The sequence below is a fragment of the Syngnathoides biaculeatus genome, chromosome 10, assembly GCF_019802595.1.
Source record: "Syngnathoides biaculeatus isolate LvHL_M chromosome 10, ASM1980259v1, whole genome shotgun sequence".
NCBI classification, from domain to species: Eukaryota; Metazoa; Chordata; class Actinopteri; order Syngnathiformes; family Syngnathidae; genus Syngnathoides; species Syngnathoides biaculeatus.
In genome coordinates this window covers 25,173,164-25,461,521 of record NC_084649.1, presented here as the reverse complement: position 1 = coordinate 25,461,521, position 288,358 = coordinate 25,173,164, and the positions used below count along the sequence as shown (strand labels likewise).

Genomic DNA, 288,358 nt, shown 5'->3' with positions numbered 1-288,358 from the left:
TGTTTTTTTTTTTTTTAAAAATCGCCCCACGGGTTTGAGTTTGCAAAGTGCAACAACAACTTTTTGAACAAAATGGTTAAAACGTGGCCATTCCCTATGATGCACTTGCAGATGCCGCCAATATGTAGAAGACGACGACGACTTTCAGTGTGTGTAGAAGAAGCTTCTACCCCAATTGTGCTTAGAAGAAGAAAATGATTTAGTCTCCATCTTGAATGGCTTTTAGGTTTGAATTGTTCTTGTTGTACTTGTGCAAAAGAGAAACATGTTCAAAAAAAAAAACATCAAGAGGACGAGTACCTAGATCCAGGTAGCTGACATCAAAGCATTGCTCAGACGACAGGTCGTGGAGCAGCGAGCAGAAATTGGAGTCCGCGGGCATGCCCAGCGGGTGACTGCGCAGCTGCAGGATCTTCTCGCCGGCGGAGTTCCTCAGCGCGTCCCACGTGCAGCTGTTGCCTTTGGTCTTGGACGACTCTGCCCTGCCCCCCGTTTGCTGTGCGGCGGCAAAGATGATAACAGGAGTCAAGCGCAGTGTACTGGCATCAATTGGTGTGAGAGAAGGAAAATTAACTGGAATGTCTTTAAAAATAGTGTCCGTTGAGTGGGAGGGGCGAGCCCAGCCACAAATTAAGTTTGTTTGCTAACACATTATGTTGATAGTTAAAAAATGTAAATATTACAAACTATGATTGCAAAACACTTGACGATCATGTCAAACTCAAACTCTTACATTACCCCCAAAAGATACCGTAATTTCCGGCCTATAAGACGTGACTTTTTTTCCCCACGCTTTCAACCCTGCGACTTATGCGGCTAATTTATGCATTTTTTTTCTTAACAGCCGCAAGAGGGCACTCGAGCATAAAAGGTAAGAGTGAGACCCCAGGAATATATGTGCCGAGGAAGTGGCTTTTACCAGTATGTTTCTTTTTAACCGGCCCTGTTAGCACTGTGATAGCATGTTGTTGTTGTGTTACTGCCGTGTCTCAGTGATTTTTACCGGTATGTTTTTTTTGTTTTTTTTTTAAACCAGCCCTATTTGTGCTACCATGTTGTTGCCATGTTAAGCTAAGGTATTAAAAGTTTGAAAACTGTGTATCGTCTTTCTTTGTAAATATGTTGTGTTTAAATGTGGGCACTTGCGGCTTATGTATGTACCAAATGGTATTTCCTTTACAAATGTACTGGGTGAGTCTTATAAGCAGGTGCGCTCTGGAGGCTGGAAATATTGATATTGACAACACGGAACAAAAATGAGAAAAAAAACATATGTTGGTAACTCAGCATGATGACAGTACTGGTTCATGTTGCTCTTTGTGTGTAGGTAATGTCCACGTTTTCTTTTTGAGTGCGCGCTGCAGGAGCTGGCTCACCACGTTGAACGTGTCGTCTTCGGGGTCGGCGTCGGTGTTGGTCCTCAGGTCCACCGGTACATCGTGTATCCGCGCTAGCATTTTGGCGGCCGCGTTTCTCTTGGCCAGCTTCTTGGACGTACCACTTCCTGATGTGGAAAAAGCCGGCTTTTATTAACTTGAAATGTACATTCGCTGGCACAAGATTCAATTCAAGAGCTGTGTTAATAGCTTAATGGAGTGTCGCATTTGCTTTTTGTACCAATTTCCATAAATCTCTCCACTCTGCAGGTCATGGTGAATTCCTTGCGATGCGCCGGACCAGACTCCTGCGTCACTGTGTACTCTGGCAGACGCCACCCCTTCTGCACCACCAGCTCCTGGCAGGCAAACCGAACACAATTCCGCAAGTGTGAAAACACGGTGAGCTTATTTAATATGAAATAAATCTAGAAAGGGAACAAACTTGCAGAGCTCCAACGGGATTACACTCTGACTGCTGTGAAGTGCCCAAAGTCTTCATCTCACACGGAGAGCTGCACAGAAGATCACAAGATCAGAACCAGACATTTTATTCTAAAGTAAGACACGTTGTGTCCGATATCCATTCATCCATTTTTTAAAGTAACAAATATTGTGTCTGATCGCCATTGATCCATTTGCTAAAACAATTTGGTAGCTATTTGAAGCAACTTTTGTCAACACTATGGGGACTATTTAAAAAAAAAACAAGGAAACTATTTTCACATCGTTTTGCTTGTAATAAGAAAGAAGGCCGCTGGAAGTCAATCATGGAATCAATCAAGTTTGACATTGCCCATTTATACGCTGGGAAACATTTGACTCAATTTATGAGCTTCCAAGCCGAGGTCACCTTGTCACAACTGAACACGTACAAGAGTAAAGGAGAGGGGGGGGAGATCTTGAAGGGGTTGCGTTGTAAACTCTTCGATCCAAGCGGCTCATTTTATGAAGCTAAATTGCTGAACATTTAAATGATCAATTTATTTAGGATCGTATTCACGTACATTTGACATGATATTACAGTCACTGTGATTTGACGGGCGCTCACGCTCGCAAATCTGCACAGCTGAGCACGAAAAATCACACGCGTAAAATTTGTTACGAGTAGAAATACATAGATATTGAGGCGTGGCTTATTTTGTGTAGTCTTGACCAATGTTCCCTCTCAGTGAACCACAACCTGATTATTTTTTTTTAAAAAACACGGAAGCACACGGTCTTTAACAACAGTTGCTGCTCAGCTTACTTCTACTTCCTAGTTTACTTAACACCGCCTCCCTCTGTTCTTAAAGGGGTACACTCATAATTACAAACAGAACACACACCCGCAACTTTATATCCGCGGGCATGGCTGGTGGACACCACATTTTTTAAATGTGAGTGACTATTTCTCTAGAAGTTGGTTTATTTTCTTTACATAAAATGGGAGGGAGGGAGGGGGGGGGGAATGATTGAAAACGAATTTTATATTAAGGGTATATTATCCAGCCTTAATTTTTATGTCATATTGACAACAACAAGAAAAAAAAATGGTTTGGACTTGAAAACATTGTAACTGACCTGTCTCCATCCGCAGGCACATCGACCCCGATAAACAAGTCCCCTTCAACGCTGAAACCCAAGGGACCCGCCAGGCCCCCCTTGAGCATCTTCAGCGCCGCCTCGGCCGCTTTGTGCTTGGCCGCCTTCTTGCTGGGGCCCTGCCCCGTGCAGCTGATCTCTCCCACGGAGACGCGGAACGTGAAGTTGGGCTGGTGGGCCTGTCCCTCGGCCTTGAGCAGGTCATACACCGGGGTCTTCCCTATCCGCGTTCCATACTCTTGTAGCAGACTAATTGGCGTCTTTCCGGGGTTCAGAGCCAGCATTTGCTCAATACTGATCGGAAACAAAAAGATAATCAAGTCACACAAGGTGTCCCACAAATAGCTTTGCCCTTTTTAAAATATCCTGACAGGTTTCCTAAATAATTTGCATCCGGAACAAAGAAAACAGATTCTAGATTATCAGGTCGAAGCAAAGGATGGAAGTAAAGATGCAAAAATGAAAGCAACTAAGGGAAGAAAGGAAGAACACAAATGCCAGGAAATTATAGTCTATATACATAAAGGCGATGCCAGTTGTTTACGGAAGTGACGTCACGAATCATGTGATTTTTCTCACCGGTAGGCAAAAAGCAACAATGGCGAGTAACAACAAAGCAAATTACTGTAGCGTGAAATCCCAACAATACTCCGATTATGTACGAAAGCTACCGTTTGAAGTCCGGTATCTGAAGGCGGTACTTTGAGAAGCTGGGATATCGTGACGGTACACGTATCTTGCCGGATTCTTACAATTTGAAGAATGGATGGGTCGACGATCCGACTTTGTGGCCGGACGTTACTTTCGCCGATTATATATTTTTACCTCGTCGATACGCCCGGACAGTTCACTCACGATAGACTGAAGGCATACAAGTCCCTCAAAGCTTATGAATATGTAGAAAGTGGACACGTGCATCCCGTGTTTTATTACAACGTAGAGCAGTCGTCGTATTTTTTTTTTTTTTTTTTTTTTTTGAAGACAAAGGTCATCCCTTCACAGCGACTTCGGGACAAACCTCATCAACCATGGACGTGCTGAAGCAAATCTGAGGGGACACTGTATACAGGTATGGCAGGGAAAGGTGATTTGTTTAAATTTATTTTTGACTGTGTAAATATTTATTAGACAAAAAAATCCAAAATATGTTAAAAATGTGGATTGATTATGTTGTTATGTCAGGATACCATCTGCAATACCCCTCATCTGACAGGGACACACAAATTTTATGACGTGTGAAAAATTATTTAGTTCAAATATTGGATTCATACCTAATTGTATCTTTGACAAGGTCTTTTATTTTTAGTTTTCTTAATTAATTTTTATTATTTTTTTTTTTACAAGAATCAATTTGAATATCCCTTTTTTTCCTCTGTGTGACTTAACACCGTTGACTTTTTCATTTTATCATTCCAGTCTAGGTGAGGCATGCAGGCATTTTGCAGACCTCCTGTTCAAGGTTGATGCAGCTGTCCGTGCTGGACTAACATCAACAGCATGCACAAGTGCGGCTTGCAAGTGGAATGCATCATACAGAAAAGAGGTATCAATTTCCAACTTAATGTATTTCAGTATAACAGTAAATATTTCTAAATGAAACCCTGAAAAGGTTTTGTTGATCAGTAAACTATGCAAAATAGAAAAAGCTCTCACAGTGATGCATTGTAATTTTACCCCAATGCCATGTCGAGCAATAAACACATTACGTTACCATTATGATACCATCTGAAAGTTCACCTAGCAACAACGTTGATGCTTCAAATGTCAACAAGGTTCCAGTTCCACGCCGCATGCTAAAACTAGCCTAATCCCGAGCAAGGCACTTTTCACCTGGAGCACCCGGAGTTTGTCTTCCAGCTGTCCGAAGCTGTCTCGTCGTTCATTCCCTATTTCAGACGGACAGCCGGTAGGATTCGGATGGCAAACCCCCCCACCAAAACAAACGCTTCCTTTCATTAGACGGGTTTTCCCACAAAACATGTAAAGAAAGTCGCCTTCCTTCTTTGCGACAGTGACGTATGTGCGGCAGCACAAATATGACGTACGACGAGCGCCCGTTCCAGAGTTCTGATTGGTCAGAGGGTATATTGTTTGTTTTGATCACCGAGAGGCACCGATTCAATGTGGACCCGCCGAGTTTGTTTGGGTTTTTTTTTTTTGTAAAGAAAACGCAACATTGTATGATTAACGTCTTGAAAGTCCAGACGTATTCCAAAGATGGCTGCTTGGACTGTACTACGGTAAGTAGTTTTAGAAATAATGGTTAAAAGTAGCAGATTAATCAGCCATGAAAGGCATTCGAAGATTTACATTGGAAATGCAATTCAGTTAGCTTGTAAGCTAACTTTATTCGTCGTGGTACATGCAAGCGACGAATGTAAAGATTAATAATAATAATGCAATCATTATTGTTCAGTAAGTTCAACAAAATGAATGGGATGTAAAGGCGTGGGTTCCATTGATCCAGAAGAGGGCGACGTTAGGCACGTTATCCGAAGCAGACAACGTGGATGGTTGCTGAGTGCTTGTGAAGTACCGTTCATGCTGTTTTTGAGTAATGGAATTCGAACCTCGGCTCCAGCCACTCCGTGGAGCGTTTTGTCAGCGTACTCTGGCTTCTTCCCATCTTCCAAAAACATCTATGTTTAATTCATAGAAAATGAGTGGCTCGCAAACATTTTCCACTTCCAAAAATTATATAAAAAAATGGATTCTCCAGGTGACGCTGTAATGACCAGCATTAAAAGAGTAGTGTCGTATGGCCACTGTAACATTATGCACTGGACTTGCAGATTGTACTGTGCAAATGGAAAGTAAATGTAAAAGGAAGTAAATGTTGGCCATCAAGAAAAAAAAGGTATTTGCGTCAAGCTGTTGCTTGAAAGTGGTGCATCTTCACCCAGCCTAGCTGCTAAGTCATTGGCAGGGAAACTCAATGTGGGGGAAATATTAGGGAAATGAAAATCCATACATTGTGACTCAGACGGACATTCAAAAGAAGTTTTTGTGTTTTTCTTTTGCGATAGATATATATAAATCTTTTCCCCACAGGTGGTTTCTTCTGAGTATTAACTTTCCTTTAGTAAAACCTGGGTGTGGTCCTGAATAAATTAACATTTTAAATATTCAACAAATTAATCGACCTGTAAACCTTTTGTTGAATTGTAACATCGTGTGCCTTTAATGCTGTCATGGTATTTTCTTTTTCCACCAGACGTCTTCTTTCACCAGACAGGAAACACTTTAAATAAGCGTAGGATAATGTTGTCTCTATCTTAGCTCAGTTGCTAGTTTTATTTTTTCAAGTAGTCGCTAGAAAGGTTGAAAAGTTAGTTAACGTATTGCAACCAAATCGCTAAATTGCTAACACTGACTATGCCTGTTTGCAGCTATGTTATTAGTGTAAGCAGTGCATGTCAGGGCGGATGCTCTTTGGACTACAGAAGTCACAAAAAATGTGATTTTTTTTAATAATTGTCCTGACAAATGAGATTACAATACTCAAATGCTTTCCACAGTTTTGCTTCCCTTCCACTGTCACAGGTTCAACATCGCATTGCTTTTGGCACCTTTTCCACTGGATTATGCTGGGCTTTTTTGAGGATGGAGTTGATGTTCGTCTCCCACCTCAGGTCCTTTGAGACTGTAATTCCCAAGAACTTGAAGGCCTCGACAGTTGCCACGAGACAGTTGGACAGCGTGGTGAAGGCTGCCTCCTGAAGTCCACAATCATCTCTACAGTCTTTAGAGGGTTCAACGGCAGGTTGTGTTGACCACACCAAAGCTCCAGTCTCGCCACTTCCTGTCGATATGCAGACTCGTCGCTGTCATTGATGAGGCCGATGACCGTGGTGCCATCTGCGAATTTCAAGAGTTTGACAGTCGGATGCCACGAGGTGCAGTCGTTAGTGTAGAGCGAGAAGAGTCGAGGTGAGAGGACGCAACCTTGGGGTGCTCCGGTGCTGATGGTGCGTGTGGATGAGGCGGTGTCCCCCAGCCTCACCTGTTGTGTCCTCCCCGTTGGGAAGTTCTCGATCCACCGGGAAAGGGCAGGCGAGGCGCCGAGCTGGAGAGGTTCGGAGGACAGGCGTTCAGGGATGACGGTGTTGAAGGCAGAGCTGAAGTCCACAAACAGGATCCTCGCATCGGTACCCTTGTTGCCGAGATGTTCAAGGGTGAAGTGCAGACTCATCCGCAGACCTGTTAGCTCCATAGGCAAACTGCAGTGGGTCCAATTTGGGACCTGTGACGCTCTTGAGGTGGTCCAGCACAAGGCGTTCATGACCACAGATGTCGTACCAGGGCGGCACCGACTGCTGGAGAGAAATTCCTCGTGTGTTTTTACACACTTGGCCATTAAATCTGATTCTGATTCTGATATGGGCCGAACTAGACAATCTTCTCTCGGCCAGTCGGCGGACAGATCAATCATCTCTTTCCTTGTGTCAGCGGGAATAGCGAGTACACTAAATTGTTGGATTCAAAGCCATTTGTGTTTCTTGTTAAAAATCTCGTGTCTTGTAATTTGAGCACGCAGGATCTGATTTATTGATTATATACACAAATCTTCAAGCGCTGTATTATTTTCCCCTTTTAATTTCGGTACTTTGGATGCGTTCGTCAGTGCCGAGGTCCCCCCACAAAAATTCCCACAAGTTCTCCGGCCCCGGCCCAACTGTTGTAGGAGCATTTCCATGAAATATCTCTGCTGAAATTTTTCCGTTTTTCCGTCCTTGCGCCTGCGGTTCGGGGAAATTAATCCCGCGACACCGTCGAAACGGCGCTGGTCTTTCTGACGGCTTTATCCGTCGGCGTCGGCGCGCCACACGCGCTCTGCCAAGCGCAACACCGAAAGCGAACCAGCCGTGAAAACCGGCGGCCCTTACGGGAGTCGAACCGCTCGTTATTTATCCTTTTTGCTAATCGTTTGCCTTGTCCGCTCATGTTTCACTGATGCTTAATTTGCTGGGCCTGCTCGTGTTTTTATTGAGTCGGCGGTGAGCTCATCGAGCGAATGAGATCAGGAATAAATGCTCGTCTCGCTGTTATGTTATGCCTCATCCAGAATGCACGCGCGTGTCCACAAACACACTTTTCTTCCAACTCGCCTCGGGTTGCTGCACTAGTACGTCTGCTTCCTTTTGTTGCCAAAATCATCAGCAGATATACACCACCACCAACCCCCCCCCCTCTTCCTCCCCCCACACAACCCCCTTCCTCAATATGATGTGTTTCCTTTTTTGTGTGTGTTTTGATCCCTCTCTTGTGGCCCGGCTGCGCTTGTGGCGAGGCTTGGGGTTCGAGTGGCGCTCCCGTATTATTCTTGGCAGCAGCGGTGGTTGGTGGCTGTTTGAGGGGCGAGGAGAGACAGGAGGTGGGAGGTGTGCGGTGGGCAGGGGGGGAGCACGAACCCCCAAAAACCAAGGCTGTTTAAGGGATTTGCGTCTGAAAGAATTGCTTTGTTAATGATCACGATCGCACCGGGGATGTGCGCACACACGTACGCCAGCGCCGTGCCTGTACGTGCACATTTTCTTTTTGCGAATTCACCAGTTGGCAGATGCGTTGGGGATCCCATCCTTCGTTATTTGCGAACAAAAACTTTGAAAACTATTTGTTCAAGCAAAAACCGTGTTGCCATCTTGAGGTGGTTCCAAGGCTTGTTTTTTAAGATGGCTAGTTTAGCTTAGTTTTGTGCATTGTGCACCGTGGGGTGAGGGTGCAGGACAGCACAAGGACCAAGTTGTCACGAACCAACGGTGGAACGGGCGGACCCAAATGCAGGACTCCAAGACGAGGATATGATGTTCAGTGGGTTTTATTATAAAGTTGTGCACAACACAGTCCAAGAAGGCAGGATCCAAAACACAAGAAACAATGTCCGATAACTATGAGTCAACTGTACTGGGCTATAATGGCACAGTGGCGGAGTAACCCTTGATGCAGGCAAAAACCAGTGACAAAACTCCAACTTAAAAACACTGTCTAATCACAGTGACACAGATGTGACCGGCGACAGGTGTCAGAGATGAAACCGCTCGGAACGGTGGCCAGGCCGTGCCCCTCTTGGCCGTGGTCCAGCCTTGCTCATGACACAAGTGTGGTATTTGGCCTCGGTTCAGAAGAAACTGAACAAGAGTCGCCTGGTGTGGACATAAAATAGGCTGCAGCTCGGCAATATGTGTAGTTTACAATACAGAGGACCAGGAGGTGGATGAGAAAAGCAGCAACTAAAAGAAGGGTAGAGTTTCATCAGATTTTACTGGCACAGCAGGATCTGGGGGGGATATAGACTCAATTGTGAGCTCCAGTTCTACGAAAACCGCTTTGAGGTGTACGTCAGACTTAGCAGGAAGCAGTTTCGTTTTCACCACGTCACAGTGCGGTCTCGCGTCCCAGGCCGGGTTACTCTGCCGAAAATCTCTTGCTGTTTTCCCTCCGAAGTTACTCCGTCCCCGTTGCTCCCATCAAATGGTCCGAGATGTCATCACAGTGCGGTGTGCCGGAATTTTTCACTTCGCAGCACCGCCAAGCTCGACAGCAGGCCGTTGTGCCCTTTGTGCCGCCGCGGCACAAAGGGCACAATGAATGGCTTAGTTGACGGCATGCTGTGCTGTGCTGAGTGCAGTGTGAAAGGGTCCGCCGTATGCCACGGACGGGCAATCGCAAAACCTTTGAGGAGGTGTGGGGGCGTCGATGACTCACAGATTTTTACTATTGGCGGCGGCGGTCAGTTCCGGTTCACTGTACCATTGAAGGCGGATTATTTGGTGTAAAACTGGGTCTTGATTCCACATCTGAGTCGTGATTCCGTGTCTGGATCCTTTGTACAGAACAGCTACGTGGAAAAAAACAAAACGGAAAAACGTCGGTTTCAGCAGGTTGCGTGCCAGGGAATATATTGTCGAACGAGACGCAGTGCCTGCTGAGGCAACACGCAGTGTCAGACATGTCACTCCTCCCTCCCTCCCTCCCCCGTTTGAAAATGATTTTCTCAAATTCTGTTCTTGGCCGCGGATCAGGAGAACGTTATTACCCAACGTTATTTATTTTTATATTGCCGCGCGGCAATGTGCGCGAGCGTTTGTGTCTTTTCGTGCCGCTGAGTGGCAGGTAATCGTGTGTGAGTGTGCGCGCGTAAGCCACAAAATGTATTTCAATTTCTCGTGAATATTAAATAAACATCGCGAAGCGCACGGGCCGCCAGTGGCTTGAGGGGTTGGAGGGGCCGGTGGCAGCGCTCGGCGGTGGAAAGGGGGACGGTGGGGGGGGTGGGGTTGCGGCCGAGGCTCAGGGGGGTTGAGGCTGCTCATGGTCCGGGCCCCCGCCGGACACACTGGCGCCTCCTCGCGCTGGAGGACTTCAGAACCACCACACTCCTCTCCACCAAAGCCCTGCCAAGCCCCGGCTCCCCCGCTTCCAACCGCGCTGCTCCCGTTCCAGATTTGGACTTTTTTTTTTTTTTCCCTCTTTTCTTCTAATTGCTCCAAACCGCCATTCTGTTGTCTTTAAGTTAGTTTATTTGTGGATTTTTTTTCATCGATAATGTGTAGAAAAACAATAAACCCGAGGGGAGAGATGCGGTAGAGGCGGTGCGTGCAGTTCCTGTGGCCATTAGCAAAGAAAATGGGAAAAAGGAGTAAAAAAAAAAAAAGTTAGATTGAAAAATATGATGCACGTATAGTGATATAATAAGTGGACGCACCCGTTTAAAATCAAGAATTTGTGATGTGACCAAGTTTGAACATTTAAAAATTTTTACCTGCTATTATTGTCACCTATAACCTCATACAACTCAATATTTGTCAGCTAGTGACAGACAATGTTTTTGCACAAGTGTGCACACCCTCTTGTAACCGGGATGTGCGGATATTCAGAATGAACCAGTCACACTCGAACTATTAAACGGTGGTGAAGACGCACTTGCTGCAGTTTGAAGTGCCTCTGATTATCCTCAAATACAGTTCAGATGTTCTACTTGACTTTTCCTGGCACTGTTTTTTTTTTTTTTTTTTTGCTCTTCAGCTGAAATCTGAAGGTTTCGTGCTCACGTCGACTGCTATTTGGAACTGTTCATAATTCCCTCTTCCTTGACCAAGGCTTTTTTTTCCCCCCTCCAATTGTCTTGTACAGGTAATTAGTTTTTAAGTGGTTTAACTTGGTCTCATTTTTTTGTACATCACAAAATCCTGGCATTTGAGCAGAATTTTTAAATCCACACACGATGCAATTCTCTACTTTTTTGGGGGGGTTTGTATTTCTTCATACATCAGCCCTCCTCCTCTTAAAAATGCTCTCTTGAAATGTTCCACGGAAGTATTTTGCGGCTTGAGCGTAAGAAAGAAAACAAGAGCCCGTTTCGGGCCGCACGTCACTCAGAAATCCAGTCAAGATAGTACAAGTTTTTTTTTTTTTTTTTTTTTTTTGTGAGGGAAAGAACATTTTATGGCCGTGCCGTAAGGATATGAAGTCAGAACTGGCCAGAATTCTTCCAAAGTGTTTTTCCAACCATGAGGGTTCCTTAAACTGAGTGAAGAGAAGAGAGGGGAGTTTCTAAAATGAATACAGTATACGTTATGAATGGAGATAAATAAAGAAATGATGAACTAATGCAAGACGTTTGGGGAAATGTACTGCGGTTATCGTTACACAATGCGATATTGTAACTTCTCATAGAGCGACGCCTCCATACTAGCGACGTCCAGATCCAACTTTTTCCACTTCCGATCCAATACCGATACGGCAGCCCCAAGTTTTGACCGACACCGATATTGATCTGATTTCAATAATATTCATGCATACTTTTGTCATATGAAATGTTAGAAAAGGCTTGATTAAGTGATATTACTTAAACAGAGCAATAATCAGCAAGATTAGGTATATACCTAGTCTACCTAGGTAAATACCTACTCTATACCTAGTACACCTTGGTATTTACCTAGTCTTGCTGATTATATGAGATAATTTTTTATTTTTTATGAACAAATGAGTTACATAAAGTATCTGCTGTGCGCGTCTTGATTTCTGAGCGGCAGTGTAGTACACTCAATCAGACACGCACGCAATAACAAGGTAGAAAAAGTAAGTTTGGAAAAATGGCTTTTGTTAAAGTTGTCTCTTTGTAAGTGTTTATACTACATTTTTGTATAAATAGTCATTTTTTTGCCAGATAGAATTACCGCCCGTTCGACGCTCGCCTTTGTTAGCTCGTCAATGGTGTTTTTCCTTTCATTTTGTTAGCTTTGAGCTAGCAATTTTCTGCAAACAAAAACAAAGAAAGCAACTAAGTCTCTAACGTATTTGAACATTTAATCGGTATAACGTTGTTTTTTTTTCATGTGTCCAGTTGTACAGTGAACTTTGACCGGATTGTCATTAAACGACCTCAAAAAACGTTTATATAAAGCAATAGCAAAAAATCAATTTAACACTTTGTATTGATCAATGTGACTTACAGCATGAAAATAGGATAGACTACTTCTTCTTCTTCTTCTTTATTCTACATACCCAGGATATACTTCATCCATCCATTATCTGAGCCGCTTATCCTCATATTCTATTATTGCAAACATTTTTTGACATTTATGGTATCTAAAGTACTGCAATAATACAACATCTGTAACATCTGCATATCAAACTATGTATCACAATCTTAAATAAACATATAAATGTAAAGATAAATGCACATGTACGATAAAAAAAATTACACCATCCTTTTTTTTCTCAAATAAAGAACTTAAAACAGCATTCAAACGAATATATGGCGTCATATTTGTTTTAGCAGATGTTTTGGAAATACAGATGGATAATATGCTTCTGTCAGCGTTAATCAAATTATGGATGTTCAACATGGATATATGTCTCCTGTCGTGTCACACGTGGCTACTTCCTCCACTTCATTTTTACTCCCTGGAAGTAATTTGTCATCCGGAGGCCATTAAATGGGGAGCGCATTATCTTTTAAAGGGTCGCAACGTCACCCGCAAGCCTCCCACAGGCTCTTATAAACAAAAATGGCCTCGTTTGGTGTCGCGTTTGGTGCGCTGGCCAGCGAGGGAGTCTTTCCCTTTTAAACTTGAAAGGCGGCTCGAGTGAGAGAAAAAAGAAAAAAAAAAAAGCGGTTACATGTGTATGATTAGTGTCGAAAATATGAGCAGCACTTTAATGATTGATGCCGCACGCCCACATTAAGCTTTATATGTATAATAATTTGTATGTAGGTATAAAAAGAGGACTGTTTTTTTGTTAGTGTTTTCTGACGTTTTTTTTTTTTCTCTTTTTTGGGAGTAAGCATGGGAATCGTACTTACTCACAATCAGCGATTATTTTCCAGCTGCCCCAACTGCTCACCATATGACAGTGTTGCATTTTTTTCATTTTCATTTTAACTTTTTTTCTTTTGCGAGGCGGCATGGTAGATAAGGTGGTAAAGCGTTGGCCTTACAGTTCTGAGGTCCCGGGTTCAATCCCGAGCCCGCCTGTGTGGAGTTTGCATGTTCTCCCCGTGCCTGCGTGGCTTTTCTCCGGGTGGGCGCTCCGTTTTCCTCCCACATCCCCAAAACATGCAACATTAATTGGACACTCTAAATTGCCCCTTGGTTTGATTGTGGGTGCGGCTGTTTGTCTTGTTGTGCCCTACGATTGGCTGGCAACCAGTTCAGGGTGTAGCCCGCCTCCTGCCCGTTGACAGCTAGGATAGGCTCCAGCAGTCTCCGCGATCCTCATGAGGATAAGCGGCAAAGAAAAATGATGTATATATTTTTTGCAGACTCCATTACAATACGTGAACGTCCACTAATTGTCGTATGGGAAGAAACTCATACATATCAAAATAATTCCTGAAAAAAAATTCTTGAATAAGAAAATTGTGTGTTTGTTTAAAACATAACACAATGACATAAAAAAAAAAACAAACACTATCATAGCCAATCCAATTTTTCTTCATGTTTGAGAGATTGCAGGGTGAAAGCTGCAGCTGGCTACTACTAGTGCGGAGTGAATTGTTGCTGCTTTTTGCGGAGTTTAATTTAGTTGGATTCATTGCCCCCACCCAAAAAAAGAAATCAGTAGAATTGTGGCTCAACTCGAACAACCTGTACACTAGGTTACTTGTATTAAAGACACTACTGTACAAGTAAAAAGGCAAAAACTGAAGACGTTTATCGTTGGTTTCCTCTCTTGCCGGCTCCTATGATGTCTGCGCTTGATAAGCCACTGACAAACAAAGGATCCTCTTCCACTTGACTTGACCTTTGTAAGTCTCTCATCGCTTTAGTTTTCCTCTTAGAGCTCTGTCGCATTTCGGGCTGGGGGAGGGGGGGAGGGGGGGGGTCACGTCACCTTTCCACTTTACCGACCATCCTTATCTCGCTCTGACTTACGGCCTCACTGTCGAGCCTCGGGGCGTGCCGGCATTCCAGTTACGCTCACACCTGAAGACACCTGCGCTTTTGTCCCACGACTGACTCCCCCCACCCCGCCCTCGCATCACCGGCGGGGAGCGGCGTGCACCCGTGCCTGTGGCGACGGGAGGACAGGCGCCATTGTGCGAGTCTGCCGTTCAGCTAAGACCGCGTAACGAGGCAGAAAGGAGCTTGCAGTTTGTAAGGGGGCATATTTAAACTTTAAATTCTTGAAGTAAGCAAAATAAATGATCAATTACTTGATTAATAAGGTGAAAAATAGCAGGGTTGGGAGATATGTTTTGAACATGTGTTTTCAAGCCGGCCAACTCGTTGAGAGTGACTCAACGGCGCCTCTGCTGTCCGTATCTGAGTATTAGGGGGCTCTAGCCAATTGCTATTAGTAAATGTATCACCCTGTTGTTATTACGATTTTGTAGGTATTTATAATCAGATGTATACATACATACGCATGAATATGTCACTGTTTACAACTAAGTCAAATAACTCGAAGAGTGAAGTACATTAATTTTAATTATCGGGCATTACGCGCTTCAATTTATTTAATGTGACATCTCCCGCCATTCACAGCGTAATTCCATTTAGTAGTTTGGCGTTCAGTCTTTAAGTGTCAAGGCTAAACCAATCACTGGCGGGATGGGTGCTTTTCAAATAAATTAAACGCAAATTCGTTTAGCAGGTGCTGCTGGGATCTAATGACATAATGTGTTGTGTTGTGTTTTTTTTTTTTTCTCTTCTCTTGACAAGTCCGGTTTTTATTTTATTGAAATGAAACGGAGCGGAAGTGCACTTGCGGCTCGCGCGTATGGAAAGAGTGTCCACCTCGTGGTTTTGCCTTTGTGTGTCCCGACGTGATTATTTTCCTCCTTATGGTTTACACTTAATGTTTCCTGGCCGTTTTAAATAAAACGAGTAAAAATAAAACTCGGGCCGCCACCGTCGGGGGCGGGGGGTGAGCGTGTGTTTTTAAAAATGTCAGAAAATACCCGCGGTGGTGACCACCTTGTCAAAACCCCCACTCTCATTGGCCTGACACACCCAAGCCCCAGCCATCCTCAATCCCCCCCCCCCCCCCCCCCGCTCGGCTTTTATTCCGCGGACTCGACCGTGCACCCACTTCAGACCACCATAAACACGGCGCTCCCTGATGACAGAGTCGGCCCCGGGACGTTTTATATAAATTGACCTCAACTACAGCTCATTAGAAGCCCCAAATTGGAACCATGCAGTCTGCTAAGTGTAAATGTTACAACAGGCGGGTCGGTGGCTTCTTGGGGGTTCGCTCCAGGAGGGAAAATTTGAATGTTTTCCTTTTTCCGACTGAATAAAAAAAATGCATCAGTACAACCGATTTGATCCCTTTCGAATCTTACCTGTTAATTCCACAGTTTATAAAGGTTTGCAGTTACAGAGTTCAAATGACAGTTCTGATTTATTTTTTTTTTTAAATTTGGAAATGTTTTATGGGGAAGGGTGACTGTTGGCGTACTGATACACTCGCCAGATTGCGTGGCTTCACTTCCCACTGTGTGACGCTGCGACTGATGGCGACCGGTTCACGGCGTAGTCCGCCTTTCGCGGAAAGTCAGCTGGGACAGGCTCCAGCGCTCCCGCGACCCTCGTGAGGATAAACGAACGCCAATGTGATCATCAAAATATGCCGGTCGGTGACTTTTCATCTTCCAAATTCCAGTTTCGCGGACACGGAGAGCACTCGAGGCAGAAATTGAGAACCGCACGAAGGTTTTAAAACTGGGCCCTGGCCTTGTATGACCATCTTCGGTTTAGGACCGTGAGGAAGATCCTGACGTGCGACGTTAACTAGTTTGCTCGGTGACATCAGACGAAGTCACGCTCAGTTACCCCCACGTTTACTGATTTTCATTTGTCTCAGATTTTTGGCCCGGTAGAAGATGTTTTTTTGAATACAAATATTTGCTGTAATTATGACTTTTCTATTGCATCAGCGCAGGTCAGTGATCGTCTACAACACGGTTAGATTTACGTACAAATTGGGGTCACATGGTCGTCATAGGAATGGAACTCCGTCATAAACTAAGAACCCACCCTTGCAGTTTTAATATCATATGTCTCGCCAGCACCATATGATGGATTGATTTATAGAAGTCCAAAAAGATCCCGCTGCATTATGCTAAGGCAAGGCCTCTGGGAAACGGAAGAGGGAAAGAAGAAGGAAGAAAATACAGCAAGGACCACAGAACATTAAATATTGTAAGACACAGGACACTTGTATGAGAAATGAAAAATTAACTGACATAACCGATAGAACAACGGTTCAAAAATTTCCCTGAATTGCGCTTTAGGGTCGTGGGTGAGCTGGATCCCATCCCGATCCCATCTAAGTTCTGGCAAGTGAAGCGAGGTCCACCCTGGAATGGTCACCAACCGGTCGCAGAACATGCAGACAAGCAACAATTCATAATCATATTCATCTTCAATGAACATAGCATGTTTATGGAATGTGAGAGAATGCAGGAGTAGTCAAGAGAAAACTGAATCAAGCACAGGGAGGACATGCCGACTTGACACAGGAGAACTTGAGCGGAGATTCGAACTCTGAACCTCCTACACGCGACCACCGCATCGCTGCGCCGCCTGAAGAAAACTGAAGCGCCCGTAAACTCAAATTGGAACTTGAACCCGACGTATAAACTTTAAATAGGGTACAGTCGACGCGCAGATGCCATTAAAAAGGTTTGCTTCTGCATTTGAGTCCCAGGCCAACTCAACCATATGAAATGTAATGTAATATTTCTTTCTTACAGCTCATGATCATATAAACTCGTTGCTATCAAATTGTTATATGCACTAAATTAGGCACCGAGGCCAACTGTTCGAATCCCGAGTTGTACGCTATTTTGGAGCTCTTGTAACGCAACGATGCCGACGGCCTTTTAAGACGGACGCGGCAGCTACGGTGGCTCCGCGGGGTCAAATTGCAGCTGCGTTTCGACGGCCTCCTATCTCCACATCACGTCTGTCATCCCGTATCCTGCTCTAATTGCGCCTTTTGTTTGAGCGGCGAAACAATGCGACCACTCGCTTGCCCTTTATACTCGCCGCTAATTACGCCTTTGGAGCTTAAGAGCGGTGCAATTGTGTTTAAGCGGCGTGGGGGGAGCTCAGCTGAGTGCTTTTGTTTGGACTACAAGTGACAATGAAAACAGGTGAGCTGGAAACACGAGAGGAAGTCAAATCGGAGGCAGTCGGCAAAGAAAAATGCTTCCAAATATCTTTACTTTTTTTTTTTTTTTTTTCCAAGCACCATAATTGTCACACACCAGGATTTCATACACGTACACCATACATGGCCTTTATTATGTACAATATTTTCTCATTTCACATCCCGAAAAAAGGCAAACACTGAAATTACCGACAGCGCCGACTCCGTATTTTCTTTCGACTGACGCTCGAGGCTTCCCATTAGGGAGGTTACAGTTTCAATGAAAAACAAAATGAAAAATATCATAAACACAACTGAAAACATCTATATATCGTTGTAAATATATAGCATGTAGCCCTTAATTCATCATTTGTGCGGAAGACGTCACAATACATAGAATACATACACAGAAATAGTCGATGTCAAGATCTTTAAATAAATCTTCAACTTCCTTGTTATAGCTAATAAATAGTCTTAAATTAAGGCATTTTATTTTAGATTTGGCCGGCTGGGTTTCATCTCGCAATCCCCGCCGACGCAACATTCCGAGACAACCGGCAATGTTTATAATTTAAGACATAAATTAGATTATTTATGTAAATAAGAACTTAAATTACACCAAGATGGGAAGCGCCACAAAAGCCTTTTGACGCGACGACGATCTTTGGTGACGGCGAGAGTCGATCGTTTCAAGGCGAACGACGGCCGACGTATCAAAAGCGCAGCAGCTGCGAATCGGATCTGCGCGGAAGGTTCTGTCGAAAAAACCCGCCGTCCTAACCAAAACATATCGCTCCGAAATGACTCTGGCTCTTGTGGCTTGGGAGCTGCTTTTCCCTCGGCCTGCGCAGATTCAATTTCCCCAGTGGTTGCGCTCATTTGAAAGGCAAAAAAAAAAAAAATGAATGCATGCGCCGCTGGCTTCACAAACGCGGACGTACGTGCGCGCGTTCACTCTTCTTCTTCTTCTTCTTCTTCTTCTTTTGTCATTGTCTTCGTCTAATCGTTCGCTTGTATTTACATGATTCTTGTTTACGCTCCAGGCAAGAGGAAATAAAATTGTTCCATGGGTGAGCGGTTAAGGCCGGAACGCTATCAGAAGCGCTGACCTACATATACAACCGAAATGTTCTTGATACGTGAAATTATATTCATTTATCCCCCGCGATCAATTATTTTCTGCTGCACTGCTTTGTGAATGTTAGATTTTATAAATATAGACATCTGTCCAATCTGAGTTCAGCCTCGATGTGTTCCAGGGCGTACAGGATCAGTAGTGCAACTGAGTCTGTTTCTTGACCAATCGAATTTCAGTTTTCTCCTCGCGGTTCCCTATTGTCAGCATTTTACCGTTCCCTGATTGGCTGATCAGAGGAAACGATGTCACGGCCAACTTTGGCGAACCGCATGCCTTAATATATTGAATAATCAGCATCGCTGGTGATTGTGGTGTGTTTCATTAAATTGTGTTTTTTTTTTTTTTTTTGGGGGGGGTCATATTATAAGGTAAATATTCTTATGATTTGCTCCAGATGGTGCAGTTTTAGCTATTTTATTGCATTTTTCTCTACTATTGATGGGTTCTGTAATTGCAATATGATAGCATTAAGAGGCAGATTACCTCACGTAAGTCTCCGAATACCAAATGCACGGCCCGCGACTGCACAGTCATTTATTGCGTTGATGTCTAAAAAGAAAGAAAGAACTAAAAACGATTCAGATCTCCAGCAGTCCACTGCTGTTCTCCACTCCGGCGGGCACCCCGGTCTTCTCGTCTCCATTGGCGACGGGCTCGCCGTTGCCGGCGTTGATCTCCGCGGTCTCGTCGCCTCGGTGGTCCACGTCCCCCTCGGCGGCCATGGTTTTCCCCTGCAGCGCCGACTCGGCGTGGGTCTTCTGGTGCTTGGAGAGGTGGTCGCTGCGCGTGAAGCGCTTGTTGCACAGCAGGCACGTGAACTTCTTCTCCCGCGTGTGGGTGCGCACGTGGCGCTCCAGTTCGTCCGAGCGGGTGAAGCGCTTGCCGCAGAACAGCCAGTTGCACACGAAGGGCCTCTCGCCGGTGTGCCAGCGCAGGTGGGCCTTGAGGTGCGACGCCTTGCCGTACACTTTCCCGCATCCCGGGATGTGGCAGCTGTGCACCGGCTTTTTCCTGAGGGAGGCGGCCGAGGCCCCCAGTCGCTCCAGCTCCTGGCAGTTGGGGCAGTCGCACGAGGACCTCGTGGGGGCGGAACCTGTCCCGTAGCCTCCTGATCCCCTCACCGGCTTCAGGGCCATTGGACTCTCCATCAGCCCCGCGCTTTGCACAGGCTTGGGCTTGTACATGTCCTGGGGCAGCATGTGCTGGGATGGCTGGAGGAGGTGTGAGGACGAGCTGAGTCCCACCGAAGGGTAGGGCGCCGGGTTCAAGGTGGTGAAATCGGTGCTGTAACTAGGCAATTGGGGGCTAAGGGAAGCCTGCGGTGCCACAGGCTGGAGAGAGGCCTGGAGACCTCCGTCTGACTGAGGTTGGCTCGCCGACAGCCAGTTGGAGTTGGGGTGCACGTCCCACCAGGAGGACGTGGCGTTAGCCGGGGCAGCCGTAATGCCGGGATGGATACCGGCTTTGTACCAAGAGCCGTAAGGGTGTGTCATGTCCAACGAGGTGTAGACGCTGGTGAGGCAGTCTGCCGTTGCGTGGGTTTTGGACACTAAGAGGGATGGGTCCTGCGAGACGGACGTTTGGAACGAGTGGGAGAAAGGGTTGTACTCTGTCGCGTAGCCTCCGGTCGTAGCCGGGGGGCTTCCGGTCGGGGTGAGCAGTCCGCCGCCGCCGCCGCCGCCGGCTGTGGTGAACGAGCCGCTGTAGGAGTCGGCCAGGCCGCTGCCGTCGGCCGTGCGGGCGTTCTTGGCCGTCTGAAGATCGGAGGTCATGTTGTAGGGCTTCTTGAGTGGAGCGGCGCCGCCGTTCTTACCGGGTGTCGCGGAGTCCCTCACCGGGCTGGTGCTGCCGAACTTGTTACAGGTAGCGGTTAACATAGCCAGAGGACTGGAGCCATAGCGCGCTTCTTCCTGGGGAGGAGGAACGACATGAGACCGTTTGCCCGGATCGCGCCGCTTCCGTCAGCGTCGAGGCTAATCCGAAACTCGCGTTCCGACGCCACCGCTGGCTCTTCACGTGGATGCGAAGTGCTCGAGGCTACGGCGGGCAGTACGTGTTTTTGGTTGTGCACGTCACGCACTCCGTCTTTAGTTTATCTCTTGTGCTGTTTTGAAAATACGTATAAATATGTGTAGGTTTGCATGGATGACACTAGCATATTTGAGCTAATCATTGAAATATTTTAAGTGATGAGGTCAATCCTGCTATATGCAACGCTGCTGACTTGTGTTAGTGCTTTTGTGATTCATTTTTTTATACTGTATATTGTGTGACTTTGCTCGTGTTAATTTCATTCATAACTTCTTATAGACTACTTATTGATCTATTTTATTGCTATTTACTATTCTGCTGACTATTCTTGCTTTGGTTCACATTCACGTCTGACTATATACAATTATTCACATGCAGATTCACATCAGTGTATACTGTATTTATTTACTGTGATGCTTATTATTCATGCACAGCCCCCACATATAATAATCCTTATTCGGACAAATATCGTTGCCTCATGTTGTAAATATGTAAATATATGTTTTCCCCTTCAGAATAAAAACAGATAGTTTTGTTTACTGCAGTTGCTCCACTTTGCAACAAATTATATTCTACTGTAGCTGAGAGTAGCAAAAGGAACATGCACGCTCTAACTTGGCTTTTTGTAAGATATTAACAAAAAAAAAAACAAAAAAAAAAAGCGCTCCATACTTACAATGAGATTCCCTACCTCCAGAATAGATGCGGCCATCCCTGAGAAACAAAATCCTGAGGAAGCTCAAGGGCCAGCGGCAGAGGCGCAGCTCGGAGTCCCGGGACAGTTTGGAAGAAGTTAGACGGCGATGCGTGGAAGTGTTTTGAGTGTCTCGGAGCCCGGCCCCCCTAATTACAGGCTCGGGGCTCTCCTGGAAGAGGCAGCGCTCGGGGTGGGAGGGGACAGCGGACGCGGATTGGCGGACGCCGGAGCGCGATCCCGCCTCCCCCAAACGCAGACACATGAATGGGTCGCTCGTCAATCACCGTGTCGGACATCCATTTCGGTAGATACTCGGAGGGAAGAGGCCCTCGGCCACTATTATCACTTTTCCCATTAAGACCGACGACTCGCTCTCATTTCACAGCACGGGAGCGGAAAATAAGTCACGTGTGGAAAAATCACAAAAGTTCACCGTGGCTCATATGCCATATATATTATACGTGTTTAAAAAAGAAAAAGAAAAAAAAAAAACTTAAAATACGCAGGCTGAGCTTGTGGTTTCGAGCGGAGATTTTATGATTCTGCTTTCGAGCCTTTCCAAAGCACTTGAAGGTCAGATTGCGACGACCCGTGTCGAGTGAGCGGGACAGACTGAGGGAAAAACAGGATCAAGTCGTTAAAATAAGATCGTCGCAGCACCTAAAAAAATGGTTTACAAGGGACGGGTGGGGGTGAAAAAAGGGAACAAATGACGAATGAAAAGTTGCAAAGCTGCATCTGCAACTCATGGAAACGTCTCTTTGGCGTTGTTGCCCGTAAAGACGTTTGCTCATGTCCTCAGTTAGTCTGTGTGCAGCTCAAAAGGCTGTCGTCGCGTCAACAAATCCAACAGTTATGAAATACAGTTGTGAATATCAATCAAAGCTCCAAGCAGAGTTAAATCGGCCCTCGTACCACCGTTTCTCACGGTGAATCATGAAAAAGGAACAAACTTTGCGGTCACATCTTGCTTACCTGCTTCCAAGTGGGATTCGTTTTCTGGCATTTCTCTGGCGATATGAGGCCAGAAATTGAGCCAAATCATTTGCTTCAAAAAAAAAAAACAACATCACATTTCCTGTTCAATTTTGGGGAAATGTTTTGTGCAATAGGCAGAAAGATGTTCAGGCCCCCCCCAAAAGATTACGGGACCTCTCACCCCTCTTTTTTCCACAGGAAATGCTTACAATGATAAATAGCTTCAAACAGATGCGATGGCGTTAATAATGCTCGCTAATTTAGTGTTGCCCACCTGTCTTGTATACCCGCTTCTAATTGGTGCTCATTTAGGCCAATCCTTTGGTTGGAAGTCTACAAAGTTCAAGGCACGGGATTTGCCCCAAACGTCCGCTTTTAACCAAATTGGACAATTTCCTGTTCAATTTCAAGCGTGGCTCCTTGAGACGCATTCGCTCCATTTTGTGTCACGCGTTGTGGTGATGTCAGGGGCTAAGTTACTTGTGAATTATAACTTTCCCGGGGGTGCTATTGAGTCAGTTGTGCGCAGTCGTGTTTGGGACCCCGAAAATAAACAGAATCTACCCAGGGTACATGCAGCGGGCCCCCGTAGCTCAGTGGTTGGAGCTTTTCTCACTGGGGCCTTCACTCCCTAAGAGGGGTTGTGTCAGGAAGGGCATCCGGCGTAAAAACTGTGCCAAACGAATCGAGCGTTCATCTGAGATGACACTCTGTGGCAACCCCTGACGGGACAAGCCGAAAGAAAGTTTAGTTTGCCCAGGGTACGTGCGCGAACAATCTTTGGTGAGTTTCCACGTGGGTTGAGTTCAAAAAGGCAATTCATTTGTTATAAGATAATAACACGGTTATAAAGGCCAATGTCAAATTTGGGCTTTGTATACACTTTGGGTCATTTTCCATGCATCTGCTAGCTAAACCATATCATGTTGGAACAATGCGGAGCAATAATAACACAAAATCACAATCAAATAACATAGATGAGCACATACATCTATTAGGTAGTAGTAATAGTAATAGCAATAGTAGTTCTGATCAATATGAGATTTCAAAGTCACCACATCGTATTTTATGGTTTCCCTGAAATACAATCACACCATCATCTTATAATTTAGCTTATGAATATTGTTCTTGTGATTGTGTGTCTGTGAGTGTTATGTGTGTATAATTAATATATATTAATATATATAAAAGGTATGTATCTATCTATCTATCTATGTATCTATAGAGTGAGTGAGATTGAGGATTTACAAAAACGGGCATGATATTCATTCATTTTCTTCGCTGCTTATCCTCACGAGGGTCGCGGGGAGTGCTGGAATCCTATCCCAGCTGGGTTCACCCTGAACTGGTTGCCAGCCAATCGCAGGGCCCATGGAGACAAACTGCCGCACTCACAATCAGACCTTGGTGCAATTTAGAGTGTCCAATTAAGGTTGCATGTTTTGGGGATGTGGGAGGAAAGCGGAGTGCCTGGAGGAAACCCACGCAGGCACGGCGAGAACATGCAAACTCCACACAGGCGGGTCCGGGATTGAACCTGGGACCTCAGAACTTTCCAGCTGAGCCCACCGTGCTGCCGTGTGTGTGTGTCTGTGTGTGTGTGTGTGTATATATATATATATATATATATATTTTTTTTTTTTTTGCAATCAGAAACCAGAGGGGATGGAGAGACTGTAGTGACAACCAAATATTTACATTTACAGCTATTGTTCACTTTATCTTGGGAAGGGATTTAGTGGAGAGAAAAAAAATGTGTGTAATTTATGTATACTGTATAGAAATTGGCCTTTTGGGTCCAAATGAAAAGAACAAATCCATTTTGCAAGAAACATGAAGCAGACAGGTGTTGTCCTCCGTCGTGCTCGTTTCTATTTTTCATTAAAGCTTGTTGTTCGTTTAATGTGTTTGCAATAAGGACTTGTACGCACGCGTATTGTTATTTTCCCATCCGAGGAGCTATGTTTGTTTTTTTTTTTCGTATTTCATTTTTTGGTTAAAAAAGAAAAGGAAAAAAAAGTTCACGTTGAGTCAGAAAGACAGATTCTCATCGCCTTCTTGTGGGCGTCTCATTTTTTCGTGAAGGCGAGCACAGAAGATTAAAATTGTTGTCAAAAATAAACATATAATTTCTGTCCTTATTTTCTCCTCAATTACAGGGCACGGTCGGAGCTGGGCTTGTCGTTGGGGAGAGTCTGGCCCTCACAAGAACACAGCGGCTATATTTGGGAGTCTGCTCTCCGGCTAACCTCCGTCGCTTTTATTTTCCCATTCCAAGAAGGACTGCGAGCGCAAGAACAAAAGCAAGTGCTGTCTGTCCGTCCGTCCGTCCGTCCGTCCGCACCGGGGATGTCCAAACTTTTTTTTTTTTTCAAATCCAGAAAATTGGAAGGAAGCGGAGGCCACTTCACCTTGGGTTTGTGACCCAAGATGAAACCAATTCAGCATGTTGCAGGTTAATATATCATAAACTGTTAAAATGAATTAAAAAGGGGGGAAAATTGTTTCGAGCTTGTGAAATCAAGGATGAAGCAAAAAATGATGCAGCTTATGAGATTTAGTTGATTTTTTTTTTTTTTTGCTTTGACTAGTGGGCTCAAATTTGAGATGTGACTGAGCGCCGAACGGTGGCGCTTCCTTCGCAATAAGCAGCTTACACGTTAGAAAATTAAAAAAAAAAAGTGATGTAATGGCTATTTTAACACAAACAGTGGAGACACACATTTAGATGGAGGCATATATCCATCCATTATCTACCGCTTTTCCGGGTCGGGTCGCGGGGGAAGTCGCTCCAGCAGGGATACCCAGACTTCCCTTTTCCCAGCCATTTTTTCCAGCTCTTCCGGAGGGATCCCGAGGCGTTCCCAAGCTAGCCGAGAGACACGGTCTCTCCAGTTTGTCCTGGGTCATCCTCGGGGTCTCTTTGAGGTGGGACGTGCCCTCAACACCTCACCAGGGAGGCGTCCGGGAGGCATCCGGATCAGATGCCCCAGCCACCTCACCTGGCTCCTCTCAATGCGGAGGAGCAGCGGCTCGACACTGAGCCCCTCCCGGATGACCGAGCTTCTCTAAGGGAGAGCCCGGACACCCTGCGGAGGAAACTCTTTTCGGACGCTTGTATCCGGGATCTTGTTTTTTCGATCACGACCCGCAGCTCACTCCCATAGGTGAGGGTAGGAACGGAGATCGACAGGTAAATTGAGAGCTTCGGCTTTCGACTTAGCTCCGTCTTTGCCACGATGGACCGATACAAAGTCCGCATCGCTGCAGACGCTGCACCAATCGATCTCCCGCCCCATTCTTCCCTCAATCGTGAACAAGACCCCAAGATACTCGAACTCCTCCACTTGGGGAAGGATCTCCTCCCCGACCCGGAGAGGGCACGCCACCCTTTTCCAACCGAGGACCACGGTCCCGGATTTGGAGGTGCTGATTCTCATCTCAGCCGCTGCAAAGTGCTCCAGTGAGAGCTGGAGATCGCGGCTGGATGAGGCCAACAGAACCACATCATCTGCAAAGAGCAGAGAAGCGATTCTGAGGCCGCCAAACTGGACACCCTCTGCGCCTCGGCTACGCCTAGAAATTCTGTCTATGAAAAATATGAACAAAATCGGTGACAAAGGGCACTGGAGGCATATATTTATTTATTATTTTGAAAAATTGTGTGCAATAAATATATTAAATTAAACTTTAAAATTAATTTAGAATTTATTCAAAATTAAATAGAATTAAACATAAATTTTAAAATTACAACAGGTGGTAAGTTAAAAAAAATACATATATTTGTGGAGCAGTTGTTCTACCCTATCTGGTGTGTTGTAAAAACCCGTCTCATTTGCATAAAGTCCGCTACAGGTTGCAGCCATTCCATCCCGAAAGCCCCGTTAATGTTTTATCTTTTAGATAAAAGTAAAAATGAGAGGTCAGGTGAGGCTAAAACAACAAAAAATAGCCGCCTGTCCCTGGCTTTACAAGAGTCGCCGTTTTTTCTCGAGTCTCTGGCGTGTTCCCCATTTTTGGCTGCCATCAAAAACGAGGGCAAGCGAGAGGTGTAATTAGAGAAATGCCGAAAGCTCTTGACGGGCCTTTCAGAAGGCTTTCCCCGACTCCACTTCCAACTTACAGCTCGGTTTTGGTGACTTGAGAAAAAAAAAAAAAAAAAAAAAAGAATGAAAATCCTCACAAGATCAGATCGCTTAGTTCCATGTTGGAACCCCACCCCATAAAATAACAACATATCACTATAGTCGTCAAGAAAAATGCCTTGCTCATCATATTTCATAGCTCCTTCTCTCCTTTCCTTTTCAAATATCATCCATGTTTATGTTAAATAATGATTTCCGAACAATGACGCCCCTCCCCAATGTCGTGAAGTCAAACTATTTCACGTAACGTTTTTTTTTTTTTTTAGGGGCGTGTGTGCATTTGTTACACTTTAAAGAATGGAGTCACCCAATTTTTTTTTTTTGTGCAGCATATTAAAGTTTATTTTATTTCTGTAAACAGCACAGAATGCACGTTTAGCTCCCGGCACATAAATAGCATCCGCGAACGGTTCTCACACGCGATACGTTTCACTGTTCTGCAGCTTCTTCTACAAATCCGCCGGGCAGCGTCAGCTGCAACACAGCGCCCCCCGCTGGCGAATTTCTGTTACGATAAGAACGAAGACTTAAATGAAGGGATTATTATGCATATCCAGTCACACAAGAGTTGAATTTGAGGGGTAAAGTATTTTTAAAAATGTTGTGTGTGTGTTGTGTATTGGGTGGGCCAAAAATAATAATGTTTATAACTGTACATGTTATGAACGTCTCAGCCATTCCACAACGTGCCACACATTGCTGCACTCTCCCAAATGCAGCCCTATGCACCCACGCACATATTTCATATAGAAACTCGCCTCTTGCATAGTTTTAGACACGCGTCCCTCCCATTTTCACCAGCTGTTGCCCTCATCAGGGTGGCGGACGAGCCGGAGCCGATCTGAGCCGATCCCTGAAATGTTAGGAGTCGACCTCGGACACGCTAACGCTCGCGTTTGCATTTTGGGTCGAGCGATATTGAGTCGCTTCTGCTTGCTACAAACTCAAATTGCACAACAAACTGCTCGATTCGCTAGTGGTGATCACGTCTGCTTCGCAGTACTGAGGTTCAGCGTTAGAATCTCACCTCAGACCCCTCTGGATGGAGCTAGCGTGTTCTCCCGGTGCTGGTTTGGGTTTTCTCCAGGTTCTCCAACTGCCAAGAAACAAACACCCAAGTATGAAATCGGATTTTTCACTGGCGTTTGAATCTCCAGATGTTGCTTACGGCCACGCTACCCTGAGAACGCCCGATCTCGTCACATCTCGGAAGCTAAGCGGGTTTGGCCCTGATTAGTACTTGGATGGGAGACCACCAGGGAATACCGGGAAGCTGTAAGCTTCTCTCCCCGGCTAAAATGCAGAGCGGGGTTGCGTCAGGAAGGGCATCCGGCGTCAAACTGTGCCAAACAAACATGCGGTCATCTGAGATGACACGCTGTGGCGACCCCTAACGGGACAAGCCGAAAGGAAAAGAAGAAGAAGAAGTTTGAATCTACTGATGTTCGTTTTGACGACGGCCAACCTTTTGTGTTAATTTCTCCGCTTTACAAGGATTTTTCTCTAACTTGAGAGGACATTCCAGGGACTGCTCGCCAGCCCTGCCGGCATCTCGACTTCCTCTGCAAGGTCATCCAGCAGCCTTCTCCTCCGAAATAGTCGCAAAGAGGTTTGGCACGTCGGTTTACATCGCACGCGTGTTTTTAACGGGCTTCTCGCGAGAGGTTCTCCGGCCTTCCGCGCGTCGTCGCGCCACCAAAGGCCTCGGCGACCGGAATATCGGAATATCGCACCGTGAATCCAATCCCCCCCCCTTGTCAGGCCTCCCAAAATTAACAATCTTCGCAATAGAGCGACTGGGGGGGGGGGGAGTCAAAGTGATTAGACGTGTTTGACTTTGCTGCTTGATGGAAATGTGGTGAAAGGGAATCAGGGTCAGGGATAGACTTGCCTTGCAGCATGACTCGGTGCAATTTTTCCAGGCCGTGTGGTCAAAGATTGAGAGCGCTTGTCAACGGAAAATGAGAGCGAGCGAGAGAAATGTGTGTGCGTGTTGTGGTGTTGGGGGGGGGGGGTGTACAGACGGACAGACTGAAGGGGGGGGGCGGCGAGTGAGGGGGGGTGAGACAGAGCGGTGGGTTCCATTTGTCGATGCATCCACGCTGTCGACTGCGGCTTCAGATCTGAGTCACGTTGGCCAAATTGTTGGAGAGTCAGACATGAGAGGTGACCACGTGATTTTTGATGAAAGAATATTTAAAAAAAAAAAAAAACACCTTGCCTGGCTGAGTGCTGCCTGCCTTTCTGCGCTGCGGGGCAAAGATGGCGGTTTCGAGTAACGCGACCGCCGATAGATTGCAGCGCAACCGGCGGACGTGTTCAGTCAGCAGACACGGCGGCGAGCGCGTAACGCAGATTTTTCCGACTGGCACGGCGACATCCGTTAAGAAGTAGACTGAAATCCGCTTTGTGCGTTTCCAACGGTATCGAGTCTCACTTCTGCAGAGCGACGACAGGGATTGGACCGAGGCCACGTCCGCGCCGACGGGGGCATTTTCTTCACGTTTTGGCTTTTTCTTGGGTTTTGCCATTGAACCAGGCGGAAAAAAAACATTTCATAACTTTATTCGTGTGCGACCTACAACTATTTGTCGTTTTGATAAAGTCTGTCAAAAGGACAGAGCGATTGTCAGCTGGGACGGTTATCGGCGGCGTTATTGCATATTTTAATCAATGCAGTGTCGGCGTCGGACTTTTTAAAAACTCCACCAGCCGATAAGGGATCAATTTAAACTCGTTAAAGCTCAGGGATGTATTTATTGAAAGTTAAAATAATAAAAGATGCTGCTGACCTTGGGAACTCATTCCAGTTTTTGTAGTTGTTTACACTTAAAATAAAAAGAAGTGAAAGATTCATAAATTTTGAAAAACTATTTCTTATAGAGCATTTTTGGGAGTTATTTATTTGTTTAAGTTTTCATTTTTGGTCAGAATTTTAAAACAAAGCTGTCAACTGTTCAAGATTAACATTCATAACATTTAACATGCTGCAAATATGAAAAGCTGTTTCGTGAACAAATGAGCAAAGGCACAATGCTCGACTAAGGCTAAAATGGTTATTACGAATCAGTCCATGAATGAGTTCATTTCAAAAATATTTTTTTACATGAATTTTAGATGGCTGTGAGGATAAATGAATGGATGGATATCTTCATCCATGCATCCATTTTCTGTGCTGCTTATCCTCGCAAGGGTCGCAGGGAGCACTGGAGCCTATCCCAGCTGTCAACAAGCAGGAGGCGGGGTTACACCCTGAACCGGTCGCCAGCCAATCGCAGGGCACATGGAGACAATCCCACCTCGGGGCAATTTAGGGCGTCCAATTCATGTTGCCTGTTTTTGGGATGTAGGAGGAAACCGGAGTGCCCACCCGGAGGAAAGCCACGCAGGCACTGGGAGAACATGCAAACTCACAAGCGGGGCCAGGATTGAACCCGGGACCTTAGAACTGTGAGGCCAACGCTTTACCAGGTGATCCACCGTTTTTGCGGTATTTACAGATTATATACTGCTTTTAATCTTGGGATGGCAGAATAGCAATTCAATGGACATTTGAGTAGTAAATTGTATGAAAAGTGAAGTATTTGTTTTGTTTTGTTTTGTTTTTTTTTGTTTTTCAACACCAAAGTGCGTAAAAGCTTTACATGTTGCTACATTGGACATTGATGCCATCCTTGGCTTTTATTTGTTACCAGGGCACAGCGCCAGATATTAAATGTTTCATTGCCAAAACAATCCTGATCACATTCACATTCGATTGATTGTGCAGCCCAAATTGTGACGCAATCGAATGCATTTGAACCCCGCGATTGATTGGGAAGCAATACAGAGTGTGTTCTTCTTCCAATCTGGTTTTTGCAGTGCCCGTTACTTCCTTGGACATTGAAAAAAAAAAAAAAGTGTTCTACTGTCATTTTTGTGTACATACAGTACTTTCCAATATTCTCAAGTGAAGGCCCGTCCACGTGCTCCCAAACGAGCGGCGGTCCGCCGCCTTCTCGCTGTACGCAAGTCGCCGCCGTGGCCTATAATCTGGCCGTCTATCACGGAGACGTGCGGGCACCGAAATGACCCCCGGCGGGCGTCGTGTGTGCGATTGCTCAAGGGTGGCGCAATGACAGTCGCCTTTGCCATCTCTTTATTTGGGCTGCGCCCGTGGGAGGTTTTGGACTGGAATTCTGGGTACTTTTTCAACATGAATGAATGAGTGACTTATGTTCTGTGCCATGCGCTCGGCTTTAGGAAAACATCTCCTCGTGTAATATTTTTGCACGGGAGAAATATTACGCCGCGGCGCATGTCTGAACAATCGAACTGTGACGGTCTTGTTTAAGTCAAAGAAAAAAAAACCCTAAAATGGAAAGCCCGAACCTTGCAGCAGCAGCAGCAGCAGCTCACTGCCGTACGTCTTCCCGATGAACATACGTGCCAACTATGACACAATAAAGTGAGTTTTCTTGAGAAATATGAGCGTGTCGATTTATCAAAGCGGCTTAAACTTACTGCAGACATGTCGAGGCGCTACCATGGCCGGCCTGTGGAATCTTACGTCATTTGCGTTATCCATCCATCCATTTTTTTTGCCGCTTATCCTCACGAGGGTCACGGGGAGTACTGGAGCCTATCCCAGCTGTCAACGGGCAGGAGGCGCGGTCCACCCTGAACTGGTCGCCAGCCAATCGCAGGGCACATCGAGACAATCACACCTCGGGGCAATTTAGAGTGTCCAATTAATGTTGCGTGTTTTTGGGATGTGGGAAGAAACCGGGGTGCCCACCCGGAGAAAAGGCACACGGGCACGGGGAGGACATGCAAACTCCACACAGGCGGGGCCGGGATCGAACCCGGGTCCTCAGAATTGTGAGGCCAACGCTTTACCAGCTGATCCACCGTGCGGCACATTTACATTATAGGTGAGGTAAAAAAAAAAAAAAAAAAAAGTTTAAACCCTTTAAAAAAATGGGCTGTATGTAAGGGTTAGGAATATCGCAAAAATGGGAACAAAATGTTAATAATTGGCTATATTAATATTACAAACCCCAAACTATGATCCCCCAAAATACTTATTTTATTGCTCATCTTACAATATTACACTTAAAGCAAATGGCTTACAGATTATTTTCATCCATCCATTTTTTGTGTCGCTTATCCTCACAAGGGTCGCAACCTTGGCAGTGTTAGAAGTGTGCGTTGGCATCTTAGCATGTATCAAAAATGGACGAAAATAACGCAGATAAACATAAATGGGGGAGTTTTTCACAGAATAGTTCACCAGAAAAACAGACAATTATATGATTTTGCACATCATCAAGCACAAATAGGTAACTGTAAAATATGAGATATGGTAATAACCTGATCCACTGCAAAATCTGGTTCCGTTTCAAGTCAGTAGAAGAGAAAATAAGACATAACTGCATATCTTGATTTTTATAACAGATTTCAAACAACAGCAAGCACAGGTTAAATCTTCATATTTCTTCTGTTGCATTCACATACATCTTTCATTTTCCATCGTCTATAACCATAACGTTTATTTTCCCCTCTTCTTTCCAGTGTCTTACGGTCCCACAGGCCCGACTTTGTCCTCCACAAAGGTAACGACACTCGCGCGCACCCACACACTTTTTAAAAGTTGTGCGTCGGGGGGCGTGAAACCCACAAAAATCAAATTGGCAACGATGGTTCCTTTCGAGCGTAAAGTTCCGCACGCCGGGCCCCGAGTGCGGTGGGGGTCCTGCGGGCGACGATAACTCAAATGTGAGTTGGGAGCGAGAAACACATGTACGTTTCCTTGTCTTGGTGCGTGTCACGTTAGAAGTGCACTTCATCATACGGCGAGGCGTTTTCGTTCGCTCGAATGCGATAAAACCGAATGAGCTTCTGCCGTATTGAAAAATGGGCAATTGCCGGTTTTACCGTGTTGCTTCGCAATATTGAAGTTCGTCATTCGCTGACTCAATAAATCGCGGCATACTTTTACGGAACTTTTTACAGTCTGTCACGTGACTCCGCATTAAACGGCGCTTCACAATCCAGCAGCAAAATTGGCAATAGCAGCATGCACCAATAACGACACAACGTTCCAAAATTATGTTTTTTTTCACCATCGGTCAATCAATCAAATGATTCTTTTTTCCCCACAATTGTGTCTGAGTAGCCGAGTAGTTGTAAGATTAAGAACTTTTGTACCTTTCAACCTCTTTCCTTGACAGGACGGCACCGTCTCGTGCAAAAGAGCCACTGCTCACCACGCCCTTCTCTTACCGCATGGCCATCGACAAGTCTGACTTTTGCTACCACGCAGACATATATATATATATATATATATATAAAACATATTTTGAATTACTGAGGCTGCGGTTTAACCCCAAATCTGCCAGATTGGATTCGGGTGCGTTTTTGCAAATGCAAATACTGTCACTCCATAGCAACACTGCAGCTCTGCTTACCTTCGGTCTTACTGAACCCATTCAAGTATCGTGTTAATTCGAGGACTTTTGGATTTGGGTGACTGTGGCACAATTGGTGTTTAACTCGAGGCCCGGGGGCCAGATCTGGCCCGTCCCATGATTTTATGTGGCCCACAAAGGCATGTCATGTATATCAACTTCTGTGATTTTTGTAAAAATCAACCAAAATTTAAAATAGCAGACATCATCGATTGTTGAAAAACGCGTTAGCCTTGATTTCTGATTCCCGAACTAGTTCATAAATTTCACGTGTAAATATGATGAGGCCAAACATTTTCATGATTTCACAGTCATGACGGCCGTCAGAGGGAATCTGTAACTAGAACGTGGCCCGCGAGAAAAATGAGTTTGACGCCATGGTGTCGCGGGTCCTTTCGCGACTGAAGAGTCAGTGATTCGTATCCGCTGTTGAAGTGTCCTCGGGCAAGACACTGAAGTTCGATTTGCTCCCACTGTATAAACTTGGGGCGGGACGGTGGATAAGCTGTTAAAGCGTTGGCATCACAGTTCCGATGTCCCGGGTTGAATCCCGGCCCCGCCTGTGCGGAGTTTGCATGTTCTCCCTGTGACTGCGTGGACTTTCTCCGGGTGGGCACTCCGGTTTCAACATGAATTGGACACTCTAAATTGCCCCAAGGTGTGATTGTGAGTGCGGCTGTTTGTCTCGACGTGCCTTGCGATTGGCTGGCAACCGGTTCACGGTGTACCCCACCCGCCTCCTGCCCGTTGACAGCCGGGATAGGCTGCAGCACTCCCGCGGCTCTTGTGAGCATTAGCAGCGAAGAAAATGTATGTATGTATGAACGTGTGTGTGAATGGTGTCAGTTGAAGTGCTTCAGACGCAAGTCCTCTCCATTTCGTCTCACATCCGAAGAGAACTTGTAAGATTTCCTTGATTGTTGATGGGCAAGCCGACACCCGAGAGACCCAAGCGATTGCATACAAGGGATTAAAATTAATATCCGGTATTTGAACGTCACGCCCCGATCCCAGGGTCACGGGACACGCTTCTTCCTCTAAAGGTGGAAAATTGCCCGGTCGACCGCGTTCCCCCGTCGTTTCGTGTCAGCGCAATGTATATGCGACGGGAATAAAGGCGTAAAAATGGCATCTTTTAAAAGCGGGGGGGGGGGGGGGCACCTTCCTCTCTCGTTTAACTGCCTCTTATATATTTAGTCAGTGCCCCCAGACCCTGACAGCAGCTGTTGAGGTTTGGGCGGGAGCTCATTACTCGGCGGTGGAGCCCAGCCAAAAAGTCGGGGAGGCTTTCTTTTTTTGGGCTGCTTTATTTCATACGGGCAAATCTTCACGCCATACGCGCCGTGATGGCTTCCATGTGTGGAGCGTGCGCCACCAGCAGTCATCTTTCGTCTCCTCGCCGCCCCGACTTCAATGGAATGACTTCCGTTTTTTTTTTGTTTGTTTTTAAATCCTGGATGCACCCGAATAACCCAACTGGTCAAAAGGCCTCACTTTTCTTTCTTTAAAAAAAAAAAAAAACACGTTTATTCAAACAACTGACTTTCGTAGACGACGTGCTCCTGTTGTTAGGTTAATTCAAGACTTGAAATCGTTTGTAAGTGCGAGTGCGAGTGTGAATCCTTGTCACTCAATATGTCGCCTTGCGACGGGCCGCCGATCTGTCCAAGTTGTACGAACCGCTTTCTCTCGCCAAAAGTTAAAAGGGATAAGATGATTGGTGGTGGGCGGACAGGGTTAGGGTTAGATTAGCCAATGGCGGCTCTGCTCGGGCGCCGTTCATTTGCGACCAGTCACAGTCATCGGGCATAAAAATGTGACGATTGCTAAATTTGTTGCTCGTCACTTAAAGATCAAGTGTCAGGCCTATAAACATTCTAAAATCGATATTGTAATGAGAAATACATATAACATTATTCACTCCGATGTCCGTACGAAAAAATAAATATGAGCAGAGAGCGCGTCATCCATGCGCAGAGTTGCGGAAGTCTCATTCGACATCCGACTGGTCGCCATGTTGCCTGCAACGTCTGTTCATGACGTCACACCGCGTCATTCGCCACTGAAAACAGGCTGTGCCACCTACTATGGGACACGGAAGCTCTTTTTGAAAAAAGAGATCATCTCACAATCGAGTGAAGTGACCGGGGGCAATATTACCCTAGCGTTTCGAGACATATTTAGATGATAAGCGGATCACTTCTGACTAACAACAGACTCCCAGACAGTATGTATGAGCCAGCATGGCCGAAGCCGTGGCTCGTCCGTGGCTCGTCCGCGGGTACATCGACACATTTAGCACACCTGACGTACGTGCGCGGATATTTTGCTACATTCTGAGAGGATTACTTCCCCCCCACCCCCCAAAAAAAACTATTATTTTTTGTATCCACACCTACCTGTCATTTGGAACCCACGAAACTCTCGTCCTTTGCACCCGTGCAATCCATTTTACACGACGAACCGGGTCTTTTTGAAAAGTATGAAGAGCGAATCGACCCTCCCGAGTGTTCCAACAATATCCAGCAATGTAACGAGCCGGCATTTTGGCTAACACGAAGGAACAAAAAGCTACGTTCCAGCAAGTAAAACTAGTAGAAACATACGAGACCGCCTGAGTGGGCGTCTGCTACTGACGTCACTTCCTGCTTCTTCTCGAAAAGAAATCCCTCGAGAGGATTTTCATGGCGGGAGTGACAAAAATCCATATATGTCGAAATCATGTGTGAAAAAACGGATGGGTCCATTCCGGCTGCCTTTTTTTCATTAATATCATACTAAAAAAAAAATCATTTCGTGACAGTGGAGCTTTAAACAATAAAACTCAGTTCAAGATTGTGAAACGTCACTACATTGCCACGATTGAGTCACCTTTGACCCCCTTACCGGGTTGTCATGGTAATCAAAGTTATACTTTGCATGAGGAGAAAACCGTTTAATTTCACCCAAACTAATTTTAACCCATTCATGGGCAGGGTGGCGGCAATTTTTTGCCTTATTGAGATAAAAAGTCTCCTAACAGGCCACAATTAAGCAAATAACACTTTTTTTTTTTTTGCTTTATGGTTAAGTTATATGATAACTTTACTAAATTATAATCTTGTCCCAAAAATGGGACGCTGCCCGCGAGAGGGTACTTGGGTTTTCTTAGTGGATCGTCCCAAAAACCAGAATCAGAATCAGAATAAAACGCTGAAATATTTTGATAAACTGGAGGATATAATGCGTGAAAATCATGATGTCCCAAAAATGGGACGCTGCCCATTTAAGTGTACTGCAATTATTATTATGTTTTTCAGTCAATATTACCATGATGTGTATCAGGATGAAGTGTCCTTTGTTATTCAATTTAAAATACATTGTGGATATGGTAAATTAAAATTGTATCCAAATAAATGTTTGTAAAGAGTAAATGCAAATGTACTGTACTGGAATAAAAAATGAATACAATTGAACTGTATTCGAAAATGTAATCCCTAGATTAAAAATCATAAAAAAACCAGGCCGTACGCGTAGCTACAAGCTTTTATTCTTTTAATTCTTGAATGTTTATTTGGGATTTAATACAGCGATTCTTTCGCGGACCACAAGCGGAACTCGTGGCGTACTTTGGGAGTTAAACGATATTCAGTCAGTTTGCTCAGTGACTTTTTGAAGATCCATCATGTGGTTATTAAACGATAACGACAGCCAAAAATGGGGACCCTGTCATTGTCCGCCCTGTCAGTAAGCTATTGGCATGTCTGCGTTCAGTTAACTTATTTAAAATACATGTGAGCAATATGAATTTCTAACATTACATCCACTTTGTACAATGAAATTCAAAGAAACTTTTCGGGAGTGAAACGGGGACATCTCAAATGTACTTTATGGTGATATTGACTCTTATTATTTGTATCTTTTCGATGGAAGAATGTCAGAGATCTTTTATTAAGGCACCTGGAAATTGGTTTGAAATTGTGGGGGGGGGCAAAAAATGCCATAAAATGTCTCCTTTAACTCGTCCGGGCCGCGCCGCGTAGATTTCGACCCTCTTCGGCTCTGCGGTCGGCGGCTCTCAAGACAAGAAAAACCTCGGCTTCTCGTGGCCGTTTTCTGTTAATGGAGGATCTTTCAGAGCTTCGCACTCGATCCCTTCTTGCGCCCGCAACCGTGTGGTTTGCGGGGGGGGGGGGGGGGTGATCTTCGGGGAGCTGTCGTTTATTTATCAGAGACATATTGAGTTGGCGGCGCGAGGGGATCTTCAAGCGCGTCAAGTCTCCTCGTCCGCAGGAGTCGGGTGACCGAGGGTATTGGATGTCCTCCACCCCCACCCCCGTCTTTTTATTGAGTGATTGGGTGCAACCCAAGTGAAGTGTGCTTGATTTGGATTTCCTTTTGAGGAGAGGGGACGACTGATGTGCGGGCACTTCCTGGTCAAGATGAGAAAAGGGGATCAAGATGAACAGAAATTGGGGAGGCTGTCAAGTTCAAGAAGCTCAGATTGGTTGGGGCGGGGTGGGGGGGGGGAGAAATTAAAAAAAAAAAAAAAAACGAGGCAGGCGGGGTAGGCACACAGTCGTGAAATAGAAATGGTCGTATAAGCGAGGTCAAATAAGCGTATAGCTCAAGGGGGACTTTTGTTACTTAGAAGGCGAAAGCCGAAAAATCAAAACAAAGCGAAAAAAGGCCAAGTTGCGCCATCTGCGTGTGCCAGAGGAAGGCCGACTTCTTCTCGGCGGACCACCCAGCGCTCCTGCCCACACGCCGGTTCCTCGACATGCCGCGTTTCGCGAGATCCCTAAAGGAATCCGGAGGCGTCCGTAGTCCTGTTCTTTCTCACTGACACGTTCAAACAACTTACTCGCTATTTCATGACAGGAGCACGTAGCAGTGCTAGATGTGGTATTCGTACCGCATACTGATAAGCTTACGGATACTCTTTAGGAATCAATCCGCGTGCTTCAAATTGCAAAACCTGAATGGATTTTCATGACCTTTTAAGTGTTTTTGTAATTCCCCCATTGTATCATCCATCAATCCTTCCATCTTCTTTTCCACTTATCCTCACAAGGGTCGCGGGGAGTGCTGGAGCCGGGCAGGATGCATTCAGCCCACACTAGTAGCCGGCTGCAGCTTTCACCCAACAATCTCTCAAACATGAAGAAAAATTGGATTGACTACAATAGCATTTTTTTTAAAAAATGTCATCGTGTTATGTTTTAAACAAACGCACCCAATTTTCTAATTCTAGAATTTTTTTTCATTAATAATTTTAATATTGTTATGTATGAGTTTCTTCCCGTGCGACAATTAGTGGACGTTCCCGTATTGTGATAGAGTCCGCAAAAAAAATATCCATTCGTCCTTTTTCTTTGCTGCTTATCCTCACGAGGGTCGCGGGGACTGCTGGAGCCTATCCCAGCTATCAACGTTTGCCAGTCGCCAGCCAATCGCAGGGCACATTGAGACAAACAGATGAACTCACAATCACACCTAGGGGCAATTTAGAGAATCTGATCAATGTTGCATGTTTTTGGAATGTTGCCCGTTAAAAAAAGTCGTTTAAAAGTTTGACTAACGCTAACTTAATCGGATGTCAGAGTCTTGTGAATACGTTCCGTTCAAATTTAGTTTAAATGATATCATAAAGGCAGGATGGTGTTCAGTGGTTAGCGTGGTTAGAAGTGATCAAGTATGGGTAGAAAATGTAGTTGTATTAAACAATTAATCATAAAGTGGGCGGGACGGTGCCTCAGCTGGAAAAGCATTGGCCTCACGGTTCTGAGGTTCCGGGTTCAATCCCGGACCCGCCTGTGCGGAGTTTGCATGTTTTCCCCGTGCCTGTGTGGGGTTTTCTCCGGGTGGGCACTCCGGTTTCTCCCACATCCCAAAAACAGGCAACATTGATTAGACACTCTAAATTGCCCCTAGGTGTGATCGTGAGTGCGGCTGTTTTTCTCAACGTGCCCTGCGATTGGCTGGCGACCACTTCAGGGTGTGCTCCGCCTCCTGCCCGTTGACAGCTGGGATAGCTTCCGTGACCCTCGTGAGGATAAGCGGCTAAGAAAATGGGTGGATAGGTGGCTATTTTCAGATATTTTCTGCTCTTTCAGCCAGAGAAAATGGCGCCGCTTCGACCGGAACGGTTGTCGCCGACGTGCGCGTTGATGTCTGCGCTCACTGCAGTCTGTTTTTGCAGAAAAATAATCATAATAATGTGCCGTTTTGGATACAACTGTACAATATAAACTTTACATTCAGTGGGCGTTAATTGATGTGATTTTACTGTATAGTTGAAACGCACATGAATTTTTCTTTTCAACGGTAAAAACGGTCGCGAGTAAGGACGCGAACACTTTGTCCTCGCCGGCTGAGTCAAGCGAAGTGCAAATGTCGAAATCCTCCCCAAAGCTCTTCGATGCTTTGAGTGAAAATAAAGCAAGGAAGAAAGCGTCCTTCCCCCCGCTAGCCCGAAGCCACAGCATGCGGTCTCCTCTGCTGCCGGGCTAAAAATGGCAGTCGGGCGGCCTCGGGTGAAGCCCAGAACAGCTTCCACCGTAATGGCCCCGCGTGGGTGTGGCCCCCGCTAGATGGCTTTTGAGGGGGCCCCTCCCGGACGCCCGCGCCCCTTGCCAGCGCCCAAGGGCTCCAGGCTGCCTGACCAGAGACACCGCGATGCGGCCCACGCTGAATCCGGGCCGAGCCGGGCCGGGGTGGGTTGGGCTTGGGTCAGCGCCGCTGTCGACGGGACTTTCGGGCCGGTCCCCGCGCTCCTGCCCTCTGCTGGGGTCACGGGGCAGAATGAACCGTAAACTCGGGCGTGCACGTATAAATATTCTGCTACCAAAATGTACTTTTAATCCAATAAGATCACTCCTCGATGTGATATTTCAATTTCAAAACTTCATAACTGCACATTGCCACATTGTTTCACGAGTTGACGGAATTTGTATTGGAATTTTACACATCATTTTTTTTTTTTTTTTTTTTTTGCCTTTGGGAGTGCTACGGAATTGTTTGAAAGTGTTCCATCTTAATACAGAATACCATAATCAAAAAAGTTGACGTGACAGCTCAGTGTCAATCAAAATTGGACATTATTTATAAAGAATACCCTGGCAATCTATATTGGTCGTATTTTTAATGGTTAAATTCACAATATGCACCCAAATACAGAGTTACTGTGATTACTGTATTTATCAATATACATTATATCATAACTCCATCATAGTAATTGAAATATTAACCCTCTCTAGACCAAATAAAATTTTGCCGAGAGAAAAATCTGATACTTTCAGAAAATGATACTGGGGACTTAAAATTTTCAATTATATTAAACCTGATGCAAATTTGCAACCCCTGCCCGGAAAGGGTTAAGTTCATTTATTCATTCATGAATGATAATGAAGACAAAAGTCAAATTGAGTAAAAAAAAAAAAAATGTTTAGTCTTTCGAATAATATAATATAATATAATATAATATAATATAATATAATAATATTACCTTTTTTAAAAAAAGAAACCACACACACACACACACAACTACTTGAGTTTTTATTTCATCCTACTTCTTTTTAAATGTTTCAAATTGATTTTTTATTTGAATTTTGTTTGTTTGGTATGTTTTGATTTGACTGTTTGCATGTTCAAAATAAAGAGTTCAATCTATCAATCACATGAAATCATAAATGATAAATTGATGATATAAAAATCAAATACATTGATGAAATTAAATACATTAAACTAAAATTAAATTGTTACATAATTGCTGTAAATGAATGCATTCAAAATGACAGAGAATGGAAATACATTAAAAATAAAATAAATACTAATAACACTAAAAAAATCATATAAAGTAGAAATGAATAATCCAAATCCATTGAAATGAACAAGGGCACAACATTTGATATTTCATTTATTACTCTGCATGTCAAAAAATAAATGTAAAAGAAAAATTAGGCACCCCCCCCCCCCCCCCCCGCCAAACGGTCCATTGGCTACCGTTATATTGCTTGAGTTTCCATATTTAAAAGCAGTTCTATCGTGAATGTTGACGCTTTGAAAGCCGTTTGGAGTGATTTCCAGAGGTCAAGTCGAATCTGGTCTGTTTTCAGTCAGTGACGCAGTTCAGCGGGAGTTGAACGGCGGTCACGTCAGATTCCCCTCTTGAGTTAAGCACCGACTCTTCTTCGACTTCGTCGACTTTTGCCCCGACCCCCCCGCTTCGACCGAGTGGGTTAACTTCAACGTGCAGATAACGAGAGCGCCCGATAGTAAACGACGGGCCTGAAAAGGCGGCCCGGTCACCTTCTGGTTCAAATCAGCGGGGGGGGGGGGGGGGTGGGGGGGGAGTATTTGGGGGAGCTCGCCGAGGGGGTTTTGCTTTTGGAAAAGTTGCCTTCCTTTTATTGCTTCGGGCCTGTTTGTGGAAGTGTGGCTGGCGGTCGGCCCCTCAGCTGGCAGCGCGGCGGCGTTTAATTGCTCTTTGTTGTGGCCGACCGGCGGGGGCGAAGGAGAAGCGGGAGGCCCTGCATGTGGTCTTGCCTGCACAATGGCGCTTGGGCCTGCCAACTCTCACGCACGCACGTGCACTGCCTATGCACCTACATAATCCCCTCGGAATCCATCTCCATTTATCAGATGTGTCAAAATGGAAGAGCTCCCGTCGTCTGAAAGCCGGGACAAAATTGTTGGTGTACTTTTTCTTTCCAGAAAGAAAAAAAAAAAAAACCCACAATGGTCATTGACGAACTTGAAACTGACAAAGGTGATAATATCAAAATTAAGTCTGGGGCCTCGAAGCCCCTCCGCTCAAATGATCATCCCACTTCGTATCCGATCTCGGATATCTGCTTCCGATTGGGAAGGTAAGCTGATTCGTTAGCCAGAAGAATACTGTTAGACGGAAATGTCCATCCAACCAGCCATTTTCTTAGCCACTTATCCTCACAAGGGTCACGGGGAGTCCTGCAGCCTATCCCAGCTGTCAACGAGAAGGTGGCAGAGTACACCCTGAATTGGTCACCAGCCAATCCCAGGGCTCATCGGGACAAACACCCGCACTCACAATCACACCTAGGGGCAATTTAGAGTGTCTAATTAATGTTGCATGTTTTCTGGAATGTGGGAGGAAACCGGAGTGCCCCTAGAAAACCCACGCAGGCAGGGGGAGAACATGCAAACTCCACACAGGCGGGGCCGGGATTGAACCCGGGTCCTCAGAACTGTGAGACCAACGCTCTACAACTGCGCTTATCCCAGCTATCAACGGGCAGGAGGCGGGGTACACCCTGAACTGGTTGCCAGCCAATCGCAGGGCACATCGAGACAATCATACCTAGGGGCAATTTAGAGTGTCCAATTAATGTTGCATGTTTTTGGGATGTGGGAAGAAATCAGAGTGCCCACCCAGAGAAAACCCACACAGGCACGGGGAGAGCATGCAAACTCCACACAGGCGTGGCCGGGATTGAACCCGGGACCTCAGAATTGTGAGGCTAACGCTTCCCAACTGCTCCACCGTGCCGCCCGTTATATTTTAAGTAAAAAAAAAAAATGCATTACAAATGCAACAGTTGTAACGATACAAGGAAAATAGACGCAGTTTCTTTTTTAAAATTCTCTATACAGTAAGTTTTGAGTCATTTAATTAATCAATTTGTCATGATAAAAGAGGGAAAAAAATATTTAAAGAGAGAAACCCTATTTTTTACAAAAAATGTTTTTTAAAAGTCATTAAAAACATATATTTTAAGATAATATTTTGAAGACAAAAGTTCCCAATTTCAAACAGAAGTCATTTTCGTCACAAAAAAAGGTGCGTTTGTATAAAGTATAACATAGAAAATGCATTTAAAGAAGGAAACATTTATTACAATTTCTTTAGAGAACAAAAGATATTTTTCCTCTCAATTTTTATCTTCCATCTTTACAGTAATAAAATATTTTAGTTACTTCCCCCATGATGTTCGCTTGAATTCATTCTAAAAAAAAAAAAAAACCCACCCCCCTCCCTTGTTTTGGTACTAAACTGAATTTCATTTTGTATATAATTAAATACGTTTTTAAATTATATTCCTTGTCAACTAATTCTCAAACAATCCTCGTCGCTGTTCGCAAATCCTCGTAAAAGAGGAATTATGTAAGGATTATTGTCAGGATTGAGTTGCGCACGCGCACAAACACTGGGAGGGGGGGGGGGGCCTAATCACCCCCCCCCAACACAGACGCGAGCCATTATTCAGCGACTGTTCCTCACAAATGCGATAATGATAGGCTTCCGCCCTTGACAAAACAGCACCGACACACAAAGCGTGTAGCTTCTGTTTACTCTCATCCCTTGCCTTATTATTATGTATAGATTATAATTATATGTATATTTATCATTTCCCCCAACACTCTGCTGTCTGCCAAGATCATTGCGTTCTTTCTTGTACACGCGACTGCGTCCCAAGCGTGATCTTTTCTTTCTTTACTCCGCCGTTTCGCTCTGTCTGTAGCGTCATTGCTTGGATTTTTTTCAGGCACAATTATTGAATATTGCTATGGGACAGTTGGGAGTGTGCATATGTCATTTATGGGACCACGATGGTAAGCACCACACTAAGTAGCGCAATCTTGTTCGGGTTTAAAAAAAATTTGATCGGGAATAGAAAAACATTCATTTGGATGTTAAAACCAACTCATCGCATTAAAAAAAAAAAAAAAAAAAAAGAGATTATTTCTCGTTTTTGGGCTGCTGGATTCCGGGGCTGCTTTGCAACATCCGGCATTGCGCGTCTCGCATCTGGTAAAGGTGCGGTGAAATCTCGAGACTGTCAAGACATTTTGGCTAGCTAGTGGAACCGGAACAGTTCATTTGTGAGCGATTCAATGCCTGGAGATATTACATTGGAGACATTTCTGAGACATACCCCGCCTGTGTGGAGTTTACATGTTCTCCCGGTCACGACCCATCGGAACGGAGGTAGGACCCAAATGCAGGAGTCAGAAGGCGCAGGTGTAATTCGGGAAAAACGTTTATTATTCCGAGGTCGGGTAACGGGCAGGCAGTCAGGTGCAGCAGCGGTAGTCGGGACGTCGGGCGTAGAGAGCGGGTCAGCGGGCAGGCAGGAGTCGGTACACGGCAGAACGATCAAAGCGGGCAGGAGTATCAAGGGAGTCAGGCTTACGGGGTCGGTCGGAGAACGGGCGGTGGTCGGTACACAGAGATACGGGAGTGCAGGACCGGGGCATGAGTTGCGACGATCTGGCACCGGACCAATCGTCCCCATGGTCTTATATACACCGTGGCCAATCAGCCAGCATGAGGCGCAGGTGTGCAACCCGCGCAGCCAGGGCTGGACCGGCAGGACCATGACACTCCCCGTGCCTGCATGGGTTTTCTCCGGGTGGGCATTCCGGTTTCCTCCCACATCCCAAAAACAGGCAGCATTAATCGGACACTCTCAATCGCCCGTAGGTGCGATTGTGAGTGCGACTGTTGTCTGTCTCCAATCGCCCTACGATTGGCTGGCAACCAGTTTAGGGTGTACCCTGCTTCCTCCCCGATGACTCGCGTGACCCTTGTGTGGATAAGCGGCGAAGAAAATGCCTGGATGGATGGATTGTACTGTATGATATTGTTATTCCGCGAGGGTGTTTTCCCCGAGTCGCGTGTCTTTTGACCACTTTTCGTCATCACGTCCACCAGCCCCTTCCAAGTCGTCCAAACCCGACCGTTTCCCCGCATCGTGGGCTTTTCCCGCATCCCCTGCACGCACGTGTGTTTACGCGGCGCCTCCCTCGCCCCCCACCCCGATTCTTTCTCCCGCTCCTCCATCACGGTGGCTTTTTGTGCTCACTTTGCGGTGACTTTTGTGTATTCCTCGCGTGATTTGACCCCGCAACTGTCGAAATACGGTGATCTTCCTTTTTCTTTTCCACTGATGCACTTACTGTAAAAGTGTCCACCCCCCCAACCCCCCCCCCCCTCCCCGTGCCCGCAACGGCTGATGAATCAGTGAACGCACACGTAAACAGAACAAAGCGCAAACAGTCTGAGAATATGTTTACACAGGCAGCATGGCGGGCGTGCATGTGTTCGTGTGTCTGCTCCTGATATCTGTCCTCCCCCCGAGTGCGCGTCCGCATGTGCGCAGAAAAGAAACCCAACGCTGGGCCGCTGCGAGTCTCTGGAAATGAAAATGGAAACTGGCACCAATTAGGGAAACCAATAAAGTAACCTCAGTTCTATACGTTTGCCAAGCGGTGAAGGGGATTTGGGCTGGAAACGACTTGAGTTACATTCAGGCTCGAGTCAACGTACAGATAACATCAGACATTTAAAAAAGTTTTCTTTTTTTTTTTTTCTTCAAATGTGTACTATTGTCCTCTTTGACCCGACACAAGCTGGATGCGGTGTCGCGATCGTTTAAGAGCATGTCCTGATTCAGCTTGACGCTTAATAACCGTGATCCCTGCCTGGATAATACCACTAAGTGGTACCACATTCATCTGCGAAACCGTCCTTCGGTGGACATTTGATTCGATGCCGAGACCTGCTTCAAGTACTTCTCTTTGTATGATGAGTTGTACACGATGCTACAAGCAAAACGATAAATATATTTGGAAAGGAAACAGATGCGTGACTCAGCTGGTAAAGCATTGGCCTCACAGTTCTGAGGACCCGGGTTCGATCCCGGCCCCACCTGTGTGGAGTTTGCATATTCTCCCCGTGCCTGCGTTGGTTTTCTCTGGTTTCCTCCCACATCCCAAAAACATGCAACATTAATTGGACACTCTAAATTGCCCCAAGGTGTGATTGTGAGTGCGACTGTTTGTCTCGATTTGGTCGGCGACCAGTTCAGGGTGTGCCCCGAATCCTGCCTGATGAGAGCTGGGATTGGCTCCAGCACTCCCGTGACCTTTGTGAGGATAAGAAAAGCAAAGAAAATTGGTGGATGGATTAAAACAGTTACCAGGTGTGTGCTTATTTTTATTTTGTCGATATATTCCAAGGATGAAAAATTATGGCGCTTTTTGTTGTTGCATAACTGTAGTCAGTTTTCATCTTTTCACGCAAATGAGATCCTGCTCACCTCCCTCTCCCAATACTGCAGGGCCAAGTATGAGAATGGCCGCTGTTACCATGACGATGATGAAAGTGTTGCTTCACAATTCTAAAAAAAATGAACATTTTTATAGTTTTACCCCAAAATGCTTTATTTCCGAGTGTTTTCGCAACACAAAATGCCACTTTTCCCTCTAAAATAATACATCTTTCTTCAAAAACTTTCCTTTAAAAAGATCTGAACTGTATTTTATGCAAAAAAAAAAAATCACTAAATAACATCTGCGCTCTTAAATTTTAGTCATTGTTTTCAGTGTTGCATTAATGCTCAAAAGTGTGCACCTATGTGGAAGAATAGCGCATCAGTTGCTAGCACCGTTAGCTGATGCTGTTCCGTGCTAACACTGCAGCTCTGCTTACACGTTTCCGTGTAATCCAACCACCGCTTTCCCTGACATATATCGCCAAGTCGTGGGTGGAGAAACTCGACGTCACTGGCGCTATTATAAAAATGAACTATTGTTCCGCAAAATATTCATTCTGTTTGATTGCACTTTTAGCTCGGTACTGAGCAGGCAGTCCGTAAACGCAACTATTTGTATACAAATACACCCAAAAAGTCAATTTGTCCATTTTCTACAACGTTTATCTTTAGTAGGTTGGTGGGTGAGCCGTAGCCTATCCCAGCTCAGGTCCATCCCGAACTGGTTGCCAATCGTACGCCACGTTTAGGCCTGAGAATGTGAACCTAACACGCAAACTATTCACAAGAAGGCCGCAGCAGCGATTGAAGCCAGCGCTGCAGTCCACCGTCCGCTAACCACTCCTCCACTGTGCCGCTGCGGAACAGTTTCAAACATTGCACTTCGCAAGCGGGCTAACCCGGAGAGCAGGAATTCGCTTCCAGTCCGCAGCTATGCAAATATGTGCACAGTCACAGCATTCTTGTGTGTTGCGGCCCCCCCCCCCCCCCAACCCCCCCTTCTTTTATCAACCCCACTCTCGCAATGACTCACGCGTCCGCTGAAATAATTTTGGATTACGAAAACAATTCCTCACTCCAGACGGGAGTTAGTTTTTTCACTTATATATATATATATATCCACCCATTCTCTTAGCCACTTATCCCCACAAGGGTCACGGGTGCGCTGGCGCCTATCCCAGCTGTCAATGGGCAGGAGGCGGGGCACACCCTGAACTGGTCACAAGCCAATTGCAGGGCACATAAGAGACAAACAGCCGCACTCACAATCACACCTACGGGAAATTTAGAGTGGCCAATTCATGTTGCATGTTTTTGGGATGTGGGAGGAAACCGGAGTGCACACCTGGAGAAAACCCACGCAGGCACGGGGAGAACATGAAGTTTGAATGTTCTCCACAGGTTTCATCGGACACTTTAATTTGCTCCGAGGTGTGATTGTGAGTGCGGCTGTTTGTCTCTACGTGCCCTGCGATTGGCTGGCGACCACTTCAGGGTGCCCGATGATACCTCCAGCACCTTCGTGAGGATAAGTGGCTCAGAAAATGGATGGATGTACTGTATATATTCCGTTTCCTTCCCCTTACGGCTCTTTTCTTTCCGCTGGGCCGTTTTAAAGCTTTCCTGTCATCTAGAGCCCCCCCCCCCACCTCACCTCTTCCCCCCCTCCCCCGTCTCCCTTCCCCAGTCTCTGCGACATCTCAGCGGGATTCATGTGGGACTGATTGAGGCTGGAGGATGCAGGCCTCATCAAAGCGTCAGTGTGGTCGAGCACGAGCGAGCGACGGAGGCTCCAATCTCGCGCTGGTTAATGAGCCCCCCGTCCCGTCCTTCTCCTCCTTTTCCTCCTTCCTCCCCCCCTCCCTCCCTCCCTCCCTCCCTCCCTCCAGCCGTGCCATCCCTCCAGCATCCGTGCAACACATCAGTTTAATCTTTCCTTCTCTTGTTGCGCCCCCTGACTTCCTTCCTCCCCCTCCCCATCCTTTTTGACACCCCTGTATTCAAATATTCACCCCCCCCCCCCGCCCTCCCCCACTCCCTCCATTTGATCCTGTTTAATGCACACACGCATGTCAGGGTGTAGATGTTTTGAATGTAAAATTCATGAATGATGTATGAACGCCGTTTTGGGTTTTACTGCCGACGAGGATGAAAAATACCACAACATGAATACAGCAAGCAAAGACACTGAAAAATGTATATTCCAAAGCCACATGGCAGCTATTCAAATTCTCCTAACGTTTCCAAAACATTGTACAGTAAACCATTATCTGTATTCAAATACAGTTTTAAAATAAAGTAAAAATCAAACCACATGTGCGATAAATCGGTATACAGCCGTTATGACAGCGGTGCCTTGAGGTACAAGTGACCCCAGTTGAAAAGAAATTCACAAAATTGGGTTTCGGATGTCAGGATTTAGTCCAAAAAAAGATGAATTTCAAAAAGCCAAATGCTTGATGAAGAAAGTCCGCCCACAAAAATGAAACATACTGTAACGTGACGAGATTAACGTGGCTAACAACATGGCAGGATCCAGCTGATTTAATTGATGCAACGAGTAACCAAAAATATTTCATGAACTAATCGGAATAAACGAAACTCATATCTTAAGATACTACTGTACTTACATCTGAATACTCTTTGATGATGTGTACCGACTCCTGATATTTGAAAACGCCATTACTTCAAAAGTTTCACATAAGTGTAACATTTATTAAAGTAACAATTTGTCATGAGTGAGGTTTTTATATCGCACTGTTATGTGTTCAGTCTTGGCAAACATCACATTTAAATGTAGCTTAGCACTTACACTATGTGGTGTCACAGACTGAAAACTAGGGGGCACGCTTTAAAAGGAGCAAATATAATACAGGAAGAGGCAAAGAAGAACGATGTGTAGTAAGTACAAACCACTGATCTAAAAAAAAAAAAAAAAAAAAAGACTGGCCACCAAAACTGAAGTCGCCGTCCACCATCCTCCTGTCCGTTAATCGCCAGTTTCATGGCTGTGAGAAAACATTCCACAGGTAAGTTACAAAGATTGATTTTGAGACTGTTAAAGTTTTTTGTAAAGTTTTTTTTTTTTATTTTCTGATGAGCTTAATTCACTTGAACAAAGTTTTGTTTCCGGTTGTTGTTTACATTCTGCTTCACCTTCATAGGCCGACGTTTTTTTTGCAAAAAAGTGATGTCAATGTTTTTCCAAAGTTCATCAGTGGATAAGCAAGAAATCACATTTTCTATGATATTCTTGATGAATTTCACAAGATAGAACTCTGCAAATTGAATTTGATTTTCAAATGCGAGGAAACAAGTTTCAATTTTGAAATGAACAATGCGTTTAGCATGTATTTGCCCATTGCAAGGCCTTATTTCCAAAAATACATCTAACTGATTGACTTAAAATTTCATGTTTTTATGACAAAAAAAAAATTGCTTAGTTTTTTGCTTTGTTATGATGCTAGTGCTTCACAGCGTATTTAGGGAAAAGTTAACATGTCACGGAAATCAGCCCGAGGTAGTATGCAAGGTTTCTTAGTAGTCACGGTGTTCTATGTCTTTCCTTTACACTTCGCCTTTTTTGTCTTACCAAGTCGAATTAAAAATACTTCATGTTGCTAAAACCGAAAAAATGTCGCGCTCACACGACCAGTTTTAATTCTACATGCCAAACTGTGAGAAAAACGCCGCCATAATCCAACCCGTGTCCTCCACACGTTTTGGGAGTACCAAGATGGCAGCCAACTGGCTTCAACCAATCGACATACCTTGAGATATGTATGCGCTATCCAATCTTTTATTTTATTTATTATTTTTTTTTTTTTTAAGATCTGTGGTACAAACACCGATACCATGTTGCCTCTCCGGGGACAACAAAATAAAGTCAGTATAATGAAATACCAAACTGCTTTTTGAAAATACCACAAGTTACAAATGAGCTTTTGGCATTAGGTATTATGCTAACTTAATGCCGAATGCTTGGGCTTTTGGAAAAATATGTAATTTTTGTTTTAAGTTTACAATGTTTAATTCTCTTTGTTCTGTTTTAGTTTTCTAGTACATACTGTAAACTCAACTGGGAGTGACAATAGTTTGAAAGTTCTTCACCATTTGCTGCTTGTTGTGAAGTTTGCGGCCACCATCAAGCGCTCGTAACTCGGGTCGCCGGTGTGCCGAGGTACCGCTCTACTCGTGTTCTTGAGCAGTAAAAATAAACCCGAGCGGTTGAATGTTATGTTTGTATTTTTTTGGGCAAAAAAAAAAGGTGAATTCCGTATGACGGGCCATTTGGTTTTTGCCCCGCGGAACCTCACATTCTACATCCCGGCCGTAGCGACACGCTTCGAAGCTAAGCTAAACATTTGTCGGTGCATTCTTTTAATAAAGAGAGGAAACCAAAGCCCTCGGAGGGGACATCACTAATACAGTTTCAGCAGTAAATTTGCCGTGTCCTCGCTCCCCTTCGGCCGACTTTCTTTATTTTGTCTGGCGGCCTGCGGGAGTGTGTGATATTCTGCGTATGGTGTCGCCGGGCGTTGAGAGGAAGACAGCTTTAGGAAGTGTTTCTGCGCAGGAGGAAAATAAACCCGGGACGAATTTGTTCATGGATGGAGATAAAGAAACAAACGGAACATCTTTACTAAGCGATGCCACACACGTTGTCACGCCCGTCGACGACATCGGGGAGGTAAGGGGCGTCCGGTCGGGCTGTGAGTGTCTGACTGTAGCAACTGTGACTAAGTAATTAGAGGTGGTCTCCGGTAGGTCACAGTTTAGTCTATGGTGGCCTTAACAGAGACAGAGTGGGAGTAGAGACTCTGGAGATATGTAGAGGGGGGAAAACATGTACGGTTAAGCCACATTTCCACCTCAACGCTTATTTCAGGTCCATTTGGGTTCAGTTTCTGATCAATGAACCCTGAACTGATTAGCACTGACCTGGAATCTAAATCCCAGAAAATAGTGTGCTGAAAATATATTGAATGCCCACATTATCGCAGTTCAGAATTTGCATATTCACCAATTTGCTCATTACTGGTGAAAAACTTGCCTAACATGCTGTTTTTGTGCTCTGGCCATAGCCACGTCTACAGTCCAGTATAAAATATTGCTTTGGCTCCACTCGGTGGCATTTTAGTGCCAAGCAGCTGTGGTGAACTGAAGAGAGGAACGTCGTAGGCCATAGTCTTGTCTAATATAAAAAGGGTACTTTTCTGCCATCTTGTGGCATTTAGAGTCAGTTACAAAACCTTTTGGGTGAGTGTCAGTGACTCGGAATTCGGGGGCAGGGTTTCACTTTTGTATGAATTTTTTGGGGTAATAAATTTCACTGGGCGGCACGATGCCTCAGCTGGTAAAGCGTTGGCCTCACAGTTTTGAGGTCCCGGGTTCAATCCCAGACCCGCCTGTGTGGACTTTGCATGTTCTCCCCGTGCCAGCGTTGGTTTTCTCCGTGCACTCCGGTTTCCTCCCACATCCCAAAAACATGCAACATTAATCGGACACTCTAAATTGCCCCTTGGTGTGATTTTGGGTGCGGCTGTTTGTCTCTATGTGCCCTGCGATTGGCTGGCAACCAGTTCAGGTTGTCCTGCCCGTTGACAGCTGGGGTAGGCACCGGCACTCCTGGGATCCTTGTGAGGATAGGCGGCTAAGAAAATGGATGGATGGATATATTTCACCCTGGACCAAACAGTACTGTTTGGTAAAAATGTGATTTTTCAACTCGTTACGTCTCCGGCACACCAAATCTTTCAGAACTACTCACTCATAGACACATTTTCAGAACGGTTTCTTAGTTTAACCCGCCACAAAACAATTTGGGGAGTGTCTGCCCAACACCACTATTTGGATACGATTGAAAAAATTATTTAATATTCCCCTTTCAAAGAAACACGTTAGAAAGAACAAGGACAGGAGAAGATATTACGAAATACGCAAACACCTGGCGCAGCGAAGTGCCGAGAGACGCGCAAAAGACAATCACGGATTAAAACTGCGCTAATATTCAGCGTGACTATGACCGTGAACAAAATGGGCCATTTGGTCTTTCCACCCTGCAATTCTTCTGTACGGTTTTGGTCGGCAAACACCGCCCTCAATAAACTATTTCCAGCAGCAGCAGTTAGCAGCTTTTAAAAGTTATATTTTCAACTACGGTACCTGCGCACTCCGTGGTGAGAGGTTTGTCGCGGAGTCACACAAGTACAGTAGCAAGTGAAATAAAACGCCGATGTCATTTAAAACATGAAATATCTTCTGATTATCAGATGTTGTTTTTTTTTTTTTAAGATTATCCTGTGGTGTGAGGCATTTTCCTCCCCAATCTTACAGGAGTTATTAAACTTCTTCGTTTACTGTCTGTCTGCTTGACCAATATGCGCACACCAAATCAATTAATCATGTTGCACAAACCATTTCATTCTTTACATTGTGTTCAACATAGTCCTATATCAAAGAGTGCAATTTTCTATATTTAAAATAAGATTTTTTGGGGGGTGGGATGTAACGGATTAATGGCATTCCCATTCATATCACTTGGGAGTGAGGGTTTCTGATACAAGCATCGTCACAGAACAAATTTTACGCATGTCTCAAGCCGCCACTGTATTTTAATAGATACCAGGTACAGTCACTCACTTTTGAAAAATGTATGGGTGCGGTCAGCCATGCCCGCAGATATAAAGTTACAGGTGTGGTCCACCAGTCATGCCCGCAGATAAAAAGTTGCGGGTGTCTGTTCTGTTTGTATGTATGAGTGTACCGCTTTAAGAGCGGAGGGGGGCGGTGTCAGGTAAACTAGGAAGTAGAAGTAGGCTGAGCAGCAGCTCGTTGTTCGAGACTGTGTGCTTCCATATTTAAAAAAAAAAAAAAAAAAAGATGTCAGTTTGTAGTTCACTGCGCTGGATCGGTTTTCGTGTGCGCTGAGAGTGCGACAATTGCGCAGCTTAAAGGAAACATTGGTCAAGACTACACAAAATAAGCGACGCCTTTCAATATCTATGCATTTCTACTCGTTACTCTCGACTTTTTGATTTTTCGTGCTCAACTGTGCAGATTTGCGAGTGCGATGGCGCCCGTCAAATCACAGTGACTGCGGATATACCATTTTTTTTTTTTTTTTTAAATGGCTGTCTAGATTCCCCGCGGCAACGTGCTGCCTCTCACACTTCAGTCTTGCCCGTAAGAGCAGTAAGAAGACATCACGTTTGAAGTGTTAAAAATGTACGGGACAGAAGGCAATGACTGCGGGAAAGGTGAAACTGGAACTTGTGTGTCCGCGCAAGTTTGTCGACCCTCCGCAAGTGCCACCCCCCCCCCCTCGTGCTGAAGTCTGCATATTCGTCAAACCTGAGAACACCCTAATGACTTCCTCTCTCTCTCTCCGATGAGTGAAGTCATCCACTTTTCCATGTCGCTTCAAGTTTGAAGGGCTCACAGGAAGAGAGAGCGCGTCAGGAACTCGGGAAAGTAACGGAAAGGGAACGAGACAAAGCGGCTAATGAGGTATTCTCGGGTGGTGTACGAACTCTTTAGAGGACGCATGTAGCGTGCCCTCATTACGCCGCACAAATATGCTACAGATGTGAAAAGATGTAATGGAAAAGATCTGTTTCTGTCATGATTCCCCACTGTTGAAACATGTGAAAATTGGGACAATTTGGAGTTTGGGCTGGAAAGGTTTTTCAGTGAAAAGACAAATATCCAACGTACGGCCTGCTCCGTTCTTTTATCTGGCCCACCGTGCATTTATTTTACACAAAACATTTGCTCTCAGAGAGGAAAGAGAGAGAGAGCAGACTGAGATGGTTTGGACATGTCCGGAGGCGAGAGAGTCTGAGGATGGAGCTGCCAGGCAAAAGAGCGAGAGAGAGGAAGACCAGAGAGAACGTAGATGGAAGGGAAGAGATGAGGGCAGTTGGGGTTAGAGAGGAGGATGCACAAGATAGGCTTAGATGGAAAAAGATGACACGCTGTGGTGACCCCTAACAGGACAAGCCGAAAGGAAAAGAAGAAGAAAATGTAAAAGTCTCGAGATATTACACGGTTGTCACTTGTTTACATTCAGGGACACCCACCTCGCACCAACTCTTGTTGTCATGGTTACAAAATCTACTTGCCATCAGCTTCCTCGTTTGTATGATGGGATCAGGGTTGGCTCCCTTGCGTAAGACACTTCTGCCTTCTCCGTCTGATGAGGTGACTTCAACTGGACAATAAATAGTGTGCATAGAGTATCCTGTAATTCTTGGGATATTTTGTTCAAAGTTTTGCAATGACATGTTAAGGCAACTGGGGAAAATGCATCACGTCTCTTCATAAAGAATCATTGACTGCCCCATTTTTTTAGTTATGGTATGTCATTTGTGTGTGTGTGTGTGTTTGATGTGCATTTATGAACGTGCTGAACCAAGGGCAAATTAGTTATTGGCTATCATGAAAACGTATTGTACTACTTTTAGACTGCGCAACTTTGGGCTTCGAATAGATTGTTTAAATTCAAAGTGTTTGCTGCCCTCTTATGGCAAGCATACGAACACACAATTCAGTTGCAATGAAGGGCTGCCATTTGAGGATCGATTATCATTCATGTAAATCCAACTACTGTATCAGTTTTTCTCTAGTGCTTGTCCGTAAACTAGAGAAACGTGTTTTTGGGGCGTGCAGTAAAAGAAAGAAAATAAAAAAGAAAACGAGCAGAGATTCAAATTCGGGGACCTCAGGAATTTGTAGATTTAAAAAGAAATTCATTCTGGGAAGCAAACGGTGGAACAGAAATACGTACTAGTGGAGATTTTCTAAAGAGTCCCTTATTATACGTCCTCCTTCGCGTCATTGACTATTTATTTATTTTTATTAATTTATTTGTAGATAATTATTACCATTTCAAACAAAGGAAAAACAAACAAATGTTGTGTGGTATCGAATCTTCCGTTATTAAAAATAGAAAGATGGTTAGTAATAAATAACTTGAAACAAAATAAACACAAATCGAAAGTGAGCCGGAAAATGAACAGCGGATATGGGAGTAAATCCTTTTCCGGTGAAGCCGTATAAGTATGATTTTCTCCGGAGGGCGCCCCCTGCAGTTGTGGATGCTCGTTCCTCCGGCCAATGGTGCCGGTCGAGCTCTTCGGGTTTTTGGTCGGGCTCCTCCCTCCAGTCAGCCCAACTATGACGACTCGGATGCGTCCCACTTTGAGACCAAACCGCGCTCATACTGTATTAGTTCACGTTTAGATCCGGACCGTTTTTTTTTTTCCATTCACGACGACTTGTTTATTAGGCCGCGCCGTGGCGCGTATCAGGTGATGAGTTCGGTTTCAAACGCAAACATGGCGGGACGAACCCGAATGCGCTGATGCGTTCCTGTCATTCATTGGGGTGTTCTTCGCTCAACAGGCGCCTTCGGGACCTTCGAGGCGGGATGAGCGGCCACCGGCCACGGCCGGACGAACACCCGACGCCGGAGTAATCCGTCGAGGAAGACCCGAGAGCGTCATGGCTGGGATAAAGAGCACCTTATTCGTCTGTCTGCACTATGGTGAGCAACGCACGCATCGTCAAGTGTGCGTGCAGGTTTTGCGCATTTTGCGTGGCGCAATATCGGTGCACTTGTCGTATGATGCAGCCATTTTACAAGATGCCGCTTTTCCAAGCAGCTGTGTGGATTATGCATCAATTATGGGACCGAATTTGCTGATGGCTCACAACATGCTCAGTTACAATTGAACACACATAGTACACAATTGTTTATTTTTTGTACAGGGATTTCTCCCCCCCCCCCCCAAAAGAAAAACCGCTTCTCATTCTTTGAATTTTACAATGTAATGAGGGTCATTTTTATGAGGTCCTTTCAAATGCTTAAAATGGACATTTTGAGAATAATTTTAGATTTTATTTTGAATAGACATCTGGAATATTATGGAAATAAAGTCACTTTGGGGGTCAGAAACAAAGGGAAAAACAAACATGTTGAGGATTGATTATCATTCACGTAAATGCATACATGAAGTCAGAATTCTAAAGGAATACAATAATTTTGTCAAGGTAAATTCAGAAAATGTTCATATTAATTTCATATTCAGTGGAAAAACTTTTACAAAGTAAATTGACAAAAAAATGTCATATTGGAAAAAAATATGTATATACAATACAATGTACATATGTAAATATATATATATATATATATATATATATATATATATAATTTTTTTTTTTAAGGTAAAAAAAAAAATCTGTAATAAGAGAATGAAGTTTTCTGAGATGAAATGTTGCAATATTTAAAAAAAAAATTGTGACCGAAAGGGCGTAAGGTTACAAGAATAAAGTTGTCCTTCCGTCTATTTCCTGAGCCGCTTATGCTCACAAGGATCCCAGCTATCTTCAGGCAGGAGGGAGAGTACACCATGAGCTAACACAAAACAAATAGCCACTCGCACTTACAATTACACCGAAGGGGAATTTTAGGAATTTGGGGAATTATTTCTACAATGAATGCATACTTTTGGGATGAAGGCACGGGGAGAACGTGCAAACATGGCCCCAGGATTTGAACCGGTCCTCAAAACTTGAGGCAGATGTGTTAACCAGGACAATACACAACAAAAGATACTTAAATTTGGTCTCTGGAAAAAGTTCGTCTTTCGAGCCCAGCAAAATGTGTCAATAAGAGCAAAGTCAATGTTGCGTTTGTGGTATTCGCCGTACGTTTTTTTTTTTTTTTTTTTTTTTGCGACGACTCCGCCGGCCACCATCTTGTCCCGCCTAATCCAGACAGCGTTGAGTATTGTCCCACACAAAGTGCGGCATCCCTATCAGTCCCAGCTCGCGAGTCCTACGTTAATTAGGTCTCGATCCGCTTAAGTCCCTCCCGCTCGGCGCCCGTGTCATTATCCACGGGTGTGTCACGGTGACGCAGCGACTCGCCCGACGGCGTAAGCCCACACGCACACGTCCTGTCTTTCTGGTTTGTTCAGGTAATAATCCATTTTAGGTGGGGTTGAAGGGAGCGCAAAAAAAAATGCATTTGGCGTCGAGTGACGGTGAATTTATTCCTCCGCTTTTGCCGCTGCTGGCAGATTAAGATTAAAATCCCCTCCAGGGCCGGGAGCCAGTGTTCAAAACGTGCGTGCCTCTAAACGTAATAATAATTGTCGCGGCAAAAAATAAAATATTGGAATCTGAAAGAGACCCGTGACGAAATGGTATGAAAAATGTATTATCATGGCCAAAAGAAATGTATCAAGGATACTTTAGTGCGAGTAGAGTTGGTGAAAGTATTAGATACATATGCACTCACTATGACGAGAGCAAAAGTGATTCAAAAATATATATATTTACAAATACACATACTGTATGAGACAAAAACACATTAAAAAATACAAATCTTTGAGACAGATTTTATCAAAACATTTTAAAACTGTCATAAAAAAATGAAAGCGTCACCTGCTTGTAGCACTCTTTCAACTTTTTTGACACCTTTCTCTTCTTTATCAGTCTTTCACGGTTTGTGTCAACTTTTGTTTGATCGCACGCAAGATAGGAGACGACAACTCCTGTTATAAAAATGTGAATACAGAATCAATAGTACCATGTTTTGCCAAACCCGATTATAGTACTGTTGGGCTCTGGTGCCTCAGTAAATACTGGATAGAGCTCGTGCACCTACGTCACCGAAGTCACGTGACTTTTGTGTACGTCACCATATTGCAGGTCAAACAAAGCATTGTTCAATGCTAAGTCCATTGAAACAAAACGAAAACATGTCTTGCTGCACGACGCCCAGAGTTTTGTCCGATACCGTTAAACATTTAGAAGGTAATAATAAACGAAGTTACGTGGAAAAATGAGAGACACTTTACATAGAGGACCGATATTTAATGCTGAAGTCGATGTTTTCGATGAGAAGAATTTGGACTGTTAATTCGTGTCCGCTTGTCTTGGACAACTGGATCTAAACGTGTATCTAGTGAGTAAGTCGTCGAGATTTACACGGAAGCGTTTGAAAGCGTAGAAAAGTCTGGACACGTACAAAAACTTCGTTGCTGGATCTGTTTTCAATCAAAAATAAATTCCACATAGTGATGGAGGCACTCAGATTTTTCGATACAAATACCAATATTTCAATAAATGACCGCTGGTTTTACACAAACTCGTATTCATTAACTATGATTGGGAAAAAAACGACAGCGAGTCAGCTCTTCCATACATGGAAGCGTGTTGCAGCCACACGTTAAACTTCGGTAAACATGTCCGTGACAGATGTTTTTTTTTCAAATATGCATTATTCTCGAATCAGTCCAATACGTATTTAAAAATAGAAAATAAACCACTGGGATTGGCTTCAGCCTCCGTACACGGAAGCATGTTGCGGCCACACGTTAACCTACGTAAACCTCTGTGTGACCGACAGTTTATTTTCTTTTCATTAAATACGCACTGGAATCATTTGAGAATAATGCATATGAAAAAAAAAAAAAAAAGTTTGTCGGGGAGAAGTTTACCGAAGTTCAACGTGTGTCCACAACACGTTTCCGTGTACATTAGAGGCGACTGCCTGTCGTTTTTTTTTTTTTTTTTTTTAAAACGCAGTTTTCTTTAATGAGCCAACATGGCATTATAAATACTTCTTTGTAATTTGATATTGAAAAGAATAATTCCTACCTGAAATGAAGCGATCGCTACACAGTCATGTGTGTATTTTGGTTGGGCACCATCCGTCACGTTTAATTGCCGAAATCCTTCGATCTTTTTTCCCCGTCAACATCAACATCACGCTTATCTCCCCCCCCCCACTGCCCCCCCCTCCCCCTTCTATGTGTCACATTCACAGTGCTCCTCTACACGGCGTCCCGCGAGGTGACCGTCCCCGAGGGACCCCTGTACCGCGTGGCCGGCTTCTCCCTCTCCCTCCCCTGCGCCGTCTCGGGCTACGAAGGCCCCCGCACGCAGGACTTCGAGTGGTTCCTGTACAGGGACGACTCCGGCGGCAGGCAGATGGGGGTGGTGTCCACCAAAGACAAGAGCTTCCCCTACGCCCCCTACCAGGCCCGGGTGAGGAACGGCGAGGTGAGGGTGGACCGTGACTCCGGCGACCACGTGCGGCTGGTGGTGCAGAGGCTGCGCACCGACGACCAGGGCAAATACGAGTGCTACACGCCCAGCACGGACAGCGTGTACCAGGGGTCCTACAGCGGCGCTGTGGTCGTCAAAGGTAAAAGGTCGACGCGCGCCGTCTGGCCGTGATCTGTGTTGTCATTTTATTAGGTACAACCACAAAATGTTGAGCCTCACGCTAAGAGATCATAAAGAAAATTCCCATTTCATTGAAAAAAATCCATCCATTTTCATTGCCGCTTATCCTCACAAGGGTCGCGGGGAGCGCTGGAGTCTATCCCAGCTGGTAACGGGCTGGAGGCGGGGTACACCCTGAACTGGTCGCCGGCCAATCGCAGGGCAACACGAGACAGACAACAGTCGGACTCACAATCACACCTAGGGGCAATTTGGAGTGTACAATTAATGTTGCGTGTTTTTGGGATGTGCGAGGAAACCGGAGTGCCCACCCGGAGAAAACCCACGCAGGCCCGGGGAGAACCTCCAAACTCCACGCAGGCGGGTCCGGGATTGAACCCGAGACCTCAGAACTGTGAGGCCAACGCTTAACCAGCTGCTCCACCGTGCCGCCTTATTGAAAAAATATTCAACAATATTACACAAATATTGCACACAGAGTGTTGAATGAAATAAATTATTTTATTCATAAATGTAAGGGGGAAATCACAAAATATTGGACAAAAAAAATCCAAGAAAATAGTATTGAAAATGCATAAAAATAATGGGTGAAAAATACACAAAAAGGAGCGGAAAAACAAAATGTGAGGGAAAAATTATAACCAAGGGGACTAATATACAGAAATCGAGGGAAAATGCACAAATATTTGACGGAAAATGCTAAATATTGCTCCAGCAGAGACCATTAGTTTTGATTGACACTCTGAAAGAGGTATTGATTTAACACATTTATTGTGGCTATAAAGTCCATTTGTTCGCCTTCTTGGTTCCTCCAAAACGACAATCTGTGACGCTTCTGTTGCATTGCGACCGAGATGTAATCACTAACCATGCAGAACAGCAGTCAAACGGGTTCTGCTTGGTCATTCGGAATGTTCCGTTCCACCTCAGAATCAAAATGGCACCCGTAACATTGCTATACTCTAATAATAATAATAATACGGAGCACAATGTACTGTACTGTATACCGAATAATATTATGACATATGTTGGAGGTACATTAAAAACAGAACTCTGTTAAAATTGAAACTCTACAAACCAGGAAGTCGAGTCATTAGTATATCAAGGCACTACTGTATTAATATTTTTCTTGTGGTGGGTTTAATGCAATATTTTTTTTTTTTTTTTCGGTCCACTTGCAGTGATTTCTGACACGCTCCAGATCAGCTTCACCCGCTCCCTGACGGGGCAGCCCCTCCCGGAAGGCGCCGAATTAACTCTAACGTGCTCGGCGAGCATCCGCTCGGAGCAGCTCACCCACCTGTCGGTCACCTTCGGGAAGCGAGGGGCCCGAGCGGGCTCGGGCGGCGCCGCCGCCGCCGCCGGCGGGCCGGAGCTCAGCACCGTTCGCGAGATCATCTCCATCGACAAGCTGCTGGGCGTGGTGCCGGGACGCGCCTACAAGAAGCGCTATGACGACGGCGACGTGACGCTGGAGAAACGGAACGGCGAGGGTGGCCAGGACGTCTACGTGATGAAGATGAGGGGGCTGCAACCCGACGACACGGGAGCGTATTTCTGCGAGGCCGCACAGTGGATTCGCGACCCGGACCGGTCGTGGCAGAAGATTGCGCACAGGACCCTGGACATCGGCAACCTGACTGTTAAGCAACTCTGTGAGTACAATCTACCTCTAAAGTCCATCCATTTTCTTAGCCGCTTATCCTCACGGGAGTGGGCGGGAGCCAGGGTACACCCTGAACTGGTTGCCAGCCGATCGCAGACAACAGTCGCACTCACAATCACACCTAGGGACAATTTAGAGTGTCCGATTAATGCTGCACGTTTTTGGGATGTCGGAGGAAACCGGAGTGCAAACGCCACACAAGATCGAACCTGGGTCCTCAGAACTGTGAGGCCAATACTTTACCCGCTTACCGACCGTGCCGCCCCCTCTAAAGACCTACATGGGGATAAGCTGTCTTTTGACAGGAGGCGGGGTACACCCTGAACTGGCTGCCAGCCAATCACAGGGCACATAGAAACAAACAACCATTCGCACTCACAATCACAAATAATTTTGATTCTCCAATGAATGCATTTTTGGGGAGGAAACCGGAGTGGCCAAAGAAAACCCACACAACGGGTGGGGTCGGGGTTTGAACCCCGGTCCTCAGAACTGTGAGCCAAACACTCTCACCCAGGGATGCCCGGAATTTTTTACCCCAAGATCTACTTTGCTCTCGACGCATTGTGCACCCCTGCTGTAACCTGTCAAAACGGTGCAGGCGGGGTCACATGCTGAGTTACAAGCCAAAGAATAGAAATTAGTTTTAAGTTGTTTTGGGTTTTTTTTTTTTTTGTTTGTTTTTTTTTTCCAAAAGAATTGGACCCACAACAGAAAAATCTCCTCTGAATCTGTACCTTAGTCCTTGGTATCTCCAGGAGCGTCCGGTCATCTGACCCGACGCACCTAGCACGAGATTACGGGTGCATCAAGTAGGGTGAAACTTGCAATTTTTCAACAGACTAGAAAAGAATGTTAAGATGGCCTCTAAATTTTCAATTTCAGTCACCACAAAAGGCTCCACAAGGAAATATGAATCTGGACTTGTTTTCCTTTTGTTTCTTTTTTAAAACAATGCACTGGTTAAGTGACTTTTAAGTGGTTAATGAGTGTTGTCGCCACGCTGGGTGGTCGGAGTATGCGCAAGTTGACTGTAAATGCTTTCAATAAAACGCTGCAGCGGTTTTTGAGCTGATAGAAAGGGAAAGCATCTTTCAAGCCACAAATGAGCATCGAAAGACCTCGCCAAGGGCCTCTCGTGGCAGCTGAGTGCAGGAAATCCAGCCTGCGGTTCACACGGCCTGCCTTGGAAAAACGTTTCCTGGTGTCTCATCTCGATTTCTACTGAGGTTGTTCGGGTCAGAATTTGGAATGAACGCAGAAGCATGGATGCGACTTTTATCCAGTCTCATTTTGGGTGTTTTGTCAGTAAAGTTCAGGTCCCTTGATAGTAACTGCATATTTTGGGGGCACCCGTGGTGGTACCTGATGTGTATCACATCACATATTTATCGACATCTAACTTCCAGCAACACTGTCAGGATCAAATACTATTGATGAATGCTGATTTGACAAAAATGGCGCCATCTGACGAAACAAAAGGTGTACTTCAGTCACTGTGATTTTGACGGGCGTGAATACGAAAAATCATGTGCGTAAAATTTGTTATGAGTAGAAATGCATAGATATAGATAGGGGTCGCTTATTTTGTGTAGTCTTGACCTTTTTTTTTTTTTTTGTTTTTTTAAACACGGAAGCACACAATCTCTAACAATGAGCTGCTGCTCAGCCTCCTTCTACTTCCTAGTTTACCTGACACCGCCCCCCCCTCAGCTCTTAAAGGGGAACTCTCATAATTACAAACGGAACACAAACACACCCGCAACTTTATCTTTATCTGCGGGCATGACTGGTGGACCACACTCGTAACTTTATATCTGCGGGCATAACTGACCACACCTGTACATTTTTCAAATGTGGGTGACTGTATCTGGTATCTATTAATATACAGTGGCGCTTTGAGATAGGCGTATAATTTGTTCTGTGATAATGCTCGGATCAGAAATCACCACTCCCAACTGATATAAATGGGAATGCCATTAATCCGTTCCATCCTACCCCTACGCCTCCCCCCAAAAAAATTTGTTTTAAATATAGAAAATTGCACTCTATGATATAGGACTACGTTGAACAGAATGTGAAGAATGAAACAGTTTGTGCAACTTTATTAATCGGTTCCGGCTCCGTTTGGTGTGCATGATTTGGTCAAGCAGACAGACAGGAAATTAAGAAGAGTTTAATAACTCCTGTAAGATTGGGGGGTAAGAATTACTCTTAACATACCCCACACCACAGGATAATCTTTAAAAAGGAAAAAAAAAAGCATCTGATAATCAGAAGAGAATCAGTTCTATTTTATGTTTCACCCGCAACCGTATATCTGCGGGCATGACCGACCACAGCCGTACATTTTTCAAATGTGAGCGACTGGTGTACTTTATCGAAGGTATGCGTTTTACAAACATGTTGCGATCCGTATCTGGCGTGAGTCATCCTGGCCCAGTCGCGCTTTTGGCCTCTTTCCAGATTTCTGAGGCAAGAATGTTTTTCTGTTACATTTTTGCCTGCTGCTTGTTTGGCAGGCAGCTGCAAAACAGTTGACAGTTCAATGGCTTCCTGCGTGTTCCTTCAGCTCTTTTGCCTCCCCGGCCAGTTTGGGGGGGGGCTCGTGAAATGCCGGCGTGAATCCCCCCAACGCGCTCCTCACTCGGCTCTTTCTCTCTCGCTGACGATGATCCAGCTGAATTTGGCTGGGTCGATACCGGCCGGACGCCAGCCCGTGTCCCTCGCAGCCCGGCTCACTTTTTTTTTTTTTTTTTTTTACGCCTGAAAGCTTTCACGGGGATCTGGAGGATTAAATGTCCTTTTCATCCGCCGTGCGCTTATCGACACTTGGGATTTGTACTTTCCTTTAAGTTTTGCGGCCAAACTCCTCAAAAGTTCAAATGCAACAAAGCAAAGTTGCGTTCTGGGAACTCGTCGGCCCGTTGATGGATGGAGGTCACCGACTCGATGGTAGCGGCACTAATAAAATGTACTCAATGTGAATCGAATCGGGGACAATGCCTGCATTGTCTTGTGTGCGCCTGATTAGCACCTTCCTCTTTTGTTTGTCAAGACAGTGCGTCTATTGTTAATCGTGGTTGTTAAATAAGGACTGAATACATGTTTATGAGAATGTATTTTCGCAACACACTAAAGATAAATGTGCACACTTGCACAAACAAATAGCATCCTGATTAACCTGGCAGCCCGGAGAACAACGTGGACCTTGAAATATGAACGTGTACGCCTTTGACCTTGTATTATAGCAGTGGTTGTACTTTGACACAGGCACGGCGCACTTCATCACGAGCCACCAAATTGACAAGTGGTGGAGTGAATCCCGCGTATGTGGCAGCCGACACAAATTTCTTCGGCTGACTGGGAAAACTAAACCCTTCCACACATCCATTTTCGTCACTGCGTATCCTCACAAGGGTCAGGAGGAGTGCTGGAGCCTATCCCAGCTGTCAAGGGAGGAGGCGGGGTACACCCTGAACTGGTTGTCAGCCAATCGCAGAGCACACGGAGACAAAAAGTCGCACACACAATCACATCTAGGGGCAATTTAGAGTGTCCAATTAATGTTGCATGTTTTTGGGATGTGGGAGGAAACTGGCGTGCCCACCCGGAGAAAACCCACGCAGGCACGGGGAGAACATGCAAACTCCACACAGGTGGGGTGCCGGGATCGCACCCGGGTCCTCAGAACTGTGAGGCCAACACTTTTCTAGCTGATCCACCACACCGCAATCTATTTTTGTTTTGTTTTGTTTGTTTTTTGGGGGATTGAGAGGGGGTTAACTGTTGCCCACCATTAATTTAAAAAAAAATAAATAAATAATAATATGGGACTATGGCCTACATATGTGACAAACGTAGACTCCTTGCTATGGAAGTAAATAAGTGCTAACAGGATTTGAATTTGAAATGTTAAGCGATCATATTTTCAATAGTTGTAATTCAGTGTAACTTTTCAATGTTAACAATTCGCTGTCTGAAATTCACCGTCTAAATTCAGTGTTAAGAAGGTAGGCTTACTTCAGGGCAGGAGCGAACAGCCAGCCAATCGCAGTTACGCTTTCTTGGTCACGTGACTTCACATACGAAGAAAGCCAAAGTGCGATTGGCTGGCTGTTCGCTTCTGACCTGAAGTAACCCTGCCTGGTGGCACAGACAGTGAATTTTAGACAGCGAATTGTAGCCGGTTGAGTTGTTCACATTGAAAAGTTACACTGAAATACAACCATTGAAAATGTGATCATTTACATTTCAAATTCAAATCCTGGTGGCACATATTTACTTCCATACTTGCTCGCTTGGGTAAGCTCACACGATCCACATATGGGAAAAGGTGGGACGTTTTGCGCTCCCGTCCCAACGCCAGTGACGCGCCGAGCCGATAAACGCCGCCCGGTCTGAAGCCGTCCCCTCTCTCGCCCGACAGCCGAGTCTCTGAGCGTGACGTCTTCGCCCCGAGGAGAGGTGACCCTGCAGGTGGGTTCGCCTCTCCTCCTGACCTGCGAGGTCAACGGGCTGCCCGCCGACGTCAACTCGGGCCTGCAGGTCCAGTGGATGAAGAGGGGCGAACTTGTCGGGTCTGGAGGGGTTGAGGTAAGACTCTTATCTTGTACTGGTTGAATGAGGGGAAGTTATATACAAAAATGGGTCATAACTGCAATGTCGTTATCGTTTACAAAAGAGCGGATTACTTCTTCTTCTTTGCTAAACCAACAAAAGTGTACGGAATGAAATGTTGATCGTGATTGTAGCTGCACTCCGTTAAAATAGTTGTTCATTTGTCAGTCTTGATCCAGATTGTTACTAAAATTCAAATTCAACCATCTTTGAAGCGGCCAACCCCCGGAATCTCAAGACAGCCTCCCAAGTTTTATGTTGCTGAATAAAAATGTATTTGTGCTGTCTGGTTTTGTGGCACAGGTGTCAAATCCATGGCCTGGGGGCCAGATGCGGCCCGCCATATGATTTTGTGAGTCCCGCGGAGGCAAATCATCCGTGCCAACTTCCATGATTGCCGTGAAAATCTGGACAAAAATTTCAAATTAAATGATTTATTACCACTTTTTTGTATTGAGTTCCCAAACTAGTTACGGCGATTAAAAAATTTTTGTGGTTTCACACTCATAACGGTTCTCTGAGGGGGAAAAAAAAAAAAAACCCTGACCCCCCCCCCCCCCCGGTTTTACGGCATTGATTTTTTTTTTTTTTTTTTTTTTTTTTTTAAAACATGTTGTTGCTGTTGTTGGTCCAATCAGGTGGAGGTGGCCAGGATGACCCCGGACGGGGTCGTGAGCTGGGGCGACGACGTCAGCCGAGCCAGCGGCGGCTCCATGGAGAAAGTGGCGGAGGCCCGGTACTCCCTGAAGCTGTTCTCGGCCCGCCCCGCCGACTCGGGCGTCTACCGCTGCGTGGTGAGCGTGTACGCCGGGCGCAGGTTCCCCGCTCCCTCCGCTCCGGCGACGCTCACGCAGAGGTCGGAGGGCGTCACGGTCAATCTCAAGACCAAAGGTGAGCGTGTTTAAATACTATAACACAATGTATTTGTTTAGAAATCGGGGTGGGTATTTCTATCTCGATGTGTATCAATTTGTCATCGCCGTCTCGAGCACACCATTTTTTTTCGCAGATGTGGTGGTTTCCGCGGAGGCTCAGCTGGCCCCAGGGCCGCTGCTGAAGCGGGGCAGCACCGTCACCCTCCTCTGCACCGCCGCCATCACGACCACCGGCCCCGCCCGGGCTCAGGTGCAGTGGCTGCGGTGGCCCATCCCCGAGCGGCAGGTCCGGACGCCCGAAAGCCCCGCGCCGGGGCCGTCCGTCGAGGCCGAGCCCACGCCGGTCGCCGCGCTCACGTATGACGGCGTCGTGGAGATCTACGGCAACGGCAGCGAGGTCAGCGTGGACCGCGTGTCCGCCGTCAGCTACCGGCTCAGGATCCACGCGGCCACCGTCGAGGATCAGGGCACGTACGCGTGCCGCGCTGAGGCCTGGGGGCAAGATCCGCACGGAGGCTGGTACAACTCCGGGGCCAAGGCCGAGTCCAACGCGGTGACTGTGTACTTGTACGCCCGAGGTAAGATGCTCTCATACTGCGTGTCCTCGTTGCATTTTAATTAGTTGTCAGCGCTCTGAGCAGGATCATTCCGAAACTAAACTGAACTCAATTAAAATGATATTTCTCATGCAAAAACATAAACTGATAGAATTTGTTTCTCGCTGAAAGTACAGTGATGGCTCGGTTCTCGACAACAATCCGTTCCAGAAAACAGTTTGAGAAGTCATTTGTTTGAAAACCGAATTGATACGATGAATGGAAAAAGAAATGATGTGCTCCAAGCCTAAAAAAATGAGGCTTTTTAAAGCATTTTTTTAGCTTTTGAACGTTTTGAGAAGTGATTTGTTTGAAAACCGAATCGATGTTTCCCATTACAATGAATGGGAAAAAGAAATAATGTGTTGCAAGCCCAAAAAATTTGGCTTTTTAAAGCATTTTTTTTTTTAGCTTTTCCTGATAATAAACTGCATAGTAAAACTACATCTATAGTTAAAATACTTTATATAATAAAATAATGTTCTTAAAATGTATGCTTTAGTAGCAGAGTACGCGAGGCTGGGAGCGCATTGCCGTATCTGTAGCGACTCGGCCCCCGGCCTTGTAAACATTTTTTTTTTTTATGAACAAAAGTGCAGAATAACTTTAAACAAGCAACTTGCCTTTTTTGGAGCCGTGATTGGGGGTTAATACGGTCGTCCTCCGTAAGAAGAAAAACAACAGTCACGACCGGGACACGTCTGTGTACAGAGGCCGCGTCATACAGGATGAGAAAAGTGCGCTGGTTGCGCCGCGTGTGTTATGTCAATTTCTGGGGTTTTTTTTTTGGGGGGGGGGGGGGGGCGTTCAAATGGACAATGACAAAATGTGTCCTGGGTGGGTCAGCTGCTTGTGCCGTGCGCATTATGTTATTTCTGTAATTTTTTTGGGGGGGTGGGAATTCACAACAAAGCACGTCGTGGGTCAGCTGGTCTGGCCGCGCGCAATATGTTATTTCCGGGTTTTGTCTGGGGCGTTGGAGTACCGATTTTCGTTCGAAAACAGGAGCAAAAAAATCTGGAAATTTTTGTTTGAAGACGGGGACGTTTGAGAACCCAAGCTTTACTGTACCACCTTGAAAGCTCTTCGAATGATAGCATTTATCACAAGAAATCCATATGAGAATATCAAAGTCAACCACTGTAATGGAAGCAAAATAAAGTGAAGATGCTCAAGTATAAAGATAAGCTCTTGGAAATGAAAACCAAAATGAAAGCTCGTTTATAGTATGACACCAGAACAAGTTCACTAATATACTCAAACTGTAATGAAGCAAGAACGACCCCTCCCTACTTCTCATGTTGGCACCGTTCAGCTTGTATCACACTGGAGTGTAAATCTACTAAAGCCGTTAATATTGAAACCGCCGGCAACAAAAGTCAGCACACCCCCAAGAGAAATTGTCCACACGAGGCCCCGTCAGTAGTACTGCATAACACGCAACGTTAACGGCGCTCAGTGGGAAAATGAAACTCGTCCTCGGTTGGCCTCTCCGTAGTCGCCGACCTCCTCCTCATCCCGCTGGTGGTGGGCGTGTCGTCCGCCCTGCTGGTGGGCGTGGTCATCGTCGCCGCCGTGACCTGCTGCTTCATGAAGCGTCTGGCCAAACAGCGAGCTCGGAGGTAGCCGCCGCAGCCGCCCGCCATTTTGAGGTTCTGCTGGCCCAGTTGGATGCCAAACCTTTTTATTTTTATAAGCTTGTTACGAGACCACCGCTGTCAAAAGGCGCTTTCTCTCTCTCTCTCTCTCTCTCTCTCTCTCTCTCTCTCTCTCTCTCTCTCTCTCGCTCTGTTCTTTGCTCGTCCTCGTTCTCCACGAGTTTTTGTTTGTGCTCCGCTGACGAGTCGTGGAATTATTTCTCCCCCCTCCATGAACTGAAATAGTTGCTGTTCATCCAAATGTTTTTTTTGCCACGTGAGGAGTCGCTGACTTGACGGGTACTGAAAACGAAAACACGTGTTACTTACTTGGTACCGCGAGTTACTGTCGGCAAACGGACGCGTGCATCTGAAATGCACCGAGCAGAAGTTTGTACTGTAAATATGTTTTTTTTTCATCTTGTTTGCGAAGAAGCTACTTCTGCAAATTCCTTCGCAAGGACAAAAAGAAATGGGGCCAAAAAACCACTTAGCGCGTTTGCTCAATAGCGGCTGTTTATTTTACACGTCTGCAGATGTTTGCTCGATAGGAGTTCGGACAAATGGGGCCGGTCGTTTTTTCCACCTCACAGCAAGCGAGTGTTCTTCATCTATTTTAGATTTGTACTAGTTTAGTTTCTTTTTGAAGAGCAATCTTTTCTCCATCCATTTTCCAAGACTCATATCCTCACAGGGGTCGCGGCAGCGCCGGAGCCTAACCCGGCTAACTGGGGCCTAAAGGCGGACTACTCGCTAATCAGTCGCATGGAAATCGACGAGCGGGCGTCGATCCCACGTTGCCCTAAAGTGTGTACCACTACACTATCAGTGACTATTAATGTTCGGACTATAATACGATACGATAATCTGACTTTTTTTTTTTTTTTTTTTTAACCTGAAATGCAAAATTATGACTGAAAGCATACTACTCGAGTCTCATATTAGGCCCCCATTCTCTCCTCAATAATTATTTTCATATCTTTTTCCCCTCCCACAAGGGACTTTTTTCTCAAAGTTTTAAGAATACAACTATTAATCGATTCATCGACAACTAATCTATTAATTGACAGCTACAGTATATTTAAAATAGGTTCATTGTTAAGCGACATTATATTTCAAATTGTCTTCAGCCTGTCGGCGTCTTAGCATCGATATTTGAATTTGATTCAAATTAAACCTTTCCAGCAGGACGGTGGAGCAGTTGTAGAGCATCTGCCTCACAGTTCTGAGGACCGGGGTTCAAATTCCAGCCCCGCCTGTGTGGAGTTAGCATGTTCTCCCCGTGCCTGCGTGGCTTTTCTCCGGGTGGGCACTCCGGTTTCCCCCCACATCCCAAAAAACATGCAACATTAACTGGACACTCTAAATTGCCCCTAGGTGTGATTGTGAGTGCGACTGTTTCTCCATGTGCCCTGTGATCGACTGGCGACCAGTCAAGGGTGTACCCCGCCTCCTGTCCGACGACAGCTGGGATAGGCTCCAGCACTCCTGCAACCCTTGTGAGGATAAGCGGCTTAGAAAATGGATGGATCAAAACCTTTGCAAACATCTGCTTTTTCTTTGGAACACACTGATCGAGTTTTTCCCCATTTTTGTGATGTGGCGCAAACCAGTAACAATAACGTTCGGTTTTTGAACAATGGGATTTTTTTTTTTTTTTTTTTTTAAATCTGATATATCAACAGATTGATTATTCAAATAATTATTCATTTCCTGCACAAAAGAAATTGTCTATTTTCTGTAAAAGAAATTCAATTTGAATCCCCGCCTTTGTCTTGAAGACATATGAATTTATTCTCAATATTAACACATCTTTAAACAAATCATACAGTATTACATTATATTACATATTGACTATTATGCACCCCTTTTTTTTTTTTTTTTAACTTGCAGACAAGATGTGTATAGGACGTGTGTATACAAGGCCACTATTTGAGGAAGTACATTTGTTAGTGTATATTTGTGTGATATAATTTTTTTTTTCTTATACATTTGCGGGTGAATTTGCTTTACTTTGCCGAAGTGACAGAGGCGGGCGAACGGTGCTGCGAGGGGCAGTGGGCAATTCCCGCGCGCTTGCTTGCTTGCTTGCAGAAGCAACAGAGAAGCTGTTGTGTTGTCTTGCACTGAACTTTTTTTTTTTCTCTGTCACACTTGAAAACACAAAGCGTGAAAAGGAAAGCCAGCCTCCATTGGGGGTTGGGGGAGGGGGGGGGGTCCTCTCTGCTTGTGTTGTGTATTTTTGGTGTCCTCTCCTAAAGCCTGATTATAAATGTGGCCCACGAACATTGGAGGGGGGCGGGGAGGAATCACAGAATTCTGAGCCACTTTGCTCCAGATCAACCACTTAAAGCTGATTTTTCCCAGCCCGCTGGAACAGAACCCCCCCTCCCCCCCCCAACCACCCCTACATTGGCGCAGTCGCTCCAGCACGCACAGGACGACGGCCATGAGCCCATTTTAAGAAGAACGCGCCTTTAACGCGTTTGTGTATTTTCCCGCCGTCCCTGAACGCCTCTCCCGTGATGCTTTTGATTAATAATAAATCGTTGTGCCGTTAGTCACTTTTTGCTCTCACGTCTCATTGGCGTCCGATGCTGAGCCGGCGCTCCAAAATTTTCCAGAAATTCTCGTGTCTCGCGCGTCCTCAGGCTTTTATGATCTCTCATTGAACTTTGATCTTAAAATGTTAAGAATTGTCTCAAAATTTTGATGGGTTTTCCAAAAAAAAAAAAAAAAAAAATCTAATTTCGCAAAATACAGACTTTCTAAAACTGCAAAACTACTCTTCTACTAAGATTGCAAATTATTTAAAAAATTGACTTCAATGAACATTTTAAACAATTCCAAAAAATATACAATGAATGAATAAATTTTCTCTCAAGAAAAAATATGACGTATTTATTTTTCCCCGTTCAAAAATACAATTGATTTAGATTTTTGCGTGATGAAATACAACCTCTCATAAATCATAACTTTGCTCCTCTCCAAAAATTCCACTTTATTCTTGAAAAATACTGATACTTTGTTTAAAAATAATAATAATTTTGTGAAGTCAATTTTTCTTCTAGAAAAAAAACACAAACTGCAGTTTTTTTTCCTCCACAAATTGTGATATTAATATTTTGGTACACCTTTCCTTTATCTAGAAAAACATTGATTAATCATATAAAACTGGTCTTTTTTTCTTTTAAAAAAATGCAATCAAAATCTCATGTAAAATTAACATTTTTGTCTCCTAATAAATTAATCTTGAAATTATTATTTTTGTTTTAATTTATCCTCCAAAAATTACAGCTCAGACCTTTTTCTTTGATAATTAATTAATTCATTTTTAATCTGTATAAATATAAATAAAAAAATCAAAGTAATACTACAAAATGTTGACTTTCGACACTCGTCTCCCAAAATTGCACCTTTAATCGTTTAAAATTGAATATTCTTTCTTCAAAAATAGATGTTAACTTCCTTTTTTTTTGAGCAAACGTTTTGCGGTAATCTACTTTCTTGTCACTTGTAAATTTCCCATCTTTTTTCTTTATTCATGTAAGATTCTGCCTTATTTTCTCCTCCTCCTCCAAATGTAAATCGTGTGTACATCGCTTCCTTCCCCATTGGTGGTGTTTTAGTCCCGCCCCTGAATGTATTTTTAAACGTCTCATGGTGCTTTGACAATACAGTAAAATAAAATAAAGCGGTGTGAATTTGTCACGCGCCGTGCCGTCTCCTTTGTGTGGGTTTGTCGTCGTCGTTGTTGTGGCCCGGACAACACGTGACGTCCTTGTGCGGCTTTCTTGTCCTCCCTGAAGCATTTTTGTGGTTTCAAAGCAGCCTGGCGGCAGACGCGTTGCGTTTCTGCCAGAGCGCTGTGGGATGATGCTGCGTGGAAAACATTGGATTGGATGGGGGGGGGGGGCACAGACATCTTCCAAAGCTCAACCCAAATCAAAGCTTAATCGTTTTGATACCGAGCAGGATTCAGCGTGTGGGCTCAACGGCCGAACTGTGAACTCGGAAGCAGCTTGCGGAGGCGTCGCTTTTTTTTTTTTTTTGCTTTGTACGGCAACAAACGATCAATGAATCCTCGTCGAAATGGTCTCGTTCTTTGCGCTCCTCGCATTCGGAAGCTTGATTTGAATCACGAGTTATGAGGAAGACGAACCACTTCAATAACATCCTCAATGTTGCTTTTGCCTTGGGGAGAAAAAAAAAAAAATCCACTCTTACCGGAATCCAGTGAAGCACAATTGTTAGATAATTCCCAAGAATGTCATTACTAGGAACCGCTTTAAAAAAAAAATGTATTTGAGATTACGGAGTGCCATTGACTTTTTTTGTTTCCTACCTCGTTAGTTATTAAAAGAATAAAAATAAGCATGCTTGATCCACTTTTCCCAATATGTTTTCTAAAAAAAAAAAAAAAAGGAAAAAATACTCCTGAGCTGTAACAACTTGAGTCAAATAGAAACTTGAAGTGAAAGGTTTTTTTTCTTTGAATTTTCATTCCTTTTTTTCATGATTCAGTATGAAGAATTTCCCTTGAATTTGATACTTGTAATATTCTCTTTCTTTAACAGCTTCTTGGCATTCACAATTTAATTGTAAATTTGAAATTTTCTCTTGGGAAAAAAAAAATACAAATATTTTCCTGTATTAGTCCTTTTTTCATTGTATTTAAAAAAAATCTAATATACCTTTTACATCTTTCATCTCATAAGACAAAAAAAAAAGATTTTGTCTGTAAAATTACAACTTTTTTTTCCCCAAAAAAGGTGTAATCCTGTCATGTGACTTCTCCTTCCTAAGATCTACTTTTTCAAACTATTGAGATTTTGTTCTTGAATTTTTTTTTTTTTTTTTTTTTTTTAAAATAGAACTGTTCATTTTCCAAGTCACTAATCCTCAAGTGTCACGCTCACATTGGGTGGGACGCAGACTACACCCTGAACTGGTCACCAGTCAGTCGCAGGGCAGATATCGGCACCATCACTGAGCGGGAATCGATCCCACGCTGCCCGTACCAAAGTCAGGTGTGTGTGTACCACTACACCATCAGTGACAATACGTTACTGGTCTGGCATTAATCATCCCTTGTACATAGTGGCAATTTATGGCTAATATCGTCCAGTGTGGTTGAAAATTGTGGAACGCAGTGAAAGAGGCTGTTTTACAGGGCACGTGGAATTAAGAGTGTATATCGGTGTACGCGGCATTACATCACTAATGCAAACAGCGCAGCTATGCTAATCCGCCACTTCCTGGATAATCAACACTTTGGGACGGACGGTAAAAAGGTCGATTCCACCTTTTTCGACCTCAAGCAGTGCCGGAATCAACACACACAAACACTGTGGCTGTATGAAATTAATCAATCTAAATGTAGTAAAGAAAAAAAAAAACAACAACCCGACAGTCATGTTTTATTCTCACGACATGCTTTGCGGTACTTTTCTGTGTACTTTTCCTGCCCGTGAGTAGTTATGTGTGGGGTCAGCGTTGACATTTGGCCTTGGTAAACATGACACACAAGGAAACACGCGTCGTTTTCAATGCTGCAACACGTACAATGTGGATTGCTCAAGGGTGGGCCAGTCTAATGTTTAACCCAATATCATAAACATTTGTTCCATTTTCTTTATTCTTTTGTTTCCCCTAAATGTGGCCCTTGGAGGATTCGGGTAGATGCAGGACAGTTGTGAATTTTGAAATTACTTGTGAAAATGCGATTTCCCCCACCACCCTCAAATTTTGAATTTCACCTGGTGATTACCAGAATTGCTATAGAACTGTTCTATTGAATATTTTTATCTGGCCAAAGTGTGATTACTTTTCTTTCAAAATGACAATTTTAATCTTTAGAAATTATGATTAATATTAGGTAACACTCCATTTAATTTTTTTAAAATGACAAAGCTTGTAAAATTAAGGGGGGGAAAAGAAATGTTAAATTACAACTTTAATCGTGTAATACAACTTCCTCAACATTTTTTGTGTTTTTGTTTCCAATAAAATGTTACTTATAAGGTTTGGACTTTGGTTAAAAAACAAAACAAAACAAAAAAAAAAAAAACATAAAACCTCTGAAGATGATGCCTGACATCTTGTAAAATTGCTTCACCACATTAAAGCAAATAATAAAAATAAAAATCTACTCAAAACTTGAGCTAATGACTTACTTTCTCTAAAATCCGATTATGAGCTTGTAAGAAGATGAAAATACGTTTTGAGAGTTTGAAAAAAAAAAACCTAATTTTGTAAAATCACATCTTTTTGTCAAGATTGGAACTTTGTGAAATGTACTCCAATCTTTACGCCAACTTCTGTCTTGCACGATTGTAATTTATTTTCTGTAGAAAAACAAATTTTGTAACATCTCAGGTTCTGATCAATATTGAAACTTTAATTTCAAAATTGGAACTTTTTTCTTGCAAAATACAACATAGATTTCATAAAACTGTCTTTTCATAAAATAGCAACATCAGTGTCGCATAATTAATTAATTTTTATGATTTTTTTTTTTCCACAAAAACTATAATGCCTTATTTTCTCTTAGTAAAATAGAACTTTAAAAAAAACACGGAAAGTGTTGTCTCTCTCTTTTCTCTTATCAATTTTTGGATCCAATTTTTTTTTTTTTTTTTTTACAAAAGGGCCCACCCGCCGCATTGGAGCCATTTTTCACAGTCGCGTTGACCTCCTTGACGTTTGACTCCTCCTTGACCTTTCTTGACCCTCGTGACTTTCCGTCCTCCCGCCGGTCATTGTCGGTGGCTGCACGACCACGATCGAGGCGTCACCAGCTCCCAAAAACTATTCTGTACAAGGGAGGGGAGAGAAAAGGCTCTTTCGAGGAACTTCGTACGTACGCACATAACCCAGATTTTGTTTTTGTTATTAGCACGTTCCGTTCTAATCCGAAGGGACGCCCCGGCGAGGGGCCGCCCTACAATCGGTCGCAGAGGACTTTAAGTACGCCATCTGTCGAGTAAATCCTCCACTTCATCAAACGCGTCATTGTCATGTCTCCAAAGATTCATCTGACCATAGAAGCTCCCATTCTAGCGCAGTATCGATTGTAACGATGCTCGATAATCGTCCACAAACGGGGAGGAGTCAACACGTCCGAGTCACTTATCCCTACAAGGGTAGCAGTAGTGCTGGGGCCTATCCCAGCTGCCATCGGGCTGGAGGTGGGGAACATCCTCAATCTGTGCTCACCTTTAGGAAACTGGAGTGCCCACCCAGAAACAACCCACGCAGGCACAGGGACAACATGCAAAGTCCACACAGTCGGGGTCGGGGATTGAACCCCTGTCCTCAGAATTGTGAGGCCAACGCTCTGAACAGTTGCCACACCGTACCCATATACATATATGTATATATAACCCTAACCCTTTTTTTTTTTTTTTTTTAAATCAAACTGATTCCGAGTGGGGGCAGCACGGTCGGTCATAGGTCTGAGGACCCGGGTTCAATCCCAGCCCTCCCTGCGTGGAGTTTGCGTGTTCTCCGGGCACATCCGGTTTCCTCCCGCATCCCAAAAACAGGCAACATTAATCGGACACTCTAAATTGCCCCGTTGGTGTGATTGTGAGTGGGGTTGCTTGTCTCCATGTGCCCTGCGATTGGCTGGCGACCATTTCAGGGTGTGCCCCGCCTGTACTCCTGCCCGTTGACAGCTGCGATAGGCTCCAGCACTCCCCGCGACCCTCGTGAGGATAAGCGGCAAAGATAGGAGAAGGAATTCTGAGTGATATGCCGTAAGTGTGCAAGTTGCAGACTTCACCGTTGCGCCACCCGCAGGATGTCGTGTGTAGTGCAGGGTGTGTGTTGGATTACCCCGGTGCGAGGACATCGTATTTGCGCGTACCACTCCTGGCAGTAGAGGCACACCTGCACGCCCTGACCCAGGAAGAGACACGCCCACATGATGATGTTGAAGACGGGACTCTGACGTTTGTCGTTCAGGGTGAAGTTAAAGACAACTGAAAGGAGAAAAAAATGATTCACACACTTAACAGTATGTCAGTAGATGTACTTGATAGATATTTCAATGTCATGTAGTTTAAAAAAAAAAAATTATATATATATATATATGTTGTATATGCGCAATTCTTGGTCACCTCCGAAGATGGAAAAGAGGAAAAACATGACAGGGTAGAAGAATCCCAAGCCCATGGCCAAAGCGTACTCGTGCACCACGGCCGACACGATGAAGACCGACAACATGGCGCCGGTGCGGAATTTCCTTTTGGACAGCTGCGGGGATCAAACGCAAGAAATAACAAATACTGAGAAAAATTATATCATGTATATAATATTCTGTATGGATTTGGTTATTATTTCTAGAAGCAAAATGGAGTATTTTCAGTGATCAGTGGTTTAACTCATTTTTATACTTATAGACAGTGTTCATCTATCGCTTGATGTAATTATTTTCATCTGCTAAGATCACACCATTTTCTCTCATATATAATTTTAAAACTCGTACTAAAATCTCGTTTTTTTTCCTCAAAACACAAATTTAATTTCATGAAAGTGCAATTTTTACAGAAGAAAAAAAAATATTAATTTCATATGCTTTAAAATCTTCAACTGTAAATTAGTTTACATTTTCAATCTTTAATCTTGGAATATATGTTTTTTTTCTCTCAAAAAACCCAATTATCAAGATTCATATTCTTTCTCCCCAAAATACTTTTACCCCCCAAAACACAACTTTAATTTAATAAAATTAAATTTTTAATCTGAAAAAAACACGACATTTTGCATAAAAAAACACAATTTAAGGTTCAGTAATGGAATTTTAACTTGGAAAATTTGCTATTTTTATCTAGAAAAAAAATTACAGCTTTAATTTTGCAAGTATGTTTTGCTAAAAATAAATAAATAAATAAAACCTAAAAACTCCTAACTGCTAAACATTTTTTCTCTCAAAAGATAGGCTGTACATTTCACAAAATCTACATTTTTCCCTCCGCCATTCCCCCAAAAACATACATGTATTTTGTAAAATGAGATTTTTGCCTGTGCACCCCCCCCCCCTCACACACACAAAAAAAATGCTGTCCAGTATTTGGCCTTACCCAGAGGAAGTCCCTGTAGCCGTAGTAATAGAGCCAGTCGTGGACCACCACGTTCCACGTGCGGTAGTAGTTGGCAAAAGAGGTCGAGTTCCACCAGTCCTGCCACCCCCCAAAAAAAACGGGCAAAACATGATAATAATAATTTGGGCTCTCACACTTGACAAACGCCAACATGGCCGCTACACAACCCGAGTGGACAAACTCACTCGACCTTGACATCATCATTCAAACTCGATGCCAATTTTGACACGCAGAAGCGGGCAAAATCAATACCATTTTCGACGACACAAAGCAAAGTAAACAATTGGCAAGTGACGTGCGTTTATTTTCGCCTCGGCTGTCTTCCCGATCGTAATCGATACGCTTCCAGTTTTCACACAAACGTGGCGTGGCGCAAACGCATCAACTATTGGATGGCAAACGTCATTTTGTCACCTCACATGACTCATCCTTGAGAAATTAAAACCAATATTGTTACGTAATAATAATATGTTATTTTGTCTCACACGTAACCACATCAAGGGTTACAAAACCGACAATATTCTCGAGAATGTTAACAAGACTTATCAAAGATTGTGAATAAAATGACTTGTGTTCTTGCTTTCACACGCAACCGTGCGTTCCAAAAGCGTCCAAATCAAAGGCGCTCTTAAGAACCGAAACAAAACATTCAACGCTAAGAAAGCAATTATGATCAATAGAATTCTCGCTCTCATACCAATCACAATTCAAAATCGAGTGGATCTAAAAATAGAAAAACACGCAAGGTTTTTGGAACGTAGCCAAAGGACGCATTGATCTCTCGAGCTCGTGCACGTGACGGCGCCATATTGCCGGTCGAAAAGAGCTGCTCGACAGTGTGCGGAACAGAATGTACACAATACCGAGACGTTTTGTGGTGTTGACTGTTACAACAGATGAGACAGATAGTCAAAGAGGTCATTCTATGGAATAGCAGCTGAAAAGATCGATGGATTTCGGCAATTAAACATGATGGACGGTGCCCGACCAAAATACACACACGCCTGTGTAGCGATCGCTTCGTTTCAGGGAGAAATTATTCGTCTCAATCTCAAATTCCCAACAAGTATTTATAATGCCAAGTTGGCTCATTTGAGAACAATGGTGAGAACAAAAACAAACAAAAAAAAATGACAAGGGGTCGTCTCCAACGTACACGGAAGCGTGTTGCGGCCACATGTTAAACTTCAGTAAACCTCTTCATGACAGACATTTTTTGAAAAAAAAATATGCATTGTTCTCAAATGAGTCCAATGCGCAATTACAAAATGAAGATAAACAGTCTGTCGCAGAGAGGTTTACGTAGGTTAACGTGTGGCCGCAACACGCTTCCGTGCACGAGGGGTGAAGCCTTTCCCAGCGGTTAATTTTCTTTTTTTTAATACGCATTGGACTCATTTGAGAACAATGCGTATTTAGAAACAAAAAAAGTCTGTCACGGAGGGGTTTACCGAAGTTTAATGTGTGGCTGCAACACGCTTCAGCGTTCACAAGCCGTCAACCCGTCGTCTTTTTTTTTTCCAATCATAGCTTAATGAATGCGAGTTTGTGTAAAACCAAGTGTCATTTATTTAACAATTGGTATTTGTATTGAAAAAATCTGAGTGGCTCCATCACTATTTTGTCTTTATTCTTGATTGAGAACAGATCCAGTAACGAATTATTTGTACGCGTCCAGACTTTTCTACGCTTTCAAACTTTTCCATGTAAATCTCGACGACTTCCTCACCAGATCCACGTGTCGATCCAGTTGTCCAAGACAAGCGGAAGCAGGTGAACAGTCCGATTTCTTCTCGGCAAAAACATCGACTTCGGCATTAAATGCGGGCCCTCTATGCCGAATTTATCTCATTTTTTCCACGTACCTTCGTTTATTATCACCTTCTAAATGTTTAACAGCATCGGACAAGACTCTGGGCGTCGTGCTAAAATCATATAAAAATAATATTTTCGTGCCGCTAGATCGTCAATATGGACAGTCACGTGATTTTATGACGTCGGTGTTCGAGCGCTATACAAGGTCATTGGACGCACTGCTTACTTTTATCAGATCTTTTTTTTTTTTTTTTGTCTGTGCTCTGCGAGGACGTCGCTCACCTTGTAGAACATTCTGTCGGCAAAGCGGAGCAGCTCCCCGAAGAGGTTGAGCCAGCAGTGCAGGAAGGCGAAGAAGCACAACAGCAGCAGCATGATACCTGAAAAGACGTTTCGCAGCACCGTCACGCAAAAAAACAGGAAGTCGGTGAAGCTTTTTGCCTCTTGAGCCCACCTCCCACCCGAGGGCGCAAAATAATAGACTAAAGCGACGTACGCACGCGGGCCAGACTTTTCCAACATGCTCAAAAACAGGATGACAAAAATACACTCATTAAAAAATGTTGTTAATCTCCTCCAAAACATCCACTTTCCCCCCCCTCAAAAAAATTGTTTTAAAGGCAAAAAAAAAGCTAGATATGTTGTCTTGTCCGCCAATAAGCCAATAAACATAACGTTGCACTTGTGGAAAATGAACTAATAACAAATTCCTCAATTAAACAACAACTTAAAAATATTACTTTGATCTTGGAAAAGTGAGCCTCAACATTTTTTAAAATTTCCGTCCGGTAAAATTCTTTTCTGTGTTTTGTGTTTTTATCCAAAAATCCTGTCATACTTAAACCAACCATTCACGCTGATGGACAATTTTGAGTCTTCGTCAAACCGAACACATATTTTAGTACACGTACACGTGTATTTTTGTAATGTGAAAGGAACTTGGAGTAAAAAAAAAAAAAAAAAAAAACTACGCAAACATGAGGAGACCATACAAACGTCATAAGGAGATTCAAACCCAGAACTTCTGGACTGTGAGACAGAAGTGTTAACCACCAGTTAGTTCCCCGTGATGCCCCCCGACTGAGTCTGTCCTAATGTTCGCGTATGATGAGGTATTTTGAACTACCGTAATTTCCGGCCTACAAGCCGCGACTTTTTTCCGCACGCTTTCAACCCTGCGGTTCATGCGGCGATGCGGCTAATTTGTGCCTTTTTTCTAACGACCGCAAGGGGGCGCTCGAGCGGAAAAGGTAAGAGTGAGACCGGTGGAATATATGTGCCGCGGAAGTGACTTTTAGTTAGTTAGTTACTCAAAGTTACTTTTAGTTACCCTGTTAGCGCCGTGCCAGCGTGTTGCTGCTGTGTTACTGGCGTGTCTCAGTGATATTTTCCTGTAAGTTTTATTTTAACCGGCTCTGTTAGCGTTAGCGCTAGCTTTAGTGCGGTGCTAGCGTTAGCGCAGCGCTAGCATTAGCATTCAACTTTTTCTGTGTACCGTCTTTCTTTGTAAATATCTCGTGTTTCAATGTGGGCACTTGCGGCTTTTACACAGCTGCGGGGTACGTGTGTACCAAATGGTATTTCCTTTACAAATGTACTCGGTGAGGCTTGTAACCGGGCCGGGACTTACGGTAACGAAAACGTAAAAGACGTAATCAGCCTTTCGGTGTCTTGCTGACCTGTTGACGTTCTTGCACAAGAGCGCAGTTAAACATTGACTGACTCACTTTGATAAGAGATAATCGGGGTGTTGTGACTGCTTCGCTCTTGGAGCCGTGTGGAAGTTTTTTGTGCGTTTAGAGTACTGATAAGAAGAATGAAGTACCCGGTAGTATGGAGTGGAAGACAGCGAGGACCATGGCTCGTTTGCTGAACGGCTGCTCGCTCGCCGCCGTGAAAACGGGCACGCAGAGGCGCACCAGGACGAAGTAGCCATAAAACAGGCAGCCCAAGATCTGCAAATGAAGTACGGCGCCAATTAGGACTTCAAGCCCAGAAGGGGGGGGGGGGGGGGGCACGCCGGGTAATGAGCGCAGCTCACCATGGTTACGGTGACGCCGACGTACTTCCATCTTACGTGCGTGTTCCTGGAACAAAATGGACTAATTATTTTATAGCTCGTCATCAACCGCATCCCAAACACTTTGACATCCACTTTAGGATTTCAGTCCAGTTTTAGTCTTTAGTCTCAAAAGGTAATGGGCCTTGGGGGGGGGGGGGGCAAGCCCAATTACCAACGGGCAATAACGAAAATCGCCGGATGCGCTGGACCTCTGTTTCTTCCTCCCAAAAATGTTTTTTTTCCTGCAACTTCTGACTTGAGATTTGTAAATATCGGGTACGTGTGAGAGCAGACGGCGGCCATCTTACCTGGGGTACGACTCCCTGTAGATGAGCGTAGGACAGAAAAGGAAGTAGAGGTAACTGGAACATGTCGGGAAGCGGACCTTCTCCCCTGAAAAGGAGCGGATCCAATCATCGACGGCCAAAACATCTTCCAGGCAATGGTGAATACTTAAGATTGAGGGTACCACAATGGGGATGTTTTTTGTTGTTTTTATCACCAAATTACCACTTATTCAAATTAGCCAGCCGGCACGGTGGATCAGCTGGTAAAGCGTTGGCCTCACAGTTCTAAGGTCCCGGGTTCAATCCCAGCCCCGCCTGTGTGGACTTTGCATGTTCCCCCTGTGCCTGCGTAGGTTTTCTCCGGGTCGGCACTCCGGTTTCCTCCCACATCCCAAAAATATGCAACATTAATTGGACACTAAATTGCCCCAAGGTGTGATTGTGAGTGCGGCTGTTTGTCTCGGTGTGCCCTGCGATTGGCTGGCGACCAGTCCAGGGTGTACCTTACCTCCTGCCCGCTAAAAGCTGGGTTAGGCCCCAGCACTCCCTGCGACCCTCGTGAGGATAAGCGGCTAACAAAATGGGTGGATGGAAGAAATTAATATCTTTTGTGAAACAATTTGCTGCTGCTGCGGTTTCTGGATATGTTAAAAGACATACAATGGCTTTTTAAAAAAAAATTGAAATTAACTTCATATAGTAATATTGATTATAGCTGTTACGTATAAACCTACATGTATGATGTTTTTATGGTGTCTTTGAATATTTTCTCCCATAGGAAATCGTGTCATGTGCATTCATTGGAATGGTCGAAATCATAACACATTTATGAACTGCACAAGTATTTTTGTCAACCAATGTAATAATAAATAATATGAACAACAATATTGATAATTAATTTATATATATTTATATATTTCATTTTAATAACAATAAAGCTAAAATAAAGTAAAAGTACTCACTATTTTAAGACACAAACATCATGGGAAGGGAATTTTGAGAGCAATACTGTCCCCTGGTGGCCTTTTTCTAATATTACAGAAATTAAGCGTTTAAGAAATGTAAATTTGTTAGTCTTGGTAAAATGATTTAACGCATCGATCCCGTTGTTCAGAAATTTCTATATCCTGTTGTAAAGTTAGCATTAAACATGACGGATAAAAAAAAAAAAATAAGCAAAACAGGACGACGGTTTGAACTCCGGGTTACATTAAGGATTTGAAGCGTACGTAGCACTATCGGCGTGTTTGCGATTTTGAGCCTTCCACGGGATTATTAACTACAGCGCGGTTATTTGGATTTGCACGATCGTTTCAGTCAGTACCTTGTTTTGGTGCATTCTTCATAATCACTGGGGCAGATTCCCGCATGAACGAGTAGCTCTTCATCAGAAATCGAATCTGGACGGGGGAAAGAAAAAAGGATCCGGTGGGAGCAATGATGATTTGATCCTCTGCTAAATGTGTGTATTTTCTCACATACAAACATCTTCTGTTCTTAATCAGGACAATGGACATATCATATCAGTCAAAGTGCACCTAAAGCATCCAAGGAAAAAAAGTTGTAAATGACATAAGATAAGTGGCTGGTGGCCACGTGGCTCACATCTGTGTGCAATACGTGTACAGTACAGCGATTGCAAAGAATGGCAAAGTCGTTTGGGAATCAAGTTCTTAGTTTCCAATCTCAGAGAGCTCGTGCACCTACGTCACCGAAGTCACACGATTGGCCATATTGACGGTCTAGCAAAGCATTCTTCAATGCTGAGTGTCGGTTGGAGACGGCACGAAAATACGTCTCATAGCACGACGAGTCAGATACCGTTAAACATTTAGGAGGTGATAATAAACGAAGGTACATGGAAAAATGAGAGACCCAAATTTAATGCCGAAGTCGATGTTTTTGCCGATAAGAAAGTGGACTGTTGACCTGCTTCCGCTTGTCTTGGACAACTGGATCGACACAAGTACCTGGTGAGGAATTCGTCGAGATTTACACGGAAGAGCGTAGAAAAATCTGGACGCATACAAATACTTCGTTGCTGGATCTGTTCTCAATCCAGATTAAATCCCACATAGTGATGGAGCCATTCAGATTTTTTCAGTACAAATACCAATATTTCAATAAATGACCCCTGGTTTTACACAAACTTGCATTCATTAACTACGATTGGGGAAGGGGGAGACATTAAGTCGGCTCCTCGTACACAGAAGCGTGTTGCGGCCACACGTTAACCTACGTAAACCTCTGTGTGACCGACGGAAAATTTTCTATTTTAAAATACGCATTGGACTCATATGAGAACAATGCATATTTAAAAAAAAAAAAAAAAAAAGTCTGTCAAGGAGAGGTTTACCAAAGTTTAACGTGTGGCCACAACACGCTTATGTGTGCGTTGGAGACTACTCCCTGTTGATTTTTAGGCGTGAACGCATTGTTCTCAAATGAGCCAACTCGGCATTATAAATACTTCTTGGGAATCTTTTCAGCTGGTGTTCTACAGAATGACCTCTTTGAATATCTGTCTCGCCTGTTGTAATAACCAACAGCACAACAAGTCTCGGGGTATTGTGAATATTCTGCTCCGCTTCAATGTCCCCCACACCGTCCAGCAGCTCTTTTTGACCGGCAATATGGCGCCGTGAAAATGGTGACGTCACGTGAGCGAGCTCTATACAACTGTGGGCGAGACTAAAATATCAGGATCAAGATTGTAGACCTGGACTAGGCCGTAATGTCTTATAAAACCATCGGGCCTCTTAATGATCTGAAGGCAATTGCAGCAAGTGGCGTAAAAACATAAATGAGTTGATAGGATACATTGGCAACATTATCTGACCATTTTGAATGCGCTCTAATGTCAGGCTGACTTGCCAACAATGCAGTTTGCTCATAAACAGCGTCATAAAATGCCCGACAACACTTATCTCTTAATCACGCTTGGCAAGCCAATACATGCGAACTGACCTGCTCTAGTATGACGATGAATCGGGACGCCGGGGGCAGCTGGTGCCGCACCACCGCGTAGATGGGCAACAGTCCCAGAACGGAGGTCTGGAGGGTGGCCAGGACCAGAGCCGTGGCCAGAGACAGCCCCAGCTTGGAGCTGTAGCGGTGATACAAAGAGCCCCAAAAGAGCAGCGCGTAGTAGGGAACGAGCAGGGCGTAGGCGAACATCAGCGCCCACACCCAGGCGACCGTTCCCGGCTTACCGAAGGCGTAGAAGAGCAGATCGAAGTCCAGGACCAACCTGCCATTTGTAAACCAAAAACAACAACAACAAAAAAGCAATCCGGTGACACGAAGTAAGACACAAAAAGATGACAAACTGAATCAAACTAAGATAAGATAGACCGGAAGATTCGAGACTCCATAAAACAACCTTAGGCAAACTTAAGAATGAGAGAGTGAGAGAGAGAAAGAGAGAGAGAGAAAAGGATAAACTCACCAGAAGCTAAATACCTACATTGCTTGCTAGCTAGCTAGCTACAATCTACACAGATAAGCAAGATAAGCCGAACTAAACCAAAACATGACAAAATAATAGAAAAGAAGAAGCCAAGTTAAATAAAGACGAGCTAAATCTTAAACTAGATCGCTAGTTAGCTAGCACCGGAATGAAAAGGCAAGACTAGCTGAGCTCATCCAAAATTCAACTAAGCTAAGATAAACCAAAACTAAGCAAGACACAAAAAGATGACAAACTGAATCAAACTAAGATAAGATAGACCGAAATATTCTAGACTCCATAAAACAACCTTAGGCAAACTTAAGAATGAGAGAGAGAGAGAGAAAAGGATAAACTCACCAGAAGCTAAATACCTACATTGCTTGCTAGCTAGCTAGCTAGCTACAATCTACACAGGTAAGCAAGACAAGACGAACTCAACCAAAATATGACAAAATAATGGAAAATAAGAACCAAGTTAAATAAAGACAAACTAAATCTTAAACTAGATCGCTAGTTAGCTAGCACTGGAATGAATAGGTAAGAGAAATTGAGCTAATCCAAAATTAAACTAAGCTAAACTAAACCAAAACAAACTAAGGTAAACTTGTTTAACTTAACTTAATGAGACTAAATAGCAGAAACCAGACTAAAAGCTAATATAAGATAGATCAGCAAAACTAAATAGAATTTAGAAATGTGAATTAATTCAAACTGAAAGAAAACTAAATTGAACTCATATGACGTGTCTGGCTATGCTAAAACGAGCTAAAATAAGACACTGGACACTTTGCGCACAAGCACAGCTAAAGTACATTTTTGTTCTATGTAATTTTTTTTTCAATTTTCTCCATAACTTACTTGTATACAAAAAGAGCTTCAACATATCGACTCGTGGCAGCAGGCCAGAGGTTGTGTTTGTCATCCATTGAGCTCACCTCCCATCTTTTCTTTCGCAGCAATTTTCCCCCATCACAATCAATAATATCGGGGTGAGTATATAGAACAAGCCGGCGGGCGAGCGGACCTTCGCGGCGCCAACAGAATCCTAATGGCAGACAGTTCTCCGATGAATTGCTAAACACTTTGGCCGTGTTTTGGCTTGTCGCATACCTGCCCTGGTCGATGTAGTCCACAGCCAGCGTGCTGACGCAGAAGATGAGCAGCACGGCGACAAACATGTGGTAGATGGTCCTGATGTGGCTGATCTCAAATAGCTCGCTAGCGAGGGGGGGCACAGCAGGAAAAAATTTCAATTAAAGAAAAAGTTTATTTCATTTAGCCAATTCTGCACCTGCTATTAACGAATACTAAACGTTTTTTTTTAAACATAGTATTTAATTAAAGTATTTTTCTAATGCTAAGTTGTTTGAAAACAGTGGTCCGTCGATTTATGAGTTTAGTTCATACAGTAGCTCAATTTACTTGGAAAAAAAAAAAAAGGGTTTTACGACGTTTAATAAATATGTATTTTTGTATTTATGTGTGGGATGTGCACCTTTAAGGGGCGTGGCCAAGTGAGTGCCATCGGGAGCTGGAAGCGAATTGGCCGGTAAGTCTGCGTGAGAGCGTCGGGGCGTGAGCTGTGGGTGACAGCAGCTTCTTGTAAGCGTATTCATTTTGAATTTTTATGTTCGGCTATTTTTCATGTTCAATAAACCGTGGCGACCGCAGCTCTCCTATCCCACATACCGTAAGTCAGTTTTACAATAACTTAATTACTCAATTTTTTTGTTCATTTCACTCCGGTGGAGTCAAATTTTGACTTGCAAAAACATGACAAAGCAACAACTTGTGAAAATTCAAAACTTGGGGTACTTATAAGTCAAGGCACCACTTTATTAATAAAAGCTGAATTAATATTAGACGAACAGCTCAATAATTGGGCTTTGATGTCTGAAGTTCACCTCGACGTTAAAATTAACAACGTAAAAATAAATGGGCAAAATCATGCTTACTCCAGCAGCGATACTCGATCCATAAACACTTTGCCGTCGTCCATCCTGTGAAAATCAAAATTCCAAACATGTATGCTTTCATCCTGGATCAGTCATTGCATCTTAAAACAACAGCATTTCTTTTTTAACTTTCTCCATTAATATCGAAAGTCAACATGAGCAGCGTGTCTCGCTCGTCTTTGCTCTACGTAGCCCAGACTGCGTCGCTAACTAAAGCAGCGGTGGCGGACGCTGTCGTTATAAAACACATTGATGGGCTCCGTAAATACTGTAACATTTGTAATTATGAGTGTACGTCTTTAAGAGCGGGGGGGTTAAGGTAAACTAGGAAAAAGAGAATGTGGCGGAGCAGCGGTCACGAGAGAAAGTTCCGTGTGCTGCCTAAAAGAAACCAGCGGCTTCTTCTTCTCCCTCGCTCATTGAATCACATTGCAAAATACCACAAACTGAATAGCTATGTTATATTTTCAATTTTTTTTTTTGTGCGCAATGCAGAATATCTGCAAAGAGTGCATCAGCGGCGCACAATTCCGAATGCACGCACTTCAGAGGGAACATTGGCTGACGACTTTTTTTTTTTTTTGGCTATTTTTTTTTCGCTATCGACTCGACGCATTGAGCACCCGTGCTCTACAAGGTCAACCACATAGAGTATTTGCAGTTCTTCATTCGTTAAGACACCGATTAGCAGATTATCCTCCATCACTCACCTAGTCACTGTTTTTGTGCTAAACCCAAAGCCATGTCTAATATAAATATTTTGCTTTGTGGTGCCATCGCGGACTGCATCTTGGTGCAAAACAACTTTGTTGAACTGAGGGAAGGAGTTTCATTTACTCGGGCCGCAGCCCTGTCTAATAGGTGGGGGAAAAGACCCCATGAAGTGTCTGGGGTCACTGTTTTTGAAATAATGATGAAATCAAAATGAATTGCTCATTGTGAAATCTGTTGAGCTGAACACAAAGGTACGATTCTGTTGCGTGAATGAAAACAGGCTAATTGTGAAATGTCACCACCTAGTGGAAGGCCACTGAATTTGTCTACATGTCAGTATATGCTACTGGCATAGATAGATTAAAAAAAAAAAAAAAAAAAAAGATGCATTGTAGTAAATGCGTAAAAATGATTACCTGGATGATGGAGTTTTGGTGGTCTTCCCCTGGACTGGCACGTGGACAGGCTCGGTCAGCGTCTTGTCTAAAATGTCACTCAGCTGATCCTGGACCTGCTGCAGGATCTTCATCTTCACACTCTGCAGGATAAACATTATGTATTTCCCATTTTCAGATACACGTGTGGGGGAAAACGTAACATTTGAGTTTACCTGCGCATGTTTGTGCCACTGCGCCACGTCCTCCATTTTTGCACTGTCATCACGAACAGCTGTCGGGGAGCCCGTTTGCTTATTCGCTACCCAAAAATTTTTTAAAAAATACATCAACAGAAAAAAAAAAATGCTTTGATATTTTTCTATATATTCCCATCATACCAAGATTGGGCATCTCATCCGCCGTACGGGCGAAGAGGCTCCTCTGCCTCGCGCCGTTGGTCGGCTGTGCGGTCGCCATGACGACTTAATCTTCGCCAGTGGATTCTGTTTATTTCAAATTAAAATAAAAAAAAAAAGTTAAATCCTTACAGTGCGCGCTGAGATCTTGTGTCATTGTTGGGACTGTGACAACATCAACGTTCAGTGTCCTGACCTAAGAAGGTCAAGGGTTGTTGAACTGAGGTAACCCCTGGTATTTTTGCAGAGATAAAGACCGTTATCAGTCGCTAGTCTAGTTGCACTGAAATAATATTAAAGTCACGTCCAAGCGGATACGCCTAAACAAAAAATGTTTGGACAGTATTTCCTTTTTTTTTTAATATACTTTGATTTTCCTGTATTTTAAAAGGGACATAAAAAAAACGTTAAAATGTTTTAATTTATTATTATTAATTCTTTTATTCTATAAAATAGTACAACAGATTCGTTTTAAATGATAAAATAAAATGAAAAAAAAGTATAGCATTAGCCGCTTGTTTTGTCATGATGCCGTAGCTTTAATTATATGTTAAGTAAATAAAACAAGGAATATGATGAATCAAGTTTATAAAAGAAACGTCATAAGCAAACTAAATGAATAAAATTTTTAAATAAAGACAATAAATTAAATAAATCCATACACTTTTACATTCAAACTGAATCACTGGAAACTAATTAAATGCATTAAAAACAAGAGCGTAAAAAAATAAATGAGTAAAACAAAAAATGAAAGTTGTATGTCATATAAAATTAAAACAAAATATATCAAATAAAGTATCATTCAAATCCAATCCCTGCAAAGTCAAGAGAAAAAAATAGTAACGTAAAAACATAAACCTAAAATAAGCCAATCAAATGTTTTGTGATTGACAATCAATGGTGAGCATTGTTACAATACATTTTTTGTGTGTTTTGTTTTGAATGCAGCTCTAAAAATTTGCGGCAGCCAAGAAACTGCACTAGTAGCTTCTCCTGCAGGCAACGGAAGATGAAATCACGCAGCGCAAATATCAGATTACAATTGAATAGCTGTCACACGTCCTCAACCAAACGGAATTTTTCATATTCGGTGGAATCCTTCGAATTAGGCCGGCGACATTTGATTGTGCCACACACAAAAATCGAAGGCAGTCTCCAGTTTCGCAAAATGCTTTGAAAGTGATGAAAACAGCAGAGGACTCATCATTTACACTACGTCATTTCTGCTGCCGGTTTGCCATTTATATGAAATACATATCGTGATTTTTGAGGGATATACTCACAGCGTTGTTGTAATCCTGAGAGGTCCTCGGGGAGGGAGAGTTTTGCCGGAGGGTTTCGCACCGCGGCGCGTTTAAGAGCCGGTTTCTCAGCTACTAGTTTTGAACTTTGCCCTTCTGGCTGCCGGCCTGCCTGCGCTCCGCATTCCGACACGAGGTTAGATGGTTCCGGAAGGGATGGAGTTCTTCTGCCGTGGTTAAATTGCACAGCGTTCAGGAAGTGGCAGTGACACACCGAGCAAACGTGTCATTTCGCCAGAGCTAAAATGACGAAAATATTTTAAATAAAACAAAAAGAGCCCGGAGTATATATTCTTTTTTAATCGCTAACATTTTTCAGTGCTTTTTAAATACAATATCAATAACATCCATACTATCAACATATGACCTAACTTACGATGATTAGTAATAATGATTTTAATAATTACCTTGGATAAAACATTTCTTTTTCTAAAGATAGAAATATGCATCTGCAAATTTCTAATAAGAGCGAAAATCAGGAATATGAACATAAACAAAAACAAATAATTTAAGGATAGAAACATTTTAAAGTACTAATGCAAATTTAAGCCAGTCATTTTATCTTATAAAACTTCTTAATGCAAATATCAGAAATTTATTCATCCATTTTCTTTTCCGCTTATCCTCACAAGGATCGCGGGGAGTGCTCAATTAATGTTGCATGTTTTTGGAAGGCAGCACAGTGGATCAGCTGGTAAAGCGTTGGCCTCACTCTAAATTGTTCCGAGGTGTGATTGGAAGTGCGATCGGTTGTCTGTCTCCATGTCCCTGATGAGGATAAGCAGCAAAAGAAAATGGATGGACGGATGTTTTTGGGATGTGGGAGGAAACCGAAGTGCCTGGAGAAAAACTGTCAATGGGGAGGAGGCGGGTCCACCCTGAATTGGTTGCCAGCCAATCGCAGGGCACATAGAGACAGACAACAGTCACAATCACACCTACGGGCAATTTAGAGTGTCCAATTAATGTAATGTTGCATGTTTTTGGGACGTGGGAAGAAACCGGAGTAACCCACGCAGGCATGGGGAGAACATGCAAGCTCGGGATTTGCACCAGGATCCTCAGACCTGCGAGGCCGGTTGCCCCACCGTGCCGCCTATATCTACTGTATCCCCACTTTTCTGGGGATACTAACTAGTACTAAGTATTTTCTGGGCCAAGAAGTCATGAATTGAGCGCCGTATTGTAACAAGCGTTGACATTTTAGCACCGCTGACTCACGGCTTGTGAGTACATCGGCAGCTGATTCCCGCCAGCACCTACTAGCCGGCTCCACTTATCGATTTATTTTGTCGCGAGTGTTGAGCGTCGTCGCGGCCGGCAAAGAGAGCAGAACCACACTCCATACACGCTCAGACGTCCTTTTTTTTTTTTTTTTTTTTTATTGAATCGGAGGACAAGTGCGTTTGTCAGCTTCTGCTACAACGGGAAAGCACCGCATGCACAACATCAAACAGGAGAAATCAATGCAACGGTACAGCATGACACAAACGTACAATTTGTCACCATTTTTTTTGTTCGTTTCGTATGCACTTCCCCAACATTCATGTCATTCTCGTTTTTCTGCGAACAGCTCAGTGACGCCGTATTTTCATACAGATAAACAGAAAACAAAACAAAAAAAAAATCAATGTCATTTGGCACACTGCACAGTTTACAATCACGGTGCATGTCAGGATGCTTGTTTTGCTATTTATTGATTTTCTATTATTGATGAGAGGTTATTCCCATTCAACTGGTGGTTTCAGTAGGTTGTGTCAACACATTGATGAAGCAACGTTTGCTTGAGTTCATACTGGGCCACTGAGAACTACATTGGACCGAAATTACATCACGTAATAAAGAACGCGTAATTCCAATTAATAACTAAAATTCGAGAGGCGGGGTACGCCATGAACTGGTCGCCGGCCAATCGCAGGGCACTTACTGACGACAAATTCACAGCCGCGTTTCAACATAAGGACAATTTAGTCTTGGATGAACCCTGACATGCGTGTTTTGGCGACACGGAAGGAAACCGAAAGGCCGCAGACCGGATTCAAACCGCCAACCTCGGAATTGTGAGACGGCTGCCCGAATCGCAAAGTTAAGGTGCCTGCCGACACATTACATCGAAGTTTAATGAGATTCCGGTATCAAGTAGGAAAAAAAAAAGGTAAAAATAAAATTAATAAAATAAATCAACTCGGAAAAAAATACAATGAAATTCCACAGTGATCAGTTTTAAAAACTAAAGTCGAAATATGAAAAAAAATCTAATGTGGTAAATAAAATGGAAAAAAATTCAAGAAGCAAACTGAAAAAAATTTATGAAAAATTCACATTAAAAACAGAGCCAAATTACTGCGAACAAGTTTAAAAAAAAGTGACAAAAAGATAAAATACATAAGTACAGTGAAAAAGCAAGTCACGCGAAAAAATTAAAACAAAAGCACTTAATTCTAAAGAATCAATTGGGAGGGGGGAAAGAGAGAAGAGTAAAATCTAAAAAAAAAAAAAAAATACATTAATGAACATAACTAACTACATGCAGTATGAATACCATAAAAGAAAAAGGTGCGAAATTGGGGAGAAAGTGAGAAAACCTGTCAGACACACCAGATTAATAACAATAAAGTGCTTCATGCGTATGCTAAGCCTCACTGCTCCTGTATGGAAAGTTAAAAGAAGAAAGACATCTTGCTAAATATTCACACGCACGCACGCACAACCTTCGCTTCCCAATTTGTTCATCAGGACGGGAAAAGAGAGCGCGTGACGGACGGACGCCGGCGATCAATCAAATCATCAATCACGCGTAACGTGACTCATCCGGGGTGCCGCTGAACTTGCATTTGAGGTCCAAAGTCAACAGACTGTCGGATGAGGTCGTACGTACGTACGAGTTTGGGCGTGGAACCTCAGCGTCGATCATTTCAAAATAAGATTTGCCACACGACGCCACTAAGCCCATAAAAATAAATGTCGCACATTCAACAGCGCCTCATAAGTAAGCAGATAACGATAATATAAAAATAGTTGCTTTGCATCTTTTTCCCCCGTGCTTTTGCATCATGGCATCATTTTTAAACCCTGACCGACGCCATTCGACGCGAAACAACTAAGAACCGCGACAATGGGAACCAAACACGACTCTTCTCATTTTCAGCTTCCTCAATAACATCTGACTGAAAATCATGTCCGTATGTATGCGCAATATGTGCTGATGTGGAAATAACTCCTGCTTCTGAATACATGTTTTCACAGAAATGATAGTTTCCCCCAGATTTTTACTAAACATGCACCAAAATGATTAATATATCACAAACGATGCACACCTATACAGTGGTACCTCTACTTACAAAATTAATTCGTTCCGGACGTCGTTTCGTAACGTGACCTTTTCGTAAGTAGAAGCGCTTTTTACATGTAATTGGCCTAATCTGTTCCAACCCCACCCCCCATAAAAATCATGTTCATTTGCCTTTGGTGTTGGGTGACGAGAATGGTGAGTGTGGGGGACAGAAGAGGAGGGGAAAGTTTAACGGCCGAGAGAAAACATACGTACGAAATGGACGCACGCACACAATTTAATTCTACAAAAAAATTCTTGTGGTCTATGGCGAAGAAAGATGAGTAAACTGGCAAAAAAGAAATGAAAAACACGTGAAAAAGTTGTACTTTACCAATGTGCACTAGCGGGTGATTCGGTGAGGCTCGAGTGAAAAAGGGATATGAAAAGCATAACAGGTAAAGACTGATGTCCCTCCTAGCCAATGGGATGCCTGGAAGATGCTATGGCGATAGCCAATGGGAGAGCAGCTCTATCGTGGCACTTTCAAACCAAGATAGGATGTTTACGTTCAGCGGAATTTGCGGGCTGCGAATCCAGCCCCTATTTGTGACTTTTGGATCCTGAATTTTCCTTCATAACTACAGTGATGCCTCAGTTCTCGACCGCAATCCGTTCCAGAAGGTGATTCGAGAAGTGACTTGTTCGAAAACTGAATCGATGTTTCCCACTACAATGAATGGAAAACGATATAATGTGTTCCAAGCCTAAAAAATGTGGCTTTTTAAAGCATTTTTTTTTAGCTTTTCCTGATAATAAGCTGCATAGTAGAAATACGTGTATAGTTTAAATATTTTATATAATAAAATAATTTAAGAATTATATTTATTTTTTTGCTTAAAATATATACTTTAGTACAAGAGTATTCTAGGCTGGGAATGCATTGTCGTATCTGTAGCGACTTTGGCGGCGTGGAAATTCACAACAAAGCGCGTCGTGGGTCAGCTGGTTTGGCGGCGCGCATTATGTTATTTCCGGGTTTTGTCGGGGGTGTTCGAGTACCGATATCCGTTCGAAAACAGAAGCAAAAATAAAATCTCGAAATTTTGATTTGTTCGAAAACGGGGACGTTCCAGAACCGAGGCTTTACTGTCCAGGCAATATTTTTATGAGGAGGCGTTTCGTAACCTGAATTTTTTGTTACTAGAGACGTTCATAAGTAGAGGTACCACTGTGTGTATATATATATATATATAGATATATATTTTTTTAGAAAAAGTTTTCAGTTTCAGTTTGTGTCAAAACAATAAGGTCATCTGAGGACATTGTGATTGACATGTTTGGTGGAGGTGAGTGTTGTGAAACTGGCAGCAATTCAGAATCCTCATTTTGGTAATAAGTCTGATCCTATTTGATGTATTATATATGTATTTATTCATTGATCCTCCTATCAAAGTACTATAAACACCAATGTACCCGCACACGCAGGGTGTTACACACCACACTCTGGTGGGAGTACACGCTAAAACATGCACGCGTCCGAGGCTAAAAATAGACCTAACAGATGCATAATTCACTCCCGTCTGAGTAACCAGAATGACACGGTCCAGTAGTGGAAAAGAAAGTTCTCATATATCTCTTATATGTTCTCATATATTTTATCATTTTGTATGCGTTTAAAAATATGATTTGTTTATTTAAATTTCAGTACAGATTTGGCTGCAAAGGGGTCGGTGAGGCTTGGGGGGCATACGGTACATATTGACAGACCGCCTGGTCGGGTTTGCACAACAGAACGGCACAGTGTGTTGTCAGAAAAAAATTAATACAGTAGTACCATATTTCCTCATACAGCGGCTGGGATTGGGTGAGGCCTCGCTTGTCACGTTAACTTAGGCGTTCAATACAAGATAAAAACGAGAAATAAGGAAAAATGACAAGAAATGAGGCAGACTGGGACAAACTTAAGTTGCGTAGCTCCGCGGAACACAACATTGTGGAGCAACCAAGAGTCGTAATAATTAAAAAGATCATCCCGAGATAACAAAACCGCAAAAAAATAAGCCAGACTGCTCAGAATAAATGAGTTTTTTACCTTCCTATAACATAAACATGGACTCAGACAACGTGGTGTTACCACAAGTCAACGTCTACTAGTCTTAACTTAAAACATCTCCAGAATACGAAAGTAAGTACGTAAGTAAGACGCGCACTACACAACATTGTGGAGTGACCACACAGAGTCTACCAGACCGACATTCATGGCAAAGTTCCGTATCGGGAACAAATAAATTGAGTGAGAGATGGGCCAAAAAGAATAAGCTAACCTGAACATAAATATGAACGCACACAACATTATGGAGGGACCACAAGTCTGAGTCCGACGCATTGCTATTTGCCACTAAAGGCACAGAAAAAAGCAACAACAGCCGAGGCAGACTAAGCAGTTGCGTAAAAATGGAAACAGGACTGCGACGCGGCCACTCGTCAGAGTCTACCGGAACATTTAGCGCTGTCCCCGCAAAGCTAACCCTAACCCTCACCCAACAGTTAGCATTCAAACATCATTGTTAATAAGAATTGTAGACACCCGGTAGAACTCCACCCTTTAATCCGACTCTTGACGTGCTTTGGTAAGTGCTGCTGTTTATGCGAGCAACAGATTTTAAAACGGACTCAAGAGCTAACTTTTGAACTTTTGGATCAAACGGAAGTGGAGCAAAGTACACGGCAAATAATTACGGTGTGGCATTGATTGGAGTACGGGGGCACTATCTGAGGAAATATGGTAATGATATAAAAGTAAAAATCACATCACAAATGACAAACAGCACCCGCTAGTGGTGACCTCTGGCAATGCACATTTCTACCAACGTGTCAAACGCGACACGCAGTCCTCGGACACGACAGAATAGGAGGAAGAAGAGGGAGGCGTGTTCCAGCAGTCGAAGGCGAAGCTACAAAGACGGCTGATCGGCTGCATACAGATTTAGAGAGAGAGCGAAAATGGAAAAGGGGAAAAAGGGAAAAACGCATCCGTGAGAGACATCAGAGCGGACCAAAAGACAGATGGCGGAGAAAAAGAGACGCCGCTACGTGAGTTCACTTCGCCAGAGGGAACGTGTCAAGCCGTCGTTTGCGTTTGCCGGGAAAAATGGGGACGTGCACAGAGCGCTCCGAGGGGAACACGTGCGGACCTTCGCCGTGTCAAATGCAGCAGAAAAAATGTTAGTCGGAGGACTAACATCTCCAGCAAAGTTCTGCCCCGAACGCATGAAATCTTGTTATGCGGGGTTATTGTTGCGATATAGTCTAATCACGCTTTCTGGAGCCAGATGATCAGCAAAATGCAAACAACAGATGTGGTTCCAGATCAGGTTCTGTTCAACGACTCTGGATTACAAACACGATCGACGATATTTTGCTAACAGTTGATTGGTGGTCAGGAAATACACAAACATAACATTGTTTCAGCCAATCAAGGGAATAGACGTGCTAACGGATCCTGATCGACAATATGAGTTTTACGTCTCGGCTAAATAAATCGTAAAGATGTTCTTGACGGGAGCGAAAGCTCGCTTACCTGCTAGCTTTTCTATTAGCTGGCGGTGGCCTCCCGAGTGCAAGCGGCCCAGTTTGCCCGGATCCCGATTGTCGCAGACGTCGCCGGTGGACACGACGTTGTCGTTTATACACATGCTGGCCCGCAAAGAACACAATCATCGGTCATCAACCTCATCGGCATCGCGTGACGGAGCTGAAAAGTGAAGTGAGTGAGGGAAGCGGAGCTGCGTGCGTTCTACCAGGACAGGTAGAACAAAGGCTGCATGCTGGCTAAATGAGAGCGTGAGCAATCAAGTAATCGAATCAAACAATCAGTTGACCTACCTTGCTCGCTATTGTTTTGTGGTAGCTTAGCTTGATTTAGTTTTGCTCTCTTTTCTAGCAGGGTTTTGCTTGCTTGGTGGAGCTCAGTTATTTTCTTTGATTTAGCTTTAATTGAATCTTTGTTCGGTCAATTTTCTCTTGTCTTTTTGTTTCTGGCCTTGGTTGGCCTATTTTAGTTTAGCTTAATTTAGCTTAGCTTGTCTTCTGTGTAGTTTTTCTTTACTTAGCTTGGCGTGTTTTTCTTTGGTTAAACTTCACCCATCTTAGCTATCAATCTATCTATATCTATGTGCTAGGTATTGAGCTAATCAAGCGAATTGTTTGGAGTTGGTTGAGCAATGTATTTCTTTTTTTTTTTTGGGGCATCTTGGTTACGTTGAGGTTTGTCATCTTTTCATGTCTTACCTCGCTTCACCCATTTTAATTAAAATTTTCGACAGTCTACACGTCTTGTTGATGATAATGTCTTTTTTTTAACAGTAGCAAGTACATGGACTTTGTAATAGATTTAACGAAGGCATGAGAAGTTTCAGTAGCTGACTCATCATTTGTGAAAAGATGTCATATTGAAGTCCGGGTGCTTGTTCTTACCTGTTGTCATTAATGTCTTTGGTGTTTCCTGCGGATGCAAAAAAGGTTCGTGTGAGGGGAGGACGCAGGCTCGTGCACAGTGAGCGGCAGTGTCGCATGCATTTAACACTTTCTACCTGCCAATGTCGTCCTTACAAAATCCCTTGGGGAAATTCAGTTTACTTCAAGTCCGGACTCCTTCGCTACGCTTGAATGAGCAAATTGCAGAACTTACACGAAGGACTGCACAACATCTGTTAGCCCCTGAGCACTTTGGAACGTAGGAGACAAAGCAAAAATTGACTAAATGTTTGGGCTTAACTCCGTTTACCAAAATGACAACACTCACCCCCACATTGTGGTGTCGAGCAGGGAGAGCTTCACAATTTGGGAGTAGAAAGAACTGACGGGCCAGACCTCGTTCTAACTGAAAACATGTGAGATCGGCCCGGATGTACTGTTCACGCTAACGACAACCTGGCTAAGAAGGCCACGGTGTGTGTGACCCGCATGAGTTATCGGCCTGTTGCGCATGACTCTTCTTCAAGTGCTACAGTGACCAAAAAGACGAAAGCGGTCGACTCGTGCCGACTCACGGTAGACTAGCGCAACCGCAAAAGCTGACTTGCGATCCGTCATCTGGCCGAAGAGTGGCAGGCCACGGCACAACAGTGCGCGACTAGCAAAACAAGACACGTTGGGATTTCGCGATTCTAGATGATTCTTCTCGTGTTACACAGACCCAAACAACCACAGTGGCCGACTTGCTATGACAGTTGGTTAAAGGGGAAGTCCACTGCTTTTAGGTCATGTAATATGTACCCTATTTTGACAACGTGATGTTAAATGCTCTCTCATTTAATAGTGTTTTGAGAAGATTTTTATCGACAATTACGAATTTTCAGGGGCGCTGCCATTTTCGCGAGTCACATGACCTACGTGGACGGATGTGACGTGTACCGTGCCGTTCCAAACGTTGGATTACATGGGACAACATTATGCCCAGCGCTGATTTCTCGGATTTATCCTCATCCGATGAAGAAATAGCAGTTATCGGTTGATCGGGAAGGATTTGAACCTGTGGCTGTAATTGATGGTGAATATTCGGATGGTTCTTCAGGGGGAATGACGCGGAATCTGACTACTCGGAGGCCTCCGCGCGACATAAGCCCGTAAACAAAGGCCCCCGGCAGCACCGGGCCGGCAACCGCGGATGGTTCTTCGGACGGGAATGACGCGGAGTCTGACGAGCGAGCTTCGGCGGCGGCCGTAAGCCGAGGTTCCAGGTGGCGGAGGCCGTTAGCCCCGGACGCCGAAGCTAAGCTAAAGGCATCCGCCGCCACCGAAGGCAGTCCACAAGCTGAGCTTCAACGTCCGGGGAGACCTTTCGCAACAGCTTTTAGCCTAGCTTCGGCGTTAGGGGGCTAACGGCCTCCGCCACCTGGAACCTCGGCTTACGGCCGCCGCCGGAGCTCACTCGTCAGACCCCGCGTCATTCCCGTCCGAAGAACCATCCGCGGCTGGCGGTCCGGAGCTCCCGGGGGGCCTTTGTTTACGCACTTATGTCGCGCGCAGGCCTCCGAGTAGTCAGACTCCGCGTCATTCCGCCCGAAGAACCATCCGAATATTAGGTCATGTGACTTACGAAAATGGCATTGCAAACCAGTGGATTTCCCCTTAAAGGAGCGGGAGGTCATCCCACAGCAGTGTGTGACCAACGTGACCAGGCTTTTGTGTCTGAGCGTGCTTCTTCTTCAAATAATTAAGGCTCTTTACATGAAAACGTGTGGGAACAGCTACAACATGCTATTCGTGCAGCAGTGAGTGACACAACCGCCTTGACTGGTGACCCGGAACGCCACCCCACAGCAGTGTGTGTCCAAGATGGTGACCATAAATATAAATATAATATAATAAATCGCAACATACTGCATGTGCGGTCATCACTTTGTGGACTCACTTGGGCAAAATTGTTTTATCTAGAGGGAGCCGTTACCGGTCAGCTGTGTCATTCTTGTTTTTCACCGATTCATATTACATAATTAGTCAGAACAAGGCCCTTGTTGCCCGTTTTTACATAATCACCCGAACTTTTAAAGGCCGCTTGTCATTTTCCACATTTGCACAAATGATTACAACGACAATTTCCCGCTGAGCTCACAACTGCCACGGAAACCGCTTTACATAATGTGACTTTTTATTGACTTAACACGCGCTCTTCTGGATTTAAAAAAAAAAGAAAAATAAAAACACTCCCGAGGCATTATGGCATCAGTCAGCGGAGAACAATTCAGTCATTTCCTGGTGCTTAGATGAAACATAGCAATTATTTCTGCCTCATCTTGTGCCCCCCCAACTTCTCATGAAATAGAATCGTCACCATTTTAGAGTCTCGTGGATGTGAAAAAGGAAAGCGCACTTACGAGAGAATTCATTAGGTAGACGAGCACAATTCAATTACCGTATTTTTGCACTATAAGGCGCACCACATTATAAGGCGCACCTTCAATAAATGGCCTATTTTAAAACTTTTTTCCATATATAAGGCGCACCGCATTATAAGGCCCATAGAATCCACGCTCCAGTAGAGGCTGGGTTACGTTATGCATCCGTTAGATGGAGCTGCGCTAAAGGATCAATATTGATCCATATAGAAGCTGCACCAGATTATAAGGCGCACCTTCAACGAATGTCATATTTTAAATCTTTTTTCCATATATAAGGCGCACCACATTATAAGGTGCATAGGATAGACGCTACAGGCGAGACTGAGGTTACGTTATGCATCCATTAGAATGGGCTGCGCTAAAGGCTCAATATTGATCCATATATAAGGCGCACCAGATTATAAGGCGCACCGTCTACGAATGTGATATTTTATTTTTTCCCCATATATAAGGCGCACCACATTATAAGGCGCATAGGATAGACGCTACAGGCGAGACTGAGGTTACGTTATCCATCCATTAGATGGGGCTGCGCTATAGGCTCAGTATTGATCCATATATAAGGCGCACCGCATTATAAGGCGCACCTTCAATAAATGGCCTATTATAAAAAAAATTCATATATAAGGCGCACCGCATTATAAGGCGCATACAACAGACGCTACAGTCAACACTGGTGTTACATTATGCATCCATTAGATGGAGCTGCACGAAAGGCTCAATATTGATCCATATATAAGGCGCACCAGATTATAAGGCGCACTGTCGGCTTTTGAGAAAATGAAAGGCTTTTAGGTGCGGAAAATATGGTACATCCCATTTTGCCTTTTCAAACATAATACTTTTTTTTGGGGGGGGGGGAGATAAAGCTCACTTTGACCCTCTCGGACAGCTCAACCAGGTGTACCTAAAGTTGTGGCCAATCAGTGGACCTTAATAGACTTTGTCTCATTGTTATTCATATCCAGCGCCGTCGTAAATTCCGTAGCACTTTGCACAAATCTAACGACTTGGCTATTGTCAGGGAACCTCATGGGCGTCCAGATTGTTACACGGTCCAGGCTTTTGTCATTTGGAGGGAAAATATATGGCGGATGGTGAAGCAGTAAAACCCACCAGGAAGCCTCGTTTCCTGAAATCTACCCAAAGAGGACTCTGGAGGTACAGCACGTGGTGCAGTTTTTTACTGCTCTGATTGAAATTCACGGCACACAAGTCCAGATATATGCATCCGGGGGGAGAATGGGGGGAAAAAAACTGGACACTACATGAAAGCTACTTTTCAAGCAGTGTCAAAAATGGCAACATGATGTTAATACTCCATTTTTATGGACATTATCAGGGAGGTCTTGATTTACATTACAGTTGCACCGCCATATAGCCCCAAATTGTATTGCCTTCAGAAATCACGCAGCCAGGAATTAATTTCCTATCGTGAAAGATTTACCGTAATTCCGGGACGACAGCGCACACCTGGTTATTAGCCTCACCCAGTACATCCGTAAAGGAAATACCATTTGGTACATACATACGCCGCAGTTGTCCACATTAAAACACGAGATATTTACAAAGAAAGACGGTAAACAGAGAATTGAACGCTCGCGCCGCCGCGCTAATGCTAGCGCTAGAGCCACGCTAACCCTAGTGCTGTGCTAACGCTAACACTAGCGGCGCACTAACTGGGCCTGTTAAAAGAAAAAAACATACCGTCCAGTAACATGCTCGCGCAGCCCAAACAGGGCCGGACTGGTAAAAGTCACGTCCTCGGCACATATATTCCACCGGTCTCACTCTTAGCTTTTCCGCTCGAGCGCCCCCTTGCGGCCGTTAGAAAAATGCGCAAATTAGCCGCATCATCGCATAAACCGCAGGGTTGAAAGCGTGTGAAAAAAGTCGCGGCTAATATGCCGGAAATTACGGTCACTGTTTAACCTTATTTCTGAGAAGACGTTGGGAAAGTCTTAACTTGGAATTCAAATTCTCTGCAAACCGTGTATTTTGTAAGGCAGTGTTGTAAGATGAGCTTAAAATGATTTGCAGCTGTTTCGGGATCATATTTTATGGTTTATTTACAGTTTCAACACGGGGACATCAATTTCCTGTGGATTTTCGCAATGGGGGTAATACTGCGTAGCGCCTTCGGGGCATTCAACTCTCACGGTTACGACTGCGGATGTGCAATGCATTAGCGTCCGACTGCACTGCCTCACGCCGAGAGCTGTTTCTCAGTCCCGCCGCACAAGAGAAGCAAAATGCAGTCGCAATGTTCCGGCTTTGCTTTTCAAGTTGTTACTGTTACCGAGCAACCGCCGTCATTTGCTCAGAGCTGACACGGAGCGAGACAGCCGGCCTTATCTGTCTCCTCCAGAGGCCTTTACCGGCCTCGTATCGTGTACGTCAACCGCGGAATGCCGGGGTGGGTGGGTGGGTGGGTGGCGCGTGCCACTCCAAAGTATGGATGGACGCTGTTCACCACGGCGGAGGGCAAAAAGAAAACCAAAAAAACAAAAAAGGAAGCAAGGTTGCGCAACTTCCCGAGAGAGACGCCGCAAGGGGCCGCGGACGGATGTGACGACGCATCTCATTATCTTAACGGGTTTTATGAGGTTTGGGCTCACCGTTTTCTGAATCCAGCATCCCGGCGGTGTCGGCTTGACTCGGCGGAGCCCTGCAGACGGCAAAGGGGGGGCTTAAATAAGCACTCGGAAAGTCTTGGCTTTCGACTTGTCAATCAGGAGAGCAAAAGATTACAGGTCTGAGAGGAAAATGCAAATCAAATAAATATGTAACACCGCTGAGCTTTTTGTGGAAGCCGGAACACAGTTGACGGCATTCAAAACCGAACGGCCGACTGCAGGTCGGAAATTATCAACAAAAATCAACAAAAGAAGAAATACAATCAAATAAACATATACCGAAAGTATTTGGAGCACTTACACTTGCTCCGTTTTGCTGTATTTAAAGTGTAGTTTCCAAAATGGAAATCAGTTCAATCATAAAATAAAAACCAAGATATCATGTTCATATCCTCAAACTCGTTTTTATCACGGGCCGCATAGTAGTTGCGGTTTTTGTCAGAGGACGATTATGACTGCGAAACCATAAAAATCTTCAATTGACCCGTCATATTTACACATTAAATATATGAATTAGTTCTGGAATCAGAAATCAACTGTCATGGGTTTTTCAACAATTGTTGATGTTGGGAACACAAAAATGCTTGCAATATCTCAATTTCATCGTTCATGATATGACAATTGGAAATTGTGGTCCAGATTTGAACAAAAATCCTAGAAGTTGACACTGATTTACCTTCGCGGGGCCACATAAAACCATGTGATGGGCCAAATCTGGCCCCCGGGCCTCGAGTTTCACAATTGTGCTCTAAACTGATAAATTAACGTTTTCGCATTCTCAGTTTGTGGTGAATTCAATCCATATTGACATGAGGTTGTAACATAAAATATGAAAAGCTAAAGTGCTTTCTGGATGTATTTTACCAGCTTAAACCTTTGTGCTACATCTAGTTTATTATTATTATTAATTATTATTATCAGGAAATGAATGAAAGCAGTTCATGTTCAAGTTTAAACAGTGCGAAATATTATGCTACAGTATCAAATCTTGCTTTAAAGGCCGCTGGAAGTTGCTTTAGCATCAAGTTGCTCCAATTTTCACGTTTGTGTGATTGCTGGCCTTTCAAACGAGCAAACAATTTTGACGTGGAATTTTGACGAGCAATAAGGTCCACGAGCCAGCTGCTGAGCACGAGCCAGTTGCACCTCCAGTCGCGTCCCAAATACGTTCCAAGTGGGAACTTTGCAAGTACAGTATCACGTTTCCACACAGAAATAATTGGCGACTCACATGTTCTGAGCATAGTTTTGGTGGTCAGAGCGTCCGGCGGGTCGGTTCTGGTTGGTTTCGGGGGCAGTGTGATGGTTTTCCGGTTCGGGAGTGGCAGCTCGCGGAGCCAGCGGCTCGTCGTCACTCACCGAAACCGGGTGCTCGCCGAGGCCTCGGGTGAAGAGGGTGTGCGTGGGTGAGGCGTGGCCAGGGCGCACCGGCTTGGCTGTCAAAGATGAAAAATGTTCTGCGTAAAGTCTTGAAAACTCAACATTAATATCATCAACACTCCAGTGGCGGTTATAGTGGTGGGAGAGCCAGTCCGGGGCTCGCCAGTACCGGAATTTCCAGCCTCCAAGCCGCGACTTTTTTCACATGCTTTCAACCCTGCGGCTTATGCGGTAATGCAGCTAATTTGTCCATTTTTTTTTTTGGTTTTTGCTAATGGCTGCAAGGGGGCACTCGAGCAGAAGAGGTAAGAATGAGACCGGTGGAATATATGTGGCGAGGACGTGACTTTTACCAGTATGTTTTTTTCTATTTTTTTTTTTTTAACCGGCCCTGTTAGCGCTGCGCTAGCATGTTGCTGCTGTGTTACTGCCACATCTCGGTGATTTTTACCAGATTTTTTATTTTAAACCGGCCCTGTTAGCGCAGTGCTAGCTTTGCCGCGGCAGCGCTTGCATTAGCGCAGTGGCGCTAGCGTTAGCACGGCGGCACTAGCCTTAAACTCTCTGTGTACCGTCTTTGTAAATATTTTGTGTTTCAATGTGGGCACTTGCGGCTTTTAAACAGCTGTGGCCCATGTTTGTACCAAATAGTTTTTCCTTTACAAATGTACTGGGTGAGGCTTATAATCAGGAGCGCTCTGTAGGCCGGGAATTCCGGTAAGCAAATTTTAAAAGCTGTAATTATAAAAATCGGGAAATAGCGATGCAAAAAGAATAGTCAATGTTTTTAAAAATTGTATTCCAAACTAAACACGATGCCTCTGAGTTTAAAAGCAACAAGATTCTTGCTTTGACTTGGAAAAAATATTTGTGTTCGTGGTTGGTCACAGCCTCAGACCTTCGATGCTTTGTAGGAAATAAATTATGGTGATGATAACATCTTAACATATACAACAACACTGGAGTCCATCCCTGAGAGGCAATTTTGTGTTCTGCCCCCTTCCTTCACTAATCTCATTGAAATTCACGAGAAGAAGTCGGATTCACACGAGGCGGAAGAACTCGGATCAGAGCGCGCGATCGCGGCAGGAACACGGCGGCGGCTTTCTCACGCCGCGACCCGAGAGCAATTATCACTCGTGAAGGTGACCAAACGCAGGCGGCAGGCGTCTCGTGTGAAACGTTCATAACGACGTGTCCTCACTTAGGTCCTATTAGAACCTCGGCAGCGTTTCGATGAAGCGGTTCTGCATCCTTTTTTCGCCGGCCGAAGTGCGGCGTACCGATATTTGCGGCGTGAGGGCGGCGGAAGGGATTCCTGGCCCTCATCATGACGTCCTTGACGCGCTCCAGCTCCCGCTGGTACCGCTGTCGGTCCTTCAGGGCTCCTTCTTTGGCCTCCTTCAGCGCCCCCTCCAGCGCCTTGACTCGCTCGGCGGTGGAGCGAAGACGCTTCTCCAGCTTCGGGAGCTCGCAGCGGAGGTCCGCGTTGTCGCGCACCAGCTACGATAAACAAACAAACAATGAAACCGCCTCGTAAAAATCAACATAAATTACAGTAATTGCGTATCTCTTTCTCTCTCGTCTGTTCAGAAGTCTGTTTGATTTTATTTGTTGAAAGAGAAAACGAGGACTGTGCAGTTCTGGTGCATAAAAATATGTATTCATACATGCGTGCTGTCTTGTGGGTCCGGATGCTAGCGTGAAGCTCATATGCAGCTTCGGGGTAACTGCAGTGCAGAAACCTCGGCGCTTAGTCCGGGAGTTTGTTGAGTAACGGCCAGCGGGTTTGCGCTCGATTCCTCAGGCATCAGCAGGAGGTGAGCCGCCGGGGGATTAGATCGCTCCAGCGGTCGTGAACGACAACGTCTCTGCTCAACACGACTTTCCAAGTCGTACGAATTGGGAATCTGACCCACGTGTTCCGGTGGAAAAAATAAAAATAAAAAATCTGAAGTGTTCGAGCTGCTGTGGGGCTTGCTTTTTCTTTGGCTTTTTGGAGACACTTATTTGAAAAGAAGAAATAATCGCAACAAGGGAGCTCACGTCATTTACTATCAATTTTAAAGTTGTCACTAAAAGTCGAGCTCGGAAATGGATGCATGGACGATTGATATTGCCCTTTATTGACGTCTGACCGTGGAACAGATTGCAGTACTTCTGCATTGCGTATGTCATGAGCGGGGCTGGGGCACCGCCAGGAGGGGCGTGGCCTGGTCACCGCTGTGGGCGGTGTAGTAGTTTTAGTAGTAGTTTTCATCACAGGCATTTGCCAGTTCATTGAGTTTGCACTGGGTCGCCGGGTGCGGACACTGCTCCTGCAATAAAACCCACTGGACATTATGCCCCTGCCTCGGAGTCCTGCATTTGATGGCTCGCGACTATCCGTTTTTAAAGACCATGTCGTGTCACAGGATTTGTCTCAGGGGCAATCTCCATTTATTTGACACAGCCACCGTGAAAGAGGCGAAACAAACAATTTGTAGTATATGTAGCATCAAGCTAGGACCAAAACGTATATCGTCGAAAAGGGGCAATACGCGACATATTAACGAACGTACCTGCCGTGAACAAAGCGAAACAAACACTTTGTAGTTTTTGTAGCATCAAGCTAGGACCTAGACAAATGTAATAAATATATTATCCTCTCTAGATAGTACGAAGTGCAAATACTCCTCCGAAACATAACATTGTCATAAAGAGGAGGGGTGAAGACGGTCGCGGTACTTTTAAGTATACGTGGGGGTCCAAGGGCAGGGTTACTATGTCGGGCAACTATTTACAAATTTTGTGTGATTATGCACTCTTGTAACCCTGTTACATGAGGACCAACTAATTTGACGGTCGTTTTTCCCGCATCGCCGCTCGGTTTCCCCGAAGGCGCCTCGCTGCTCCAACGCTTGCCGCCGCTCTTTTTAGAATTTCCTTTTGTTGGAAAAAATGTATTGTTAATTTATTTATTTTCCCGAGGAGACGCTCGGCGCTCGGCTGATTGATGATCCTGAGAGGCGCTCGCGCCCAAAGGAGAACGACAACAACGCGCAGGGCGCAGCGTGCTAGCGCGGAATGTATTTGCCCGTTTCGGCTTTATTTTTCCTCGCGTTCCGAAGTCGTGGTGCGAGCGACACAAACGCTACGATAGCTTCTCGTGTTTGACAGAGGAAAGCTAACGACTTTGTTCTTTCGGGCTCGAAATGTTGCCGGATGTGTGGCGGTTGGGGTCACCTGTTTGTGGACTTTTGTCAGCTGGTCCAGGTTGTTCTCCAAAAAGGAAATTTTTTGCTTCTGGCTGATGTACCCGCCGCTGCTGTCGCGCTCCATCTCCGCACTCTGGCGAAACAGCGACATGCGGCCTGGTACGTACGCATTTTAACACATTTCCCCATATTTACTCTGAATATATTTACTAAACATTGTTTATTTGGGGTCTCGAGCCGGGGTTAAAATATGGTTTTAAAATAGGGGTTTCCAACCTAGGTTAGGAGGGTTTCAAATCTTGGTTTCAGGACAGATTTGGGGTTTTATGCAAGGGATTTAAATGTTTACAATTCAGTTTTCGAGTCCAGATGTAAATTTATGTGTGTTGACAGGGTGAGGACTTTAAAAATAGCTGTTAGGGTTGGTTCCTTCCTTCCTTTTCCTCCAACCATCCTTCCTTCCGTTAGCCTCCACCCCTCTTTTTCCCTTTATTCATCTTACCTTGATTCCTTTGTCTTTCCACCCTGTCTTTGTTCCTGCCTCTATCCTCCCTTCTTTCCTTCATCCATCCATCCATCCATCCATCCTTCCTTCCATTCAAAGTGGCAGTGAGGCTTCCTTCCTTCCTTCCTTTATCCCATACTTCTTTCCATCCATTCTACATTACCTCCTTTCCTTCAACCATCCTTCCCTCTGTAAACCTCCCTAAATCAGCCCCACCCCTCTTTTTCCCTTTATTCATCCTGCCTTGATTCCTTTGTCTTTCCATCCTTTCTTTGTTCCTGCCTCCATCCACCCTTCATTCCTTCCTCCATCCCTCCTACCTCAAATGCTTCCATTGTTCCTTCCATCCATCCATCCATCCATCCATCCATCCATCCTTCCTTCCCTTCATTCCTTCCTTGCATACACACTTGATTTCCACCTTCTCTCCTCCAACCCAAGCTTCCATCTTTTTTCCCCCACTCTTCCATCATTCTTTCTTCTACCATAGAACGAAGACACATGAAAGCACCTGACCCTTAAAGGATTATCTAAGTGTCATTTCATGTCATTATTCAAGCCGCTTATCCTCACAAAGGTTGCCGGAAAGCTAGAGTTTGCTTCGGGTGAAAGGCAGACTACACACAGAACTGGACGCCAGTTGTTCGCGAGGGAGATATCGACACCATCACTGAGCGGGAATCGATCCCACACTGCCCGCACCAAAGGCAGGTGTGTGTACCGCTACACCATCAGCACCGATAAAACGGTAACTTGAAGTTATTGCATCACAGGAAGGCTTCTCAGTCCAACACGAGCGATACAGTATATCTTGTGCGGCTTACCTTTCTGACGCGAGCGGTGAGGTCTTGGACAAAAAACTTGCGCAGGTTGTGGAGGCTGTGCAGCTCACGGGCCTCCGGGACGAGCGGGAGCGAAGCGCAATTAGCAGCCGGCACGGCCGTCGCGCGACATCAGACGTCATTCGAGCGGCGCGACTTACCACCGTCTCCTCCAGGCCTTTGAGGTCCTGCTTGGACTGCTCGTGTCGCTCGTGGAGAAATCTAAAAGTCGCCGGAAAGATGGAGAATTCACCGGTGTGCCGTAACTCCCACTTTCAAAAAAAAAGTCTAATTTCAGCCTCGTTGCATTTTGATGAAAGCTTGTCCTCAAAACATGGCAATTGGTGTGAAATGCAAATGAAAATGTGCCTTTTAATGCTTGTGAAAGAGTAATCATGCATCATAGTTAGCCAACAGCTGCTGTTGGAAACAACAGGAAGCCGTTTATAACCGTTATTAATGCTTTACAACTTAATAAACATCATTATTAAGCTACCTGCCAGGCGTACCCTTCATGTGAAGCGATGTCGTTACCTTTTACTATTTAACGACATGAGTTTTTTTTTTGTTAACCACTTCTAACGACAGGCACTGCAATACTTAAAAAACTGCGAGCGGCAGTGAACGGGCCCTTGCGCAACCTTTTGCATGGCGAATCCCCCAAATGCTCATTAAACCTTGACTCCGAGCTCCGCCCACACCTGAAAGCGCAAACAAAAAGACCGGCAACTCAGCTTGTTGGAGACCAAAATGGCCGACTTGAATTTTGGCCACGCCTCCTCGAGACGTTTTCGCGCGTACCGTCATGATAGACGTCGTCCACCGAATGAGAAAATCGGACAAAAGCTGACCTAACAGACCGAATGATTGTTAGTTGATTGCGCAGCACGAATATTGGGAAAGTGACACAAGTCAGGATGGGAAAACCAAGGAGATCAAAGATGGAGGGTACGAAACAAAAGAGCCGGGTGGTCCGCAGTCTTTCCGGCATGGGCGAGTGTTGGAACGCTGGCCAAAAAAAAAAAAAAGAAAGCTGGGGGGATCGGGGTGGGGACTCACGTCAGCTCCTCCAGCTGTCTGCTCTTGTGACGCTCTCGTCCGCGGAGACGCTCGTAGTCGTCGTGCAGTTGTTCCAGCTCCAGCTCCTGCTTCTGCTTGCAGCTGAAAGCGTGCGCGTGCACATATCTTATCACTTCATAACATAACAATCGTAATACGTACTTTTGTCATACGACTTCTCAATATGCACAAACGTAAGGGGGCGGGCATGTCTGCTTGAGTGTCGCCTGATTTTATTTTGTGCACTTTTCTCTTCCTGCGAGGTTTCTTTCATCTTGAGCGTTGAAAAATGGCAAACGTAATTATGTCTTTTTCACTTTCAAAAGATCATGTGTGTTTTCGAAGGCTATTTTGGGCGAGAAAGGGAAAAATGTCATGACATCAAAGGCTTTTTTTCCCCAAGAATAAAATAAATAATAGTGCTGGATTGAATGCAAAAATATATTTTTTGAGAACTGAAAATTTGTTATTTTGGACATATTAACAACAAATTGTACATGTTTTCTTAAAATGAATTAAAAATACAGTTAAAAATAAAATATAACTAATTATGGTTATACCATTAGTTATTGAATTATACAGATTTAATCAATGGATATATTTTTTTAAATTCCACCAAAAATTACATTAAATTAAATTCAGTTCCAATGTTTTTTTTATGTAAAAAATACATTAAAATATTATTACATTAATAATTATTACATGGATTCGTATTGTAAAAGTACAAAATAAAATTGAGGCCAACTTTGGAAAAACAATTAAATGAATTTGAATTTCAAGGCTGTTTTTTGACAAATTGCACACACAGTTTGATTTATAATTGCATGTTTCCATTCGCCGTGGAAAAGTGTGAGTCCAAAGTTGACAGAGATCAATTCCTACATTTTCCCAACAATAATGACTTGGTGAACGCATCCATATTCCTCCTTCCATGATCACTTCCCCTCCTCCCCGTTTCCATCATACGATGAATGTCACGAATGAGGCACTGACTGTGTTAAGTCGTTGATGATCCCCTGCTGCTCGTCGATTTTGTCGCGGAGACGGGCGAGTCGCTCTCCGTGCGCCGCGCGGTGCGACGCCATCTGCTGCTCCAGAACCTTCCGAGGGACAAAGGAGGAAAAGGAGTAAGAGTAAAAGTGGGCAGAGCACAACTGTATAGACAAATGTACAGAGCTCGTGCACGTGACGTCACCGTTTTCGCGCGCCATATTGCCGCTCAAAAAAAGCTGTTTGATAGTATGGGGGACATTGATAAGGAGAATATTTACAATAGCCGAGACCTGTTGTGCTGTTGGTTGTCACAAAAGACGAGGCAGATATTCAAAGAGGTCATTCTATGGAATACCAGATGAAAAAAAATGAAAATATCAATGGATTTCGGCAATTAAACGTGAGGGATGGTCCCCAACCAAAATACGCACACGCCTGTGTAGCGATCGCTTCATTTCAGGTAGGAATTATTCTTCTCAATCTCAAATTACCAAATAATATTTGTATTCTAAATTGGCTCATTTGCGTGTTTAACATAAAAAAAACTGTCGCAGAGGTTGACGCAGGTCAAGTGTGGCCGCAATCGCTTCTGTGTACGTTCTATGGAGACGACGCCGTCCTCTTTTTTTCTTCTTCTTCCAATCATAGTTAAAACAAATGCGAGTTTCTGTAAAACCAGGGGTCATTTATTTAAATATTTGTAGCATTGTATAAGTTCCTCTCGGCTTGTCCCATTCGGGGTCGCCACAGCGTGGCATCTCAGATGAACACAAACATATGTTTGGCACAATTTTTACGCCGGATGCCCTTCCTGACGCAACCCTTCTCAGGGAGTGGAGGCCCCAGTGGGATACGAACCCACAACCCCTGGTTTACCAAACCACTGCTCTAACCACTGAGCTACGGAGCCTCTTTTGTAAGCATTGTATACTAGTTGAAAAGATCGATGGATTCCGGCAAAGGTTAACGTGTGGCCGAACACGCCTCCGTGTTCACGAGCCGTCAAAACTGTCACTATTTGGGATTTATTTCTGATGAGAACAGATCCAGCACCAAAGTATTCATACGTGTCCAGACTTTTATCCGCTTTCACACTTTTCCGTGTAAATCTCGACGACTTACTCACCAGATCCACGTGTAGATCCAGTTCTCCAAGACAAGCGGAAGCGAATTGACAGTCCAATTTCTTATCGACGAAAACATCAATTTCGGCATTAAATACGCGTCCTCTATGCCGAGTTTATCTATTTTTTCCCGCATAGTGTCGTTTATTTTCACCTTCTAAATGTCTGACGGTATCGGACAAGACTCTGGGCGTCGTGCTACAGGACATATTTGCGGTTATTCGTCTCCAACCAACTTAGCATTGAGCAACGCTTAGCTTGACCGGCAATATGGCGACGTACACAAAAGTCACGTGATTTCATGACGTAGGTCCACGAGCTCTATTCCCTGGCCCGACATTGGCGCAATGTTCCGAACAAATGTAAACGTCAAACACATCTTTGTGTCTATAAACAAACACGAATGCTTGTCACGTAAAATGGAACGATACCCAATTAAGAAGCGACTTCCGGCTTCGTCTAAGTTCTTCTTCCACTGTCACGCTTTCTTAGCCCGAGTCAGCATGCTGCCTCTCATAGGTCATTGCTGGTACTACCATCCACAGCCAATTTGGGGGCGGAGACTTGCCACTGTTGGAAATATCGCAGTACTGTGCAGTACTTTGTTGGTCACCTCGAATACACCAGACACTAAAAGGAGTACGAGCGTACAACCGTTTTCTCCTTCATTACAAGTGGCGTCTTTAAATGTAAAAAATCGGTTATGATGTGAAAAATCAGCATGCGTTTATCTGCCTGTGCCGTGTACACAATGTCGGACAAACAGCGAATGGGTTGAAAACCAGCGACGCGCCGAAACGCGGAATGCAAACAAAGCCGACGCACTCGTAGTAAAACAAAGAACATGCACACACATTTGTACGCTGGCAGTGTGCAGTTAGCTGATAGCGACGTGAAAAATGGCCGCCACACGAGGTTACGTTCTCTCGTTGTTGTCATGGTTACCTGGATGTCACAGCATCCCTGGACAGGGTCGTTCTCCCCGCTGGCCAACTGTGACACGCTCTCTGCAACACGCACACAATAACGTGATTGGATTTTCTGCTTGTTGACATGGCCCCCGGCTTTAGGTATGTATGCCCACCCCTTCCTGGCATGCAGCGTTATCTTCAGATTTCCAGGAGGAATTCCGGGATTTTTTTTTGAGGGGGGTGGGGATGGGGGTTCACAAGCTCAACAACACTAACACAACGTGAAGCTCACAATTGCTAGCGGAGAACTAAACAAGCCGTTCACAACCACAATCACACCTACAAGTTTATGTATGCGTTTACCAGTTCAAGAAAATGTTGGCAAACCATAACATTTTCTATCGCTCAGCTTCAGCAGGGATACCCGGACTTCCCTTTCCCCAGCCACTTCTTCCAACTCTTCCGGAGGGATCCCGAGGCGTTCCCAAGCCAGCCGAGAGACACATTCTCGTGTCCTGGGTCGTCCTCGGGGTCTCTTTCCGGTGGGACGTGCCCGGAACACCTCACCGGGGAGGCGTCCGGATCAGAGTCCCCAGCCACTTCACCTGGCTCCTCTCAATGCGGAGGAGCAGCGGCTCGACACTGAGCCCCTCCCTGATAACCGAGCTTCTCACCCTATCTCTCAGGGGAGAGCCCGGACACCCTGCGGATGAAACTCACTTCGGCCGAGATCCGACATCCGGGATCTTGTTCTTTCGGTCACGGCCTACAGCTCGTGCCCGTAGGTGAGAATAGGCAAACCCTTCGGTCATAAAATGTGGTCTGACTGTCTAAAGTCAGTCGGGATGGGGTCCAGCTCATCCGTGACCCTCATGGTCTTAAGCCTGGGGTGTCAAGTCCTTTTTGTCACAGGCCACGTTGTAGTTAATTAAGGTTTCCCTCAGAGGGCCGGTCTGACTGCAAAAACGTAAAAATCTTTAATCGCCGCATCGCATTACACGTGAAATTTATTAACTAGTTTTGGAATTAGAAATCCAGGGTAATGGGTTTTCCAACCATTGCTCATGTTTGGTAACACAACAATGCTTATAATATCTTAAGGTTATTGTTGTCATCCATCCATCCATCCATCCATTTTCTCAGCCCCTTATCCTCACAAGGGTCGCGGGAGTGCTGGAGCCTATCCCGGCTGTCAACGGGCAGGAGGCGGGGTACACCCTGAACTGGTCGCCAGTCGATTGCAGTATTGTTGTCATTATAATTTGAAATTCTGGTATAAATTTCCACGAGAATCCTGCGAGTTGACAGATGAGGCCCACATAAAATCATGCGGCGGGCCGGATCTGGACCCCGGGCCTTGGAGTTTGACACCTGTGACTTAGGCGCTACAGAAAATTGAAGATTGTGCGGCATCGACAATCGTATGAAGCACTTGTCGATGCAGTTAGCGGCGGAGCAACCACGTAGCGTATCGATTTAGCTGCTGCGCTTTGACTAAATCCACCACTTTTTTCCCCCTTCCCTGTCACTACGCTCTTCATTTTCTTGACTTACGTCGCCTTCTCCATATTATTTTGTCCGCTTGACAACAGCATGCATCTAATTGACTGGGAATGATGTGGCCCGCGGTTCGATTCCCCGCAGATTCCCCGGCCTGGATTGCATTTGCTCTCAGAGCCGGCCGTCGCGTCGACAGGGACATCGATAAGACCCTCGTCCTCCGAGGAGCGTAAATACGCATTTGATTGCTGTTCTGTCATTTCTAATCCGTCACGCTGAGACGTGTAAACACAATTACAAAAAATGTAAATGCTGATACACCCTCGGGTTTAATTGCATTCGCTTTTCAGGGACTAATGAGTCATTGCGTTATGCTTTATAAGTGACATTTTATCCTCACTGGCATTCTGTACGAGAACGAAGCGCCACTGAAGGAGGTGCGTTGAAAAAAAAAAAAGGATCTTGAAGTTTACAGTAAAAAGGTGCAGTTTTGTATGAGTTCACGGGTGTCAAACTCAAGGCCCGGGGGCCAGATCAGGCCCGCCACATCATTTAATGTGGGCCGCAAAAGCAAATCACGTGTGGACATTGTGCATCTTGCTGAAATATCAAAGCTGCTCTCTGTTCTCTCCACCTTTAATAACATTAAGATATTGCAAGCATTTTTATGTTATCAGTCCCATCCATCCATTTTCTTAGCCGCTTATCCTTACAAGGGTCGCGGGGAGTGCTGCAGCCTATCCCAGCTGTCAACGGGCAGGAGTACAGGCGGGGTACACCCGGAAATGGTTGCCAGCCAGTCGCAGGGCGCATCGAGACAAACAATTTAGAGTGTCCAATTAATGTTGCCATGTTTTTGGGATGGTGGAGGAAACCGGAGTGCCCACCCGGAGAAAACCTACGCAGGCATGGGGAGGACATGCAAACTCCACACAGGTGGGGCCGGGATTGAACCCAGGACCTCAGGACTAAAATACGACTGTAAGATGAAATTCATTCCAGAAGCTGCTACCAATGCCGCGAGTCGACAGGACCACTTCGCCCCACCGTTCGGCGGATGTCGGAACACGTTCCATCGTATTACGTCACAGGTCCAACGTTGGTCCTGGTCATGCGTCACACGACGATTGTCGGTACCTCGGGCTCGGACCCGGGCCAGCTCCTCCTCCAGGGAGTCGTAGCTCTCCTCCAGCCGCCTCCTCTTGCGCTCCACGTCGTGAGCGTACTCGGTCAGCGAGCGGATCTTGGCCTCGTGCTGGGGAGCAACGGAAACGAGCGCTTTTGAGACGCCAACGGGTGAAGCCTCTCGCGCGTCGACAGCCATGTCGGAGCAACGGCGGGGGGAGGGTTGAGCTCCCGAGAACGGGATCATTAAAACTGATGAGAAGTCATTGAAGACTCGGTCAACACAGAATATATCATCCAGTACGGTACAACGTCGGTTCTTGAACACGATCTGTTCCAGAAGGCGGTTCGGGAACCGATTTGTTCGAAACCCGAATTGATATTATATTACACACGATAACGAAGCGCGTCGTGGATCAGCTGGCCGAGTCGGGCGCTTTATGCTATTTCCGGGTCTTGTCGCAGGCGGTCGAGTACCGGTTTTAGTTTGAAAACTGAAGCAAAAAAAAAAAAAAATCTCCAAATTTTAATCCGAGAACGGAGACGTTAGAGAACCGAGAAACTGACTGTGTATGATTATGCCACATATAGTGACCTACAAGCTTAAGATGGAAATCTAAACTTTTCTGATAAATAGATGGAAATAATTCATTCTCATTTGTAAATGAGTGAGTGATAATTAATTAACCCATTGTGTAATTGGATTTTTAAAAAAAAGTTACATTTGAAAAAAATGCAACTTTTTGAACGAATGAATACATTTTGTAAATGAACTGTCAATGAGCAAAGTGGCTAAATTATTGCAAGAAATATTAAAGGACAGCAAGATTCCAGAACAGACTTTTCTTTTGCCTGCACTCCATGTTTCCATCCATCCATTTTCTGTGCCGCTTATCCTCATGAGGGTCGCGGGGAGCGCTGGAGCCTATCCCAGCTGTCAACGGGCAGGAGGCGGGGTACACCCTGAACTGGTTGCCAGCCAATCGCAGGGCACATCCAGACAGACAAGAGTCGCACTCACAATCACACCTACGGGCAATTTAAAGTGTCCAATTAATGCTGCGTGATTTTGGAATGTGGGAGGAAACCAGAGTCCCCACCCGGAGAAAACCCACACAGGCACGTGGAGGACATGTAAACTCCAGAGAGGCGGGTCCGGGATTGAACCCGGGACCTCAGAACCGTGAGGCCAACGCTTTACCAGCTGCTCCACCGTCCCGCCGCTCAGCAAATATATTTATCTAGCGTCCTGAAACACGATTTTCCATTCTGAACGGGAATGGGGTGTACATCTTTTCAATAAATTCTGATTTCATCAACTGCAGAGACTCCTAAACATCTCTTTGAAGAAGGATGAATGGATTTGCGCTACAGTGTACAAATCACGTCTGGTGATAATGAGTGGAAATATTTACACTTCCGCCATTCGTGAGGATCGCAACTTGCAGATGGGCTCCTATTTTCCCAGCGTGATTAACACAAAGCTTTTCCGCTAATGAAGCGCCGCCGCCGTCAATCATCGCCGGAGAAGTTTGCCACTTTGCAGAATTATTTTGGCCCGGCGTCAGGCGGACGCCGCTCGCTTTGGCTCGGCCCGACGGGGCGACGTCTTTACGCCCGACGCGAGTTCGCGACGTTCCGCCATTTTGCAGGTTTGCTCAGTTCCCCGGCCGTGGCGTCGGTGTCCGGGATGCCGGGGGCGAGCCGACCCCACCCCCGCCCTGCCGGTTGTATGTTAAACTATAATAAAATCTTTACTCGTCAGATCATTGCCTTAAATCAAAATCACGGGTGTCAAACGCAAGGCTTGGGGGCCAGATTCGGCCCCCAACATGATTTTATGTGGCCCGTGAAGCAAATCACCTCTGTCAGCTTCCATGATTCTTGTGAAAAACTGTATCAAAGTTTCAAATTGGCACGTATCATAAACGATAACGGGATGTTATCAAACATGAAAAATGGTTGATTTCTGATTCCAAAACTACAGTAGTTCATAAATTCCGTGTGCAGATATGATGAGGCATTTCAACATTTGTATGGTTTCACAGGCAGAACGGCCCTCTGAGGAAAACCGGGACTAACCGCGACAAAAATGAGTTTGACACCCCTGAGCTAAATAAACAGAACTGGTGATGAACGTGATAGTTATCGCTTCACAATGACGTACATGCTCGCTATTGGCAGCGGACGGATGAAGTTTTTGCGGCGACATGGACTCGCGGCCCACCTGCGCGACCAGGACGTGGCAGTTTGACAGCCGCCTTCCCGTCTCCTCCATCTTGCGCTGGCACTCGGCCTGGAGGCCGCCCAGGTGGCGGCAGCGCTTGGCCATGGACTTCACCTCCGACTTGATCTTGCTGACGTGGAGGCGGGCGAGCGCGAACTCCTCCTCCACGACGTCCGTGATCTCCGTGGACTGCGCGCACAAGTCGGGGAGTTTTTGAGTGAGCGGCGGCAAAGCGGAGATTTTTCGCGGACAGTCTGACATACGCCGCGGAGGGAAAATCAGATTCAGTTCCCGAGCGACGGCGAATAAATTAAGGGGGAATAAATGATAGCCTGCGCTCAGCTTTTGTAGCGAGTGTCATCGTTGTGGGCTGAAAACTAAGACAAGCACTTTGGTCGAAAGCGTTGCTGATCTTAGCCCATCCATTACGCCAGTGATTCTCAAATTGTGGTACTAGTAACCACTTGTGCTACGCAAATGAATTAGTACCTCGGTACAATTCAATTGTATTCAACATTTTAAGAGAATAAATTTGCATTGCGGTATTTTTTTATTAAACTCTTCATTTGGGAGTTTTGTTGTCCTAAAGCCCCACTGACACAAAAAGCATATTTTTAATAATAATTAAAAAAAAAAAAGCCGGCCGGAATGGACCCATCTGTTGTTTTTTTTTCACCACACAACATGATTTTGACGTATTTGGCTTTTTTTGGAACTCCCGCCATGAAAATCCGTTCGAGGGATTTGTTTTCGAGCGGAAGCAGGAAGTGACGTAAAGGACAGACCCGCCCTCAAGCGGAGTTTTACCTGCGGGAAGGTTGCTCGTCGTTCCTTCGTGTTAGCCGAAACGCCGGCTCGTTGTACTGCTAATATTGATATTGTTCGAACGCTCGGGAGGATGGATTCGCGCTTCATACTTATCAAAAAAACCCGGTTCGTCGTGAAAAATGGATTGGACGGGTGCAAAGGACAACAGCTTCGTGGGTTCCAAACGACAGGTAGGTGTGGATACAGCTACTAAAAAAAAAATAATAATAATAGTTTGGGGGGGGGGGGATCCTCTCAGAATGTAACAAAAGATCCGCGTACGTAAGTTAGGGGTGCTAAATGTATCGATGTACCTGTATTTCGCCGACGAGGCACGGTCATACATACTGTCTGGGAGTGTGTTGTTAGTTAGAGGTGATCCGCATATCATCTAAATATGGCTTGAAACTCTTCTTCTTTTCCTTTCGGCTTGTCCCGTTAGGGGTCGCCACAGCGTGTCATCTTTTGCCATCTTAGCCTATCTCCTGCATCTTCCTCTCTCAACACCCCAACTGCCCTCATGTCTTCCCTCACCACATCCATAAACCTTCTCTTTGGTCTTCCTCTCGCCCTTTTGCCTGGCAGCTCCATCCTCAGCATCCTTCTACCAATATACTCACTCTCTCGCCTCTGAACATGTCCAAACCATGGAAGTCTGCTCTCTCGAATCTTGTTCCTTCCAAAACATCCAGCTTTGGCCGTCCCTCTAATGAGCTCATTTCTAATCCTATCCAACCTGGTCACTCCGAGCGAGAACCTCAACATCTTCATTTCTGCCACCTCCAGTTCTGCTTCCTGTTGTTTCTTCAGCGCCACCGTCTCTAATCCGTACATCATGGCCGGCCTCACCGCCGTTTTCTAAACTTTGCCCTTCTTCATCCTAGCGGAGACTCTTCTGTCACATAACACACCAGACACCTTTCGCCAGCTGTTCCAACCTGCTTGGACCCGTTTCTTCACTTCCTGACCACACTCTCCATTGCTCTGTATTGTTGACCCCAAGTATTTGAAGTCGTCCACCCTCGCTATCTCTTCTCCCTGTAGCCTCACTCTTCCCCCTCTACTTTTCTCCTTCACGCACATATATTCTGTTTTACTTCGGCTAATCTTCATTCCTCTCCTTTCCAGTGCATGTCTCCATCTTTCCAATTGTTCCTCTGCATGCTCCCTGCTTTCACTGCATATGACAATATCATCTGCGAACATCATGGTCCAAGGGGGATTCCAGTCTAACCTCATCTGTCAGCCTATCCATTACCACTGCAAACAGGAAGGGGCTCAGAGCTGATCCCTGATGCAGTCCCACCTCCACCTTAAATTCCTCTGTCACACCTAGATATGAATAAATATGGCTCGAAACGAGGGGGTAATATTGCCCCGATCACTTCACTCGATTGTGAGATGTTCTCTTCTTTCGAAAGGAGCTTCCGTGTCCCATGGCAGGTGGCACAGCCTGTTTTCAGTGGCGAATGTCGCGGTGTGACGTCATGAACGTATGGCGACAACTCGGATGTCGAATGAGACATGGATGACGTGCTCTCCGCTCATATTTATTTTTTCGTGCAGACATTGAAGCGAGTAATGTTATATCTATATTTCATTACAATATCTATTTTACAACATACAGACGGATGTCAGCGGGGCTTTAGGCTACATTTCTCTTTTATGTGCAGTTCATTGGAATTGAATCATTTAATAATCAAATAGCAATTTGTGTCTGATATATTTAAGAGTAGCTTTTAATATAAAAAATAAATATAATAAAATGAAGTAATACTAATTAATTTTTTAGATATTAATATTATATTGAAAAATTTCTCAATCTGTCTCAAGTTGGATGAACACGTAGACCTGTTACTCTACTGTATTTTATTGTTAGTCAGGGTGGAGTTTTTTGTTGTTGTTTGTTTTTTTTGTTTTTAGGAGGATAATTGGCGCAAAATGTTTGAAAACTGCTGCATTATTCTAGTCGACAGCTCAAATAAACAACAGAATGTACATGTTGCTCATATGCTGGGAAAAGGAAGTACAGTGCGGTACATAATTCAACTTTGACACAACTGCTCGACGCGCATGAGGCCGATGAATATTTGAGAAGGACGCCTGCACGTATGAAATGTTTTTGTGGTGCGTTTGCCTTTCGGCCCGCCCTCACCAGTTGGACGTCCCGGTTGCCGACGATGGCGCCGAACTCGTTCAGGTCCCTCATCAGCCCGTTGAGGACCTCGGCGATGCGCTTCTTCTGGTGGCGGCTCGCCTCCTGGATGTGGGAAAGCTCCGCCTCCAACGCCACCAGGCGAGTCTGCGGAGGGCCAAAGTACGCCGGGCTCAAAAATATCGACCACACTAAAGACAAAAGTTGTATAATACCTGGTGTGACCATTTTAAAATTTGAAAGTCACTCAATGGCCGAATTGAACACGGCTTTTATTTTGAAAATGTGGAAAGGAGGTTTGAATGGGAATGACCTGAAGAGGTTGAAGTTGAAGTACTTTGAGCCGGTCGTCAAATTAAGTACGTCGAATTCAAAACAGCGGTGGCAACGGTGGTGCAACTGGTCCGACCGTTGGCCTCACAGTTCTGAGGGCCAGGGTTCAAATCTCGACCCCGTCCGTGTGACGCTTGCATGTTCTGCCCGTGCCTGGTTGGGTTTTCTGGATGCCGTATAGATATCGAGCGGTGTGTCGATAGGTTGAAGCCTCGTTGCCCGCCATCTTGGTACTCCCAAAACGTGTGGAGGACGTGGTTCACAGCACAGGTGTCAAACGCAAGGCATGGGGGCCCCGATGCGGCCCGCCACGTGACTTAATGTGGCCCCCAAAGGCAGGCCATGCGTATCGACTTCCATGATTTTTGTAAAATCTGGACCAAAATTTCAAACTGTTATATCATGAATGATGACGCAGCAATATTGCAAGCATTTTTGTGTTACCAAAAATGAACAATAGTTGAAAAACACGTTACCCTTGTTTTCTGATTCCAAAACTAGTTGATAAAATGAATGTGTGACTATGATGAGTCAATTAAAGATTTTTATGGTTTCTGTCATAATGACCCTCTGACAGAAACTGTAACTACAATGTGTGACACCCCTGGTTTACATGTTGGATTATGTCGCGGTTTTCCCCTCAAAGTTTGGCATGTAGAATTAAAACGGGTCATGTGAGCTTGACATTTTTTCAGTTCTGGCAAGATGAAGGATTTTTAATTCAACTTGGTAAGCCAAAAAAGGCGAAGTGCAAAGGAAAGACATAAAACACCGTCCGTGACGAGCAAGAAACCTTGCATATTACCTAGGGCCCGATTTCCATGATGTTGACTTTTCCCAAAATACGCTGTGAACCACTGTCATCATAACATTGCAAAAAACTAAGCATTTTTGGGGGGGCATAAAAACATTACATTTCAAGTCAATCAGTTCGATATGTTTTGGGAAATAAGGACTCGCAAAGGGAAAATACACGCTAAACACATTTGTTCATTCGTTGTCTCTGCGATGTCACATTTCACACAGAAAATTCAAACTTGTTTCCTCGCATTTGAAAATCTAATTCAATTTGCAGAGTTCTGTGTTATGAAATTCATCAAAAATTTCACAGAAAATGTGTTTACTTGCTTATCCACTGATAAAGTTTGGGGAAATATTGACATTGCTTTTACACGAAAAACCCTCGGCCTAAAAAGGTCAAGTAGAGCGTGAAGAGTGAACAACAACCATGAACAAAACTTTGTTCAAGTGAATTAAGCTCATCGGAAAATGAAAAACAAACTTTAATAATGTCAAATAATGTCAATCTTTTTAACTTACCTGTGGAATGTTTTCACACAGCCACGAAACTGGCGATTAACGCGCAGGTCGGCATGCTTGTTTTGGGAGTATCAAGATGGCGGATGGCGACTTCAGCTTTGGTGGCCAATGAGCTATCAAGTCTTTTTTTTTTTTTTTTTTAAATCAGTGCTTTTCTCTGGTCGTAAAGAAGCGCCATTTTTAATCTCACTTCTAATGTGATGCAATAAACAACAAATAGCACGAACCCCCTTTTTTCATGTATGCCAAAATGCATTGAAAATCCAGCACTCCTGTGATCCTCGTGAGGATAAGCGGCTCATAAAATGGATGAATGGATAGTTTGATGAAGCCAAATGGTTAAAAAAAAAAAAAAAATCAAACACACATAGTGTAGAAAACTAACTCATCTGTGAGCCTAATATCGTTGAGGAAATAAAAAAAGACCTTTGGGTCCATTAAGCCAGGAGCTATGAATATTAATGCGCTTGTCAACGATATACGGTATTAATGCCACTTTGAACCCATATACAGTAGTAAATGTAGTGACTGGATATACATTGCGAGGAGAAAAGGGATCCTGCCGGATTCTGAAGCGAGGACGTCCCTTGCCGAGTGTATAAAAGGAGCACGGATAAGTATTCAACGCGTCGGTGCCAATAAAGACCCAGCGGTTGCTTTTACATTCATTAACGTCTTCAAAACGCAGCGATGCCGTTCAAAACGTGTGCTGATGGGTTTTTTTTTTTTTTTTTAAGTCTCGCTGGGATGAGCGCGACTATCGGCGCTAATTACGCGGGAATAACGGCAAAAACAATTTCTCTCGCGACGCACGGGTGTTGTTCGTGATTGCATAAACTGCGGAAAAAGTCCAATTAAGAGCAGCTCGCCTGCACGTTTGCAAACAAATTCCGGCGCGAGAACGATATCATTTGCACGGAGATGCACGAGAACCAATAAAAACAAATGGAGGAAATATGATGTGACGTCTCTACACTGCAAAACTACAACCCCGATAATAAACAAATTAATAACGGGATATTATTTTATGAAATAACCAAAACTGTCACGGTCGACTGTGTGAAGCATTCTTTGCTCTATTTTACTTGATAATATTATTTTATCTGTATTTTTTTTCCAAAGACAGAAATTAAAATCTGCTATATTTTATTCCAATATATACAATTCATAATCATAACTCTCATATGCAGTATATCCATCCTTTTTCCATATGGCTTATCCTCACAGTTGTAGGCGCGCTGGAGCCTCTCCCAGAAATTTTCCCATTAGAGGCGCGGTACACTTTTTGAAACTATCCACCCATCCATTTTCTTTTGCCGCTTATCCTCACAAGGGTCGCGGGGAGTGCTGGAGGCTATCCCAGCTGTCAACGGGCAGGAGGCGGGGTACACCCTGAACTGGTCTCCAGCCAATCGCAGGGCACATCGAGACAAACTTCTCACATGGTGGTCCGGGATTGAACCAGGGACCTCAGAACTGTGAGGCCAATGCTTTACCGGCTAATCCACCGTGGTGGCCACTTTTTGAAACCATAAGTATTTATTTAATGTGATTAGCGAGAACGTTCGGAATGTTCTCAACTCCTGTTTGTACCCCGGCGTCGTACTGAGCGGAGTAATGCGCCGTCTGCGCGCTCGTCATTAGCACGTGCATCAACAGCGCCTCTGCAGGTCGGAGGCCAATAGTGCACCCCCGTTTAGCTTCACTCACTTCAAGACGTAATCAAATGGGCGGAACCAATTCATCGATTCTTATGGGCAGGCAGCGGTCGAATCGGATCCCGCGGCTGGTGTACGAGTGAACTTTCAATAAGGCGCCGCCCACTCGCCATTTTCTTGGCGAGCTCCTCAGCCAGCAGCTTGTTCTGAACGCTCTTCTCCTCCGCCTCCAGGCTCTTCTGGTCGTAGTTGACCGCCAGCTCCTCCAGCGCCTGCAGCACCTCCTTCACCTCCGCCTTGGAGCGCTCGTTCTCCGCCTGCAGTCGGCCCAGCTCGGACTGCGCCCTCTCGCCGTCGCCGCTGGAGGACGCCAGGAACTGGGCGAGAAACGTACGAAAACAACAAAATGGAGAAAGTTAGCGCATATTCAAATTTCGCGATTCAGTCCCACGCTATCGATGGGTTTTAAATCGAACGTGTCTGTCCGAATTTTCGATGATTTCACACTTAAAAATATAAAAAGAAGCAGAACTAGGTTACACAATGTCTACGGTAACGTAAACGTTGTTAGCTAATTTAATAGTTAGCCTCCCACAGGAAATTCGGATGAACTGCAATCCTTCCGCAGCACGGTGGATCAGCTGGTAAAGCGTTGGCCTCACAGTTCTGAGGACCAGGGTTCGAACCACGCCTCCTGCCCTGTTGACAGCTGGGATAGGCTCCAGCACTCCCCGCGACCCTTGTGAGGATAAGCGGCAAAAGAAAATGGATGGATGGAGAGTTTCAAAAAGTGTACCCCGCCTCTCGCGGGAAAATTGCTGGGAGAGGCTCCAGCACGCCTGCAACCGCGCGGATAAGCCATATGGAAAAAGGATGGATATACTGTGTATGAGAGTTATGATTATGAACCCTCGTGAGGATAAGTGGGAAAGAAAATGGACAGATGGATGCAATCCCTCCACAGGTGGTCAAAGGTAGATACCGTTTTGTGATGTATTTTCAATTTCAATGACTGAACATACGCTAACAAAATTTTATTCATTCATCTCCCATGCCGCTTATCCTCACAAGGGTCAAGGGAGCGCCGGAGCCTATGCCAGCTGACCTGGGACGAAAGGCGGACTACACCCTGAACTGGTCGCCGGTCAGTCACAGGGCTCACTTTGGCACCGCCACTCAGTGGCCACAATAACAAATTCAATTAGTTATTATGTTTACTTTTTGGGGCTGGCACCAGAATGTTCAGATGACCGCATTTTTAAATTTTAATTAATTGTGATTAATCAGGCGGCACGGTGGATCAGCTGGAAAGCGTTGGGCTCACAGTTCTGTGGTCCCGGCTTTGACCCCGGACCCGCCTGTGTGGAGTTTGCAAGCTTTCCCCGTCCCTGCGTGGGTTTTCTCCGGGTGGGACTCCGGTTTCCTCCCACATCCAAAAAACGTGCGACATTAATTTTACACTCTAAATGGCCCCTACGTGCGATTGTGAGCGCGGCCGTTTGTCTCAATGTGCCCTGCGATTGGCCGGCGGCCGGTTCAGGGTGTACTCCACCTCCTGCCCGTTGACAGCTGGGACCCTCGTGAGGATAAGCGGCTAAGAAAATGTATGGATGTGTGTATACCGCACAAAGTGCCATATTTTGCTTTGAAATTGAATTTGAAACCTGTTGTACTACAACGAAAAGAAAGCGCAGCGGCGCTGCAGTAAATGACCTTTTTCCAGATAACCATCTGCGGTCAAAGAAAAACGAGTGTGCGTGATCAGATTCAATTGTGCGATTAATCCGCGTTAATATGCGATTAATGCGATCATCTCTTTGGGGATTCATCACGAGTGAATGCTTCAACTTTGACGGCCCGAGCCCGGGGGAAAATCTATTTCAGATATGAGCAAATGGAGTCTCGCGCTCGGTCAGGGGAACAAATGAAACTGATGATGTTTTCGATCAGTATAGATTGATATATATATATATATATAAATTGTCTATAAATGAAAAAAGTTCAGCGGCGTCGCTGCCGTCCTGTAATGACGCAGAAAGCCGTATTCAGCGTAATAATGCAACCAGATGGGTAGGAAAAACTTTTTTTTTTTTTTTTTTTTACAGGCGTAATTATCTTTTCATAGAGCACTCGGATTAGATAGTGCTGACGTCGCTTGAAGACATTTATAGCGCGTTGTTAAGATCTGCTACATTGAAACTTGAAGGCCTTTGTTGTGTTCTGTACAAGGCATACTTGCAAACGTAATTCGAGGATTTTCCACATATCTGTGCAACGGCTCATTTGCAAACGCTGTCGCGCAAAACGGACATTTTGCGATGCGCACGTTTCTCTTCCCGGGAAGTCGTCGTCGGCGTGTTTGCACGGCCAAACGGGATGTAAATCGGAGTTAATGCGGGCGGTTAGTCAGTCCGAGCGGGGAGGAGTTGAGTGAGGCTTTGCGATGTTGTTTTGGCTGCCAAGCGCCGCCATTCGAAAGCCGGCGATGTTCTTTTAATGCCATTGAAAAAGAAAGCCAAACTTTATTGAGCATAAGTGGGGTGAAATTTGAAGATGAACGCAAAATGCACCGCTTGTAACCTTTGCAGGTGAACTTAACTCGACCTCGTTTTAGCTTTTGAACCTACACGTCAAACTCTTCCGTGTTTCGGGCCGATTTGGACAACTTGGAGCTGAGTGGCAAAAAGAAAGATGGATCTGGCAAATAATGCAGGATGCATTGGCGCACTTGTCGCATACTCTCACCGCAGAAGAAAACAGATTCAGTGCAGCGAGCTACAGCCTGACGTCTTTTTTTTTTTTTTTTTTTTTTTAAAACACTGCAGCACAATACCTCTCACAAAGAGCTGCTGCTGGGCCACACACCTGACCCCACCCCCCTCCATTTTAAAGGGGTACACTCATAATTACAAACACCGGGGAATGTGAATAATTCAAGAAAAAGTGTTGAAACTGGATGAGATTTTCTCTTTTGAGTAAAAAAAAAAAAAAAAAAAAAAAAGTCAAAGTAGAACATGCAGGATGAGATGGTGGATAATGTTAAATATCCACCTTGGGGCAACCTGATAGAGGATGAAAGCACAGAGTGACCAAAAAGCTAATTCTGTATTTTGAAAATAGGAGGCGGCATAACATTAACCCTAAAACTGTTTGGGAGCATCATTCAGTTTTCAACGTGCATCGCTAAAGATATTCTACAAGCCATAATTCAATTTTAGACGGGGATATCATTTTGGGTGAAATAAAAATGAAACAAATTTGGAAGCGACATTTCAAATTTATAGTTAATAGTTGGCTTGGTATGTATTTGTATTGTAATGTCTTTTTTTTTTTCCGTTTGTAGACATTTTCAGTGGAAGTTTGGAAAAACACATTTGTTTTAAAAAATGTTTAAAAATGGGTACGTAATCTGAATCTTTGAATGAGCCAAGTAACCACAGTGCGTACGTCTGATGTTGCTCACATTGGTCAAAGGGGGCGCTCACGGGCTTAGTGTGTTCGCTCAGACGCGTAAAAAGTGAGAGGGAACATTGTTCTACGCCTTTCTGTGACACCGCCAGTCTCTCCGCGGCATGTTATCGAGACAAAAATTGAAAATCCTTTCAAATATCGTAGTGGGGAGAGGGGGGGGGGCAAAATACATCTCCAATAAGCCTTCACGGGAACATTTAAGCAAAATTGTGACAGAATATTTCTCTGTTTTACCTCCTCTTGCTTCAGCATCTCGTCCTTGAGCTTGTCCACCATCTGACTTTGGTAGTCAATCTCAGCATCCTTCAGCGGGAAAATACATAAAGTACACGTCACGTTGAAGCAATGCGCACTGCGCTCCCCGACACTGGATAAGAAATATTTGCAACCCAGCTAACAGGAACTTTGAAAATAAAAACCCATTGAGAACAACATTCTCTCGACACTTAATTAGTTGGAACTGTGCAATCCAATAAAATATATAATTACAAGATAATAATGGTGAGTTTTTTTTATTGACAGACAAATTATTGCTCATCTTGAAATAGTTTTTTGCCACACTGAGAGCCTCACCAAGTACGTGACCCACATGCACTCATTTGATTTTTAATCAGTTCCCCTTTTTCTGTTTCGCTGATGTCAATTTTTAATGAATGTAACCTGGCTGTAAAAATTGTGCAAAACCTTCCTGTACGTGAAGCAACAGTGAAGCAATTCCAACTACAATATAATACAGTCATAGTAAGGGTTAAATATGAATGAATATGATTTAAATAGCACCTGACAAGGGACACAAGGACACGCATATACGTGTGCATAAAAATATTGTATGGTTAATACTGTACTGTACTGTATATATCTTTCAAGGAAAAAAATACATTTTAATAGAATCATAAACATCTGTTTTCTAAATATACTTATGTATAATCTAATAAAGTAATCTTTTAATATCATCATCAATTCTAATCAATTATTGGTTATCTCGTATATAAGATCCCGTTTAAGCCTTTTTACGCAACGTGGCGTCAACAAACCCATTCATTGTGTACGTGCTGTGTGGGCGGGGCCACAGAGTTCGCCGCTGATGCCCGAATACGAGAGGTGCTGGCACGGTCCCTCAGCTGGTAAAGGGTTGGCCTCACATTTCTGAGGACCCGGGTTCGAACCCCGCAACATTAATTGGGCACTCTAAATTGCCCTGTCGCCGTGATTGTGAGCGCGACTGTTGTTGCGATTGGCTGGCAACCGGTTCAGGGTCTACCCCGCTTCCTGCCCGTTGACAGCTGGGATGAGCTCAAGCACTCCCCGCGACCCTCGTGAGGATAAGGATCTAAGAAAACGGATGGATGGGATTGATAACATAAAAATGCTTGCAATATCTTAATGTTATTAAAAGTGGAGAGAATTTGCAGCTTTAATATTTCAGCAAGATGCATGATGCCCACACGTGATTTGCTTTTACGGGGCCACGTTAAATGATGCGGCGGCCCTGATCTGGCCCCCGGGGCTTGAGTTTGACACCTGTGAACTCACACAAAACTGGGATGGGCTCCAGCACTCCCCGCGACGCTCGTGAGGATGAGCGGTAAAAGAAAATGGATGGATGGATTTTGGGCGACGGGTACCAGAACCGGCTTTGGGGGAAAATGGAGGAAGTGATGAAAAAATGCGGCGCGACACGATCCCAATATTTGGGAAAATGGAAAAATGATCGACTGAAGCGTCTCCGCAGGAAGCTTTCGAACTGCTTCCTGTCGTTACTTCCTGGTCAGCTGCTACGTCAGCACTTCCACATATGGGCAAGCTCGCACCGTTGCAGTGTACTCGTGTACCCAATGAACTGGCTGGTGAGTGGACAGTATGTCATGTTTTTTTAAATCCGCTTTTGCAGGTTGTATGAATACGAATATCATTATGCATACGCATGAATCATATGTAAAGGTTGTACAGGTATTAAATGTTTTAATACCCACCCAATCTATTCCCCTTACTCCTTTCTATTCCTCCGGTGCCGCTGACTCTATTAACACGAATAATGGGCATTGCACTATTCATATGCGCATATCATAAGCGCGCATGACTGCTGCTCTACGTTTGTCACCTTGTCGTCCAGCTGCCTGTAGAGCTTCCGGATCTGGTCCTCGTACTTGTGACGCTCCTCATCGGAGATGTGCACCACGATGGAGGAGGTCAGGGAACACGGGCTGCAGACGTCCGGCGCGGGCTCCTCGCGGTCGGGCCGCGGCGGCGCCGTCTCGTCTTCGTCCTCTGACCCTTCTCTGACCTCACCTGCGCAGATGATAGAAGAAGAAAATCTATTTTTTGGTCTGGTTTTACTTCCGAAGAGTGGACAAGAGTGCATCCCTACATATCTCTGTACATATTAACCACATCAAGCAGCCGTGTATATGGCAACTGTACGTGAATAATAAATGCTGCCGCCCGTATGCAGAGTGGATGGCAAACGCTGCCAGTGGGGGAAAGCGGCACAGTGAGGACATCAAAGTCGTTGGAAAGGATGCAAAAGTTCGGCGAAGTTTTTTTTCGCTCTCAGGTCGCTTTTGAGATTTAACACGTTTCCTGCGTTATCGGGACACGTTCACAGGCCACCGTACGCCGAACGCTGCAAGACTGGCGTCCACTGGGGGCGGGTCCACGGGTGAAAAGTAGCTCAAAATCTTTTAGTTTGAAAGGTTACATTTCCGGTGGCACCACGGATCGGCTGGTCAAGCGTTGGCCTCACAGTTCTGAGGACCCGGGTTTGATCCCGGCCCTGCCTGTGTGGAGTTTGCATGTTCTCCCCGTGCTTGTGGGGGTTTTCTCCGGGTGGGCACTCCGGTTTCCTCCCAAATCCCCAAAACATTGAACATCAATTGCCCCTAGGTGTGATTGGTCGACTGATTGTTTGTCTTTATGTGCCCTGCAATTGACTAACGACCAGTTCAGGGTGTTCCCCGCCTCCTGCCCGTTGACAGATGGGTTAGGCTCCAGCACTACCCTCGACCTTCGTGAGGATAAGCAGCAAAGAAAATGGATGGATGGATGAATGTTACATTTCCAAAGTAACAATTATATACTTTTATATTGTAAATAATTGAAGTGTGCATGTTTCAAATGTTTTTACTGCATTTTCATTCATTTATAATGAATAATTGAATTAAAATATTTTTTTTGTTTGTTTTTTTTGTAAAAATTTGAATTTCAATCACACAAATATAATTAAAAATCACATTTTAATATAAGTTTACGTTGATAAAAATTAGATGTTTTTATATTAAGTTCTAATTAGTTGGTTAGCAAATAATTGTTAAAATTAATATTAGAATTTCAAATTTTTAAATACAGTATTTTGTGACAATTACTAAGAGTTTGGAAAAATATACATCAGTTTACATATTGCTTATGATATGGTAATTAGTTACATAATTATTCCCTGGAACATATTGGATGAATTTTTTAATTTGTTTTTCAGGTTTTCTAAAATTTTAGTCTTTTTTTATATTTATATTATTTATATTTTACTCTGTATCCTTTAAATGTAAAATATTTTTGTTGGAAGTAGAGATATTGAATGTCCAGGAAATTATAAAATATTTAATCCATCCTTCCATTTTCTTCACCGCTTACCCTCACAAGGATCATGGGGAGTGCTGGAGCCTATCCCAGCTGTCAATGGGGACATCGTGAACTGCTCACCAGCCAATCGAAGGGCACATGGAGACAAACAGCCGCGCTCACAATCAAACCTAGGGGCAATTTAGAGTGCCCGATTAATGTTGCGTGTTTTTGGAATCTGGGAGGAAACCGGAGTGCCCGGAAAAAAAAACCAACGCAGGCACGGGGAGAACATGCAAACTCCAGACGGGCGGGGTCCGGGATCGAACCCAGGACCTCAGAACTGTGATGTCAACGCTTTTCAGCTGATCCACCGTGGCGGCCTAAAACATTTAATATTATATAATATAAAAGTAAAACATATTGTGAAAACCGAGACGTTTGGACTGGGGGTAGCTCACTTTGTCCTCTGATTTAGATGCTCTCAGTCAACGTTCGGCAGTCCCGCAATTAGGCCTCACGTCACCACTAAGAGGCTTGAATGACTTCCTTTTGTCCGATTCCCATTTGTATTTCCGTCCCTCTTATCTTTCATTGTTGCCTCATCGTCGGCTCCGCTTTGCCTTCCTTTTTTCCGGGCGCGCGACTTGACCGATCGATGCGGGCGTCGCCGCGTGAGGAGCGCTCAGAGGATCGACGGCGCGCCCCAGGTGACAGCCGCCGCCCACCGGGCGTCCGCGCGATCGGCAATAAAGAGGCGACGGGTGGACGGCTGACGCGCCCGAGGACAGACACGGCTGAGGTTTACGTGGGGAGGCCCCAAACATCTTGTCAAAATGATCCATTGCAGAAATGAAACGTCTTCTCATTCTGGAAGGGACATAAACGGAATAGGATGTACAGAGACACGCTATTGCGCCTGTGATTTATTACCTCCCCCAGGGAAACGGGGTGCTCTGTATTCTACAGCGTGAGTCCAATTTTTACCTCCGCAACATTGTAAGAAAATTGAAGGATGGATGTTTTCAGGTTGAAGGTTTGAATCTCGCTTCCTTGTGGTCACATACCAGTAACGACAATAACGTGGCTGAATGGCGCTCAAACAGGCCAGCGGGGGGGGGGGGGGGGGGGGGTCGATGAGGGCGTGCAATTAATTTGCCATTGATTATTATTATTGATTACTTCTCGGCAGCACGGTGGATCAGATGGTAAAGCGTTGACCTCACAGTTTTGATGACCCCGGGTTCGATCCTGGCCTCATCTGTGTGGAGTTTGCATGTTCTCCCGTACATGCGTGGGTTTTCTCCGGGTCGGCATCCCAAAAACATACAGCATTAATTGGACACTCTAAATTGACCATAGGTGTGATTGTGAGTCCAGCTGTTTGTCTCGATGTGCCCTGCCATTGGCTGGCAACCAGTTCAGGGTGTGCCCGTTGACAGCTGGGATAGGCTCCAGCACTCCCCGCGACCCACGTGAGGATAAGCGGCAAAGAAAATGGATGGATGGATGGATGGATGGATGTTACATTTCCAAAGTAACAATTATCTACTACTATATCGTAAATATTTCAAGCGTGCACATTTCAAGTCTATACCGTATTCTCATTCATTTATAATTAACTATTGCATTAAAATGACATTTTTATTACTCATATTTTTGATAACATTTCGAATTTCAATCATACAAATATAATTAAAATCACATTTTAATCTAGGTTTAAGTTGATAAAAACCAATAATGTTAAATGTTTTTATATTAAGTTGTAATTAGTTTGTCAGCAAATATTTTTTTCATTTTATTTATTATTATTGACCCCGGCCCCCCTTGTGTGGAGTTTTCTCCGGGTCGGCACTCCGCTTTCCTCCCACATCCCAAAAACATGCAACATGAATTGGACACTCTAAATTGCCCATAGGTGTGATTGTGAGTCCGGCTGTTTGTCTCGATGTGCCCTGCGATTGGCTGGCAACCAGTGCAGGGTGTGCCAGTTGACAGCTGGGATAGGCTCCAGCACTCCCCCCGACCCACGTGAGGATAAGCGGCAAAGAAAATGGATGGATGGATGGATGGATGGACGATTATTTCTCATCGCTGCCTACTATGAGACTCCGATGATGCGACGTGCGCAGTCGAGAAAGAAGCGACCGCTGAAGGCCTCCTAAGGAAGAAATTGTGTGCACGAGGGCGTAAATAAATTACCGAACGAGTCCGTGGGTGCACGCGTGTTGATGGGCGGCGGGGGCAACGTAACGTACGGCTTTCCCAAAGTGGCCGTAAAGCTTTACAGCTCTTTGAAGTACAAACATATCATTTCAGTGGCGATAATAAAGCAGCTTTGCGAGCCAGTAAAGGCAAGCTGACGATAATTGAAGCAGTCTGCAGTGAAGTACTCGTTGACGCTGGCTGGAGGGTTGCGCCTTTATTTGCTTTACTTATGTCATGTTTTCCAACAGGGCGGGACGGTGGAGCAGCTGAAAAGCGTCGGCCTCGCAGTTCTGAAGTCCCGGGTTTAATACCTCTTTGACAGTGTCAATCAAAACCAAGGGTCTCGGCTGGAGCATTATTTTGCATTTTCTGTCAAATATCTGTGCATTTTTCCTCTAATAGTGTATATTATTCCACTTTGTGTAATTTTTCCTCACTTTTTGTGTTTTTCTGCTCTTTTTTGCGTAGTTTTCATTTATTATTTTTATGCATTTTAAAAATTATTTTCTCAGATTTTTTTTGTCTAATATTTTGGGATTTTCTACTTATATTTATGAATAAAATCTATTTCGTTCAATACTCTGTGTGCAATATTGGTATAATATTGTTGATTTTTTTTTTTTTTTTTTTTTATATAAGGCAGCATGGTGGATAAGATGGTAAAGTGTTGGCCTCACAGTTCTGAGGTCCCGAGTTCAATCCCAGACCCGCCTGTGTGGAGTTCGCATGTTCTCCCCATGCCTCCGTGAGTTTCCTCTGGGTGCTCCGGTTTCCTCCCACATCCCAAAAATATGTAACATTAATTGGACACTCTAAATTGCCCCTCGGTGAGATTGTGAGTGTGGCTGTTTGTCTCAATGTGCCCTGCGATTGGCTGGAAACTCCTGCCCATTGACAACTGGGATAGGCTCCAGCGCTTCCATGAGCATTGTGAGGATAAGCAGCTAAAAAAATGGATGGATGGATGTTTTCCAAAGTAACAGTAGTCCTGCTTGAGTACAATTTTTGGCTACTCTCCCCACCTCGCAGATTTAGGGCAAACGAGGTTTCAAACGTTGGTCGCGCAGGAGAAATATGGTGATGTTTTATTAATTTTTTTTTTTTTTTTTTAATGGTGACGTGAGTAGAGTATTACCATTCCTCCAGCAGCTGAGCTCAGCCTCGAGTCTGTGCACGGTGTCCTTCAGCGACCTGTTCTTCTCCCTTTCCTTCTCGTACTTCCTCTTCCACTGCTCGGCGGTGAGCTCGAGGTTCACCGTCACCGTGTTCCGGATGGTCTTGGCCCTAATTGGATGGATGGATGGATGGATGGATGGATAGCGCGGAGGTGGAAAAAAAGAAAAAGGAATCAAGGAGGAAAAGGGATGGAGTGTGGCTAAAGCGGAAGATCAGACAAGAACAAGGAGAGCGAGGATATTCCAGTTTGAGCCGTTCAATTAAAATGAGCTTGCGCGGCATTAATTAGCATGCAAATTGGCTTTCTGCCCGACGGCGCGTGACGGGGGGGGGGGGTGAGACCCCCCCCCAAAAAAGAAAGAAAGTTGGCTGTCAGAATGTTTGACAGAGCCAGCTCAACGTTCTCTCATTAATACTGTACTGACTAGTTTATAATGGGCAAAGTAGGAGAAGCTTGCAGTGGATTTACTAAAAGGAAATAATTATGGAACATATCCTGTAATAACTCGTTAATAACAGTATACAAATAGCGCTAACTTAAACAACCAAGTAAATCTTTTTTTCAAGTTTTTGTAATGTGGTGCGAACACGCTGTTTTGAATTTTTGACAGAATGGGGGAACTAATCGAGATTAAAATACTCCTGATCTGACAGCCGGACTGGGTGAATATCCGGCATTTTCGAGCCATGGGTCGGAATCGGCTGCCAAACTCGAACGTTTGTGTGTGTAAATCCACATCTCGGAGAAGAAGTGCTGCAACCATAAGCGAAAATACAAATGACGCTTTTGCTTTGTCGTCATGGGTGCTCACTTTGACTTTCAGAATTTGTTGCTCGAGAAGAAATCGCCGGTCGTCATGGTAACAAAAGCCCTACTCTGAATTGGCTTGATTTCAACCAGAGAGTTTCTAGTGGAATTCTCTTTGCTCATTTTGACCAAAAAATTGCCCGAGAACTTTTACGAAGACAGCTGATGTAAAAAAAAAAAAAAATGTCTTCTTTAAGGAAGGGGAAGAAGACGGGATTCAGGCCTCTGGCGTCTGAGCCAGGTGAAGGTGAAGACCGAGACGCCGGGCCACGTTTCGCTGATCGAGAAGTCCGAAAAGCTTTCGGGGGGGGGGGGGGGGGGGGGGGGGGGACCCGCGTGCGCCGCATGTCAAATGGGCGACCGAGCGAGAAGCTTGCGGTTTGTCACCTTTGTCCGAACATGAGCGTGGACCTGGTCTCGACGTCGTTGTAGCTGGAGGGGGAGCAGCAGATGAACATGGTGGTGCGACAGTTGCCCCCCAGCGAGTCCTGCAAGATGCGCGTCATTTTGCTGTCGCGGTACGGCACGTGGGACTTCTGCACAGATGCGAGGGGAAGGAACGGGGGAAGATTCAGCGAACCCGAACAGTCATTTCTGGCGATGATGAAATGAAAAGGACATTTGGTCGCAACCCAAACTGATGCAATCCTCATTTGGTGCGCGGCAGCAAATGATTCATTTTCACTTCATTAGTTGGAAATGGCGGCACGGCGGATCATCTGGAACGCATTGGCCTCACAGTTCTGAGGACCAAGGTTCAATCCCAGCCCTCCCGGTGTGGAGTTTGCATGTTCTCCTGGTGCCTGTGTAGGTTTCCTCCCCGTCCCAAAAACACGCAACATTAATTGGACACTCTAAATTGCCCCTAGGTGTGATTTTGAGTGCAGCTGTTTGTCTCGATGGGCCCTGCGATTGGCTGGCGACCAGTTCAGTTTGTACCCCGCCTCCTGCCCGCTGACACCTGGGATAGGCTCCACCCGCGTCCCTTGTGAGGACAAGCGGCTAAGAAAATGGATGGATGGAATTTATGACAAATATTGTGACAGGCCAAACAACTAAACACTCTTCCACTAATGGCATAAGGAACAAAATTAACAAGTGTCCATTCATACATGAGAATAATCGATGATGAAATTCATACATTTCGCAACTCCATTTGTCAGTATATTAAGATGCATGTACTGTATTAATGTTTCAAGTAGTAGTTGTTTCCACGATAATTTGACTTAGTTGGTCCACCGTGTGTCAAAGGTCTCCTTACAAAGCAGTTACAAATATTTAGAAAGTACCCATTTTTGTTAATGCAGTATATATTACGTATTGCATATTCATCCTGAAGTAGTTTGCAAGAAAATATTAACCCAGTGGTTATATTGCCTTTCAAAATTGTCATTTGAAAGTTTAAAAATCTAATAATTTTTTATTTTTTTTTTAAGTATTGATAAAATACTGGCGATACATTTTGTTTGTTTCCGCTGGTTATTGCTTTATTTGCGATTACTTCTCAATTTCTTTTACGATATGAGCTCGAGCAAAAGTAGCTCCGTTTTCTTTTCCTGCGGAAGTCCATTTGTGCGGTCGTACCGTTCCTTCGGCCAAAGCCGAGATGACGTTTCCGAGGGCCGACAAAGACTTGTTGATGTTCTTGGCCTCGTCCAGCACGGCCCCCTCGGCGCCCGTCTTACTGACCTGACACAAAAAAATATTTGATAATTAGAGACCCATAAAAATGCCGCATTTAAACATATCGGTAGGTAGGCCGTTTTGGTCGCCGTGCTATATATATCTTGTATATTGCTGTCATGAACTAGCGCCACGGAGGCGGACCCAAATGCAGGACTCCGAGACGAGGGCACGGTATTGAGCGTGGTTTTATTCCAAGTCAGGGTCAAACACGGTGTAGCAGTCCGACAAGGCAGAGGCACAAAAACGCTAGACTAAAGGCAAGATGCAAACAACGTGAAACAAGGCCCGATGACTATGGAACAAACTAAGAAACTTGACAAGACGTGGACAAACTAAAAGGGCACAGACTCGCTGTGACAAGGATAGCTCTACACTCGACTTACGCACGATCGTGGGGAATCCAACATACAGTCCATGAACCAGCGGCACAGGTGAGGACCCAAATGCAGGACTCCGAGACAAGGGCATGGTACTGGCAAATGCCAGTGACAAATTCCAAACCTAAATGCTCGGTCCAACTACCTTGAAATGAACAGCAGCTGTGCGTCAGCTGCCAGAGGTGGTCCCGCCCAGATCAGTGGCCATGCCCAAGACAATTCCGGGGAAAAAAAAAGTCATTGTAAGGTCTTTACTTATTTTTGCATCGATAACTAAGAAATTCGGTGCCACACTGACAGTTAATTTTCCGGGAAACCTTTTAATTGCAGAGAATCGAGCGGATTTTCAGCATTTCTGCCGGAGATTTTCTTTGTATTTATCTTTAATTGGCAACGAAAAATCTGATGATGCCAGACTGAAAACACTTAATGAGCGGGCCCCCTTATTTTTGTGGGATATCGAGGCAGACCGGCACCTTCCTGTACTCGCAGCCCAATTAATGAATGTTTACATCTGATGAAAAGAGCCAATTGCTCTCGTGCAAAGGTGCAGCGTCAGTGATTATTTCCGACACAGGGGCTTATTTAGGATTTCTTCACATGTGAATGAGCAGAAAGGAGATTTTTTTTTTTTGGGGGGGGGGCAAAAATCCAATTTCCCTTTGAAAGGACTCGTTTTGTCTCCAACAGAGAAACAGATTGGATTGCTAAACGACTGAAAATAATATTGCATCGCGGGGGAAGGCATCGGCAACCCCCCCCCCCCCCACACACACACACACACCCGCGAAAAAATAAGAGCCAGTCAGGGCACGGCGTACGTTTGCGAGCGAAGAGGAAATGTTGTCATTCGTAATCCTTTTGACAGCGCCGCCCCCGCCGCCAAGTGGGGGCTTTCTCCAAGTCGAAGATCAGAGATGCTGTTTGTCTGTGTGTTGATGCAAACACATGCGAAATGAACTCTGGGGCCGCACAGGCAACAGCTCGGAAATGATTTGCACGGTGAAATCTTATTTTTGCTTGCATAGAAGATGCAGCAAAGAGTGAGCCAGGGGAGTTTTTCCCTCATCGACAACAATATCTTTGTGTTCTTCAATCATATAAAGAAATTTACAGTGAATCCCAGCTGAATCTGTCTCACTTTTTTTCCTCACTTCCACATTTTGATGGTTGTTTATTGATTATGGTTGTACAGTATATATCTTCTTCTTTTCCTTTCAGCTTGACAAGTTAGCGTGTCATCTTTTTCCGTCTAACCCTATCCTCCTCTCGAACAAGCACGGTCCTCGTGTCCTCCTTCACAACATCCATCAACCTTTTCTTTGGTCTTCCTCTCGCTCTCTTCCTTACCATCCTCCTACCAATTTCCTCTGAACATGTCCAAACCATCGAAGTCTGCTCTCTCGAACCTTGTCAGCAAAACATCCATCTTTGGCTGTCCCTCCCTCTAATGAGCTCTAATTTCTAATCCTATCCAACCTGTTCACACCGAGCGAGAACCTCAAAATCTTCATTTCTGCTACCTTTAGTTCTGTTTCCTGTCCACAGTCTCACTCTCCTCACTCTCTCGCCTCTGGACAAGTCCAAACCCTCCAAGTCTGCTCTCACAAACCTCGTCTCCAAAACATCCAATTTTGGCTGTTCCTCTAATGAGCATGCTCACTCCAAGCGAAAACCTCAGCATCTTCATTTCTGCTACCTCAAGTTCTGCTTCCTGTCCACCGTCTCTAATCCGTCCATCACGGTCGACCTCACCACTTTTTTTTTTCCAAACTTTGCCCTTGATCCTAGCGGAGAGACTCTTCTGTCACATAGAACACCAGACACCTTCCACCATCTGTTCCACCTCGCTTGGACCCATTTCTTCACTTCCTTACCACACTCTGCTATGGATTGTTGACGCTAAATATTTGAAGTCGTCCACCCTCGCCATCTCTCCTCCTTGTTTCTTCAGGGCCACCGTCTCTAATCCGTACATCTTGGCCGGCCTCACCACCGTTTTATAAAATTTGTCCTTCATCCTAGCAGATATTCTTCTGTCACATAGAACACCAGACACCTTCCGGCAGCTGTTCCAACCTGCTTGGACCCGTTTCTTCACTTGCTTACCACACTCGGCATTGCTCCGGTCTGTTGACTCCAAGTATTTGAAGTCGTCCACCCTCGCCATCTCTCCTCCTTGGAGCTTCACTCTTCCCCTTTCATTCACACACATATATTCTGTTTGACTTTAGCTCATTTTCATTCCTCTCCATCTTTCTAATTGTTCCTCCGCCGCTCCCTGCTTTCACTGCACATCACAACATCATCTGCGTACAGTACAGTATATATATATATATATATATATATATATATATATATATATATATATATAGTGTGAATACCAGAACTCTGGCGTCCACAGATTTCCGGACGTTTAAGAGATGCCCACACATCCCACCTTCTCACTCCCGGCGAGGTCCACCAGGTAGAGCTTGCCGGTGAGCTTCTGCTCCGTCTCCACGTTCTCCTGCTTGATGCTGATCAGGAAGATGCTGTGACTGCGGGAGCTGTGCTCGTTCATGTCTGAGGAACGACAACCAGTCCTCCGTCACGTCATTTATTTCCAACGTTCCGGGGCGTTATGTTGTGCGTAACGGGGGGGCAAGTACGACGCACTGGTGACGGCGACGTGGCGGTTGACCTTGCCCTCATCTATCACGTCCATCACCTCTTCTGGACTGGTGACAAAGCGTTCGGTGCAGCCCTTTGGGGGAAGATGGACATGCGTAGGTACGGGATGGTAAGAAAACACACACAAATAAAATAAAATAAAATAAAATAAAAATGTTTTGAAGCCAAAAAAATTGAATATTCTGGTCAAGTCAGTAGCCTAATCTCGACCTAATAGCATATGTTTTTCACTGAAGACACAACAGAAAGTAACAAAAACTTTCTAAAAGACATGACATGGGATTGCCAGATCGGCAACCTGATCCCAACCCAATAGAGGATGTTTTCCCCTCAATCAAGACACAGGTGAAGGCAGTAAGAAGCAAACACGATTGAACAAAGACCTTTTGAGGGTAAACAAATGGAAATATTACTTCTGCACGCTAAAAGTATTCTACATTTGTGCGAAGAAGGGAGTGAAATCAAATCCGCATTTAGAGGAAGTGCGTGCGGGATAACTCACCTTCACATAAGGGACTCTGTATTTGTCTTCGTGCACTGACAGATTGGTTTTGGTCACTGGAGAGAAGCGGGGCGAGAAAGAGCAAGGTCACTGCGGTCCGTTGTGCTCGCGGCTCGCCACGCCATGCGCGCAGAGCGGCCAAAAGTATTCGCTACACCAACACAGGCACACTACGAAACCCTTATTGTTATAAATGACGATTACGTCTAGTTTTGCGGTTCTAGGGTCTCTCTGTGCCGCATCACACTGAGCCTGAATAAAAAACGGTCTCGTTAATAAGAGTGCGGCTCTCGTTATTAACTTTTTTTTTTTTTTTTTTTTCCCCGTGGAGGGGGCAAATCACGAGAGGTTAAGTGGAGTCACTGTGCTCATTTCCACACAGTTCCTGGCTCACATTCGTCACTTGTGATTACATTTTGGCAGCAGAGGGACGCTCGCACCGGCCAGTTTTTGCGTGGTGATTGTAAATCCGCCATTTGGGCCCTACGGTACTTCTTTTTCGATGCCTTTTTTTTAATATTCTTTATCTGCTCCCCGCATACAGATTGGGCTTTCTGTTGCTAATCATAGCCTGTCTGGTCCTCCGTCACACGTAAATAATCTGCAGTGATGGCTTGAATTTTCCTCCTCCCATCCATCCATCCATCCATTTTTTACAGCGCTTGTCCCGATTAAGATTGCGGGCAAGCTGGAACTGATTCCAGCCGACTTCTGGTGAGAGAAGGGCGGAATGCCCTGGTCCAGTTGCCACATCGATCGCGGGGCACATATGGACAAAACAACCAATCCGTTCACAATTAAGGTCAGTTTAGAACAATCCAGGCGGAACGGTGGAGCAGCTGGAAAGTGTTCGCCTCACAGTTCCGATGACCTGGGCTCAATCCCAGCCCTCAATGTGTGGGGTTTGCATGTTCTCCCCGTGCCTGCGTGGGTTTTCTCTGGGCACTCCGGTTACCTCCCACATCCCAAAAACATGCAACATTAATTGGACACTCTAAATTTCCCCTAGGTGTGATTGTGCGTGCGGCTGTTTGTCTCGATGTGCCATGAGATTGGCTGCCAACCAGCTTAGGGCGTACCCTCCCTAGTGGCTGTTGACAGCTGGAATAGGCTCCAGCACTCCCCGCGACCCTTGTGAGGATAGGCAGCTAAGAAAATGAATGGATGGATGGATAAAACATTCCAATGCCAGGTGACCTTTTCTTAGAGAAGCAGGATCCACCCTGGTACATTTTGACAAAGAACCCTTCACACTTTGGGTACATGCATGCTGAGTTCATGGAAGACTTTAAATAGTGCATAGGTGCACATGCACGTAACATACGACGATTCTCTTGCCAAATATCATCTGAAATTGAAGACTCAAATTTATTTCTACTGTAGGTGTGAATGAGTGTTAATGGTCATGTGTGAAGATGTGCCCTGCGATATCGCCCCGGCTGTTCAGTCTAGACTGGATCCCGTTTCTCTCACCAAAAGTCAACCAGGATAGGCTCCAGCTCGCCTGGGTGAGTGGTGAACCATTATGCAATTGATGAAGATTTTAGAATGGCAATGGTAGTGAAATGATGGCAAATGTAATTCCTCTCAATGGTTAATTTTTTAAAAATCAACACACACCATCGAGCAGGTCCCGAATTTTATCCATGTAGATCTCAAAGTAGGATACCTGTAAGTACAACGTGAAAAAAAAAAAAAAAACAGTTGTAAGTGATACAAGAAGACCGACGGCGGACTCATCTGTCGTGCCACGGCCTTATCCTCCGGCGTAACAAATACCGGGGGATTACTGCACTCTAAACACGGTGAATTATTAATGCTCGACCGACCGACCGCACCGCGGCCGGATTATTACATCACAGGTCCGAGCGCACGGCGGACTCCCCGTGTGACAAAGTGCGAACCGCCCGTCAAGTCGAAACCGACCTTGATGTGGAATTCCAGGTTCTCGTCCATGGCGAATATGTGTTCGAAAATGTCCTCCGCGATCCGGGGGATGATGCCCATCCCCTGGGGATCGTGAAGGGTTCCCTACAAGAGATGAGATGACAGTGAAGAGGGGATGGGAAGGGGTGCGGGGAAGTCTTATGCTTCGCGTCCCGTAGGGACTGCTACAAAGTGCTTCCCCGCAAAGTGCTGGGGAAAAGGAGACGCGATGGAAGCGGCTTTACACTCAGCTTTAGTCATCCAAAAAAAAAAAAAAAAAATGTCGGCTTCTAGTTCCTACCACAAGGGATGTAAATTTGGAATTATGCATGAGCAGCCACTGTACCTCCATAGTGTGAGTCTTTCCCGAAGCCGTCTGGCCGTAGGCGAAGATGGTCCCGTTGTATCCGCCCAGTACATCTGAAAAGGGAGATCAGAGGTGCGTGAAAGTGAGAAAATAGCTGAATATAGTGTAGCGAACTGCTGAGCTGAACGGCGGCAGTGGCAGGGAGTGTGTGTGTGTGTGTGTTTGTGTGTTGTAAGTCAAATAAAGTAGAACTCAAATTGGTTTAAATTTATAACACCGAAAATAAATGACAACAATTTGACACAGCAAAAAAAAAAAAAAAAGTGTTGTTAACAACCCTGCCAAATTTTAATATTTTTTAAAAATGGTATATAAACTCTTGTAAAAACAAAATAATTCTCTTACACAAGCACAATACTGTATGTGCCTTCTATTCAGGTGCTTCTTTGCGGGATTTATTCCATCAGAAGAGTTCCTGTCATACTTGTTATGATGTGACATGTCAGACCTCAGATCAAGAGGATGTTTTTGAGGCATCCATCCGTTTTCTTTGCAGCTTATCCTCACGAGGGTCGCGGGGAGTGCCGGAGCCTATCGCGGCTGTCAACGAGCAGGAGGCGGGCGGGGTACACCCTGAACTGGTCGCCAGCCAATCGCGGGGGACATGGAGACAGACGACAGCCCCGCTCACAATCACACCTAGGGGCAGTTTAGAGTGTCCAATAAATGGCGCATGATTTTGGGATGTGGGAGGAAACCGGAGTGCCCGGGAAAAACCCATGCAGGCATGGTGGGAACGTGCAAACTCCACACGCAGGTTCTCAGAACTGTGAGGCCAGCGCATTACCAGGTGATCCACTGTTCCGCCTGTTTTTGAACCATTGAAAGATTAATTCTAGCCCCATGTTTTGCCTTTTCGGTGACAAAGAAGGAGCACGGTCATGGATGATGGCTGCGTGCAAGTGAGTTAGTCCAAGACACCAAAATAGAATGAGGTCCTGTAACCCCCCCCCACATTACAACCAAATCTGATGAGATTTGAACACGTTAAATAGGATTTTGCTTCCACTTCATATTGATGCTCGAATTTGGCTCTGGTACAGATTAAAATGGTTTGACATTGCACGGCATTCGACGATGCCTCACAAAAATATTGCACGGTATTAAAAAAGTAGCTTCAAACAAGGTCTCCCTGGATGAAGGCAGCCTTGAAAAGCACCCCAGCGCCCGTCTAAAACTTATACACTGGAACCCATTAGCAACACGCAGTGCTGAGTCTCACAACGTTGATAATAAATCCCAGTGGTAGCAGCCTAACAAGAGTCAAAGAAGAAGAAGAAGAAGACGAAGCACAAGAAGAAGTAGAAGAAGAAGAAGAACAAGTTCAGCACCTTGAACTGCACAGTTAACCCACCAAAGACATCTTTTCTCAGTAGACATTTTTCCTCTTTCATCATCGTTTCCCTTTCATCACGTCGAGTCAAAATTCAATACATCTTCTTACCAACTCAGATTTGAAAATAAAGGGACGTATAAATCTTCATATTATGCACGGCACATTGAAAAATTGTACCCACAATGCGCTTGATTGCTCCTTGGCAGGCGATGAAGCCCTATTGACAACCAAAAATCGAGAGCCGCTGCAATTAAATATGAAAGAGTTCAGACCAGTTCTGGAAAATGTCTGTGGAACATCATTAAGAAAATATGATTTATAATTGAAAGTAAATTGAGTGAAAAAAGATACAATTGTAATTCTTCCACTGCTGAACTCATTTTTTATTTTTACACTGAACTGGAAGAATTTATTGTCATTTCAAAAAGACTAAAATAAGCCTGAAGGCTTGAAAAGCTAAATATGACCAACTGATGAACTAACTAACAGACGACAGAGTCGCTGGCCATCTAACTAACTGGTTGACTCAGTAACAAGCAAACTGACTAATTGACTGATGAACCGACTGACAGGCTAACTAGCTGTTCAATTGCACAAGTTGCTACCAAAGCAACTAAGCGACCAATCAACTAACCGACTTGCTCACTGGCGGATTCGCTCTCTAAAGCGGAAACTCCTTTTACAGCGAGACCCTAAAAAGTATCGCAATGATCCCGCCACACCGGCGCTTCACCGCGTTCAATCCTTTCGCTGACGTTTTCTGACTTTTACGCCCGGCGTCGTATTTGCCTTTTCATTCCATCTTCTGGCGGAACGCCGTCGAATGAATGGAACCTGACAAATCAATCCCTTCCTCTATGCTTCTGGTTAAACGGAGCGTCCCGTTTGATGCGGCGCAAAAAATGTGAGCCTGAAGGTGGCGGCGATGCGGGCGGATGAAAGACGGTCACGGATAATGGCTGACTGTGATCAGCACGGTGTGCTTTTTGAAAGGCCTGCGTCGCTGCCATTGTTTTTTCTCGCGTCCCTTTGGGAGAAGCTGTTCATTCCCACGGCCAGAGAATGAATTCAGGTCCTCGGCCTAGAAGAGACATCCGCCAGGCCCCGAACGACCCTAGTTATGTCACTCTCCCTCGCCTCATTGAAAAATGAAATTAAATTACAATATAATACAACGCTGTTTCTCTGGAGCGCTGCACGCGGTCAATAAGGCACATGTGTGGAAATCCAGAAATCACAATGTATGATTTTTTTTCGTGTGTTTTATGATTTATTTGTGTGATACAGCTGCAAATAATGTTAATATTTGGTACAGTAGCCTTTGTTTGCAATTACAGAGGGCAAACGTTTCCTGTAGTTGTTCACCAGGTTGGCACACACTGCAGGAGGGATTTTGGCCCACTCCTCCACACAGATCTTCTCTAGATCAGACGGGTTTCTGGGCTGTCGCTGAGAAACACAGAGTGTCAGCTCCCTCCAAAGATTTTCTATTGGGTTTAGGTCTGGGGACTGGCTAGGCCACGCTAGAACCTTGGAATGCTTCTCTGGGAGCCACTCCTTGTTTTTTTTCCTGGCTGTGTGCTTCGGGTCATTGTCATGTTGAAAGACCCAGCCACCACCCATCTTCAATGAGGTTATTCCCCAAAATCTCACAATACATGGCCGCGGTCCAGTCGTCCTGTCAAAAGTGCAGAAAAACACCCCCATGCTTCACAGCAGGGATGGTGTTCTTGCGATGGAACTTGCTCCAAACACGGTTAGTGGAATTATGACCAAAAAGATCCATTTTGGTCTCACCTGACCACAAAACTTTCTCCCATGACTCCTCCGTATCATCCAAATGGTCATTGGCAAACTTAAGACGGGCCTTGACATGTGCTGGTTTAAGCGGGGGAACCTTCCGTGCCATGCATGATTTCAAACCATGATGTCTTCAGTCACCTTGGAAACGGTGGTCCCAGCTCTTTTCAGGTCAAGTCCTGTCGCGTAGTCCTGGGCTGATTCTTCACCTATCTAAGGATCGTTGAGACCCCACGAGTTGATATCGTGCAACGAGCTCCAGTCCGACTGAGCTTGACCGTCATGTTTGTAATGATTGCTCCAACAGTGGACCTTTTTTCCACCAAGCTGCTCGGCAATTTCTCCGTAGGCCTTTCCAGCTGTTTGGAGTCGTACAATTTTGTCTCTGGTGTCTTTGGACAGCTCTTTGGTCCTTGCCACGTTACAAGTTTGAGTCTTACCGATTGTACATGGTGGGCAGGTGTCTTTATACAGCTAACGACCTCACACAGGTGCATCTGATTCAGGATCATACATGGAGTAGAATGTCGACTTTTAGAGGCGGACTAACAGGTCTTTGAGGGTCAGAATTTTAACTGATAGACAGGTGTTGAAATACTTGTTTGCAGCTATATCACACAAATCAATCATTAAAAAAAAATCATACATTGTGATTTCTGGATTTTTCTTTTTAGATTATCTCTCTCACAGTGGACATGCACCTATGATGAAAATTTCAGACCCCTCCATGATTTATAACTGGGAGAACTTGCAACATCGCGGGGTGTTCAAATACTTATTTTCATCCCTGCACGTATGGACCGACCAACTTCTAAAGTAATAACGTGCGTAAGTGGGGGCTCACCTTTGACAATGTGCTTGGCACAAGTGTGGTAGACCTGCTCCTGGGTGGCGCTGGTGGCGAAGACCTGGTCAAACACGTAGCACCTCCCCTGTAAAAAGCAACACAACACACACACACCGTTTTGCTCATTTGTTTGTGTGTTTTACTTGATTTGAAAAAGAACAGGTGACCCCATCAACCGCCGTCATCAATAAAAGATGTTTCGATAAAGATTGTCAGCGTATACAAAAAATATTGCCACCGGGTACTTAGTGGACATCTTTTACAAAAGATGTGTCCCGTGGCGTATAAACACGCACATGCATCACATCGAGCTTGTGTGTACATTTTATTTTCTTTTTATTGATGCGAATTGCGAGTCCGCGCCGAGCAAGAAGGCACGGCGGTGAGGCCATTAGATTCGGCATTCAAGGACTCGCCGAGCCATGAAGCGAGGAGGATAAATAGTGTCGCGGCGAGGGGAAAATGCAGGCAGACAAACAAACTAGATAAACTGCAGAAAGCAGCAAAAATGGCTTTTTCTTTTTCTTTCTCTGTCAAAAACCACTAAAGCACTCATTAAAATCTGAAGACATTCATCTATTCATCCATTTTCTTTCAACCGGTACAGATTTTTTCCCCTCTCCTCATCTCCCAAATGTCATTTGCTTTCATGAGATCCGAGCAGAGTTGAAGCTACGAGAAAATTTTGAACCGGCTGCAGACCTAAATTGCTGATTCGGTGACTGCTTGATGTGCTGTTTGGTTTGCTAACTGCAGTCGTTGACTGACTAAACAAATATCCAATTGACTGATGAGATGTAGTTCTGGTTGTTTAACTCAATTGTTCAACTAAATTGACGAACCAACCAACTGAGTCACTAAGTGACCAAGTGACTTATGAACAGACAAAAGGACAAATGTCAAAGAAACTGGCTGACTAACGAATATACTACCGTAACTGATGAATTTACAACTTGACAAAATGACTAAATAAATGCATTAATACATAAGTAATGAAATGAATGATTGAGTGGCTGACTACTCGTCTAACTTGCCGGCTGACTGATTAACCAACCGACTGGTTTACTGTCTAATCAACTAAACGACTAACCGAACAGCCGACTAACTGACAAACCATTTAAAAGACGGACTCAGTCACTCACATTTGAAAAATGCACAGGTGTTGTCAGTCATGCCCGCAGATATATAAAGTTACGGGTGTTGTGCACCAGTCATGCCCGCAGATATAAAGTTGCGGGTGTGTGTTCTGTTTGTAATTATGGGTGTACCCCTTTAAGAGCAGAGGGGGGGGGGTGTCAGGTAAACTAGGAAGTAGAAGTAGGCTGAGCAGCATTTTTTTTTTTTTCGGTGTGGCAGCAATACGCTTTTGTACGCGTGCTGTGGTTCACTGCGCTGGATTGTTTTTCATGTGCACTGAGAGTGTGCGCAATTGCACAATTGCGCAGCTTAGACGGCACACTGGTCAAGACTACACAAAATAAGCGACGCTATTCATTTCTACTCGTAACTAATTTTTCGCGCGAGACTTTTCCTGCACGACTTTGCGATTGCGATGGCGCGCGGGCGCATACGCACCCGTTGAATCACAATGACTGGACGGAGTATCCTACTGAAATAAATGAGTGCCCGCCTTAATTTACTCGGGAATATACCAATCAACCAACCAAAAACCAATTAAATGTCCAACTAAACTAACTGACTGACTAAGATAGAAACTAACTCATAAACTGATTGACTAAAAAACGGATTAAGTCAGTAACTAATAAATAAACCAGCAAAGTGAGCGATTTACTGACTTCCTAATAAAATGACTAATTTACTGGCAATGCTTGTAAATTACCGAATCACTGTGGATCTAGCTAATAAAGTGTCAGACTAACTACCATACGGATAAACTAAATGACTGACTGACCCACGAACTAAATGAGTGCCTTGCTATAATAAAAAATATTAACCTGACTGACTGACTAATTAGACACTGATCTTGACTGCATATGATAAATCCCGTTTGATGATTGGTGGAGGAAACGGCAAATGCGCTGGCCTTCGCCCAGACGATCAATAACGATGTGATGCGAATGTAGCCCATGGATGTCAATATTTACTACATGCATATTAAGTCATGATCATAATGAGGCGGCACGGTGGGTCAGATGGAAAGCGTTGGCCTCACAGTTCTGAGGACCTGGGTTCAATCCCAGACCGTCCTGTGTGGAGTTTGCACGTTCTCCCCGTGCCTGCGTGGGTTTTCTCCAGGTACTCCGGTTTCCTCCCACATCCCAAAAACATACAATAATTGGACACTCTAAATTGCCCCGTCGGTGCGCTTGTGAGTGCGGCTGTTTGCGATTGGCTGGCGACCAGTTCAGGGTGTACCCCGCCTCCTGCCTGTTGACAGCTGGGATAGGCTGAAGGACTCCCTGTGACCCTTGTGAGGATAAGCAGTTAAGAAAATGGATGGACGATCATAATGAGACGGGAGTGTCACTATAAGTAGGAAAATGACTGGCATCTTGTTCATTCAATTAACGACCCCCCCAGCGTGCCCCCAGTGCTAATGTCGTAATCCTACAATTACGTCGAAAGAATACAAATCTGCTGCCACTCATCCAGTATTGTCACAATTTTCATTGTTACATAATCTGCCACATGTATAAAGAGCCGTTTTTACAGTAGGTGCTTTCTCTAAAGGCCTCGGAATCCGCGGGGACGCTGTGAGCCACGATTACATCCTTTGAGTTTCAGCGAACACCAGATAATCCCCCGCAGCCGTGGCTCGATTGCGACTCATAATAATCACGGTAACATTTCGCATATTCACTCACAAAAAGCGCCACAAGAGTTGTTTACGAGGCCTGGCGTTGATTCATGCGGAAGTGACAATTATTATTGAGTCAAGTCAGCAAATACTGAATTTGACACCACGCTTTCATCTAATACGTCAAAGAGGACGACACAGGAGACATGATACGCATGGCCGACGAATGTGAAAACACATAATATGAGATATAATATTACCTGACGTGCGAAACATGTAACCAGGAGCCGTGAAATATGGCATGATACGTGTAATACGTGAGGACACCGGACCTGAAACCAGGAGATGTCAAATATGACCGTATGAGACACGATAACACGCATCGTCAGATGGAACATGAGAACTAAGAGATGGGACGAAAAGATGGGAAATATGACACATGATGGCATGACATAGGAGACACGATCATACCTATGAGACATGAGGGATGAAAAATGAGGCATGACATAATAAGGTCATATCTACGTACGTGTTTAGCATTGTGGTTGTAGCTTCTAGTGCTACTTCCGAATGGGTTATGTAGCTAAATAAGTTACCCCCAAATATCATCACTGACATTTTAATATCCCTGGTAACATCATCAGATTATCGAACGTACGAGAACCGGTTTGACTTCCCACTGAGCGATTTTAGGTTGACTCTGGCAAATGCTCAGCGAGATGACGCTCTCCATGGTGTTTGTCAGCTAATCTGAGCGACGGTCTCTTTTCCCACGTTCCCTGAACCTACGAGGCACCGTTTGCCGTCCTTCCAATAAATCGCCCGCCGTCCCCCCCGCAGAGCCGCTCGCCCGCTCCGGCTGCACGATGGAAGCCTCCTCCAACATATTCTGAGATAACGCGGCAAGATTGAGTAGTTTGTTTTTTTTTTTTTTATAAAGGAAGAGTCTCTTTACGTTGCATCAGGACTCATTTATGACACCAAGCATTAGTGTGTGTGTGGGTGTGGGTGGTCAGGGGGCGTGGTGGGGGGGGATCATTTGTTCCACTCAGATGAATGAGTTTGACAGAGTCGGAGCACAATGACCTCCCACTTTACAGCTGCGGGGTTGCATAAAGGGACTTGACGGTTGTCAACGGAGGGGAGGAGACGGCGGAAGGGAGGCGACGGCAGCTAAGGAGCAATCTAATAAGAGCCTCCGTATTGCATCGACGTGAATAACTGCATGTTCCGTACACAAGTGTACTTTTGATCCACGTGTGCATACAGTACAGTGTAATTTTTGTACCTCTACGCTTCAAATTGTGAGATGCCGAACTGATTTTCATTGTTCCTGAGAAGGTGACAATACAGTTCTATTCCATTTAAAGGATGATCATGCTCAGTTTTGATTGCATACGTCGTCATCGGCGCTCCCCGTGCATTTTTTTTTTTTTTTTTTTTTTCTTTCCAGGACTCGTCAGTCCATCAAAGCATCCATGTCGCACTCGTTGTCATTGTCATGGATGATCAAAACCTCATTCCAGTCAACCTTCGGCAGGGCACAGAACACCATCCGCGCTCGCATTCACACCCACGGCCAAGTTAAAGTCTTTGTTTAGCTGCAGGAGCGGGGATTAAAGTCCTTGAGAAAACTAAGGCTGCATCTGACTCTTATAAATGGAGTAGAAATGCATTACGACCGGCAGCAATCTTATCGTATCAAATAAATAGACATTTGCCATTTATACGCAGAGTTTCATATAAACATGAAGTACTTGTGTCCAGAGTCCACATCGACCAACGCTCTGCTGCTGTCTGACACAAGACAAAAGACGTTTGAGCTTGAGGTGCAAACCCGAGAGAGGGCGAGAGAGAAATAGAGAGGAAGGGAGAGAGAAACATGCTGAAAATCAGAGAAGAGTAAAATGAGCCATCAAATATGAAACCTGGGACATGATGACATGAACCACACCACGCATAAGACATTAAAAGCAATGCTAACATGAGATGTGCCAGAACACACGTAAAATATGATAAAGCGTGGTGAAACAGTAGACGTGATAAGACGCGACAAGACACTGTGAAAGACAATAAGATGTGATGAAATGATAAAAGACAAAAAAAAAAAAAATGAGACGTGATGACAAGAGTTGTAAACATGAGGCTAGAAGACGTGAACCATGAGAAATGAGCCTAGACCAATAAAACACAACACATTTTAAAGGTCTAATCTAGAGGCCCTACTGTATAATTTATTTATCTATCACATATAACATAGCTAATTTTTCATTAAAAATATTTGAAAAATTCTCAACACAACAGAAATGAAATAAATTAGCGCCAAAGTGCACATTTTCTTTGGAATCCAAATGCTTCCGATGTCCGTTTCAAACCGAGGCTGCTGCCAAGACAACCCCAGTCAAGAAAATGGCTTCCGACACAGTCAATCATACACGCCGCGAGTGGGATCTAGAGGATGAAGACGTTTTCATGGAATGATCTGTGGAAGAGGTAGGAACTGAAGAGGAGGAATTTTCTTATTTTTCCCGTGTTCGAAAAACATCCCATGCGGGTCTAATTCAACCATATTTGTTCGAACCGGAGTTGACAAACGCAACACAAGGACAGGATACGGCGAGACCTGACGAATTTGACGTGGAACTTCGTACCCAAAACGCAGACCGGTGGGTGCCTCGAGAAATCTACGCACGTTGTTGTACTAGCGAGTGAGTCGGCGTAAAACAAAAATCTAAACCTTCGATATCGTACTGCGTTTAAAGATCACGTGTTTAGAGGCCATTCTTGGCGTTATTTACATGCATTTAGCCCGCATTTAAAATAATGCACCTAACACTTTAGAGCACACACCGCCGTAGTCCAATTTTAGGAAGACCTCAGCGTCAACAGTACACTAACTTTATACAGCGTCCAAATTTCCTCACCTCCTAAACATTACATGGATACGGATATTAGCTGACATATATACCTGTATCGGCATTGTACTTACATTCAAAGCGAGGTAGATACTTGTCAATACTAAACAATCGAACACATACGTAGTTACTTGCTTACCGAAGCCAAGTGAACGCTGAACGGGGTTTTCAAAGCAGTCCTCCGTGAAATGCTTGGAACATATTACTCTCCACTTGTCTTCGCAAACCTGGTCCATAACCTGCCAATCCGTTCATCTTTCTCCGTCAGCGTTTGACGCAGAACAGCCGTATGCAAGACATTTCCTCGATCACAATCTTTGCTAGCTCTTTCACTCTCTGGCTAAATGTTGTCGTGACGTGACGTCACATTCCGGAGAGTACCGGAACTTGCCGAATCTAAGTGACATTTCAAACAAAATCTCGAGACTGACTCTGACGCTACTTTATTTCATTTCTGTTGTGTTGAGAATTTGTAAAATATTTTTCATGATATTTTAGCTAAATTTGTATGACAGACAAATAAAATACATTTCCTGTGGTTCAGACTTTTAAGACATGATAAAAATGTAATGTTATGTAATGTAAGACATGAGAAAGGAGACGGGACACAAGAAACGTGGTGACATGATAAATGATACCATGAGAAATGAAAGACAAGTGAGACACGAAACGGGAGTTGAAGATACGACGCAGAAGACATGATGAGACAGGACGACGTGAAACATGGGAAGAAATTATGATAAGCCGTGATGAAATGAGACATTAAACATGGTGAGACATGAAGCGGCAAACACGGAACATCCAACATAACACGTTAGAGATTGGAGAAAGTGCCGTCTTACACAAGAAAGAGCCCAGAAACATTTCCTCGGAAACATATTTAACGTCTAAATATGCATCTAGATTTAATGAGGATCCCCTCTCTCCTTAACCGGAGGTTTCGGAAAACTGAGCTGGCGTGTTTGATTTTTTTTTTTTTTTTTGCATAATCCTGATGAAAAGTCATTTTCCCGGGGGGATCGAGTCCCGTGTGACGGGAATAATCGATACAATTTAAGAGCGGGCGGCTGCCAAAAAGAGAAGACGGCGCCAATGAGGAACCATCAAGACGGAGGAATGTGTTTAACGAGAGGTGGAGCGGAGTACTAGAACAACTCTTAATTGTATTGCTTTATGCTGTGATTGAAGGTATTACACGTACTAATAAATACAGCACAAAATTAGCCCTCTTACACTTTCAGTCAGGCAAGCAAATCTGCAAACTTGAGACAGGAGAGCTGAAACGTGAGATCTAAAATGCAAAACGTGAGACAGGAAACATGAAAAATGTTTGAAAAGACCTGAAATACATCATAAGACAGAGGAAAGGAAGTAAGCGTGGCTTGTTACTGTATTGTAAGCCCTCCTGATAATTATGGCCCTGCTACGATCTCGGTGAATTAGAGTGCACATTATAGTATGGAAGGATCTTACCTGATTAAAAATGAAATCATTAGAATCTGCTTATGGGTTCGTCTCCATCTGCGCAGCCACAAAAGGTCACTTCCCAACGTGTCATTTCAAACAGGTGACAAATTACCCGAGACTGAAATGCCAGCTAAAGTAAACACAAACACGCGCACATTATTACGCCAAGAGACACGAATACCCGGCGATTATGCTAATTATTGGCGGCCGCTACTGCAATCAACACCTTGGACAAAACTATTGGGACCGCCAGTTACTGCGATTTGACGGGCGCGTATGCGTCGTACTCACAAATCTTGCACAGTCGAGCACGAAAAATCACGCGCGTAAAATTGGTTACGAGTAGAAATATATAGATATTGAAAGACGTCGCTGATTTTGTGTAGCTTTGACCAATGTTCCCTCTAAGCTGCGCCACTGCGCAATTGCGCACTTGTCGCACCCTCTCAGCGCACACGAAGACCGATCCAGCGCAGTGAACCGACAACCTGACGTCTTGTTTGACTGAAGCACACGGTCTCTGCTCAGCCTACTTTTACTTCCTAGTTTACCTGACACCGCCCCCCCCCCTCCACTCTTAAAGGGGTACGCTCATAATTACAAACAGAACACACAACCACAACTTTATATCCGCGGGCACGACTGACGGACCACACCCGTACATTTTTCAAATGTGAATGACCGGACCGCAACTCGTCAACTTTTTTTGTTTGCATGTGCTGTACGTGTATTCATTAAGAAGGACTGGCATCAAGCATGGATGCCAGCGAGATGCCGGCATACCCTACGTGAGCGGGCATGACAAGAATGACTCTTTTGATTGACTTTTGCATTGATTCTCATTTGCTTCTTCAAGAGCCTTTCCAAAAACTGAAGATTTCCTCATTTTAACATCATTGCCAAGCCACTGCCCTGGGCGGTACCGCCTCGGACAGCTGTCACGCAGCTGCTTGACATTGAACACGAACGGACCTTTCCGACCTGTCAGTCACTCGTACAATAATAGCCAATCAGATAGTCGCATTGTTTTAACCCCTCGCTTGACACACCCCTGCTATCATGTTGTCCCACAAGCAATGCTGGTTGTCAGTAGCGTGCGCTTGGAAAGGTTCATGTTATGAAGAAAACGGTCCTCCGGTGCGCTTGGGGAACGTGCAATTCTGATGAAAGATATCCTGCTATCTTACAAGGGGCCCGCTTGATTCATTTTCCAAGGCCTTAAAACACAGTTGACGGAGTGTCTACGATGGATTAAGGCTCGTGGGAGAGCGCACGCACAACTAAATGTGGACTATGTCGTGCAAGAGGAAATGTCAATTTGCCTATTTGGATCACATCTGACTTTTAAGACAGAGCACTGGGTTCCATTGTGAGCCAAGTCAAACGAATACACACACTCACTTCTACAGACTACAATGATATTACTCGTGATCTTTCCAAGTAAAAAGTACTCACCCTGCTTTACATGCGCAGTACGATTCCACTATTTTATCCTTTTGGATTTCAATATGAAGTTTGTGAGGCGTCAAACCTTGTTGCATCGATCGCCAACATTTCGCTGCGACTCCGACATATTGTCCTGCTCCGTCCAAAATCTTAATTCCGTGTACACCTTGGGTGAAATAGTTGCGATCTCTCTGTAGAACTCTCTTGGACAAGTCTGTCGCATTTAGCAAAAAACATACCTCAATATTATCTGGAATAAGCGATAGAGAATCCACTTCAAACATGTTCTGTTCAGTCGCCATTTGTGGGACGTGGTTAAGGGGGCGGAGCTTAAGCTCGCCATCAGAAAGGTCCATTCGACCAGGCATTTAAGTTTTGAATGCGTCATCGGCATTGGCCAGTTTGTTGCGTTTCCATGAATGCATCTTTGGGATACTCCGCTACTGTGCCTAAGTTCGCAACTGTCGTGTAGAGCATCCACTTATCACAGCGTATCTGTGCCCCTTTAGTCCTGTTACGTTTTTGTTCACGTGCCAAGTCTCGCCTCATGGTCATCGGACCTTGCTTCATGTTTTTGGACCTTACCTAATAGCCTAGCGTTTTTGTGCTTCTGCCTGTTTTGGACTGCTTATTGGTAAACGAGCTCAGTTTGAAATAAAACCTCGCTTGATATCATGTCCTCATCTCGGAGTTCTGCATTTGGGTCCAGCCCCGTGCCGCTCGCTCATGACAATCACAATATGAATAGTGGTTGATTCTTTTCACACTTTTATGACAGGTTTGAAGGTCCTCGCAAAAAAAAAAAAAAAAAATGTAAATGGCATTGAAGACTTACAGTAAATTTGTTGAACGCAAGTGTCGTGAGTGTCAGCGGCTTTGTGACCTCATTAAGGACACTGTATGGAAAATGCACCAATGGAAAGAATTGCGGTATGAGGGAGATGAAGGTGGACCCGCTGTCCCGGAATGGACCCCTACTTGACTGCGGGAGCGATGTGTCGGCACAAAGTCTTCTCTTTCTCCTTCCACTTTTCCTCAAGACACATTGCGAAATATTTGAAAAGCTGAGCGGCGCGAGATAAAATGATTAAGCCACCCACACATCCCGGGGGAGACGAGGAGGCCGCCGTTCGAGATCAGTGGCTCGTCTCCTCGTTTTGACCGACTGCTGCTTTGTTTCCGTCTGTGATTGCTTGCGTATGTCTGTCCGTGTTCTCCTGGGAAGAGTTCAGGCTGCATAATGTCCACTACTGTATTCCAGCCACCCATTTTCTTGGCCGCTTATCCTCACGAGGGTCGCGGGAGCCTATCCCAGCTGTCAACTGGCAGGAGTACACCTTGAACTGGTTGCCAGCCAATCGCAGGGCACATAGAGACAAACAGCTGCACCCACAATCACAACTCGGGGCAATTTAGAGTGTCCAATTAATTTTGCATGTTTTTGGGATGTTGCCCGTTAAAAAAAGTCTTTGAAAAGCTTGACTGATATCAGAGTCTTGTGATCCGAGATCGAAAATCATAAATAAGATAAAAAAATATTTGCTAACCAACTAATTAGAACTTATTATAAAAACATTTAACATTATTAGTTATTTATCAACTTAAATCTACAATATATTAAAATATGATTTTTAATTATATTTGTAGATTGAAATTCGAAATTTTACAAAAAATACGAGTAATCAAAATGTCATTTTAATTCAATAATTAATTATAAATGAATGAAAATACAGTATAGACACTTGAAATATGCATGCTTGAATTATTTACAATATAGAAGTAAATAATTATTTTGGAAATGTAACATCCATCCATTTTCTTTGCCGCTTATCCTCACGAGGGAGAGAACATGCAAACTCCACACAGGCGAGGCCGGGATCGAACCCAGTTCCTCAGAACTGTGAGGAAAACATATACACGCGCGCACACACACACACACAGATACAGACATTAATTACTCGCATACACGTATGTATACAAAGTCATCAGGCTTGCAGCCACAGCAGGCAACATCATTAGCAGTTCCTCGTTGCGACTGCGAGTCAAAGTGGATTAGCAGAAGGTTCAGTTCCCCCCCCCCCCCCTCTAATTCAGTCCTCCGAGAGGTCCAGCGAAGCACAGCTGACTGGCAAACATCCTTCAGGGCAGAGTGCGTACTGGTGGGGGTGATGCATGGTGCTTGATAAAGAAGGAAAATTAACTGGTTGGGGGATGAGGGCGTGCATAAATATGCCAGAAAATAGAGATTTTGCATCCAAGGGAATATTCATGTATTTTAGTGACTATTCAGATATTGTAGGGATTTTGAACTAAAACTTCCAAAACTTACTCAATGGTGCTCTACAATGTTAAATATATATATATATATATATATATATCCCCCGATACCAGTTTCACTGATCAACATGGAATATAGTGGTCAAATTTATCTTAGCAGGACACAAAAAAAGTCTGAAGGACCCATTAATGTTTTTGAACAGGAAGTTGACCATTTTGGGTTGAAGCAGCCATTTTGTCTTGGACAAACTGCAAAGGAAATCATCCAAATGAAGGTATACCGTAGAGTAGGGGAGGAACATGACTACTCACCATCTAAGTTTAAAGCCTGAAGTCGGCTAATCGTAAAAATGCGTGTTTTTCGGCATCTCATCTTCCAGTGGGCTAATCTACCAAGAATATTCAAATCGCACATCTAGAGTTGCCACCGGACTTAAACGCTCTGTGGCGCACTGGAATATCCAGCCAACAAGGTGACATTCTTCGCACTGCCCCACGGGTCAGAGAGTACGGAAATAAGATGGTTGTGGATAAGAATTGAGGTTAGCCTCGCTAGTTTAGGTTAGTCTACGCGCCGCTAGTCTTAAAATTATCCATACCGGGGTGAGCATGGGAGTGGCAGCGAAGTGAAAGTGAAGCTCCATCAAAATATTGTCCAATACCGAAAAGCACTCACTTTGAAGCTCCAAGAAGAAGAGATAGCGAGGGTGGATGACTTCAAATACTTGGGGTCAACAATCCAGAGCAATGGAAAGCGTGGTAAAGAAGAAACGGGTCCAAGCGAGGAGGAACAGTTGGCGGAAGGTGTCTGGTGTTCTATGTGACAGAAGAGTCTCCGCTAGGATGAAGGGCAAAGTTTATAAAACTGTGGTGAGGCTGGCCATGATGTACGGATTAGAGACGGTGGCACTGAAGAGACGACAGGAAGCAGAACTGGAGATGTTGAGGTTCTCGCTAGGAGTGAGCAGGTTGGACAGGATTAGAAACGAGCTCCTTAGAGGGACGGCCAAAGTTGGATCTTTTGGAGACGAGGTTCGATCGAGAGAGGAGACTTCGATGGTTTGGACATGTCCAGAGGCGAGAGAGTATACTCATATTGGTAGAAAGGTGCTGAGGATGGCGCTGCCAGGCAAAAGAGCGAGTGGAAGACCAAAGACAAGGTGGATGGATCTTGTGAGGGAAGACACGGGGACAATTGGTGTTTGAGAGGAAGATGCACGCTTAGATGGAAAAAGATGACACGCTGTGGTGACCCCTAACGGGACAAACCGAAAGGAAAAGAAGAAGAAGATTGAAAAGCATTCACTATTATAATGAGTTGCATTTCTGAACTTTTTCTGATTTGTTTCTTTGCCAATCTCTTGCAATTTGGTTTTACACTAAACTGGTTAGATGCGGGCGGCACGGTGGCTCAGCTGGTAAAGCGTTGGCCTGACAGTTCTGAGGACCCGGGTGCGATCCCGGCACCCCACCTGTGTGGAGTTTGCATGTTCTCCCCGTGCCTGCGCGGGTTTTCTCCGGGCACTCGGGTTTCCTCCCACATCCCCAAAACATGCAACATTAATTGGACACTCTAAATTGCCCCTGGGTGTGATTGTCTCCATGTGCTCTGCGATTGGCTGGCGACCAGTTCAGGGTGTACCTTGCCTCCTGCCCGTTGACAGCTGGGATAGGCTCCAGCACTCCCCGTGACCCTCGTGAGGATAAGCGGCAAAGGAAATGGATGGATGGTGAGATGCAAAAAAAGATTAAGGATCACTCTACTGCGCGGAAGAAATATCAATGATCGATTGATTAATCAACTTCAACTCAACTTTTATCAGATTATATAGAAATTTAAAAAATCTTTACTAGTCAGATGGGTGATGGCAAATTTCCGAGTCTTTTCACGTAGGCCATTTAATGTAGTGGAGCATGGCATCAAGGTTTGATGATCACGTCGAGAATTTGCCATGAAAAAGGCTGCTCGCGGCTTTCATTTGACTTCTTTTCTTGCACGAGTCCCCCCCCCCCCATAGAAAATCTCCAAATAAAAGCGGAGAAATGAGTTTATCAAAGAGAAAGACGCCGCATAGTTCAGCAAGGGGGGGGGGATTAAATGTAGGGAGGAAAAGAAGAAAAGATTGGTTCTTATGACCTTTTCACACAATAAAATCAGCTCAATATTAGCCAACATATCGACAGGAGAGGAGAGAGAATAATTGGGGGGGGGGCATTCAGTTAGAGGTGACGAGACAAGGATCAAGGAAATAAAATAAAGCTTGGTTCATTTGCCCATCTGTCTATCTTTTATTACACATCCTAGCCGAGCTGCATACTCTGTTGGGTTTAAGTCAGTCACTCTCTAGCCATCAATTTCTGACAGTGATGAAGAGATGGAGAAATGATTAAGGCGTCTCGTCGTTAAATGCGGCTACGGAGGCTTGCCCGCAATGTCAAATTTAATGGAGTCCTCCAGCGTGTACTCACGCATACACACGACTGGCTATGGATGCCTATAGAAGCCCTACACAAAGTTTAACATAGACAGAAATGAGTTGCTATCGGCGCCGCTCAGTCGATTTCATCACACTCCACTACGGAGAGGGAGTCCGTATTGGATGTCGGCACACTGTAGAGCGTCGATTTTGTATCGATCCGCTAATAGCTCCAGTGTACACTTTAATCCCAGGCTGCATATACAGTGAATTAATTCAGTCTGCAATGAAGGATTTTGTCGCCGTACGAGGGAAAGACGCCGTTAGAGTACAACCCTGAGCTTGCTATTCGTGCTGATGAGTGTGTAAAACAAATGTGTGAAGTCAGAAAATCATCTAGGACATGGTTTTTTTTTTTTTTTGCTTGGGCCATAAACGGAATGCATATTTAACTGGAAAACCTCACATTCAAAAGCATATCTTCCCTTTACTAAAAGGGACACGTTTTGCGTTAGCTTTCTGAGAGATTAGCAGCTGTCCTGCAGGGAATTATCCAATTTTCGGAAATCATACGAATAATGTATCATTGCTCATCTATCTATATCTATAGATGAGCCACACAATGAAGTTATGGGAAAGAGTAGTGGAGTAGGAGTACTCTGGACAGAAGTAAGTATCTGCGGGCAACAGTATGGTTTCATCCCTAGAAAGAGTACCACAGATGCCTTATTTGCCTTGAGGATTCGAGTGCAAAAGTCCAGAGAAGGTCAGAAGGAGCTACATTGTGTCCTTGTGGATCTAGAGAAAGCCTATGACAGAGTACCAAGAGAGGAACTGTGGTACTGCATGCGTAGGTCTGGTGTGGCAGAGAAATATATTAGAATACTACAGGACATGTATGATGGCAGCAGAACAGCGGTGAGGTGTGCCTTAGGTGTGACAGAAGAATTTAAGGTGGAGGTGGGACTGCATCAGGGATCAGCTCTGAGCCCCTTCCTGTTTGCCGTGGTAGTGGATTAGGCTGAGAGACGAAGTTAGACTGGAATCCCCTTGGACTATAATGTTCGCAGATGATATTGTGATCGGCAGTGAAAGCGGGGAGCAGGCGGAGGAACGATTAGAAAGATGGGGAGGAATGAAAATTACTAAAGTCAAACAGAATATATGTGTGTGAATGAGAGGGGCGGAGGGGGAAGAGTGAAGCTCCAGGGAGAAGAGATGGCGAGGGTGGATGACTTCAAATACTTGGGGTCAACAATATAGAGCAATGGCGAGTGTGGTAAGGAAGTGAAGACGGGTCCAAGCGGGATGGAACAGTTGGCGGAAGGTGTCTGGTGTTTTATGTGACAGAAGAGTCTCTCCGCTAGGATCAAGGGCAAAGTTTGGAAAAAAAAAAGTGGTGAGGTCGACCGTGATGGACGGATTAGAGACGGTGGACAGGAAGCAGAACTTGAGGTAGCAGAAATGAAGAGGCTGAGGTTCTCGCTTGGAGTGAGCATGCTCATTAGAGGAACAGCCAAAATTGGATGTTTTGGAGACGAGGTTTGTGAGAGCAGACTTGGAGGGTTTGGACTTGTCCAGAGGCGAGAGAGTGAGGAAATTGGTAGGAGGATGGTAAGGATGGAGCCACCAGGGAAGAGAGCGAGAGAGGAAGACCAAAGAAAAGGTTGATGGATGTGGTGATGGATGACATGAGGACTGTGGCTGTTAGAAAGGAGGATCCCCGAGATGGGCTTAGAAGGGAAAAGATGACATATTGTGGTGACCCCTAACGGGACAAGCCGAAAGGAAAAGACGAAGACGACGTCAATCACAGGCAGATTCCGAGTCCCGACTCCAAAGAAATCACTTTTCACAATATAAGTTTCATGACACTTTTATCTGCCAGGAGTTTTCTCATGTAAATGCAAATGTGCCCTGGCTAAATAAAGGTCGGGGAAATTGAAAAAGTGGAGTTTGAAAACCGGAGCGTATCGCAGTGCAGCGTATTACGATTCTCGATCCTTGGGCCGCTTTGTTGTTGAGACACCTGAGAAGTGTTTGAAAATTGCACGGAATGTAATTGCAGAAAAAGCCTCGTCATCATTTGCCCTCCGCCGCTAATTCAATCGGCGCGGCAGCAGTGACTAATGCGCTCGATCTATAATGCAAAAAGTGCAGACTGCTCTCCGCGAGACTGGAATAGTGCGAGCGTGTGGTCCTGCGACGGTGCCGTTAGCCATGCTCCAGCGCCAGATGAAGAAACGTGCTTCCCCACTTTAGAAGGGAGCCCTGCTGATGACCACATCTGGCTATAGATGAATAATACAAAGACCGATAAAGGCTATCGTGAAATAATAAACACATCACTCATTTCTACAAGCCTTTTAGGCAGCTACTCAGGGGGAAAAAAAAGTCTGGCGGAGTCCTCCAAGAAATAGCGCCGCGAGGCGGAATTCTCAAATTTAGCATCGGAATCATGACTGTTCTTTTGTTGGAGTCGTTGAGGCGTGACGTGAAGTAATTTGGATTAGAATCGGGCCTCGGGGCGGAAGGAGAACAACACGCGTGGCGATGGGAATTAGCATAAAATTGAATTGCTTATAAGAAAAGGGGGCGGGGGTGGATCCTGACGGGCGGCGTGGAAGGAACCGCTTCCACTCCTCTGGGCCTTTTCTTTCTTTTCTGTTGGAGACGTGTCCGCGGTAAACTTCCTCCTCGACAAATTCATCCGAGCATGACTTATGTACTGCGCGCTGGGTTTCCTGCAAAATATACTCACAAAGATGGAAGCCTTGAATTATTCAAACTGCCTGTCCTGTCCTGTCCTGTCCCGTCTTGTCCTTGTAACATTAAGGTCCGTCGATCGGGGCCTCGGTCTGAGAACGGGATCTAACTTTCTGGAATGATTCTGCGTAAATGTTTCCTCCCGCGTCGCAACGCTGGCGACCAGTCCAGTGTTGATCCCACTTCTCACCCATGGCCAGCATTGTAGAAATGTAGAACGTAGGAACTACGCTATAAATTGTGGATGACGTGCGGATCCGCTTGGAATTTAGATGGATAAATAGATGTCGATAGCAATTTCTTGGATTGACAGGCAACTGGTCCAGAGTGGACCCTCGCTTCTGTCGCCAAAAGCCATCTTGACTTGGCCCTAGGTCACCCACAACCCAAATGAGGAGAAGCGATAGATGGATATTTTAAAAAATGGATGACTGCATGGATGGATGATGGATGATAATCATCCCTGCGATTTAATGGTGCCCCGCTTCTCTCGCCGATGGTCAGTTGTGATGGCCTCCGCCTCACCGGCGACCCAAATTATGACAAATACACAGATGGCGAGATAATCAGAATGATCCCTGCGATTAGTTTCGGACGCGCCCCGCTTCTCTTGCCGACGGTCATCCGCGATACGCTCCAAGTCACCCGCAGTCATAATTTAGCAAAGCATTATAGAAACGGATGGATCGATAATAACGGAGCATTCCCTGTGATTGACTGACAATGAGTTCCGGGTGTTCACTACGTCGTTTCTCTTGCCGAAAATTTAGCTGGGGTAGGATCAAGCTCGTGCGCAAATCTAATGAGGACAAGAACATTGGATTATGGATGATCATTGATCCTTGAAGTGAGGTCACGTGGATCATAAAAGGCCGAAAGCAAGCACGGCGTCGTACATCAGCTTCTACTGAATTAACAGAGGAGGTGAAAAGATAACCCGGAGGGGGGAGGGGGGGAGGGCACGCATTCGCGCTACTTAAATATTCTTCATGCCGACTGGGTGCCGGAACACATCAGCATCACGCAGCCCGCGGCCCGGAGGGGTGTCGGCTGGGACCGCCCATTCAAATAAAATATGCGATAAAAGCTTGATTGGGGCCAGAAATGCGCTCAGAAAAATCTTCACTAAAAGCGGGGTGGAGTGGATCGATTTGGATTGTAAAATAAAAAGAAACACAGGCGGCTATTAAACTTAAAAGGGGCCCTTTCGATAAATTGATCTGTGATTAATTAAAGGGAGCAGTCGGGCACGTGGAGGGCAGCGATGCTCATTTGACCCGGTCCACATTTCCCTGTTGGCAAAGCTAATGTAGCGCACGCGCGCCTGCTAAACCGTGTGCTTCGACGCCTCGATGCGCCGAAACGGCGAGAGGATGTCGCATTCGTGCGTCCTCGAGCCCGGAGCCCCGCTCGTCGTGCCTTCTCCTGCCGCGTTGCCAAAAGTGGCTCAAGCGTATCAAAGCCTGGCAAATGCGCAGGCGGAATGGCAGCAAAAAGGAGCACTCGAAAGCGTTAATAGAATGCGGTTTATTCAAGGAGAGGAGATGCTGGCAACCTATTTAGACTGCCATGTGTGGGAAGGGCTGGAAAATCCTAAAAATAAAAAAAATAATAATAAAAATATGATAAAGTAGGTCGTGTTTTTCCTCTACCAACAGAAGAGGTTAATTAGCATGTTTATGTCTGACTTCCTACTGCCCATCCGTTGTTCAATTGTGAAATATAACATAGATATACAATTTACAATATCTAATGACCTTTACGTGAGAGAAAACATCAATTATTGTAGGGCCATTCATGTGTTCCAGCCTCCTCCGCCTCCCCAAAAAAATCTTGTTGGAATGTATTTTAATGAGGAAAAATAGCACTCTCGACGACAATCCGTTGCAGAAGACGGTTCGAAAAGTGAATTGTTCGAAAACCGAATCGATGTTTCCCATTGCAATGACTAGAGAAAGAAATAATGTGTTCCAAGCATAAAAAATTGGGCTTTTTAAAGCATTTTTTTTTAGCTTTTCCTGATAATAAACTACATAGTAGAAATACATGCATAGTTGAAATACTTTATATGATAAAATAATTTCAGAAATATATTTATTTTTTGCTTAAAATGTATGCTTTAGTTGTAGAGTACGCTAGGCTGGGAATTCATTGCCATATCTGTAGCGACTCAGAAGCACGCACACCAGATTCATATTCGGCTATCAATTCTTTCTTGAAGTCGACAGTTTTACGGAGAAAAATCAATTTTTCAGCACCAGCAGCCTTACGATCTCCACTTGCCTTCTTTGGAGCAATGATTGGGGGTTAATACGATATGATGAAAATGAGATGAGAAGAAAAACACTACCGGGACACATCTGTGTACAGAGGCTGCGTTATACAGAATAACAAAAGTGCGCTGATTGCGGCGCACCTGTTATGTAATTTCCGGGTTTTTATGGGGGAGGGGCATTCGAATAGACAATAACAAAACACATCATAGTCGGGTCGACTGCTTGTGGCACGCGTGATGTTATTTATGAGTTTTTTCGGGGGGCGTTTAAATAGACAATAACAAAGCCTGTCGTGGGTGGGTCAGCTGGTTGCGCCCCGCCCATTATGTTATTTCCGGGTTTTTTTCGGCGCTGTGGGAATTCACAACAAAGCGGGTCGTGGGTCAGCTGGTCTGGCCGCGTGCAATATGTTAACTCGGGGGCGTTCGAGTACCGATTTTTGTTGGAAAACAGATTTGTTCGAAAACGGGGACGTTCGAAAACCGAGGCTTTACTGTACTTTAAAGAAACTTATAGCAATATCACAAATAGATGAAAAAGAATTCAAGCCATTGTGTCCCATTTTGTGGTTGCTTAAAACACACCAGGTGCAATATTCTTTTTTTTTTTTTTTTTCAGTTGAATCAAAATTCTGCTCATTGTGAAGTGAGTTGCGTTGACTTCACTGCCACCGTACAACGCTCGTATTACAAGTTTGCGCTCGCAAGTCAAAGCAAAAAAAAAAAAAACATTTTTAAATCACACAAATGAACACAACATACCCTGAAAACCTCGTAAATCGGGTCACTCGTATTGGAAGGAAGGCACCGTTGTGCTGCTTTGCTGATTTAGCAATTGAAGCAATGTACAATTAAATACGCATTTTTATCTATTTTTAAAATACTTGAATAGCATTACAGTCACTGTGATTTGACTGCCAAGTATGCACCCGCTCGCAAATCTGCAGTGAGCAAGAAAAATCATGTGTGTAAAATTTGTTACGAGTAGAACTGAATAGATACTGAAAGACGTCGCTGATTTTGTGTAGTCTTGACCAATGTTCCCTCTAAGCTGCGCCACTGCGCAATTGCGCACTTGTCGCCCACGAAAACCGATCCAGCCGAGTGAACCACAGCCTGACGTTTTTTTATTTTTATTTTTTAACACGGAAGCACAGGGTCTCTCACGACGAGCTGCTGCGAAAGCCTACTTCTACTTCCCAGTTTACCTGACACCGCCTCCCTCCGCTCTTAAAGGGGTACACTCACTTACAAACAGGACACACATTGGTAATTTTAGATCTGCGGGCAGAACTGACCACACCTGTACATTTTTCCAAACGTGAGTGACTGGCATTCTCTGTTTAATACGTCACAAGCCCCCAATTAAGTTGCCGTTAAGTTGGAACTCAGTCGACAGAAGCAACTCGGACCAAAGTGTAGCACGTCTGCCTCACACATTTGATGGATTGCAGCGTCCCAAAAAAAGCCCACGAGAGCTTAACTTTCAATAAAAGTCCAGCGTGTCATGGCGACACGAGCGTCGGAGTCATTCCATTACGAAATACGTCCAAAATATATAGCGTTAGGGTATGTGGCGTTATAGCGAAAGCTACGGGCCACAAGCTGGAGGAAGCGGATTAGCTCCGAAGGTGAGCGGCGGCGCCGTGAAACAGGAGAAATGAGTTCACGTCTTGACCCGGCGCGGCAATCCCATTACGGTGTCCTTATTGGATCGGCTGTGTGCTGCGCAAGGAGAACATTAGAGCACTTAAGTGTGCTCGGAGTGGGGGGGGGGGGGTCCAGTCCATTTGCGACGGACAGTCCATTTGCGATTCTGCTGCCGGTTTGCAGACGGCGCGAGGTTGACGCGAGGCGTACGAGATCAGATGGAGGGCGGAGGCATTTTTTTGTGCCCAAATAAGTGAGCCGTACCGTACGGTACCGCTGATTTGACATCGAGCGTGGGGCGAAACGTGGATGTCAGTATGCGGATCAGTAAATTTAATTTCGTTTTAAATATATAATCAAACAAATATTTATTATTACTGTGACTTTATCACTGACCCGTGCCAAAGCAGTAATAGACTGCAGTACTTTCAATTCAGGGACAAATTTGGGTCACGGTGAGCCACTGCCGATTTGCATTTCGCTTTTCACGATTTGGAGTTTTATTCTGAGGAATCGAACTCCAGCAGCTGCTCTGCTTATTTTTGTGCCGTAAGATGCTCCAAAATTCAGCCAAAGGTAATTGGTGCCAAGAAAGTACGTTGAAATATGCGTCCAGACTTTTCTACGCTTTCAAATTCCGTCCATCCATTTTCTTCGCCGCTTATCCTCGCGAGGGTCGCGGGGAGTGCTGGGAGCCTATCCCAGCTGTCAACGGGCAGTATGCGGGGTACACCCTGAACATGTTTCCAGACAATCGCAGACGCTTTCAAACTCTTCTGAGTAAATCTCGACGACTTGCTCAGCAGATCCATGTGTAGATCCAGTTGTCCAAGACAAGCGGAAGCGGGTTGCAAGTCCAATTTCTTATCGGGGAAAACATCGACTTCGGCATTAAAAATGGGTCTTCTATGGCAAGTGTTTCTCATTTTTTCCACGTACCATCATTATCATCTTCTAAATGTTTAACGGTATCGGACAAGACTTTGGGCGTCGTGTTGATTGAATGGCAACAAGTGTCGTGTGGACCCCACTTCGCAAACAGACTGGAACTAGTTTATCCCACCAAGAGTCTGCTGGGCAAGTCTTCTGACCCTCCGTGATTGTAACAAGAACTCTGTAAGTACCATAGAAAATGGATGGATAGGTATTCTTAGTGAATGGCCAGCAACCGGTCCCGGGTGGATCCCACTTCTCTCGCCTGAAGTCAGCGGAGAAAGGATGAAGCTCACACGCAATCTGGTGAGGAGAAGCAATGTAGAAAACGGATGGAAGGATGTTCGTGATGATTAAATTACAAACCAGTCAGGGTGGCTCCCATTTCTCTCACCAAGATTCTGCTAAGATAGGCTCCAGCTCATCTGTGACCCTCCCGAGGGTCAGCAGAAAAGAAAACAAATGACTGGGCCATGTGATTGACTGGCAACCATATCAGGCTGGACTCGGCTTCTCTCACCAGAAATGTGCTGGGAGATGCTCTAGCTTACCCACAACTCTACTTAGGATAAATCGCATAGAAAAAAATATATCAGTTGATATGTCCCGTGATTGACCGGTGAGCGGTCCGGGTTTGACCCAACTTCTCTCGTCAAAAGTCAGACGGCATAAATTCCAGCTCACTCGAGACTCAAGGATGAGTGGCGCAGACAACAGATGGATGGATGCGTTCTGGGATTGTCTGGTGACCGGTCAAGGGTGAACCCCACTTCTCTCGCCAAATCATATGGCAGATATCAGAAATCAATAAACAGGTGTATGGACTATCCCAATGCATTTGAAGTCAAAACTACTGCAGTATGGAGTTTGGAGCTACTCTCACTGCTAGAAAAAAAAAACAAAACAAAAAGAATTCAGAAAAAAAGTTATAATACCTGAGAATGTCATTTTACGGGAGGATAATTTTTAAGAGGCGGGGGCTGCCCTCAGAGGTATATTGAAAATGAGCCACTAAATTGAGAGAGTAAATGGCCCACAGCTGCCAATGAGCGTCCACGCAGCCGGTGACCTATTTTGTATTTTAAAATCACCGCCAGAGCCACACCACAGTGGGAGAAGGTTAAGCGTCGCCCCACACTTTCTACAAACGCAAAATTAATACATGTATTACAGTCACACTCAACTCAAGCACGTCGCCGGAATTAAATCGTGAGGGTCCTCGACTATTGCCAGGCAAACGAACCAACAAATCACCTCATTCCGCACCCCAAAAAAAAAAAAAAAAGACTCCAGAGGAGGCTGAGATGTGACGACGGTAAAAAGACTGTCGGGAAATCGAGCTCATCTCGGTCTTAAATCTTGTCGGCGCATAAAGATCCAGGTGGGACGCGCGCAATCCATTTTCATAGCGGAGAGACGCTCACACGGCAGCAAACCTCGCGATAGCGATAAATCAATACCAGATAGGAAAGTGGAAAACTTGCCATCTATAGGCAGCCATTTTTCTTCATTCGGTTTGAAGCGTGGCACGCCCCCCCGCCACCTGCAACCCCTTTCACCAGCATATTCGAAAAAGGTTCCCTGTTTGATGCCGCATCATTGCAGACAGTGAAATACCGCTGACAGCCATGTCTCCACACGGCGGAGCGCGGAATAAAAACGGAGGCCGACGGCGGCTATTTGGACGGCTGCCGTTGGACGGGGGCCCAAAACTTGTAACAATAAGCGGTCGGGACCGTTTTGTCACACGGGTAGAGTGAAGGGCCAAAAAAATAAATAAATTGCCAGTTCAATTTTCAGATTGGGTCGGATGACGACAAAAAAAAAAAAAAAAAAAAAAAAAAAGCTCAACTAAGGCACAAATTTAACATAGATAGATAGATAGATAGATAGATAGATAGATAGATAGATAGATAGATAGAGATAGATAGATAGATAGATAGATAGATAGATAGATAGATAGATAGATAGATAGATAGATAGATAGATAGATAGATAGATAGATAGATAGATAGATAGATAGATAGATAGATAGATAGATAGATAGACAAGTCCATCTCCAGGCTTAAAGCCTGTTTCTACTAGTGTTATTTTGCAGTTGTGTAATGTACCGCATTCTACTGTGGGTGTGTTATGTTTTGGATAAGTTATTCAGAATCTACAGCGTATTATAGACACCTCTCGTTACAGTTAAAGTACAAACTCCGTGGGCAGAATATGTAATAAATGTCATGGCTGTTGACTGTCAATTCATATTCAATGCTACCGCTATACTGAAAGGTTACATAGGAACAAAACGACTCAGGTGGCATTTCAGCGTCTTTTCGTTGCTGACATAATGAGAGTTGCTGCGTGCATACAGTGATGCCTCGGTTCTCGAGCACAATCCGTTCCGGAAAACGGTTTGAGGAGTGATTTGTTCAAAAACCGAATCGATGTTTCCCATTACAATGAATGGAAAAATAAATAATGCGTTCCAAGCCTAAAAAAATTGGGCTTTTTAAAGCATTTTTTTTAACTTTTCCTGATAATAAACTGCATAGTAAAAATACATGTGTAGTTTAAATAATTTATATAATGAAATGATTTCAGAAATAGAATTATTTTTTTGCTTAAAACAGAGTCTGCATTATACAGAATAACAAAAGTGCACTGGTTGCACCGCACGCGTTACGTCATTTCCAGATTTTTTTTCAGGGGGCGTTCGAATTGATAACAAAACGCGTCGTGGGTGGGTCACCTTCTTGCGCCGGGCGAATTATGTTATTTCTGGGTTTTTTTTTTGTTTTTTTTTTGGGGGGGGGGGGGGGGCGTGGGAATTCACAACAAAGTGTCAGCTAGTCCGGTCCCGGCAATATGTTATTTCCGGGTTTTTCAGGGTTTTTTCGAGTACCGATTTTCGTTCGAAAACCGATTTATTCGAGAACCGAGGCTTTACTGTACTACACTATAGGCAAAATAGTATCACTGCTGTCATCGGGCAGCTTTATTGGGGGATGTAACAAAGTCGCTGCCACGCCGGAACTGAACATTCTGACAGTTCCGCTTGTAAAGGTCAGACCACGGTGAGTCCCCTCACTCATGAAAAGATAAAACCGAGATTTGAAGAGACCTTCAAAGCGTATCCTGCCACTAAACGAGATACCCGATGCACAATCTCTGGTTCCAAGACTCTCACCGCGTGAAAGGAAGTCACGAAAAGTTCCTAGGTGGAAATAATTGCCGTTACGCAAAGGTGAGTAGCTAATTAATTTGTTTACATACTGCATTGTTAATCGAGCGTAAAGAGGAGTTAACCGATGTGAAAACACGCAGTCAACCGTCACGATTATAACGAGTGAGGCTGCGCGTGGTGAGGTACCTTATGTACCTTATTTAGCAGCACTGCATGAAAGATGAAAAAAAAAAAAAATATTCTCTGACTCTGTGAGTGTGCCAGTATGCAACTGTGAACGTACACTTTTTTTTTTTTTTTTTTTTTAATTTCAGTCAGCCACGCATCGCCGCTTTCAGGTTTGACTCCAAGGCTGCCCCAACCTCCCGCGAGCGCTTTTCCATCCAATCCAAAGCACGACAGCTCTCCACATCTCCTCCGCGCCCGCCGTCGACGACTCTCTCGGATCGCCGCCTCTTCAACCTCGAAATGTGGGTTCTAATTGCGAGTTGAAGTACGTGGCTGCCTGACCTGTTTTTTTTTTTTTTTTTTTTTTTTTTTTTTTTATTAAAACCCTAATCGAGTCGGATGGCAGCTGCGTGAAAAACATTTGGGACACTTTTCATGAGTTCATACTAAAGGCTACAGAAGGACACATTCACTCTTTTTATTTGATTTTATTTCATCTGCAGAACAAAGCACATCTCACACTCCACTTGTCCCCCCCCCCCCAAAAAAAAAAGTAATTACAAGAGCAAAAAAAGATCAACACTGGAAATGCTTTTGTGATCCTTTTTTGTCAGAACGGAGAAGAAAGTGCAGATTTGTAGCAGCTTGCTTTTCTTTTCACGAGTCATTTGGCTCGAAATCCTAATAAATAATGCAGGCCAGCCTTGGATTTGAAAACCATTTTTGTGTCGTGATAACAAAAGGAAATGGAAGTCATCCATTGCAGGGTCAAACTGTTGCCATCATAAAAACGTGATTAACTCTAGAGGCACAATTTTTTTGTAAATAACATTTCTTAACGGCAATCGCGGACCCGCCTGTGTGGAGTTTGCATGTTCTCCCCGTGCCTGCGTGGGTTTCTTCTGGGTGGGCACTCCGGTTTCCCCCCACATCCCCAAAACATGCGACATTAATTGGACACTCTAAATTGCCCCTAGGTGTGATTGTGAGTGCAGCTGTTCATCTCAATGTGCCCTGCGATTGGCTGACAACCAGTTCAAGGTGTACCCTCCCTACCCGCTCCAGCACTCCCCGCGACCCATCGTGAGGATAAGCGGCAAAGAAAATGGATGGACGGATTTTTAATGGTCACACATGAACCCAAAAATAAGTTGACCATTGTTAGCATTAAGAGACTTGAGATATTGTGCCCTTTCTTTCAATATTTAAAACTGTTTTTCAGTTTTTCCATAACAGGTTTCTGACATTTATCCATCCATCCATTTTCTTAGCCGCTTATCCTCACAAGGGTCACAGGACGTGCCGGAGCCTAACCCAGCTGTCAACGGGCAGGAGGCGGGGTACACCCTGAACTGGTCGCCAGCCAATCGCAGGGCACATGGAGACAAACAGCCGCAGTCACAATCACACCTGCGGGCAATTTAGAGTGTCCGATTAAAGTTCCGTCTTTTGGGGATGTGGGAGGAAACCGGAGTGCCCACCCGGAGAAAATCTACGCAGGTCTCTCTCTCCAAACGTCTGCTGGGCGCTTTTCAAACGTGACCCTGGATGTGTTCAGCGTTTGACCGGCAAAGTTGGGCGTACCTCGCCATTCTCCTTCCCCGCGACACTTAACTGGGACGAGCGATGTCGAAAATGAATAATTGTGCCCCCGTCATTGAGCGTCACTCAGTCAAGGGTGGAGCCCGCTTCTCTCGCCAAAAGTCAACTCGGACAGTCCGCAGCTCACCTGCGGACTGTCCGAGCGCGATAGAAAACGGACGTATGGATCGATGTTGAATCGTAATATCACGGCTGAAGGGTGTGCGCGCGCGAGGACCCCGACGGCAATTTTCTGCAGTCCGCTCTGTCGTCCCAGCAGATGGGCGGGATTTAGTCCTACCATTCAAACATTGAGCACATTTGCATTTAAACTCCCCCCCCCCCTCAAGAAAAAAAAAAAAAATCCCCCACCTGCTGCCTGCGCCGTCACACGGCCAATCCCCAGGCACATCGACCTCAAGTGTACTGTCCATATATCTGCACGCCATTCAACGTGTGTACACCTTCTCGTGTGCTGCTGCAAATCAGCGCGTATAATCCACGGTCATATATATAAATTAAAAAAAAAAAAAATCTGGGGTATCATTTGGGGGTTAGCAGCTCATAATTCACAATCAGGCGTCGTATCGAGTCCCCAGTTCGATCAATGCCGACACAAGCAAAAGTGCATTTTTTTTTTTTTAAAGAGTGACATTTAAGGTCAGAGCAAAAAAAAATGTGTGCAGACTGGAATATTGATCCAGGACTTTTCAGAAGCTTTTAAGAGGTCATCAGTGTGGATTAGCATTAATTGACATCACGGCAATGATTAAAAATAATAATCACGTTAGCAACTTACCCCAAGGAGAACGGCGTCTTCACCTTGGAACACGGGTATGAACTTATCTCCGCGCAGGATTTCCGAGCGGTTGAGCGGACGAAAACGACACAGCACCTTGATATTGCATTCTGCATTACTGTCAGCCATTGTTGTAAAAAAAAAAAAAAAAAAAAAAAAGAAGTGCAGTTCCCAAAAATGTTGAAAAGAAAAAAAATAAAAATGAAGCTTCCGTGCAACCTGTTCCCAAGTGGATGCCGACTTACGCGCTCACAAGGCGATGATGCATTTGCAACGTTGCACTATCTACTACAATGTTGTTTTGGGTTGCTTTTCTTTTTTTTGAACGTTCAAAAGCATGAAGGAGAAAAAGAAAAAGGGGTCAAATACGAAGAACAAAGAAAGAAAACAACCCCGAGGCTGAGTTGGGTGGTGAACAGATGGCGCAGAGTTGCACTGGGGAGAGAACAGTCCAAACTGGTCCGGTCGACGGCGCCTGCAAAAAAGCAGCATGCTCGCGTTTCTCCTGCTCTCCCCCCACCTCTTTCTTTCTTTCTTTCTTTCCCTCGCTCGCTCTCTGTCTGTCTCTCTCTCTCTCTCTCTCTCTCTCTCCGAGAGTGGGCGGGGCATTCCACATCCTCTCATCAGCACCACTCGATGAAAACGAAGTGCTCTGACACCATCTGCCCCTCGGAACCCCCACAAAATGTTTTATTTTATCGTAAATTCCCCTTCTACAAATGCTAAAGAGATGCATGTGCTCAACTTATAGCGGGGGTTGCTGGGTCAGAAAAATACTACCTACTATAAGACCTAAATGTGTAAAATACTGTACCCTCACCCAGGCAAGCCAGTGAGATCCAATTATAAAAAATGTGCTATTAAAATGACAATAATGCCTTCACTTATTTTTGCTTTGTTTAAAAATATGGCTAATATTGTTTGTGGTTGAAATTTTGCACTGCTCTTTACTAATATTTTTGGTACATACACAACAGAAAATGTAACCACAATGCGTATCAGGGCCAAAACGTTTTTCAAGGTATCAGGAATTCGCAAAGTCTTCTCTTCCCAGTCAACGATATTTAAGAGAAAATTATTTGACTTTGAGTAAATCCTCCTTGGCACTCTACTGCGTTGCCTTGACATATTGACGAACCTGCATGCCCAAATCAAAACGACTCCTGTACTGTAGGGGTATCCACTGATCTAAAAAAAATAATAAAATAAAATAAAATACTGGATGGCTCATTGAAGTCGCCATCTTGATCCTCCCAAAACAAGCAGGCCGACCTGTGCGTCAATCGGCAGTTTCGTGGCTGTGAGAAAATATTCAACAGGTAAGTTGGAAAGATTTACTTTGACACTGCTAAAGTTTGTTTGTAAAGGTTTTTTTAAAAAAATTATTTTCTGATGAGCTTAATTCACTTGCACAAAGTTTTGTTGTTGTTCACTGTTCACTCTCTGCTTCACCTTTACAGGCCGACGGTTTTCCGCGAAAAAGCGATGTCAATATTTTCCCAAACTTCATCAGTGGATAAGCAAGAAATCACATTTTCCTTTGAAATTTTGGATGAATTTCATAATACAGAACTCTGCTAATTGAATTTGATTTTCAAATGCAAGGAAACAAGTTTAAATTTTCTGTCTGAAATTGGACGTCGCAGAGACAACAAATGAACAATGTGTTGAGCATGTATTGCGAGTCCTTATTTCCAAAAACATATTGAACTGATTGACTTGAAATTTAATGTTTTTATGCCCCAAAAAAATGCTTAGTTTTTTGCTATGTTATGATGACAGTGGTTCACAGCGCATTTTGGGAAAAAGTAACATGTCACAGAAATCGGGATCTAGGTAATATGCAAGGTTTCTTGCTAGTCACGGTGTTCTATCTCTTTCCTTTGCGCTTCGCCTTTTTTGGCTTACCAAGTCGAATTAAAAATTCTTCATGTCACCACATCTGAAAAAAAATGTCAAGCTCACACAACTAGTTTTAATTCTACATGCCAAACTTTGACAAAAACCCCACCATAATCCAACCTGTAAACCAGGTCATCCACACGTTTTGGGGAGGACCAAGATGGCGGCCATCTGGCTTCAACCAATCGATGTTTATGCACTATCCAGTCTTTATTATTATTATTTTTTTAGGTCAGTGGAGGTATCAGTACTCACTATTGGTATCGGTGAGTACTTAAGAGGCATTACTCAAACTGGTATTGGTCTGCAAAATTGTTATCAAACATCTCAACGTACTCAAAACGTTGCAGCTTTTTCCTACCTGGGGCGATTCCCATTGTTGTTTTCCTCGGCATATATTTCGTGTATTTGCTACAAGGTCTGTAATGCAAATGAGAATAATTTTGTCAGTTGGCTTATACGGTTAAATAAATAAAACGTTTAGAGTCTGGGGTTATGGGGTGGCATGTCCATTCATTTAAGGGAAATTCAGTCTTTTCCCAATATTATTCCACTTTTCCAGAAACAAATAAAGATGACAGAAAGAAATCATAAATACTCTAAACATGACAGTTAAATCCAAAGGACTATCTGGATTGCTCAATAAGGCTTTTGCTGGATATTGTTACGTAGACGTGCAAGCGTAGCAAATGTTGTGGCATTATGTCAAAGTATTAATGGACGTAATCTGAAAATGAGCCAAGAGCGTCAATCAGGGCGATTTCGGGAGTTTGCGTGGATCTTTACCGCCATCACGCGGCCACTTCTGCTACAACACCAGACTAAAGTAATGCCAGTGTTGCTTTTAATGAGCGGGGAAAAAAATTATACAAATGTTGAATCAGACTTTTGATACAGACCATCGACATCAGCTAATTGTTTAATGATGAAATCCGTAAATTTGTGTTTGTGGTTTAACACGGACACGCGCTAAAAGACTAGAATCTGATTTGCGTTTGATTTGACCACAAAGGTACCCCGTCTTTCGCATTTACACTTGTTGGCGCAGCAACAACAGCACCGCCTTTGCGCCCTGGCGTGCAATAAACCGAACGCACAAGCTGTCAGCTCACGGCACCGGACACATCAGCGTCCGCTTGTCGCCTTTTCTCACATTTCGGCTCAGTTAATCTTAAAAATAACATTTTGTCTCCGTCGTCCGTCTTGTGTCACTGTCGCGTTTCTCTCTCACGTACAATGGCTGACCCCAAATACGCCAATTTACCAGGAATTGTAAGTGGCTATCGCTTAGCCGGCTAGCCTAGCTTCGGCTAACAGGACGAGCGTTTGCTAACCTTGACTCAGCTGTTTTAGGACGGTTATTATTAATTATAAATACATTACGGGAAGATCTTACCTGTTAAATGCTTCACTTGTGGTGCGCTCAAAGCCCAAAAAAACGGGGAAAGGAGCAAACAAATCGTGTTTGAATCAGCCGGGGCGTGGCCAAGCTAAAAGATGTTGCTGTCCGGCTGTTTTGTTCCCCCATAATTATGATTTTTTTTTTTTTTTTTTTTAAATAGGCTTTTAACGAGCCAGATGTCTACGAGACGGGTGACCTGCCGGAAGATGACCAGGCTCAGTTTGAATCGGTAAGTTGCATGTTCTAAATAAGTTTACATAATAATAATATTAGGGTGTGTTTTTTTTTTTTTTGGTCCCAGTTTCGTCATAAAATAAAACAAATGCTTCTGTAGAAATATTGCATGGGGGAAAAAAAAAACAATCAATAGTTTCCATATGAAATGGAGACAATCTGATGAATGTGAAGGGATTCTGACTGGAAATGAGTTATTGCATCCAGGTCTTATTTTCCAATCGTTATCATTTATCAAAGTGCAGGGCACTTCATCCAATTTTTTTTTTTTTTTTTTCAAGCCTAATATTTTACTTTACTTTAAAAAAATATATATACATTTCTAATTCAGGGCAGCACAGTATCCTGAAAGAAACACTAAAAATATATATTACAATTTAAATCTAGTTTTTTGTTTGTGAATTTGAATAAATCCACCTCGTCAAGCGCCTCACTAACTTTTTGGGTCTTTTTCAAGTTATGAATTCTGTATGGTGGGTCGACAGTTTTGTGTTGTTTCTCACCGCCACGAGATCGGTTGGGGTCGTAATCTGTAAATGGACCGATTTTCAAATGTTTGGACTTGTAAATTGAAGAGCTCAAACCCTAATTGGCATTTTCCCTTCCATGTTGGCCTTCCCGCTCCCAATGCCCTTTGTTGTTTTGACTCTAACCCACCTCTCCTCGGACCGTAGCTCTTACAAGTAAGATTGACCACATTTTTATACTCCCAGTGGGCTTCAGTGCTGTGCTTTTACTTGCATGAGTTTTCCAATCAAAGTTCCACTTTTCCCTTGTGTTGATTTGAAGGGAACTGGATGAACTGCGTTCAAAGAAAAGAGTGTTGTATTGAAAAGTTTCCACCCGCTCGAACTGGTCACGCTCCCTCGCAGCTGCCTCATGGCTAACGTCGCTTCTCGCTCCTGACTAACTTGCCTGTTTAAAAGCCTCCGGGGCTCTACATCTTAATAGCACTTTATCTTAATATCGGGGATGTGACAAAAGTGTTTTCCCACTAAAAGTGTATCGTGAACTTTACGGGCTGTATCAGAAACGTTCCAGAACTGGTGTCGTGAAAGATATTTCAAATTGTTCCCATGTAGTACAGTCACTCACGTTTGGAAAAATGTACGGGTGTGGTCAGTCATGCCCGCAGATATAAAGTTGCAGGTGTGTTTTCTGTTTGTAATTATGAGTATACCCCTTTAAGAGCGGATCGGGGTGGTGTCAGGGAAACTAGGAAGTAGAAGTAGGCTTCGCAGCACCTCGTTGTTAAGAGACAGTGTGCTTCCGGGTTAAAAAAAAAAAAAAAAAAAAAATTGCGCAGCTTAGAGCGAACAATTGTTCAAGACTACACAAAATAAGCAACGTCTTTCAAGATGTATGTATTTCTACTCGTAACAAATTTTACGCGCGTGATTTTTCGTGCTCGACTGTGTAGATGTGCAAGTGTGATGGCGCGCGGGGGCATATGCGCCTGTCAGATCACAGTGACTGTACTAGTAAGTGACTATTTAGATTCCCCCTCCGCTCGAAAGCCATTTTTGGAATATGCATCGTAGCAGTTTTGGGGGGGAAGAAAAAAAAAAAACCCCACCACATAGATGAGATGTACCTCGCTAACGTGACCTAAAAAAAATTGCAAACAGTGGCCAGTGGAGTAATGTGGAGGATAACTTAATCTATGTATTTTTACGTCAATAGTGGAAGAGTTAACCAAGGCTAAATTAATGTATGTACTATTTATACAGTATATTATTGTTTGTTCCTTGGTCTTCGTACTTGTGGAGTTACTGACATGCAACTGAGGCATCTATACACGAAATGTATATGGATATAGACTCAGATATTCGCATTCATTTGGAATTTAGTCAGCTGGACCTGCAGCGTACGAAAATCCAGATGCGATGCGCCTTTTACGTTTGCAAATGCATGAGAAAATGATGCAGATGCGTGCCCCGATACACGTCGGTTGTCCATAATAATGCATTTGTAGTGCGATTAGAGTGGAACAATGCAACCCCGCCAACCGCCCCGCTTCTCTTCCCCACCACCCCCCACAAACCTCACGCTTTGTCACAACTGGGGGAAGAGAGAGAGAGAGAGAGATCTGGAGTCATCCTAAGATGATTTCACTGAAGCGTTCACTTCTTTCTTTTTCTTTCTTTATTTTCTTTCCCTGATCCCAGTCAGATGATCCTGCTGTGTGTGTGTGTGTATGATAACCACATTAATGTGTTGTCTCTCTCTCCCACCCGGCAACCATTTTTACGCTCTTTCTAACAACTCTTTGGAAACCCAAGGAGCTGGTAAGAGCCTGACTAACCTTCCTCGTTTCCGCCCCCGCCACCCTGCATCAGTGTAACCTTTCTAGTGTCGCCTCGTTTGTTTTTGTCTGTCGCCGTTTGAATCCAAAGTCTTCACTTCATCGTCATAATTACAAACACGTTTGGTTCTTTGTTTCATTCACATGCTGTCGTGTACTTGGTGTCCCACGACTTCATAATGAGTTCAACATGTTGAAGATGAGTTTTAGTGCTGCGCTGCTTTTTAATCATACTGAAATCACCGAGGAATTTAGCCCCAAACTAATTCACATTGTTTTAATTTTGCCATCCGCTTGTGATTAATTTATGACAATCATTTTAATTTGAAAGGGAAATCTGTCTAGAGGCATTTTGTTGGGTGGTGGTGATCAAGTCTATTTTTTTAACATTCTTTATTTTTTTCTCCTTGATGTTCAAAATACAGGGGGTCCTTGGTTTACAACGGTTAGAAAGTTCCATTCCTACGTTGGAGACGTAACCTGAATTTAAATGTCAAATGAAATGTGATGTTTTACAAAAGAAGCCGTATGTTGCTGTGAAAACACTTCCTGGGCATAAATGTAAAAGTTTGTTTCTAAATGTATTGGATTGGACGCCATACAGTACGTACGATGTATTCTTACCGTGCTCCACAAAATACCGTAATTCTCGGCCTGCAGAGTGCACCTGGTTATAAGCCTCACAGAGTACATTTGTAAAGGAAATTCCATTTGGTACATACATACGCCGCAAGTGCCCACATTGAAACTGACATTCAAACACATATTTACTTCGACGGTACACAGAAACAGTTTAACCCTAGAGCAGCGCTAACGCTAGGGCCGCGCTAACGGTAACAAGGCCGGTTAAAATAAAATTAACAGTAAATATCACTGAGACATGCCAGTAACACAGCAGCAACACGCTAGCGCAGCACTAACGGGGCCGGTAAAAGTCACTTCCTCGGCACATAAATTCCACCGGTCTCATTCTTACCTTTTCCGCTCGAGAGCTCCCTTGGCGGCCGTTATGGGGAAAAAAATGCACAAATTAGCCGCATCACCGCATAAACCGCAGGGTTGAAAGCGTATGAAAAAACTTGCAGCTTGTAGGCCGAAAATAACGGTAGTTCATTACACACCGTTGATAACCTCAAAAAGGACCCTCTGCATGTTTATTTTCTGTGGACACACGTCTGACTTTTTTTGTTGTTGTCTTTTTCTTCCCTCGATAACAGGAGGAGCTGTGCAGCGACAGCGTGGAGAGAATTGTGGTCAACCCAAACGCCGCCTACGACAAGTTCAAGGACAAGCACGTCAACACCAAAGGACTGGGTCAGGTTCCACTTAATGAATCCGAAAGTCCGCCGTTTGATTTCGGTTTTCGTTTTTGATCCTTTTCCTTCATCTCATCCTCGCTTTCCTTTGCAGACTTCTCCGACAGAATTAGTAAAAGCAGAAGAGTGGGCTACGAGTCTGGAGAATTTGAAATTGTGAGTACAGTCGGTTCGGGGCGCATTAGGCATTCCAACAGACGGAAGCTAAGCTTTCCATGCTAGTTAAGAGGAACTTACACACACAAAAAACTAGGAGTAAAGCAGGATTTGGAAAGTTCTGTACCTACGTCATAAAATCACGTGACTTTTGTTTACGTCTCCATATTGCCGGTCAAGCTAAGCATTGCTCAATGCTAAGTCGGTTGGGTCGGTCTTGTAGCACGACGCCCAGAGTTTTGTCCGATATACATTATTAGACATTTTAGAAGGTGAAAATAAACAAAGGTCTGTGGAAAAATTAGATGAACTCGGCGTAGAGGAGCCGTATTTAATGTCGAAGTCGATGTTTTCGCCGATAAGAAATTGGACTGTTAATTAGCGCCTGCTTGTCTTGGACAACTGGATCTACACGTGGATCTGGTGAGTAAATCGTCGAGATTTACGCGGAAGAGTTTGAAAGCGTAGAAAAGTCTGGACGCATATGAATACTTTGTTGCTGGATCTCTTCTCAATCAGGAATAAATCCCACATAGTGACGGTTTTGACGGCTCGTGAACGCGGAAGGGTGTTCGCCCACACATTAACCTTTGCCGGAATCCATCGAACTTTTCAGCTAGTCTTCAATACAAATAGCAATATTTAAATAAATGACCGCTGGTTTAACACAAACTCGCATTCATTAACTATGATTGAGGGGGGAAAAAAAGGACAGAGTTATCTCCGTGGAACGTGTGGACGGAAGGGATTGCGGTCACACTTAACGTCCGTAAACCTCTGCAACAGAGTACTTTTTGGTAATTTGATCTTCAGAATAATTCCGACCTGAAACGAAGTGTGGGGGGGTTGGTTGGTTGGTTGGTTGGTTGGTTGGTTGGTCGGGCATCATCCATCACGTTTAATTTCCGAAATCCATCGATCTTTTTTTGGTCTTTTCAGCCGGTATTCCATCGAATGACCTCTTTGAATATCTGTCTCGTCTGTTGTGACAACCAACAGCACAACAGGTCTCGGCTATTGTAAATATTCTCCTCCAGTTCAATTTCTCCCACAATGTCGAGCAGCTCTGTTTGACCGGCAAAATGGTGACGTCACGTGCACGAGCTCTATAGATGGGGGAAAATACATTTTAGGGTAATCTGCGTAAAACAAGCATATTTCATGCAAATTTCTCCATTGAATGCACAGATGAGTCTTTGTGAGTTTTTTGTTCCACTAATTTCAGGTGGAATTGTTTAAAAAATGATTACTTTTTCAGCACTGAATCATAATTTTAAGTATTCTGTATTATTTTTGACCAGAAGTTTCTGGTAAGATTCTGAGTTTTTGCTATGTGAATGTGACTTTGTTGGTATTTTTGGGTAAGGGTGCATTTTTTTTTTAATTGGTTGGGTCGAGGAGGGAGTGGCTCGTACTTAATATTCATGTTTTTGTTCTTCAATGACAATAGAAATGATTTGTAGGGTTGAAACGATGAATCAGATAACCTGAATATTTCATTTCAAAGAAAAGGTTGAGATGAAACCTCTGCCTTGTCGTTTCACAGGGATCATTTGCCCAGATGGAAGAATGCACCGCTTCCATTGATCCATCCATTTTCTGTATCACTGATTCTCACTAGAGTCGCGGGACAAATCCTATTCATGCCTTATAATTTTTTTTTCTTTAGCCTGGATGTGCACAACAAATTAAAATGTCAATATTTATGTTTCGATATAATACTTAAACAGTCCCCAGCTTAACATCCCATAGAAATTCACCCAGCAGAGAATTCCACCCCTTTGCAAACTTCTTTTCTGCGTGGTTCCATTTTTGTGGTGCAGCTCGGAGAGGGCTGCGGTGTCAAGGAGACACCCCAGCAGAAATATCAACGGCTGGTGAACGAGATCCAGGAGCTCTGTCAGGAGGTGGACACCATCCAGGTAACCTCTCACACACACACTTTGAACTGTGATCACTTACTGGTTACTTCCTTACACTGTTATTACAATGTCGACTACACCGCCAGGCCATCACAAAGGAAAGCAACGCGGAGGAGCGGCTGACCCCGGTCGTCCTCGCGCAGCAGGCGGCCCAGCTCAAGCAGCATCTGGTTTCGGCTCACCTTGACTCGCTGCTGGGACCGCAGGCGCACATCAACCTGGCGGATCCGGACGGAGCGCTGGCCAGGTGAGCCGCCCTACATCGACGCCCCGCCGAGAATTAAGTCATTAATTATATTAAAAAAAATATATATATATTGTGCCGCAAGAAGCACCAAACTCACTTTTCAGTGAAGTGGATGTCGTTCCCCCCCCCCCACTCCCATGTAACCATTTGGCCCCATCTGCTTCCCCAGGCGGCTGCTCACGCAGCTCGAGGCGGCCAAGGGCAGTCGCAGCTGCTCCGCGGGAGACGGCAAGGCGCCGGCGTCGGCCAAGGCCCCGGACGGAGTGGTCCTGTACGAGCTGCACAGCAGACCCGAGCAGGAGAAGTTCAAGGAGTCTGCCAAGGTTAGCAAAAAATAAAAATAATGACGATCTAGTGAACCCCCATTTTTATTGCAGAGGATGTCTTCCTGGACTCATCCACAATAACTTAAAACCTGTGAGAAAAAACTTTGTGTAGTTTTACCTCTCCCGTGTGCTTTAAACTTTAACGCTTTTCCTACAAAACGCACTGTGGTGTGTGTACCCCTAGATGGCAGCAATGTCTCGGGTATGGAGTTCAAAGTATGTTTGACACCGACCTCCTTACCTTATACAACGGCCATGTTAGCCTTTCTTTTAGCCTTTTTTTTTGTCCCCTGACTTTGTAACTCATTTCATAACTCATTTTTGTAAAGCATTTCCAGTGGTCCTCATGATCTGCTGTCAAAGACATAAGCTGCCGGGTGGGCTGAAAATGGATATTTAAAGTCTTTTATCTCAAGAATCCGTGATGTTACCTAAGAGAATGGAAAATGTAGCAAATTGTTACAAAAGTTGAAATGCAAAGGAATTGCAGTTGAGAATGAAACGCTATACTACACAAATACTGGAATCAAGACACCGTACAGTTAAGGGTGAAATGCTTTGATTTCTTATTTTTTTAAGCCACTGTACAATTGAAATTTAATCCAGTAATAATTTTATGCACCGCTCATGCTCGTCAGCACACTTTGAGAATCACCCATTAAAAGAAAAAAAACAATTTTGCTGTGCAGGCGGCGCTGAAGTGTTTGTATTTGCTCTACTTTGTTCTCTCTGTAGATGGCAGAATTGGAGAAGCGTCTGGCCGACCTGGAGATGGCTGTCGGCTCGGCATCAGACAAGCAGGTATACGTCTGCTTCCCCTCTCGACAGACCTCACGCGCAAAGTGTAGTCGCGTTCCTGTTGCTATGGATACATAACCTTGATTGATTTGAACGCGTTTTAACGTAATTCTGTCCTCCACCGCAGGGTCCTCTGAGCGCCGGCATGCAAGGAGTCAGTCTGACGGTGAGTCGTCCACTTAACGCCGTCGTCACCGACCAAAGAACGAGGTCGCGCCACAGAGACGACATCACTTCCTGTCATGTACTTTACTCTATATTCCCTTAAGTCAGACCTGTTTTTTTTTTTTTGCTTCAGGATACATTGGAACTCCTCCAGGCCAGGGTCAGCGCGCTGGACTCGGCTACTTTGGACCAGGTGGAGGCCAGGCTGCAGGTACGCCGTGCAGCGGGGGGGTGCAAACTTTAATGGACAGATATAATTCACAAAAAGTTAATCCTCCATTTTTTTTTTTTTCTTTTATATCCACTGTTCAAATCCCAGGTTGTTGTGATTGAAAATATCAAGATAAACCATTATTATTATTTTTATCATTATTTTCACATAACCCTGTAAAACTCGATTTCAATTTTTCCGAGAGGGGAACTAAAAATAAATCCGAGATAAACCTCATAGTTGGGGACGTTTATTAGTAACCCCAAATAAATCTTTGATGGTATTGTAGACGTCAGTGACTTATGTATTATATACAAACATACTGATTTTTTTTTTTTTTCTTTTTTTCAATCAAAATTATTCATCATTGTAGTGTGGTAACGCTAAAGCTGTGCTAACGGGGCCGGTTTAAGGAAAAAAAAAAAACATACCGGTAAAAATCACTGAGATACAGCAGTAAACACGCTTGCGCAGCGCTAACAGGGCCGGGCCGGTAAAAGTCACTTCCTCGGCACATATATTCCACCGGTCTCACTCTCACCTTGCAGCCGTTAGGAAAAAGTGCACAAATTAGCCACATCACCGCATAAACAGCATGGTTGAAAGCGGGTGGAAAAAAGTCGCGGCTTATTGGCCGAAAATTATGGTACGTTTTTAAAAAATAGACTCGCAAAGGCACAAGAAAATATAATTATTTTCATGTTATTTGACTTGGAGGGTTCCGCTCTGTTCGGTGAGAATGTTTTGACAGGGCGTTCACATACACGAGTACAATTTGATTGTATTCCTCCCTTTTAAGAGCGTGCTCGGGAAGATGAACGAGATCGCCAAACACAAAACGGCCATCGAGGACGCCGACGCACAAAACAAGGTTAGTCCGCGCTCGGCTTTGGATCGACTCGCACGCAAGTCGAGGTTTTGCTGATTTTGGTGACACTTTCGTGTGTCCGTAGCTGTCGCAGCTGTACGACACGGTGCAGAAGTGGGAGGCCGTGTCCACCTCGGTGCCTCAGGTGGTCCAGAGGCTGGTCACGGTCAAGGAGCTGCACGAGCAAGGTGACAAATTCAAAATTACGCGGAATATTTCCAAGGCGCTAGCGAGCCACGGTACCCGCAGGGTTGAAAGCGTGTGGGGAAAAAATGCCGGTGCTTTCACAGGAACTTACAGAGTAGTTTGAGATGAAGTTTATTCCTTGTTGGTCTGCACGATTCGACAGCATTTTCCTGCCTACCAATGTTTAACACACGAAGTACACGCACTAAATTGGATTGCAGCATTAAATCACGATACACAATCTGTTGAACGTTTTACATTCAATTTTAAAGATTTCTTCCCATTTTTATAGAGTGCTGTTATCAAACAAAAATGTGGGTGTCTTCTGGGGGGGTGGAATTGCTCAATGTCCTTTTAATTTCAACGAACACGGTCACAGCGCTTGCTGTGTTTTGGATAGAAGCCGTTAAAAACTGATCTCAGATTAAGATTTTTGGGTGTGTCGCACAGCGATGCAGTTTGGTCAACTGCTCACACATCTGGACACCACTCAGCAGATGATCAACAACTCTCTGAAGGACAACAACACCCTGCTGACACAGGTAAAGGCTGCGTCGGCAATACCGCAGTGGAACCCTCAAATTGGGACTTAAAACGCTTGTGCACAGTTTACAGACATGTGATTTTTCCGTTTATAGGCGGAATTCCATCTTTTTAAATTGCTTTGATGAGGAAAAAAAAAAAAAATCTAAATTTTTCTGCAATATTCCGACCGTAACCCGTGCCAGAATTGACACTCGTTCATATTCCGGTCCGACTTTTGCAAGCGAGGTGGAGGATTAGATACACGTTTGTCGATTGGTTGAATGTGTTTCTCCTGACCAATGAAAACGCTTGTTGTATATGAAGCGGTTAATGGGGGCATTTTCAAGTGGACACGATGGCGGTGCTCAAGAGGAAAGACGCCTCTCGAGTGAAAGAAGTTGATAAATACGTTTGGATGGAATGAGGAATCGTCGATACGGTTAAAAGAAAGAAGTTGCCACGCTGTTAAGCGGCTTCATTCGCAAAATCGATCGACCGCCACAATAACGAGGTGAGAGTTCAGAAGCAATTAATTGTAAAAAAAAAAAAAATGGCTGTATATTTACTAATGACGCGATGTTAATAATTGTCAAATTCATGCGTTTCAATCATTTACAAGAAATTAAAACGTTTTTGAAAAAATACGATATCCACGCTATGAGAGCACGCTTGCATGCCATGATGCAAATATGAATTCAATTTAGTAGTTAGTTGAATTTGTAATTTTTGGGGGTAAAGGTATGCACCTAAATAATGAAGGATTATATTGTGTACATTTTGAAAACAGAATGCCATTTATGTATAGATATATTTTATAAAAGTTGCACGTTATCATTCTTCGATCATGCTTGCAGCTCCGAGACCCCGGGCAAATTTTTTTTTTTTTTTTTTTTTTTTCCCCCCCATTCATTCAAATCACATGTCTGGTTAATCGAGGTTTTGTGATGGTGACGGTTCAACCAGCACCTAATAGTTTATTTTACTTTTTGACAGCAACGGTCAATATCGGACATACGTACGGCTCTCGTGTCGGCGATCCAAAAGTTTCTCTTCCTCACGACCTCCTCCCCCTCTTCCCTCGTCAGGTCCAGATGACGATGAAGGAAAACCTGGCGGCCATCGAGGAGAACTTCGCCACGCTCGACCAGCGGATGAAAAAGGTGTCCAAGTAAAGCTGGCCACAAAAAAAAGAGAGAAAAGAAAAGAAAACATCCTTTGGGTGTCAACATGGACAAACGAGAGTCCAACTGACTCTTCTGCCCCCCCCCCCCTTGCTCTCTTCCTCCACCTATGCCTTCTTCACCTTCTTCTTGGAATGTCGGGAAAGATTTGATCAGGCTAAATTGAAGTCAATGCTGGGATTTTATGATGATTTAGTTGAACTGACGATTCAAGATGGAGGCCGGATTTCCACTGAACTATACACTCATCTGTTAAATGGCTCACGGAAATGTTCAGAGATCAGGAAGAAAAAAAATAAATAAATGCGGCGTTCCAGTAGGAAAAATGTGTAAATATGACCTTTGTTTGCTTGAGCTCAGTCGCTTTATTTGTATTTATGACTGGGACACACCACACACACACACACACACGTTTAATCCGCTTTGCCATTGCCTACAGTTCAAATGTATGATGGTCACGGAATATGATCAATAAAAGAGATTGACTCGATTTGTACGGGTTCCGAGTGTAGCGTTCTTCCACCTGCTATACACGTCGACAAACAGTAAGTGGCAGTATAGCATTCGTTTAAAGGAGGAAAAACATCTCTAGATTCAATCAAAAGTGAAACGAGGTCCAACCCTGCCTGGTCTGGTTTCAGGTCCAGTTTTGCTTCCAATTAAAATCCATTGCAATACAGCAATCGCCTACCCACGCACATCCGGGCCCACATTACACACAATGTTTAATGCCTATTAAAAAAAAAAAAAAAAAAAGTGTTTTAATAAGGGAAGTCAGACTTACAGGATACTCCACAGCTGCTGCGGAGAAGGGCGTGTCCTCACTGTACTTGCAGTGTATCGTGTACAGTACATGTGGTCATCGTCCATTGTGCTGCCAGACCATCTGCGCTCAATTAGATCGCACAACACTGTTACTGTCAAGCGAGAGGAGGAAGAGGTCTGACGACGACGACGACGACGATGATGAATGAATTTCGCGAACGGGTGAATTCAAGTTTGGGAGACTTCCAGCGCTGCGTTTCTCACAATTGGTTCTGAAAACCGCTGCCGGTGTCGGGTTTCCTGTTGACGGAGGGAGTCGTCGAAAAGCGAGCTCAAGTCGAGCAGTTCTACTTCGACTGACGTCCGTAAGGCCCGCCGGGCGCGGGTGACGTGTCTGTCTGGGGGGGGACGGACGGACAAAAAAAAAAAAAAATTTACATCGCTAAATCCATACTTGAAAAGAAAACAAAATCCACATTAAGTTAATAAAAAAAATAGATTTCAATGAATTTGGAAAACAATGTTTCATACAGTCAAAAGAAAATGTATTCAACTTTATCAACACGGGAATAAATACACTTAAAATACATGTAACCCTAACCTAAATATTAAAAAATATTTTTAAAAATACACAAACTTCAATTTTAAAAACTCCTCAAGATATTTGAAAAGAAGCATTCATGTTTTTAATCCATAGTCAAGAAAATGTATTTTTCCAAACATTTACAGGAAAAATGTAAATGTTAAAAACACATTAAGAATAAAAATCCATTGAAATAATTTTTAAATCATGAAAAAAATTACTTAGACATTTTGAAAAAAATCATTAAACCACACTGAAAACTTTATCTATTTCAAAAAATAAAAGATATCCACATCAGATTCAATATTTTGAAGCGCACTTGTATTCTCAAAATGTCCTCGCATCTCAGGACAAAAACAAATGATTCAGTGATTGCTCATATCTTGAAAACCTCGTCAATTGAGGAACTCGTATGTCAGGGCACCACCGTAGTTAGAAGAATAAACAAATACGGTGGTGGTGCAATCCATTTTGAAAAAAACTTTCCAACTGAAAACTAAACTTGGTTCAGAAAGGTTGGAAGGAGAAAGCATCTTTCTATTAAATAGAAGGAATTTCCATGCTTACTCAAAATGGACAGCAGTTACAAAGTGAAATGCACCGGCCCTAAAACTAAACCTTGTGGAACCTCCAAAGAGTTCAAGTGTACATCATAAAGCTTCTCCCGATTAGCTTTTTCTTGAAATTGCCAGAGAAAATGTTTCCGTAGACTAAAGAATTTATTCGACTGCGACAATCATGAGTCACATGATCAGTAAAGACTGGCGAGTCCACTCCAGAAGCAGGCACGCAAGCCCAAGCCGTGACGTTACCTACAACGTGAGTTTTGGATCATGAGCAGATCATTTCTTTCACCATACTTTGGCCTTTCCATCACTTTGGTCTCGTCAGATTCTCTCGAACTTTATTCCAAAACTTTCGTGACTAGTCTCTGTACTTCCAATCTGGCCTTCTGATAGTTTTTGCCGAGGAGTGTTTTGCATCTTGTGGTACGGACTCCATATTTCTTTCAAGTGCGGATGGTGATACCTTCACCTCTCCCGTGAGGTGGTTGGGAATGTCTTTGGGTGTTTCTTCATATCCATCTAACCATCCATTATCAACCGCTTTTCCGGGTCGTGTCGCGGGGGAGGTCGATTCAGCAGGGATTCCCAGACTTCCCTTTCCCCAGCCACTTCTTTCAGCTCTTCCGGAGGGATCCCGAGGCGTTCCCGAGCCAGCCGAGAGACATAGTATCTCCAGCGTGTCCCGGTCGTCCTCAGAGTCTCTTTCCGGTGGGACGTGCCCGGAACCACCTCTCCAGGGAGGCGTCCAGGTGTTTCTTCACAGTTCTCCCAATATTTCTGTCCTCAAGTGATGTTGATAGCCTTGGCCGACACGTTGGACGTCTGTTGCTCAGTACACCAAGTAAGTCGTGTTTCTTTTCCAGGTCATTCCAAATTGTTTTTGCTCTGCCCATAGTTTTTGCGATTTTTTTTCCGCTTCTGTGAGCTTCAAAATGTTTTTTTCCCCTTTCTAGAGACATCTGACTGATCTTCATGGTTGCTTTACAGCAAATGCAATCGTCACAAGTGAAAGCCAAGGCGAAAACAATGTTGAAGCAACCAATCTGAAAGGCAACTCCAAGCACCCGTCAATCACGTGTTCCAACGCTTTTGCTCACCCGAACACTTTTTCGAGGTGGTGTGTCCCGAGTTGTTTAAAAATAAAACGGAATATATGTGCGCGAATGAGAGGGGGGGGGGGGTTAGTGAGGCTCCGGGGAGAAGAGATGGCGAGGGTGGATGACTTCAAATACTTGGGGTCAACAATCCAGAGCAATGGTGAGTGTGGTAAGGAAGAGAAGAAACGGGTTCAAGTGGGGAGGAACAGCTGGTGGAAGGTGTCCGGTGTTCTATGTGACAGAAGAGTCTCTGCTAGGATGGAGGACAAAGTTTATAAAACGGTGGTGAGGCCGGCCGTGATGTACGGATTAGAGACGGTGGCGCTGAAGAGACGACAGGAAGCAGAACTGGAGCTGGCCGAAATGAAGATGTTGAGGTTCTCGCTCGGAGTGAGCATGTTGGATAGGATTAGAAATGAGCTCATGAGAGGGACAGCCAAAGTTGGATGTTTTGGAGACAAGGTCCAAGGGAGAGAGCAGACTTCGATGGTTTGGACATGTCCAGAGGAAATTGGTAGGAGGATGGTAAGGACGGAGCTACCAGGGAAGAGAGAGCGAGAGAGAGAGAGAGAGAGAGAGAGAGAGAGAGAGAGAGAGAGAGGAAGACCAAAGAAAAGGTTGATGGGTGTAATGAGGGAAGACACGAGGGCAGCGGGTGTTCGAGAGGAAAATGCACTAGATGGGGAAAAGGATGACATGCTGTGGTGACCCCGAACAGGACAAGCCGAAAGAAAAAGACCCAAGAAGTGTCCTGAGTTGTTTAACACGTTGAGATGTAAATACCGTTGGAATGACAGATGGAATTGTGAACTTTTGTCTTTTGAGCAGAAAGCGTCCAACAAAAACAAAGGAATGGACGTCGGCGTTCCGATACTTTCGCAGGGGGGGGGGGGGGGGCTGGACTTGGGGGGGGGGGGGGGTTATTCTATCAGCACGTTAACAGCTGTATCGCTTCGTCTAGCCTCGGAGCCTGGACGCTTTCCGACAGCTGCTCTGTGTGTGTGTGTCGGGTTGCCCGAGCGTGAGCCGACTGGGTGTGGCGTGAGTCTCGACCGAGGTGGCGCGGCGCTGGGCAGGAAACGGAACTTGCTGCAATGCAGGAAATTGTCAGGCTCAATTGTCAAACGCGAGCCAACTTTCGGGCTACTACTTGGGTGCCCTGTTGGGGGATTGTTCAGTGAACGAACCTTTTTCATCGACGACATTTTTTTTTTTATTTGTTTTATTATACAACCCAACTTATTTTTACAATCTTATTTCAGATGCCTTTTTGAAATTAATTTCAACTTGGAAGGTCCTTCAAACGAGCTCGTTTATACTTTTATGACATTTTCGGAATGCTGCAATATTACTTAAAACGTAAAATTTGATGAATTTGACTCAGGATAGGATTAATTTTCTCAATTATGTTCCACTTTGGAGGTTCCACGGGCTGCGGTCTTTTAATATATTTTACTATACATAACTTTTTATTTTAACACTTGTGTGGTAATTTAATTTTAATTTCTCAACATAAATTCTCTGGAATATTAACGCGCTGAAAAGTCTTCAATTTCAGCGGTTCAGATGTCCTTTTCGTTATGTTGTAGCCTACAAGCGGCCAACTTATTTTTTTCCACCTGGAATATTACATCCATCCATTTTCTTAGCCACTTATCCTCACAAGGGTCACGGGGCGTGCCGGAGCCTATCCCAGCTGTCAGCGGGCAGGAGGCGGGGTACACCCTGAACTGGTCATCAGCCAATCGCAGGGCACATGGAGACAAACACTCACAATCACACCTACGGGCAATTTAAGTGTCCAATTAATATTGGATGTTTTTGGGATGTGGGAGGAATGCGGAGCGCCCACCCGGAGAAAACCCACGCAGGCGGGGCCGGGATCGAATCTGGGTCCTCGGAACTCTGAGGCCAAAGGTTTCCAGTTGATCCACCGTGTCACCCTGGAATATTACAATTGTACTTAAAATATAAGTTTTTAAAAATGAATTTGACCGTAGAACAAATGAAGTTGCTCAACTTGGGACGCATTAAGTGACACAAAGTGGTAAAAAAATAATAATAATAATCAGAAACCAGTCTATGTAACAATAACAAAGCCGTCATGAGGTGAATAACTCTTGGCCAGTGTCGGTAAAATATAGACGTTATGAATATTTTGAGTCTCTCTTTGACTTGGATGTCACGTGGGAGAAACATTTTGGAATGAGGTAAACACCGTCGCGTGCGATTGTTAAACACATGAAACTGATGCAAGCCGCTTTGTAAACAAGGTCTAGCTAATGAAGAGGGCCCGGATCCTGACAAAGTCAACAGACAGCCGGGTGGGGGAGTGTGGGGGGGGGGGGGGCAGTGGCGGTCCAAGTGTGCCGAACTACTCAGCAACAGCCACCCGAGCCGTGACGCGTTGCCGGTGCTGTAAGCCGGTCCTGGAGACAAGTGTTTGAGCTCGCGATTCGCTGCTCGCCGCTGTTGCTATGAGGGGGGGTGAGGCGGGATAGGGAGGGTTGGGGGGGGGGGGGCGCACCCCTCCCGCCACGGGAGCGCGCAGGGCTGTTTGGATTTGCCTAGGCGCGCTCCGGCTTGCGGGGCGTCAGCGTCTTGTTTACGTCAAGCATTATTTTTTTTTTGTCGCCACAAAGGTCCTGCAAGTTGCGGGAACTCGAAATAACCGAGCGCCCCCCCCCCCCCCGCCATCCCCCAAAGGGATCACTGCGACCGGCTTGCTTGCTTTGATAACCACGCGACGGACAAATTATTCTTATTAATAAGAATAGGTGCGCATAATCGGCCCGTGGACAGCACATAATCACATCCTTAAAAAAAAAAAAAACAAGCTGAGTTATAAAAGCTTCCGAGCTCCACAACGATGCGCATTTATCAGATTGTTGCATCATGTTTGCTTTTCTTTTACGGCCGTCGGACAACTACTGAAACTCGCGCTTTTTGTGTCGTCATTTGCACGGAACACATGGCTTTGTTTACCATAAACGGAGGCATTAGTAAAAATTTATTGAAATATACACGCCGGGGCGAAAGCAAGGAAATTAAATCTTTTATTCGTCGTGAACACGTGCACGACCACTTTGACGCGCGTGGAGCGTGAGGGGGGCAGTTCCGGGTATCGGTGCCTTGCTCAAGGACCCCACCCCCAGACGGACGGTACGATCCCGCATCGAGTGGCGCTTCCCAACTTTTATCATTTTTATCATTTTCCACAGTGATTTTATCGCCTGTCAACACGATAGGAGGGCAAATGTTTATGTTGAAGCGTGTGAAAGAACGTTTTTAAATACAAGCAGTCATTTTAAATGATAAATTGGAAGTCAACTGATGACTTCATTCTCAGCGGCAGTATTTACCATTTTTAAATGAAAAAAACACACAAAAATGATTGATGTCAATTTGCATCTCATTTCCATATCGTCCTGAATTCACTTTAAATGTCAATGTGCAACTTTTAGGCGTACAGATTTATGTAGCCAACTGATGTTTCACAACGTTCATATTACGTGTATATGTTTCCATTTCAGTCAATACAGTACTTCACACTATGCACTCGTTATACAAATATTATCAATATATAGTTTTTGCGCTAATTTGGCATGTATTTAACATTTTTTTTTGTTTTGACGAAATGTGTTGTAAATAAGTCCAAAAGTAAATATGAACTCCAATACAATAAAGCAGTGTAATGTGTTTGATGCCCTCAATACATCCTGAAAATAGCACAATATTGTTATTTAAAAACTTTTCACACGAGACAAAAGGAAGGGAAAGTCGCATCGGCGCGCGCTCCCGCTTGTTTTGACACCATCCCGGAAGTGCGCCGCAGAGCGTGCGCGCGGCCGCGACGCGCGGAGGCTTTAAAGCGCCCAACGCGTGCGCCTTGTTTACGCCTTTATCTTGTGACACAATGCAGACGCCGATTTGTCCACTCGCGACACGCCACGCGTCCGCTTATCGCTACAGTTTCTTCTTTTGTGACGTGAAATGGGGAGGAAAAAAAAAGGATGGGGCTGGGGGGGGGGTAAAAAGAGTGGGCGTGGAACGTCGTGCCGTTAAATAAACAATTCTTCGACATTGGCTCGACGTGCATACATTTATATTTTTAGATATATATATATATACACTTTTTTTTTTTTTGTTCGAGGCAACACTATTTAATAAAACATGTTCGGATTCTGCCGGTGTTATCCCCAGCTCGAAACCGGTTGCCAAGCATTGCATCATTCCTTTCATGTGACTCCCATACGCCCCAAATTCGTCCTGGCCGTCTTCTGACTGCATCACAACTGCGCCTCGCACAAACTATCCAGACAGAGGAGCCCGCGCACTCAACCTTGGATTGACTGCCAATCAAACTTCCGCCGCTCTCATTGGATGTCGTCAAGGAAAAGGGATCGGCTGCGCCTCCGCGATTGGCTCGCCCCCGACGCGACTCGGCGACGTCGCGAGGACGGCGCCCCGCCCCCGCTTTGCCTCGCGTAGTTCGGTTGGCGTCGCTCCTTATAAACACCGCCGGGAGTTTCCGTTTAAGCACATTCGGCCGTCAAGAGTTGAACAATGGTTAACATGAGCAATCACCCATTTTCACTCAAATATCTCCATTCGAACCAGCGACAGTCGAGACGGCGAACAAATAAAAGGAAAAGGGTGAGTGACAACTTTTTTTTTTTTTTTTAAAGGGAATTTCCATGTCTTGGAGACTTGAATTCAACCGGGAAAACGTTTTTTTTTTTTTTTTTTTTTTTTTAAATCGGTGGTCCTGATGTTCTTTTGTTTTAAAAATATTAACACTATAGAACGACATGAATTTCAAACGTTGACACTAACATTTTTGTTGAGAATTTTCTTTTTTTCGGTGTCGAATGTACGACGAGCAAAGTTTCCGTTTTGGCGTTCAAGTGCGTCAAAGTTGCCTGAGAGACAATTGAATGACCTTTAGTAATAGCATTTTTCAAATATGTCATATTATAATTGTTGCTCAAACTACGTAGCCCACAAATATATAATTTCCCTTTTTAAAAAAAACCTGAAAGTTTTACAATACTGAACACAACGTAAAATAACGAAGCCCTTTCACACTTCAAGTAAATAATGTCGTATTTCTATATTGTTCTTTTTCCCCCCTCGTCTTAAACCCAATCGAGCCACAGGACCTTTATTTTTTTCCATGACGTAATTTTATTACCTCAGCGGTCAATTGAACAGGATCGACAACAATAAAACTTAAATCCCCGATTAACAATTTTAATTAACGATAATTGCTCATCACTGTAACTACCAAGTAACATGACAGCCCGTGAAGGAGCGTCATCCCAAATTGGCGTGTTGTCCAAAATACACAGGTATATTTTTTTAAAGACATCAAAGTAAATCACGTTTTGTTGTGGGGGGGGGGAGGAGGGGGGCTGGGTTCTTGTTGCGTGTGGTTGTAGCGCGTGTGGAAGGCGAGCAAAGAGGCGCGACTGACTGCCAGACGTCAAAATCAAAGTCCAGTTAGTCGCCGTTGTCCTCATCTTGTTGATCGATGATGAGGCGTGTTGTGCGGCGCTTTTTTGCACAGGGGGCGCAAGTGAGGGCTTTAGTGGTCTTTGTTTAGAGTTCAGGGCAAGGCCGTCTGTCTTTGATCACAAAGTACTTTTTTTTCCCTTTCTTGACAGCTGCTAAAGCAAAATTTGACTTTTTTCCTTTTCCAGATTTGTCGGGGCAAAATATCTTCAACGGATTTGCAGACTTGATTAAGGGAGTCCTAAAGGTAAAATACTTATTTGTATACTGTCGTCATACATATTCGGCATTTGTTTTGCATTTTTGACTCTTGAGGCTTTCATTTTATATTCATTATTGTGTGTGTGTGTGTGTATTTACATAGTTTCATTTTTCACTATTGCTTTAATGCTTAATTGGCTTTTGTCTTTTTTTTCACACAATTTTGCAGTCGACTGATGTAGCGTTAATTTTCACTTTATTTGATTTAATGATTTAATCTATTTTTCATATATTTTGAATCTTTATCAATATAGTTTTAAAATAGAATTTCAAGTCTTAAGATTAAATTTTGAATTCAATTTAAGTTGTGCTTGACATGTTTTTACATGGAATTTGAATTTTCGAAGATAAAAATAGTAGCTTGATTCGCATTTAAACAGATTTGTTTTTGAAGACGTTTATCTTAATCATTAAAATTTTCTGTCTTTATTTAAACTTGGCCCTTGTCTAATTTTTTAACTTAATTCAGCAACTAGCTGCAACATTTGAATTTATTGACTTAAACGGCTTTCCGTTTTGTATATTCAGCATTCCATAACACCATTTTTTGTTTGTTTGTTTTTTTTTAAAGTGAGCGCCACGATTGTATTTTACAGTTTGTTCTCCCCCAGCAGCGACAAACTTGTCGTTTTAACGTTAGCGCTCTCCCGCGTCGCCAGGTCCCGAGTGGAAGCGTGTGGCCGAGTGTCGAGTGCGTTGCGAAGTTGACTGGCGAGATGACTGCCGAGTGGCTGCACCTGCCCCCGCCGTACCCCCCCGGCGTGGGGCCGCTGTGTGGCGCAGAGTTGGAGGCGTGGTATGAGGACCTGCAGGATATCCTGGGCTCGGACGCGGGAGGGGCAAAGCTGGCGCGCGCCCCCCCATGTGGTGAGGTCAGTGGCTTATAGAGGAGGGGAAACCTGGATGCTCACGCTTAGAATTTCAGGGAGGTTCGAGTACGGTGCGTCTAGACTGCATGGAACAGGGGTGTCCAAACTTTTCCTTTGAAGCGATGCATTCAGAAAAATGGAAAATGGTCTTTATGAAACATGCTAAAACATTTTGATTCTGAATTGCCCAAGTCATTTTTGAAGAATTTTGGAAAACAACCCCCCCAAAAAATTCAAGAGTTCATTGCCTCAATTCAGGCTTTGCACATTATCATGACTTGGGTGACTTGAGAATCTAACACAAAGTTAAACCCAAATTTTTAGAGAGCAAATTATGTATTTTTTTTTAAATTGATATTTTGACAGTAAATTAAAAAGGACTGAAGCAAAAATGTTATTAGGCAAACAATCGTCATAGTTAGAAAAAAGAAAAAAAAGAATCAAAATCGCATTGCGTTACAGCAACAATTTTTGTTGTGACATACATAAGTCAATTATTAATCTACCATTTAAAAGTGATGTGTTTCTTACAAAATTTGAAATTATTTACAAATTTAACCCTCTCTGGACCAAATCAAATTTTGCAGAGAAAAATCTGATACTTTCAGAAAATAATACTCTGGACTTAAAATTCTCGATAATATTAAACCTGGTGCAAATTTGCAGCCCCTGCCCGTAAAGGGTAAATGAAAGCGACTTTTTATAAAATGATGATTATTATTTTTTTTTAATTTTTAGAATTTAAAGTGTAATGCCTTGAATTCAATGTATTGTAAATATGAAACCTCCGGGGAGCGGTCTGGCCTTTTGGGTCGTCAACAGATGTCGCATTTGCTGTCGTACTTACAGAAGGAGCCCGAGTTCCTGGATGTTCTGGAGAGCTGCTCCCTGACGTGGCTGACGGACGGAGGTCACACGTGGGGGGAGGGCATTCAGAGGACGACGGAGCTGGTCCACAATGCCCAGCCTCTGCATCACACCTCCTCCTCCTCCAGCTTGACTCCGGCAGAAGAGCGGAAAACGGAGGTGAACGCGAGGAGCGGCGACGGCGACCTGCTTCCTCCTGAGTTCTTTGAGTTCCTGAGTGAAGGAGGAATGGTGGATTCAAGCAGTGGCTATTACTACCATCATCATCAGCAGCAGCAAGTTAACAACAACCATCCAGCGTCTCCATCAGCCAGCGAGGAAGAGTTGCCCTGCGTCCCCGATTCGCCATCCTGCTCGTCATCCTCCGCCTCGCAGTCGCCTTCCAGGCGCTGCTCGTCTCCGTCGTCTCCCGTCTCGTCGCCGTCCATCTGCTCGCCCTCTCGGCCGGGCAAGCGACGGCGAAGCGAGGGACCCGACGGCGCCTCGTCGTGCCCGGGCACCTCGGTCGCCCAACCGCAGCAGCAGCAGCAACGCGCGTCCTCCTCCTCGTCCTCGTCGTACTTGTCCGCCAAAAAGAGTCGCAAAGAGAGGGAGCAGGAGAACGAGAAGAAAGTGCAGGAGCTGACGGAGCAGAACGAGCGCTTGAAAGCGGAAATCGAAAGGCTTGGCGAGGAGGTGCAGCGCACGCGGCGAGCCCTCATCGAGAGACTTGTCAACACCAGGAAATGAGCTCACGGAACGACAAGAAAGCGGCACTGAGGAAAGAAATGGTTTGTTTGTGTGTGTGTGTGTGTGTGTGTCCTAAGACCGGAAGGTATGAAAACCAAAGAGATTTGTAAAATGTATGGAAAAGATGATGAAAGTCAAGGCAGAGTTGGAAGAAAAGCGGGAACATCACTGCAGCAAACTAGAACGATTCAGCACGTGAAACGCAAAAGAACAGGAAAGCTCTTAAAGTGGTTTATCGCACGGCGGGCGGCGAAGGTCTGTAACGTGAAGTCACTCCGCCGCCGTGCGAAAGGATGATTTGACGAATGCACGTTGGAAAGAAAGGAATTCAGTTGAGGGCATTTATTTCGTTGTGCTTTCCCGCTATTTTGCAATACTGTACATTGTAACTCCTCTTTTAAAAAAAAAAAAAAAAAAAAAGGGCTGCAATATGGCTAGCAGAGATTATTTGCCCCAATTTGTGGTGAGAGGAGCAGCTCAGGAACGTTTGAATATGCCCCCCCCCCCCACCTTTTGCTTTGAGAGGAGTACAACAATAATTTTTTGGGGCTTTTTCTATTAGCCTTTGCATGCACACATAGTTTTTAATACAGCAGGTTGCCCCCAACGAATATTTCTACAGGTTAGGTTTTTTTTTTATTCAACGCGAGAACTGTTTTTAAATTCAATGCGGAACTTGCGGTACATATATATATCCACTTGCTATTTTTATACAATTTCAATCAGATTTACTGTACACATTTGTACTGTTCATTTATACTTTTGTAATTGAGTCATCTAAATTGTTGATTCTTCATGAATATGCATGTTTTTTTGATTGACGGGATTCATGTTATTAATGTTTCTTATCTGTTGCTGTAACCCCAAAATTTGCAATAAAAATGATTTTCTTTGCTCACGGCAAGAATTGTTTATTAAGCGTTCACATGATTGACAGAAGTCCCGGCGTCACACTAGGCAGATTTTCTCAAAGGGAAAATTGATATGCTTTTTTTTTTTTTCTTAATGCGGCCTCAACATTTCAAAATGTGCACTTCGAGAGGCTGATGTTGCGTATCACAGGGAGAGTATCAAATCAGTTTCTCTTGGTGTAGGGATTTTTCCCAAATCCTTTCATTGTGTAGCCGAAATCATTTGGCTCCCTTTTGTGTTTCCATTTCCCCGCCGGCCTCACGAGCATTTCATTCGACCTCGGCGCTAAACGCTGTTGTCTCAGATCCCGTCACGGCTTTGCCTTTGGCTAACACGCTCGTCCCCCCCCCCCCCCTTTCCCGCTATCACACCTTGCATCTCGTACCCCTCCTCGCACCACCTCTACCGTTTTGCGACTTTTACGACCGCGTCTCATTTCTTGCCCTTGACGGGTGCGGGCTCGGGGCTCTTGCCGTCCGCCAGCGCCAACAGCCTCTTCAGCTCCAACAGCTTCGACACCTCGGCCATGACCACCGTTTTGTCGGCTTTCTGCGCTTTCATGGCTCGCACTTTTTCTCCCTGCCACAGACGAGATGACAGTTACAAATCTGCATTGTTATTTTTTTTTAAATTAAAAACCAAAACCAAAACAAAAGGACTAACGAACAACCCTAAATTATTTACAAAAATATCCCAACCATCAATAGCAGACTACGATGTAAATAAAACGCAATTTATAATGTGAAAGTTCATCTCCCATTCCTCTGTTAACATGTGATGAAGATATAAATATATAATGTATAAATGTTATATTTTCATCTGTTCATTCACAAAGTAATGCATATAAATTTATAAAAAGGCACTTTTTGTACAGTTAAAAAAAATACCTTTATAAAAAGGCATTTTTTGTACAGTTAAAAAAAATAGTTGAATGGTTCATTGTGTGCAGGATTTGATGGCTAAATAATAATAATAATCAGTCGGCAAAGCAAAAATAAAACTTGCAGGGGTCCATTTTTGAGTCATTTGCTACAGTAAAATTTGAGTAATTTGGAATTATGTTTAGTGAGTCAAATGTTTTGGTATTATAATTACACAAAAGGTGTCCCCCAAAAATGTAGTCACTAAAAAGGGGTACTCGGGATAGGGAGGAAAAGGACAATTTTTTTTTTTAATGGCGTTAAAATATTGTAATTTTTTTTTTCTTACATTTAACTTAAGATTCAATATCAATGAACACCTCAGTGGGAGGCCCCGTAGCTCAGTGGTTAAGAGCACGGGTTTGGTAAACCAGGGGTTGTAGGTTCATATCCCACTGGGGCCTCCACTCCCTGAGAAGGGTTGCGTCAGGAAGGGCTTCCGGTGTAAAAATTGTGCCAAACATATATGTGCGTTCATCTGTGGCGACCCCGAAAGGGATAAGCCGAAAGAAACCATCCATCCATCAATGAACACCTCAGTCAAAACCAACTATCCGAGTACTGTCAAGGCCGGTCAAAGCGTGAATACATTTTTTTTGGGACACGCTGTTTTAGGAGGCCGTTTCTAATTTGGGAACTGGGCAGGAAAATTTGGGACACGCTGGTGTGTACGATTTTGCATGAATATATCCGTACAAAATGATAATTAAAAAAACTAAATTTAAATTATTTAGTTACATTTATTATTTTATTTACTTTTTTTTTTTTTTAATAGAGATCCCAATGCGCGGAATCATCACCTGTTCAGCCACGGCTTGCGTCAGCTGCCGGGCTTTCTCGGGGTCCGCTTCCGTCGCAGGGGTGGCGAGCGCGGCGGCCGACTGAGGGCCGGCAGCGTTCGGAGTCGCCATCTGAGGGGGCCAAACGACATCACGGCGTTTCAGGAGGGATGAGTGACTTCGTTTCAGACAAAAGCGCTTCTCAGTCAAGGTGTCAAACGGGATTTCACGAGTGGCTGATGAACGGACAGACGTGGAAACACACTGGACTGACGGTGATAAGAGAACGTTCAAACACTGCTAGCACGAGTGAAAGCATGCGCTAATCAACGGTGACGGCGCCAGCGTGGACGCTTCACAAACAAACACACGGATGGTACCTTCTCGTTTGGCAGTTCGTCTTCAGGCTAGACCAAGACAGTTGACAAGGTTTAGACAAGGATTATTCTTTGTCTTCCGGATGAATTCATAACACACAAAGCACATTTTGTCCGTTTGCTATGTATCACATTTAAAAAACTACGAGCAAGTATTCAATCTGCCTGGACCATTTGCACAGCTAGTCGTCACTCACTGTTTTTTTGCCACCCCCCCCCAATGAAAGAGCCCAAAATGCTCGTTCGCTATCACGTACCTGCTGGCCGCCAAATCTCTTCTTCAAAGCTTCAATCTGCTCCACCTCCAGTTTCTGGAACAATGGACTCACCTGCAGAAGGGAGAAAATGGAAAATTATTTAAAAATATACATTAAACATATCATGAAAATGTAGCTGAATCATTCTGCAGACTTTGGAGATGTAAAATGTAAACCAGAGTCAGCACGCTAAGGCCACCGGTAAGGTTGTACACTTCAAAATCTACGACTCGCACACATTTTTCAATATTTTTTTTTGCGTGATGCAACACAAGATGTCAGCATATTGCACGACACCTCACTTCAAGAAACATAAAAGGATTCAAAAAAAGAAAATGCACAAAATGTCCTTTTTAATTGCTCATATACAAATAGTTGAGTCTCTGGAGTGGCTGTCCAGTCATCAAGATTGTAATTAAACACACGAGTAATTCTTTTTGTTTCGGGATGATTTTTCAAGCCAATACCAGTACTCACTGATATTGATACCACCAGCACTTTTGATGCATAATATTTCTATGAACATACTGGGAGGCAATTGCGAACTGAGACCTTTCTTTCTTTCTGATGTACATAGTGATTCAACGACGTACCAAATTACAGCAGTGTAGCGCCAACTACTGGTCAGAAGGACTTAATGTCAGAGTTCTTTTCCCTTAAGGTTTAGCGGCTGGTACCAATGTGACGGTCTGAGCGCTCCCCCGTGCTGAAAAGTCTCCTTGTGATGAATGCGCGTGCGTTACTAACAGAGGAACTTTGTGTACATAGCCGACACTTCCTGGGAAATCCCCGGTCTCATAGTTCCCCTTCTTCTACATAGAGGGAGCTAACGTACGTTATATCCTAACATTAAAACAAAAGTTGATAAATAAAAAAAAAGATATACACCTATATGCACGTTCGCTGTGTTCGTCTTTCTGAGACCTCCGTAGCGAACATGAACGCTCGCCGACAAGTTGTCGAATGGCACGCGCTGAAGTATGGATGGGGATGTTTCAGACTGGCCGGACGTTTACAAGATATACCCACATGCTCATTCATCACAAGGAGACTTTTCAGCACCGCGAGCGCGCAGACCATCACACCGGCATCCACTATGAGTACCCAATAACTTAAAATAGGGGAACGATACAGATAACGGGTCTGAAGTATATTTGCTTAGTACAGTTCGGTTGAATTTAACTGTTAAACACATTTGTTTGGAACTGATTGTTTTCTAAAATTTATTTAAATACACATTTTCATTCACTTTCATGTGCAACACAATTTAAATGAAATTTCATTCATGTGGAGTTGTTTTAATGTTCCTACATTTAAGCATAACTTTTAAACTGCATAAAATTACAGTGGCTTACAGTAATATTAAACACTTTTTGGAAATGGAAATGGTCCCTTGTTTAGGATGAGCACTCGCTCCTAACTCTCTGCTGCTGAGAGGATATTTAACGAAGTGGTCCTCGGTGTAATGATTTGGAAAAATAATGATACCTTCCAAAATGCTTTTTCCCTCGCTCCCGGAAAACCCATACTCACGGTGCCAATACGGTGGCCGGGATCGAGGACCCGAGCGAAGGCGCCCGTGCCGCGCAGCGCGGCGCTGACGCAAGAATGAGGTGCGTTGAGTTGATCCCTGATGGTCTGGCTGACCGCCGGCATGTACGGCAGCAGCATGACGGACAGCAAGCAGGCGACGTTGACGGACACGCCGGTGACGGTGCCCGCGCGCTGCCTGCAGGGCGACGATACATTCTCAATACTGTCCTAAAATTGAATTTCTAATTCCACGGCGATATTAGATTGTGAATGAATGTGTAACCAAAAGTGGAGTGATGGCCAATTTAAATATCTTCATTCAAAGCGGTGATTCTCGTATGTAGTGTATATGCAAATTTGTCCAACCCTGCTTGACGTGATAGACAGAGCTTGTCTCATTGTAATCTCACCGTTCTGCATCTCCTCCCTTGATCTTCTTCCAGGGTTCATTTACTTGGATGTATTGGTTGCCATGGCGAGAGATGTTGAGGATGTGCTTCAAACCGTCACGGATTCTGGTGGAAATATTCACGCGTCAATTCAGTTCCAGCGCAAACAGCTTCTCAGTCAAAAACATCACAAAGCTGCGCTACTCGCGCGGAAAAGCAGACGCGCCGCAATGTTGAATGGAGTGGTAAAGTGGTCTTACTTGACTTTGTCCAGGAGTTGGATGTACTGCTGAAGCTCCCAGCCCACTACGGCCAGGAGCTTCTTATCTTCCTGCAGCAGCTCCATCGCGGGCACGCAGCCATCAAAGAACTTCGAAACAAACATGCCGGCTCTAGAGGATTTGGGGGGGGGGGGGGGTGTAGAGGATGGAGGAGGGCAGAGAAAAAAAAAATATAGAGGGGGTCATCAGGAGAGTGAGAACGACAGCCGAGAATCAGTAGGGAGAAAGTGCGACGTAAGAAAAAAAAAAAAAAAAAAAAAAGACGCGCTAGCCGCCACGCTAATTGATGCTAAATTATAGATTGTGTTGCCTTTTGTAATGTGCTCTGCTGATGTAAATGAACATAACAGCTCTGCCTTTGAGCCTCTCCGGCGCAAATAATCCAGCTGAGTTGTATGCGCGCATCAGCGGGATGCTTCACGGCGAGGGGCTGACGCGTCTGACGCAACGCGCTCATCAATATTTGACCGAATTCCGCACCGCTAAAATGTTTTGACAAGAACGTCATATTTACGGTCAACGGCGGATTTGATGTGGGAGTGGAATGAACTTTTCCTGACCCGCACTCTTCAATTTTTGTGAGCCCGTAATTCTCAAAAAGGTGGACATCCTGTCTATAATTATGTTCTGATTTGAGGGCTGGTTTTTGGGCTACTGTCTACCTCAATGAACCTCCGGCTGGATGCAGTTTAAGATCTTTTTAAAGTAATTAGGCATCAACATTTTTTGCCTGAGACCAATTTTTGAAGATCAGGGTGCTTTGGAAAAACATAAAAAAAAAAAAAAAATCAGAGGGAAACATCTTTGATGTGGGATTTAACCCCAATCTATATTTTTAACACCATTAAAAGGCGGTATAATTGGGTGTGATGTTACACCATGCCAAACATATTTACAAAACGCGGGGAGAACCTCTTGAAATAGTTACATCGCCGACGATCAGAGATCATAATTGGACTGCATGTTTCAAGCAAATTAGCCTCCTTTTGATTTCACGTTGACTGAAGGAAACAGCGGTGCATTTTCGCAAAAAGAAAACATTCTTAATTGGTCGGTTACAGCATGTTCTCGCGCTGTGATGGCCAACCAGTTCCAACTACTTTTATTTCGGTGTCCTTTTACTTGCGCCAACATGGGTTCATTCACACCGCTGACCACCAAGTATTGGAAACTTGTCTCCGCTGACGTGCTTTTCGGAGTTACGCAGGATTTGAATGTGCTTACCGTATCCCCGTCCTCATTTTCCGAGTCATCTAGATATCGTATTACCACCCGCTTTAACATGTCATTAAAAAAACTCTCCCTCTTGTAGCAGGTACTACTGCTTCTGGCGCAACAGAAAAACACACCTCTTGAAATAGTCGTTCTTTTCCCCCTTGCAGATCTGCTACGATTAAATTCAGAGTAATAAATCCATTATAATACGAGTCATCATGGCATTATTATTGCCAATGCAATTATAGTTGTTGCTCTTGAACTTTTCTTCCGGGCATTAGCATTTTCATGAATCCTGAAGTATTTGCTACATACATTCAGCTGTTTCCACCCCCAAAACCTCCCTCAGAGGGCCGTTACGACTGTGAAATTATAAAAAAAATTTCATCGCCTCATCATATATACACATTAAATTTATGAACTAGTTTTGGAATCAGAAATCAAGGGTAATTGTTTTTTTTTTTCAACTATGCTCATTGTTTGGTAAGACAAAAATGCTTGTAGTATCGCAATGTGATTTATTATCTCACAATTTGAAATTTTAGTACAGATTTTCACGAGAATCACGGAAGTTGACACATAATTTGCATTCACGGGCCACATAAATGCATGCGACAGGCCGGCTCTGGCCCAAGGGCCTTGAGTTTGACACCTGTGACCCAAGCCATTTATCTGCTTTAAAAATTAAATGTGGTGCTCGAAAATAATTTTTCCCCACCCTGCTCTACCCTATTTTTTTTTTTGCTGCCTCTGCCCCTCGCCGAGCCTCAGGTTTGTTTGAGGTTTCTTCCTTCGAGGGAGTTTTTCCCGAGCCTTCGTCGCCTTCTGCTTCCGGGCTTCAGTCGGTTTCTTAAACGTTTGAGAAACATGCTTCCTCACCCGCTCTCTACATGAAATCCCGAGAGACGCCATCTCATCGATAACTCCTTCATTCAGCGCTTCAGCGACCAACCTGTTAATGAAGTTGCCCAAGTTGTTGAGCAGCTCCGAGTTGTTCTTCAGAGCCATGTCGGCCCACGAGAAGGCCGAATCCTGACCCTCAGGACGCACGTAGAGCAGGTAGAAGCGCCACACGTCGGACGGGATGCCCGTGTCTTTGGCCATGTCACCAAACACGCCGACGCCGCGGCTCTTGGAGAACTTTGTGTCTTCGTAATTCAGATATTCTGCACACAAGTCGGAATATTACATGTGATTGTAAGCATGAATAATTTATCTCACTGTTCATTTTTGACATCAGATATAATGAAAGTATTATGCTGCTATTACAAATGCGTACCGGTGGCGATCAAGTGATTGACCAGTGTGTAGTGGTCCTGGGCTCCCAGGAGGGAGCAGGGAAACACCACACTGTGGAACGGCACGTTGTCCTTGGCCATGAAGTTGTACAGCTCCACCTGGCGGCACATAAGCAACACTGCAACGTGAGGATGACATCATATTAGATCATCGTGAGATCATTCGGTTCAAAGAGGACTTATCAGCTCTTCCCAGCCCCCGCCCAAAACACGCGCTGACACACACAAGCTCACAGCTCAATCCTGGGGTTTTAGATTGAGAGAGATGAGATGAGTCGATGCGATGAAGACATTAACTATGAGGGCAAATAATGGATTTTTCTTTTTTTTTTTTTTTATCTGTTGGAGCTCGTGCGTTTTTAATGAACACGGAGAAGCTAGTTAACCGACACCCAAAGCGTGATATTTACTGCATTCTATCTCGAGGATCTTAAGTCTCCCAACAAAATGTGGAGTTTATCACAGTTGATCCGAATCAAGACAAACTCTCGGCGCTTAAAAGCGTTTTACCTGATCTGGATTCTTCCACCACTGCTCCCATTTGTCTGTGTAGTTGGCAGTGATTGAGATATAACCAATGGGGGCGTCAAACCACACGTAGAACACCTGAAAAAGCACCAAAAAGGTCATAAGTGACCACATTTACAAACGTGTCCGAAGAAAACATTGTAATGTTCCGTTTGGACACGTGGGGTGGATTTACACTGCATGCTTCAAGTGAGCCAGATCCTTTGCTCCCATGTGATGTATAAACATAACAAAATTAAACATTTAAAAAAAAACCGCACAAACCTAATCTACAGCAAAAGCATTGACAAAATAAATCTGTGAAAACATTCCGACATTATAAATGTCAAGTTGTGTCCATCATTAACTAAGCAAAGTGTCGACAATGCTAAGTTGAGTAAATAGGTGAATTTCATTTAAATGTATTGTTGCTTATTACCATGTTGTGCTGACAAGGTGTCAATACGTGTGGCGTACATGCTGGAAATCAGTCAGAAAAATTGGATTTAGGTGTTAAAATCAGATTTAGGCACTTGGGCTTGCAGTGTAAATCCGGCTTCAGTGAGGGAAAAAGCAGACCTTTTCTTTAAAGTCCGGGTGAGGGACTGGCGTCCCCCACTGCAGGTCTCTGGTGATGCAGCGAGGTTTGAGTCCGTCTCTGAGCCAGGAGCGAGTGATCTGCTTGGCGTTCGCAGTCCAGTCTCCGCTGCAGGTGGACTTGTCCAGCCAGCGTTCCAACTGAGCCTCTAACTAGAGAAGAAGACAGACAATTATCCATTCATCGATCGATCCATCCATCCATCCATCCATTTTCTACCACTTCTCCGGGTCGGGTCACGGGGGAAGTAGCTTCAGACTACACTTTCCCCGCCCACTTCTTCCAGCCCTTCCGGAGAGATCCCGAGAAGTTCCCATGCCAGCCGAGAGACACAGTCTCTCCAGCGTGTCCTGGGTCGTCCCCGGGATCTCTTTCCGGTGGGACGTCCCCGGAACACCTCACCAGGGAGAGGTCCAGGAGGCATCCGGATCAGATGCCCCAGCCACCTCATCTGGCTCCTTTCAATGTGGAGGAGCAACAGCTCGACACTGAGCCCCTCCCTGATGACCGAGCTTCTCACCCTTCTCTAAGGAAGAGCCCGAACACCCAGATCAGGGATCTTGTTCTTTCGGTCACGACCCACAGTGCCCAGAGGTGAGGGTGGGAACGTAGATAGACTGGTAAACTTAGCTCCCTCTTCACCACAACGGACCGATACAAAGTCCGCATCACTGCAAACGCTGCACCGAGCCGACAGACGATTTCAAAAAAAAAAAGAAAATTCAGTGCTCACGCTGCCTTAGAAGAAACATGGCACAAAATTCAACAGAGTGAGCGATATTTTTTTAATTTGTACCTTTGGAAGGTCCAGGAAAAGATGTTTGGACGAGCGGATGACTGGAGTCTGTCCGCAGACTTTACAGTGAGGTTCCTAAAAGATAAGAGGACGGACAGACAGCTTCATTCAACACGTCAATCCATCCCTGTTCAATAATGCTCATCCTCATTAGGGTGAGAGTTGAGTTGGAGTTGATCTCAGCTAAGGCACATTTAGAGTCAAACAAGCATTTACAATGAATTTAACACAAACAAAAATCACAATTTGCCAAATTCCCCAAAATGAACCAAACCTTCAGTAAATCTGTACACACACACACACACACACACACACACACAAAAGCTCACCTTGAGTTCAACCGCATTGATGAGTCGCCCACACTTGTCGCACTGGTCGCCGCGGGCGTCCGGGTACTTGCAGTAGGGGCAAGTGCCTTCGACGAAGCGGTCGGCCAGGAAACGCTGGCATTTCTCACACCGTAGCTGCTCCACCATCTCTTCCACCAGGAAGCCGTTTTTGTGGAGCCTCCAGAAAATGTTCTGGGCTATCCTGAGTGACAAAAGTTTGCATGGACGGTTGAGTACAAATTTAGCAGATGACAGACCAGACAGGGACTTGCCGACTAACAGCAATCATTGTGGTGTCAGAGAAAAAAAAAAAAAAAAAAAAAAAAAAAAAAAAAAATCAAGAAAAGAAATATGAAAGGGTTTAATTTGGAGATGATTAAATTGTTCCGGGGGGGAGGATCAAAATGTGAAAGCTCTTAACATGAATCCGCTGTGGGCTTTTCTCTAGTTCACACGGCGCCTGTTGTCTGCTGCGCTGCTGTTGCAGATCAATATGTCTGCTCCCGACGGAAGAACAGAGCCTGCTTTTTCTTCACAATAATGCTGGATAATAACGTTTATTTTAACACCACAAAAACAATACAAATGATGAATTAATGGTACAAATGAAGATGACAAACAAAAATAAAAAAAAAAAAAAGGTAACTTGGAGACTACAACTGTGCTTTGAGACCGATTTAGTTATTAAGTCGATTTTGTGGCTGGGAGGACTCGACGTTCAACATCAACAATCTTGCCCAGATCACTGTAATCTGGTGTTACATAATGTATATAGCAGCGTAAAATGTTGTTTGTGTTTTCATACGTAAACTAATCAGTGTGAAACCGGCATCCTGTGCAGGTCAGGACCTTGCAGTGTTGTGCCACGTGACCTCTTTGTTTAGCTTCTCTATTTATTGTAGATGCGGGGCATCACCCAAAAAAATTACACAAAAATGTTACCAAAAAAATGAAAAAAATCTGAGTGTCTACATCCCAGGCAAACTAAAATGAATGGGCTTCATGTTGGAAAAATAAATGTAAATATTTTTACAAGAAATTCAAAATACAGTATACAGATTTTATGAAATTTTACAAGTATGCGCAGCACCAACATTTTTCATTTTGCCTTTTTTCTTGGATTTTTTTCATGATGTCTAAATCTGTTTGACCAATAATGTACTTTCATCCATCCATTTTCTTACCCGCTTATCCTCACGAGGGTCGCGGAGAGTGCTGGAGCCTATCCCAGCTGTCAACGGGCAGGAGGCGGGGTTACACCCTGAACTGGTCGCCAGCCAATCGCAGGGCACATGGAGACAGACAAAAGTTGCACCCACAATCACACCGAGGGGCAATTTAGAGTGTCCAATCAATGTTGCGTGTTTTTGGGATGTGGGAGGAAACCGGAGTCCCCTGAAAAAACCCACGCAGGCACAGGGAGAACATGTAAACTCCACACAGGTGGGTCCGAGATCGAACCCGGGATCTCAGAACTGCGAGACCAACGATTTTACACCTGAGCCATCGTACCGCCCCAATAATGTACTTTTTTTTCCTGAAAATCCTTGAAAATGTATGCTGCATACTTTTATTAGACTTATTTGACAAAATGCCTTTTCATGACTGTCAATCTTCCCCTCGGGAAAAAAGAAAAAGTAAAACAAACTGACGAACTAAATTAGAGCTCATTTTGGTGAGAAGTCGCTCCAGGATTAGACATTGACAACCCGGCTCGTAACTCACTCCGTCTGCTTGTCGGTTGTCGTCCTGCCAAAGAAGTCAAAGTCAATCTGGAACCACTCGTAGATGCTGGCGTGAATGGCGTGGTATTTGTCGCAGATCTGCTGCGGCGTCAGGCCTTCCTCGCGGGCTTTATTTTCCGTGGCCGTGCCGTACTCGTCTGTGCCGCACACAAAGAGCGAGTTCCAGCCTCGCAGTCGGGCGTACCTTGGAGAGGGCGACGTTGGAAAGGAGACGTTTGCCGCTGAATATCTTACATATGTCGTACACAGGAGACTGCCGCAACTGACCTATTTATATTAATACACGGGATTTACAGCACAGTGTCATTCTTACAACGTCAATGTAACTCCAATTTCAGTGTTGGAATGGAACACACTCAATCACAAACCAATGCTATTGCAGAAGACATAATTACAGGGAATATTTCAATGAAAAACTCTTGCAGGCTATAAGTGTGTGTGTGTGTGTGTGTATATATATATATATATATATATATATATATAAAAAACAAATTGTAAACCAGTAAGAACTGCTCAACCTCCAACGTGCTGTGTCGCCGAGCTAACAAACTTAATCGATACTCTTTTCAGAAGGCCAACATTTCCGTTAAGATCCTTTTTTGTTAGTCGCCTGAAAGATTCGAGAGTTTTGTGAAATACTGGATTTGTTTACTCTTTTGTCTTTCTGCCATTGTCATCAAATTTTAAACAAATAATAGACGTTTCGCTTTGCTTGTGGTGAACTAATATACAGGTTATACTTTTTGAAATAAAATTGAATAAATGGAGTTTGCCTCGATATTAAAAAAATATTCCACCGCCTTTCGTTTTCCGTGTAAGCATACAGGTAAGTGTATCCTCCTTCGTGATTTCTGTCGCATAGAGTAAAAGATCCAGGGCACAATATTGCGCAGTCCTGAGTCCCCCGAAGTGTGTATGCCAGGTACCCTAATAGTCAGTCTGGGCTTGATGTGCTGTCGGTCGCGTCTTCAATAAATGCAGTTAGAAACATAACGTCGTCCACCTTGCGTATGTATGAGTAACGGCGCTCAGGGATCGAAAATGGCCGCCGTTGGAAGCAGCACAACGGGTGACGTCACGTGAAAACAAGCCATAGAGTCAAAACCCGAAGATCCCCTGTTACGCTTTCCCTCGCGAGCACCTGGAGAAGACGTCAGCGCTGAGAACGCAGCCGATGATGTTGCCCAGGTGGGGTACGTTGTTGACGTAGGGCAACGCGCTGGTCATCAGGATGTTTCGTCTGCCTTCCTGCGGCAGACTGAAGGAAAAAAGAAGGAGTCATCGATTTAAAGAGAACCTTGTAGAATAGTGACACAACTGTAATAACTTACATTGGGTGAAGTCTGTCTGTTGGTGCTGGAGCGGAATTCACACCCTTGTGCCAATTGAGAGCAGCGGCTTCCATCTCTTCCTGTGACACCGCACGTTCCATTTCCTCACCCTAAAGCAACACAGACAACACATTAACTGTAAAACAAAATTAATTATCTTAAAGAAAATATCTTCCCACTGTCCTATTTCCTTTCTAAGATGTTTCTGTTCGGTCAGATTAAGCAGGGCAGTTTAGCGTAGATACCATAACGGCACCCGTAACGCGGCTAATGTTTTTTTTTTTTGCACTGGTCTGGCAGATACCTCTGTCGGGCCGCTGTTGCACGGCTGCGTGGCGCCTCTGCACTGGCTGCTCTGCATGAAGCTCTTCATCGCTTGTAGGCCTTTTCCCTGCAGCACTTTGTTTGAAGCCGACACGAAGCCCCGTGAGGCGGCCACACGGTCGAACCAAACCCTCACGGACTTCTGCTCGCCTGGGAAACGCAAGGAAAGAGGGATGAGGGAATAGAATCAGAAAATGAATTTTCAGATTTAAGCGTAGCACACAAAAGACTGTGATTAAATATTTAAGTGCTATCTATGGTGAAATTTAATCCAGATCTAAAAACTTTACTATCGCCCTGAAGGAGGGAATATTAACACAACCTAATTTAAAATACATCTAAACCAATGACGTAGAATAAAATGCAGACGGTGCACAGATCCATTTGAGGTGGTAAATCGGCTTCAACTTCCGGTCAGGGCAAAACATTGCTTTGGGTACTATTTCAGGTGAACGTTGACATCCTTTGATATCTTTACAATTTTACATTGTGAAACATAATATTGGAATACGGTAGGTTTAGCATTTTTGGCGTCAATATGGCTGTTAGCTGTCAAAACCGTGCAGGCGATTGGAAAGAAGTAACTTTTCAGTTTAACCTTCATAATTAATTATTATAATTATAAATGTGGAAAATATAACATTACAATATTATGAAGGTCTGTACCTCCTATTACATATGTATGTGTCAATGTATCTTCTAAACCACAAGTGTCAAACTCAAGGCCCGGGGGCCAGCTCCGCAAAGGCAAATTATGAGTATGAACCTCCATGATTTTTGTTAAAATCTGTATCAAAATGTCAAGTTGTCATATCATAAATTATAACGCTGAGATATTGCAAGCATTATTGTGTACCAAACCATCAGCAATACTTTAAAAACACATTAACCTTCATTTCTAATTCCAAAACTAGCTCATAAATTTCACATGTAAATATGGTGAGGTGAAAGATTTTCATGGTTTCACAGTCATAACGGCCGTCTGAGGGAAAGCGTAACTACAATGTGGCAAGCAACAAAAATTAGTTTGACACCCCAGTTCTAAACCTTCCTGGGTATGCTGCAAATGTTTAGATTATATTCACGTCGCTAGGGATACAAAACATCCCTAGTATATAGATCTATCGCATCGTTTTCCATAACAATGTGTGTATTGTTTATTATGCTTTTTGCCCTGACCGGAAGTCAGAGCCAGTTGACCATTGCGGAGCAAATGTTGGATGCAGAGATGGCGCAGTCTAGTTTTTATTCTACGTCATTGGTCCAAACACAATGTTAATGTTTACCTGAAGCGAGCGATGACGCAGACAAAATCGGATGCAGCGCGGCACAAACAACAAGATCAGCGACTGAAACAACATCCTGAGAAAAAACAAAAAGAGAACCGGCTGCAGTGGAAGCACACAAGACACAGAGACCAATCATTTTAGAATTTCCCATTACAGTCAGACGTTTACATCTCGGTAAGTATTTATAGTAAATTGCAAATGTAATTTTTCCTCGGTTGATGAGTTGTATGTTGCATTTACTCGCAGAGTGCCAACAACGCCATTTTCATCTTAATGCAGTTAGGTTCATTGAAGAATTGTCTATAGGTTGGAATGTGAGTGTGAATGGTTGTTTCTATGTGTTCGGGAACTGACTGGCACCAAAAGTAGCTTAGCCACAACAAGCGCTATTGAAAAGTGATGGATGTCGAAAGATTTAGCAGCTCTTGCTCCACAATGCAACAGCGCTCTCTCTGTAAATGTCACCGTAAACTGCAGCTTTACAGATGCCACGTCCGGGCCGCAGGCAGCGCGCATCTACCATGACATATGGTGGTATGCGATAAACTCGCTATAATGCTGCCTGTAAAAGCAACATTTTCCCACCTTGAGGTATTATCTGCAGCACGGCGGTCCAGCTGGGAAAGCATTGCGCCTCACGGTTCTGAGGACCCGGGTTCGATCCCGCCCTGCCTGTGTGGAGTTTGCATGTTCTCCCTGTGCCTGCGTGGGTTTTCTCCGGGCAATCCGGTTTCCTCCCACATCCCAAACACATGCAACATTTAAAAAAAAAAAAAAACATTATTTGGACACTGAATTGCCCCTTGGTGTGATTGTGAGTGTAGCTGTTTGTCTCTATGTGCCCTGCGATTGGCTGGGAACCAGTTCAGGGTGTACCCTGCCTCCTGCCCGTTGACAGCTGGGATGGAATCCAGCACTCCCTGCGACCCTCGTGAGGATAAGTGGCAAAGAAAATGGATGGATGGATTTAATATTTTAGGTCAAATTCGTACGTCTTTCACTCTGCTGTATTGAAAGCAATGTTTTGCATCACATCCATCCATCCATCCATTTTCTTTATCGCTTATCCTCATGAGGGTCACGGGGAGTGCTTGAGCCTACCCCAGCTGTCAACGGGCACACCTTGGTCAATTTAGAGTGTCCAATTAATGTTGCATGTTTTTGGGATGTGGGAGGAAACCGAAGTGCCCGGAGAAAAGCCACGCAGGAACGGGGAGAACATGCAAACCCCACACAGGCGGGGCCGGGATCGAACCCGGGTCCTCAGAACTGTGAGGCGCAATGCTTTCCCAGCTGGACCGCCGCGCTGCCTGTTTTGCAGCACACCAGACCCAAATTGGCACTGCACAAACTAGTTCATTGCCCACTGTCTATGTTGTCTACTCGAGAAATGGCACTCTTTGAGAAAAATACGTTATAAAGGTTAAAGGAAGACCAGTATGTCGTACCCCAGTTAAATAGGATGTGGTCGCCTTGGTCAAGCTTTGGTCCAAGTAGCTGAGGGGCCCCGCGAGGACTTTGGGTACCTCTGATTCTTTCCCCCGAAGCACGGCCATGTGAAGCGCCTGAAGCAAGGCAGGCTGCACAAGTCAGACGACAGACAAGAGTTACAACAGAGGAAAAGCACTTTTTCCCTCCTTTGCTCAGTCTGAGAGCACAATTGAATGATTGTTATTTACACAATTTCAATCCGCTCCGGTGGCGAGGACACGCTGAAGCGCGGTAAGAGGATTTTACGGGCGAGAATGTGTAGACTAAGGAACTGGAAATCATTTATATCTTTAGGAGGCTTTAGTGTGCGTTGTGCAACAGATTGGCAACCAACCTGAAAAGTCTGCCGTTCCACATTTGAGGGGGCCTACCTGGAGCTCTGTGGTCTCCCATTCCAGCCACTGATCGCAAGCCTCGCTGCACTCTTGCCCGCTCACTTCAAACATGTACCTAAGAAGACAACAAATATGAATGAGCAAAATATGATTCACATCCTCGAGAATACATGCATTGACTGACTTTGCAGGCAGAACTCGACATTACTGACCGGCATATGGCATTTGGGCTGAAAAGGTACTGTCCATTTGGAAAGAGCAGGGCCGGTAAAGATGGACGGCTCAGGAAGGGCACGACTTTTTCTAAAAAAAAAAAACAAAAAAAAAAACAAAGAAACAAGTCAGAATTTATTACACAGTAATGAAGGACTCTGGTTTTGACAAGGTAAAATGGTAAAAAATTATTAACTGTGTGTGTCATATACAGTATACAGCAGGGGTGCACAGACTTTTTTACCCCAAGATCTATTTTTCAAGCACCCAGGAGAGCTATCGACGATGACGGGGGGGGGGGGGGATGATGCTCCCAATGTTATCTTATTAATGTTATGTGATATATTATACTATATATAAATATATGTGTATATTTAAAATATACAATTAGCTTTTTGTGCACTGTATTGTCTGTGCTTTCATCCTGGACCAGGCCGTGCCAAGGTGGAATTTTAACATTACACACCATCTCATCCTGCATTTTCTACTTTGGCATCAGACCAGACCTTTCTCCTTTCTCCAGACCTTTCCAGTTTCACCACTTTTTCTCCGATTATTCACATAGTCCGACAGTCATTGCATCTCAAAGCAACAGCATTTCTTTTTTCATTTTCTCCATTTATATCGAAAGTAAAGATAAGCAGCATGTCTGGCTCGTCTTTGCTCTACGTTGCCCAGACTGTGTTGCTAACTAAAGCGGTGTCATTATAAAACACAGTGCTGGGCTGCGTAAGTACTGTAACATTTGTAATTTTGAGTGTATGTCTTCAAGAGCGGGACGGGGTGGGGGGTTGGGGACGTGGCAAAGGTATCCACATGCTGCCTAAAAGAAACCAGTGGCTTCTTTTTTTCATTTTTTTACAGCACGTATGTGCCTTTGGATGTAACAATCAGTCATCCCTCACTCACTGAATCACATTGCAAAATGCCACAAAGTGAATAGCTGTAGGTTTATACTTTCAATTTTAATTGGATATTTTTTGTTTTTGCATGTAACGCAGCATATCTACGACGAGACTGCATCCGCCGTGCACAATTGCTCACGCGGGCAGTTTAGAGGGAATATTGGCTGACTTTTTTTTTTTTTTTTTTTTTTTTTTGGCACGCCGTCACGCGATCAACCAAGACTGCCTCGCGACGCATTGAGCACCTCTGGTATACAGTACATTAAAGCCCTCTTTAAAGGAATTTTACAGTTTTTCAGTGGCTTTTATCCAATTGGGTCTCTGGACGTACCCTCCAGGGCTGCAGCCATTGAATATATTTAGAATTGATTATTCTATCGATTATTCCACCGATTAATCTAATAAATACCACAGTGGCATCCCAGGGGGTGTTGGGTTAATGATTCACGGGATCTGGCTGCTGGAGGAAAAGCAAACATCTGGAACCAACCATGGGAGGGGTATGAATAATAATGCAGATATTTGTCAAACTTGTTTTTCCACAGCTCACATTTTTTTACGATGTTGTTCAAACACGTTTTTACATGCAGCCTCACCTGACTAGCACAAGTCAGACGCGACTGCTCACTGACTGAGTGCCTTCCCAATGTTATAAAGATGTTGTAAAACAAGGAAAAGCCCAGCTGTGCACTTATAGTTGTGGGAAGTGCTTCAAAATATTTGCGGCTTGAAAGCACATAACTCGGGTCAAAGGTTTCCAACAGGTCGATAAATCATTGCTTTTGCAACAAATTGATGGGCAACACTTGTCGTGGCAATGTGAGTTCAACTCTATGACCGCCTTCCAAAGTGCTATTTTCTACCGCACGGTAAACAATGCGAAAATCAGCCCACTCATGTTATTTGTGAGCAGGAAATTAAGACGCGAAACATTTTTGTATGATATTCATTAAACCAGTCAGAAGTCACTAAATATGGCACCATCAAATTGCTTAGTTGTCAATATTTACTGTTACTTTTTCAAACGACTTCCTCCTGTTTTCCAGCCGTGTTCTTATACGTCAGTTAACCACAACGAATGCATCCATCCATTTTCTTAGACGCTTATCCTCACAAGGGTCACAGGAGTGCTGGAGCCTTTCCCAGCTGTCAACGGACAGGAGGCGGCGTACACCCTGAACTGGTTGCCAGCCAATCGCAAGGCACATAGAGACAAACAGCCGCACTCACAATCACACCTATTACTTTTAATTCAATTGAATTTAGTTACGTTCCTTTTTTTATTGAATTCAACATTATTATTTAGTCTGAAATGTCAATGCTGTGACGGCAAGCGTTGGCCTCACAGTTCTGAGGACCAGGTTCAATTCTGGCCCTGCCTATGAATGGAGTTTGCATGTTCTCCCCGTGCCTGCGTGGGTTCTCTCCCGGCACTCCGGTTTCCTCCCACGGGGCTTGCATTTATTGGACACTCTAAATTGCCCCTCAGTGTGATTGTGAGTGCGTCTGTTTGTCTCTATGTGCCCTGAGATTGGCTGGCAACCAGTTCAGGGTGCACACCGCCTCCTGCCCGTTCACAGCCGGGATAGGCTACAGCACTGGCTCAACCCTTGTGAGGATAAGCGGCTCAGAGGACGGACGGATGGATGGAAATGCTCCCTGGCTCAGGTTCTTTCATGTCCTTGAGGTCCCCGTTTCTCTTTACTGGCTTACCAGTCTCCAAGAGCTCAACGACAGTTTACTTTCTCAACTTAACATCTTTATTTACAAGTTGCAAAAACTTCTGCAGATGTTTAAATCAATGACAAGCAACGTAAGGTGTAGAAAGTACAAGTATGCGTTCAAATGTAGGTAGTAAAAGTAAGAAGTCGTCAGAATGGCAAATACTGAAGTACAGATACCTGAAAAAACAACAGTAAGAACAATAAGAAAGTACTGTATATAAAAAAAATAAAGGGTCCTGTATATGTTTAATATTTCTTTAATATTTTTCTGCTCCAGTCTCCCGCCATCCTGCCTTGACTTGTTTTGGTGAATGCGGATGTTTGGTGGAATATTTGATTGACAGTAGCAACCAATGAATGGCACTTGACAAGCTAGCTTCCGTGCCCCCCCCAAAAAAAATTCCCCCCAAAACTCGCAGTTTTCATTAAAAAAAAAAAAAAAAAACCTCAGCTCAAACTCAAACCCCCTGTCTGGTGAGTATTGAAGTTTAGTCGGACATTTTCCTGATATATTCTAAATGTAAGGGTGCCTCTTACCTTCGTGGTTGACAAACTGGACGTCACACCGGAATTCGGCTCCTTCTAAGGCGGCTAACACTTTTAGGCAGTGTGGGTTGCCTTCGCTAACAAACAGCTTCATTTGGCAGGTGACTGATGACTCGGTTGGGGGAAATGTCTACTTTTAAACACGCTAAAGTGGCTTAGAACGTGACAACTTTGCCGGTAAATACGGTCCACGCACACACGCTGATGCAAGGCGACCGCGCGTCACTGACTAATGGCGAAATTGTAGTTTTTAGAAGGGCGTCTGTACAGTCGCTCGCCGTGATAAAGACTACATCTCCCATAAAACATAGCGTTAAATTGACATTTGGTAAGGTAACTTCGTTTTATATATTTGAAATTCCAGCCGAGCGGTGTTTGTCTCGCTGCACGTCTCTGAAGCTCGCGTCACTTGCACCGCCTGTCCGCGGTATCTGATTGGATAAATGTGAAAACCATATCGCGTGAGTTTAGCCAATCTTCAACCGGGAAACTCGTGCAGCGCAAGCTGTATTTTTTTTTTATTTTTTTTATCGGCTTAAAGAGCTCGGGGGAAGCAAAAACATTCACTAAACCGGGCAACATAAGTGCTCTCGAATGCGACTGTTATTAAAAAAAATAAATAAAAAAGCGTCAGACCGGGTTGTTCATATTCTCGCAAATGATTTTTGGCATCTGCCGAGGATTAATGTGCAACGGGAAGAGCGTAGCAAACTAACCGAAAAAGCAACTGTCCCATCTGAAAACATTACCTCGCTGCAAGGTGAGTGTCGAGATGCAAACTTATTTATTCTGTGTGCTTTCTTGCATATTATTGTTCAATGTTTATTACTATAAAGTTGTTTGATAACTCCAGATGTCATCAGATTAAAAATAGTTTTCTGTGGGTTGTTGGGCCAGTAAAATGAGGACTTTTCTGGGGGGTAAAGTCCGTCCACAGCAATATACCATACAAAATAATTAATAGATTTATTCATATCTGTGCACATTATTTTCCAAGGAATTGCAAAAAATAATGTTCAATATTTCACACATGTAGTATTCTCAATTGTAGCTAGAACATTAATTCTATTTTATAAATGAAACTTCCGGGGTATATTGGATTATTACGGTGTAACTTTAATCTGTTCAGATCTATTGCATGTTTTTAAAATGGATTTGGAACCCTTAAAACATTCATAAAATATCAATATGCAATCAGCGGAGCTGCTGCCAAAAAGGCTTTAGGCCACTGCTGCCACTATCGAGCCACCGTGTCAGACGGAAATCACACAAACGGCAACGTGTTGCTGATAGACCGTGAACAAAATGTATTGTTTCCACCTTCGTGTGTCATCAAAAGAATTTGCTCAAAGGCTTGAGTGTGCAATCACATCCTGTGGAAACACATTTCGCGTACGCAGTCGAGAGCCGCAATTGGACACAACTCGAGCCCAAGGATTCTTTCTACACGGGCAGAATCTCTGACTTGAGCCAACGTACAAGCTTAAAATGTTCCTCACTTGTTGCGTTTGGAAATGTGCCTTTGTGATTTCATCCTCTCTGAGGTCACGACTGCCAAACACCACTCAGATATTACACTGGCCTTCCCTTTATGAAGCCCCTCGCCCTGAGGATTTGCAAAAAAATTCTGAAACCTCGACAGTCTTCACCTTACTTGGCGTCTTTGCCTCTGGCCCGATTCATGTCAGTCGGTGTCCACTTGCCTCGCACCTGAGCTCTGACCAGTTCTTATGAATTTTGCTTTTAGGACGCTTCACGATGTCAAACCTCTCCTTCCTTAAAGGGGACATACTATGGAAAGTTGGTTCTCTAAGGTTCTTATACAAATCATCGGATCTCTGGAACGGCTGCCCACAGAACTGCGTAAATGTTTAATTTTCTGCCTATTTCTAAAACTGTCGCTGAGCGAGCCAATCTGGACTGTGGGGGTAATTAACATAATAACCTGCACCACACTGGCGTTCCCCTCCGTTGACCTCTTGTAATTGAATTCTTTACTTCGAACGTGAGAAAATGAAAAATAAACAGATCAAATCTGAACACAAACCAGTAAAAAATTCATGACACATTTTTGAAATGGAATAAGAAGAAGTCAACGTTAGGAGGAAGAAGTTGAACCTATTGAGAGCGTTTCACTTTTATGCAACAGGCAAAGCCCTATCATGTCGGAGCCGTAAGGTAAGTACAGATGATCCATCCGTTATTATCTATCCATTTTCTTTTGCCGCTTGTCCTCACGAGGGTCGCGGGGAGTGCTGGAACCTATCCGAGCTGTCAACGGTCAGGAGGCGGGGTCTACCCTGGAATGATTGCCAGCCAATCTCATGGCACATCGAGACAAACAGTCGCACTCACAATCACACCTAGGGACAATTTAGAGCGTCAAATTAATGTTGCATGTTTTTGGGATGCGGGAGGAAAGCGGAGTGCCCAAAGAAAACCCACGCAGGCACAGGGAGAACATGCAAACTCCACACAGGCGGATCCGGGATTGAATCCGGGACCTCAGAACTCTGAGGTCAACGGTTTAGCAGCTGATCCACCGTGCCGCCGAGCACAGATTAGCTTCCGATAATAATGTTTTTGTAATATTCGGCTAAATTGTCTACTTGGGGGTGGGAAGTATTTGTCCGGCCACGTCATGGGCCACTGCTACATTAATTGAATTGTGTATTTTGGTGGCTTGGTGATTAAATCCTGTATCCGCCAGTGGTAATGCAATGGAATCGTAATGGGTACTTGTTTCAAGTAAGCAGCTGATCATCACAAACACTCATTGGTTGCTGAGGTGGAGGAGACGGCCGAACTTGTTGTCAGTCTAACAAAAGCAGGGCTCATAATTGGTCGAGCACAATCCGGGGCGTGCTGCTTGAGATGAGCGAAAGTCAACCTGGCAAGAAAGTTGCTGTAAAAACGTCTAGAATTTCTCGGGTATTTTGATGAAAACATGCTGTGAAGCTCTGGAACTGTTTTACATTTAGAAGAAGAAACTCGAGTGACTCCTTGAATGAGTGACCTCAAAACTATGTGACAGCTATCTAACTTTTGAGAAATGGTTGTCTCCAAAGGGTGAACAAAAAGTGGTCCAGAGGAAGAAGAAAAAATAAACAAAACACTTTGAGTGACGCATTGCAAATGTGAGTTTCTTTCATAACCACTCTTAAGTCCATGCAGAGCAGGAAATTTGATGCCCTCCCCCACCCACCCCCCACCCCATTTTTAATTGTTTTTTTTTATTTTTTTTTTTTTGGTCCGCCCCCGGTGACAACGCACAGGGCGGGAAAGATGATTCTGCAGTTGCAGCCCCGCTGATTAAAAGTGCCCCCGTTGTACCGGGCGGCGTACTAGCGGGGAGACCGTAAGTTTGCGCTGTAATTACTGCGGTGGGCTCCACGGCGCAGTGTCGCAAAGGTTTAGAGGCTGAAGAGCTTTGCGCGGTGCTGTGTCACCACTCAGATTATTGTGCAGCTCCAGGATCTTTGTGCAATAGAGGGAATTGCTGTGTGTCGACTAAAAGAGTGTTCGTGCTTGCACGCTATCGACGGTGTGGCTAGAATAGATAGAATACAGGAGCACATTGTAACAAAAATAACTTGTTCTAACCCTTGCATATTATTCACGTTCCTTGCGTAAATAATATTTTCCAAGTCAAGGGGCAAGGAAGTCCTCATCATTGTCTTTATCGAATTATGAATGACAGATCTTTCTCACGTTGATTCATAGATAATGAATAAAGTTTGAATTCTTTTTTGATTAAATCATTCGAAAAGAGGCTGCAGAGTGTTTAATGCTACTCCCAGCTGAAATTTACAGACAAATTAAACATAAAACAAACGAAGAATTACAGTTTGTGTGGTTGAAACAACTGCTTAGCTTTGCATCGGGAAAGTTAGCTTAGCTTAATGCTAACAAAAATCTGCAAAACACCATCGAGTGCTCACACATAGCATCAGTGTCACAGTCACACCTTTGAGGAATGGATGTTTGAATACAGATGACAGAGCAACACATGTAGACAGACAATATAATGATACTCATTGGGAATATGTTCTTTATTCTCTCCCAAAAATGACTCTTACTGCAACTTGCCGGGGGGGGGGGGGGGGGTTACAACCGTTTCATGTATGTCTTTGTGTCCGTATTATACTGCCCACTGGTGGCCAGGGCGCTCACACCAGAAGGAGCTGCACAATTACGACAAATCAATTAGGCACAAACCTTTTCGTTCTTATGACTGCAGTCACTGTGATTTGACGGACGCGTATGCGCCCGCGCGCCATCGCACTCCCAAATCTGCACAGTCGAGTACGAAAAATCACACGTGAAATTTTGTTACGAGTAGAAATACATAAATATCAAAAGACGTCGCTTATTTTGTGTAATCTTGACCAATGTTCCCTCTAAGATGCGCTACTGCGCAATTGCGCACTTGTCGCACGCTCTCAGCGCACATGAAAACCGATCCACCGCAGTGAACCACCGCCTGACGTCTTATTTTACTATTATTATTTTATGTTTTTTAACATGGAAGCACACAGTCTCTAACACCGAGCTGCTGCTCAGCCTACTTCTACTTCCTAGTTTACCGGGCACCGCCCCCCTTCGCTCTTAAAGGGGTACACTCATAATTACAAACAACACACACCCGCAATTTTATATCTGTGGGCATGACCGGTGGACCACACCCCTAACTTAATATCTGCGGGCATGACTGAGCACATGACTGATTACTGTATACTTTTATTAAGTAAAATATCGTCGCGTGCTATTGTTCCTATAAAAAAAAAAAAAAAATTACACAAGATTTTGTTTGTTCCTCTGGGAGACTGGAACAAAGTAATGACATTTCCATTCATTTGAATTGGGGAAGGGATTTGAGATATGAACGTGACGGAACGAAATCAACTCGTATCCTATGGCATCACTCCAAAATTAAATTCACATTTTTTTATTATTTGAACTTGGAACAAATGACTTCCATCGAGTGTAAAGGTGGCGCTGCAGCTTTTTGTACCGCCGGCCATTCCAACAGCTTAGTCTCGTTTTCATTGGTTTGTCGTGCAGTTCTGACTGACCCGTCTCAATTCGGCCTGGCAATAATTTGCAATAGCGTGAAAAGAATCTTGGCAATTGGATATGTTGGGATGCCAAAATGCTTTCAACGTGTTTTTCCGGGCTCCTTTGTACCGGTTTGTTTTCTTACATTGCTTGTAGACGTAGCGCGTACCCTTCTAACCCTCATTGTTAGACGGCGGCGTTCCCTTTTGAAAGTACAACAGTAGGCCCGCAAAGACATCAAAGTGGCGTGCGCTGCTTCGGGGAGCTCGAGCTGCTCTTCCTTCTCCTCTCCAGCAGTATCGTGCTCACTTTGGCAGCTCAGTGCGCCGATTTATACACACCCGCAAAAAAAAAAAAAAAAAAAAAAGTGGGTCTTTGACTCGTCTGATTGGTTTTGACAGCTCACTCTCTTCCCCAGCGGATCAATGGGGCTCGGCGCTCTTCATTGGAAACATCAATGCGGGGCGCGTCCCCCGAGGCACCGGCGAGGACTTCCCGTGCTCTGGCAAAGCGCCGTCTTCGCGTGGCTCGAAAAGAGCATTCTTGACATTTCGTTTGCTGGAGCTTTGCGTGGAAAATGTAAATATGGAACATCAGAGATTACCGTGGAACAGCAGAACAAATGGGGAGAATCACGAAAAGGAAGCTTCGGGAGGGTTCCGGAAAATCATTTGTGAGTTGGACCTTTGGAGGTAATATTTGTGATATTGTAATATTTGAGGTCATCTTTGTGATCAACGTAGAAGACTAAAATTAGAGTAAAACTCCTCATGCTTTGGCCACCTGGTTTTCTCATCTGTCTCAGACTTTCGGGATTTGTAGATGCCAATCTGAGCAAGATTTGCATGTTCTCCCCATGCCTGTGTGGGTTTTCTCCTGGTACTCTGCTTTCCTCCCACATCCCAAAAATATGCAACATTAATAACTCTAAATTACCCCTTGGTGTGATTGTGAGCGCGACTGTTGTCTGTCTCCATGTGCCCCGCGATTGGCTGGCAACCAGTTCAGGGTGTACCCCGCTTCCTGCCCGTTGCCAGCTCGGATAGGCTCCAGCACTCCCATGAGCCTTGTGAGGATAAGCAGGTAAGAAGATTGATGGATGGACTATCGGGGGCATTCTAGTGCTGATTCTAGGTATCTTCGGGCAAGAGGCAGGGTACACACAGACAGACAATCAATCTTTCGGACTCACATCCACTACTACGAACAACTTAAGAGTCTTAAATGAGCCGACCATGGACAGTGGGAGGAATGCAAAGAAAATCTACACGGCAATGAAAATGCATACGCCACCCAGGCGAGGCCGGATTTGAATCCTCAGAACTGTTCGGTCGCTTTGGTCCGGGATCTTGTTCTTTCGGTCATGAGCTACAGCTCGTGATCGTAGAGGAGGGAAGGAACGTAGATCAACTAGGAAATAGAGAGCTTCGCTTTTCTGTTTAGCTCCATTCCCACAACGGACCAACAAAGGGTCTGGATTACTGCAGACCCTGCACCGATCCACCTGTCGATGACATGTTCCATTCTTCCCTCACTTATGAACAAGACTCCAAGATATTTGATCTCGTCCGCTTGGGGAAGGATCTCATGCCCAACCTGGAGAGCGGGACACCACCTTTTTCCAACTGAGGACCATGGTCTCAGATTTACAGGTGCCTATTCTCATCCCACCCACTTCACACCCATCTGGAAACCACTCCAGTGAGAGTCGGCGATCACAGTTTGATGAAACCGACAGACCGACATAATCTGCGACCCAGACCCCCTTGTCACCTCGACTGCGGCGTGAAATTCTCTCCATAAAAGCTATGAACAGAATCGGTGACTTACTGCCGGTAAAGCGGACCAAACTCTTGACAGCGATCGTACGGGGACCAGACAACCCGTATCAGGGGGTTTGGTACCCCATACTCCCAAAGCATCCCCCACAGGACTCCCTGAGAGACACGGTCGAACTCCTTCTCCAAATCGACAAAGCATCTGTAGACTGGTTTGGCAAACTCCCGTCCACCCTCAGGGATCCTGCCAAGTCAACATGAATGTCGTACCAGGGCGGCGCCGACTGCCGGAGATGAATTTCTCGTGTGTTGTTACATACTCGACATTTAAAGCCAATTCCGATTCTGAAGGGTAAAACGCTGGTCCACTATTCTACGGACAGGCTGTAGACCAGATCGTAGTACCTTTTTATAAAATTAATACCAACTCCCAGGACTACTTTACATAAAAGGGCGTATTTTCATCCTTCCTCCATTGGAAAAACCCAAACAGGGCCTTAAATGCACTTGCCGGCTTCCGGCTGAGCAAACAGATGCTGCTCCGGTCTGCCGGGAAACTGCCGGCCTGTCTGGTTATTGTTCCTGTTTGCAGGAAGACGGAACTCTCTGAAGAAGTTTGTCTTTGTGTCAGCGCTCGCGGCTCCGTCGTAAACACGGGCCTTGCGTCAGTCAGATGCTTGAAACGGCTGGAAATGATGGCATCGCACATGTGAAGTGTTGTTGTGCGCGGCGAGGCACAAAGAGCAACACATGCCAGGGAATGCCGCTCGTTGTCACCGCGGTCCTGAGCCAATGACGACCCGGTGTGTCGTCACCCGGCCTCCGATTGGCTCCCCCGGTCGGCCGCTATTCAAGAACCCGGCCCACCTGTTAAGTCTCGCGCACACACGGATTGCCGTACAAATTACAGGCCGTCACAGAGGGAAGCGCAGTGTGCGTTTGAGCGCGTCTGCGCTCTCGCTCTGATCATCAATAATGCACGGCTTTGGCGGGATGAAAGGCTGTTATGGCTCGGGGCGAGCGTCTCTTATGGAGAGAGAGACACATCACGCCTTGTAACTGTGGCATCCAGGCGCAAAGTCAACCAACGCGTGTCTCTCTCTCTCGCGCTCTCGCTCATCAGGGTTACATAAACATCAGCACGTTTTCACTAAATCAAGTTATTGATCATGCAATCGCCAGAAGGGAGTGAGACGGTCTGGCTGTTTGATTTGGAATGTGATCGTTTGATTTCCGTGTGGAATCCAACACCCCACGTGGCGCTACTCATTTATATTTGCGTTAAAGGAAACATTTATGTGTTTTTCGCAGTTTAAACAGTTTCTAATTGTATTAATAACGGTACTTGTGTCAAAATACCCCAAAGACCATGAAATACCCCTTCTGTTTCGACCCTGGCTAACAGCGGTGCCTTGACGTAGCGCAATGCAATTTTAATTGGACTCGATTCTCTTCACGACAAGCCCCAGTCACAGCTGAAGGTTATTGTCAAACTAAACATAAAACAAAGAATTGGACGTTACGCATTTGAAAAAACCCACATAGCCTCTGCTAGCATACAAAGTGTAGCATCATTGGCGCACATGGCTAACAAATAGCCTCGACAGTATGTGGTGGTGGTGTTGTTAAGCAACAATATCTGAAGATAAATGATGCAGCTCATTACTGATGCGGATAATAAAACAGTAAATCATGTGTTTCATATTTATCCTCTGCTTAGCGCCGTAGTGAGAAGATGCAGAGGAGCTGATTCTTGAGCCCGCCTCTGTGGAATTTGCATGTTCTCCGTGTGCCTGCATGGGTTTTCTCCGGGCGCTCCGGTTTCCTCCCACATCCCAAAAACATGCGACATTAATTGGACTCTCTAAATTGCCTCTAGGTGTGATTGTGAGTCTCAATGTGCCCTGCGAATGGCTGGCAAGCGGTTCAGGGTGCACCCCACCTCCTGCCCGATGACAGCCGGGATAGCACTCCCCGCGAACCTTGTGAGGATAAGCGGCTAAGATTATGGATGGATGGATTCTACTGACCCCAAGTGGGCAAGATGCACACACCAGAATGTGCAGGCTTCCTCCCCCTGGGCCAATGACAAGTATGGCTTTCATTACCATAATGTCAAATCGATACCATAAGGATAAGCGTGGATCATATTTTCAGCGGCGGAGGCAGCGTCGTCGAATTACACTTGTCCATTAGTGTGAGGGTTGCAGTATCGCTACATTGTTTGAATGTTGTCACTTATTAAACCGCCACTTGGTGAGACATTTGTACAGGATAGGAGTAAAATTATCTCAAAATGTGCGATTCACTGTAATGGCAGATTACCGCATCTTTTGGGGTATTAAACGCCACAGTTTCCACTTTGTTGTAAGCGGTGATTTCCATGGGTGGCCAACGTGTGGTGATCACTTTTTTTTTTTTTTTTTTTTAAGACTTCTCATCATTTGATCCAAATTCACCATTTTACCTTGTTTTTGTTTACAAATTATCGCATCAATCCGGTATTTAAACACTTTTGCTTTTACACGTCGATGTGCTGCCCGTGTGCCTGCGTGCGCATCTGTGTTCAAAGTGCGAGAGGACATGAATGCCTTTTGAAGTTCCTCTTTCACTCACCCTACGATTCACGCCGCCCTCTTTTCACTTCAAACGTATGGAAAGACAAACGGCTGCGATGCGGCGACGTCTTTTTCCGCGCGTTTCTCAACTCGCTTCCTTCCAAAACAGCAACGTTACAAGTGGAATGATTTACGGTTAGAAATGATTACCTTTGACATATATCCATCCATCCATTTTCTTAGCCGCTTATCCTCACAAGGGCCGCGGGGAGTGCTGGGGCCTCTCCCAGCTGTCAACAGGAAGGAGGTGAACCGGTCGCCAGCCAATTGCAGGGCACATGGAGACAGACAACAGTCGCACTCACAATCACACCTTGGGGCAATTTAGAGTGTCCGATTAATATTGCATGTTTTTGGGATGTGGGGGGAAACCGGAGTGCCCACCCGGAGAAAAACCCACGCAGGCACGGGGAGAACATGCAAACGCCACACAGGCGGGGCCGGGATTGAACCCGGATCCTCAGAAGTGTGTGCCACTGTGCTTTCAGTGACTTTTTTTTTCTGTCAGATTAATCAACATTTAACCACTAAAACCTTTTTTTCCCCCTGTTCAATAATGGATGTAAAAAAACTAAATAATAATTTCACATCAAGATGCTTTAATGATCTTGACAATTTTTTTTTTTTTTTGTAAAACAGTACATTTTCAAAAAAAATCTATTTATAATGTGTACAATAATCGTAATAATAACGACAGTAATAATTTGCATTTATATGGAACCTTTCAAGGAAATTAGAGGTGCTTCACTCATCAGACAGTTTCAATATATATCCATCCTTCCATCCATTATCCATGCCGCTTATCCTCACAAGGGTCACGGGAAAGCTGGAGCCTATACCAGCTAACTTCGGGCTGACTACACCCCGAACTGGTCGCCAGTCAGTCGCAGGGCAGATAATCGACACCATCACTGAGCGGGAATCGATCCCACGTGTGTACCGACCACTACACCATCAGTGACTCTTTAGTTTTAATAGATATACCGTGTAAATAAAAATCAACACACCCCTACTTGAATTTCCAATTTTTGAGATCTAGAAAAAAAAATAATTACATAATTAAATAAATAAAAATAAAATAAATCATTCCAAAAACTTTTTCCCAGTAATGTGACCTCTGATCTGAAGCTTAAAAAAAAAAAAAAAAAAAAAAAAAACAGACAACGTTTTGAGAGGGGAAGCAAATATAAAGTAACAATTTGGTTCCATATGTGTGCACACCCTCTTATAACTGTGGGTTTGTCTTTTTTTTTTCAGAATTATTAAATCAGATTGAAATTACCAGTGCTGATCATTGTGGTAAAGACGTTACATACCAGGCGGTCTCATACATTCATCAAAAACTCCATGTACTGACATGAAAAATGTTGCTAGGTGTGATTTTTGCCACGTGCACAGTGGCAGGCAGTACGTCCACTCAGCAATGGAATCCGCTTTTTGACTCTGAGATGGAACAAAATTGTGCGGCGTTTGTGTGTTGCCCTCATGCATGTGTGGGTTTTCTGCGCTTACCGCTGCTTCCTTCCACATTCCAAAATGGTGCACGTAATTTTTTTTCTTTATGAAATAGTTTACTTGCGTGGACGCTTAAACCGGCAGCTGATGTCACCTTTTATGTTCACCTCAGAAGACAAAAGTCCTTTTGGGTTGGATTCACCCGTTTTTTGTTTTTTTTTTCCGTTGGTTTGGATGCACTCGCGCCACAACGAAGCCCTGCGCCGTCAGCCTCCGGCACGAGCCCTCATCTCCTCTGACACGTTGCCCGTGTGTCTGATACCATATGGACTGCTCGCCGTGTTTGGCTGTGTGACGCCACGTGAGCGCCCTCCGCCATATGAAGGGCCTTTTTTTTTTTTTCCATTTCAGATTGTCATTCGTCACCGCTGTTTTCATCTTATCTCTCTTTTTACGTTTATATTTGCGCTGCTGCTGTTCGGGTGCCAAATTGCACACAATATTTACAAGCGTTTGCACGCCGCCTTGTAAAACGTTTGCCAAGCGGAATGGACTCGTGGTTTTATTCTATAATTTCCACTTTTTAGTATGGATTTACACTACGGTGGGTTAATATATGGGTAACAAAAGAATAACTTCCTGTTTGCGTCGTGAGAAAAGCTTGCATGTTTGCTTGCTGCTGTACATGTTGGTTCTTTTTTTTCAGGTCACGGCCGCTGCTGGGTTTACACCATCACTGCACGGTAATAGGAAATGGAATATTACTCACCGGCACTTCACATGAAAGATTGCCCCAATCAATCCAACCATTTTCTTTCAAAAAGAAACAAAAATATTTCCTTCAGGATTACGACGTAACAAAACTGTCACTGAACATAACGTGAATAAAAAATTGTGCTTCCAAACAAAACACCTTTTTGTCCCTTAAAAAGAAAGAAGATGAAACAAACTGCCATAAATTAATCAAATTAATATTTTACAGTGGTACCTCTACTTATGAAATCAATTCATTAAGGAAGTCATTTTGTAACGTGAATTTTTCACAAGTAGAAGCACTTTTTACAAAAGCGCAGTGTAACCGGTGTACCGAACATAAATGGTGCAGCAGAGCATGTAAACTGACCATTCACAGTCATGTTCTTTTTTCTCTGTAAAGATCAAGTAATATTAGTGAAGTAATGAGCTGCGATAAGTACTGATGTCTCAGTGGATAGTACGTTACAACAATTTGGATGGGGGCTGGAGCGTATTAACAGCATTTCCATTCATTTCAATGAGAAAAGATGATTTGTATGAGTCAGTTGAGTTTTTTTCAAACTATTTTGTTTAGAAAGAGCCCGTGCCCTCCACCCAGCACCTTCGCTGTAGGGTTGCAGTGTAATTCCCGGCAGCCCGGGACGACACGGTTTCAACGCTGCGCTTTAATAACGGCGGGATTATCAAGGTCGAGCCACCGAACCCTGCCCTCATTACGTCGCTGTCACACACACACACACACACACACACAAACACCCGGTTTTAGCCACGCACTCACATTCTGAATTGTCTCTCATTTCCTTGTCACTGATTGGGACCAGGTCTTGTCCGTAGATTACCCGCCGATGCTGCCCTTGTCCGTTTAGGCTTCTGTTGTGTCGTGCGTGCGCGTGTATGCACGGCTGGGATGTTTCTAGTCTAAAGTTTGACTGGTCTTATGTAAGTAAGCAAAGCTCAGCGACAGATGGATGCTATTTTGGGCTGAATCATCCCTTGAAATTCTCCAAACATGACTTATTCACACGCAGGTGGAACCGCCCCCCCCCCCCCCCCCCCCCCCCCCGAAAGTGGTCAAATTTGGGATTCAAGCCGCATTTTCTGGCAAAGGTCAACATTTAGGAGCTGAAACAATCATCATGCGTGACGCCGCCTCAGGAGGGTACCGGTGATGTCAACGGGGAAACTGTCGATGAGCTGAGATTTGAACCCGGAACCTCAACTGCGAGGCAGACTTCTTAAAGAAATTAGCAAAGTGGTTTTCTCATTACTGTCACCAACCTGCTGTCATCTTTTTTTCCAGTTTTTGAAAATGTGCTGCTTTTTCTCCATGTCACAACACCGTCATATCCTTTTATCTGACACTGTACGTAGCGCTGGGCTGCTTTAAAACCTTTCTGGAAATATGTAAATAATACACGAGTCTCTTACAATAGAGGAAAAAAATATCTCGCCGTTAGCTGCAGCACTTCCATCACTTTAGAAAGACTACTTCAGTCTTCTTGAGCCACGCAAGCAGCCCAGCAACGATACATCACGATATTCGGAACTGAAGAAGGCAAAACTTGCAGTGTAGTCAGCTCAAAAAAAGGTAACACATTTCCCGGGACTATTTCCCTAATTAGAATCACGTACTCGAGATTTTTTTAGGTTCTCGGATTCATCGTATTTATTAGTATTCATTGGATGAGTGAACTGATTTTTTTTTGCAGGGTGTAAATATGCAGGAGAAACTCACCAATTTTCTACAAGCACATGTATCCTGGGCGGCACGGTGGGTCACCTGGTAAAGCGTTGGCCTCACAGTTCTGAGGTCCCGGGTTCAATCCCGGCCCAGCCTGTGTGGAGTTTGCATGTTCTCCCCGTGCCCGCGTGGGGTTTTCTCCGGTCTCCTCCCACGTCCCAAAAACATGCAACATTAATTGGACAAATTAAATTGCCCCTAGGTGTGATGGTGAATGCGAGTGTTGTCTGTCTCCACGTGCCCTGCAATTGGCTGGCAACCAGTTCAGGGTGTGACCCTTGTGAGGATAAGCGGCAAAAAGAAAATAGATGGATGGAAATGTATCTCAGTGAAAATGTGTTTTAGGGGTACCCAACCCAATACCCTAGCCAATATCGTAATAATTTAGAGTGTCCGATGAATGTTGCATGTTTTTGGATGTGGAAGGAAACCGGGGTGCCCGGGGAGAACATGCAAACTCCACACAGACGGGTCGGGGACCTCAGAACTGGGAGGCCAACGCTTTACCAGCTGAGTCACCGTGCCTGTCTGACAAGTCGAAGAGTAATTCCAATATTTGCCACAAAAACTGGACTCTGCGTGACCGTTCATTCCTGCCTCCAGCCTGAATTTAATTGAAAATCATAGCAGTCCACATCAGTAAAAAGCCAGACAGCAACAGTATTTCTAATGTGTATCAACATTGTACCAAGGTAAGGGAGCAACAGATTTTCAATTATTCTGGCCGTTTCCCTTTGTTTTTCAAAGACGAACATCTTTGATATTTGTCCGGGTGGTACAAAATTCTCACCTCCTTCTTTGGTATTATTTTTACTTCGGCCAACCTCAGATTTTGTTCAAGAGCAGAACCTTAAGAAGGTTGCACTTGGCAGCGTCCATCTTGAGTAGACCCACAAAAGAATCTCAAGAGGCCACAGGTAGTCTGGCACTTTGGTTCAAAGCGGCAATTTAACATTGTTTCGCCAATTTGCAGGCGTCCTTCACTGGCGAAGTTGTACTTGATATTTTATCCTTTTTCTACCAAATTTCTTCTTCGTCTGTTCCTTTCGGCTTGCCCCGTTAGTTCTACCAAATTTCTTCTGTTTGTAGGCATAACACAACACAGAGGTTTGATGGCTAGCCGTAAAACAGCAAAGTCTAATAACTGAGCCTCACGATTATTATCTTTAGTAATCTTACAATTTCCCCCTGTGGTTCTCCCACAGCATGGAACCCGGCAGTCTGCAGTCTCCTCCCCTGGTTCGCGCTAATCCCGCCAGGATCGCCGTCACCCACCGTCAGTGCTCTCTTCGCTGAACCAGCAAAGGGGGAACCATGCTGTCTGGGACGTGGCGGCGCTCCGCAGGGCACCAGCAGCCCGCCGGGGCGCCCGTGGCGAACGGCAGGGGGGTGACTGTGTGCGGCGTCCCCAGCGGCACGGTGGTCCTCGAGGCCCAATATGATTACAACTACCGCGGTGCTGATGGACGGCAGGTTTGCATTCGGGAAGGCGAACGGTTCATACTCCTAAAGAAGACCAACGCTGACTGGTGGCAGGTGAGGGCGTAGCTAATAGTTTGGGAAATATTTCATAATATATGTCAACCCTATGAGAAACAATAATATGAATGGCAGTTTATTTTTATTTATGTAACTGATACAAAAAAAAAAAAAACCTCGTGCTTTTATAGTTCCTAAGGTGAGTCCCCTATCAAGACCATGTTTTTTTTTTTCTCTGAAAACCTGGAGGCTAACTATTTGCAAGTTCAACCTTTGACAGCATTTCCTAACATTAGCAAATGTCTTGGCTTCCTCAAAATACATTTCTGAGTTAGCATTGTGTCATAACACATGGATGATATTTGAAAACTAATTACTGCCATCAACATATATATTTTTGCACTCATTCATACTAAATATTTGCGAGCTAAACGGTTCATATTACTCACCATTTCCACCGTTTCACGTTTTAAAATTATTTCTTGGTGTCTGCTCTCACTCGCTTGATGTCAAGAAATTAGCGACTATTGTAAATTATTTATAGTTGCTTACTCACAAATTTTGAGGAAATGAGAATAGGACTCTTTCGAGTGCACACTTCTTAGAATAAAAGGAAACACGTGATGCCAGTTATAGTTTATTGTGAAACTGGCAAAACAAACGTCAAACTAGCTTTATGCTCATGTTATATGTGATATATATATATATATATATATATATTAATATATTCTCTCTGATCTGTTGGAACGACGATTACTGGAAATTAGTCGGGCACCCGCTCTACCTCTTCTTGCTCTAATTACACGCTGACTCTCTTCCACTTCTGCTCAGTCTCGCGCTGTAACCTCCACCACCCAAAAAAAAAAAGCATAAAAATGTTCACTCTACCCGTGGCACAAACAATGATGACCCGCAGTAGAGCAGTGATGTAATGCACTTTGACAAAACGTCTGCCGAGGGAGCCCAAAAACTGTTTTGGAGTTCTTACTTTAGCCACAGTCGCTCCCAAAATCCGGTGTGTGTTTGGGTGTCACAGGTGCGCAGGATAGGGGCTGCGAGTAAAACGAAGCCGCTGTACGTGCCCGCCACGTACGTGACGGAGGTTCCCGTCTCGCCCATGCCTTTGCCCCAGCGCTTCATCATCTCGGCCTCGCTCAGCTCCAACGTCAGCATCCTGCCCCGAGTGGCGCTCACTCCGAGCGCCACGGAGGTCGCCTATCAAGATCAGCGTCAAGGTAAAATGAGGAAGAAACACGGTCGAGGTGTTTATTCCGTTAACAAATGTTTTTTTGCACGTTTTATACGCAGCGAGTAAACCCATCTACCGCTCCATGGAGAACCTCAGCTCCAACAGTGCCTTCAGAGGTTTTGACACCGAAGGCAACATGACCGGCGTCCGTTTCCCTCCCCTCACGTTCAACTCTTCCGCCTCCCCGTCAGGCCCCCTCGCGGTCCCCGGGGACGCCGCCGTCTCGCAGACGACGTCGTACAATGCCAGGGTGGTCCCCATGATCACTCGCAGCCAGAGCCAGAGCAACCTGACGGAAAACGAGAACCCTTACGACGAAGTGGGCGGAAGCTTCAGCGGCCACGTGAACTGCACGCTCCCGAAGAAGTCTTGCAGTCAGTGGGACATGCTGCGTTCTACTGACAAGAACAACCACCTGCAGGTAGGGATGTGGAGCGCAAGGCAATAGTACAAATGAATAGTTCCGGAGATTCTTTGCCGACTGGGCAAGTGAATGTTGTCGTATCGCGATTTGAGTGGCACCTTTAAAGGGTTACCGTAATTCCCGGCCGACAGAGCGCAGCTGGTTATAAACCTCGCCGAGTACATTTGTAAAGGAAATACCATTTGGTGCATACATTGGCCGCAGCCGTGTAAAAGCCGCAAGCGCCCACATTGAAACCCACATTGAAACACGGGATATTTACAAAGAAAGACGGTACTCAGAAAGAGTTTTCAAAGTTTTAATACCTTAGTTTAGCTCAATATAGTAATATAAAACACTGTATCAGAAACAGGGCTGCTTTAAAAAAAAAAAAAAAAAAAAAGCGGCAGCTACACAGTAGCATCATAATAGCCGGTTTAAAAAAAAAAAACAAAAAAACATCACGGAAAAAAATTCACTGAGACACGGCAGTAACACAGCAGCTACATGCTAGCACAGCGCTAACGCTAGCGCAGTGCCAACAGGACCGGTTAAAAAAAAAAAAACATACCGGTAAAAAAAACAAAACAGGCACGGCAGCTACAGACTAGCGTCATGGTAGCACAGCACTAACATACCCGGTTTGAAAAAAAAAAAAAAAATCAACAAACCAGTAAAAATCACGGCAAGACAGAAAGAGTTTTCAAAGTTTTAATACCTTAGTTTAGCTCAATATAGTAATATAAAACACTGTATCAGAAACAGGGCTGGTTTAAAAAAAAAAAAAAAAAAGCGGCAGCTACACAGTAGCATCATGGTAGCCGGTTTAAAAAAAAAAAACAAAAAAACATAGTAAAAAATTCACTGAGACACGGCAGTAACACAGCAGCAACATGCTAGCACAGCGCTAACGCTAGCGCAGTGCCAACAAGACCGGTTAAAAAAAAAAAAAAAAAACATACCGGTAAGAAAAACAAAACAGGCACGGCAGCTACAGACTAGCATCATGGTAGCACAGCACTAACAGAGCCGGTTAAAAAAAAAAAAAAAAATCAACAAACCAGTAAAAATCACGGCAAGACGGAAAGAGTTTTTAATACTACTTAGTTTAGCTCAATATAGTAATATAAAACACTGTATCAGAAACAGGGCTGGTTTAAAAAAAAAAAAAAAAAAAAAAAAGCGGCAGCTACACAGTAGCATCATGGTAGCCGGTTTAAAAAAAAAAAAAAAAAAGACATAGTAAAAAATTCACTGAGACACGGCAGTAACACAGCAGCAACATGGTAGCACAGTGCTAACAGGGCCGGTTGAAAAAAAAAAACATGCAGTTAAAAATCACTGAGACACGGCAGTAACACAGTAGCAACACGCAAGCACAGCACTAATCTAGCACAGTGCTAACAAGCCTGGTTAAAAAAAACATATTGGTAAAAGTCACTTCCTCAGCACATACATTCCACTCGTCTCATGCTCATCTTTTCCACCCGAATGCCCCCTTGCGGCCATTAGAAAAAAAAATGCACAAATTAGCCGCATGGTCGCAGGGTTGAAAGCTTGTAGAAAAAGTCGTGGCTTATAGGCCGGAAATTACAGTCCTTTTTCCAAAGAATTCCTAATCGTAGAAATCACATCGCTTACATCCATCAACAACCTAAAGTAGGTCATACATAAATCTGCCACTTTTAATCACCAGAACTGTTTAAGAGTAGCTCCTCGTTTAGTCGTAATGCTATTTCGCTCGTACAATACATCTGAAAATGTTTTAACGTCCATTTGGTCGTCACCGTGGAATGTGACATCCAGTAGCTATGACAGCTGAGGGTGCGTTTCATTCACTGTCCGTGGCTTTCATAATCCCCCCCCCCCCGCACCCCCCAGAGAATCAATCATGTCAGTAATGACGTCAGGGCATCCCAGAATTACATCAGTCTGTGCCAGTCATTTATTCATTCTCTCTCTCTCGCTATCTTGCGCCCTTCCAACTGAATTCATTGTGCGCTTAATCCCGGTAAGCAGGACACGCTGCTCTTTATCCCTTGAAATGTCTCACACAAATATAGTTTGTTAGGGTGGGGGGGGGGGGGAGCTTTGCAAAGGTTGTTTTTGCCTTTCGAGTGCATTTTTACATTTTTACACCACGATAGCTTCCAGCGTGCAAACCTGTTTCTTCAGCGTAAACATTAAAACCAAACAGGTTTGAAGGCTTTTTTAAAAAAATTGCATTTGCAGTCTGAAACTGTCACCGTCATAAAACTATCATATATTAACCGTACACTTTAAAGGTCAAGTGTCATCCCAATAAACATTCTAAAATAGATAGTGAAATGAAAAATACATATAACGTTATTCACTTCAATGTCTACACGAAAAAATAAGTATGAGCGGCAAGCGCGTCATCCATGGGCAAAGTTGCGGAAGTCTTCTTCATTCGACATCCAACTGTTGGACACGCCCCTTCTGACACGGAAGCTCTTTTCGAAGAAGAGAACATCACACAACCGAGTGAAGTTACCGGGTCAATATTACGCTATTGTTTCGAGCCATATTGAGATGATACGCGTTCACGGCCAAACCGCCTCCCTGTCCGACCCACTTCCGCGGCGGAGATGAGCCGTCGCGGCCCGGCGCCGTGACGAGCCACCACAGCCGACAAGAATCAGGAAGTGATGGAGGCAGTAGCGCGCTCAAGCGGACTCGTTTCTTTCTATTATTTTTACCTGCGGGAACATAGCTCATTGTTCCTTTGTGTTAGCCAAAACGCCGGCTCGTTGCCTTGTCGGCCCCTGTCATACGTACGTTACATTATGAGAGACGTATTACGTGGTCCGCCCCAAACTATTATTTTTTTTTTAGTAGCTGTATACACACCTACCTTGTCATTTAGAACCCACGAAGCTCTCGACCTTTGCACCCGTGCAATCCGTTTTTCCCGACGAACCGGATCTCTTGCAAACTCATGAAGCGTAAATCCGTCCTCCCGAGTGTTCGAGCAATGTCCAGCAATGCAACCACCCGGCATTTTGGCTAACACGAAGGAACAACGAGCTACGTTCCCGGAGGTAGAACAAATACAAACAACAGATGGTATAGAAACATACTAAAAATCATGCATTTTGTGACAGTGGCCCTTTAATTAACAACGGTAGAAAGGTGCAAACTCCACACAGGAACCCAGAACCAAGATTTGAAGGAGAACCTCTTGACTGTCAAGCACGTGGAAAGTAATGTCCGCAGTCGATCCAGTCAGTGAGCCGACATCTGTACACGCTTTGACTTTATTCCACAAGAGATGTGTATTTCGTGTACTCCCAGTGCCCTCGTGTCCGAATCCACAGTGTGACGCATCGCACTGCAGCTGTATTGCAGTTTTTAGCTGCATGCCCCGAATATTACTGTTTGTCGGACTGATTTGCTCTGCTATTAAGTGTCGGCTTCACATGAAAGTCACAGGATCAAACCACGTAACATTTTCATGTGGCTCGCATTTGCCTGCGCGAATCACGTAATTAAATGAGGTCTCGGTATATTTCAAAAGCATTTTGTCTTTCCAGGTCCCGACAGAGTCCTATCTGTCCCAGCTGTCCTGGCAGGAGTCGCCCCTCTACTGTCACCCGCAGGTGGACAGGCGCCCTTCGCAGGCGGAGCCCCCCGATCCGGCCCCGGGCCAGCGGCCGCTCCAGGTCATGGACATGTGGGAACAGTACGTGGACCCGTCTTCTCTGAGAAGCTATTACGTCAACAGGATCACCAAGGAGAGCTCCTGGAAACCTCCTCGGAGAGCCCGCGGAGGCTCCGGTGCCAACAAGCAGGTTCGCCGTTAATTCTCGCCATGCCTTTAATGAAGTCTTCTCCAGATTGAGTTGGATTCGTTGAATTCTCCCTCAGGAGAGGGTTAGCGAAGGGTCAGTGTTTCAAGATCACAGAGTTGGCTCATTTATATGCTCACGAAGTTCGACTGAATCAGCACCGGAGACATTATTTTTAGCCAAAGAACAACATGTACTGAAGTTTGACCTTGTGACTAGACCAGGGTTACGGTGAGTCCATTGAATACAAGATTTGAATTAAAAATTATGGAGCAATTGTACTTTAAAATGTCAATTTTCAGTTGCGCTTGCCCGTATTTGGGTTGTGGTTGAGCTTGAACCTGTCCCACAAGATTTTTAGCGAGTGAAGTGGGATCCACCCTATCTTCACACTTACAGTCGCTCATGCCGACAATTAGGAAATTAAAAAAAAAAAAAAAAAAGTATTTAAATTAATAACAAAAACACGTGGCCAAGCCTTGCTCATGTCAATATGAGAAGTTAGTTATCGTTTGGCCCTTTGCTGATATGAACGGAAAGTTCTTGCAGTACTTTCCGACAGAAAGGGGAGACTGGGTGTCAATAAAAGTGAACGCTTTCTCATATCTGCTTTGACACAAAAAATGTCATGAAAATTATAATAGCGATGGAGCTTCCCCCTTTTTTAACTTCCAGGTCATTGTGGCGCAAACCAAAACGTTACCAAGAGAAAAAAGCCATCTGACGCTGCCGCTTCCTTCCGCAGCCAATGGTACCATGCACAGGGTAAGCCTCCTGCACATCTACCGGTAAATGCATTGTTGAACATCACGAACATTACCAATTTTTGATAAATGTCACGCTGTCATGGAAACCTGCTACATGGCTTCAGTGGATTTTTTTAACGGCATTTTTACCTTATATAGTCATCCGCTGCCACAAATAGCAAAAAACCTCAAGTATTCGACGCCCCTGAAATGTTTACAATTGCTTGTATTCAGTTTAAACTATAAATATACCATATAACGTAATTTACAGCCTATAAGCCGCAACTTTTTTCACACCCTTACAATCCTGCGGTTTATGCGGTGATGCGGCTAATTGGTGCATTTTTTCTAACGGCCGCAAGGGGGCACTCGAGCGGAAAAGGTAAGAGTGAGACTGAATATATGTGCCGAGGAAATGACTTTTACCCGTCCGGCCCTGTTAGCGCTGCGCTAGCGTGATATTGCCGTGTACTCTCAGTGATTTTTACCAGTATGTTTTTTTAACTGGCCCAGTTAGTGTGGCATTAGTGTTAGTGCTTGCGGTGGCGCTAGCATTAGCATTAGCGTTAGCGTTGAACTCTCTGTGTACCATCTTTCTTTGTAAATATCTGGTCTTTCAATGTGGATTTCAGTGTGGGCACAGCTTATAGACGGGTATAGCTTATCTATGTACCAAATGTTATTTCCTTTACAAATGTACTTGGTGAAACTTATAACCAGGTGCACTCTGTAGGCCGGGAATTACGGTACTTTGATCCCGAAATCGATGCAGTTTATTTCAAGATCGTCTAAAACCATCTTGATTTTTTTTTTTTTTTAATCTCCACTGTACATTTTTTTTCCTATACTTTACTATCTTCATTTTCTCATGCAAGGATTCCCCTGCGGCGCGCTCAGCGGATCCATCGGAATGCCGCGACAACGTTTTAATGAGGCGCCCACGCAGTAGTCATGAGTTATTGATGACATTATCATAATTCATGGGCCGTTGTACGCTTAGACAAATAGCCAGGCGTCTACATGCTTGAGAATAAAGCAAGACGAAGATCAAATATGAACGTCGCTTCCCAAGTCATTGTCGGCCTCATCCAGAACGCACAGAAGCTCTGAACGGGCGTGAGATTAAGAGCCTAGCTAAATTAAAAAGTAGGATTACATCTGCGTAGTTGCCCCGTCATCGCCGACTGACTCGAACTGTGCCCGCGTGACGCATTTACTCCTGGCTAATGCCCCGGCAGGGAATAACGAGGTAATGCCTCTTTGATCGGATGCGGACCAGCAGAAGCCATTAGAACCCCTGCGAGTGGTTTTAAAATCCCAAATATTGCTACGTCTAAATCACTCATCTGACTGGAACCTCGTCATGACCCCTGCAGATGCATTTCATCATTTTTGATAGCTTCTAAACAGTCTACACACACACAATGACATATTTTGGGGTTGATTTAGCAACATTTTATATCGCTTGAAAATGTAAATGCCCCATAAGATTCAAACATCTATATGCGCCAAACCATCATCATCCTAAATGAAACATTTAGCATCTTCGGGTTGCATCAGCACGGCGTCATTATTTTATCAACACCTATTATTCTCATCAAAAATAAATGGTATGGAAAAGAAATACACCATCAAAGGCGCTATTCCCCTTGTCGAAGTAGCGTGAGGTACATTGACCCATTTATGTCATTTTCCATTGTGGAGTACACGCACTAACAAGGCAGGAGCTCAGTCAAATGCAGTGCTCTGTGTATATGTGTCGCATGACTCAAGTATGATGATAATAATAATAATAATACTTCATAGTCCACGTGCTGTCTATTTGAACCATCACTCAGATGAGCACTCGACTGAATTAATGTATTCTCCGAAATGTACTTTTGATCTATTCCGACATATGCGTGTTCATTATACCATATCGCTTATTAATCTGGTTTAATATACAGTAGTACCTTGACTTTGGGTCTGCAACTAGTGATTTTTTTTTTTAATCGTTGATTTTGTTGTTAATTATTTTTTCAATGAATTGAATAAAAAAAATAGACTCACATTTACATTGGAACGAATGAGACCAAAGTGGATCTAATCCGATATGATCCAGAGATATTAAGGCTTGTTAATTTTCACATTCTGAAATTGATTCAATTTTAGTAATAATTCCATTATCCTGCTACAAATATTAATTACAAGGTCAAGAAACATTTCTTTTTTTTTTTTTTTTTAAATTGGTGAGGTGGGCAATTTCCCCCTCAAAAAATGTACATTGCTCACCAGTGTTTTGGGTGAAACATTCCAAAAAATGTTGGTGTAAATCTAGTCCAAATTCTATTCCTTGTACTGTTTTGCATCTTATTTTTCTCTTCCCGGACTAGTAGGATCCTGTTATTCTCATCAATGTATTAGAAAGGGCCTTTTCACGGTGGAAAATATTGCATAATCGTGTCATCAAAATGGTGAAATACCGGTCGCCACCACTAAGAGGAGCCCATCACGGCTGTCAAAGGGCAGGAGGCGGGGCCCTGAACTGGTTGCCAGCCAATGGCAGGGCACATGGAGAAAAACAACAGTCGCACTCACAATCACACCTCAGAGCAATTTAGTGGATCCAATCAATGCACGTTTTTGGGATGTGGGAAGAAACCAGAGTGGCGGAGAAAAGCCGCGTAGCCAAGGGGAGAACATACGAACTCCACACAGGCAGGCTGGGATTTGAACCCCGTTCCACAGAACTGTGAGGCAGGCATTCTAAGCAATCTCTTCACTGTGCTGGCCTGCAAAGTTTCCTCCCTTATACCGATTTGTGGTCTTTGCAGGGTCCAAATTAGCGTCCCAAATGACTTGGCTATTTGATCTGGAAAATATGCCTTTATTTCAATGCTAGATATAAAAATATGCATGCAATTCTGCATTAAACAGAAACTTAAAGATAGCAAAAATCGAGTTAGCCCACTGCGGTTTGTAATCCCTCGTATGACCTTGACGGCGGTCGCCCTGCGATACTAATTTAAAAGGCCAGTTCCCCGCAAGTCAATGCCGGCCATCGCCCTGCGGTTGCCATGGTGATGTCGCCGGTGTCACCGCTGCGGAGTTGACTTGCGCGTCTTCCTGCTTGTACTCGATGTACGCGCTGATAAGAGCAGCTTCCCCTTACAATGGGGAAGTCGGGCCAGTCCGCCGAGGAAGGAGAGACGTGACAGTTTGCCCTTTTTTTTCTTTGAAATGTGGCGTGACGCGGGCCGACCCGTAAGCGACAAAAAGCGCCAAGCCAGATGGCAGATTGGGCCTCGGAACGCTCGGTGGCGATGAACACGTTTGAAGTAAGTCTTTTGCGTGTTGGCGGTGGTTGCCGATGATTGAATGTTATTGTGGGTTTTTTTTTTTTATGCGGAGGGGGGCATGTGCAATATCGTTGTTGATATGCAATGATAATAAGATGAAAACTTGAAACTCGAGATTCAATGGAACCAAGTCCATCAAAGAATTTCAACTCTTCTGTACTCATAAGCCTTTCGGTGGACCCGACGGTGTGTTTGTGTGTCAAGCGTTACGCCCTTTTAACCACAGCACACGTTCCGCTTGCGTGGTGCGTAATTCTCGACTTAAAAAACAAAAAGCATACTTCCAATATGAATTCAATGAGGGATATTGTATTTTGACAATTGTCTTCAAAATGTATCAACTGCTGCTTATCAGAATACTGCTAGCTAATGCTAATCAGTGCGTCCAACAAAACTCAACGCAGCTCCGCTTACTGTTTAGCTTTGGTGTGGTACCAGGGGGGAATTACCCGGGTGGGATTTGGGTATTCTTGCAAGAAAGTCTTTCAGACTGTAGCTGTCGCTTGAAAGTGGCTCTGTATCGCTCTGTATAGCTGCCAAATCATGGACGCAGAAAGTCGTCGCGGTCGTTGTTATTTGATCTTAACGGTGTGGCTGGAAGAGCAGGGCACTTTGATCACAGACGGATTTTCAGACCTGGTTTTTGAATTTCATAATGGATAGGTGGGCGCGAACTGGAGAAATCCCACGACAGGGAGTCCTCGGTCTACGACTGGGATGCGTTCCTACAGAAGCGACTTAACTAGAATTTCGACTCAAGTCGGATTCCGCCGTTAAAGTCAGAATTTACATCAAAATATTTAGTATGACAACAAATACATTGAAATAAACAAGATGATGTACTTAGCATTAATGCCGAGAGGTAGATGGAGAGGAAGAAGGGGAGGCGGTGCTTCGCTACGGCGAAGGAACCTGGTCCTCAATCCTCTCCATCTCGACAAGTACCAAAGAACCTCGTTTTGTGATCATCGTATCCGACAAAGGAACGGAACCCTTCACATGCGCTAAAATACGGGCTAATTGTCACCACGGTCGATCGACTCAAGCCTTGGTGGTGTTGCTGTCTCTCCTTTGTCCGATGTTTTTATGATCTTGAGCTTCATTTCCATGGTCACGGATTTTCTTTTGGCCGCCGAAGCATTGCTAAAAGACACAGCTTTCTTCTTTGGGGTGATAATGTCAAAAAAGGAGGGTGAAAAATGCCAAGATACTCCCGGCGCACAAAGGATTAGCCAGACAAAATGGCGGAGGGAGGGACGGGCGTTGTCAAGTCGAAACGTCTTAACCCGAGGACTCCATGTATTTGTTTACAAACAATTTAAAAAATACACTTTCCATATAACTCCTAAAAGTATTTCTGTATACATAGTTTTAGTCAGCGCCCGTTCTTATACCCTAACCCAAATGAAACTTCCTCGGCGTCTTTTTTTTTTTTTTTTTTTTTCTAGCTCTCACCTGATTTCCTGTTTGGGAGCCACCAGAGGAGCACAGACGGCAGCTGGCGGATGAAACAGGTGAAATTCTCGTCTTTCTCCGCACTTTCATGTGAAATAAGGGAACGTAATGAGTGTCACCTTGAATTTCACCTTGCACACAAAAGAACAGATGACGCTTTGTGCCTACGAGTGATGTTCTCTCAGCGCAGCAGGAGGGGGGAAAAAAAAGTTTTTTTAAGACTTTTGAAAATCTGACTGCGTGAGAAGGTTCTTTACTTTCTATTGTGTGTGCATAAACACCAGCCTGAATCATTTATATTAGGGACGTGTGATTAACCAGTTTTTTATTAATTTTAATGTATTTTTCGGGTATATATTTTTTTCTTAATTTCGATTTTTTTTTTTTTTTTTTAAGCGCCCGTCATTTAAAGTGTGTCATAAGTGATATGCTTACACTAACAACACATTTGCGAGCAGAGTGGAGCTAGTATACACTTTTGCTAAATTACATGAGCCCGGTGACTGATATTAATTTTACAATTTCTCTCGTGCTTGCGCTGTTAACGTCGCATGACCAAAACTAGAAAACGGGTAAACGGACTTCCTGTGTATGCGCCGATGACTACCATAACTATTGATTAAAATTATGTTTGAACCCAATTGTTCACATCACTATTATCACAATTCTTATTAGAAATCGTAGTCAGACAAAATAGCAATTCTCACAGGCATATATTCTTTATCTTCTGCAAAGAACAACAACGTACTCGTGCAGCTTACTCAGCACCTCCGACCGTCTTAATCTATAGTCGTATGGCTGTTATTATACTACGCCCTTGGTGGATAAGACATACACACAAGATAGAGCCACAGAACGGATTAATCCAGTGATTCCCAAACAGTGTGCCGGGGTACATTAGTGTGCCGTGAGCGCTCCTCAGGTGTGCCGTGGGAAATTATCCAATTTTATGTAATTGCTAAAACAAAACAAAACATATATTTCCAAGAAATAATGTATATTTATTCATCTATTTATGCCAGTGAGGCACAATGACAGACAGAACAAAAAATATCCTCTTCTATTAGATGGCAGGAAGTACATACAGTAATTAATCGATTTACTTTTGTTGGTGTGCTGTGTGATTTTTCACTTGTAAAATATGTGTCTTGGCTCTATAAAGGTTGGAAATAAATGGATTCATCAAATTATCTCTCTCTCTCTTTATGTATTCAGTGGTGCCTCGGTTCTCGAACACAATCCATTCCAGAAGGCTGGTTGAAAACTAAAACGTTCAAAAACCGAAGCACCTTTTCCCAGTACAATGAATGGAAAAGGAAATAATGCGTTCCAAGCTTAAAAAATAGTTTTTAAAGCAATTTTTTTTAGCTTTTCCTGATAATAAACTGCATAGTAGAAATACATGTATAGTTTAAATACTTTATATAATTAAGAAATCTATTTATTTATTTATTGCTTAAAATGTATGCTTTAGCTTAGTAGAGTATGCTAGGCTGGGTGTGCATTTTTTTCAGAATAGTGCTGATCGTCGATTTCGCCATGCCGTACTTCTTCGATAGCTCAGAAACACGTCCACCAGATTCGTGCTTGGCTATCGAATCCTTATTGAAATCGACAGTTTTACGCATCACTTTCGCCTTTTCAGCACCAGCAGTTCCACTTGCCTTCTTTGGAGCCATGATCGGGGTTAACGTTGCTCAATTTGAAGAAAAAAAAGTCACTACAGTACTGGGAAACATCTGCGATGCACGCGGTCGGGCGCGTTACGTCTTTTCCGTTTTTCTTTTGGGGGGGTGCGTTCAAAATCACAATAGCAAATCGTCGTGGCTCAGCTGGCCGGGGTGTTTCAATACCGATTTTTGTTTGAAAACCAAAGCAAAAAAAAATCTCGAAATTTTCATTCGAAAACCAATTTGTACGAAAACCAAGACGTTCGAAAACTGAGGTACCACTGTATATATATATATATATATATATATATATATATATATATATGTATATGTATATAAAACATAACATGCATTATTTGGTGACTCTTAATTGCCCTTAAGTGGGATTGAGTGTGGATGGTTGTTGCTGTGTTCCTTGCAATTGGCTGGCAACCAGTTCATGGTGTACACCAGGGATAAGCTTGTGAGGATAAGCGGCTCAGAAAATGGATGGATGGATGGTTTTTCTCTGCGCTGTCAAACCAGAGAAATGGTAGCGATTCCATTGAATTGTAGATCGCGGGAGATTGGCTGCTTGAAAAGTAGATCTTGGGGTAAAAAAGTTTGGGCACCCCTGCTTTAGTCCATCTCGAGTGTTCATTTCCTTCTTTTTGCGCGGCTATGAGGGAAGGCCTGAAACGGGGGTCTTTTGGGGAGACAATTGGCCTAATGAAAATCAATGAGCTTTATTATTAGCTTTGCGACAGCCGTTTTTCTCCAATGAATTCCTGCCGAACGCATGCGAGCGATGCCAGCTCCACGCTTCAGTTTCTAGGGGATCAGCATTTATGCATATTAAGGTGGTGAAATCGCAACTCACGGTGTTAAGAAGGGAGGGGGGAAAAAAAAGCTGTTACCCAAGCACCTCTTAAGTGCTACGTGTTGCATCACAGCGGGGTGTGGGTGCATTCGGTTTAAAGTCGCTGTTGTAAAAGCCTTCTCTTAGCTCTTAGTTGCTTAATCTCCCTTGCATGAGGGGTTGCAAGTTTCTGGGATGTATGGTGCGATTGTTCAGAGAAGTAGGCTACTGAAACTGGGGAAAGGTACGTTATTATGGCAGCCTCCGCATGAAAGGTCCCTGTTTGTGGGAAAATATGTACAAGATTATATGTGATTATAGCCATTTTGGTATATTATTTGTCACTTTAAAGAGAGCAAGTACAACGCAGTTGAAAAGCAGCCCAAAAATGCTCCAAGTTGGAATATAACCTGGATTTGCTGTCTTAAAAGTTAAATGAAAGTTAAAGTTCCAGCTGGTCCAAATGAGTGAGAATATGTGCCCTGTGATTGGCTGGCAAACCAGTCCAGGTTTCCTCCGCTCCTCTCACCAAAAGTCAGCAGGGATAGGGCGTCTATCATCAGCAACACTTATGGGTTTATGTAATTTCCCGTGTATATTGCACATTTTTCCCCCCAAAATGGTCAAAAATCAAGAGTGCGCATTATACATAGGTATAGGACTCTCCCATTTTTATTAGGCTAAGCCTCCCATCTAAAAATTATGAAAAATCCAATATGCCAACGCCACCTAGAGGTTATAAAAAGACGTAGCCTATGCTTTCATTCCAACATGACAGGGTTACATATGCCTGCATATTTGTACAAAGGTGCTCATAGATTTACATACCTGGGAGAATTTTCTTTTTTTTTTTTTTTAATACGACCGATGACACAACAACAACCATCATTAATATCTTAATGGTTATGTGTTGTTTTTTTTTAATTGATAATGCTTTTCTGAAATGCTTGACACTTTAATTTGAATCCCATTATAATAAAAGTTTTGCCTGGTCTTTCATGTTATTTTTAAAGAATTAAACACATAGTACGAATTCTGCCCGTGTAAACAACAGCTGTATATATTCTCACTTACTAAATCACGGTATTGTTCAGAATTTTTTAAAAAATCAAGTGAGCAAAAGAAAGTATTATGTGTTAAAATGAAGTGCTTCAGAGAAATTATTTGAAAAACCTAACAAAATACAGATATGCGTATCATGTTTTTATATAACAGGTGCAAGCAATGTAAAAATGTATTAAACATAGGTTGAAGAGTTTTCCAGAATTGTGAGGTCAGCTTTGGGGGTGCGTATTATACATGGGTGCGCATTATACACGGGAATTTACAGCGATAGACATTACCCTTCTTTTGTGGCTTCAGAAAAAAAACAACACTAGATGCCAAATTAAAAACAAATGTAATAGATTTTAATAATTTACATCCAATAACATGATGCTAATCTTTTATTTGCTTTTATGTCTCATTGCACCTTGCCCGTGCTTGTGAAGAGCATGCACCGCGCCGCATCCTCCGATACAATTTGCACGATGGCGCTCGGAAACAACAACCCCCCGTGTCACGACGCTGCCCCGCATGACGCCAAGCAACTCCTTTCACACTCACAGTCCATGATCCTGCCCGAGAACGGCAAGGTATCACCCACCTCACGGGGCCCGTGAACTCCTACGTTTTTGCATTCAAGCTTACACATCCACAAAAGACATCATTTCCTGTTCCTTCAGCTGGCCCGGCAGTGCCACGACTACTCGTGCAACGTGACCAACATTGTCGTGGAGCCGCCTTCTCCCGAGAGCTCTCCGGACGGCAGTGGCGACACTCCGGTGAGGGGGGGGGGGGGGGACACACCACCTTTTTACTTTCACATCAAATGTCCCGTTGATTCTATCCGGTGTTGAAGTACATTTTTCGAGGATGTCTTTTTTTCTTGACATCAAACGGGCGGTGGGAAATTGAAAAGTAGTTTGTCCCCCCTCCCAAATGATGCACCTGTCAACGTAAACTCACTGAAAATAAAGTTTTCTGTATATTAAAGGAAGCAGTAGTAGTAAAGGAAAAAACTAAAACTAAATACATGTGAAAAAATGCTATAACTCCATGAAGACATTTAGAACATTTTCGCTGATCTTTCCAGACCCAAGAAATATTGTCTTATCACAATATAAGCACCAAAATGACCAAAATGGTCATTTTCAGATAAAGAACTAAAAAAAAAACATGCCATGAGTAACGCTCAGGTCAATGTCGTCGACTGCTTCTTCCACGCCCTCCTCATTCATTACATAAATCGCGTCATCTTTTTTTCATGATCTGTTTAAAAGACGGTGGAACAGTGGCTCAGTTGGAAAGTGTTGCCCCCAGAGTTCTAAGGTCCAATCCCGGAACCGCCTGTGTGGAGTTTGCATGTTCTCCCCGTGCCTGCGTGGGTTTTCTCCGGGCACTCCGGTTTCCTCCCACATCCCAAAAACATTAACTGGACACTCTCAATTGCCCCTAGGTGTGATTGTGTGTGTGTGTGACTTGTCTGTCTCCATGTGTCCTGCGATTGCCTGGCAACCAGTTCATGGTGTCCCCTGCCTGCCTCCTGCCCGTTGACAGCTGGGATAGGCTCCAGCACTCCCGTGCCCCTCATGAGGATAAGCGGCTAAGAAAATGGATGGATGTTTAAACCACATAAAAACTGGACACACTCTATTTGAGTGTCAGGTGTCTAATCTTACCTGGCTTCCAACATGTTTGTGTTTCTCTCCCCCATGACACAAAAGGAAATCCAAAGCAATGGATTGTTGCCATCTACCGGTGTCTATGTTGTTACGCTTACCAATACGCTTAAATTACACAGACAAGCTGAGTGAAACCCTCTTTCATGCCTACACGTTGAAAAATATACTTGACGAATATATCCGTCATTGGCAGTAAATGGTTGGTTCCTAGTTGATCAATCACGACAGTGAATAAATTGAATCTTGTAATCTCTTTCTGGATACTTTATGACTTTTGTTATAAAATGCACATGAGCTACATATTGTTACAAGAACAATCATCCATCCAATCCTTTTCCTTACTTTAAATTTCAAAAGTGTCACAAAGTAACGGTGAAGTATGGTTGCCTTTGGGCTTTGACATGATAGTATTTCAGCGTAACCCTGGAACATGGCGGATCGTTCCCCGCCTGCCCAATAACGGGCGGAGAGACTTAGTCTGGGGGTGGTATTACGTAAATTATCTGCTGAGTTACTCCCGAGGCCCAAGTCAAATTTACGTCATATCTTCCCTGCCAGGAACTGGAGAAAGCTGGACTCTTGAACAAGACCAAGATCGCAGAAGGAGGTCGGAAACTCAGGTGACCCGTACTGAAGATTTTTAGTAGTTAATAACAATAGATTGGAAAGTCACACAAGCATGAGCACAAGTTTAACATGAATGTTACTAACCATAAAACGCTTGTTAAACACTTCACTTTGGTGACGAATGAGAACTGTTAAGGTCTTTTAGATCTTCTCTCAGAGTTCTTTCGTGTCAAACACGGCTTAACAGAAGCAACAGCTGTGCTCGGTCGTCGGCCTAATCGGTCGTGCTACGGTTGTGTTGTAGGAAAAACTGGAGTCCATCCTGGGTGGTGTTGGTCGGGAACAGCTTGGTTTTCTTTAAAGATCCAAAATCGCAGACGCCTTCAAGCTGGGTAAGACCTCACGAAACACTCGTGAACACAGTGGTGCCTTGACAACCATGTGACCAGACGTTTGTTTTTTTTCGAGATACGAACCGTCATTTGGACAATATTTTTTTTCCCCTTTAACTTATAACTGTAAATTTGGGATACAAGTGTTATGTATTTGCAGTAAAGTCAACTCACTCCACAATAAGCAGCAGTTTGATAGTGAAGAATTCTTCCAAATATAAGCTTCAAGCTGTTTACTGTCACACTAAACATAGAAGAAAATCACACCTTGTGGATTTAAAATAACCACTTGCCTTTGCCTTGAGAAAGTCCAATTAGCTTAATGCTAACAAACAATGCAAAATGGTGTTGACATGCTAACAGTTAGCATTGATACTTTTGGTTTTAGATGCAAGACAAATGGTGGAGCAACACACGTAGACACTGGACAGATAATGTAATACTATTCTGTATACAGTTACGCCTTGATTTTTGAATGTCGCCGTTTTCGAACGAAAGTTTCGAGATTTTTTTTCTGCTTCTGTTTTCGAACGAAAATTGGTACTCGAACGCCCCAACAAAAGCCGGAAATAACATATTGCGCGTGCCCAGGCCAGCTGACCCACGACGGGCTTTGTTATAAATTCCCACTCCGCCGAAAAAACACGGAAATAAGATAATGCGCACGCCGCCAGCAGTTAACCCACCCACGACGCATTATGTTATGGTCTATTCGAACGCTCCCCATAAAAAAAAAAAAAGAAAGAAAAAAAAAACGGAAATGACATAACGGGCATGGCACAATCCGCGCACTTTTGTTATTCTGTATAACGCAGCCTCTGTACACAGACGTGTCCCGGTAGTGACTGTTGTTTTTCTTCTCATCTCATTCTCATCATCTCGTATTAACCCCCAATCATGGCTCCAAAGAAATACTTTTTTCCCCCTCATTATTGTCTGTTTAAAGTTATTCTACACTTTTGTTAATTAAAAAAAAAAAAAAAAAGAGTTTACAAGGCTGGGTGCCGAGTCGCTACAGATACAGCAATGCATTCCCAGCCTAGCGTACTCTACTACTAAAGCATACATTTTAAGCAAAAAATAAATACATATCTTAAAATATTTTATTTTATAAAGTATTTCAACTATACATGTATTTTAACTATGCAATTTATTATCAGGAAAAGCTAAGAAAAATGCTTTAAAAAGCCAATTTTTTTTCAGGCTTGGAACGCATTATTTCTTTTTCCCTTCATTGTAATGGGAAACATCGATTCGGTTTTCGGACAAATCACTTTTCAAACCGTTTTCTGGAACGGATTGTGGTCGAGAACCAAGGCATCACTGTATTCTTTATCTTCCATGAAAATGAGAGAAGAAAGAAGAAAAAAACCTACTATTCTTCAACATGAGTGTCTACATGACTATAGTCATTTTATGATTGTATATTACCTGCGATTGGCCAGAAGAAAAACAGGGTTTACGCAAGGAGACATGGGAAACGGTCTCTGCTGGCTTAGAAACCAAAACGTTTCAGATTGTAATCAGGTGTGAAACGCGTTTATTTGATGATAACAGAAACCAGGAAACAGTCGCCCCGAGAGCAGCGTTGACCTAAGAGGAGCCAAACTGCACTGGGCCAATGAGCTCTCCAGCAAGAAGAATGTCTTCAAGGTAAACAACCAAGATGGGGGCCTTGTAAATGCGCCGGTTTCACAGACACGGTACTACAATGTGTCTGTAAACGGGTCTGTTCCAGCTGAGGACGGTGACGGGCAACGAGTTCCTGCTGCAGTCGGAGACGGACTCTCTGATCAAGGAGTGGTACCACACCATCCAGAACGTCATCGACAGGCTGGTGAGGGACGGGAGAAAGAACACGGCACGATTTCAATGCGCTAACCCGAAACACAAAAAACTGTTTTCAAGTTAAAGGAGACATTTGGGTTAAATTCACTTGGTCTTGGGGTGAGGTTCTGTCTCTGGCAAATACAGTAAACTGAGTCACACTTGGCTGTTCGCTGTCCTTTACTTTGTGTGGGAAAACTGTTTTTGTGTGCTTTCTGTAATTTAATAGATGCCACAAGATGGCGGCATAGCACTACTTTGCCGTTACAGAGGGATATGGTATGAATCAATAAATCTCCTCCCCTCAATTCGACAAGGGTCCTTGGCACCAAGAGGGCACAAGTACCTCTGTGAATACTCAGTTCGCGAACGTCTCCGTTCTCGAAAATTTTGAGATTTTTTTGCTTATGTTTTCGAACGAAAATCGGTACTCGAACGCCTGCGACAAAACCCGGAAATAACATAACGCGCGCCGCCCGACCAGATGACCCACGACGCGCTTGGTTTTGAATTCCCACCCTGCCGAAAAAAACCCGGAAATAACATAACGCGCGCGGCCCGATCAGATGACCCACGACGTGTTCAGTTATTGTAAATTCGAACGCACTGCGAAAAACCCAGAAATAAGATAACAAATGGTGGAGCAACACACGTAGACACTAGACAGATAATGTCATACTGTGTTACACTCCCAAGCAGATACAGTAACGCCTTGATTTTCGAACAAATCGCTTTTCGAATGAAAATTGCAATTTTTTTTTTTTTTTTTTTCTGTTTTCGAATGAAAATCGGTACTCGAATGCGCCCGACAAAACCCGGAAATAACATATTGCGCACGACCTGAAGAGCTGACACACGACGCGCGTTGTTATCGTGTATAACGCAGCCTCTGTACGCAGACGTGGGAAATATAAATTCGGTTTTCGTACAAATCGCTTCTCGAACCGCCTTCTGGAACGGATTGTGGCCGAGAACCGAGGTTGTACTGTATAAACCTTTGGCCTGACCGCAAAGAAGTCTTGAAGAAAATAATGGAGGATCGGGAAAAAAAAATCATAATCTGGTTGGCAGCACATTGCATAAAATATAAATGTGTATATGTCATTAATAACACTGGGTAATAGTTGTACATTTGTTTGAATAGGTTTTACTGTGATTGTCCTAGGACCGCGAGAACCCGTTAGACAACGTACTACTTTACTCCCTGAGGAGGGCGGGCAGCGTGGAAATGCTGGACCACAGCGGCGACGAGGACGACAGAAGAACGTCTCGTAAGTGCCGTCGTTTGCCTAACTTTTCGCCACCCGCCAACGCCCCCTTCGGCAAATCGCCTTCACGCTGTGATCTAATGGTGCATTCATCTTATTATTGTAGCTTTATTTACATTTCTGGACCTTTTACTTGTAGTCCACATGTTCCTAAAAAATATGTATATGATGTCTTCATTTCATTTTCCCTAACCATCTTCATTTCATTGGTGTGAAAGACTCTTCTTAAAGGTTAAAGTGCTTCCTTTGCCTACCTAAAGTAACGGAAATATTTGCATTAAAAAATGAGGCTAGAGAGGAATGACTCGTATAACAATGTTGTACTGTCAGCCCTTTAACATATATGATAAAAAGTGTTTTCTATGGAAATAAATATGTGACACCAGGATTTGAATCAAAAATGCCACAGAAAATTTGATGTTGTAAAATTCACATTTTTATTTCAAAGTGATTACATTTCCGATAGCTGTATTTCAGTTTCACGTTTCAACATTGAAAAATTCTCCATGTAAAAAAAATTCAACCTTTGAAATTCAAACGCGATATTTTCAGTCTCCTGGAATTCAACTGGCTACAATTCGCTGTCCAAAATTCACCGTCTAAATTCAGTGTTAAGAAGGCAGCCAATCCAGTTAAGTTTTTTTAGTATGTGACGTCGCGTAACTAAGAAAACGTAACCGGATTGGCTGGGTGTTGGGTTCTGACCTGAAGTAACCCCGCCTCCTTAGCGCTGAATTTACACGGTGAGTTTAAGACAGCGAATTGTCGCCAGTTGAATCTTACGAGACTGAAAATATTGCGTTTGAATTTTAAAGGGTTGAATTTGTTAATATTCAAAAGTTAAATTATTGAAAATGTGATCACTTTGAAATAACAATGTGAATTTTACAGCATCAGATTTTCAGTGGCATTTTTAATTCAAATCCTGGCGGCACATATTTACTTCCATACACCGGAATGTAAACGGAAATCATACAAAATGGAATTTTCATTTTGTTCATATTTGACTATTTAGTCACCTCAAAGACAAAATGTTAGTAGAACTTAGTAGACTTTGAAATATGTTAAACGATTCAGACGCTCGGATTTTGAAATGTTTGTGGGATTGGCATTTACATTTTGTGGATTTATTATGAAATTGTAAAAAAATGATAGAACGTGATTTAGTTCGTATTTTACGAGTTTAGATTTAATGCACGTGGTCTGATGAAGGCAGTAACGCAAACACGGGAATAAAAAGCACGCCGCTCGGAAATCTGTCTTGTTTGTATGTGACGTCAGGTGACTAAGAAAGCGTAACCGGATTGGCTGGGTGTTGGGTTCTGACCTGAAGTAACCCCGCCTTCTTAACACTGAATTTACGCGGTGAATTTTCGACAGCGAATTGCAGCCAGTTGAATCTCAGGGGACGACGACTGTCTTCTTCATCATCATCATGACTTTCTCTCAACCTCCACACAGGGTTCTTACACCCCGCCATCCTCTCATCCATCCTCTCCTCCGTCCAACCCGCTTACATATTAGCGTGGCCGACGCCGCGGCAGCTCACCGCGCCGTCGGCCTCGACGCGCCCCCGCCGTCGCCCGGCCCTCCCTCTTTTCATCCTCACCACCATCCCCTCGCATCTGCTGGGACATCCCGCACTTAACTCCTTATCCTCCTTCTTCTATCCCTCCTCTTCTCCCTCCCCGTCCTTTCCTCCCCTCGCAGTCCCTCGCTCGGCGTCCAATCTGGAGAATACGGAGAAGAAAAGAGTCAAAACCCGGCTGAAGAAGCTGATTCTGAAGAGGCCTCCTCTGCAGGCCCTGCAGGAGAAGGGCCTTATTAAAGGTCTGGTTGGTGTCTGTAATTTATTTGGGAACAAAATTTAAATAGCTAATCGAAAAGTGATTGCCCTGTGAGAAGAATCTCTCAACAAAATGTTTAGGATTGTCAAAATAACTAAGCATTTATGGCTAGCATGAGAATTGAATGGAACGCAACTCAAGTGCAAGTCACAAAAAGTCAGGAAATAGAAACCTTCCAGAGTCAAACCCAGAACTTCTCGACTGCGAGGCTTGTTTCTTGACTAACAGTGCCCCAAGTTGTGAATACCCTAATTCCCAGGCGACAGAGCACACCTGGTTACAAGCCTCACCGAGTACATTTGTAAAGGAAATGCCATTTGGTACATACATAGGCCACAGCTGTGTAAAGGCCACAAGCGCCCACATTGAACCCACGTTGAAACACGAGATATTTACAAAGAAAGACAATACCCAGAAAGAGTTCAATGCGCTGATGCCGCGCTAACGCAAGTGTTAATGCTAGTGCCGCGGTAAAGCTAGCACGAACACTAACAGGGCCGGTTAAAAAAAAAAAAACTTACCGATAAGTATCACTGAGACGCGCCAGTAACACAGCAGCAACACGCTAGCACAGCGCTAACAAGGCCGGTAAAAGTCACTTCCTCAGCACATTTATTCCACCGGTCTCACTATTACCTTTCCTGCTCAAGTGCCCCCTTGTGGCCCTTAGAAAAACTGCACAATGTAGCCGCATCACCGCATGAACCGCAGGGTTGAAAGCGTGTGGAAAAAAGTCGCGTCTTATTGGCCAGGAATTACGGAATTATAGTTTTTGTCACCTGCGGTTGGCTGTTAACCAGATTACCTTGCCTCTATCCTGGGGTTGCCTGAGATGGTCTCAAGGAAGATATGTGTTATGGAAAATGGATGGATGGATGGATGGATAAGCGAACTGAATTAATTTAAAAAAAAAAAAAAGGCTTATAGCAACAAATATATATGCATCAGTGAGTACACATAGCAACTTTTTGATCACACGCTTTCAACCCTGCGGTTCATGCAATTTATGCGGTTATGCGGCAAATTTGTGCATTTTTTTCCAACGGCCGCAAGGAGGCACTCGAGCGGTAAAGATAAGAATGAGACCGCTGGAATATTTGTGCCCAGGAAGTGACTTTTATCGGCCCTGTTAGCGCTGCGCTAGCGTGTTGCTGGTGTTTTACTGCCGTGTCTCAGTGATATTTACCTGTAAGTTTTATTATGTATTAACTGGCCCTGTTAGCATTATCGCTAGCTTTAGAGCGGTGCTAGCGTTAGACTCTTTCTGTGTACCGTCTTTCTTTGTAAATATCTCGTGTTTCAATGTCGGCACTTGCGGCTTTTGCACAGCTGCGGCGTACGTGTGTACCAAATGGTATTTCCTTTACAAATGTACTCTGTGAGGCTTGTAACCAGGTGCGCTCTGTAGGCCGAGGGAAAAAAAAAAAAGTATCCTTGAACTTGGGTTTGAGAACTCTGGGGTAGGAACAAAATTTGTAGTTTTGATCTACAAATGTTTGGGTGAACCCTGCACAAGGTTTTGCAGGCGTGCCTCACGATGTGGCCAGTGAACGTATACTGCAAGGCAGGCGTTCTGCAGAATTTCGAGCCAAGTACGTTGATGGGTTGCCTCCAAGTCAACTCTGCTTTTAGTTGTGTAGCTGAAACATTGAGCACAGCAAATTTGTGTGTGCTCAGTGGTTCTGAAATGTCTTTTTTTGTGTCGCCGGCCATCAGATCAGGTGTTCGGCTGTCGGCTGGAGATGCTGTGCGAGCGGGAGAAGAGCACGGTGCCTCGCTTCGTCAGGCTCTGCGCCGAGACCGTGGAGAAGAGAGGTAAAGCGCGGCGCTCCGGCCGGTACCTCGGCCCACCGGTCGCATAAAGAGGCTTTTTACTCTATTTCTTCCGTGAGATTAAATATAGATGATGTGCTCTTCTGCAGGCCGATTTTTTTTTTTTTTTTTAACAAGTCCCTTCGACTCAGCCAAGTGTAGGAGTAAACGCGTATTCTATTCTGTTCCTTCCAAGGCAGTTTTGGTCTTATCACCTTTGACAAGGACAGCGATTCCTGCTTTAATTTCACATTTAAGTCGGCCTAACTTGACTAAATTGACTTCAACAACGGGTCGACGTATTCTGCCGCGAAGCTCTGCCAGGGACAAAAAGACAAAAAAATCTATATATAAATTCTGCACCGTTGCTATGCTTCCACCAATGTGACCAATGTTTCATATGCAACATTTGCGATGTTAGGCCACCGACAAAAATGACAAAATAGCGTCTCTAAGTGATGTTTAAGAAACTGTTAGATGTGTCCTGTGCATGTGTTGTAACATTATGAGTAAACCAAACGTTTTCTGACCTAAAATGTTTGCTGCTACGCTAATGCTAATTGTGATTTTTCACTCTTTAGCATTTTGTTGTCTCAAATTCTGGACAATAAATCTATACCATACGCTCAGTAACACCGTATGCAGTTTAAAGAATGACATCCAAGAATAAAACGCTTCAATAGTGACAGCTCTAGATTTATCCATCCATCCATTTTCTTAGCCGCTTATCCTCACGAGGGTCGCGGGAGGTGCCGGAGCCTATCCCAGCTGTCAACGGGCAGGAGGCGGGGTACACCCTGAACCGGTTGCCAGCCGATCGCAGGGCACAAGGGGACAAACAGCCGCATTCACAATCACACCTAGGGGCAATTTAGAATGTCCAATTAATGTTGCATGTTTTTGGGATGGAGAAAACCAACGCAGGCACGGGAAGAACATGCAAACTCCACACACGTAGGCAGGGCTGGGATTGAACCCGGGTCCTCGGAACTGTGAGGCCAAAGCTTTCCAGCTGCCCCTTCGTGCTGCCACTCTGCATTTTAAGAACACATTATTACCTATAACACCGTTTTCTGTCAACATTAAATGAATGAAGAAAATATGCGTCTTTCAGATAAATAGTGGTGGAAGTAAAAATTTAGGGCGGCACGGTGGATCAGCTGGTAAATTCTGAGGTCCCGGGCACCTGTGTGGAGTTTGCATGTTCTCGCTGTGTCTGCGTGGATTTCCTCCCACATCCCTAAAACATGCAACATTAACTGGACGCCCTAAATTGCCCCTAGGTGCGATTGTGAGTGCGGCTGATTGTCTCCATGTGCCCTGCGATTGGCTGGCGACCGGTTGAGGGTGTACCCCGCCTCCTGCCCGATGATAGCCGGGATAGCCCTTGTGAGGATAAGCGGCCTGGACAATGGGCATGACAACTTTGTGTCTCCCATTCCGTCTAATGATTTGTGTTCGGAATGTGCGAGTAGTAGTCCCCAGGAATCTGTATCATACCGATAACTCCTTATTCCTGGGGATCAGGTACTCGTGGAGGGTTGCGTACCAGGGCTGCCGGAGACAAATTCCTTGTGTGTTGTTACATACTCGGCCATGAAAGCTGATTCTGATTCTGTTACTGGTATGAAAAAAAAAAATGGTATTGAAGATCCCCCGTTTTGTGTGCTGTGCGGTATGTCGCGGCAGGACTGGACACTGACGGCATCTACAGGGTTTCCGGGAACCTGGCGGTCATTCAGAAACTACGCTACCTGGTCAACCACGGTGAGGATTCATGCTTGCAGGGCAGCTACGGTTCCTTAAAATTAAAATTGAGGTACAGACGGTCGTGTTCAAAGTCTTGGGTCGCGATTGGGTTTATGTTATAAATATTGGCCATTTTGTGAGTCAGATTTCTCAGTGGGTCAAATACATCTCTGATTCCTTGTGTCATCATTTATAATTACGTCGGATTCTGACAGTTCCGTTTGAGTACATACCTGGATAACCTTTTAGACCTTGCACAGTACATTACATGATTATTATTAAGTTTTACATATGGTGGTATAATTACGATGCATTCGAGTCCAAGGGAAGATGTACACTTTTCATCAAGAAATTAAGGAAAATGTTGATGTTTCTGTTTTTCTTCAGTCGGAATTGGGACCTTGGACAAGTTTGAGGGAATTATAACCAGTTTGCAAATAAATAAATGTCAGTCGAAGCCTTTTAGAAGATTGGAACTTCGTTTGGGGCAATCAGGCACTTTAAATGGTGGCAGATTATCACGGAATCCCATTTAACATGAGTTTGGATGGGATTGTTTCATCCTAAACGTAACCACATCCTCAATTAAAAGAGGGTGCGCATACTTCCACAACCGAACGATTTCAGTTGTTTATTTTTACTCTCCGAAAAAAAACTCGAGTTGTGCCGGTGTGACGGTCTGAGCGCTCCCCCGTGCTGAAAAGTCTCCTTGTGATGAATGCGCATGCGTTGCTAACAGGGGGAACTCTGGGTACGTAGGCCAATGCGTACTGGGAAATCCCCCGGTCTCATAGTTCCCCTTCTTCTACATACCCTATAACCTAACCTTCAAACAAAAGTTGATTGAAAAAGGATATACACATATATGTACGTTTGCTGTGTTCGTCTTTCTGAGAAGTCCATAGCGAACTTGAACGCTCGGCGAAAAGTTCTCGAACGGCACATGTTGAAGCACGGATGGGGATGTTTCAGACTGGACGGAGGTTCACAAAATATAAATGCGCGTATATTAGTGCGCATGTGCGAGACTTTTCAGCACCCGGAGCGCTCAGACCGTCACACCGGTATAAGCCACCGGTAAACTGTTGAAAGGGTTTTGGAATGGTTTATGTTGGTCTTACGCCACAAAAACATGACATTTGAACGGGGTGTGTACACTTTTTATATGCAGTGCACATTAATGTACATACACTTATTTGGTGACAACATAGCTCTCCGTCTCATGTTTTACAAGTTTCATTGGCTGGTAAAATGCCACACAGGCTAGAACCAGAAGAACTCATCATTATGTATTGAATGAGGTGCTTTAATACACAAATCTTAGATTGTGATGATTTCATGTTTTATTTTTGCTTTTTTAATAATATGCGCTAAATAACGTGGCAAGCGTGCTGAGTGACTGTGTGGTTCTTTCAGAGCGAGCGGTGACCACCGACGGCCGTTACATGTTCCCAGCCGAGTTGGTGCAAGGTAGTCCCGAGTGGACAATAAAAATGGTTTTAATTTTTTTGTCTTGCGCAGGCCTCGCTTCTTTTGTGCATTCACACACACGCACCAGCGCCAGCATTTTTTTTTTTTTTTCTGATTAACAAATGTATGAGACCACTACCTGATATAAACTTTAAAAATGACAAAAAATTGACAGCGCTGGAAATGGGCAGCACGGTCACAGGTTTGAATCTCGGCTCGGGCCTTTTGTGGATTTAAATACAAATAAAATAAAAAAAAAAGTAATTTCCCTTGGAAATTCACAATTTCTGTCCAAAATAGTAAAATGTTCAGTGTGTTCTAAAATTATTATCAATTTGTTGATTTTTGATGTTTTTCAATGACAGGTTTTGGGTCTAATCCATTTGTTAAGCACTGAGCGGTTTGTCCCTCAGGCCTCTCTGCTATACTTGCTGTGGGCCAAGGTTGCCACCTAGTGGAGGAAGTAAAAGTAACTAACATACAGTATTGTATGTACTGTACTGTATGCAATATTTTGACTGTGAATTTATGCCTTCTCTTCCCGGCATCTTTTATCCCCCCGCGCCGCCGCCACCGCTGCAGCAGCTACAAGCGTCACCGTTGGGCCTCGTCGGCGGGCGCCGTTTTCCTTCCGACTCTTGCGCTGACATTGTCTCCTGTCTCCTTCTCCCAGAGGAGAAGCTCAACTTGGACGGGAGCGAGTGGGAGGACATCCACGTCATCACGGGAGCCTTGAAACTCTTCTTCCGGGAGCTCCCCGAGCCGCTGGTGCCGTACGGCTTCTTCAGCGACGTGGTTGACACCGTCAGTAAGTGGACGCCTCACATCGTCCAGTCACCTTTTTTGAGTTTCTGCTGCAGGAACGAGAGAATCGTGTGATTGAACTGCAGCAAACTGACTACTTCCAGTTATCCCTTTTACTTTGAAACTCAAAATTGCTCTACTTCCGGAATCTACGTATGCGCAAAACACGTAAATGAAACTCCTCAAAAAAAAATAGGATTTTACAAATGCATGCAAAATTTATACATGTTTAAGATACCGTATTTTCTGCACTATAGGGCGCAACTAAGAGCCTTTAATTTTCCCAAAAGCTGACAGTGCGCCCTATAATGCGGTGCGCCTTATACCGTAATTCCCGGCCTACAGAGCGCACCTGGTTATAAGCCTCACCGAGTACATTTGCCGAGGAAATACCATTTGGTACATACATACGTCGTAGCTGTGTAAAAGCCGCAAGTGCCCACATTGAAACGCGAGATATTTACAAAGAAAGACAGTACACGGAGAGTTTAACGCTAATGCTAGCACCGCGGTAACGCTAACGCTAGTGCCGCGCTAACAGGGCCGGTTAAAAAAAACATACCAGTAAAAAAATCACTAAGACACGGCAGTAACACGCTACCTGACCAACTTTCAACACTCATATCAAATCAATCACAAAAACTGCCTTTGACCATTTGAAGAACGTATCTCGAGTGAAGTCTTGCATGTGTCAAGCAGACCAGGAAAAGCTTATCCATGCTTTTATCTCAAGTAGACTTGACTATTGTAATGGTCTTCTGACTGGACCCCCAGTCCATTTTAAACAGCTGCAGCTCATTCAGAATCCTGCAGCTCGCGTTCTGACCAAAACAAAGCGGTCAGAGCAGATAACTCCAATCCTAAAGTCCTTGCACTGGCTTCCACTCAGCTTTAGAATAGATTTTAAAGTTCTGCTACAGGTCTATAAATCACTAAATGATTTTAGGTCCTGAATACATGACAGAAATGCTTCCTGAGCTCTGAGATCGACTGACTCAGGTCAAATAGTGGAGCCCAGAGTCCAAAGCAAATACGGCGAAGCAGCATTTAGCTATTATGCTGCGCACAAATGGAAAAAATTGCCGACAGAGGTGATGTCAGCCCCAAGTGGGAATGTTTGAAATCCAGGTTGAAAACTCCTCTTTTTTTTCTCATGCTTTTTAGAATATATCCACTTTTTGATCATATTACTTGCACTGTATGCGATTTTGTATGTATTCTGTCTTTTTTTTTTTAAATATTTTGTCTGTCATTTTTATTGTTTTTATCCCATTTTAAATGTTTTATCTCTTTGTTTTCAAATGCCTTTAATCATGTAAAGCACATTGAGTTTCCTCGTGTATGAAATGTGCTATACAAATAAATTTGCTTTGCTTTGCTTTGCTAGCGCAGCGCTAACAGGCCCGGACCGGTAAAAGTCACTTCCTCGGCACATACATTCCACCGGCCTCACTGTTACCTTTTCCGCTCGAGTGCCCTCTTGCGGCTGTTAGAAAAAATGCACAAATTAGCCGCATCACCGCATAAACCGCAGGGTTGAAAGCGTGTGAAAAAAGTCGCGGCTTAGAGGCCGGAAATGACGGTATATGAAAAAAAGTTTTAAAATTGGCCAGTCATCGAAGGTGCGCCTTATAGTACGGAAAACTTTAAAAATCTCTTTATACAAGGACTGATTTTGTGGCCAATTTTACAGTATCGGTGCAAACAGCTGAAGAATATTAAAATGTTGCTTCAAACATTTCCTGTACAGATAAAGCTTTTGGAGACTGAGGATTATTGCACAAGCAAGATAAATTGCAATAATGAAAGGATCAATACAATTGAGAGGCAAGAATTAACCACGAAAAGACCATTTGTTGTTGTGTTATTGCAGAGCTGCCGGACTACGCGGACAAAGTGGAGCGTCTGGCGAGCGTCGTGAGCGGCATGCCTCAGCCCAACCGCGACACGTTGCAGTTCATCTGCCGCCACCTCAAACGGTAACAAGCCAAACGCCGCGCGCGCGCGCGCGAGAGCGTCAAGAACGTGTCGAAACTGAAAGCGAACACGTCTTCTGTTGCAGTTTGGTGGTTTTGCTCTCCAGGTCTCGGGTGTCAAAAATGACATTTGGGATGCGACAAGTAAAAGAACGTAAAATCGGCGGAAACGCGTAGAAATGAATACAGCCAATTTCAAAAATTGGCAAAAATATCTTGGTAAATGAACATTTATAAACGGTACCATTTTTCAAACATGTACTGTAATACAATTATTAAAATTTGTGAACTCTACTTCATACAGTACAAAGAAGGAAAAATAACTAACTCAATAGTTAAAATAGCATCAAATGTATTTGCAAATAAATAATATATGTATAGATTTTAAAAAAATGTATATATATATATATATATATATATATATATATACACACACACCAAATATTTGTTTGAAATTTTACATTCATTTTATATATATAGATATATATACACACACACCAAATATTATATATATAATAATTATATATATATAATATATATATATATACACCAAATATTAGTTTGAAATTTTACATTTAATATATATATATGCACCAAATATTAGTTTGAAATTTTATATATATATAATATAAATCTGGTAACACAATATCAAAATAAATACCCAAGTAGATTGATTCAATTATGCAAATGCGCATGGATATGAGATTGAAATGAGTCACTAAATACAGTAAATAAATTGGGTAAAAAAAAATATGTGTCAGTTTGTACACACTAAAACGCGCACACAAATTGGTAAGAGGAAAATTCCAAAAACATAATAATCGATAATCGAATACAAAGTAAATAAACCCATAAAGATCAAAATATTGAATTACTATGACGAAATGAGATGAAATGTCTTTGCTATTACGTAGTCTACAGAGACTTTCATCTGCTTGCATAAAATTCCATCAAAATAATAGAACAATTTGCAGCCAAATGGTCGATTGGGAAAAAAACATACACATTTGTGTCGTAAATGAACCTGTGGAGGCAGCTCGGACGACTGGCGGTTAGCATGTTTGCCCCACAGCCAGTTGACCTGCGTTCGGTTCATCGAAGGCTCCAGATTGCCCAAAGGCGTCAACGTGAGCGTGGATGCAACTTTGTCTATATGTGACCCTTTTCTCGACCAGCAACCCAGTCCTGGATCGGTCCCGTTTCTCTCGCCAAAGGTTGTCCCGCAGGCCCCGGCTCGTTCACATCTCGAAAGCGGATATAAACGGCCGAACCCTCGTGACTTCGCCCGGAATGTGGCCACAGGGGGGCGCGCTTTCCAAAATGTCGATGGCGCTCCTGTGTGCCGGGGTGTGGTAGGTGGGCGGTCTCCGTCCTTTTATCAGCCTCCCCTCCACGCCGGTCCCACGGGAGCCTCGCGGTTCGTCTGCTGGAAGGCGTTCAGCCGCCGTCGCCGCCGCCTCCCTCGCTCCCCTCCTCCCTCTGCTCCTCGGCGTCCCTTCATCCCTCCTCTCTCCGTTTAATGTGGAAGTTTTGAGCAATTGCTGGCCGCTCCTGCGGCTCGGAGGGAACGGCATTTTTAGAAGAATGCTTCGTGCGGTGGCCTCAACCCATTCCTCAGTCCCCCCAGCACGCACACGCTCCGGCACGCACGCTACAAGACGCCAACTTAGGTGGAAGCAGACGGATTTAGACGCATTTGCGCGGACATCTGGGTTGTAAAAATAAGGCACGAACACGCCGCTCCAATGGCAACACGTCGCCAGTATTGAGCCAGAAATGACAGCGACGTGCTCATGCTGTTATGCCTGCATTTGACTATTTTTAGTCACGCCACAAAAAAGTGGAACACGGCTTTGTACGCGTTTGGTTATTTTTGGCAACAGTTTCGAAAGCTCATTTGTAGAAGTCATACAACATAAACATGGCATTCGAGATGTGGAGGAGGAAAAAGTACAAAATGTTAAAGACCGTAATTCCCGGCCGACAGAGCGCACCTGGTTACAAGCCTCACCCGGTACCACTGTCAAGGAATTACCATTTGGTACATACACACGCGCAGCAGTGCCCACATTGAAACCCACATTTGAAACACGAGATATTTACAAAGTGCACAGAGTTTAACAATAGTGCTAACGCTAGCGCCGCCGCGCTAATGCTAACGCAGGGGTCACCAACGCGGTGCCCGGGGGAGCGTGGTAGCCCGCGAGGACAATTTAAGGCGCCCGCGAGGCATGTTCTAAAAATACCACGGCTTTAAATTTTGAATCTGACTTGCTTATGTTATTTAAATTGTGAAAATACCTGTAATGTCACATCATACAAAAAATTAAAATGAAAATATTTTATGTATGTACAGTGAACTATGACTGAAGTTTGCTGCAAACAAGTCATGTAGCCCTTCGTACAATCAGTTCTCCCGAAGGTTGATGACCCCTGTGCTAACGCTAGCACCACCGCGCTGATGCTAACGCAGGGGTCACCAACGCGGTGCCCGCGGGTGCATGGTATCCCGCGAGGACAATTTAAAGCACCCGCGAGGCATGTTCTAAAAATACCACGGCTTTAAATTTAGAATCTGACTTGCTTATGTTATTTAAATTGTGAAAATACCTGTAATGTCACATCATACAAAAAATTAAAATGAAAATATTTTATGTATGTACAGTGAACTATGACTGAAGTTTGCTGCAAACAAGTCATGTAGCCCTTCGTACAATCAGTTCTCTCGAAGGTTGATGACCCCTGTGCTAACGCTAGCACCGCTGCGCTAACAGGGCTGGTTCTAAAGAAAAAATACCGGTAAAAATCACAGAGACACGGCAGTAACGGAGCCGGACCGGTCAAAGTCACTTCCTCGGCACATATATTCCACCGGTCTCACTCTTACTTTTTTCGCTCGAGTGCCCCCTTGTGGCTGTTGGAAAAAAATGCACAAATTAGCCGTACCACTGCATAAACCTCAGGGTTGAAAGCGTGTGAAAAATATTGCAGCTTATCGGCCGAAAATTACGGTACTCAGTCGCGATGACAGTTGTGAGTTCAGTAGAAAGTCACACAAAAAATTTTGAACTATTTTCTTCATATTTGACCATTTTTAGATGATTTTGGCACATGCTTGTTAAAGGCAAAATGCTGGTCACAATTTTCTTCATAATTCTCTAATTGTCGACAATTTTGAGCAGTCAGAGTTCAAGGATCTTACAAAACAATTGCAGCAGCACTCAATGGCAACACTTCACCAGTAACAAATAAAAAGTCCTCCACGTTATGAACACTATTATGGCCAGATTGACTATTTTTAGACGTTTTCCACATCTGGCTTGTAAATTGCGCACGGACACAAACACGGCCACTTGAATTTCGTTTGGAAATCATCCAAAAAAGTGGAACGTTATTTCCTTCAGGTTTTGGCAATGTTTGGACAATTTTGGCATCTGGCTTGTAAAAGGCACTCACATGAACATTTAATAGCAACTTCGGAGGAAGTCATATACAGTAAAAAAAAAAAAAAAAAAAAAAAAAGGAAGCACTTTTTTTTAAATACTGTTTTCTTGTGGTTTGGCTTTTTTTTTTGTTGGGGTGGGGATTTGGTCACGCCTATGTGGACGTGGGTTGTAAAAGTTAGTAGCACGAACATGACACCCAAAGACAACACCTTGGGAGGATTTAGTCAGAAATCATACAAATAGCGGAACGCTTTAGTTTGGGTTTGATTATTTTTACACGTGTGTGAACTGTAAAAGGCAGCGATAGAAAGATCGCAATTAAAAAAAAAAAGTCACCAGGGTCGAAATAAATATGTGCCACCAGGATTTGAATTAAAATTGCCACTGAAAATGTGATGTTATAAAATTCACATAATTACAAAGTGATCACATTTTCAATAATTTCAGTTTTCAATGTTAACTAATTTGCCCTGTAAAAAAAACTCAACCTTTAAAATTCAAACGCAATATTTTCAGTCTTCTGAGATTCAACTGGCTACAATTCGCTGTCTAAAATTCACCGTGTAAATTCAGTGTTAATAAGGCGGGGTTACTTCAGGTCAGTATGTATGATTTCATAATAAATCCACAAAATTTACCATATTTCAAAGTCACGTCCAAATAGTGCAACACTTTTTCCAAGATTTCCTACTAAATTATACTAACATTTTGTCTTTGAGGTGACTAAATATGAAAATATATATAAATAAAACTGGATACAATTCGCTGTCTGAAATTCACCGTTTAAATTCAGTGTTAATACGGCGGGGTTACTTCAGGTCAGAACCCAACACCCAGCCAATCCGGTTACGCTTTCTTTGTCACATGACGTCACATATAAACAAAAGGTTTCTGAGCGACGTGCTTTTTATTCCCATGTTTGCGTTACTGCCTTCAACAAACCACGTGCATTAAATCTAAACTAAACTAGTAAACTATGAAGTAAACCACGTCCTATCACTTTGTGTGATTTCATAATAAATCCACAAAATGTAAATGCCAATCCCAAAAACATTTCAAAATCCGAGCATCTGAATCACTTTTTCCGAGATTTCCTACTAAATTCTACTAACATCTTGTTTTTGAGGTGACTAAATAGTCAAATATGAACAAAATAAAAATTCAGTTTTGTATGATTTCCGTTTACAGTCCGGTGTATGGAAGTAACTTCCATACATAACTTCTTAACACTGAATTTAGATGGCGAATTTTAGACAGCGAATTGTAGCCAGTTGAATCTTAGGAGACTGAAAATATTGGGTTTGAATTTTAAAGGTTGAATTTTTTGATATGGCGAATTTGTTAATATTGAAAAGTTAAATATTATTGAAAATGTGATCACTTTGAAATAACAATGTGAATTTTTACAACATCAAATTTTCAGTGGCATTTTTAATTCAAATCCTGGCGGCACACGTTTACTTCCACACACCAGAATATAAACGGAAATCGTATAAAATAGAATTTTTATTTTGTCCATATTTGACTATTTAGTCACCTCAAAGACAAAATGTTCGTGGAATTTAGTAGGAAATCTTCGACTTTAAAATGTGTTAAATGATTCAGATGCTCGAATTTTTAAAAGTTTTTGGGATTGGCATTTAAATTTTGTGGATTTATCATGAAATCATACAAAAATAATAGAATGTGATTTGGTTCATATTTTACTAGGTTGGATTTAATGCACGTGATCCGTTGAAGGCAGTAACGCAAACATGGGAATAAAAAGAACATCAACAGTTCTTTTGTGTTTTATTTGATAATTTAGCAATGAAAAATTGTCAATGACAATGAATGTTTATGCATTTTTTTCTAAATGCCTAAAAAAAATCAAATCATTTAAATCTTGAATTAATTTATGAAAATGATAACAAAACTGAATTCTAGCGCGTGTGTTTTTTTTTTTGTGTGTGTGTACGCGCCGCAGCGTTTTGGAGCACTCGGACGCCAACCGTATGACGACCCAGAACATCGGCATCGTATTCGGGCCCACGCTGCTGCGGCCCGAGGTGGACAACGGCAACATGGCGGTGAACATGGTCTTCCAGAACCAGGCGGTGGAGCTCATCCTCAACGAGTACGAGCGGGTCTTCGGGAGGAGGGCCGCCGCCGCCGCCGCCGTCGCCTCCTCGTGATCCTCCCACGCGGACGGCGTACGAATGGATCGCTCTTTTTTTCATTTTAATTTTTTTTTTCCTTCCACATTCGCAAAGATAACCAGGGCAAGACATGTGGCCGCCATACAAACGTTGGAAGCGTTAGATAGTCAAGCGAGCCTGTTTTTAGCTGCCATACTTTTTTTTTTTTCGCCTTTCGACTGCAGATGTGTGGAGCCCAGCTGTCACTTCTCCCTTGATATTCTCGGCGACTGAAGCCAAGCCAATGATAAATGGTCCCCAGGCTCCGCGCCCCGCTCCCAGACCACCGTTCCCGTTCCTCTCTTGATGCCACGAAGAGACGTCGACTTAAGAGGACAGAAAACCCTTCCCGATGTGAAACACGTGCGGCCCCCGACACCTCCGCGCATCGCTGTGACGCTCCCGGGGCGACGGCGGACGTAACTTTCTTCTCCCGACTTGAATTTCGAATTGAATTTGATTATTTTGACCCCGTGAATTCGTTCATCACAGTCACGTAAAACCGTCGACGAGTATTCAGCCGATGTTTTAGGTAACATTTGAACATTCTTGAGTCAAGTCAAACGCTGCACTGCAGTCCGTGTCAAACGTTTGACTTGACTTAGCTGTCAAAGTCTCACCTTGAAGATCAGTATTAGAATAAGATAGCGTCCATAAAAGTCATAAATGACTAAATGCGATTGTTTTAAGGCATACGTGAAATTTGAATCCAACTGCACTTTTCCGAACAAATGCACTGGACTGGCCACCGGGACGTTTTGCACAATTTGGAGCTTATTTCATTCAGCGGGTCTTTGGCGTCGCACACTTTGAGAATCAGATTGTGTAAGTAATCCTAAACATAAAAATAAAAGCAATGCCCCCTGAGATTGACAAGTCATACGAGTTAAAAAATAAAATTAGAATAAAGTAAAACCACTCACTCTTTGAATGACACAATGTGAGTACCGTAATTTCCGGCCTATAGCCGAAATTTATGCGGCGATGCGGCTAATTTGTGCATTTTTTTCTAACGGCCACAAGGGGGAAAAGGTAAGAGTCAAACCGGTGGAATATATGTGCCGAGGAAGTGACTTTTACCGGTCCGGCCCTATACGTTAGAAGTTACATTAACCCCAACCCCTAACGTTAGCGCTCTGCGAGCGTGTCAGTGATTTTTACCGGTATGTTTTTTTTTTTTTTAACTGGCCCTGTTAGCGCAGCGTTAGCATTAGCAAAGCGCTCGCGTTAAACTCTCTGTGTACCGTCTTTCTTTGTAAATATCTCGTGTTTCAATGTGGGCACTTGCGGCTTTTACACGGCTGCGGCCTACGTATGTAGCAAACGGTATTTCCTTTACAAATGTCCTGGGTGAGGCTTAGAACCAGGTGCGCTCTGTAGGCCGGGAATTACGGTGCAATGGTTCAACCCGAGAATGAAGTCAAAAATGAAAACTAAAATAAAGTCAAACTACTCAAGTGTCAAACTTGTTATACAAGAAGAAAACTCACACAGTATTGTAAAAATGTTGTGTAAAAATACTCGCAACTAGCAGGAAGATACCACAATGTAAAACTGGCTTGTACAGTACTCGAAATATTTAAAACTGAAGTAAAACTCATCCAGCTAAGAATATCCTGAATAAAACTAAGCTAATACAAGATAATAAAACTAGATTCAAATGTCATTGCTAAAATTGACAATTTGACGTATTCATCTTGCATTCATCTTATTGAATAAGTGGTTACTTGATTTGTTGTAAATAATAAAATAGAATCATATTAGCGACATAACCAATTTTACACAGAGCCATATAAAACGTTTTTGAATGTATTCATAACGCCATCAGAAATAATACCAACAATTAGAATGAATTTGTATTATTTTACACACATTTAACTTTCATTAATTTATTTTTAATCCTGATATACAAATGACTTGCCCTATTAGGTTAAAAAAAAATTGTTTTTGTTTTGTTTGTTTGATGCAGAAGAAGCAGGCTAGCGGTGGCGGGGCGGGACAGCAAAATATGATTTTCACTCCGTATGTCAAGAGGGCCGCCATATTCCCTTTTGATGATTGGAAATTTTGCCTGTGCGTGCGTGGAGCTCGGGAGCTTCCCCTTCCTTGTACACTGTTCAGATCATCCGTCTATTTTTATGCCTGGGATGCACATGTACATATGTTCAATAGTTTAGCGTTTTGACTGCAACCGCAGTCGTCGTCGTAGCGCTTTCATGTTTATTAAATCCATTTCGAAGTGTGTTGTGAAACCACGTGGACCCCGTTTGGCATCCTCTTAATAAAAAGGAATCCATTTTTGTCCGATTTGGTGGGATTTCATTGATTTTATTTTTTTTTTAATACTTTTATTGGACAGGCTCTGGTTTCCATCCGAAAAAGGCGCACGTTAGCTTGCGTTGACGAAGGCGAGTACGAAGGGTTGTTCCGCTTTACGGTACGCGGGCCCGCCGGTCTCGTGTGTGCCCCGCTTCCCTTGCCAAAAGTCAGAACAGGATGTTGGCGGTAAATTATATGTACAATTTATTACAAATATGCACAAACATGCAAACTAATATATAATAATAACAATGCAAAAAAAAAATGTTACAAAAATACTGATTGGTACATACAGCATATACTGTACTTTAAAGTGTGTAGTTTGCGTGTGTGTGTGTGTGCGAAGGCAGGAAGGACACGTCCGTTGCATAGCAGAACTTGTTGCTCCAGATGAGACGGTCACATGACTCGCGTCCGAGGCAAAATAGGAAGTCTTGGATGGCCTCGCGTGAATCGCCATATTGATCAAAATGCTTTACTTTGATCGTAAATGTCATTGTCGTGTGTTAGCTTCCATTAAAAAAATGGAACATGAGAATATTGAGTGGGAATGCTTGTCTACAGTAGCACCAGGAAGTATTCACAACCCAATTTTGCTAGGTTACAGGGGGTGAAAAAAAATGTCTACACAAAATATCCCATCATGACAAAGTAAATAATTTTCATACAGTTGTGCATTGTGTGTATTGAAAATGAAAATCAAACGAGCTGCCGTACGCCTTGGAGTGCATTCGTTGACCTTCTGCATGCCCCTTCAACCCCCGCGAGGGAACACTGGACCTTAATGATCTCGGGGTTCTTGGTGTCGTCTCAGGCCGAGGCCCATTTCCTCCAGTTACTCGGCTTGGTCGGATGGCCGGATCCGGGAAGGGTCCCGGTGGTTCCGAACGTCTCCCATTACCGAATAATCGAGACCACCGTGCTTTTCCGGACTATCAATGCTGCAGAAATTCTTTTATATCCTTCCTCAACGACTCAACGCAATTTGTCCTCTGCGGTCGGCGATGGACCATTCCGACCTGTCAAACACTTGTACAAAAATAGCCAATCAGATAGCCGCATTGTCTTGACACGCCCCTCTCGCCCTATTGTCCCACAAGCAATGCTGGTTAGTAGCGTGCGCTTGGAAATTTCATGTTATGAAGAAAATTGTCCTCAGATGCACTTGGGGAACTTGCAATTCTGATGAAAGATATCCTGCTAGGTAGATTCATTTTCCAAAGCCTAAAACACCGTTGACCAAGGGCCTGCGATGGATTAAGTCTCGCCGAAGAGCGCACGTACAACTGAATGTGGACAATATCGACAAACACAAGGCTGTACGTTCGAAGGTAAGTGAGGGAGAAGTATCTTCTCTGAGTTTGATTGAATTATGATCAGTGCAGGAGAACAACTTTCACTTTGTTAGTGTATCACCGATCTGCTGAATGAAGCGTGTCGAAGAGTCGGGTTAGGGATATGTAAATGCGCCATGTCATACGGGAGAAATGTCTATTTTCCTATTTGTATTACATCAGACTTTTAAGACAGAGCACTGGCTTCCATTACGAGCCAAGTCAAACTTTTTCATCTGCTGACTACGGTACTGACTGAGTTCATCACCATTGTTTAAATGTAGACAATCGAACCTAACTCGCTTCTAAAGACTACAATGATATTAGTCGTTATCTTTCCAAGTAAAAAGTACTCACCCTGCTTTACATGCGCAGTACGAATTCCACTATTTTATCCTGTTGGATTTCAATATGAAGTATTTGAGACCATTTTGCTATAACTCTGACATTGCGTCCTGCTCCGTCCAAAATCTTAATTCCGTTTACATATCCTTGCGTGAAATAGTTGAGACCTCTCTGTAGAACTCTCTTGGGCAAATCTGACTGATTTGGCAAAAAAAAAAACATACCGCAATATTATCTGGAATACGCGATAGAGAATCGACTTCAAACCTGTTCTGCTCGGTCGCCATTTTGGAAGCTTGTGGGACATGGCAAATGTAGCTAACGGGGGGCGGAGCTCAAGATCGCCAGTCGGAAAGGTCCGTTCCTTAGACTTCACTGTTAGGTTTCTGCTCTGATGTGCACTACCAAGTATGAGATACATAGTATGTATGAGCAAAAAATGATGTACGATCAACTGAATTTACCGTCGGTGGACTCCATTCAAGATGTAGAAGCATCTCAAGGCTGCTACGTGGGAATCGGATGCACCTGAGCTTAAGTTTGAGTTGTCATTGGCAGATGGTGTATACTACATTCCATTTTTTTCATATGTGTGTACAAAATATGTTTTGACTTTGTCAGTGTGAGATTTTACGTAGTTTGTTTTGTTTTACAAAAGGTCTGTCACAGCGAAATGTGAAGGAGTGTGAATACTTTTGGTGGCACTGTATATGTACCCTGCATTTTGGCTAGTGACCAGTCCAGGGCGTACCGACCCTTCTCTTGCCAAAAGTCAGCCGGGAGAGTTTCCGCTTCTCCTCCGACCTTAATGAGAAAAATACCTTCTTAAAAACATTTCAAAAATCGATGAATGGATGTGCCCGGCGATCGATTAGACTTCACTTCTCTCAGCAAAAGTCAGCTGGGGTCGGTTCCAGCTCACCTGTGACTTTGAAGAAGAAGCGCTCGAGAAACTGGGAGGGTGGACTCCAAAGGCAAAACAAAAGCTAGCTTTTGCTTCTGTGGCTAGCACTGCTAGCACTGAAATCTCACCTAGTGGGAATTATCTCAGCATACAATTTAAAAAAAAAAACAAACAAACACTGTACATAAAAATCAAGGATGGATGATAAAATAACGTTTTTGGTCGCATATTTGGCTAAACGGCTTCATGTTGTAGTCACGAGTTTCTTTGGTATATTAAGGAAGTATCTTTCGAAGGACAGTCGCTGAATGTAATGCTTTGCCAATTCAGACTCTCTCAAGTTTGTATCCGGGGTAGATCTCTTGCGTCAAGGCTCAGTTCACATTTATCTAAGTCTCCGTTCTGGACCTGCGTGTGGGACTCCCAGAGCTCCGCCCCACGGAAGTCGTTTCCTCCAGTGCAACTCTCGTCTTTCTGAGTTTCTTGGTTCACCGGCTCTTCCTCAGCTCTTCCTTCCCGGTCTTCTTCGTCCTCTTTGGGGACTTCTGAGCCTCCGTCCAGACTGGTGTCGCTGAGGATGGACTGCGGCGTCTGCGTGTCCTCTACGGACAAGGCGGCGGGCTCTGGAGGCACGTCGTCGTGCTCCTGGTCGTGGTCCTGGTCCCTGCTGCAGTAAGCGTAGCGGTGGTTCATGTGTTGCGAGTACGAGCCCGAGTGAGAGAACCGCTTGCCGCACTTGTCACATTGGTACGGTTTTTCCCCCGAGTGGAGGCGGCTGTGCTCGATCAGGTGGTGTTTGTGCTTGAACGCCTTGTTGCACACTTTGCATTCGTAAGGACGCTTTCCTGGAACAGAGAACATGTTAGTTTCCATCTTTCCGGGGAAAATTACATTTTCTTTCGCGTTCCCACCTGTGTGTTCATATTTGTGTCTGAGCAAAGAGCTGCTTTTCTGGAAGGTTTTTTCACAGATGTCGCAAGCATACAGACCCTCGTCTGTCTTTTTCAGCCTCTTGCGTCCGGGTCCAACGTCTCCCTCGAAGCCTTCATCCATCATTGAGAGGTAGTCGAGAGCGCCGCGGTTTAACACCTCCCCCTGCAAGACCACAGGAACCGTGGATCGTTTAGAAGAGGTTTTCAAGACTTTAATTTCTTCTGGGAGGGTGCAACTCCTAAAGGAGCCACTTCAGACACCTCCGTGGAGGAGGTCTTGAGGCATGCTGGAGGCACTGAATCTCCCACAGCTGGGCTGGGACTTGCCTTAGAGTCCCCCCCAGTGAAGTTGACCAGAGACAGGAAAGTCTGGAGCTTCTATCGTATTGCCTTACTGGCAAGGCGAAACGTAGAGCTGGCATTAATTTGTTCTGCCTTTCTCGATAGAATGGAATGAACGCAGATTCAGACGGCTATTTCGCCTCATCAGATAATTACATGTGTGGAAATATAATTGATTTCAAAACAAAAGGCTTCCTGGTTTCGTCACACTGCCGGTAAAGGGGGTTGGCAAGACAGTTCCGTTCCTACAGTGGTGATGTAACTGGAATTTATCCGCAAGTTGGGACGTACCGTAGTCTCTCACTAACCCACATGGACAGAGTAGTGAAATCATAATTTCAGTAAAGGATTTTTCACGAGAAACACTTAATACTTAATACAAAACAATCAAGTGACAAACTGTACTTGTTCTCTAGACAATCGCGTGACCACATATTCTTGCACCGCTGTGAGAACTACTTTACTAGTCACTGTGTGCCGTTTATAACTTTGAAACCTTGTACATCGGGACTGCCGTAAACCAAGAACCTCCCATACTGGGCCCTGGGAATGCCTCAGTGGGCCCAGAGAAAGGGAAGTGTAGAGCGCTTTGCGCACTGCCTTCTAAAATCGGTGTATCAGAGGCATAACAGTATAGCATAGTAGCTTTGAGACTAAACAAACTGGAACGGAATGTTTCCTCGTCTAAAGTTGGCATTCACTGCAGTTTTGCGGCTTCACGGATTCAGATTCAGACACCGCCAACTTTCGTCTGGGACAGTGACAATTGCTTAAAACACAAAATAAGCGTGGGCAGTGTCATGCTCTTGGATTCCAGCCCGGGCTGGGCGTGGCCAGCTAATCAGAAGGCGCACACCTGCGCCTCATGACCACTGATTAGACCCAGTACATGTAGGACCCGGGGGACGACAAATACTCCGCTAGATCGTTGCTCTTGATGCCTCGTTCCCGCACTCCTGCTTTCCTGACTTCTGATCTCCGTGCACCGACCCACGCCTGTCCACTGACCACCCTCGTAAGCCCATCCGTACTGGTACTTCGGATTGTTTGGACTGTCTACCTGATCTCAGACCTCGGACCGAATAAAGGTTTCCTCTGTACTGTCTGCTGTCTCTGGAGTTGTGCATTTGGGTCCACCCTTGAGCCCCGTATCGTGACAGGCAGTCACTGTCATTGAACTTTTCACTTTCGCCTTTGTTGCGTCTCTGACTGTACACCAGAAGTCAGCAAAGTCAGATGTTAGGTTTAAATCGGAAATTTACTCGGAGGTCTGCAAGCCTGGAAAAAGAAGGCTAGTGCGGGAGGGGCTTTGAGAAAGAGTGCTGAGCGTTAACGTTCCCGCTATCCGATTTGTTACATCTCTGATACGGTGTCAGGAGCCAGAAAATTCACAGTCCAGTTCGATACCGCTGTAACTTACACACCAGTCGAGAAAAAACAAACTTGGGTGGACAACGGTATGGATTCCCCAGATCAGCGGAGGACAATGGATGATTGAAACCCGAAGCGAATCCATGCTTACCATGAGTGCTTGTCTCTCATGATGGAGTTTCTTCAACGTCGCCTCAGACTCAGCCTCCACCATGTAAGCCAAGGGCGAAAGAAATCCAGGCGACGGGCTGAAAGGAAGAGGTGCGATGCCGTCATGCCCTGCAAACCCCAAAGCAGACTGGCTGAAGAAGGGGAATCCGTTGTATACGGAGCCTGGAAACACAGGAGCGGCATGTGCTCTGAAGATTGGGTGAGGGTGTAAGGTTTGTTCCGAGAGCTGGTTGGGACTCTGCCGACTCAGCTGTTTGGTCCGGTCTTCTGTCCTCTCCCGTTTGGCGGCGCTCCCATTGCCGTTTCTTTGGTCTGACATCTGCTTGCGCACAGAAAGGTCCAGAGGCTCGTTCTGAGAGTGGTTATGAGGCGAGGAGAGTTCCTGGGGATGGCAGCTGAGGTCAAGGCCAGTCGGAGAACCCAAGGATGGGAGTCGTCTTCTGGTGTGAGGGGACGGCAACTCCGAGACACGGCTGGGGCTGCCCTTTTCCTGGCCAGAGGAGTCCAAGTGGTCGTGAGGGGAAGGGAGTGTGCCCGGAAGCTGCTGAGGTACGGAGGGCCACTTCTGCACTGCGGATCCATTTTCAGAGGCTCCGTTGGATACGTCGTTAGTTTTGCTGATCTCCGACGTCGACAAGAACAAAGGCGGCGAGTGGTGGTCTTTGTTGTAAAGACCCTCAGGCACATCCATGGCTTCTCGGTTCATCTTACAGTGGTAGCGCTCGTGTTGCTGGAAAACCACCACATTGGGGAAAACCTGGGAGCACCAGTGACACGTAATGCCAAGAGCCCCTCTGTCCCGCTCTCTCAACTCCTCTCTCAGGGGCCTCCTCTCTGGCGATACCCTCCTGTCGGGACCACCCCCGTTCCTGTCAATGTCCTCGTACTTCCTCACCTCCCTGTGGAGCATCTCCTGCAGCATTTTTTCAAACTTGGAGCCAGACTGGATGTAAGGCAGCAGGGTGGTCCCTTTCAATATGCTGGCTCTCAGAGAAAGCTCTGCTGAGGGGTTGCAAAGGGAAGCCAGCTCTGAAGTTCGGAAGCTGAAATCCTGCACTGAATGCTGGGAAGGATCCTCCGGTCCGTGGCCCAGGGGCCTGCTACTGTCTTGGACTTGCGGCGCCAAAGGAGAGCCCTTGCTGATCCTCTCTCGCCATGAAGACGGAGATCCTGGAAAGGAGTACTGGTAGGAATTTTGACCGTGTCCGTTGAGCACGGCGCTTGTTCCTGCTGAGCTCCCGAGGCACTTTTTGCTGCTCAGGTGGGAGCTGTAGGAACCCGAGTGAGAGAAACGTTTCTTGCAGTTGGCACACTCGTACGGTTTTTCTCCTGGAGGCAACACACAGAAGAGGTAAATTCAGAAATGAAATTCAACTTACAGATTTTATTTGATTATATTTCATTTCATCCATTTGCTTTACCGCTCATCCTCACGAGGGTTGCTGGTGTGCTGGAGCCTATTCCATCTGACTGGGTGAGTGGGTGCACCATGAACACACACAGACAAACATTCACAATCCCACCTTTGGACAATTTTGAGTTTTCAAGGTACTCTGTATGTTTTTGGAATGTGGGTACGAGGAGAAAATCCAGGCAGGCACGGAACTCAGCACAAGGGGAGTCCGGATCTGAACCCGGGACCTCAGAACTGAGGCAGATGTGCTGACCAGTTGTTCACTGTGCCGCTTTATTCAATTCGGATACTAGTTCCCTGGGGGTACTTTCCACACGGAGCGCCACAAAGACCACAGTCATCGGTCACTGAGCAAGGCAGGTTAAGTTTTGCAATTTCTCAGGGGGCGGGGGGACGTATTCGAAAGGTGACAACAGACTGTGCCGTAGCGCTTCCTTCCGTCTCACCGCTGTGGATGCGGAGGTGCTCCTTGAGGTGGTGTTTGTACTTGAAGGCCTTCCCGCACTGCAGACATTTGAACTTGCGGGTCTCCACTCCCTGATCCAAAGCGATGGCGGTCTACCGGGGGCGACAGACGACCATTAGGAACGGGTAACTTCTTTATTTCCAGTCTTCCCGTCTTGAACGTGGGAGGGACGGACGCTCACCTTGTCATGCGCTTGGTGGTGAAGTGCCAGGTGTTGCTCCAGTTGTGCCCTGTGGGGGGCAGTGTGGGCACAGAAGGGACACGCCATGTGGCCCCGGTCCCTCTCCTGACAGTATTTGATGTGGTCCCTCAGCATGGCTCCGTGCTGGTAGGTCCTGTGGCAGAAGGGACAGGCCTGCAGCCTCCTCCTTGCATCTGGGGTTCATGAATAGAGAATTATTATTATTATAAAAGGTGTTGCGATGGTCTTTCGCACAAGCTCACCTGCTCCCTCAGGCGAGTGGTGCTGAACTGCGGGGGACCACATGGCGGGCGGCAGCTCCTCGTGCGTCCCGCCGTCGCCGCCGCCGCCGCCCTCCAGACGGCGCACGGCGGCCGTGCCGTTGCGGCCGAAGTGGTCCAAGAGGCTGGCGGAGGTCGAGGCCTTCCTCAGCTTGGCCAGGAACTCGTAGTGGGCGAGGTCCTCCAGGTCAATCTGGGAGTCTGAGCTCCCACCTAAATGGGGATGGAGGAAAAATGTATGAAACGCACCCCATTTTCACACCGGCATCACTTTTGAAAATCAGTGTACATTTTTTTGTTTTGTTTTTTGCGGGGGGGGGGGGTTAATAAAAAAAAATACTGACTTTTCACGTAAATGTATAACTTTAACTACCCTTCTTATTCTTATTCACCTAATTTAAATTCTAATTTATTCTGAAAATTATGATTTCACTCTTGGAATATTACAACTTTTTTTTGTTGGAGCACTGCGACTTTATTGTGAAAGCTTTTCAAAATACATAATGTTACTTCTTTCTTCTTGCAATATGACAGCTGTTCTGTAAAAATGTTTTCAAGTGATATTTTGACACCGCTCTGAGAATATTTTACTCATGCCTCATTTACTCATTCCTAAAGTCTCAGAAATTGAGACTTTATTCTAATCATATAAAAATGTACACACGCCCGCCGTTGGTGCGGGCGGCGCGGGATCGATTCCCGCTCCGTGATGGCGTCGATATCTGCCCTGCGACTGACTGGCGACCAGTTCAGGGTGTAGTCCGCCTTTCGCCCGAAGCTTGCTGGGATAGGCTCCAGATTTCCCGTAACTCTTGTGAGGATAAGCCGCTCGGATAATGACATGACATGACATATAAAAATGTTCTCCATTGGGGCTTTTTTCATGTAATATTACAATTTTATCCATGTAAAACTGGGATGTTTACCAAGAATTATAACAACTTTTTGTCTTCCATAATCTCATAAAAATATTTTTGGGGTCATGGGGGGGGGTAATATTTAAGATACTACTTTTTATATTTTGTATACTTTTCTATATTATCTCTATCATTCTAGTAAAAGTACTTCTTTCCCCACATTATTATGACTTTTTTTGTAAAGGTACAACAGTTTTCTTGGATTGTGATGATTTCATTTAAAAAAATTTTTTTTTTCCTTTTCAGTGTGGGTTGACTCATTTTCACGTGAATTCCTGTTCACAGAGGAAATGATGTAATCCAAAGAAAGTAAGAATACATTGTTATACACATTGCTATTCTGAAAATGTGTTGTATGTATATTGTGTCATATCATATTTAGGTAGCCCCCTGAATCTGTTTGCTACTAATGACAGCGCATTATTTTGCTTACAAATCCGACTAAATCCTGGAATGAGGCAAAAATCGAAAACACGTCTCCATATGAGGCCAACATGCGGGTTATTATTATTTTTTTTTTTATACAATTTCAAGATGTCTTCTGCTCGATCTGGCTGTCGTCGTAACTTCTCAGGTCGGGAAAGGAGAAAATCAAAAACAATTGCATGAATTATAATCATAAAGCAGGTTTATTTTATTATCTTTGTGTTTCATCAAAATAAGACATTATCTTCTTGCAGTTTGGAAAATAATTACCCACATTTTTGCCCTTTTCTAACACGTTATGGACCAAACCGGTAACCGAACCAAAATCCATTTAGGTTTATGTGTTTTCTGCTTTATCGTTTTAAAATCATTTCCTGTTTTGAATGAAGGGGTGGAAATTTAGAAAAACAATCCACCCATCCACCCATTTTCTTAGCCGCTTATCCTCACAAGGGTTGCGGCGAGTGCTGGACCCTATCCCAGCTGGAGGAGGGGTACACCCTGAACTGGTTGCGATCCAATTGCAGTGCACATAGGGACAAACAATCGGACTCACAATCACACCGATAGGCAATTTAGAGTGTCCAATTAACGTTGCATGTTTTTGGGATGTGGAGGAAACCGGAGTGCCCACCCGGAGAAAACCCACGCAGGCACGGGGAGAACATACAAACTCCACACAGGCGGGGCCGGGATCGAACCCGGGTCCTCAGAACTGTGAGGCCAACGCTTTACCAGCTGAACCATCATGCCGCCTAGAAAAACAATCTTTTCTTCATAAATCGGACTCATCGAAAACATCAATGAGAGATTATTCCATCCATCCATCCATCCATCCATCCATTTTCTTCACCGCTTATCCTCACGAGGGTCGCGGGGAGTGCTGGAGCCTATCCCAGCTGCCATCAAACAGTAGGCGGGTTACACCCTGAACTGGTCGCCAGCCAATCGCAGGGCACACGGAGACAAACAGCCGCACCCGCGATCACACCTACGGGCAATTTAGAGTGTCCAATTAATATTGCGTGTTTTTGGGATGTGGGAGGAAGCCGGCGCGCCCGGAAAAATGCCGCAAAAGCACACGGAGAGCATGTAAACTCCACACGAGCCAGCATTTGAACCCGTGACCTCTGACCTCTGAACTCGATGTGCTCGCTACGCCAGCTAGCTCGCTTCGTTCCCATGTTTTTGTGTAAACATGTTCATTAAGCTCGCAGTGAGCGTTGCCACCGCAGACGGATCTAAATGATTGACTTAAATGTGGAAAGGAAACAAACAAACATTCCTCCTTATGTGCGTCCGTGGGAGCGGTGACTCGCGACCCGAGAGGAGAAAGCCACGCAAGTCCACGTGGGAGCCAGTCGGCTTCGCTCAGGGCCCACTTTAGGAGGATTTTTCAAATGTTTGCAGATGTTGGCAAATTTGGAGGTGTTTTTTTATGTGGCCCCGGGACGGAGCCCGTGCGGTCGGCCGCTGTAAAAACTCCGCCGTGCCTTTCGGCGGGGACGAGGCCAAAATCACACGAGCGGGCGGGCCGGGCGCCCGTTAAGTCGGCGGAACCGCGTGAGGCTTTCATCTCGCCCGGATTAGAAAGGGAAAGGCCTCGCGTCGCGGCAACGCCGGCCGCAAACGTCACCTCTTTGATGCGTGGAAACGCTGCGACGCCGCCTTTTGTCGCCAGCCCTTTTAATTCCGCCTCGTAACCGAACAATAACTGAGTACGTTTCGACAAAAGCGCATTTGGGCCACAATGCAATATAACTGTGAGAAAACACGTGAAATAAAAGTTTTTACATTTTACTCGGGGGGTTGTGGGAGGGGGGGGGGGGGGCTGTACAAGGACAAACGTGATATCAGAATATTTCAATACATAAAAGGCTGGAATACTCTTTAGAATAAAGTGGAAATACTAAGCGCGAGAAGCTGGAATCGAAAATCAAGTTGTTACACAGTATCATAGAAAAAAGTTATTCTTACAGCACGGAAGAAATTAACATTATGACAAAAAGTTGAACTATTAAGAACAAACTGCTTATATGCGCTAATTTACGCATTCATAAGACGATCATGTTTCTCGCAATTCTTTAATGTTGAGTGCATGTTTTTATAGCATATTGTGATGTTTCACGAAAAAGAAAATCCTTTGTATTCTCTTAATATTTGGACGTCTTTTCCTCATGAGATTACCACTTTTATCATATTTTTGCTATTTTGCATTTTAATTTTAATATATTTTTTTTAATGTGACCCCAATGTTGTTTTTTTTCCCTCTTTAATGATTCATTAGTGAAATATAAATCCCCATATCTGTTGTTTTGGGATCCATCCATCCATTTTCTTTGCCGCTTATCCTCACGAGGGTTGCGGGGAGTGCTGGAGCCTACCCCAACTGTCAACGGGCAGGAGGCGGGGGACACCCTGGACTGGTCGCCAGCCAATCGCAGGGCACATTGAGGCAAACGGGAATTCGCACTCACAATCACACCTTGGGGCAATTTAGAGTGTCCAATTAATGTTGCATGTTTTTGGGATGTGGGAGGAAACCAGAGTGCCCACCTGGAGAAAACCCACACAGGCACGGGTGGAGAACACGCAAACTCCACACGGGTGGGGCCGGGATTGAACCCGGGACCTCAGAACTATGAGGCTAACACTTTACCAGCTGTTTTGGGATCAATTTCCTAATTCCTGATTCCAACTGTGTAGTGGGCGTGGCTGGTAATGGCCAAACTCCTCCCACCCATCCACTCCCAAATAGGGCAGGTAATGGTGCTCAATTCTGCCTAGCAACAACATCTTGTAATTATTTGAGGTAAACACTGTAATCCTGATTCTGCTAAATATCCCCCCCCCTAAAAAAAAAAAACCAAAAAAAAACTGTTGTGAAGTTTTGCACTAAGTTCAAATTGCTGATTTTTTTTTTTTTTTCGGTGTGTTTTATAACATCATTAACGGTGGAGAATTAAGAATTTGAAAAGGGCACGTAGTTCACCACCATAATTCCGTTTGCTCTTGTGAGCGCCTGCGACGCTATTTGCACACACGCAGTCCAAAATCCACCCACTTGTCTGGATGGCGGCCCGGATAAAATCTCATGTGATTTATTGTCAACTCACAGCGCATCCTCAGTGATCCCTGCTCCCCCTCCCTGTCAGGGGCAGAGGCGACGCCGCCGCCGCCGCCGCCTCCGTCGTCTGTGGCCTCGGATTCCGGCTCCACCTGGGCCCAGAATTTCCTGCCGCCTCCGCCGCTCCCGGGGCTGAGGCTTTGGGGCTGCGCAGAGAGGGCGGGGCTGCCGGGCTCCTCCGTGCCCTCGCTGGGAGTCCGGCTCATCTTGTCCGGGCTCTCCTGGTAGTCCTGGGGCTCCAGGCTCCAGAGGCCCACCTCATCCTCTCCCTCGGACCCCAGTGAAGCCGCTTGCTCTGCGTCCACTGGAAGAAAGAATCGGGAAGGGGCAGGGGGGCATGATAGATGTTACACACTGCGTACAATGAGACGATCCTAATTTTTAAAATAATAAATGCCCTTTTAAAAAAAAAGATAAAAAAAATTAAATATGTATTATTCACTGAGATTTTTTTTTAAAAAGAAATTTAGGGTTAATGTAATTTAACTTAATTTAATTTTAATGTAATTTTTTTTTACAGCAACGAAAACAACGTGCAGGTTGACATTTAGCACATTGACTTATCGATTTCAACATCGTGATGCCGCAAACAATGTGATAGAGAACCGAAACCAAACAGGGGAAACACGCACGCACACAAAAATTCTGATGTATGCAACATTTTTTAATATCTAAAAAAAAAAAAAAACCCAGTCATTTGTTTTCACTTTTGTATTTTCGTGTTGTTTTATTGTTCTCAATTTTTTTTTTTTTTTGGTGGTTTAAAATGCACACCAGGAGGCAAAACACATGCATAGATTTTTAGGGGGCCTAAACACGCGAAGGATCCAGAACTGTACAAATGTGTGAACCAACAACTATTTTCAAAAGATCATAAGAAAAAGTTTTAAAATGTATTTACAGTGATTTCCAATCATTACATTGTCATTTAGGGAAGAATTGGAAGCATTTACTGTGGGTTTTTTTAAGCACATAAAATGTATTTCATGAAAATCAGTCATGCTTTTTTTAAATATTTGACCAACAATTAATTGAAATAATCTTCAGATTTTGGTTAAATTGAGCACAACTGTTCATATGACCCGAAATGCACTTAAAATGATAAACGGAGTAAATCATCCACGAGCCCGAAATATCGTCATAACAAGGCTAGATCAATCGCGCTGCGAAGAAAAAAACTATAATTTCATCTTCAATCGCATCCTCGTATGCCCGGACTGCTGCAGACGGGAAGAGACGCGGCGCATTTTCCCACGGTGGAGACAATAAATGACAATCGCAAACACATGCCCGGGATTTCAACAGTTGGCTCGTGTGTCCGAGGCCTCCGTGTGGCTGATTTGATTGGAAATATCCAATCACGAGCCAGTAATCGCGGCTTAGCTTGACTGAAATACGCCCGAGACATCGCTAAGCTACTGTCAGAAGGAGGGAGGCAACGATCGAGCTTTACATTTCCCGTGTTACTTTTAAATCAACATTCCTCCTTGGGCCAGCGAGTCGGTCCTTGTCCAAATCTGTCACAACGAGTGACCGGGAAACGTAACATGAGCGATTCTCTCGCTAGCTAGCTTTGCTATTTCATTGTCGTTTGTTAGCTTGACTTATTCAATAGCCACAGAGCAGAGGAGAACACCCAGTAACTTATGCTAACGTCTCGGGATAAACTTAGATCCTCCCTGACAAACAGATCGTGGTCCCTCAGTTTAAATACAGCACATCAACATACATCTTTGACACCAATTACTACTTTCCAATTAGGCAGGCCTATAGCACCACATGCTAGTATCTTGGGCAATGAATGGCTGAGGCTAGCAATGAGGGGGGAGGGGGGGGGGAGTGAATAACCAACTGTGAATAAGTGGATATTAACTGCCAAGAATATAGATTTGTATTTCTTATTATTTTTTTTAAATGCAAAAAGTAGAATGGATAGGTTTCCAGTGATGTCACCACAGTCCTTAGACCAATCGGATAAATTAACGATAGAAGAAAAACTTCACGCTTCACCTATCAGATCTGTTCTCTGACCTCTATGACACACAAGATGGCGTAGTTGGAAGCCTGTCCATAGGCCCAGAGGCTGACCTGAACCAGGAAGTAAAGGACAGGAAAAGGAAGTGGGGAAGATCAAGGTGGCACACCTGACACAAACCAGACTGACAGAAGTGTGAGTAACCTGCCCTTAATAATGTCAACAAAACTGAACAAAGTATGAAGACTCCTTGTAATTTATGTATTCCGGTATTCTGCATGTAGCGTGTTTTGCGAAGACCTTCCTGCCGTTTGACTTTGGACCTGCTTGGATGCGGATAGCTTGAAAGTCTCTCCGTACTAAAGCTAAGTGCTAACGCTTCTTCCTCCACTGTGACACATGCAGCTAAGCTAACAGCTAGCATGCTAACTTTTACCCACATTGGCAGCCATCTTAACTCTTGAGTTCACTCAAACAACACCTTGTCCAATTAGTTTTTTTTTTTTGGGGGGGGGGCACAGATAATAATGTTTAGTTTTGTGTACGTATTTTAAGTGTAAAAAGAAATCACGCAAACTTATTTAAAGGCAGTCAGACAATAACTTCTGCTATTTAATCAAGTTGTATTACCTATTGCATCTGCTATTGATAATTTAGAATATATGCATTTTTCTATTTAATAAGATGTGGCAACATTATTGTGTACACAGATGTTGCTTTTGGACAAATTGGGCTTCATTTTTCATCAGATTGACAGTTGCCCATGTATTTTATATTTAATACAGATTAGTGATTTAGATGCAAAATACTGTTTATTTCTGGTCAAACTGGTCTTAATTTACTTTATTGAATCTGGCATAATGTCACCAACATATTTCCGTAATTTCCCGCCGACAAGCCGCGACTTTTTTCACACGCTTTCAACCCTGCGGTTTATGCAGCGATGCAGATAATTTGTGCATTTTTTTTCTAACGGCCGCAAGGGGGCACGCGAGCGGAAAAGGTAAGAATGAGACCGGTGGACGTGCCGAGGAAGTGACTTTTACTGGCCCTGTTCGCGATGCGCTAGCGCTGTGCTAGCGTGTTGCTGCTGTGTTCCTGCCGTGTCTCAGTGATATTTACCGGTAAGTTTTATTTTAATCGCCGCTGTTAGCGTTAGTGCTAGTTTTAGAGAGGTGCTAGCGTTAGCGCGGTGTTAGTGCTAGCATTAGCGCTAGCGTTAAACTTTCTATGTACCGTCTTTGTAAATATTTCGTGTTTGAATTTGGGTTTCAATGTGGGCACTTGCAGCTTTTCCACAGCTGCGGCGTGTGTTTGTACCAAATGGTATTTCCTTTACAAATGTACTCGGTGAGGCTTATAACCAGGTACGTGCTGTAGGCCAGGAATTACGGTACTTACAGAGCTATTTTTGACAATTTCAAGTAATGTGCCAATGTGTAGTTTATAATTCATCTGAATAGTGATTTATTGCAATATTTATATGTACTATAATTTAAAAAAATATTTGACTGTATATTTGTGGTGTAGGTGCATTTACATATCTTATTTCTAACCGACCTGGCATTCATTTCCCTCTTTTAAGCCGTTGGTCATTAATATACTGCTCAGATATTACCGACAGCCCAACACGGCTGCTTTCGACAAGGTCAACGGACGTGTATTTTGACATTATATTTAATACAGAGCAGTGATTGAAAATTTATGCAAATGTGAACCTGTACGGTGACATTTCTAACCACCTTGGCTTCCATTTTCCCTATTTTAACCTTTCGGATATTGCAGCATATTTCTGACATGGCTTCAATGTACAACGATGTAAGTAACATGAAGTCAGGGGGGAAAAAAAAAGTATTCAATCTAAGTTCCTACCATCAATTCTGGTTCTGCGCTTCTGGTCACGACCGACAGAACAGGATCGCGGGTGGGTACAGGCAGCTAAAATAAGTTTCGCATTGGGTGTCGGGGCTCTCCCTTAGCGTTAGCGTGAGAAGCTCGGTCGCCCGGGTTTGGCCTTCGCTTCTAAACATTATGGGCGGTCAGATGAGGCGGCGCGGGCATCACGTTAAGGTGCCCCCCCCCCCGAGGGGTTCTGGGCACGTCCCATCGGGAGGAGACTCCGGGGATGACCCAGCACATGTAAGAGAGAATACGTCCCCCAGTTGTCTCATAATTCCCCTTGAAACGGTGGACGAAGTGGCTGGGGGGGAGGCTGCCGCCCCCGCAACCCCAATCCGGATAAATGGATAAAGAGTCCTTGAGCGGCAGCACCGCTGCCTATAGAGGAGTTATGAAAGCTCATTTCCAGCTAACCTGGCATTAATTTACCCTTTTTCACCATGTGTCGATAATGTGCTGCATACCAGATTTACTCAAAGTCACGCAGGCATTTTATACGTAATTCAGACAGACGATCTAGCTGCAAAACTGTTGTGTGCAGGCGAACTTGTACCAGCTCATTTCAGAGGACGACTGGTTCTCATTCACCGTGTTGATCCGAGCGGACGTAATATTGCATTTTGTGAAGCGGAATTCCGTCCGACAATCCGATTTGTTGTGCGTCGCGCCGTCATTTGCATTCAATACTGTGAAGCGGTTCGGTCGCAAAGCCATCGAGTCACCCGCGGTTCTTTCCAAGCAAACTGGTCCACATTCACCTAATCTGACCTCTCGAAACTGCTCTGCCTCGACGCGTAACGTCTAAATCGTCGAACACCTCGTCCGTTGGGCTAACGCGGCTTTGAATTAACTCGCTCGAAAGAGACAGGAAATTAGTCTGAATGCGTGCTGAGGAAAATGTAGCCAAGGTGCAACCGCGCACCCCGTAGGACTTTTCCCCGGGACGACGCGGCACGCCACGAGGGCCC

General features: G+C 44.3%; 9 protein-coding genes, 2 long non-coding RNA genes and 1 pseudogene across 30 annotated transcripts in view; 7 read left to right on the top strand and 5 right to left on the bottom strand.

The window, feature by feature from the left end:
* The window catches only part of LOC133507600 (uncharacterized), a 2,542-nt gene extending 1,092 nt beyond the window's left edge, over positions 1-1,450 (top strand). Inside the window, exons 2-4 of one of the 2 annotated variants that reach the window (XR_009796851.1) lie at positions 337-554; positions 845-871; positions 1,353-1,450. This is a non-coding gene — a long non-coding RNA (uncharacterized LOC133507600). Of the gene's footprint in view, positions 1-336; positions 555-844; positions 872-1,327 lie in introns of both variants that reach the window. The other variant, XR_009796852.1, reaches the window with a different exon arrangement.
* tarbp2 (TAR (HIV) RNA binding protein 2) overlaps positions 1-4,990 on the bottom strand; it is a 6,865-nt gene extending 1,875 nt beyond the window's left edge. Inside the window, exons 1-6 of the mRNA XM_061832825.1 lie at positions 4,791-4,990; positions 2,940-3,254; positions 1,822-1,891; positions 1,618-1,735; positions 1,377-1,504; positions 301-496 (exon numbers count right to left, since the gene is read on the bottom strand). Of these exons, the coding sequence (XP_061688809.1) occupies positions 301-496; positions 1,377-1,504; positions 1,618-1,735; positions 1,822-1,891; positions 2,940-3,254; positions 4,791-4,843 (880 nt within the window). The 5' untranslated portion in view covers positions 4,844-4,990. The remainder of the gene's footprint in view (positions 1-300; positions 497-1,376; positions 1,505-1,617; positions 1,736-1,821; positions 1,892-2,939; positions 3,255-4,790) is intronic.
* LOC133507599 (uncharacterized) lies at positions 3,261-13,718 on the top strand. Of its 2 annotated transcripts, none has more exons than XR_009796850.1 (3): positions 3,261-4,029; positions 4,377-4,503; positions 6,504-13,718. It is a non-coding gene; the product is annotated as an uncharacterized LOC133507599 (long non-coding RNA). The 2 variants fall into 2 exon arrangements; XR_009796849.1 differs by having other exon boundaries at positions 3,261-4,044.
* A 3,830-nt stretch (positions 13,719-17,548) lies between these two features.
* sp7 (Sp7 transcription factor) lies at positions 17,549-21,602 on the bottom strand. Of its 3 annotated transcripts, none has more exons than XM_061832812.1 (2): positions 21,413-21,602; positions 17,549-20,615 (listed from the first exon to the last, which is right to left on the bottom strand). In XM_061832812.1, exons 1-2 carry the CDS (start codon positions 21,446-21,448, stop codon positions 19,284-19,286), a joined length of 1,368 nt encoding a protein of 455 aa, XP_061688796.1. In that variant the 5' UTR covers positions 21,449-21,602; the 3' UTR covers positions 17,549-19,283. The 3 variants fall into 3 exon arrangements, with proteins under 3 accessions (XP_061688796.1, XP_061688798.1, XP_061688797.1); XM_061832814.1 differs by having other exon boundaries at positions 17,549-20,611; XM_061832813.1 differs by having other exon boundaries at positions 21,428-21,602.
* A 6,116-nt stretch (positions 21,603-27,718) lies between these two features.
* On the top strand, positions 27,719-27,838 carry LOC133508184 (5S ribosomal RNA; annotated as a pseudogene).
* A 21,114-nt stretch (positions 27,839-48,952) lies between these two features.
* igsf8 (immunoglobulin superfamily, member 8) lies at positions 48,953-72,386 on the top strand. Of its 2 annotated transcripts, none has more exons than XM_061831459.1 (8): positions 48,953-49,050; positions 55,427-55,568; positions 58,860-59,240; positions 60,463-60,936; positions 65,377-65,543; positions 66,206-66,458; positions 66,577-67,020; positions 68,537-72,386. In XM_061831459.1, the coding sequence occupies exons 2-8, from the start codon at positions 55,526-55,528 to the stop codon at positions 68,662-68,664; spliced, it is 1,890 nt and encodes a 629-aa protein (XP_061687443.1). In that variant the 5' UTR covers positions 48,953-49,050; positions 55,427-55,525; the 3' UTR covers positions 68,665-72,386. The 2 variants fall into 2 exon arrangements, with proteins under 2 accessions (XP_061687443.1, XP_061687442.1); XM_061831458.1 differs by lacking the exon at positions 48,953-49,050 and adding an exon at positions 55,114-55,332.
* LOC133506981 (kinesin heavy chain-like) lies at positions 71,391-176,895 on the bottom strand. 9 transcript variants are annotated; one of them, XM_061831453.1, is made up of 30 exons: positions 176,745-176,895; positions 175,710-175,768; positions 146,817-146,904; positions 142,816-142,889; positions 142,470-142,574; positions 142,164-142,212; positions 140,027-140,114; positions 139,809-139,933; positions 136,890-136,994; positions 135,693-135,841; positions 134,457-134,605; positions 129,660-129,847; positions 127,793-127,861; positions 124,258-124,464; positions 120,777-120,923; positions 117,755-118,003; positions 115,600-115,717; positions 112,997-113,058; positions 110,928-111,034; positions 109,935-110,036; positions 109,037-109,097; positions 108,879-108,950; positions 107,578-107,682; positions 105,636-105,855; positions 104,204-104,408; positions 102,955-103,004; positions 97,911-97,938; positions 97,015-97,130; positions 90,143-90,327; positions 88,842-88,946 (listed from the first exon to the last, which is right to left on the bottom strand). In XM_061831453.1, the coding sequence occupies exons 4-29, from the start codon at positions 142,887-142,889 to the stop codon at positions 90,236-90,238; spliced, it is 3,042 nt and encodes a 1,013-aa protein (XP_061687437.1). In that variant the 5' UTR covers positions 146,817-146,904; positions 175,710-175,768; positions 176,745-176,895; the 3' UTR covers positions 88,842-88,946; positions 90,143-90,235. The 9 variants fall into 9 exon arrangements, with proteins under 9 accessions (XP_061687439.1, XP_061687438.1, XP_061687441.1 ...); XM_061831448.1 differs by lacking the exons at positions 175,710-175,768; positions 176,745-176,895 and adding exons at positions 140,544-140,599; positions 173,447-173,575; XM_061831449.1 differs by lacking the exons at positions 175,710-175,768; positions 176,745-176,895 and adding exons at positions 140,544-140,599; positions 173,447-173,575 and having other exon boundaries at positions 117,815-118,003.
* Positions 176,386-187,678, top strand: dctn2 (dynactin 2 (p50)). Its single transcript, XM_061831460.1, has 14 exons — positions 176,386-176,620; positions 176,911-176,979; positions 180,507-180,603; positions 180,700-180,761; positions 182,585-182,683; positions 182,770-182,930; positions 183,100-183,253; positions 183,992-184,057; positions 184,182-184,220; positions 184,353-184,430; positions 185,230-185,301; positions 185,384-185,486; positions 185,935-186,026; positions 187,095-187,678. The coding sequence occupies exons 1-14, from the start codon at positions 176,585-176,587 to the stop codon at positions 187,179-187,181; spliced, it is 1,215 nt and encodes a 404-aa protein (XP_061687444.1). The 5' UTR covers positions 176,386-176,584; the 3' UTR covers positions 187,182-187,678.
* Positions 187,679-194,697: 7,019 nt separating this feature from the next.
* ddit3 (DNA-damage-inducible transcript 3) lies at positions 194,698-199,339 on the top strand. Its single transcript, XM_061832407.1, has 4 exons — positions 194,698-194,857; positions 195,904-195,962; positions 196,636-196,848; positions 197,695-199,339. The coding sequence occupies exons 3-4, from the start codon at positions 196,693-196,695 to the stop codon at positions 198,439-198,441; spliced, it is 903 nt and encodes a 300-aa protein (XP_061688391.1). The 5' UTR covers positions 194,698-194,857; positions 195,904-195,962; positions 196,636-196,692; the 3' UTR covers positions 198,442-199,339.
* Positions 198,483-218,793, bottom strand: mars1 (methionyl-tRNA synthetase 1). 2 transcript variants are annotated; one of them, XM_061832404.1, is made up of 22 exons: positions 218,527-218,793; positions 215,360-215,450; positions 215,184-215,262; positions 214,770-214,901; positions 213,319-213,394; positions 212,013-212,182; positions 211,709-211,818; positions 211,519-211,635; positions 210,358-210,561; positions 208,633-208,834; positions 208,304-208,378; positions 207,489-207,659; positions 206,913-207,008; positions 206,384-206,501; positions 206,057-206,270; positions 203,869-204,000; positions 203,630-203,734; positions 203,220-203,415; positions 201,687-201,758; positions 201,433-201,459; positions 201,074-201,184; positions 198,483-199,932 (listed from the first exon to the last, which is right to left on the bottom strand). In XM_061832404.1, the coding sequence occupies exons 1-22, from the start codon at positions 218,627-218,629 to the stop codon at positions 199,786-199,788; spliced, it is 2,748 nt and encodes a 915-aa protein (XP_061688388.1). In that variant the 5' UTR covers positions 218,630-218,793; the 3' UTR covers positions 198,483-199,785. The 2 variants fall into 2 exon arrangements, with proteins under 2 accessions (XP_061688388.1, XP_061688389.1); XM_061832405.1 differs by lacking the exon at positions 201,433-201,459.
* A 233-nt stretch (positions 218,794-219,026) lies between these two features.
* Positions 219,027-274,108, top strand: arhgap9 (Rho GTPase activating protein 9). 6 transcript variants are annotated; one of them, XM_061832433.1, is made up of 22 exons: positions 219,027-219,295; positions 233,147-233,477; positions 234,457-234,655; positions 234,729-234,785; positions 234,861-235,090; positions 238,627-238,884; positions 239,557-239,646; positions 244,414-244,479; positions 248,419-248,562; positions 248,653-248,751; positions 250,210-250,271; positions 250,523-250,610; positions 252,168-252,263; positions 252,349-252,447; positions 253,603-253,708; positions 255,416-255,535; positions 257,269-257,367; positions 259,054-259,131; positions 260,530-260,583; positions 261,257-261,391; positions 263,261-263,366; positions 268,776-274,108. In XM_061832433.1, exons 2-22 carry the CDS (start codon positions 233,256-233,258, stop codon positions 268,981-268,983), a joined length of 2,616 nt encoding a protein of 871 aa, XP_061688417.1. In that variant the 5' UTR covers positions 219,027-219,295; positions 233,147-233,255; the 3' UTR covers positions 268,984-274,108. The 6 variants fall into 6 exon arrangements, with proteins under 6 accessions (XP_061688417.1, XP_061688414.1, XP_061688413.1 ...); XM_061832430.1 differs by having other exon boundaries at positions 234,729-235,090; positions 268,776-268,925; positions 269,172-269,310; XM_061832429.1 differs by having other exon boundaries at positions 234,729-235,090; positions 268,776-269,001; positions 269,172-269,293.
* A 99-nt stretch (positions 274,109-274,207) lies between these two features.
* On the bottom strand, positions 274,208-284,003 carry LOC133507429 (zinc finger E-box-binding homeobox 2-like). The gene is made up of 7 exons (XM_061832426.1): positions 283,506-284,003; positions 279,029-279,259; positions 278,766-278,959; positions 278,565-278,676; positions 276,685-278,033; positions 274,800-274,983; positions 274,208-274,733 (listed from the first exon to the last, which is right to left on the bottom strand). The coding sequence occupies exons 1-7, from the start codon at positions 283,720-283,722 to the stop codon at positions 274,225-274,227; spliced, it is 2,796 nt and encodes a 931-aa protein (XP_061688410.1). The 5' UTR covers positions 283,723-284,003; the 3' UTR covers positions 274,208-274,224.
* Positions 284,004-288,358: the final 4,355 nt, after the last annotated feature.

Excerpts from the sequence above, each read along its gene's own strand:
- sp7 (XM_061832812.1), bottom strand. The coding sequence starts at position 21,448 with ATGGCCGCATCTATTCTGGAGGTAGGGAATCTCATT. Across the intron at positions 20,616-21,412 it reads TGGAGGTAGGGAATCTCATT|GAAGAAGCGCGCTATGGCTC; the intron begins GTAAGTATGGAG and ends CCTCCTCCCCAG.
- igsf8 (XM_061831458.1), top strand. The coding sequence starts at position 55,120 with ATGCTCGTTCCTCCGGCCAATGGTGCCGGTCGAGCTCTTCGGGTTTTT. Across the intron at positions 65,544-66,205 it reads TCGGGTCTGGAGGGGTTGAG|GTGGAGGTGGCCAGGATGAC; the intron begins GTAAGACTCTTA and ends TGGTCCAATCAG. Across the intron at positions 67,021-68,536 it reads TGTGTACTTGTACGCCCGAG|TCGCCGACCTCCTCCTCATC; the intron begins GTAAGATGCTCT and ends GCCTCTCCGTAG.
- LOC133506981 (XM_061831448.1), bottom strand. The coding sequence starts at position 173,575 with ATGGCTGACAGTAATGCAGAATGCAATATCAAGGTGCTGTGTCGTTTT. Across the intron at positions 142,890-146,816 it reads TGCCAAGCACATTGTCAAAG|ATGTACTGGGCGGATACAAC; the intron begins GTGAGCCCCCAC and ends CTCCCTTTTCAG. Across the intron at positions 129,848-134,456 it reads GCTCAGCTGCTGGAGGAATG|GTGAGGTCAGAGAAGGGTCA; the intron begins GTAATACTCTAC and ends TCATCTGCGCAG.
- dctn2 (XM_061831460.1), top strand. The coding sequence starts at position 176,585 with ATGGCTGACCCCAAATACGCCAATTTACCAGGAATT. Across the intron at positions 180,762-182,584 it reads AGTCTGGAGAATTTGAAATT|CTCGGAGAGGGCTGCGGTGT; the intron begins GTGAGTACAGTC and ends TTTGTGGTGCAG. Across the intron at positions 184,431-185,229 it reads AGGTGGAGGCCAGGCTGCAG|AGCGTGCTCGGGAAGATGAA; the intron begins GTACGCCGTGCA and ends CTCCCTTTTAAG.
- ddit3 (XM_061832407.1), top strand. The coding sequence starts at position 196,693 with ATGACTGCCGAGTGGCTGCACCTGCCCCCGCCGTACCCCCCCGGCGTG. Across the intron at positions 196,849-197,694 it reads GCGCCCCCCCATGTGGTGAG|AAGGAGCCCGAGTTCCTGGA; the intron begins GTCAGTGGCTTA and ends TCGTACTTACAG.
- mars1 (XM_061832404.1), bottom strand. The coding sequence starts at position 218,629 with ATGAAGCTGTTTGTTAGCGAAGGCAACCCACACTGCCTAAAAGTGTTA. Across the intron at positions 203,416-203,629 it reads AAGGGAGGAGATGCAGAACG|GCAGCGCGCGGGCACCGTCA; the intron begins GTGAGATTACAA and ends GTCGCCCTGCAG. Across the intron at positions 201,185-201,432 it reads ACGAACTGCCAAACGAGAAG|ATGGCGACTCCGAACGCTGC; the intron begins GTACCATCCGTG and ends TGGCCCCCTCAG.
- arhgap9 (XM_061832429.1), top strand. The coding sequence starts at position 233,256 with ATGCTGTCTGGGACGTGGCGGCGCTCCGCAGGGCACCAGCAGCCCGCC. Across the intron at positions 238,885-239,556 it reads GCTCCGGTGCCAACAAGCAG|GTCATTGTGGCGCAAACCAA; the intron begins GTTCGCCGTTAA and ends TTTAACTTCCAG. Across the intron at positions 248,752-250,209 it reads ACGGCAGTGGCGACACTCCG|GAACTGGAGAAAGCTGGACT; the intron begins GTGAGGGGGGGG and ends CTTCCCTGCCAG.
- LOC133507429 (XM_061832426.1), bottom strand. The coding sequence starts at position 283,722 with ATGAGCCGGACTCCCAGCGAGGGCACGGAGGAGCCCGGCAGCCCCGCC. Across the intron at positions 278,960-279,028 it reads CCACTCGCCTGAGGGAGCAG|ATGCAAGGAGGAGGCTGCAG; the intron begins GTGAGCTTGTGC and ends CATGAACCCCAG. Across the intron at positions 274,734-274,799 it reads ACACAAATATGAACACACAG|GAAAGCGTCCTTACGAATGC; the intron begins GTGGGAACGCGA and ends TCTCTGTTCCAG.